The sequence below is a fragment of the Camarhynchus parvulus genome, chromosome 29, assembly GCF_901933205.1.
Source record: "Camarhynchus parvulus chromosome 29, STF_HiC, whole genome shotgun sequence".
NCBI lineage: Eukaryota > Metazoa > Chordata > Aves > Passeriformes > Thraupidae > Camarhynchus > Camarhynchus parvulus.
The window spans coordinates 1,322,189-1,585,927 of record NC_044599.1 but is presented as its reverse complement, the minus strand read 5'-3'; the positions used below and the strand labels follow the sequence as shown (position 1 = coordinate 1,585,927).

Sequence of the window (263,739 nt, the reverse complement as noted above, 5' to 3'; positions counted from 1 at the left end):
GGGCGGATCCCGCGGCTGCCGCCCCCGCCGAGCGCGGGGAAGGGGGGGGGCAGCGGCGGGGGCGGCAGCACCGGGCCCCCTTCTCCCCCCAACCGGTACCGGAGCAGCGGGAGGGGAGCGGGAGCGGCGCCCCGCACGGCGGCACCGGGGGTCCCGCAGCCCCGGTACGGAGCGGGCAGGACACGCGTGGCACGGGGGGGTCCGTGGGAGAGGCAGAAGCCCCCGAAGGGGACGCGGTGCTCGGTGTTGGCGTGGACGCCCTGAATCCCCGCTCGCGGCATCGCCGGTGTCGGTGACAACGGGAGCGGGCGCGGGGATGCTCCGGGTACCGGCACCGCTGTCCCGGCAGTGTCCCCCGGTGCCGGAGCCCTTACGGAGGGCTGGCACTCGGTGTCACCGGCACGCACACGCTGCCACCGATGGGCTCCGGGGGCAGCAGCGACAACGGGACCGGACGGAGATTTCTCGGGTGGGCTGGGGGGACGCTGGAGCCCCTCGCCCGCAGTACCGGGTCCCTCCCGCGGGAGGGAGGACGGGGGGGATGTCACGGCCCGCACCCCGCTCCGGCCCTGTGTGGCTCGGTGCTATTTATACCGCGGCCGGCGCCTGGCGTGGGGCCAGAGCCGCCCCCGCGCGATCCTGCCCGGGCTGGGGGGGCCGTGCCGGTGGCCGGGGCACATCCCCGGAGCTACCGGGGGAGCAGCCGGGGCATCCCGCACGGGCACGGTGCCCATGGCGGGGGTCCTGCCCCAACCCTCCCGCTTCACCCCCCTCCCCACCGCCCCCCTATCACGCCCCCCTCCCTCCTTTTCCCTTTTCCACGACCAAGCGTCCGGCGCGGCGGGGCCGTTCCCAGCCCCGGCGCTGCCCCCGGCTGACGCACATCCTCCGCCCACGGCCCCGCCGCTTCCCGGCTCCGCCGCCCACGGCCCGCGGAGGGGGAGCGGGGGGGCCGCCCGAGCCCGCTCCCCGCTGCCCGCCCACGGGCGGCCACCGCCCCACGGTGGGGAGGGGACGGATCCACGCGGGGAGCGGCTCCCCCTGCCCGGGGCTGGGGCACGGACGGTGCTGGCAGCGCGGAGAACCGGAGCCCCCGGGCCGGTCCGTGGGATGCGGGTCACCGGTGACCGCCGTGCCACGCCCGCGCTGGCAGAGCCCCGTGCGGGCCGTGGGGTCGCGGGGTCGGTGGGGTCAGTGGGAGCCGGTACCCGTGGGGTCAGTGAGACTCGGTACCGGTGGGACCGGCGGGACCCGAGACAGCTGGTTCGGCTGCCGGGGGTGGGGGGGAGCGAGGGGCGGGACATTCGCGCCCCCCACGAGTGACCCATTCACACAAACAACGCTAGGGCGCGCCCTGATAGGCGGAGGCAGTTGTCAATCACACGATATAAAAGAGGTTGGGGCGTGGCCTGTGGTGACTGCGTTCTGATTGGTTGAGAGGCGTGTCTGTCAGAGCCGTTACCAAGGAGGGGCGTGGTTGTTGAGTGAATGGCGGGCATGTTGGTCACCGTGGCAACCGAGGGCGGGAACATTGCTGCTTCCTGCGTGCGCACTGCTGATAGGTTATACCTACTGTCAATCAACAAGGCAGGAGCGGAGGGGCGGGAGCTAGATCAGAGCTGAATTTTGATAGGATAAATCAGCTGTCAATCGATGAAAAAACCCGGCGAGCGCGTTTTCTATTGGCTGTGGGCGCTCCTGGGCGGCCGGGCCGGGCGGGCGGCGGAAGCGGAAGCGGCCGGCGGAGCCGCGGCGGGAGGGATGAAACCGGCTCCGGGGCGGCGGCGGCGGCTCCCGGTACTGCCCGTGCTGCTGCTGCTGTTCCTGCCCTTCCTGCCCCTGGGAGCTGCAGGTGAGCGGGGACCGGGGGGGGCATGGTGGGGAGCGGGGCGGCGGCAGCTCCCGGGGCAGCATGGCGGGACAACGGGAGCGGCCCGGTGCCCGCTGAGAGACCCCCTGTGTCCTCGGGGAACCCTCTGAGCGTCTCCACGCTGAGGCGATCGGTGCAGCCCGGTGGGACCGGGATTTCCCGTCCCGCTGTGCCGATCCCCCGGTACCATCGGGCTTTCGGTGCCCTTTGGGATCGGCTTCGCCTCGGGGGCCGGAGGCACCGTCGAGTTTGTGTCGCTGAGGTCGCATTTTGGAGCTAGGAGTCGAGCCAGGCGGGGTTATCCCAGAAAAGAACCAAAAGGAGAATTCCAAGGAAAACAGCGGAAAAACCGTGGGGGATGTGGCAAAGTGGAGCATCCCGGGGAGGGGAAGGGGTGGGTGGGTGAGGCAGGGTCTGAAGCCCTCCCTGTGTGCTCCCCAGGCTCCAAGGATGCCGTTATCCCCCTCCAGGAGGGGCACGACTCCCGGTACGGGGAATCCCGGCGCTTCTGCTACACCAACACCCGCACCCCGCGATGGAACGACGTCTGGACCAGGACACAGGTGACAGCAGCAGCAGGAGGAGGAGGCAGCAGGTCCTCCCTGCTCCAGCCCCTCCATCCATCATCCATCCATCCATCATCCATCCATCCATCCCTGCATCCATCCATCCCTGCATCCATCCATCATCCATCCATCCATCATCCATCCATCATCCATCCATCCATCATCCATCCATCCATCCATCCATCCATCATCCATCCATCCATCATCCATCCATCCATCCATCCATCCATCATCCATCCATCATCCATCCATCCATCCATCATCCATCCATCCATCCATCCATCCATCCATCCATCCATCATCCATCCATCCATCCATCCATCCATCATCCATCCATCATCCATCCATCATCCATCCATCCATCCATCCATCCATCATCCATCCATCCATCCATCCATCCATCCATCATCCATCCATCCATCCATCATCCATCCATCCATCCATCCATCCATCCATCCATCATCCATCCATCCATCCATCATCCATCCATCCATCCATCCATCCATCCATCATCCATCCATCCATCATCCATCCATCCATCCACAGAACCACTGGATTGGAAGAGACCTTCAAGATCAAGTCCAACCCAGCCCCAACACCTCAACTCCACCCTGGCACCCAGTGCCACATCCAGGCTTTGTTAAACACACCCAGGGATGGTGACTCCACCACCTCTCTGGGCAGAACATTCCAGAATTTATCACTCTTTCCATAAAAAACCTTTTCCTAATATCCAACCTGAATTTCCCTTGGTGCAGCTCAAGGCTGTGTGCTCTGGTTCTGTCAGTTCCTGGAGAAAGAGCCCAACCCCACCTGAGCACAGGCACCTTTCAGGAGCTGTAGAGAGTGATGAGGGCACCTGTGAGCACAAATCTCTGGGGCAGAACCAGCTCCTGAGACAGGAATTCCTGGGGCAGACCAAGCTCCTGGGGCAGGAACCCTGGGGCAAGACCAACTCCTGAGGCTGCACCAGCTTCTGGAACATGAATCCCTGGGGCAGAACCAGCTCCCAGCGCAGAACCAACTCCTAAGACAGGAATTCCTGGGTCAGACCCAGCTCCCAGGACAGAACCAGCTCCTGAGGCAGGAACCCTGGGGCTGGACCAACTCCTGAGGCTGCACCAGCTTCTAGAACACCAGACCAAGCTCCCAGGCCCGAACCAGCTCCTGGGGCAGGAACCCAGTCTCATTTCTCCAGGCTAAACCCCCCCATTCCCCTCTCTCTCCCCGCAGATCCGCGTCACCAGCAGCCGCATGATCCGCGTCACCCAGGTGGACAGCGAGGAGGAGCTGGAGAAGTTCAGCCTGTGGAACGTGGTCTTCTCCTTCCTGAGGGGCAAACTCAACGACACCAGCATCGATGTGGATCTCTACAGCAACAAAACCTGCCTCAAGGTCGAGCTGCTGGAGCCTGGCACCACCTACTCCGTCGTCCTCTTGCGACGTACGTCCCCTCTGTTATAAACGAGAAGCTTGACTAGGCCAATATTCCAGCAGCAATCAATTTATTGATTAATTAATGTGGTAAAGTACGAGCAATACAGCGCTGGGTACAGTGGGAGAAGTTTTCCCTCCAACTGCACACCAATAGTTGAGGCTTACAGGTATTTATAGGGGTACTCATCAGCTTTCTCAGCAGTTTCTATTCCAATTTTTACTCATCGGCAGTTTTCTATTCCCAATTTTTACCTCACAATTCTAAACACTATTGTGATTTAGTGTTTCTCAAGATGTATCCCAAAAGGAGTATCCCCAGATGTTGGTGGTTTGGTTTCTGAAAGAAGAAAGACGAATCCTATCTGGTGAAGTCCAGTTTGTTATAAACGAGAAGCTTGACTAGGCCAATATTCCAGCAGCAATCAATTTATTGATTAATTAATGTGGTAAAGTACGAGCAATACAGCGCTGGGTACAGTGGGAGAAGTTTTCCCTCTAACTGCACACCAATAGTTGAGGCTCACAGGTATTTATGGGGTACTCATCAGCTTTCTCAGCAGTTTCTGTTCCAATTTTTATTCATCGGTAGTTTCTATTCCGAACTTTTGCTTCACAATTCTATACCCTGTTGTGATTTAGTTTTTCTCAGGATGTATCCCAAAAGGAGTATCCCAGATGGTGCTGGTCCAGTTTCCAAAAGAAGGAAGATGAACCCCATCTGGTGCAGTCCAGCTCCCCAGATGTGGGTCCACCTTTTAATTACAAGGACTATAAATCTCATAACAGTGATGTCCAGCTTCCCTTGGTCAAAACTATAAATCCTTGAGGTGATGTTCATCTTCCTTTCTCACGCTGCTTTTCTCTGCTTTATTAAGGTGTGAGATAAGCATATTTCCTTTATATATATTCTAAAGCTATAGTTTCAAGGATACAAGCAATACTCTAAAATTATACTTCAAAACGTTATTATTGCAGAACTCTTTAAGGCTTAACTACAAGCAAAGAGCAACATCCTTAAAGCTTTAATTCCAATGCTCCTAAATCAACTAAGGTTAATTGCAAACAATTGATGATCCACAGACCTGTGCCTTTGGGGCACTTGGAGGTGCCATCCCTGTCCTGTCACCCTGTGGTAGGTGGGAGCTTCCCACTTTGCCCTTCTCCACTGGGATGAGTTTTTTTTTTTCAGGTTTTGATCCTAAGCTGTTCCTTGTTTTCTTCTTGGGCCTGCTGTTGTTTTTTTGTGGGGACACACTGAGCAGGTGAGGCCCTTCCTTTCCCTGGTGGCTCCTGGGTGAGGGTGCCCAGGTACCCGTAAAACACCTGCTGTGATTGATTCCCTGTGTGATCATTGCAGGAGCCAAATCTTTTACTACTCAGCTGGGATCAGTGTTGGTTTGTTGGCCTCTCTGCTTGTCCTTGTCTACATGATGTCCAAGGTCATGCCCAAGGTAGGTGTCACATCTTGAGGGGGTCAGAGACCTCGTAGCCCTTTCCATACCTGTGCTGGGATGGACTGGGTTTGGTACAGAGCACCTGGGGGAGGTATCCACAACCTGCCTGTGCTCCCTCCAGAAAAGCCCTGTGTACTTCCTGCTGGTTGGAGGTTGGTCCTTCTCCCTGTACCTGCTTCAGCTGATCTTCAAGAACCTGCAGGAGATCTGCAAGTCCTACTGGCAGTACCTGTTAGGTAGGTGGGAGCTCTGAGACTCACCTGTTCACCAGGTGAACATCTCCTAGTGGAACTATGGAGCAAAGCCTGTCCCTGCTGGTGGTGTGAGGTTCCTCCTCATCCTCACAGAGCCCCCAATTTCTGCCCCATCCCTGTGCTCCCCCACAGGTTACCTGCTCTCTGTGGGCCTCCTGAGCTTCGCCGTGTGCTACAGGTACGGCCCCTTGGAGAACGAGCGCAGCATCAACCTCCTGTCCTGGGCCCTGCAGCTCCTGGGGCTGCTGCTCATCTACTCAGGCATCCAGATCCACCCCATCGCCCTGGGCCTGGTGCTGCTGGCTGTCTGCACCAAGAACCTGGATTACCCCTTGCAGTGGGCCTTTGCTGCCTACAGGTGAGGAGCTGGGAGCTTGGGATGCCCCAGGGATTCGTGTTCCAGGAGCTGGTCCAGCTTCAGGAGCTTGGGATGCCCCAGGGATTCGTCTTCCAACTGGTCAGCTCGAGCTTGGGATGCCCCAGGGATTCGTCTTCCAGGAGCTGCAGCTTCAGGAGCTTGGGATGCCCCAGGGATTCGTGTTCCAGGAGCTGGTCCAGCTTCAGGAGCTTGGGATGCCCCAGGGTTCCTGCCCCAGGAGCTGGTCCTGCCCAGGGGTTCTTGCCCTGGGAGGTGATCCTGCCTCAGCTGCTGCTCTTGCCTTAGAGTTCCTGCTCCAGGGATCCTGCCCTTGGAGGGTGGTCCTGCCCCAGGGACTCAGTCCCGAGAGTTCCTGTCCCAGGGGTTCTGTCCTGAGAGTTCCTGTCCCAGGGGTTCTGTCCCGAGAGTTCCTGTCCCAGGGGTCCTGCCCCGGGGTCCTGCCCCAGGAGCTGCTCCCACCCCATCCAGGCAGGCATTAACTGCTGTTTCCCCCCTGGCAGGAAGATGCAGAGTTCCAAGCTGGGCCCAACCCCCCCTCGGCTGCTGACAGAGGAGGAATTTCAGCTCCAGGGCGAGGTGGAGACCCGAAAAGCCCTGGCAGAGCTGAGGAGCTTCTGCAAGAGCCCTGAGTTCTCTGCCTGGACCACGGTGTCCCGCATCCAGTCCCCTAAAAGGTGACAGCCCTGACAGTGAGCTTGGGGTGGCCGCCCTGTGTCCCTCTGGGCTGTCACCTCTGTGCTTAGGGACACAGATCTGTGGTGTGTGGGGGGAAAGGATGGAGAACACCAGGAAAGGGGGAAAGGATGGAGAACACCGGGAAAGGAGGAAAGGATCAATAACACCAGGAAAGGGGGAAAGGATGGAGAACACCAGGGGGTGGAAAGGATGGATAACAGCAGGAAAGGGGGAAAGGATGGAGAACACCAGGAAAGGGGGAAAGAGGGAAAGGATGGATAACACCAGGTCCCAGCTGCAAAATGCTTCACCTGTGCATGTCAGGGCCTCTCCAGAGGCACTGGACACACCTGCCCAACGTGCTGCTCCATGGTTTCTCCCAGGTTTGCTGACTTTGTGGGTGGTGCTTCCCACGTCACCCCCAACGAGGTGTCAGCCCACGAGAGGGAGTTCGGCCTGGAAAGTCTCTCCATTGATGAGGAGCTCTTCGAGGAGGATGATGATGAGGATGAGGATGATGAAGAGGAGGAAAACATCAGTGACTCCTCTGGTGGGAATCACAAGAGTGATTCCCTGTTCCACAACCATGTGGATGTCCAGTGAGGTCAGCTGCACTGACCTGGCCAAGGAGCAGAACTTGGGCTGCTCCAAGCGTGGTGGGGATGGTCCTTGTGGGGATGGACCCCATGGGAATGGTCCTTGTGGGGGTGGACCCCATGGGGATGATTCTTGTGGAGTTGGACCCTGTGGGGATGGTCCTTGTGGGGTTGGACCCCGCAGGAATGGTCCTCGTGGGGCTGGTCCTTGTGGGGCTGGACCCTGTGGGGTTGGTCGTTGTGGGGCTGGTCCCTATGGGGATGGTCCTTGTGGGGTTGGTCCTTGTGGGGATGGACCCCGTGGAGATGGTTCTTGTGCCATTGGACCCTGTGGGGTTGGTCCTTGTGGGGTTGGTCCTTGTGGGCACGGACCCCGTGGGGATGGACCCCGTGGGGATGGTCCTTGCGGGGATCTAGACCCCCTCTGACAAGCAGAAAAGGGGTCTGACCTCCCTGCAGCTCCTGCCTGAGGTGTGAACGTTGTTCTCAGCACAGCTCTGGGTGCTGGGAGGGGGTGGCACACACGGGAAGCCCCCCAAGGCTGGGAAGTCACCAGGATGCAACCTGGAGCCAGCCCAGCATTTGCACTGGATGTCTGTGAGCCCCCAGGGTGGCACCCCCAGGGCAGGGACCCCCTGCCAAACCTGGGTGCTCACCTGGCTCCATCCCCCAGTGCCACAGCTGCAGACAGGAGCCCCTTTCCCCTCTCTGGGGTGGGGATGGACCTTCCCCTCCATCTCCTCTGCAGGTACCTGAGGGTGACACACACGAGAGGAACTTTGGACCTGTCCTGTTGGTACCTGCGTGCTCTGCACCTGCCTGGAGCCGTGGTGAGGAGTGTCCTGCTCCTCCTCCTCCTCCTCCTGGTGTCAGAGGGCTCCAGCTGGTTGGGCCACACCTCTGCCTTGGCTTCAATCCCGTGTGGATACCAAAAACTCCTCCATGGAGCTGTGGAGCCTCAGGGTCTGCTGGCTGCCCCTGGACGTGGTGTTGGGGTAGAGGCCGTGCTCAGCCCCCTCTCCCCATGCCAGTGCTGAGGATGAGTGTGGATGTGCTTCCTCCCTGCCTCACTGCCCTTCTCCTGCTGTTACTCCTCTCCCAGTGGGTGTGGGCAGGGACTGAGGGTGACCCCACTGATGTTCCAGTGGGGAACTCTGGGGAGCTCTGCCAAAGCCCAAAGCTGGAGGGGACACCCCAGTCTATGCAACTTCCTGAGCAATAATGCTGCCCTCACCTGCTCACAGTGTCTCAGCTCCAGCCCCTACCTCACCTGGAGCTTCTGCCATCAGTCTGTCCCTGTCCCAGGTCTGTCCCTGTCCCAGGTGTGCTCCCCCAGCCCTTGCTGCGCTTTCCTCCCTGCTCAGGTGTGAGCAGATTCAGTTACTTCATCCCCCCGCTTCAGCGTGGTGGATGACTGATTATATTTTTAATAAAGATGTATTTTTTGGGTCCTGAGCCTCATTTGTTCATCCTGCTGTGGCCTGTGCGAGGTCATTCTGCTGGGCATGGTTTGTGGGGACACAACAAGCCCTGGGTGACACATTCCCTGGTTGGGACCAGGTGTCCTCCTTGGGGCAACCCTGAGCATTCCCTGTTCTTCAGCCCCAGCTGCTCCTGCTTCTCCAGCCCTGTACCTTGCCCCTGTTTCCCGCAGCCCAGCAGAGGAAGCTCCCTTTGTTTGCTCGGCTCCAGGATTTTCCCTGCTGGTTCCTGCTCTCAGCTGCCGGGTGGGGAAGGTCGAGCCGGGACCGCGGGCAGGAGCTGCAGCCGGTGACACTGCTGAGGCTGAGCCCCACTCGTTACTCCTTCGTGCCTCAGTTTCCCCAGCTGGGAGCTCTGGGGGAGGGCCCTGCGGTCTCCCCCTCCCCTCCGTGGGCCGGACGGGGCCAGCACCGGGCGCTGGGCTGGGCTGAGCCCCGCCGGTTCCGGGGCAGCCCCAGCTGAAGCCACTCCAGCAGCTCCTGCTCTGCGACCCAGAGGTGAGTTGGGGACCCAGACAGCGCCTGAAGCCCCCGAGCCTCCCAATCCTCAGCTGGAGGGGGGTACCCTGACCCCACAAACCCCATCCCATGGGGCGCGGGGACCTGGTGGCATTGGGAGCCCCGGGGTGAGCCCAGCACTGCCCTGGAGCTTGGGGGAGCTCTGTGGTTCCCATCCCACCCTGCTGACCTTGGGGTCTCACCCAGCAGCACGGGGGGCTCAGACCCCTGGAGGGTTTTGCCGTCTCTAGAGGGTGCTGGGATCACCTCCATCACCTTTCTTCACCCCATCTTTCCCCACCTTCTCCTCATTTGTGAACTTTCCCCGGGGCTGGGTTTACAGCCCTTCGCCCCAGCTGTAAACTGGGGGTGAAGGTCACCCCAGGAACATGACTGTGCTGTCACAGACAGGTGAGAGATGGGGAGAAGCAGCTCCTGGGGGTCACCTCTTGGGGGGCTTGGGCTCCCCTCCCCGTCCCGGCTTTCCCCTGCCAGGAAGGAGGGAGGAAGTGGAGGCTGGATTAATAATCCCTGTCCCAAGAATAGGATCCAGGTGGCCGCATTTCCTGCCCGGTCCCCGCTTCCCCCCAGCATCCGGCTGCCCCCAGCCCCACCACGGGCTCCTGGGCACCAGGACACCCCCACCAGGTGCCCCCATGGGTGTGAGGCTGCCTTGTCCCCCATCCCCAGGGTTGGGAGGAGCAGCTAAATCCCTTCAGACTGCTGAGGAGCTGGCGGGGCGTTTTGGGGAAGGGGCTGTGTGTTTGTGGGTGCAAACCCCCCATCCCCCGTGCTGTGTCCCAGCTGCCCCGGAGCTGCCCGGCCATGGAAGGCTCCTTGTCGCTGCTGGACGCCGAGGCTGTGGCGGATCTGGTGCTGCTGGACCCGCTGACCGAGGAGTCGCTGGTCCAGACGCTGCAGGAGCGATTCCGGCGGCGCGATATCTACGTGGGCAGCGGGATGGGGGGGTCTGGAGAGGGGGGGACAGGGGACAGGGGCTGCTGTGTGGGAGTGGGGTGTGGGGTGTGGGATATGGGGTATGGGGTATGGGATGGGGATTGGGAGATGGGGAATGGGATATGGGGTATGGGATGGGAATGGAATATAGGATGGGGAATGGGATATGGGCTATGGGGGATGGGATATGGGGTATGGGGTATGGGATGTGGGGTATGGGATATGGGATGGAAAGAGGATATGGGGTCTGGGATGGGGATTGACAAGGCTGCAGGGTCTAGGATGGGGAATGGGATATGGAATGGGGAATGGGATACGGGGAATGGGATGGGGATTGGCAAGGCTGCAGGATCTGGGATTGGGGTATGGGATATGGGATGGGGATTGGGATATGGGTTATGGGGAATGGGATATGGGAGGGGGATTGGCAGGACTGCAGGGTCTGGGATGGGGAATGGGATATGGGGTATGGGATGGGGATTGGGATATGGGATGGGGATTGGGAAAGCTGCAGGGTCTGGGATGGGGAATGGGATATGGGATGGGGAATGGGAAGAGGATATAGGGCCTGGGATGGGGAGTGGAAGGGCTGCACGTTCTGAGATGGGGGAGCAGGATCTGGGGTCTGGGATGAAGACAGGGATCTGAGATGGGGATGGGGAGCACCAGGACCTCCCAGCCCCTCATCCCTGCTGTCCTGCTGTCCCACAGACCTACATCGGGAATGTGGTGATCTCGGTGAACCCGTACCAGTCCCTGCCCATCTACACCCCAGAGAAGGTGGAGGAATATCGCAACTGCAGCTTCTTCGCCGTGAAACCCCACATGTGAGCACGGGCAGGCTGCCGGTGCCCTCGGCCCCCTGGATTGTGCTAAGGGCATCACTCCCCGGCAGTCCCAAGAGAATCCGGTTGGGGGCAACACCACAGCCACAACAGGGGGGTTTCCTGACGCCCCCAGATGGCTCCAACCCCTTCCAACCCCTCTTGCCCGCAGCTATGCCATCGCTGACGATGCCTATCGCTCGCTGCGGGACCGGGACCGGGATCAGTGCATCCTCATCACCGGCGAGAGCGGCGCCGGCAAGACAGGTACAGCCGGGGCTGCAGGGGGGCGAGGGGCACTGCGAGGGGCACAGCAGCGCCCACGACCCCACCCCAATATCCCCCCACCCCTCTCTGGCAGAGGCCAGCAAGCTGGTGATGTCCTACGTGGCGGCCGTGAGCAGCAAAGGGGAGGAGGTGAACAAGGTGAAGGAGCAGCTCCTGCAGTCCAACCCTGTGCTGGAGGGTGAGTGCAGCACATCCTGAGCTCCTCCTCGGGCATCCCGGACCTGCCAGGGCTGCCCCTGGAGCACACCTTAACCCCCCTCCTCTCCTGCAGCCTTTGGGAATGCCAAAACTGTCCGGAATGACAACTCCTCCCGATTTGTGAGCGAGCTGGGGACGGGGGCTGGACCCTGATGGGGCCATGTGGGCCCTGGTGGGGCTGGGAGAAGAGAGGAGATGGGGATGGGGGGGATGTAGGGATATGGGGATGTGGGGATGAGGGGATGGGGATGGCAATGGGGATGGGGGGGATGTGGGGATGGGGGGATGAGAGGATGTGGGCATGGGGATTGGGGGGATGTGGGGACGGGGGGATGTGGGGATTGGGGGGATGTGGGGACGGGGGGATGTGGGGATGGGGATGTGGGGATGAGGGGATGTGGGGATGGGGGGAGTGGAACTGCCAGTCCCACCAGGACCCCCTTCCCTGACCCAGCCCCCTCCCCCAGGGCAAGTACATGGACATTGAGTTCGACTTCAAAGGAGACCCCCTGGGAGGGGTCATCAGCAACTGTGAGTACCCACCAGCCATCCCACTGCACACACGCCAGTGACACTGACCCCATGGGAAATCGATTTGTAGAAAGTTCTCCAAACCTGACAGAAGGTTCTGTCATCTGTATACAAACCTTGAGATAAAAAATACTGATTTAGATGTACCACAGAATAAGACAGATGTTGTTGAGAGGGAAACAGAACTAAAACCAAATTTCAAAAGGTAGCCTTGCAAAAAAGGCTTCATGAAGCTTTGCAAAATTCAGAGAATTTTTTAAATATATTATTAAATTATTCAAGTGTTTATTTTACTCATTATCCAAGCCACAACATGATTTAATCCAGCATGACCCCTCCCTGCAGACCTGCTGGAGAAATCCCGCATCGTCCGGCACGTGAAGGGCGAGAGGAACTTCCACATCTTCTACCAGCTCCTGGCTGGGGCTTCACCACAGCTGCTCCGTAGGTCCAGTGTGGGGATTTGGAGGTGGAACAGGAGCTGGGGGGGACCAGGGCTGAACTTCCACCTCCTCTCCCCGCCACCAGAGCAGCTGAAGCTCCGCCAGGACTGTGGGCACTATGGATACCTGAACCACGAGGGCTCCAGCCTGCCTGCCATGGATGATGCAGCCAACTTCCACGCTATGCAGGTACCCGCGGGAAGATAAGACCCCTGCCCAAAAAATCCTGGAGCCCACCTGTCCTGGTTTAGGGCAAACTTGGGAGAAAACCTCCAAAAGGGGGCCCCTCCAGAAAGCAAACCCGCACAGCCCCTCTGCCCAACCAGTCTGGGAAGGATTCCTCAGAGAGAAGTGGAAAGAACCTGTTTATTTAACAGGCACAGCACCCCCAGCACACAAAATGAACAATACCGGGTGACACCGCTCTGTCACCGCTCTGAAAAAGATGACAACTTCAGAAAGTCTCTCCTGGGGGTGCTCGCTCTGTTATCAGTCCCTCTGGTGCTGGGGCAGCTGCTGCAGCCACAAGGCGCAAACTCTCGGTGTTCCCAGGTCCCAGTCCGGAGCAGGTTTGAGTAGGTCCAAAAAAGGGAAAGGAGAAACAGTCCAGGGAAAATTTCAGACTGCTTAGCTAAACTAACTAATGAGCAGAAGCAAAAAGCAAGAGCAAAGCCAAAAGCAAAAGCAGCACCATGCACTGCCCCGTCTGTGTGCCCCGCCAGCCGTGGGGGAGCGGCTGAGAGCAAAACCAAAACAAAACATTCGCTCTTCAGAGCCAGCCTTGAAGGCACAGAACATAAAATCCAGCATAAAAAGAACACAGGAATGGGGATACAGGAATCCTAACGCCACCCTAGGACACCACCCCATCCCCTGAGCTTTGTGTCCATCCCCAGGATGCCATGAGGATCATCGGCTTCTCGCCCGCCGAGGTGACAGAGCTGCTGCAGGTGACGGCCGTGGTGCTCAAACTGGGCAACGTCCAGCTGAGCAGCAGCTTCCAGGCCAGCGGGATGGAGGCCTGCAGCATCAGCGAGCCCCAGGGTAGGGATGGGGGGTAAGGATGGGAATATTGGGGTGGGGAGACCCCCTCAGCCCCTCCTCAGCTCTGGGAACTGCCTCTCCTCTCACAGAGCTGCGTGAGATCTGCGAGCTGATCGGGCTGGACCCCGGCACGCTGGAGAGGGCGTTGTGCTCCCGCACGGTGAAGGCTCGGGATGAGACGGTGCTCACCACCCTCACTGTCCCCCAGGTGAGCAGGAGCACCCCCAGCCATGGGGCTTGTGATATCTCAGGGCTTTAGCTGGTCAGAGTGACCCCAAGATACGTTAGAAAGTCTCTTTTCCCAGCCCGTCACTCGAAAGAGTCAGAACTCTTCATTTCTCAGTCTCAAGGTTGTTTATTGCGTCTTGTTTATAAAATTCTTTCTTTTGTCCAGCTGAGGTCTGCTCAGCAGGACAGACAGAGGCACTATGCTTGCCTTCAGGGCGGTGTTTTCTTTTTATACTAAAAACTCCGTGTACAATATTTACAATTACTTCCCAATACCTATCACCTATGTTAGACAGTGAGCTTCTATTCTAAACCAATCCAAAAGTGCCAACATCACAGCAGAAGATGGAGGCCAAGAAGAAGAAAGAGAAGAAGGACAGGACATGCCCACATTCCTCCATCTTGCCTCTTGAACCTCCATTCTAAATCCCCAAAATTCTACATTTTCAGACCCTGATCGCCTGGCTCAGAGTCGAAATTACTTATGGCTTTTTCCAAATTTATACTTTGATAATTTAATAGATGTCCTTAATTATTAAATTGGATGATTCATTCAGAACAGGCTGATGCCTGGCAGCCCACCATGAGCTCTCCCCTCTCCCCAGGGCTACTACGGCCGGGACGCGCTGGCCAAGAACATCTACAGCCGCCTCTTCGACTGGCTGGTGAAGAGGATCAATGCCAGCATCCAGGTGAGCTCCAGGGGATCCTGGAGCTCCAGAAGGAGCCTGGACCTCCTCACCACACAGGCCTCAATGCCTCATTATGTCCTCAGGTGAAGTCAGACAAGCAGAGGAAGGTGATGGGCGTCCTGGACATCTATGGCTTTGAGATCTTCCAGGTGAGTGAAGGACCCACCAAACGCCATTCAGGGGGTTGGGAACAGCATTTGAGACAGGGGCAGGAACAGGAGCTCAGGAAGAAGCTGCCATAAAGGATCCTTCTCTCTCAGGACAACGGCTTTGAGCAGTTCATCATCAACTACTGCAACGAGAAGCTGCAGCAGATCTTCATCCTGATGACGCTGAAGGAGGAGCAGGAGGAATACGTCCGAGAGGTACCTCCAGCCCTTCCCAGAGCACGGCCCCGAGGAGTTTCAGCCTCCCTGGGATGGGGAAGTGCTGGAGACGGCTCTGCTGCACGTCCCTGCCTCACCCCGCTCCCTGCTGAGAGCGCATTCAATGGCAGGAAGGGATTTAGGATCCTCAATCCCGTGGCCGGACGTCCGGTTCCTGCCCCACAACAACTGTGGTGTCCATGGGGCAGGGTCTGGTTATTCCTGTGTCTGACCCACATCTCCTCTCAGGGCATCCAGTGGACCCCAGTGGAGTTTTTTGACAACAGCATCATCTGCAACTTGATTGAGAATGTGAGTTGCCCGCCCAGTGCTGGGATCTTGGGGTTCCAGTTCCCCCCACAGCCCAAACTGGGATCCACTGGGGCTGGTTTGGGGTGACACCATCCATCATGGTGACACCATCCATCATGGTGACACCGTCCATCACACAGAACACCACAGGGATCCTGGCCATGCTGGATGAGGAGTGCCTGCGGCCCGGCGTGGTCAACGAGGACACCTTCCTCACCAAACTCAACCAGCTCCTGGCCACACACAAGCACTACGAGAGCAAGGAGACGCAGAACGCCCGGCGTGTCACCGACGCCAGCCTGCCACTGCGCTGCTTCCGCATCCACCACTACGCTGGCAAGGTCTGGCTGTGCCTGCTCCTCTTCCCAGAACCACACTTCTCAGCATCCTGATCCTCTTTCCAGGGCTCCAATCCTCCTCCCAGTGCTCCAGTCCTCTTCCCAGAACCCTGATCCTCATCCCAGAGCCCTGATCCTCTTCCCTGTGCCACATTCCTCTTCCCAGCACCCTGATCCTCTTCCCAGCACTCTGATCCTTTTCACAGCACCCTAGTTCTCTTTCCAACACCCTGGTCCTCTTCACAATGCCCCAGTTCTCTTTCCAGCACCCCAATCCTCTTCCCAGTACCCCAGTCCTCTTCTCAGCACTTTGGTTCTTTTACCATCACCCCAGCTCTCTTCCCAGCACCTTGCTCCTCTTCCCAGTGCCTCAGTTCCCTTCCCACCTCCACACAGGAGATGTGGGGCTGGACTGGGAGCAGGCTGCACCGTGCCCCCCTCCCTGTCCAGGTGCTGACCCCACCACCCTCCCCAGGTGACCTACAACGTGACGGGCTTCATCGAGAAGAACAACGACCTCCTGTTCCGTGACCTCTCGCAGGCCATGTGGGAAGCCCGGCACGCTCTGCTGCGCTCGCTCTTCCCCGAGGGAGACCCCCAAAAAGCCTCCCTCAAGCTGCCCCCCACTGCAGGCTTCCAGTTCAAGTCATCCGTGGCAATGCTGATGAGGAACCTCTACTCCAAAAACCCCAACTACATCAGGTACCGGCCCCTGTGGTGTTTTCAGAGTTTCCCAGACGGAGGAGGAATGGTTGAATTTGATTCCGTGTTCTTAGAAGGCTAATTTATTATTTTATGGTCTATATTATATAAAAGAATGCTATACAAAAAACTATATTATACCAGTACTAGTATTTAACATCCTTGATCCACTACAGTCAAAGACAACCAGTACAACAATTTCCTGGACCCTATTTGTGAAAGCAAGGATATTTATGAGATTTTTATTGAGATTTTGGGGTGGGTCCTCACTGGTTGATGTGCTGTCTGCTGATCAATGTATCTCTGTCTGTGTCAGGGTTGCATTGACTTTGAATCTTCATATTTGAGTAATTTTTAAAAGAAAATGAGAGAATATAACACAGACTTTGGAGAACACTGAGAATACTGAGTTGTAAGAATAGAGAAAGGATACAGACCGAAGGCTTAACAAGATACGAATGAAAAACTCGTGACTCCTTCCAGTCCTGACACAGCTGGCTGTGATTGGTCATTAAGTAAAAACAATTCACATGAAATTAATCAAACAATGACCAGTTGGTAAACAATCTCCAAACCACATTCCAGAGCAGCAAAACACAGGAGAAGCAGATCAGATAATTACTGTTTTCATTTTTCTCTGAGGCTTCTCAGCCTCCCAGGAGAAGAAATCCTGGCGAAGGAATTTTTCAGAAAATATTACAGTGACAGAGAGGGGTGTCTCTGACACCCCAAACCCCCCCTAAACCACCACTGTGCTCTGCAGGTGCATCAAACCCAACGACACCAAGTCAGCCATGGTGTTCACCCCGGAGCTGGTGCTGGCCCAGGTGCGCTACCTGGGGTTGCTGGAGAACGTGCGGGTGCGGCGGGCGGGCTACGCCTTCCGCCAGCTCTACGGCCCCTTCCTGCAGCGCTACAAGATGCTCAACGCCCAAACGTGGCCCCATTGGGACTGTGGGGACAGGTATGGGGGCTGGCACATCCTGTGAGGGTCAGGGGGCTGCCAAGGGCGGGCTCTGACCCGTGAGGCAGTGAAATTTTCTGAATACACTGAAATTTTCCAGGGTAGAGATCCATTTTGATTTAGGTGAAATGTACATTTTTGAGTTGAGTCTGTGGTTAGAAAACATAGCTATTTAGCCTGACTGCAAAAGCCTAGGCTTAGAGAAACTACTTCAGGGAAGGACAGAGATAAGGGGAGGGAGACAGAAGGTGATAGAGACTGCTGCGAGAGCAGGTCAACCTGACCTAAGAATTCTTTCTGATAAAGATGAACTAGCGGCAAATGTCATGTGAAGTTTGTAAAAATTAATATGTATGAACCTGTGACGGTGTTCACAGGGGTCTTAGGATGAGGGAAGAGACGAAGATCTGACTCCATGTTTCAGAAGCCTTGATTTATTATTTTATCATATATATTACACTAAAACTATACTAAAAGAATAGGAGAAAGGATTTCATCAGAAGGCTAGCTAAGAATACAATAAAAAAGAATGATAACAAAGGTTTGCGGCTCAGGCTCTCTGTCCAAGCCATCTGGGCTGTGATTGGCCATTAATCACAAACATCCAACATGGGCCAATCACAGATCCACCTGTTGCATTCCACAGCAGCAGATTATCATTGTTTACATTTTGTTCCTGAAGCCTCTCAGCTTCTCAGGAGGAAAAATCCTAAGGAAAGGATTTTTCATAAAAGATGTCTGCGACATGAACATATCATGAAATTGTATGCATACGTATTTGAGAAGGAGATAAAAAAGGACCTGAAGTTCCCAGAAGTACACGTGTCATTTTAAGGGAACGATTCCCGCATGCGTCCAGCGCTGTATTAAACATACCGGCTTTACAACTTCCACAAAAGTTGCGGAGTTTTGTTTATCTCCGCAAAACACCAGCCCCAACTCTATCCTGATGCAGGGAGGGGACCGAGGTGCTGCTGGCAGGGCTGGAGTTCCCCGCCGAGGAGCTGGCGTTCGGCCACACCAAGATCTTCATCCGCTCGCCACGCACGGTGAGTTTGGGAATGGGGGAGTCCAGAGGGGATCCAAACTCATCCTGGGCGTTCCTGGGGCTGCTCAGCGAGCCAGTGCTTGCCATGGTTGTGCCCAGCTCTTCGACCTCGAGCGGCGGCGCCAGGAGCGCGTGGCCCAGCTCGCCACCCTCATCCAGAAGACGTTTCGGGGCTGGAGGTGCCGGACCCAGTACCAGCTGATGCGCAAGAGCCAGATCCTCATCTCTGCCTGGTTCCGTGGCCACAGGGTGAGGACATGTTCTGGCTATGCTCCCCCTGCCCATCCCTCTCCCCCTGGCTCTCCAAGCCCACCCCACTCACCCCCTTGTTTCCCCGCAGCAAAAGAACAGGTACAAGCAGATGAAGCGGTCGGCACTGATCCTCCAGGCTTATGCACGGGGCTGGAAGGTGAGGGCTGGGCAGCCCCAGGGCCACCGTGGGGCTGGCCTGGTGTGGAGGAGCAGGGTGGGTGGGGACAGGGGCTCTGTGTGCCCCATGGTGGCACCAGGAGCTCCGTGCGTCCCACGGTGGGACCAGATTCACCCTCATCTCCTCCCCCCGTCTTTCCTCCTTCTCTCCTGCCTCTCTCCCGCCTCTCCCTCGCTCTCCATGTCTGTGTTGGTGTCTCCCCCTCGGGCTCCCTGGGCTCTCACCCCCGCAGTCTCGCCGGCTCCTCCGGGAGCTGAAGTCCCAGTGCCGACGCCACGCGGCCGCCACCACCATCGCTGCTCACTGGAGAGGGTACCAGGTAACGGGGCCACGCGCCCTCAGGCTGCCTCTGTCCTGCTGTCCGTGCCGTCTGTCTGTCTGCCCACCCCACTCCTGCCCACCCTGTCGGGCTGGAACCCTCTGTCCTCTCCACTGGGTTCAAACAGGGATGGGGGACGTGGGGGATGTGGGGGATGTAGGGGATATGGGGGACAGGGGGGACATGGGGGATGCTTTGTGGGGCTGGTGGTGATGTCTTGGTGTCCTCACCGCTGGCGCTGTCCCCACAGGCACGCAGGACCTACAGGAAATATTTCCGTTCCAGCGCCAGCACCAGCCTGGCCAACTTCATCTACCGGCGGCTGGTGAGTGGGGCTGGGGCAGAGGGGACCACGCTGCCATCCCAGCCCCCTGCCCTGCTGGATGCCCCTGTCCTCCCCTGACCCCTGCCACGTTGTCACCCCCAGGTGCAGAGGTACTTGGTGGGGCTGGCAAAGAACCTCCCGCCGCTGTCGGTGACCGACCGGACCTGGCCCCCGGCGCCCTACAGGTTCTTGGATAACACCAACCAGGAGCTGAAAAACATCTTCTACCACTGGAAGGTGGGAACAGGGGAAAATTCCAGGTGGGATCTGGGTGTGCCATCTCACCTGAGAGAGGTTTTTGGTGGCACCAAATCGTTCCCTTCCCTCGGCAGTGCAAGAAGTACCGGGACGAGCTGCCGGCGTCGCGCCGGGTGCAGCTGCAGGCCAGGCTCTGCGCCAGCGAGCTCTTCAAGGACAAGAAGACCCTCTACCCCAAAAGGTACCAGGGCAGGGGGCTGGGGGTGCAGGGGAGCTCGGGGCAGCAGTGGCTGATGGCCTCGTCCCCAGCCTGCAGCAGCCTTTCCGCGGGGAGTACCTGGGGCTGAAGCAGAACCCCAAGTACCAGAAGCTGCACGCGGTGGCCAAGGACAAGCTGGTGATGGCTGACGCCGTGAGGAAGGTGAACAGGGCCAGTGGGAAGGTAAGATCTGCTTTGGGGCCGTGCTCTGGGCTGTGGGAGGGCACACGGGGACACCATGACCCCCGGTTCTTGGTGACCACCTACCCATGCTGACCCCCTGCCCATGCTGACCCCTGGCCAATGCTGACCCCCTGCCCATGCTGACCCCCTGCCCATGCTGACCCCCTGCCCATGCTGACCCCCTGCTCTTGGTGACCATCTCCTCACACTGACTACCTGCCCACACTGACCCCCTGTCCACAATGACCACCTGCCCACTCTGACCCCCTGCTCTTGGTGACCCCCGGCCCATGCTGACCCCCTGCCCATGCTGAGCCCCTGCTCTTGGTGACCCTCTGCCCACACTGACCCCCTACCCATGCTGACCCCCTGCCCACATTCACCCCCTGCTCTTGGTGACCCCCTGCCCACATTCACCCCCTGCCCATGCTGACTCCCTGCCCACGCTGACCCCCACCCACAGACAGTCCCACGCCTGCTGCTCCTCACCACCGAGCACCTGGTCCTGGCTGACCCCAAGGCCGCCCAGCCCAAGACCGTGCTCAGCCTCAGTGACATCCGTGGCGTCTCAGTCACCCGCTTCTCCGACGGCTTCCTGGCCCTGCACCTCAAGGAGGTACCTGGGGAGGGGCTCCCTGGGGGCTCAGGGGGTCCCCAGCAGGGCTGACCCCCTGTTTGCCCCACAGGTCTCCACGGTGGGGGCCAAGGGTGACTTCCTGCTGGTCAGTGACCACCTCATCGAGCTGGTGACCCGCCTGTACCAGACCTTCGAGGCCACCACGGGGCAGGCGCTGCCCCTGCACATCACTGACAGGTGTGGGCGGGGCGTTGGTGGGCGTGGTTACAGTAGGCGGGGTCTGAAGGGCAGGACTACAATGGGTGGAGCAGGACAGGTCTGGGGGCACAGAGGGCGTGGCTTCTGTGGGTGGGGCTGATGTGGGTGTGGTACTAGAGGGTGGGGCTGCAGTGGGTGGGGTTATTGTGGGTGGGACAGGGCAGTGCTCAGGGTGGGATTGAGATGGGGGTGGAGCCTCCGAGGGTGGGGCACCATATGAGTGACCTGATTGGCTGCAGCAGGAAGCTGCTGAGGAGTGGGTGTAACCAAGGCAGCTCATTGGGCAATGAGGGGATGGGTGTGGGCGTGTCCCCTTCCCACCTCTTCATCCTGACCCCTCCCCTCCCAGGTTCTCCACCCGCTTCCCGAAGGGCGACGTGTCCATCACCGTGGTGGAGTCCCCCAAGGCCAGCACCAACGGCCCTGTCTGCAAGAAAAAGGGCAGCAACAAGATGGAGGTCCTGGTGTACTGAGGGGACCCTCACCAGGACTGCCACCCTCACACTGGCACCCCTGACACCCCCTCTGTGTCATCCCCCACCCCTGTGGGTGCTGGCAGCACCCAGGCATCGCTCCAACCCCATTAAATGACGCTGAGGTGTCGGTACTGGGGTGGCGTCACCTCGTTACAGGCAAGGGACAGTGCCCAAGCTGGGGGGCACAGCCCAGCCTGGTGATGTGGCCCCTCATCCTGGCCTCCCGCTTTCCTGACTTTTCCTGTCGCCTGATTGCAGCCAGCACTCAGCTCGTGGTGATTGGAGAGGCTCCAAATTGTGGCCACTTTTCCCATCAAGTGGCTCACAGCTCACGCTGCCTCGGAGGCAATTTCTTGGCGGCCGTGGGTGGCTGCATGTGAGGTCCCTGTCATCCTCCTGCCTGCTCTGGGTGTCCTTGTGCCCCTGCCCAGGGTTCCCCAACCCTGCTGTAGGACACCCACGCAGGAGCCCTTGCCCTGGCTGCTGCTGGAACTGCATTTAGGGACCAGAAACATGGAGAATGGGACAGAGGGAAATCACTGCACAGCCCCAGTGGTGCTGCAGCCCAGGATCTGTGGGATCTCCATCAGTCCTGCACCCCCCAGGTGTCCCAGGACCCCCATCTAGACCCCCATCAGTCCTGTAATGCCCAGGACTCTCTGGACCCCCACCAATCCTGCAGCTCTCAGAATCTGTGGGACCCTTCCAGTCCTCCAGCCCCGAGAACCCTCAGGACCCCATCAGCCCTGCAGCCCCCAGGTTCCTCAGGAGCTCCATCAGTCCTTCAACCCCCCAGCATCCATGGGCCCCCTGCCAGTCCCCCAGCCCCCTCAGGACTCCCACCACTCCTGCAACCCCCAGGACCCCACAGCCCTCATGACAGGGTCTCCCCCCCCTTTTCTGCCTTTTCCCCCCTGCGCTCGTCAAGCTCTTGACGAGGGTTTTTATCCTGTCCCCACACATCACCCGCGTTACCTCGGGGAGCTGCCAACTCCCCGTCACGGCACCATCAGCACCAGCTCCCAGGTGGGCCCTGGAGCAGCTCCCGCACGTGGGCGGGGCACGTGCGTGTGCACGGCGGTGGCACTTCGGTGGCCTGGCCGTGTCCCAGCACCGAGGGCTCCCCGCTCTGTCACGTCCCAGCACCAGGGACCTTCCCCCTGCCGTAAACAAGCCCGGGGCACCGCGGCTCTTCACAGCTGCGTCGCACTTGGCATCTCACAAGTAGGTGTTATTAATTAATTAGACCGTCTCTGGCCAGGCTCCGATTTAATTAACGTTGCCGGCGCTGCAGATGCTGCCCTGCCCCGGGCTGTGTTGCCACGTGAGCCCCTTCCCGAGGGGCTGCCGCAGCCTCCGGAGCAGTCACCGCTGCCTGTTGCTCGGATGGAGTCCTTGGCTGTCATTTATTGGCCCAGTCCTTCCCTCTTTCCTTGTGCCCCTCTGTTTTCCCCCAAATTTTCCTCCCCATCTTCCACCTTGGCACATCCTGGCATGAGAGAGGGCAGGTCGGGCACGCTGCAATGGGGCAGGGTGTGAGGTACCTGTGAGCGTGTGTGTGCGGGCACACCTGTGCTCGTGTGTGCAGCTGAACACGTGTGTGGGAGCCTGGCCAATCCCCTCTCACCCCTGAGACCCCCAAATCCTCTCTGCACCGCCCAGCATCCAACCAGGACCACTCCTCCATGCGTGTCCCCACACGTGCCAACAGACACATGGTGAAGTGCCCACAATGAGGGGCTGGGGGCTGCGTGGGCACGGTGCCCGTGTGCTGACCCCCACCCTGGGGTTCCTGAGTGGGCACAGTGCCCGTGTGCTGACCCCCACCCTGGGGTTCCTGAGTGGGCACAGTGCCCGTGTGCTGACCCCCCATTCTGGGGTTCCTGCGTGGGCACGGTGCCCATGTGCTGACCCCCCATTCTGTGGCTCCTGCGTGGGCACAGTGCCCGTGTGCTGATCCCCCATTCTGGGGTTTCTGCATGGACACAGTGCCTGTGTGCTGACCCCCACCCAGGGTGGGCACCGTGCCCGCGTGCTGACCCCCACCCAGGGTTCCTACGTGGGCACGCGTGTGCCGCTGTGTGACTCCGTGTGTGCCACGACGAGCACTGCGTGGGCGTGAAGCTGCAGGGTGGGGGTACCACCTCCCCCCGGCCCCCATTGGCAGCTCTCCTCTTGCCCACCCACGCCGTGCCATGGGCAGAGCCCCTTATTTAGCGCCGTGCAGCAGCTGCTGCCCCGGTATTTCGCCTCCCGGCTGAGCCCGGGCCGGGGGAGCTGCCCACCGCCACCTCTGCCCATCACCGCTGCCCTCTGCTGCTGCCCACCACCGCTGCCGGCCATCACCACGCCTCGAGGGGTCCCTGCTCCGCAGCCACCAGCGCCGAGGGTCCCTCAGCCCTCGACTCCACGGGCAGGTCTGTGTCCCTGTGTCCCGCACAGCCCTGGGGGCTTCCCGGGGGTCCCGGGGAGCTGCTGCGCCCTGTGCTCACCCCGCTGGGCTTAGGGGAAGGCAGGAGGAGGAAGAGGAGGTTGGGACGGCGCTGGGAAGGGCACAGGAAGGGGGAGAGATGAGGTGAAGGCGTTGGTTGAATTTGGGGAGGGTTTGGTGGGGGATTCTGGAAGCAAATCGAGCTGTGGGCAGGCATATGCGTGCCAGGGGATGCCAGTGTGCCAGGGAGCGTGCCAGGGGATGCCAGCGTGCCAGGGAGCGTGTCAGGGGACGTGGGTGTGCTGAGACCGGGTGAACGTGCAGGACGGAGCCCGAGCCGTGTCCGTGCCCCACGCTCGCGTTTGCGCGGCTCGTGTGCGGGTGCACAGCCGTGGCACCACGGCCACGAGCGGGGGGGGACACGGCACCTCCGGGGCCACAGCAGGGCCGTGTCCTCCCGGCACGCCCCGTAACGACCCCCCCAACCCTGTAATGCACCCCCGGGGGTCCAAGGGACACCGGCAGCCCGGGAAGCGGCGCGCTCCCTCCTCCGCACACCCCAGAGGGGGTCCCGCCGCCCCCGGCCCGCCCGTCTCCCGTCTCTTTCCCTCCCCAGAGCCCGCTTTGCTTCCAGACTCATCCCAGGCCGCTTCATCGAGGTGCAGCCGGCTCGGGACAGCCCCGGGAAGCTCCGTCGCTGATCGCTGCCCCCGTGTCCCCCCGAGGATGAAGAACCGGCCGGTGCTGGCGGTGCTGCTGCTCCTGGCGCTGCCGCTCGCCCCCGCCCGCCGCGCCCCCGCCGCCCCACCGGGCCCCGCACCGGTACGGCCGTCGCGGGGGGGAACGGCGGGCGGATCCCGGATCCCCGGGACCCCCAGACCCCTTCCCACCTCCTTCATTCCCGCAGGGGATGCCCGTCCCGGAGCCGCTGCCGTGGAGCCCCCGCGGCAGCCCCGGGGCCGCCGCCGCCGCCGCGGCCGCGCTGGAGCTGCTGCGGGAGGAAGGCGCCGGTGAGGGGCGGGAGGGCTCGGATGGGAGGGTGTCGGTCCGCCCGGTGCTCGCTCACCCGTTTCGGTCTCTTCCAGGTCCCCCCGCGGCGCCTCAGAAGAGTAAGTCCCGCCCGGTGCCGGTGTCGGTGCCGGCGCCGGTACCGGTGCCGCTGACGGCCGGTCTCTCCGCAGGAGACATGCACGATTTCTTCGTGGGGCTCATGGGGAAGCGAGCAGCGGAGCCCGGGCGAGCGGCGGGGCGGGGGAAGGGCAGCCCGGCCCCCCGGTGCTCCCCGGGACCCCCCGCTCCCGGAGAGGCCCCGCTGCGGGCGGCCTGAGCGGCGGAACGAGCGCCCCACGGGGTTGTGCCCGGTGTCCCGGGGGTGGTGGGACGGCTGTGGGAGCGTCCCGGCGCCCACGGAGCCGTCGGGAGCGCGGCGGTGCCGCCCCACGCGCGCGTGTCCGTGCACCTGTGTACACCTGGACGTGTCCCGTTATACACCCACCCGTGTCTGCGCGGGACACGCGCAAACTGCGGCTCCGTGTCTTGGCTGCGCCTCCGGGACCCGCTCGGGACCGCTCGGGGGACGGGGATGGGCCCAGGGGATGGGGATGCGGGGATGAGCCCACGGGACCACCGGGGCCGGGCTTCGTGTGCTCTTGTGCTACAGAGACCTGTCCCCTCCTCACGGCAGCCCCCGTAACTGGAGAAGTCCCCGTGTCCGTGTGTCCGTGCCCCGGTCCAGGTCCCTTCCCGTGCCAGTCTCCATGTCCCTTCTTGTCCGTCCCAGTGTGTAAATACCACACCAGTGTTCGTGTCCGTGTGTCCCTCCCCGTGTCCGTGTGTCCGTGTCGGTGTGTCCCACCCCGTGTCCGTGTGTCCCTCCCCGTGTCTGTGTGTCCGCGTCCATGTGTCTGTGTGTCCGTGTCCATGTGTTCCGCCCCGTGTCCACGTGTCCGTGTCCGTGTGTCCGTGTGTCCATGTGTCCGTGTCCATGTGTCCGTGTGTCCGTGTCGGTGTGTCCCGCCCCGTGTCCATGTGTCCGTGTCCATGTGTCCGTGTGTCCGTGTCCATGTGTTCCGCCCCGTGTCCATGTGTCCGTGTCCATGTGTCCGTGTGTCCGTGTCCGTGTGTCCCGCCCCGTGTCCGTGTGTCCGTGTCGGTGTGTCCCGTCCGGTGCCCCCGCTCCGGTTCCTCCTCTCCGCACGGGGGCGCTGCCGCCGGCGGCTCCCGGAAGGCGGCGCGGGCCGGGGCGGGCGCGGGGCGGGTCGGCGCCTTTGTGTGAGCCGGGCCGGGATGGTGCGGGGCGCCGGGCGGGTAAGGAGCGACCCCCGCCCGTCACCCCCGGCCCCCGCAGGTCCCCCGAGCCGCGCCAGCCCCGCACGGACCCTCTCCGACCCTCCCCGGGGCCTCCCGCCGCCTTTCGTGGCTCCCTCCGGGGTCCCTTCCTGCCCCGCTCCCCGGGCCCACCGGGGACGCCGCTGTCCCCCGCTCCATCTCCTCCCGTTTCTCCCGGAGCAGCTCCGGGACTCGCCCTTCCCGCTGCCTCCCCCGGCCCCCCATCCTCTGTCCGGTTCTTTCCCCTCCTGCCCCATCCCCTCCGCAGGGATCCCAAATTGCCCAGGTGCTTTTTGGGCTGGGCAGCGTTTCCAGAGCCTTCCCCGCGGCATCTTCATCCTCCTCCTCAGCTGCCGGTGGTGTTTTCCCCCATCCCTCCCATCCCCCGGAGAACATCCCGTCCTCTGGGTTTTGGTTTTTCCCCAGAGCTGGGGCAGAGGCAGCTCCAGCCCCTCCAAACTCCCTCTCTTTGCTGCCTTCTGAGCTCGCTGTTCCCTCTCTCAGGACGGGGAAAATGCAGGGAATTAGGAGGAGGGGAATTAAGGATAGAGTTTCCTGGGTAAGTTCGTGAAATCCCAAGAGCTGGTGGGGTGTTTGTGAGCAGGACAGAGGGACAGAGGCAGTGGGACAAGCTGGGAGGAATGGCCGGTGCTGTGGGACAGGTGTGGTGGTGGCAGCTGAAGAATCTGAGAGGCGCCACCAAGAAGTCCCAGGGGAATCCATCCCAGGGGGATCCACAAGGCTGGAATGCAGAGAATCCCACCTGGGAGCCTGAAGTGTCCTTGTGGGTCCAGGTGGAATCTGAAGTGAAGGAATGAAGTGGCTGCGGCTGGAGGAGACCTAGAGGCGAATCCAGCTGGTGTGTCCAGCCTGAGTGACATCTTGGAGAGGAGCCTCATCCCCAGCTCAGCAAGGGGAAGATGTCTGGAGCAGGCTCTGGTTTGGTCTCAGGGTCAGCAGGATCTCTGTCCCTGCCCCTGTAGGGACCTTCAGGCTGCCTTCAGCGTCTTTTTGTTTTGACTTTGCTGCTTTGCACATCCAGGCTTTTACTTCCCAGAACTGAGGTGACAGGACAGGTTTAGTCCATCTCCACCTGAGCAGCTGCTCTGTGGCTCCTCAGAAGGGTGGAAAATGGGCGGTATGAACAGAGTGACATTGCTTTGGTTAAATAACATTTTTTTTACATTTCCCCATCTGCAGAGCCCCTTGCCCTGCCAATTCCTGCTCCCGCCGCGGATGAAAGCGTGAAGGCCGAGCTGACCAGCAGAAAGGACTCTTAAAGCAGCTGCTAAGATGGGCATGAGGATCAAGCTGCACAGCACCAACCACCCCAACAACCTGCTGAAGGAACTCAACAAGTGCCGCCTCTCCGAGACCATGTGCGACGTCACCATCCTGGTGGGCTCCCGCTCCTTTGCTGCGCACAAGGCCGTGCTGGCCTGTGCTGCTGGCTACTTCCAGAACCTCTTCCTCAACACTGGGCTGGACGCTGCCAGGACCTACGTGGTGGATTTCATCACGCCAGCCAACTTTGAGAAGATCCTGAGCTTTGTGTACACCTCGGAGCTCTTCACCGACCTCATCAACGTGGGGGTGATCTACGAGGTGGCGGAGAGGCTGGGCATGGAGGATCTGCTGCAGGCTTGTCACTCCACCTTCCCTGACCTGGAGAGCTCGGCCATCACCAAGCAGCCTGCTCTGTCAGTGGGGGAAGGCAGGGCTGGGGTGCTGAGCAGCACCTCCTCGGAGCAGAGCCACTCTCTGGGGGACATCCGGAGCGGTGCGGAGCACTACGGCCCCGAGCGGAGTTATCTCCTGCACGGGGACGTGGTGGGAAGCTACAAAGAGGATGACAGGAGTGCTGTGGGTGAGGCCAGCCAGGCTCTTCCCCTGATGCACCCACAGCAGCCTCCCAAGACAGAGCAGGAGTCTGATGCAGGACAGTTCACTCCAGTCACGGGTCTGGGGGCCCAGCCTGGTGGGAATGTCGTGGCACAGACCACCGGCAGCTCCTGCCCTCAGTACAAGGCCCAGAGCAATGGTGACTACAGCAAGGGTGGCTTCTTCCCCACTGACCCCTCCCTGGATGTCTCCACGGGGAGCAATTCCTGCCCCAGCAACAGCGACCACTCCAAAGAGCCGGGATTCGAGCCGATGGATGAGCTCCAGCTGGAGGATTTGGGAGAGGCCGAGCTGCATTTTGAGGATGCTGGAGAAGAGCTGGTCCCGTCTGAGGAGGTGATTGAGCTGAGTGATGACAGCGAGGAGGAACTGGCCTTCGAGAGCGACAGCCGGGACACCAAGGCCATGCCCTGCCAGGTGTGCAAGAAGGTTCTGGAACCCAACATCCAGCTGATCCGCCAGCACGCCAGGGACCACGTGGACCTGCTCACGGGGAACTGCAAGGTCTGTGAGACCCACTTCCAGGACCGTAACTCCAGGGTGACCCACGTGCTATCCCACATCGGCATCTTCCTCTTCTCCTGCGACATGTGCGAGACCAAGTTCTTCACCCAGTGGCAGCTGACGCTGCACCGGCGGGACAGGGTCTTCGACAACAACGTCATTGTCCACCCCAGTGACCCCCTCCCGGGAAAAGTGGCTGGTTTTGGGGGAGGGCCCGGCCCTGAGCTGGCCTGTGCTGCTTGTGGGAAGCCCTTGGCCAAAGATTTCCACACAGTCCGGAACCACCTGCTGGAGCACGTGAACCTGAAGAGCCAAACGTGCGGCGTGTGCGACCAGCGGCACCTGAGCCTCTGCAGCCTGCTCTGGCACGCCGTGTCCCACCTGGGCATCTCTGTCTTCTCCTGCTCTGTGTGCGCCAGCAGCTTCGTGGACAGGCAGCTCCTGGAGAAGCACCTGGCCGTGCACCAGCACGTGGAGGAGGCTCTTTTCCAGTGCCACTTCTGCAGCCAGAGCTTCAAGCTGGAAGCCGCTTATCGCTACCACGTCAGCCAGCACAAATGTGGGGGCAGCCTGGACATCCGGGCGGGATTTGGGGAGCGCCTGCAGCCCCAGGGGCTGCCCAAGAGGAAGCTGCCCGAGGAGTTTTTGAGTGAGGATCTGGCTCTGCAGAACCAGCCAGGGAACAGCAAGTACAGCTGCAAGGTGTGTGGCAAGAGGTTTGCCCACACCAGCGAGTTCAACTACCACCGGCGCATCCACACCGGGGAGAAGCCCTACCAGTGCAAGGTGTGCCACAAGTTCTTCCGAGGGCGTTCCACCATCAAGTGCCACCTGAGGACACACTCGGGGGCCCTGATGTATCGCTGCACGGTGTGTGGCCACTACAGCTCCACGCTCAACCTGATGAGCAAGCACATAGGGGTGCACAAGGGCAGCCTCCCGCCCGACTTCACCATCGAGCAGACTTTCATGTACATCATCCATTCCAAAGAGGCTGAGAAAAACACGGATAGCTGATGGGGAAGAAAGAGTATTAATGATGGAGGAGGAAAAGGAAAGGAAAAAAAAAAAACCAAGTTGTTTCGTTTTATTTAATGGTCAGGCATCATGGATGGAATTCTTTTTTGGTTTTGGTTTGATTTTTTTTTTTTTTAATTATTATTTTTGGGCCTTCCTAGGGCTTTTTAGATTGGTGGCGTTGTACAAATTAACAGCACGTGAGGTACATCACTGTTTCAAGGAGTCTGTCGTGTTTACTTACCTCTGGTCCTGTTAGAGGCCATCTGTGCTTTTAGCATTTCTCACTAGTTTTTAAGCCTAGATTCTATTTTTTTTTTAACCTTTTAGCCCACTTGACCAGGCTAAGCTTGTCCACAAACTGATGCTGCTAAGATTTTCACACCTGACCTCAGTGGAGAGGGACAGAGCCAGAGCAGGCGCTGGACTCGAAAGGAAAGGAACAAAAGAGAAAGAAAAAGAAAAAAAAAAAAGGAAAGAAAAAAGACATTCTGGGCATCCCTGGTGTTCTGCTGCTACTGCCGGGAAACGGGCAAAGTGTGCTCTGGGGAGAGGAGCAGGAAGCACCTGAGTGTGTGAACGAGGAGGGATCCCAGCAGGGATCAGGAGCAGGGGATTCACACATCCCCAGGCCCTGTTTGCTCTGCCGTGCCCTGAGACCTTGGAGGAGGAGCTGAAGGAGCCCCAGGACCTCCCTGCAGAGCCTGGGTAGGGGTGGCTGTGTGAGCACGGAGATCTCCTGCAGGATTGGAGAGGGAGGGGAAGCTCCCTGCTCTTTTTGGGGTGATTTGTGGTGGCCACGGAGAGCCAGGACTCTCCTGGCTCTGCTCTGCCCCAGCAGATGAGTCAGGATGAAGCTGTTGCCTTAACTCCCTGGAAGGAGGAGAGGGGGGACCCTTCTCCTGCCACTCCCTGGACGTGTTCCTGTGGCAAACCGGTGTGCTAGGAGCGATGTGAGTTTGTTTGTTCGTGGGCTGGGAGCCACAGCGATGGCTTGGCCTCTCCAGCTGCACGCTGGGCACTTCTGGGGGGGCTTCCATGGCTTTGGGGGGCTCTCCTGGGCATGGAGGGGCTCTCTTGGGTGTGGGGGCTCTCCTGGGCATGGAGCGGGCATAGAGGTGCTCCCCTGGGCATGGAGGGGTTCCCCTGGGTTTGGGGGGCTGCCCTGGGCATGGAGGGGCTCTCCTGGGCAGGGAGGGGTTCCTCTGGGTTTGGGGGGCTGCCCTGGGCATGGAGGGGCTCTCCTGGGCATGGAGGGGTTCCTCTGGGTTTGGGGGCTGCCCTGGGCATGGAGGGGCTCTCCTGGGCATGGAGGGGCTCTTCTGGGCATGGAGGGGTTCTTCTGGACATGGAGGGGTTCCTCTGGGTTTGGGGGGCTCCCTGGACATGGAGGGGTTCCTCCTGGGTTTGGGGGGCTCCCCTGGGCATGGAGGGGTTCCCCTGGGTTTTGGGGGCTCCCCTGGGCATGGGGGTCTCTCTTGGCCCCGTGTCAGGTCCACCTCAGCACGGGGGTCTCTCTCCTGATCAATCCTGGGGTCTCTCCTGGCCACTCCCGGGGGTCTCTCCTGGCCCTTCCTGGGGTCTCTCCTGGCTCCTCCTGGGGTCTCTCCTGGCCACTCCTGGGGGTCTCTCCTGGTCACTCCTGGGGGTCTCTCCTGATCAATCCTGGGGTCTCTCCTGGCCACCCCAGCGAGGTGCCAACAGTGTTAACACTTGGAAGGGCGTGGATTGGCTTCTCCCCGTTGTTATCCAGCTTTTTTTGTGGGGGCAGAGGTGGGGGAGGAACAGATCTTTCCAAGCTGGGATTGCCCCTCGGGTAACTCAATTCTACCTCACAAACAAAGAAGTGCTCGGGGCTCTCCAGCCTGGATCAGCTCCCGCGCTTCTGTCAAGTTTTGCTGTTACAAAACTAAAACTAAAAAAAACGAAACTAAAACTAAACGAAACTAGTGATTTGCAAACCCTGGAAACTCACCCTGCTGCCTCCTCCCTGTGAAGGGAAGGGACACAGGGAAGGGACAAAGGGAAGGGACGCCCAGGAAGGGCCATCCTGCAGTGGGGGCTGAGCTCAGAGAGCTCAGAGCACCCCAGGGTTCCTCTCCCAGCTCCACCATGGCCTTGGGCAAGTCACTTCACCTCTTTGCCTCAGTTTCCTCATCTGTAAAATGAGGGTGGTACCTCCCGTGGTACTGAGCTACCTCCAGGAGCAGGGGAGGGTGCCTGGAGCCTGGATTTGGAGGAGGGGAGGGAGGCACCAGAGCCAAGCTCAGCTCTGGGTTGGCCTGGGCTGCTGCAGCTCTTTGAGTTTTGAACTCCAGGCTCGTGGTCCTGGCGTCGCTGTGGAGCTGTGTTGAGGTTTTACAAGAGAAAAGGGGAATTTTGGGAGCGGTGTGGTGCTGTGGGCAGTGGTGGGGCTTTGCTGTGGGCTCCTCTGAGCTGCTCTCTGGGTTCCTGTCGTGGAATTGTGGGGTGGAGGAGGCTGGGAGGGACCATTGGGGGTCACCCAGTCACCCCCTCGGGTGTGGAACTCAGGGCTGGGGACAGGGACAGGGACAGGGACAGGGACAGGGACAGGGACGGACACGACCTGCACTGCTCTGGAAGTGGCTGTGAAGGCTGGGAGAGCCTTGAGACCCTTCTGGAATGTTCCAGAAGCCGTGGTGAGCTTCAGGGAGGGTCTGCTGGAAAGCAAAAGCCTTTTTGTGCACGTAAACCAAAAAGTGAAGTTTTTACACCCAAACACCAACAAGGCACAGCCAGCCCTTGCTCCTGCCTGGGGAAGAGGGGGAAAGCAGGAGCCCCCCATTGCTGCTGGTTCTGATCCAGGGAATTTCTGTTCGGGTTAAAACCAGATCATTCCCACCTGCAACACCCCAAATCTGCACTGGAGGGGCTGCAGGGATGGGTCTGACCCTGCTGCTGCTCCTGGGGGGTGATTCCAGAGGGCTCAGAGACCTGAGTGGGGGGTCCTGGGTGTTCCTGAGCCTTTGGGGTGGGCAGGGGTGTCGTCCCTGTCCCCAGCCTGCTCCAGTGTTGGGAGAGCCAAAATCAATTTGGATTTCGTTCCTTCACCACCACCGTGGGCTCTCTCTCCTGTCCCCGCTGCCCTCGGTGGCTGTGGGGACACCAACCTACCTCCCCTGGTGTTCGCAAAGTGCTTTGGGATCCCCGCGGTAGGAGAGGGGGAATTCTGGCAGCACCCAGGTCATGGAGCCTTCCCCAGACAGGGAATCTCCCAGCCCAGGCTCGCTCCCACCCCCAAACACAAAATTCACCTTTCCCCCTGTTCTCAGTGGATCCAGGTCTGTCAGCAGAGAAATTGAGCAGAATAAGAAGAAAGAAAGAACAAGAGTTGAATTTGCTGTCTAACCTTTTTTGTTAAGTTAATCGTAGGTACTGACCTCCTGCTATTTAAGTGTTTACTATCTATTTGCTGTAAAGTTTTGTATATTTTGTAAACTTTTCTCCCCCCACCCCTCCCCGAATCGTAGATGTCTAAAATCGTTGTACATCGGGTTCTTTTCTACTCCATTGTTCAGCACAAAGTGTGGTTTTTATTTAGAATAATAAAATGGAAAACGTTGACCTCTTGTAGCTGCTTTTTTAATAAAATGTTCTCCTCCCAGGAATGGCTGGGGAGCAGGTGAGGCCATCCCTGGGTTTGTGGTGTGGCTCAGGTCTGGGACATTCCTGTGGGATACAGGAGCAGGAGGGAGTGAGGGGTGGGAGCAGAGCCCACCCATTGGGGAATCCCAGGGTTTGTGTTCCTGGATGAGCCTTTTCTGCCAGGAAATGGAGCTCCAAGGGCTGGGAAATGAGTTCCAAATGGTTTTGAGGGGTCTGGAGCAGAGGAGAGAGTGTGGGAGCTCGGCTTGGTTAGTCTGGAGAAGAGGAGGCTGAGAGGGGATTCCATCAATCCATAAAAATATCTCAGATATCCATATAAATATCTCATTTGAAAGGGGATCTTGTCCATAAAAATATCTCAGATTTCTCATTTGAGAGGGGATTTTGTCAATCCCTAAAAATATCTCAGATACCTCAAAGGGGATCTTGTCAATCCATAAAAATGTCTAAGATTTCTCATTTGAGAGGGGATCTCAACAATCCATAAAAATATCTCAGATATCCATATAAATATCTTATTTGAGAGGGGATTCTATCAATCCATAAAAATATCTCAGATTTCTCATTTGAGAGGGGATCTCATCAATCCATAAAAATATCTCAGATATCTCAGAGGGGATCTCATCAATCCATAAAAATACCTCATCAATCCATACAAATATCTCAGATATCCATATAAATATTTCATTTGAGAGGGGATCTCAACAATCCATAAAAATACCTCAGATATCTCAGAGAGGATCTTGTCAATCCATAAAAATATCTCACCACCACATGGGTGACCATTTATTTGAGGCCACCCTGGCCCTTAAGCTTATGGACAAAAGTGAAGAGAAAATCAGACAGTTCAAAATTAAGTTTATTAGCTGAAATACCAAATTTTACGTGTTGAAGTGTCTTGAATATATTTTTGCCCTGGTGGTGTGTTTATCATCCATTTCTTCATTGGGAATGGGAGGAGATTAACAAAGGGAAGCTCGGGGAGGATTTGGGATCAGGGAATGAAGGTGGTGGGGTCTTGTTGGTGCAGATCTCAGCTTGGGAGGGTCTCACAGGAACAGAGAAGGGAATTCTGACCCTGCTGGAGCCTTCCCAGGCTTTCCGTGTAAGAGCTGGGTTTGGATTATTGTCCTGGGATAAAAAGGAACATCCCTGCAGAAGGAACCCTGAGGAATTTCGGGATTTTCCCCCATCAGGGACCCCCTGGAAGTGGCAGAGCTTTCCCAGCCAGCCCTGTGATAACCCGACATCCTGGCCATGGGCTTCTCCTGGGACATCCTGCTCCCACCCCTGAGCCAGCATCCTGTCCCCAGAACTGCTTATGCTTTGCTTTTTTTCACCAAGTGTTCCTGCAGCAGCTCAAGGCCTTTGGTAGATTTATGGTGGCTCTGTCACCTTCCCCCAGCGAAGGGCCTGACCCCCAGCACGTGACTGAGATCGGGATCCGCGCAAGGATGAACTTTCTCCGGGTTCTCCAGCTCCTTGCACTGCACAAACCCAGCCTGTGCTCCAGCTCCGAGGAGTTCTGCAGATCCCTGTGCTCCCACAGGGGCTTTGGTGGAAGGGGAAGGGCTGTTGGGGCATGATGGAGTTGAGAAATCCACCCAGAGGCCATAAAATCCTGCCAGGGGATGCTCCAGAGGAGTTCTTGGGATGGGGGACCCAAAGTTAGTCTGGAGCAGCCTTTCCCAGTAAAACCCAGTTTAGCCGTCACTAATTTACAGCTGGGTTTGCAAAATTGCTCTGAAGGAGTGGCTGATCTCAAATCCAAATTGTTCCCCCGCTGTTCCCCTACTGTCCCCACCCTGTCCCCCTCAGGTCTGTGCCCCGCTCAGCCCCTTGGGCTGCTTGGCCTTCATCTCTCAAAAATCAGGCTCTGGATGTTGCGGGGCACTAAGGGGGGAGGTTTGTGTTCCAAATTCCTCCTCTCCCACTCGGGATGGCACTCACCAGGCAGCGCCGTGCCCAGGGCTGGGGACCAGGGGCAGTTTGGGGGTGCAGGATGGGGCAGATGCTGCACTCTGACCCCACAGCTTGGGGCAGGATGGGGCTCTGATCTTGGGGCTGGGTTGTGTCAGACACTGAGTGGAGTAACAAACTTCTTTATTGCAAGGGAATATAATGTTCTTATCAAACAGGGAATATAATTTTCTCTTATCCTTCCTTTATGTTGAACACAACGGCACCCCAGGGGCAAGATGTCCATAGCTCCCAGCTCTCCTCAAAGCTGCCACGGAGGTGCCCAGCCAAGAAGGGCTGTGCCCAAGCAAATCATGTCCTCAGCAGCAGGAAAACCAATCCCACTGTCCCCAGGGAGCCACCAGGAGAGTCTGACCCTCATTAGTTGGGAGGGCTGTTGTCCTTCGCGATGACTATGGAGTGCTGCGTGCTGGAGGAGGAATTTCCAGCACCCTTCTGGCCACCGTGGTCCTTGGGGATGTACTTGACCACGGCAGAGATGAGTTTGCTGCGGAAATTCTTGCTGAGGAAGTTGTAGAGGATGGGGTTGACGACGCAGTGCAGCAGCGTGAAGCAGTCGATGATGTCGTAGAAGAAGTAGAGGAGGTGGGCGAAGGTGCAGTGCAGGATGATGTGGTTGCCCTCGAGGGTGAGCAGGGTCAGAACGACGTGGAAGGGCAGCCAGCTGAGCAGGAACACCCCGATGTAGGCGTAGATGAGCAGGCAGTGCTTGCGGCTCTCGGGCTTGGCGCGCCGGATGAAGCGCGCCGTCAGCACGTTGAACGCCGCGATGATGGGGAAGGGGACGAGGAAGCCGATGGTGGTGGTGGCCAAGCTGACCGCCAGCGCCCACTCGTCGTAAGTCTCAAAAGGAGCCATGAAGATGCAGATGGGCTCCCCGGTGTTGACCAGCTGCATGTGGGCCACCTCCAGCACGGGGATGGCGGCGGCCAGGACCCAGCAGCAGGCGCAGACAGCGTGGCGTGTGCGGTGCTGGTGCCGCTGCCAGAAGAGGGAGGAGCTGGTCAGGGTCACGTAGCGATCCACGCTCAGGCAGGTGAGGAAGAAGATGCTGGCGTACATGTTGGCGAAGTAGAAGTAGTGGGTGAAGCGGCAGAGGAAGCTGCCCCAGAGCCAGGTGTAATCCAGCATCACCTCCAGCATCCAGATGGGCAGCGAGAGCAGCACGCCCAGGTCAGCGATGGCCATGTTGATGATGTACAGGTTGACCAAGCTCTTGGTGCCCCGTGTCTGCCAGTTGACCCAGATGACGAGGAGGTTCTCCACCAAGCCCACCACGAAGATGACCAGGTAGAGGATGAAGAGAACCACTCGTTTGATGTTCTCGTCCAGGCTGAACTCGCAGTAGGTGTAGGTGTGGTTCAGGAGGTAGAACAGCTCGGACAGGTTGTGGTAGTCGCTGTACTCACTCGGGACAGTGCGTGTCTCCATGGGGACAGTGGTCACCTCGGCCATCCTGGTGGCTGCAGGAAAGGGAGAGCACTGAGCTGGGCAGCCTGAGACAGACAGTCCTTGTGTGGGGCTCAGAAAGATCCTTTTGGGAGCTTCTAATCTAATTTTTACTCCCACGGTGACTCCCTACATCAACCCTCAAAAGATGCTGTGTCCACCCAGGTGATCCCCTCACATAAATTCCAGCCACAAATGACAATCATCACATGTGGTGGCTGTCCCCTGTCCCAGAGGCTGGCCTGGGACACAGAGAGGTGTTGGTGGCTCTGTCCCAGAGGCAGCTCCAGCGGGAAAACCACCGCTCCCTCCCGAGCCCTCAGGACGTGATCACTCACCAGCCACCCTCACCCTGCCAGGAGCCATGGGGACATCCAAATAGGTGACAAAATGACACATTTCAGGGAAATGCAGACCTGAACATCCTTTAACTGCCCCAAGAGAGAGCCCCGATCCCAGCACAGCGAAGAGGCTGAGGAGCCCGTCCAGCCTCGGGCTGCTGGAGCCGCCGTTCCCTTGGGAATGCTGTGGGATTCTGCCCTCCCAGCGGGGTCTTCCCGCTCCATTTGGAGCCTGGCAAGCCAGGACCGAGCCACAGCTGGTGTCACCCGTGAGTGTCACCCCTGTGGCACCCAGCCAGGCTGGCACCCACCGGCCCCAAAACCGGGGGAGGCTGGAGCTGCCACCCCAAGGGATCCTGAACCTCCCGTCCTCTCTCTGTCCTGCAGGTCCTGAGAGGCCGCTGGGGCTGAGGAGAGACAGGACAGATGGACGGGAGAGGGGACAGACGGACAGGAGAAGGGACGGAGAGATGGGCAAGGGGACAGATGGATGGTAAAGAGGACAGATGGATGGTGAAGGGGGCAGACGGACGGGAGAAGGGACAGACAAGCAGGAGAAGCGATGGACAAATGGGAAAGGGGACAGATGGACAGGAGAACGGACCGCAGACAAGATGGACAGTCAGACAGGGACAGACAAACAGGAGAAGGGACAGACGGATGGGAGAGAGGACAGATGTATGTTAAAGGGGACAGACGGACAGGAGAAGGGACAGGCAGACAGGACCAGGGACAGACAAGCGATGGACAGATGGGAAAGGGGACAGATGGACAGGAGAACGGACAGACAGACAGGAGAAGGGACAGACAAATGGGAGAAGGGACGGACGGATGGGAGACGGGACAGATGGATGGTAAAGAGGACAGACGGACAGAAGGGACACGAAGGACGCTGCTGCCTCACCTGCGGCTGAGCGAGGGCTGCTCGGGGGCGGGGGGATCCTCTCGGCTCGGCAGCTCAGGCGCCTCTGGGCACGGAGCTCGGGTGGGCTTGGTGGCCGCTCGCTGGGCAGGAAATGAGCGGCGTGGTGCAACATCCTGAGCCCAGCGCGGGGACATTTCACTGCATTTCCAGCCCCGGCACTCCGCTCCCCTTTGATTTTTGCCACAGGGTGGGGATGGGTTCGGGGAGGCTCCGGGGAGGGGTCAGTGTGGAAGCCGCAGGTACCTGGGGATGGATGGTGTGGGAATCAACAAAATCAGAGGGTTTTGGGAAAGCTGCAAGAGGCAGGCCAGCCTCGGAGGCAGCAGAACTGTGATTAGAGCTAAAGCAGCAGCCATGAGATTGGTCAGCAGAAAAATTATTTAAACTGTAGAAAGGCAAGGGCAAATAGAACAATGGCCTGTGTATTAACGCTTGTCTAGAATAATTCTCTAAGCTACAGAAAAGTTTATCTAGCAAGATATTAGGAAGGTTGAAGCTTAGTAATGGAGCTCTGTGCGTTGTGTTTTAAGACTTACAAGCCGGTATTGTATTTGAAATAAGCAAGCATTGTTTTAAACAAAAGCACGTGTGCTTATAGTGGTTGGATAGAACTACTGTCAGTGTGCTTTTGCTTTGTGTGATTGGTCAAGAAACTTATAAAGTAAGTTGTAACATTAAATTCTTCGCCTGCTGCCTGAGATGTGAGCTGCTGGCATCTTCCCATTGTCATAGCCATGTAATGAGAGTGGTGCTGGAAAATAAAACAGCTCAAGGCAGTTCCACAGCAGCCCTGTCCGGTTTGTGGTCTGTAAATAACTCCCTGCCAGCCATAGATGGGGGTCCCCGAGGCTTCCTGAGGGTCCCTTCCACTGTCCCCCGCCGGGATAAGAGGTTGGATCCTGCCTGGATGGGGAAAATCCACGCCGGGTCCTGCCCCAGCTCGGAGGGGTTGGGGTGGGTTATAACAAAAACGCCAAAGCTGTCCTTGACGCCACCTCGAGCTCAGGGGTTTTTTTCAGTGGGAAAAGGGCTGAAAGCTGAACTCTCTGCCCGATGGCAGATGGATGTCGCCAGAGAAGCCCCTCTGGCCAGGCAGCAATTAATCACAGAGCCTTGATTGCCCTGCGCTGTGACAGGGGAAACCGGGGGGCTCAAGCCTTGCCCCGGCGCTGGGGAGGGGGCTGATAGGCAGAAAATTTTGCATCGGGCTGCAAGTCCTGCGAAACAATTGCAGGAAATCTCCTTTTTTCCAGCTGCAGCCAAGACTGCGGGATCAACAATCGGCTCGGAAGGAAGGCTCGGGGAGCGGGGAAGCGCCAGGGCACTGATAAGTCGGGGCTCACAACAACAAACCCAGCGCTGCTGACCTCGTGTGCAGGTACCAAGCCCGGCAGGAGCGACTTCCAAACAGGAACTCGGCACTTTCGGGCACATTTTGGGTCAGCTGGGGTCGTGGGGGTGGTGAGGGGCTGCTCTGCCATCGAGGGGCTGGGGGCATTTGTCCCACCCGAGGGGGAAGCGATGCTCTGCTGGTTTTATTTAACCAGATCATCTCAGCACCCCAAATATGTGCCCAGGAGCCCCCAGCCTCATTCAGGGTCTGCAGAGATGGGCTCCAGGCAGAGACAGCGCCAGGAATCTGCAATTCCCAAACTCCTTCCCTCCCCCGGCAGCCGTAGCTGGCCCGCGGTGCTGCCGGAGGGATTTGGGCACAATTTGGTGTCCCACGGCAGGTAGAGCCAAGGCTGCAGCTCCCGGGAGGGTTGGAACGCCACATCCCCACCCCTGGAGACATCCCGGCCCCGAACGCGACCTGCGGGGGCTGCAGGGCACGTTTGTATTTTCTAAGCCAAAGAAAACACTTGGGAAAAGCCTCCTTGGCTGGGGAAGCAGCTCGGCGAGCTGAAGGCGGCTTGTGCAAGGTGCCGGCTCCTCCTCCTCATCCCTCTCGCCCTCCCCGTCGCATCTCGGGGGTCTCGGTTCAGCGTGGGCTCGGTCTTTGCCAGAGCTGGGGGGGTTGAGTTGGTGCTGCTCCGGTCCCGCAAGAAAACGCACAATCTCAGAGCCTGCCCTCAGCTCGGATCGCTAACCAGCTCTTAATTAGCTCGATGAGCGACGCAGGGATCACCGCCCACGAGCCCAGGGGATGGATAAACACGGCTCTGCCTTTCCCAGCCCGGTCCCTGCCAGCCGAGCCGGGATATCCCGGGATACACCGTGCCCAGGGGATGGATAAACACGGCTCTGCCTTTCCCAGCCGGGATATCCCGGGATACACCGTGCCCAGGGGATGGATAAACACGGCTCTGCCTTTCCCAGCCGGGATATCCCGGGATACCGTCCCAATGACACGCTCGCCTTCCCAGCGGGATATCCCGGACACGTGCCCAGGGATGGATAAACACGGCTCTCCTTCAGCCGGATAGCACCGTGCAGGGGAGGATAAACACGGATCTCTTTCAGCCGTCCCGGTACTGCTCTGGGCACAGGCAGAGACCGGGATCGTGCCACGGGAACCCCCGGTTGTCACCGGCACCGTGGCCAAGTGACCATCGGACACCTCCAGCACTGCACCGCCTTTATTGAGCGCCTTCCCGAGGTCCTGAGACACCCCCGGGCCACGTCCCCGCTCTGGCGGCCATCAGGGGACCCCGCTGGCCGGGATGGGCAGGAAGAAGCCGATGATGGTGTCGGACAGCCAGGCCGGGCAGTAGCTGAGGGGGAGGAAGATGAGGCGGGCATCCCAGCCGGCGGCGTAGCGGCTGCGGGGACAGCGGGACAGCAGCGCGTGTGCCATGGCATCGGTGACATGCGACAGGCGGGAGCTGCTCAGGCGGTGCAGCAGCGCGGTGCTCTTGGCATCTGGGTGGGCACAAGGGGGTCAGAGGGATGGAGGTGCGGTCAGCGGGGGTGGCAGCGTGGGGATGGACTCACATTTCTCCACGTAGTGGCGGCCGTAGGCTGCCTGGGTTTCCGCAGGGAGCCGCTCCCAGAGGCGACCGAAGCCCTTCACCAGCGGGGCGGGGTCGATCATCCCCGTCTGGAAGCCTCCAGGTTCGATGATGGAGACCTGCACCCCGAAGGGACGCAGCTCCCGCCTGCCCGAGGTGGGGGCGTCAGCGGGAGCTGCTGCCCCGAGGCGGGCAGAGACTGGGGGGGAGTTTGTGACACCCCCCAGGCGTTCTGTCATGGGCACAGGGGAACCTTGTCCTTGCTCCAGGGACCCTCTTGGATCCCGAGACATCCCTGGGTCCCGGGATCCTGGAATCCCCCTGAACCTCAGTGCCTCGGGACCACCCCAGATCATTCTCGGATCCCGGGACCTCCCCGAATCTCAGTGCCCCAGGACTCCCCTAGACATCAAAACCCCAGACCGTGGGGCACCCCGGGACCTCCTGGACTGGTCCATCCAGAGCTCCTTGAAACCCTTCTTCCCCTGGTTGCACACCCACGGGCTCCAGCCCTGCCCATAATCCCAACCCACCTGAAGTCAGCGTTTCACAGCCTCTCTGGGGAAAATGTAACCGGGAGTAAATACAGAAGTAAAACGCAGCCAGAGGACAGTGGGGAGAGCAGGGGAGAGCTCCGGGGGCTGCCACAACCGTACCTGAGGCTGTCAGAGAAGGCTTCCACGCCGTACTTGGAGATGCAGTAGCCTCCACCGAAACAGGACACGCGGCCCATCACGCTGGCCACGTTGACCACGCGGCCCCGCGCCCGCCGCACCAGCGGCAGGAGGCTCAGTGTCACCTCCACCAGCCCCACCAGGTTGACATCCAACACCTTGACAAAGTCCTCCTTGCTCAGCCACTCGTTTGGGGCCGTGGGGATGGCGATCCCTGCGTTGTTCACCAGCCCCCAGAGCCCTGCAGAGGGGATGGGGTGAGCTGAGGCTGTCCCAAAGCCCACAGCCCCGTGCCAGCCTCGCCTGTGTTGAGTGGGCAAGGTGGCAGGAGACCTGTTGGGGTAATCAGCTCTTAATTAGCTGATTTTCAGGGGGAAAGGGCTGAAAGCTGAACTTTCTGCCTGAGCAGCTCTCCTGCAGGAGCTGATGGCAGATGGATGTCGCCAGAGAAGCAACAGGAATTAATTACAGAGCCGTGATTGCCCCGCAGCCTGGCAGGGGAAGCCAAGGGGGACAAGAGGGTGACAAGAAAGGTGTCAAACCCATCTTACCTTGATCACCCACACGCTCCCGGACCCAGGCGGTGACATGGGCGATGCTCTTGCTGCAGGTGACATCCAGCAGGACGGTCTGCAGCCGCTCGGAGGTGGCCGCCCGCAGCTGCGCGGCGCCGGTGTCCGTCAGGCAGGCGGCCAGCACCCGCAGCCCCCGCGCGTCCAGCTGCCGCGCCAGCAGCTTCCCGAAGCCGCTGTCGCATCCCGTGATCAGCACGTGCTTCTCCGAGAGCCGCGGCACCGTCTGCCGCTCCCGGTGCCAGCGGCGCAGCAGGAGCAGCCCCAGCAGCGCGGCCAGCACCGCGTACAGCCACATCCTCGGCGGCGGCACCGGCACCGGTACCGGGATGGGGAGTAGGGCGCGACCGGGAGAGGTTTGTCCTGACCTTGGCCTTTCCCTCTGGGCGCTGTTAATAATTAATTTGCGGATTCCGGGACAACGCTCGCGGAGATACCGCTGGGCCTCCGGGCACTACCGGGATGCGGGAGCGGCTCCGCCCCGTCCTCTCACGGGGCTCGTCCCGCTGCTGCCGCCCGGAGCCCGCCGGGCTGCGGGCAGTGTCCCGGCGTGTGTCCCGGGGCTTCGCTCTTGCGGGGAATCGTTAACGGGAGCGGGGCAGCGCCCGCGGGTTCCCGCAGCCTGCGCTGCCCTCCCGGGAAACCCCCGGACCCTGAGATCGCCCCGGAGCACGGAACATCCCCGTGCCCCCCGGCACCGGGAACCCTTCGGATCACGGGACTGCCCCGGGACCCTCCCAGATCCTGGGATCACCCCGAAATCCGGGACCCCGCCGGACCTCAGCACTCCCGGGTCTACCGGACCCCGGGACACCCCCGGACACCGGGACATCCCGGGACCTCCGCGCTCCCGGACCCACCCGCCCCGGGGCATTGCAGGACTCCCCAAATCCCCCCTAAACTCAACCCCCCGGCTCCCACCCGCCTCGGAACCCCCTCGAACCTCGGGACATCCCCGCACCTCAGCACCCCGCGACCCTCCCTGTCCCGGGACCCCTCGGATCTCTCCAGGACCACCCCGGACCCCACGACCCCGACCCCGGGACCCCGCGGACCCCGGGGCATCCCCTCCCCTCCATCCCGGGACCTCCCCGGTGCTTTGCTCTCCTCCCACTCCCCCCGAGCCGCGCACTCCCGGTTCCCGGTGCCCCCCACCCCTCGGCCCGGGGCCGGACTACAACTCCCGGCGGCCCCCGGGCCCGGCGCCGCCGTTTCCCGCCGGTTCCCGCCGCTCCGTTCCCGCCATGGCGGGGTTCGATCCGGCGGCGCTGCCCGAGCTGCTCCCGGTCTATTACCGGCGGCTCTTCCCGCACGGCCCCTACGGCCGCTGGCTCAGCTACGGCGGCGGTGAGCGGGGGGGGGGAACCGGTACCGGGAGGGGGGCTCTACTGGAGATCATGGTACCGGGCGGGGGGCACCGGTACCGGGCGGGGGGCTCTACCGGAGATCGTGGTACCGGGCGGGGGGCACCGATACCGGGCGGGGGGCTCTACCGGAGATCGTGGTACCGGGCGGGGGCGTCGATACCGGGCGGGGGTCTCCACTGGGTGCCGTGATACCGGGTGGGGGGCACAGATACCGGGCTGGGGACACCGATACCGGGCGGGGGGCACCGATACGGGCGGGGGGCACCGATACCGGGCGGGAACCCCGCGATGCCCGGTCCCAGCGCACGTTGGGATGCCGGGATGGGCGGTGGGTGGATGCGCTGACCGGGACACCGGGAGGAACAGGGAAAGGGGGGTCTGGGGGTGACTGTAATGGGGGGATTTAGGATGGCATCGACGCCCCCGACCCTCTCCATCCCTGCAGTGAAGAATTACTTCCAGCTGCGGGAATTCTCCTTCACCCTGCGGGACGATGTCTACCTGCGCTTCCAGTCCTTCAGCAGCCCCCAGGAGCTGGAGCGGGAGCTGCAGAAGATCAACCCCTACAAAATCGACATCGGGGCTGTCTATTCCCACCGGGTGAGTCCCGACCACCGTGCTGGGGGGGTCTGCAGGGGTCTCTGGCCATGCTGAGCCCGTCCCATCCTTCCTGCAGCCCAACCAGCACAACACGGTGCACCTGGGAGCCTTCCAGCCGCAGGAGAAGGAGCTGGTCTTTGACATTGACATGACGGATTATGACGATGTCCGGACGTGCTGCAGGTTCCTCGGGGGGCTCTGGGGCTGGGAGGGGGTTCAGGGGTGTGGGGTGTCCACCTGAGCCCCCTCACTGTGCCCCCAGCTCGGCTGATATCTGCTCCAAGTGCTGGACGCTGATGACCATCGCTGTCCGCATCATCGACCGCGCGCTCGTGGGTGAGGGGCTTGGGGACACACAGGGCATGTCCAGGTCCCACAGTAATGCCAGACCCCAAAGAATTCACAGAATTTATAGAATGACCAGTTTGGAAGAGAATTTTCAGGTCATCAAGTCCAGCCCAGCCCTAATACTAACTAAATACTCAACTAAACCCTGGCACCCAGTGCCACGTCCAGGTTTTGTTAAACACATCCAGGGATAGTGACTCCACCACCTCCCCGAGCAGAACATTCCAGAACTTTATCACATTTCCTGTAAAAAACTTTTTCCTAATATCCAACCTAAATTTTCCTTGGCACAGCTTGAGACTGTGTCCTCTGGTTCTGGAGATAAAGACCAACCCTCACTGTGGGAAACGGATTTGTAGAAAATTCTTAGTTTGATAGAAGGTCCGCATAGTGTGAATGCTTTGGGTGGTCACCACAGCCTGTCCCAATGTGGCCCCCAAAGCCATCTGTGCCCCCTCAAATCCCATCTGTGCCCCCCCAAAACCCATCTGTGCCACTCCAAACCCATCTGTGCCACTCCAAACCCATCTATGCTCCCCGAAACTCATGTGTGCCCCCCCAAAACCCATCTGTGTATACCCCAAACTCCATCTGTGCCCTCCAAAACCCACCTATGGCCCCTCAAATCCCATCTGTGCCCCCCAAAACCCATCTGTGCCCCCCCAAAACCCATCTGTGCCCCCTCCAAACCCATCTGTGCCCCCCCCCAAACCCATCTGTGCCACCCAAACCCATCTATGCTCCCCGAAACTCATGTGTACCCCCCAAAACCCATCTGTGTATACCCCAAACTCCATCTGTGCCCTCCAAAACCCACCTATGGCCCCTCAAATCCCATCTGTGCCCCCCAAACCCATCTGTGCCCCCCCCAAAACCCATCTGTGCCCCCCCCAAAACCCATCTGTGCCACTCCAAACCCATCTATGCTCCCCGAAACTCATGTGTGCCCCCCCAAAACCCATCTGTGTATACCCCAAACTCCATCTGTGCCCTCCAAAACCCACCTATGGCCCCTCAAATCCCATCTGTGCCCCCCCCCAAAACCCATCTGTGCCCCCCCAAAACCCATCTGTGCCACTCCAAACCCATCTGTGCCCCCCCAAAACCCATCTGTGTATACCCCAAACTCCATCTGTGCCCTCCAAAACCCACCTATGGCCCCTCAAATCCCACCTATGGCCCCTCAAATCCCATCTGTGCCCCCCCAAACCCATCTGTGCCCCCCCAAAACCCATCTGTGCCCCCCCAAAACCCATCTGTGCCACTCCAAACCCATCTGTGCCACTCCAAACCCATCTATGCTCCCCGAAACTCATGTGTGCCCCCCAAAACCCATCTGTGTATACCCCAAACTCCATCTGTGCCCTCCAAAACCCACCTATGGCCCCTCAAATCCCATCTGTGCCCTCCCAAACCCATCTGTGCCCCCCCAAACCCATCTGTGCCCCCCAAAACCCATCTGTGCCACTCCAAACCCATCTATGCTCCCGAAACTCATGTGTGCCCCCCAAAACCCATCTGTGTATACCCCAAACTCCATCTGTGCCCTCCAAAACCCACCTATGGCCCCTCAAATCCCATCTGTGCCCTCCCAAACCCATCTGTGCCCCCCCAAACCCATCTGTGGCCCCCCCAAAACCCATCTATGCTCCCCGAAACTCATGTGTGCCCCCCCAAAACCCATCTGTGTATACCCCAAACTCCATCTGTGCCCTCCAAAACCCACCTATGGCCCCTCAAATCCCATCTGTGCCCCCCCAAACCCATCTGTGCCCCCCCCAAAACCCATCTGTGCCCCCCCAAAACCCATCTGTGCCACTCCAAACCCATCTATGCTCCCCGAAACTCATGTGTGCCCCCCCCAAAACCCATCTGTGTATACCCCAAACTCCATCTGTGCCCTCCAAAACCCACCTATGGCCCCTCAAATCCCATCTGTGCCCTCCCAAACCCACCTATGGCCCCCCCAAAACCCATCTGTGCCCCCCCCAAACCCATCTGTGCCCCCTCCAAACCCCATGTGTGCCCCCGCAGAGGACCTGGGCGTGCGGCACCGCCTGTGGGTGTACTCTGGCAGGAGGGGTGTGCACTGCTGGGTGTGCGACGACAACGTCAGGAAATGGTCCCCAGCTCTGAGGGCAGCTGCTGTGGAGTACCTGAGCCTGGTCAAGGTGGGTTTGGGGGGTTTGGGTACCCCTGACCCTGGTGAAAGTGGGTTTGAGGGGATTTGGGTACCCCTGGGCCTGGTCAAGGTGGGTTTGGGGGGTTTGGGTACCCCTGAGCCTGGTCAAGGTGGGTTTGGGTACCCCTGACCCTGGTGAAAGTGGGTTTGGGGGGATTTGGGTACCCCTGGGCCTGGTCAAGGTGGGTTTGGGGGGTTTGGGTACCCCTGACCCTGGTGAAAGTGGGTTTGAGGGGATTTGGGTACCCCTGGGCCTGGTCAAGGTGGGTTTGGGTACTCTCTGAGCCTGGTCAAGGTGGGTTTGGGTACTCTCTGAGCCTGGTCAAGGTGGGTTTGGGGGGTTTGGGTACCCCTGAGCCTGGTGAAGGTGGGTTTGTGGTGGTTTGGGTACCTCCTGAGCTTGGTGAAAATGGATTTATGGGGGTTTGGGTACCCCTGGGTCAAGGTGGGTTTGGGGGGGTCTGGGCACCCCTCACCCTGGTCAAGGTGGGTTTGAGGGATTTGGGTACCCCCTGACGTTGGAGCAGGTGGATTTGGGGTGCCCACCCCCCAAAACTGACCCCCCTGTCCCCCAGGGCGGTGCAGACACGGTGAAGAAGGTGAGCCTCTCCCAGCCCGTGCACCCCTTCATCAGGTGGGTGAGCATTTGTCAGGTCATTTTTACCTTTTTTTGACCCAAACATGGGACGACTGAGAGGCATTTTAGAAGTTTTTATTCTAAAAAGTAAAAACTTTTATACTGAAAAGTATTCTAAAAAATTTGGTTTAATTCTTACTCCTTTTTAATTTTAATTACTGCTAATAAATTCTATATAAATTATATATGTCTATAATTTTTATATATATAAATGATACATATAAAATTATATATATTTTAAAAGTAATATATTTTATATTTTATATCTATAATATATAATGTATATATTATTATATCAATGTATGTGATATATATTATATACATGAATAGAACAATATATGCATTGTATAATATATAATGTATATATTGCTATATTAATATATATTATATGTTATTTATTAATATATCATATGTCATATACATGAACATGTTGATTTTTATTATTATCTATTCTATACATGCATTACAATATATATAATTATATATTATAATATATATAATTATATATAATGTATGTATAGAATAGATAATAGTATACATTAATATATTTCATTATATATTATGTATTAACTATATATTATCATATATAATATGTATAAAAGTATATATTTTTATATATAAAATTAATATATAAAATAGTTATATGAAGTAAATATGAAAATAAAATGATAAGTATATAAAAATAAAGACAAGATATGTAATTATTATATTATATAATATTATATAATGTAATATTATGTTATATTATATTATATAATATTATATAATGTAATATTATGTTATATTATGTTATGTTATATTATATTATATTATATTACATTATATTATATTATATTATATTATATTATATTATATTATATTATATTATATTATATTATATTATATTATATTATATTATATTATATTATATTATATTATATTATATTATATTATATTACATTATATTATATTATATTACATTATATTATATTACATTATATTATATTATATTATACTATATTATATTATATTATATTATATTATATTATATTATATTATATATTATGTTATATTATATTATATTAGGAAAATATATGAAAATCAACATATAATCACAAACCATACATATATAAAATATATATATTTATAACATCAGCATGAATTACAACATCTCTATTATCCCGCCCTTCAATGAGACTTAAAAATAGAATGAAAATTTTTAAAAAGCCTCTCAGTTACCCCACATTTGGGTCCAAAAAGTCCCTTTTTGCCCATGCACTGATGCCCCCGCTGTGTCCCCAGGCGCTCGGTGGCCGTGGTGCAGGAGTACTTTGAGCAGCACGCGCTGCTGGGGCAGGACATCCTGGGCAGCCCCGAGAGGTGGGACAAGGTGCTGGCCCTGCTCCCCGAGGGTATCCTTCCTTGTGGGGCTCAAATATGGGAAAATATGGGGTTAAAATGTGGGAAAATATGGGGTTAAAATGTGGGGTTAAAGTTAAAATATGGGGTTCAAATATGGGAAAATTTGGGGTTAAAATATGGAATAAAATATGGGGTTCAAATATGGGAAAATACGGGGTTCAAATGTGGGAAAATATGGGGTTAAAATATGGGGTTAAAGGTGAAATATGGGGTTCAAATATGGGAAAATATGGGGTTCAAATATGGGATTATAGATGTCCTTCCTGCCCAGGACATCCTGGCAGCCCTGGAGGTGGGACAAGGTGCTGGCCCTGGCACAGGGATTGTGGGGCCAATGAATAGAAAATAAAATATGGGGTAAAATAGGGGAAAAAGAAAATTTGGGGGGGGAAAATATGGGGTTAAAATGTGGGGTTAAAGTTAAAATATGGGGTTCAAATATGGGAAAATAGTTAAATAGAGAAAAAAGAGGAAAATTGGGGTTAAAATAGGGTAAAGTTAAAATATGGGTCAAATATGGGAAAAGAGAGGTAACCGAGGGGGAAAGGTGCGCCCCCCAGGGATGTGGGTCAAATATGGGAAAATATGGGGTTAAAATGTGGGAAAATGGGGTAAAATGTGGGGTTCAAATATGGGGTTCAAATATGGGAAAATTTGGGGTTAAAATGTGGGGTTAAAGTTGAAATATGGGGTTCAAATATGGGAAAATACGGGGTTCAAATGTGGGAAAATATGGGGTTAAAGTTGAAATATGGGGTTCAAATATGGGAAAATATGGGGTTCAAATATGGGATTATAGATGTCCTTCCTGCCCAGGACATCCTGGGCAGCCCCGAGAGGTGGGACAAGGTGCTGGCCCTGCTCCCCGAGGGTATCCTTCCTTGTGGGGCTCAAATATGGGAAAATATGGGGTTAAAATGTGGGGTTAAAGTTAAAATATGGGGTTCAAATATGGGAAAATTTGGGGTTAAAATATGGGGTTAAAGTTAAAATATGGGGTTCAAATATGGGAAAATATGGGGTTAAAATGTGGGAAAATATGGGGTTAAAATGTGGGGTTAAAGTTAAAATATGGGGTTCAAATATGGGAAAATATGGGGTTAAAATGTGGGGTTAAAGTTAAAATATGGGGTTCAAATATGGGAAAATTTGGGGTTAAAATATGGGGTTAAAGTTAAAATATGGGGTTCATATGGAATATTATTTGATTAACATCCTGGGGGGAAGGTGGCTCCCCGTATCCTTCTTTGGGGCTCAAATATGGAAAATTTAAAATGTGGGAAAATATGGGGTTAAAATGTGGGGTTAAAGTTGAAATATGGGGTTCAAATATGGGAAAATATGGGGTTAAAATGTGGGAAAATATGGAGTTCAAATATGGGGTTAAAGTTAAAATATGGGGTTCAAATATGGGAAAATATGGGGTTAAAATATGGGGTTAAAGTTAAAATATGGGGTTCAAATATGGGAAAATATGGGGTTCAAATATGGGATTATAGATGTCCTTCTGGACCTGGGGAGCCCCAGAGGTGGGACAAGGTGCTGGCCCTGCTCCCCGAGGGTATCCTTCCTTGTGGGGCTCAAATATGGGAAAATACGGGGTTAAAATGTGGGAAAATATGGGGTTAAAATGTGGGGTTAAAGTTAAAATATGGGGTTCAAATATGGGAAAATTTGGGGTTAAAATATGGGGTTAAAGTTAAAATATGGGGTTCAAATATGGGAAAATACGGGGTTAAAATGTGGGAAAATATGGGGTTAAAATATGGGGTTAAAGTTGAATATGGTCAATATGGAATATGGGTTAAAATGTGGTTTATATGGCAATATGGAAATATGGGGTTAAATATGGGGTTAAGTGAATATGGTTAAATATGGGAAAAGGTTCATATGGGATTATAGATTTTACATCGATGAGGGTGGACAAGGTGTGGTCCGAGGTATCCTTGTTTGTGGGGATATGGGAAAATATGGGGTTAAAATGTGGGGTTGTTAAAATATGGGTTCAATATGGGAAAATATGGGGTTAAAATATGAGGTTAGTTAAAATATGGTGTTAAATATGGGAAAATTTGGGGTTAAAATATGGGGTTAAAGTTAAATATGGGGAAAATATGGGAAAATATGGGTAAAATGTGGGTTAAAAATGGGGGTTCAAATAGGGAAATATGGGGTTCAAATATGGGGTAGTTAAAATATGGGGTTCAAATATGGGAAAATATTGGGGTTAAAATGTGGGGTTAAAGTTAAAATATGGGGTTCAAATATGGGAAAATTTGGGGTTCAAATATGGGGTTAAAGTTAAAATATGGGGTTCAAATATGGGAAAATATGGGGTTAAAATGTGGGAAAATATGGGGTTAAAATATGGGGTTAAAGTTGAAATATGGGGTTAAATAGAAAATGGGTTCAAATATGGATGATGTCTTCCTAGACACCTGCGAGGTGGGAGGGTCCAAGGGTATCCTTCCTGGGGGGTCAAATATGGGAAAATACGGAGTTAAAATGTGGGAAAATATGGGGTTAAAATGTGGGGTTAAAGTTGAAATATGGGGTCAAAATATGGGATTAAAATATGGGGTTAAAGTTGAAATATGGGGTTAAAATGTGGGGTTAAAATATGGGGTTAAAGTTGAAATATGGGGTTAAAATTAAAATATGGGGTTAAAATGTGGGGTTAAAGCATGGGGTTAAAGTTAAAACATGTGATATGGGATTAAAACTTGGGGTTAAGATGGGGTTGAAGCATGGGGTTAAAATGGAGCCCTGGAAGGGTAAGTGGGGTCCTGGAAGGGTAAATGGAATCCTGGAAGGGTAAAATGGGTACTGAGGGGTAAGTGGGATCCTGGAAGGGTAAATGTGATCCTAGAAGGCTAAATGTGATCCTGGAAGGGTAAATGGTGTCTTGGAAGGGTAAATGTGATCCTGGAAGGGTAAATGCTCTCCTAGAAGGGTACATGGGGTCCTGGAAAGCTAAATGGGATCCTGGAAGGGTAAATGGGACTCTGGAAAGGGTAAAATGGATCCTGGAAATGTAAATGGGGTCTTGGCAGGGTAAGTGGGATCCTAGAAGGGTAAATGGGGTCCTAGAAGGATAGATGGCATCCTGGAGAGGCTAAATGGGGTCCTAGAAGGGTAAATGGGGTCCTGGAAGGGTAAATGGGGTCCTGGAAGGGTAAGTGGGGTCCTGGAAGGGTAAATGGGGTCCTGGAAGGGTAAATGGCATCCTGGAGAGGCTAAATGGGGTCCTGGAAGGGTAAATGGGGTCCTGGAAGGGTAAATTGAGTCCTGGAAGGGAAAACGGCATCCTGGCTGAGCCTTGACGGCCGTCAGAGCTGCGGGAGCCGCTGCAGGCGGAGTTCCCCCGCAGGAAGGACTCGGTGCAGCGCTGGGAGCTGCTGCTGCAGGCCCGCGCCGAGCGGGAGCGGGAGCGCGGCCGGGCCGGGCACCCCGAGTGGGAGGTGATGCTGCAGCTCTGCTTCAAAAGATGGGCTTCAGGAAAGGAAAGGGGGGCTCGGCCACCTGTTAAAAGAGTAGAGCTTTCAAAGTGTTACCAAAACAGTGGCAGGTCAAAAAATGGGGGGGTGCGGATGGGCTTGGGGAAAGGGAAATGGAAATGGGGTTATAAAATAAGAGCATAGGCTTCAAAAAATGGCTTTATAAAGAGGATAGAGTTTTAAAAATGGGTTTATAAAATAAGAGCATAGGCTTCAAAAAATGGCTTTATAAAGAGGATAGAGTTTTAAAAATGGGTTATAAAATAAGAGGATAGGTTTCAAAAAATGGCTTTATAAAGAGGATAGAGTTTTAAAAATGGGTTTGTAAATAAGAGGCTAGGTTTCAAAAAATGGCTTTATAAAGAGGATAGAGTTTTAAAAATGGGTTTGTAAATAAGAGGCTAGGTTTCAAAAAATGGCTTTATAAAGAAGAGGGGATGGTTTAGGGTCTGTGCTTATAATGCGTTGGAGTGAAGAAATACTTATGTTCTGGTTGTAATAACTGTTGTTAGAAATTGTAATTCTTATTATTATAAATCATTTTGTTATTACCTATTATACTATATATAATGCATAAAAATTATATCTGTATTTTGATATATAAATTATATATAATTTATAGAAAAATTTCTATAAAGTTTTTGTATGTATAATATGTATTTTGAATATTAAAAATATAGGAATATATTAATATAATTTATGCTATAACACTATACATTATATATTTTAAACTATATATTATATATATATAATCATATGTCTTTTATAGGGATAATTTATAGATAGATGATATATAATATGTTATATTACATATAGTGTTATTTTAAATTATTTAATATTACATTAATATTTATATTAATATATATTCTATTAAATAGTGTATTATAACTATTATAAATTATTGCATATTGTGATAATGATGGTTATTATTACTATTAATTGCAATTATTATTCTAATTCTACATTACAACACCTGTATTATCCCACCCTTCACATAAAACTAAAAACAAAACACAACTTTTTAAAACACCTGTCAGTGTCCAAGACCAAAAAACCCTAAACCCAGAACCCCGCTGTGTCTCAGGGCGCATTTCAGTCCCGCTGGACCTGCAGAAGTTGGATGAGTTTGATCCATTCTCAGTGCCCACCATCACGTACGTCACTGGGAGCACTGGGGGGTCCTGCGGCTGCCAGAGCCCCCCAGAACGCCCCAAACCCAAACCCTAAACCTTAAACCTAACCATAACTTTAAACCTAAGCCTCAACTGAAACCTGACCCTGACCCTAACCCTGACCCCAACCCCGACCCTAAACCTGATCCTAACCCTGACCCTAACCCTGATCCTGATCCTGATCCTGACCCCAACCTTAAAACTGACCCTAATCCTGACCCTACCCTGACCTTAACCTGACCCTTATCCTGACCCTAACCCCTAAACCTGACCCTTATCCCAACCCTAAGCCGGACCCTAAACCTTACCCTTATCCTGACCCTAAATATGACCCTAATCCTCACCCTAACCCTGACCCTAAACCCTGACCCTAATAACCCTAACCCTGACGCTAAACCCTGACCCTAACCCTAACACTGACCCTAAACCTAACATGAACCTTAACCCTAACCCTGGCCCTAATCAAACCCTGACCCTAAATTTGACCCTAATCCTCACCCTAACCCTGACACTAATCCTGACCCTAACCCTAACACTGACCCCAACCCTGACCCCTAAACCTGACCCCAACCCTAACCCAACCCTGACCCCAACCCTGACCCTGACCTTTATCCTGACCCTACTCCAAACACCGACCTGACCCTAAACCTGCCCTGTTTGTCCGTCCGTCTGTCTGTCTGTGCCAGGTCTCTGTGCCAGGAGCTGGACGCGGCCGGCAGCGATGGCGAGCAGGAGGAGGGGGGGGACCCCGAACCCAAACGGCGCACGAGGGGTGAGGGGGGGTTTGGGATCAGGGTTTGGGGTCAGGGATGGGGTTTTGGGTCAGGGTTTGGGGTCAGGGTGTGGGGTCAGAGGTGGGGTATGGGGACAGGGTTTGGGGTCAGGGTTTGAGGTGTGGGGTGGGGTTTGGGGTCAGGGTTGTGGTTTGGGTCAGGGTTTGGGATGTGGGGACAGGGTTTGGGGTCAGGGGTGGGGTTTGGGGTCAGGGCTGGGGTTTTGAGGGTCGGGACTGTGGTTTTGGGGCTCAGGGCTGGGGTTTTAGGGATTAGGGCTGGGGTCTGGAGCTCAGGGCTGGAGTTTTGGGGTCCCAGCACCCCCTCCCCACACGTGCAGACTACAGGAGGACCAGCCTGGCCCCGTTCGTGCGGCTCCTGGAGCAGTTCGTGGAGGGGCTGGAGAGCGCCCGGCGGGGAGAGCGCATCCGCCGCAGCGGTGGGAGCCCAAAACCACCCCAAAAACCACCCCAAAACCACGCCAAAAACCACCCAAAAACTACCCCAAAACCACCCCAAAAACCACCCCCAAACCACCCCAAAAACCACCCCAAAAACCACCCCAAAACCACCCCCAAACCACCTCAAAACCACCCCAAAAACTACCCCAAAAACCACCTCAAAAGCACCCCAAAAACTACCCCAAAACCACCCCAAAAACCACCCCAAAACCACCCAAAAACCACCCCAAAAACCACCTCAAAAACACCCCAAAAACCACCCCCAAACCACCCCAAAACCACCCCAAAAGCACCCCAAAAGCACCCCAAAAACCACCCCAAAACCACCCCAAAAACCACCCCAAAACCACGCCAAAAACCTCCCCCAAAACCACCCAAAACCCACCCCAAAAACCACCCCCAAACCACCCCAAAACCACCCCAAAAACCACCCCAAAAACTACCCCAAAAACCACCCCAAAAACTACCCCAAAACCACCCCCAAAACCACCTCAAAACCACCCCCAAAACAACCCCAAAAACCATCCCAAAAACCACCCCAAAAACCACCTCAAAACCACCCCAAAAACCACCCCAAAAACTACCCAAAAACCACCCCAAAAACTACCCCCAAACCACCCCCAAAACCACCCCAAAACCACCCCAAAACCACCTCAAAACCACCCCAAAAACTACCCCAAAACCACCCCAAAAACCACCCCAAAAACCACCTCAAAACCACCTCAAAAACCACCCCAAAAACTACCCAAAAACCACCCCAAAAACCACCCCCAAACCACCCCAAAAACCACCCCAAAACCACCCCAAAAACCACCCCAAAAAACTACCCCAAAACCACCCCCAAAACCACCCCAAAACCACCCCAAAACCACCCCAAAAACTACCCCCAAAACCACCCCAAAAACCACCTCAAAACCACCCCAAAAACTACCCCAAAAACCACCCCCAAAACCACCCCAAAACCAACCCAAAAACTACCCCAAAACCACCCCAAAACCACCCCAAAAACCACCCCAAAACCACCCCAAAAAACCCCAAAAACCACACCCCAAAACCACCCCAAAACCACCCCAAAACCACCCCAAAACCACCCCAAAACCACCCCAAAACCACCCCCAAAAACCACCCCAAAACCACCCCAAAAACTACCCCAAAACCACCCCAAAAACCACCCCAAAACCACCCCAAAAACCACCCCAAAAGGGGCCCTCTGCCTCTGAGAACGGGGCGGGGGGACCTTTCCAGGTCTGGGGGGATTTGGGGGTCTGCCCTGCTGGATTTGGAGGTTTCTCATTGGGTTTGGGGTCTGTCCTGTTGGTTTTGGGGGTCTCTCACTGAATTTTGGGGGTCTATCCTGTTGAATTTGGGGGTCTTTAATTGAATTTTGAGGGTCTGCCCTGTGGGATTTGGGGGTTTCTCATTGGATTTGGGGTCTGTCCTGTTGGATTTGGGGGTCTTTAATTAAATTTTTGGGGTCTGTCCCTTTAGATTTGGGGTCTGTCCCATTGTGGGACCACCACTGAGGGTTGGTGACAGAGAGGAGACACAAGGAAGGAGCTGAGCGATGGCTGCTGCTGTGACATCTTTGTTTTGTCTGGAAAAACCCCTCAATTTCTCCTTTTTTGCAGATCTCCAAGGAGATTTCTGAGGCCTGGACGCTGCCAGTGTTGTCACTGTCACTTCCCCTGGCCCTGGGGGTCCCATGGAGCAGCCAAACCCCCCGGACCCCCTGTCCCTGCCCTGTTTTTGTACCTTTTGTACTGTTTTTTTACACAAAAACCATTAAATGTTTCTGTCAGCTTTGTGCTGGGGTGTGCTGAGGAGGGTGGGGGTCCCCTCAGTGTGGGGGGGAGCTGGGGAGGGGGTCCCTGCTCTGCAGTGTGGGGTCACTGCCCCCAGTCCCCTGCCTGAACGCCCTGTCCTGACCCCCTAAACCTGCCTGGACCCCCTAATCCCCTCAGAGGACCCCATCCCCCCCCACCCCCGAGGCTCCCATCCCCCACCCCGGGGCTCCCATCCCCCCGCTGGGGCCCGAACAGAGCCCGGAACTCCGGAGCGCGGCCGCGGGGACCGGACCGGACCGTTATTGCCAGGGCTCTCCCTCTGCCCCGGAAGTCGCGCTCCCGGAAGTCGCGCTGCCCTCTCGGTCTCTTTCCGCCGCCATCTTGGGCCCCGCTCCCCGCACAGTGAGTCCCGCGCCGCTATCCGCCGCCATCCCCCGCCATCCGCCGCTCGGGGCGCCGCTCGCCGCTAGCAGGATGAGCGAGTGGCCGGAAGGAGTCGGTTGAGGCCATCGATGGGGTCGTGGGAGCGCCGGGCAGGGCAGAGCGGGCGGGGGGAGGAGGCGGCCTAGGCCCGGCACCGGGACCGGGATCGGGCTCTGTCTGTGCCGTCCGGCCGAGCTGTCTCGGTAGATTTTCCCGGTAGAGGGAGGCGCGCGGTGTCCGAATGGGGTGGGAAGGACGAGCTGCCGGTGGTGGCCCCCGGGCTGTACCGGAGCCCCGGCGAGCCCGGCCCTGTCGGTTTGTCCATTCCCGTAGAAATGCCCGGCGAAGCCACAGAAACCGTCCCGGCCACGGAGCAGGAGCTGCCGCAGCCTCAGGCGGAGACAGGTGAGACCGAGGGGTGATTCCCGGGATTCCCTCACCGGGCGGGGGAAGCTGCGGTTTCCCCGGGGAGGCTGCGCCGGGGCCCGGTGGCGGCGGGGGTTGTGTGACCCCGGTTTGAGTCTTGTCACGTCCCCCGCGGGGGTTTTGGGGTGTCCGTGCCGTGGTCTCGCTGTGGGTAAAACAAACCGGGCCGGTTCTGTGCCGGTTTCCCGGCCGGAGCACGCGGGGAACGGAAGCGGGGACTCCTCGTGTCCCAAAGTCCCGGGACCGGGACCGGGGATGGCTCCGAGCTCGGTTTGGGTGGGAGAGGAAGGCAGCGGCCGTGGCCGGGTCGGGGTATTGGATTTGGGGTCCTGTCCTGTTGGATTTGGGGTCCTGTCCTATGGGATTTGGGTGCTGTCCCTTTGGTATTGGAGCCTGTTCTGTTGGATTTGAGGACCTGTCCTATGGGATTTGGGGATTCTGTCCCATTGGATTTGGGGATTCTGTCGTATGGGATTTGGGCACCTGTCCTATGGGATCTGGGATCTTGTTCCACTGGATTTGGGGGTCCTGTCTTGTTGGACTTGGGGTCCTGTCCTATGGGATTTGGGCACCTGTCCCATTGAGTTTTGGGGCCTGTCCCATTGGTTTTGGGGTTTCTGTCCCTTTGATATTGGAGCCTGTCCCATTGGATTTGGGCTCCTGTCCTGTTGGATTTGGGGTCCCATCCCATTGGTTTTGGGGCCTGTCCCGTTGGATTTGGGGTCTGTCCCATTGGATTTGGGGGTCCCTCACTGAATTTTGAGGGTCTGCCCCTTTGGATTTGGGGATCCTACATTGAATTTTGGGTGTCTGCCCTGTTGGATTTAGGGGTGTCACACTGAATTTTGAGGGTCTGTCCCTTTGGATTTGGGGGTCTTTAATTCAATTTTGGAGGTCTGTCCTGTCAGATCTGGGGGTTTGTCCTGTTGGATTTGGGGGTTTCTCACTGAATTGTGTGTGTCTGTCCCTTTGGATTTGAGGTCTGTCCCTTTGGATTTAGGAGTCTGCCCCACTGCATTTGAGGGTCTTTGGTTGAATTTTGGACATCTGTCTTGTTGGATTTGGGGGTTTCTCATAGGATTTGGGATCTGCCCCATTGTGGGAGCACCACAGAGGGCTGGTGACAGAGAGGGGACACAAGCAGGGAGCTGAGTGGTGGCTGTTGCTGTGACAGCTGCACCAACGATTCCCAGGAGCTGCTGAGCTCCTTATCCCTCCCGGCGTGGCTGGAATTCCTCTTTGGGGCCCTCCCTGCAGTGGCTCCTCTGTCCTTCTCAAAATTCAGCTCCCAAAATTCTGCTGCTCCTGGGATTCCTCAGGCAGGATTTTGGGATTCCCAAATCCCCTGATTTGGGATTCCTTCCTTGGGATTCCTCCTTGGATTTTCAGCTTTTTCCTTGGAGAAACCCTGGAGATGTGGGGTTGGTGCATGCTGATCCAGAGGGATTCTGGGCAGAAATCCTTTGGTTTTGGGGAATCTTTTAGCTTGGGATGGTTTGAGAAGGAACCAAGCAAAGGTGGGGCTGTGGGGGAGAAGCAGGAATGATTGTGTTCATCAGGAATGTGCTCAGAAGGAACAGGGAGAGCAGGCAGGGATAAAAGATTGTTCTGGGGAGGGTGGCTCGGCCTGTTCTGTGCCCTTGGCAGCACTTGCTGCTCCTTTGGGAGGCACCAGAACGTTCCTTGGAGCAGGAAATGTCCTGGCACTGCTGTCCAGCTCCAGGCCTGCCCTGATTTGGGGTAAAACGGGTAAAATGGAGCATTAGCAGCACCTTTCAGGACCCCATTCCTGGGACAGGGACAGGGATGGCATTCCCTGCGTTTGTCACTGCACTAGGTGGCAGCAAGGCCAGGACACGACTGTGACACTGATCCCAGGGTGGGACGGGGACACAGCACCTGGGAGGGACAGGATTCAACATTTTAGGGGGTCAGAGCAGGTTTAGGGGGTCCAGGCAGAGTTATGGGGTCAGAACAGGGTCCAGGCAGGGTTATGGGGTCAGGAAAGGATCCAGGCAGGGTTATGGGGTCAGAACAGGGTCCAGGCAGGGTTATGGGGTCAGGAAAGGGTCCAGGCAGGGTTATGGGGTCAGAACAGGGTCCAGGCAGGGTTATGGGGTCAGGACAGGGTCCAGGCAGGGTTATGGGGTCAGAACAGGGTCCAGGCAGGGTTATGGGGTCAGGAAAGGGTCCAGGCAGGGGACCCCTTCCCCCAGCTCCTCCCCATAGCGAGGGGACCCCCACCCTCCTCAGCACATCCCAGCACATGGGTGACCAGAAACATTTAATGGTTTTTGTGTAGAAAAAAGTACAAAAGGGACAGGGACACAGCACCTGGCAGAGACAGGATCCATGGAATGGGACAGGGACACAGCACCTGGCAGAGACAGGATCCATGGAATGGGACAGGGACACAGCACCTGGCAGAGACAGGATCCATGGAATGGGACAGGGACACAGCACCTGGCAGGGACAGGATCCATGGAATGGGGCTGGCTCTGGGCTCTGCAGCTCCCAAGGGTGGCACCGTGCCCAGGCTGGTTCTGCTGGTTGGACCAGCCCTGCCCTGCCCGGCTCTGCTGGGCTCTGCCCTCCCTTGGAGCTCCACTGGCTGCTGGGAATGATGTTGGGAATGTCAGGGCTCTCTGCAGGCTCTCAAGAGCTGGAATCTGAACCCTCTTCACGGCTTTTTCACTAAACAGTGCCCCTTGATTGCTGGGGCACTGGGAATTGGGAATTTCATTGGGAATGTCTCTCCAGGCTCTCAGGAGCTGGAAGCTGAACCCTCTCATGACCTCTTCGCTAAATGGTGCCCCTTTAATTACTGGTTGGCATTGGCAATTTCACTGGGAATGTCAGGAGCTGGAAGATCAGCCCTGGCATGGCCTCTTCCCTAAATGGTGCCCTCTGATTGCTGGTTGGCATTGGGAATTTTGTTGGGGATTTCTCTCCAGGCTCTCAGGAGCTGGGAGCTGAATCCTCTCATGGCCTTTTCCCTCAACAGTGCCCCTTGATTGCTGCTGGCATTGGGGATGTCAGGGCTCTCTCCAGGCTCTCAGGAGCTGGAATCCCAGCCCTGGCATGGCCTGTGGCCTGAGCAGTGCCCTTGGCTTCCCAGCTGGTGTTGGGAATGGCCAGCAGGCTCTCTCCAGGCTCTCCTGGGCCTGCCTGGGGAGTTGGAAGCTGCTCCTGCTCACTGGGCCTTGCCTTAACAAACTCTTGTTCTCCTTGTTCAGCTCCAGCTGCCCCCGTTCCTGCTCCCACCCCTGCTCCAGGTACTCCTGTAACCCCTGGTGTGCCGCATTAACCAGCCTGTGCCATTCTGGGGGTTGCATTCCATTAACCCTAACAGCTTCCAGGGAACTGGGGGGCACTGGGGGCCTTGGCCCCACCACCCTCATGTCATTGTGCCCTCCCTGGCTGGAGGGAAGGGGCTCCCAGAGCACTCCAGGAGCAATTCCACATGTCAGTGGAACTATATTATATTGATTTTGATATTTTATTTATTTTTAGATTTGTTTTTTGGGTTATATTTGACTTTCCCTTCCTCTTCTTGGATGGGTCTTTGTTCCTCCTGCAGCCCAGGGGGTGACCCCAGGCTGGTGAGCAGCTTCCAGGGAATTGGGGGGCACTGAGGGGCTCGGCCCCACCACCCCCATGTCATTGTGCCCTCAGGGAATCTGCCCAAGTCACCCCTGGTTGGAGGGAGGGGGCTCCCAGAGCACTCCAGGAGCAATTCTACATGTCAGTGGAACTATATTATATTGATTTTGATATTTTATTTATTTCTATCTTTATTTTTTGGGGTTATATTTGACATTCCCTTCCTCTTCTTGGATGGTTCTTTATGCCCCCTGCAGCCCAGGGGGTGACCCCAGGCTGGTGAGCAGCCCTGGGTGTCCTGACAGATTTCTGGGGCTCCACAGGGCTTGTGACAGCCCCTTTGGTAGGGCAGAGCTGGATCTCTGCAGTTCTGGCCTGCTGGAGCTTCCTGGTGGTTCAGGGAGTGCCTCCTGCCATGCAGGGCTCTCAGGAAAATCTGTTCTAGAAGGGGATGAGCGTCCTGCTCCGTGCTGACCCTGGCAGTGCCTGCTGGGCCAGAAGCCAGAGGAATGCCAGGGCTGGCTGCGTGCCCCCTCCTTGTCTCTCCTCCTCTCATGGCTCACTCTGTTTCTCTCCTTTAGCTGTTCTCCATGCTGCTCATTCCCCACCTCTGACTCCATCTCCGTCCGCCCAGGCGCAGCTGCCCAGCCCTGCCCCGGCTCTGCAGGGCCCCCCAGGCCCTGTGTCCCCCCCCGTGGTCCCAGCTGCAGCCATCCCCGTGTTCTCTGTGCCCCCCCAGCCCCCTGCCCCAGCTCTGCTGGGCTCAGCCACCGCTGCCCCTCCTCCAGCTCCTCAGGCCCCCGTGGCTTTTGCAGCCCCAGGATCTCCAGGGCCTGCCCCAGTTAGCCCATTGTCCCCAGGATTCCCAGCTCCGGTGTCACCTGGCCTGGCTGCTGCTTCTGCTGCAGTGACAGCGGCTCCTCTTGTCCCCACAGTGAGCCCCAGCTCTCTCCCAGCTGCTCTCAGCTCTGCCATGAAATCTGCTCCTACTTCAGCCTCTGGAGCAGCCCCAGCCCCTCTTCCTCCCTCTGGAGCAGCCCCAGCCCCTCTTCCTCCCTCTGGAGCAGCCCCAGCCCCTCTTCCTCCCTCTGGAGCAGCCCCAACTCCTCTTCCTCCCTCTGGAGCAGCCCCAGCTCCTCTTCCTCCCTCTGGAGCAGCCCCAACTCCTCTTCCTCCCTCTGGAGCAGCCCCAGCTCCTCTTCCTCCCTCTGGAGCAGCCCCAGCCCCTCTCCTACCTCCATCCCGTCCCCTTCTGGCATCTCCCCCACCAGTGCCCCCCAGTTTGCTGCCAGCTCCCGCGGTGGCAGTGTCCCCCCAGAGCCCAGGATCGCCCCCACATCCCACAGTCCCTGTGTCTCCTGCTGGAATTCCTGCTGTTCCAGCCTCTCCCCGAGCCCCAGCTGCAGCCCTGGTCGGTGCCATCTCCCCCCCTGTGTTCCTGGCTGCCCCCAAAGCTCCTTTGTCACCTCCTATCCCTCTGTTGTCAGCTGGGATGTCCCCTGGGTCAGCCCCTGGTGCCCCAGTGCCACCATTGCTCCCAGTTGCTCCTTCTGCTGCCAAGGCCTCTCCCATGGGATCTCCAGCCCCTCGAGCAGCTCCAGCGGCTCCTGCCCTGTCCACACCTGCACTGGGAGCTGCCATCTCTGTCCCAGGGTCTCCAGCCAGCCCAGTGCTCCCAGCAGCAGCTCCTGCTGTCCCTTCTGCCAGCTGTCCCCTTGTCACACCATCCATGGCAGCTCCAGGCACCCCTCCTGTGGCTAAAATATCTCCTGGGAGTCCAACCACTGCCCCATCTGCCCCCTCTGTCCCTGTCACACCACCCATGGTGGCTCCAGGCACCCCTCCTGTGGCTAAAACATCTCCTGCTGCCCCTGTCACACCACCCATGGTGGCTCCAGCTGCCCCTCCAGTGGCCAAACCAGCTCCTGGGAGTCCAACCACTGCCCCAGCTGCCCGCTCTGGCCCTGTCACACCATCCCTGGCCCCTCAGGCCACCCCTCCTGTGGCTAAAACATCTCCTGCTGCCCCTGTCACACCACCCATGGCATCTCCACCCTCTCCAGCTGCCTCTCCCTCAGCCAAAGATGCTGCCAAGGGCTCTGTTGCTGCCTCAGCTGCCGCTGCAACTCCTCCCAGCCCAGCTCCAGCCACCCCACCTGCAGCCAAAACTGCTCCCAAGAGTCCTGTTGGTGCCACCCCATCCCCTGCCACCCCAGCTCCTGCAGCTCCACCAGCTCCAGCAGCCAAAACACCCCCAAAGAGCCCTGTCAAAGCCACCCCCACTGAGGACAAGGCACCCCCAAAAGCCCTGTCAAAGCCACCCCCACTGAGGACAAGGCACCCCCAAAAAGCCCTGTCAAAGCCACCCCCACTGAGGACAAGGCACCCCCAAAAGCCCTGTCAAAGCCACCCCCACTGAGGACAAGGCACCCCCAAAAAGCCCTGCCAAAGCCACCCCAGCTCCAGCCACCCCCACTGAGGACAAGACACCCCCAAAAAGCCCTGCCAAAGCCACCCCCACTGAGGACAAGGCACCCCCAAAAGCCCTGCCAAAGCCACCCCAGCTCCAGCCACCCCCACTGAGGACAAGGCACCCCCAAAAAGCCCTGCCAAAGCCACCCCAGCTCCAGCCACCCCCACTGAGGACAAGGCACCCCCAAAAAGCCCTGCCAAAGCCACCCCAGCTCCAGCCACCCCCCACTGAGGACAAGGCACCCCCAAAAAGCCCTGCCAAAGCCACCCCTGCTCCAGCCACCCCCACTGAGGACAAGGCACCCCCAAAAAGCCCTGCCAAAGCCACCCCAGCTCCAGCTTCCCCTGGAGCACCCAAAAAACCTCCCAAGGGCAGCCCAGTCACTGCCCCATCCTCTCCTGTGGCTCCAGCACCTTCAGCTGCCCCTGCTGAGGCCAAAGCACCCCCAAAGAGCCCTGCCAAAGCCACCCCAGCCTCTCCAGAGGCCAAAACACCCCCAGAAAGCCCTGCCAAGGCCACCCCAGCTCCACCAGCCTCTCCTCAGGCCAAGGCACCCCCAAAGAGCCCTGCCAAAGCCACCCCAGCCTCTCCTGAGGCCAAAACACCCCCAAAGAGCCCTGTCAAGGCCACCCCAGCTCCAGCCACCCCTGCTGAGGCCAAAACACCCCCAAAGAGCCCTGCCAAAGCCACCCCAGCTCCACCAGCCTCTCCTGAGGCCAAAACACCTCCAGCTCCTGCCCAAGTGCCTCCCAAGAGTCCTGCTACAGCCACCCCACCTCCTAGTGCCCCCCCAGCAGCCAAAACAGCCCCAAAGAGCCCTGCCAAAGCCACCCCAGCCTCTCCTGAGGCCAAAACACCCCCAAAGAGCCCTGCCAAAGCCGCCCCAGCTCCAGCCAGCCCCACTGAGGACAAGGCACCCCCTAAAAACACTGCCAAAGCCACCCCAGCTCCAGCTGCCCCTGCTGCAGCCAAAGGATCCCCAAAAAGCCCTGCTGAGGCCAAGGCACCCCCAAAAAGCCCTGTCAAGGCCACTCCCCCTCCAGCCACCCCTGCTGAGGCCAAGGCACCCCCAAAAAGCCCCACAGAGGCCAAGGCACCCCCAAAAAGCCCTGTCAAAGCCACCCCAGCTCCATCTAGCCCCACTGAGGCCAAGGCACCCCCAAAAACCCCCGCAGAGGCCAAGGCACCCCCAAAAACCCCCGCAGACGCCAAGGCACCCCCAAAGAGCCCTGTCAAAGCCACCCCAGCTCCATCTCTCCCCACTGAGGTCAAGGCACCCCCAAAAACCCCCGCAGACGCCAAGGCACCCCCAAAGAGCCCTGTCAAAGCCACCCCAGCTCCATCTCTCCCCACTGAGGCCAAGGCACCCCCAAAGAGCCCTGTCAAAGCCTCTGCCCCTCCAACCACCCCTGCTGCAGCCAAAGCACCTCCAAAGAGCCCCGCCAAGGCCACTCCACCTCCAGCAGCTACAACCCCACCTCCTGCCCCAGCTTCTGGTGCCCCTGCAAAGCCCCCAGGCCCAGGCAAGAAGCAGCAGCCCCTCACCAATAACAAGGTGGCCAAGCCCCCCTCGAAATCCGCGCCTGGTGACGATGATGAGGAGCTGCCACCTCTGCTCCCCCCAGAGCCACCCGTGCTGCTGGAGCTGTCCCCTGCCACGGGGGTCCTGGCACCGCAGCCCATCCTCAAGAATGACAAGGGTATTTCGTACACGACGTGCATGGAGTGTCACTGGCTGCCCACGGGGTACTAACGGCGTGCCCAGTGTGTGCCAAGGGGAGGGACGGGGCTGGGCACACGGTGCCATGGGTCACTAACGCGTGTCCTCGGGCACGGAGCACGGCGTGGTGGTTGTGGTTTTGTGATCTGTGGTTTGTTTGTGGCATGGGCACTGCAAAGATGAGATGAGCTGAGCTGGCTTCACACTGAGGAGATGCCACCTGCCTGGCACTGCTGCGTGCGGTGGCCTCGTGGTGGCAAACTGGGATGTCCCCACGCTATGCCTGAAGTGTTGGCACACCTTGACACCTGCAGACAGGTTTGCCAAGGCTCCTGTGTGCCCTGAGGGCTGGATCCAGGTAATGGCTGCACGGGAGCATCAGGGTCACCTCCAGGTGACCTCCAAGGCTGGGGACACTCAGCTCTGCTTCAGTAACTGGTGTGCTCAGTGCTGTGGGTCACAACTGCAGCTGGTGGCCCTCAGGTCTCCTGAGGGGGGTTTGGGGTTATCCCAGATCATCCTGGTGGCCCTGAAGGGGGTTTGGGGTTATCCCAGATCATCCTGGTGGCCCTCAGGCCCCCTGAGGGGGGTTTGGGGTTATCCTAGATTATCTCTGTAGTGAAGCCATGGGTGTGCAGCAGCCCTGGGGGCTCAGTGAGTGGGGTCTCGGTGCCCTGTGTCAGTTCTGGCTTTGAGGGGACTCCAGAGAGGCCCTGTCCCACTAAACTGCCACCTCAGCATGCTGGGAGTGCCACTCACCTCCTCCTTGAGCTGGTGCCACAGGCTGGAGCTACCTCAGGATTCCTTCTGGAGCCTCTGGGCACCTGTGGGGCTCTGGCACCCTGCTCCCACCATGGCAAGGCTGAGAACCCACTCGTGCCACCCTGCTGACGGCATTCAGAGTGCAGGGAATGCTCCATTCACCTAACTGGGCTGACTGGTGGCAAACCAGCGTGCCCTGGACCTTGCTGAGGTGGGCTGTGTGTGTCTCTGCAGGGTCTGGCACAGAGTCTGACAGCGATGAATCCGTACCAGAGCTCGAAGAGCAGGACTCCACGCAGGCCACGACGCAGCAGGCACAGGTAGGGAGGTGGCACATGGTGGATCAGGGTCCCTGTGGTGTCCCTGGTGGCACATGGTGGATCAGGGCCCTGTGGTGGCACATGGTGGATCAGGGTCCCTATGGTGGCACATGGTGGATCAGGGTCCCTGTGGTGTCCCAGGTGGCACATGGTGGATCAGGGTCCCTGTGGTGTCCCTGGTGGCACATGGTGGATCAGGGCCCTGTGGTGGCACATGGTGGATCAGGGTCCCTATGGTGTCCCAGGTGGCACATGGTGGATCAGGGTCCCTGTGGTGTCCCAGGTGGCACATGGTGGATCAGGGTCCCTGTGGTGTCCCTGGTGGCACATGGTGGATCAGGGTCCCTGTGGTGTCCCTGGTGGCACATGGTGGATCAGGGTCCCTGTGGTGTCCCTGGTGGCACATGGTGGATCAGGGTCCCTGTGGTGTCACCCCAGCATTGTCACTGATCCTTTTCCCTCCCTGCAGCTCGCGGCAGCAGCCGAAATAGACGAAGAACCAGTCAGCAAAGCAAAACAGAGCCGGAGTGAGAAGAAAGCTCGCAAGGTGAGGCCTCGCCTGTCCCTGGTGAGCAGCCCCAGGGCTCAGAGGGACACTGGGGATCTCACCAGACCTGGATTGGGGTGTTCCCTCCAGCTGGCAGCCTGGATGTGCTGCTCCGTGGCAGTAAATGCACATTTCCATGTGGATCCATGCAGCACACGTTGGATCTGGAGTCTGGAGAGAGGATTGGGCACATCTGGGCCGGCTCCAGAGCTCTTCTTCCCTCAGTGACCTTTCCCTGGTGTTTTTCAGGCAATGTCCAAGCTGGGCCTTCGCCAGGTGACGGGAGTGACCAGAGTCACCATCCGGAAATCCAAGAACATCCTGTTTGTCATCACAAAGCCAGACGTGTACAAGAGCCCGGCGTCAGACACCTACATTGTCTTTGGAGAGGCCAAGGTGAGCCCAGCCTGGCACCAGCAGGGCAGCATTCCTTCCTGTCACCTGTGCACTGTGTGGCTCCTGCCAGGGAATGTGCTGGCACTGCCCAGGACTGGCATCACTTGCTCCTTTCCTTCTCTTCCCTCCTGCAGATTGAAGACCTGTCCCAGCAGGCTCAGCTGGCAGCTGCTGAAAAGTTCAAAGTGCAAGGAGAACCCGTTTCCAACATCCAGGAAAACACACAGACCCCCACAGTGCAGGAGGAGAGCGAGGAAGAGGAGGTGAGGCCTTCCCCAGCCTCTCCATGGGGTTAATCCACAAATTCCTGTCCTTCATCAAAGGGAGAGCACAAGGTCCTGCCCTGGGGTGTTGGCAGTGCAGGCCTGGCCTTCTGGCTCCCAATCCAATCCCAAGCCTGGAATGGCACCAATCCTGGGCTCTGTTTCTCTTTGAGGTTGATGAAACCGGCGTGGAGGTGAAAGACATCGAGCTGGTGATGTCGCAGGCGAACGTGTCGCGGGCGAAGGCCGTGCGAGCCCTCAAGAACAACAGTAACGACATTGTAAACGCGATAATGGTGAGTCCCGGGGGGCAGCAGCTTTTGGGGGGGTCCCTGGGTGGAGCTGCTGTCTCTGAGCTGCCTCCTGACTTCTTCCTCCCCGCAGGAACTGACGATGTAGCCGCCGGAGGGAGGAGCCTTTTTTGGTGTTTCAGAGAAGAGTAAAATACGACTAAATTTAAAATTTGTACTATTTCTATCGGTTAATAAAGTTGTGGCTTATTGTTGGTGAAATCTCTGCTCTGTGGTGCTTTGCTGCCTGCCTTTCCCTGGGATTTGTGGCCTCAGGGTGGAGCCTTCCTCCCGGGAAGATCCTGGTGCTGATAGCCCATCCTGGAACAGCACCTGCCCGTTCCCTCCTTTCCTTCCTGTCCCAGAGCCTGGCTGGACACCAGCTCAGCTGCAGGGTCACCCTTCATCCCCTCCGGGTTCCCTTCAGGGGAGCTCTCTCGGGGCCTTTTGGGTCACTGTGACCCCGAGATTGTTAAAAATCTCTTTTCCCAGCCCAAGCACTTGAGGAATGAGTCGGAGCTCTTCAAGGTTGTTTACTGCGTCTTATCTATAAAAGTTTTTCTCCTGCCCTGCTGAGGTCCATCCAGCAGGACAGTTCCAGGCACTCTGCCTGCCCCAGGGGCTGTGTTATGTCTTTATACTAAAAATTATGTGTACAGTGTTTACAATTACTTCCCAATACCTATCACCTATGTTAGACAGTGAGCTTCCACTCTAAACCAATCCCAAAGTGCCACCGTCACAGCAGAAGATGGAGGCTAAAAAGAAGAAGAAAGAGAAGAAGGACAGGACATGCCCAGATTCCTCCATCTTGCCCCCTGAACCCCCATTCTAAATCCCCAAAATTCTACATTTTCATCCTGTGACAAATTCACTATCATTTTACTCAAACTCTTGTGGCTTGTAACTCTTCACACAAAGCTGGTGATTGTTTCCAGCCCTTGAGGTGGTGTCAGTTTTTTATACTAAAATCTCCGTGTACAATATTTACAATTACTTCCCGACACCTATCACCTGTGTTAGACAGTTTGTCTCCACTCTAAACCAATCTGAAACCATCACAGCAGGAGATGGAGGCCAAGAAGAAGAAGGAGAAAGGCTGGACATGCCCAGATTCCTCCATCTTGCCTCCTGAACCCCTATTCTAAAACCCCAAAATCTACTTTTCCATCCTGTGATAACTTCACTATTACTCTACCTAAACTCTTGTGGCTTGCTGATCTTCATCTAAGGTTGGTAATTTGCTCCACGGGTCATAATCAAACCCACAGGTGTTTTGGGCTCTGTGCCAGGGTCTCTGAGCCCCCTGGCAGGGTCCTGGGCAGCCAGAGGGATGTCCTGGGTTCCCACAGGGCTCCTCAGTGCCCTGCAGCAGGCAGGGATGAAGATCAGGGGTGAGGTTGTGTTCACAGGGGTCCCAGGATGAGCTAAGAGATCTTGACTCCATGTTTTATTTATTAATTCATGATATGTATTATATACTAAAACTATACTAAAAGAATGGAAGGATTTCATCAGAAGGCTTGAAAGGAATAGAAAAGAATGGAATGATAATAAAATTTGACTGCTCACAGCCTCGACACAGGTAAAAACAATTAAAAACAACCAAGTCAAAACAATTTCACATGCTGGGTAAACAGTTCTCCAAATCCCATTCCAAAGCAGCAAAAAACACGGAGAAGCTGAAGCTTCTCATCTTCTCAGGAGAAAAGATCCTAACAAAAGGATTTTTCATAAAATACGTCTGTGACAGCTGTGGGTGTGGGCTCCAGTAAAGCTTTGGGACAGGTGAGCTCCTTGGGGTTCACACCTGGCTGGGGGAAGCTGGGCTGTCCCCAGGTGATGGATGGACAGCCCTGTGTGATGTATTTACCCATGGTTTGGGGTCCAGGGCACCTTGGTTTGTGGGTGACACCAGTTTGGGCGGGATGTTGATCTGCTGGAGGGCAGGAAGCTCTGCAGAGCCAGCTGGACAGGATGGGCTGAGGCCAATGGGTCACCCATGGAACATTCCAGGTTGGGGGAGAGGGGCTGGAAAGCTGGGAAAGGCCCTGGGGTGATGGACAGCAGCTGGACAGAGCCCAGGTGTGCCCAGGTGTGGGCAGGATGGCACCTGGGCTGTGCCAGCCATGGGGACAGGGATTGTCCCTCTGTGCTGGCACTGCTGGGGCTCCCAATTCCTCCAGGAGAGGGTCAGGGTGGAATTTCAGGAGCAATTTCCATATGGAAAAGGTGGTCAGGCTTTCGAAGTGTCTGGAGAACAGGAGGCTCAGAGGGGAATTTTCACCCCAAAACTTCAGGGTCAGGATCTGCTTCCAGGGAACACCAGGGTGAGAGGGAACAGAGCCCTGCCCTGATTTTCGGGAGGAATTTGCAGTTTTTTGGGGGAAATTATAGTTGTAGCCAGGTGGGGATTGGCCTCAGGGAATAACAGGACAGGAGGAAATGGCCCTGAGCTGCGCCAGGAGAGGCTCAGGGTGGACATGAGGAGGAATAAAAGGTGGTCAGGCTCTGGAAGTGCCGGGAGAACAGGAGGCTCAGAGGGGAATTTTCACCCCACAACTCCCTGATGGGAGAGCAGGGCTGGGATCTGCTCCCAGAGAACACCGGGACAAGTTGGGGGGTTCCGGGGGTCCCAGTGGGAGGGTCCCAATGGGGATGGGGGGGTCCCGGTGGGTGGGGGGAGGTCTCGGGGGTTCCAATGGGGGGTCCCAGTGAGGGGGGAGTCCCGGGGGTCCCAGTGGGGATGGGGGGAGTCCCTGGCCTCCTCTCCCTCTCCGCCGTCGCCGCGCCTCACTGCGCATGCGCGCCCAGAAGCTGCTGGAAGGGCAGCGGGGCGGGGGCGCGCGCGGGGGGGCGGGGGCGCGCTCGGGGCCGCGCACGCGCCGTCGGCGGCGGCGGGAGGGGAGTGAGGGAGGGGAGGAAGAGGAGGAGGAGGCGGCGGCGGCGGCGCGCGCGGGGATTTTGCTGCGTCACCACGGGCCGAGCGCTGCGCGGGGCATTGTGGGAGCGAGGCCGCGCCAGAGCCCCCGAGCCCGCCCGGAGCCGCCACCGGAACCCCCCCCGGAACCCTCCCGGTACCTTTCCCGGTACCGCCCAAGCACAACCCGCGACACCGCCCGGAGCCTTCCGCACCCCTCAGGAGCGCCCGCCGGAGCCGTCGCCATCCGCCATGTGAGGCCCGGGGATGGGAGCGGCGCGGGAAGGCCCCGCCAGGCCCCGGCGCTACCGCGGGAGCCGCCCCGGCGCCGCCGAGCGCGGGCTGACCTTGGGCGCTGAGGGGTTTTGTCGCGGTTACCGTGTGGGCCCGGTTACCGCGTGAGGCCCCCGTGTGGGCCCCGGTGTACCGGGATGCGGGCGGGATTTCCCGCTGTGGGTTTTAATGGGGTGTTCGGGGGGTGCTGCGCGTTTCTCGGTGGGTCGCTGCCCACCGGTACCGGGCGAAACAGCGGAAAACTCCCGGTAAGTAACGCGTGGAACAATCCAGAGCGTGCAGGCGAGAGAATCTGTTTGTAAACTTGGGATTTTCACCCTAAAATCCGTCCCTGCGTTTCGCCCTGGCCCTGAAAGCGTCCAAGGCCAGGGCTTGGAACGGGATGGGCTTGAAGGTTTTTTCCAGCCCAGACCATTCCAGAATTCCGTGGAAAACGGAGGAATAACGAAAAGGGCCCTCAGGAAGGGGTGGGGAAGCGCGGAAAGCCCCGGGGCAGGCGCGGTGCTGCAGGTGAGCCGCTGGATTCGTCTACACGTGCATCCCGAGCGGGATCCCGCGCTCCCTAATTCGCCTTTTTGTTTGGAATTCTCCAAGGAATTTCATTTGGGGGCCGCCCAAAAGCAAAGCTCTGGTGCATGCGAGTGTTCCTTCAAGAACAACCAGAGTTTTGTGTGTCCAAGAGGAAAAACTGGGAAGGAAGAGCTGCAGGCAGCATTCCCACATCTCCAGTGGCAGAGCAAGGGTTTCAAACCACCAGAGAGCAGGGTTAGGTGGGATTTTGTGGGGAAAAAATGAAAAAATTCCTCCCTCTGAGGGTGGTGAGGCACTGGGATGGATTTTCCAGAGTGTGTCCCATCCCTGGAGGTGTCCGTGCCCATGAATGAGCTTCAAGGTCCCTGCCAACCCAAACCGTTCCATGATTGTGTGACCTCCACGTGCCTGGCTGGAAGGATTGGAGGCAGCAGCACCTCTTGAGGTTTTGTTTTGTCAGGAATTTGGGATGAGAACAGCATTAACTGATGGGGTTTTTGTCCCTTGTCCCCAGCCAGGCTTTTACTTTTCTTCTGAAACCTTGAACAGTGGAGGTGCTTCATCTTAACGTGAGTGAAAGTGAGAAAACTGTGATCAAATTGGAGTTTTTTCGTGTAATTTCTGTAGATTTCAGCATCCTGAAACTGCAGTGCTGCTGCATCTGCATAGAATGGTCTAAAACCTAAAATAAGGCTTTTTTTAAATGAAAAAAAGCATCTTTCCAAGGTGTAAAAATTAAAGGAAAAATCATTTTATAAAACAGGTTTTATTGCTGTCTGGGAGGGGAAAAATCTTGTTGAGGGCCTGATTTCTGCAGTGTCCTCGAGCTGTAGGAGCTGTCAGGAGACAAAGATGGGATTCCAAAGGCACAGGATACAGAGAGAGAACACGAAAAGAGATTTGGGAACTTCCTCAGTGCCTCAGATGGGGAGATTTGAGATTCCACTGGTGCCAGAGACCAGGATTTATCCAGGGATATCCAACAGAGCCTTGAGAGTTCTGTGGTGAAGCTGAGCCTCCACATTGCTGGGAACCTTCTAGAACCTGTCCCACAGTGCTGGAATAACAATTCCCATCAGAATGTGGGGACTGGAAGAGCCAGAGCAGCTGCAGGGGTGGCTGTGGCTGCTTGGGAAGTCCCCAAAATCACAGGTGGATTGGACAGAGGAAATCTTCTAAATTCTAAATTCCCTTTCAGGAAGTCCCCAAAATCACAGGTGGATGGGGCAGAGGAAACCCTCTAAATTCCCTTTTAAACATTTAAATTCCCTTCTTTTTTTCCAAATCCCATGGAGGGGGTGCTGGAAAACCATGGCAAGCTGAGCTCCCTCGGGGTTTGGATGAGCAGGATGGAGCTCTGAAGGTGATGGGTCAGTGTTTGGAGAGGAGATTTTCACTGGGAGCTCCTTCTCTCCTGGGAATCTCCGTGTGGGCAGGAGACTTTTTAAAAGGAGCTCTCCAGCAGGTCCTGCCTTACTGGTTGCAACTGGTGAGTCCTGACTGAAGCTCACAGGGAGGTTTTTTCCCTCCTCCCTTTGGGAGGGTGAGATTGGAAAAGGAGATAAAAGGAGGAGAGGCAGCTCCAGCACGTTCCGGGCGCTCTCGGGGTGAATTCATGGGAAAGCAGGGCAGGTTTAGGTTCAGAAACCTGGAATTAGGAAAATTAGGTTCCAGAAACCTGGAACCAGAATTATGACAGAGTCAGACTTATCTAGGATCTCTCTGCTCTGGAGCTTGGACGTGTGAGCTGAATGGGAATTTCTGGGAGCCCTGTGAGTTCTGTTGGTGCTTCAAATCCGTGATCCTGGCAGAGGTGCTGAGGGTTCTGAGCACTCTCAGGGTGAATTCCCAGAAAACAGCACAGGCTTAGGTTCAGAAATGTGAATTATGGCCGAGGCAAACTCACCTGGGATCTCTCTGCTCTGCAGCTTGGAGGTGTGTGTGTAGCCTTGAGCTGAGTGGCATTTCTGGGAGCACTCTCAGGGTGAATTCCCAGGAAAACAGCACAGGTTTAGGTTCAGAAACCTGGAATTATGGAAATTAAGTTCCAGAAACCTGGAACTAGAATTATGGCATAGTCAGACTTCTCTGAGATCTCTGCTCTGCAGCTCGGACGTGTGTGTGTAGCCTTGAGTTGGTTTTCTGGGAGGTCACAGGTTCTGAGCGCTCTCAGGGTGAATTCCCAGGAAAGCAGGGCAGGTTTAGGTTCAGAAATGTGAATTATGAGAGTCAAACTCACCTGGGATCTCTCTGCTCTGCAGCTTAGATGTGTGAGCTGAATGGGATTTCTGGGAGTGCTCCTGAGTTCTGTTGGTGCCTCAAATCCCCGATCCTGGTGGAGCTGCTGAGGTCACGGGTTCTGAGCACTCTCAGGGTGAATTCCCAGGAAAGCAGCACAGATAGACATTCAGAAATGTGAATTTTGGCCAAGTCAGACTTATCTGGGATCCCTTTGCAGCTCAGATGTGTGAGCTGAGTGGGGTTTCTGGGAGCACTTTGAGTTCTGTTGGTGCCTCAAATCCCCAATCCTGGTGGAGCTGCTGAGGTCGTGGGTCTCAGGGTGAATTCCCAGGAAAGCAGGACAGGTTTAGGTTCAGAAACCTGGAATTAATGAAAATTAGGTTCCAGAAACTTGGAACCAGAATTATGGCAGAGTCAGACTCATTTGGGATCTCTCTGCTCTGCGGCTCAGATGTGGGATTTCTGGGAACCCCGTGAGTTCTGTTGGTGCCTCAAATCCCCGATCCTGGTGGAGCTGCTGAGGTCACAGGTTCCGAGCACTCTCAGGGTGAATTCCCAGGAAAGTATCACAGGTTTAGGTTCAGAAATGTGAATTATGGCTGAGTAAAACTCATCTGGGATCTTGCTGCTGTCCAGCTCGGACATGTGAGCTGAGTGGGAATTTCTGGGAGCTCTGAGTTCTGTTGGTGCCTCAAATCCCCAGTCCTGGTGGAGCTGCTGAGGTCACGGTTGGGATGAAATCTCCTCCCTGGGAAGGCTGGAGATGTCTCCATTGACATTGAGAGCCGGGAATTGTTATCAGCACCCATCCCCTGTGTGACCCAGGCGGGGACACTGAGATTTCTGTTAAAACCAGAGCTGGAACAACGTCCCGAGTGCCTCATGCTGGGGGGTTTTGTCTCCCAGCACTGAGGGAGCAGAGCAGGGCATTTCTCATCCTCCTTTCCTCTTGAGAGTCTTTCATTAAAAGAGGAAAATCTGTGTCCAAGAAGGGTTTAAAAATACCACAGTAAGAAAATTGCTGCTCTGCTGCTGCACTTCACCTGGATAAGGTGATAATTAACATTCCCTGAAATGCTGCTGTGAGGTTTTCACCCCTGGAACAGCTGAAACTCGAGGCTGAATTCAGAATCCATTAAATAATATATAAATTAATTAAGTAAATAAAATAATAGGATATTGGGATAAATGAATTAAATAATAATAAAATAATAAATACAATAGTTAAATGAATTAAAGGAGATATTGAGATGGGATATTGGGATGAAATTCTTCCCTGTGAGGCCCAGAAATGGCAGATAAAGGGGGAGATAATGAATTAAATAAATTTAAGAAGATATTAAGATGGGATATTGGGATAAATTAATTAAATAAACTAAATTATAATAATTAATTAATTAATTAAACGAACAAATAATGGGATATTGGGATAAATGACGTAAATAAATTAAATAATAATAAAATAATGAATAAATTAAATAAGTAATATATAAATTAAATAAATTAAGTAATGGGATATTGGGATAGATTAGTTAAATAATAGTAAAATAATTAACTAAAGAAATAAAGAAATTAAGTTATATAAAATTAAATAAATAATAATGCAATAAAAATCTAATAATTAAATAAATGATTGATTAATAAATTAAATTAAATAATGGCATACTGGGGTACATTAATTAAATAAATGAAATAATACATAAAGTAAAGAAGATCTTAAGATGGGATATTGGGATGAAATGCGTCTGTGTGAGGCCCTGGGATGGGTTCCCCATCCCTGGAATTGCCCAAGGCCGGGTTGGACAGCCCTGAGCTGGGGAGCCATGGCAGGGCTGGCGCTGGCTGAACTTTGGGGTCCCTCCCGAGCATTCCACGATTCCCTGGGAGGACAAAGGAGCGTGAGGAGCAGCCCTGGGCTCTGTGCCTGTGCTGCAGCCCTGCTGGATTCTGGAATGCAGAATTCCCTGATTGCCTGGGCTGGGCCTCGCTTGCCAGGGCAGGGCTGGGAGGGAGGAGGAGGCTTCTGAGCCGTTTTCCCCGCTCCAAGGAGCACTGAGCAGGTGAGTTCTCTGCAAACACTGCAAGCACTGAGCAGGTGAGTTCTCTGCAAACACAGCACTTGCTCTGGAGCTCTGTGTTGGTTTTTTTTTTTTTTTTTGAGGTGGTTGTGCAAAGGGAGAATAATTCCAAATTTCTCTCCAAACACAGCACTTGCTCTGGAGCTCTGTGTTGGTTTTTTTTTTGAGGTGGTTGTGCAAAGGGAGAATAATTCCAAATTTCTCTCCAAACACAGCACTTGCTCTGGAGCTCTGTGGTTTTGTTGTTTTTTTGAGGTGGTTGTGCAAAGGCAAAACAATTCTAAAGTGCATGGCAGTCCCAGTGTGAGAGATTATAAAGAGCTTGGAACAGTGATTCTCCATCCTTAATCATAATTCGGTCTTAATCATAGCAAATCCGTTTTTTAGAGTATCAATACCCCCAAAAAAAGTTGTTTTTTAAAAATTTTGCTTTAGGTTTTAACTCTTTGCATGACAAAAACCACTCTGAAATCTGCCTGTGCAGCTTTGGAGGTGCTGGAGCTGCTGCTGCCACAGTCTCTGTAGTAGCTCATCTCAAAGTTTATCAAAATTTTGATCTGCTGAGACATTTATTTCAGTCTCAGATTTCAGTGGCTCCTCCCAGGAGCTTTCTTTTTATTCAGTTTCTCTCTCTTTATTCCAAATACATTATTTCTTTTTTATTCCAGCTCTCTCTTTATTCCAAATACATCATTTCTTTTTATTCCAGCTCTCTCTTTATTCCAAATACATAATTTCTTTTTATTCCAGCTCTCTCTTTTCAGCTTAAATCACCTTTAAAAAATACAGGAAGCTCAAAATGCAGGTTTTAAGTGCAGAAAGAATATTTTTTTGTTGGATTTCTTGTTGAAAATCAATGCCTTTGTGTCCCCACAGGCAGCCTGCCTCTGCAAAGTGGTACGACCGGAGGGACTACGTCTTTATTGAGTTCTGTGTTGAAGACAGCAAAGACGTAAATGTAAATTTTGAAAAGTCCAAACTCACGTTCAGGTGAGTAATTCAGGCACAAGAAGCAGCAGATTTGTTCTATGAGATGTTTTTGGAGCTAAATACTGATTTCTTTTTGGGGTTAAATACTGATTTCTTTTTCTCTTGCAGTTGTCTTGGAGGAAGTGATAACTTTAAACATTTAAATGAAATCGATCTTTTTAATAATATCGATCCAAATGTGAGTATTCTCCCGAGTTCTTGGTGCTTGTGTAGAGAAATTGTAGATATTCCATCCCTGGAATTGTTCAAGGCCATGTTGGAGCAACCTGGGCTGGTGGAAAGTGTCCCTGCCCATGGCACAAATTTGGAACTTGGGTTTTAATGTCATTTCCAACCCAAACCATCCTTTAGTTCTGAGATCCTAAAAAATACCACCTGTTCTTTAGGCTGCTCCCAAGATTTTGTTCCTTAAAAATAAGAATATAGACTATTTTCTAAGGAAAATTATTATAAAAGCTCCAAGTCAGATCCAGGAAATCTTCTCCAGGGGGTATTTTCCAGGACAAGGAATAAGGGAAGAGGTGAAGATAAAGGAAGGATGTCAGCAGTTCCTGGTGAAGGTCATCCTGATGGCACTAATGAATATTTGGTCTTTTTCAGGAATCAAAGCATAAAAGAACAGACAGATCCATCTTGTGTTGTTTACGAAAAGGAGAGTCTGGTCAGGCATGGCCAAGGTTAACAAAAGAGAGGGCAAAGGTGGGTCTGGGCATCTGCTGCCTCCCCTGGCTTTTAAATTAGTGAATATTTGGGTCATGTTCAAATTCTGGAGCAGTTTTGGGTCATTTTTCCTGCTCCTGATCCCACGGCAGCTCTCGTTAACTTGTTCTAAGTGACAGCCACTTCTTTCCTTGTCCTTAAATAATTCCTTGTCCTTAAATAACTCCTGCTATTGCTGCAGCTCAACTGGCTCAGCGTGGACTTCAACAACTGGAAAGACTGGGAAGATGATTCAGATGAAGACATGTCCAATTTTGATCGCTTTTCTGAGGTAGGGAATGAAAAAATTTTGATAAATCCAAGCTTTTTGTGCACCATCACTTTGTAATTCCTGCATGGGGGCAACTGATCTGTTACAATAAGGGGAGGATGTTGGTTTAGGATTGTTTTGGGTGGAAATTGGGGTTGGATTCACCCCAAAATGTGGCTGTTGTGTCTCTGAGCAGATGATGAACAACATGGGAGGAGATGACGACGTAGACTTGCCAGAAGTAGATGGGGCAGATGATGTGAGTATGTCGGGTGTATGAACACCCTCAGGAGTCCTGCACTCACCCCTCAGCACTAAAAAAGGCTTAAATAGCCCCAAACTTTGTGATGTCACCTGGGGAGACCCTTTCCCTCCCCTCTCTGCAGTGCTGGGGGTCACTGGGGGTTTGCAGTGAGGCCAAACTGAGCTCAATAAATTCCTCAAAATTCAGATTTGGGAGCAGATTTGGGAACAGATTTGGGAACCTCTTTGCTGGTGGGGGTGAGGGTGGTAGAAGAGCTGTCTGCTCCACTTAATGATTGTTTGTTTTCCTTTCCAGGACTCACCAGACAGTGATGATGAAAGTAAGTTGTTTTTGTTGTTTTTGTTGTTTTTTTCCCCTCACACACCTGCTGAAGGACAGGCCCAGCAGATGTTCATCCTGTCCACCAGCTAAAGCCAGCCCTGGCAGACAAATCTAATCTGGGAAAGCCTCTCCACACAAGCCCCAAATACCAGTTTGACCTTCCCAGGCTGCTGCAGGCTTTGGCTTTAGGAGCAGCACGTGCTCAGGGGTGGCTCTGGCACAGTTTTCCCTTGGGAAGGGCCCCAAAATGCCCCGTGACCTCCTTGGTTGGAGGCCAGGTCGTCTTGCTCGTGTCCCTTGTGACATAATAATGCCTTGGGAGCTTTTAAAAACCAACCAAGCAAAAAATTAAAACCCACAAAACAACCCTAAAACCATTAATTCTCTTCTTTTTCCCCCTCTAGAAATGCCGGATCTGGAGTAAGGCAAAGTGTCGTCTTCAGGGTTTTGGGGAAAGAAGTTCATCACAACATTTCATAATTGAGATAAGAATTCCTGAGTTGATAGCCCTAAAGGGAGATCCTGCATCCTTTAACCCATTTTCAGTCCATTTTAAATGGCTTCACTGATGGTAGGTGTGTCCCATGGCACGGGGCGGTCTTAAAGCCACGAGAGGCAATAACAGTTATGCATGAATCGTTTTCCAGACTTCCAAAAAAAAAAAAAAAGAAAAAAGAGAAAAAAACCCACCAAACCAACCCAATTGAGGTGTAGGCAATCCGTTGAGAGGAGTTGCAATAAAGTTTACAGAGCCTCCTTGCCTCGTAGCAGATGTAATTACAATGGGAGAACCCTTCATTAACAGTGGTTTAAATGAGTTTTTTTTTTTTTTTTCCCTTTTGTCCATTTATACCGGGAACAAAAACACAAAACAAAAAAAAAATAAACTCTTTATTATTGGCTCCCCCCCCCAAAAAAAAAAAAAATCAAACAAAATCCAGCAGGGCGAGGCACATCCCCTCCTGTTCCCACTTTAAAAAAAAAGTTCATTTTGAAAAAAAAAAACTTCCAAATTTTCCTGGTTTTTGGTGTTGGAGCCCCCGAGCAGAGCCTGCCCCTGGTCCCGTGGTGTGACCCCCAAACCTTTTCCACCTCCTCCTCCTCCTCCTCCTCCTCCTCCTCGCCCGGGGTGCGAGTTGGCTGTACATTGTTGCTTGTCAATCTGTACATTTTAGACCAAAATCGTATTTGCACTGTGGGTTTGGCAGCAAGTGACAGAACCGTGGAACCGGGCTGAAAAACCTCAATTTATGTTCAGAGCAGCTGGGATTTTTTTAATGTCTGCATTCTTTCTAATAAACTGTTGAAGACTCCCTGGCTCTCCCTTCGGCCTGGGCCCTGTGCATTCCTCAGCGCCGTGGGGCAAAGGGATGGTGGGGTCCCCTTTTTTTGAGGGGTTCAGTGAGGTGGGATCCTCTTTTTTTGAGGGGTTCAGTGAGGTGGGATCCTCTTTTTTTGGAGGTCCAGTAGGGTGGGATCTTCTATGGGGGTCACTGGGATGGGATCCTCTTTTTTGGGGAGTTCAGTGTGGTGGGATCCCCTTTTTGAGGGGGTTCACTGGGGTGGGATCCCCTTTTTGAGGGGGTTCACTGGGGTGGGATCCCCTTCTTTGGAGGGTCAACAGGGTGGGATCCCCCTCTATTGGGGGTTCAGTACGGTGAGATCCCCTTTTAAGGGGTGTCATTGGGGTGGGATTTCCTTTTTTTGGGGTGTTCAGTAGGGTGGGCTCCCCTTCTTTGGAGGCATTGGTGGGGTGGGATCCTCTTCTTTTGGGGTTCAGTACAGTGGGATCTTTGGGGGGGGTCACTGGGATGGGATCCTCTTTTTTGGGGGGCTCAGTATGGTGGGATCCCCTTCTTTGGGGGTTCTGTAGGGTGGGATCTCCTGTGGGGAGTCACTGGGGTGGGATCCCCTTTATTTGGGGGCTCGGTAGGGTGGGATCTTCTAGGGGGGGGGTCAGTAGGGTGGGATTCCCTTCTTTGGGGGGCCGGGATCCTCTTATTTGGGGTCCAGTGGGGTGGGATCCCCTCCCACTGGGGACAGGAGCGATCCGGTTCCCCTCAGGTGGGGTCAGGACGGTGGGGCCCCATCCCTTGGGGGACAGTAGAGAAATGTAGCGGTGATCCCCAGATCCCCAGGGCGGGTAGCGATTGGGTGCGGTTTGGCCCTCGGGGAGAAGGCAGCGGCCGGTGCACCGGGGCGGCCCCGGGGGCACTACAGCGACACCGGGGCCGTAAGGCGGACACGGTGCCCGGGCGGGGCGGTGCTGGGACCCTCGGCCGTGCGGGGCGGGCACGGGCCCGGTGAGGGGCGGCCCCTCGGGGCGGTGCTGTGACAGGGGGTGGAGGCGGGCCCGTCACGGTCCCGGTGCGGCCTCGGCCGCGGTCACGGCGCCCGACCAAGGACAAGCGCGGGACACGTGCGCCGCCATTTCCGCTGACCTTCGCCCGGATACGCCCCTTCCCACAGCACCACCCTATCAGGTCGCAGCGCGTTTTGATTGATGGATCCACAACCCAATCGCGACTAGGAGCAGCGCGGGCGCCGCATCGCGGCGACCAATGGGAGCGCGAATTCACGCGGCGCCACTCCGCGGAGCAGCCAATGGGCGCGCGGTGCGGCGGTGACGCGCAGCCCTGCGGCCCCGACCCGCGGGGGCCGTGAGGGGCGGGCGGGACGCGGGGCTCAGTCGGCGCCGCCATGTTGGGGCTCGCGGGTCGTTCCGCCGCCGCCGCCGCCGCCGCGGCCCGGCCGCTGCTGCCCCGCGGGGGCCGCCCCCGGCCGGGACCTCCTCCCGCTGCTCCTCGGCCGCGGGGCCGCCCCGGCTGTCGCCGTCGGGGCGCGTGAGTGCAGGGCGGGCCGGGGTCACCTTGGGGCCTACGCGGGGGTGCCGGTGCTCAGGGCCCCGGTACCGGGCTGGAGTGTGCCGTGCCGAGCGGATGGGCTGCGGCAGAGGAGCTGCGGCTCCGGGGGTGGGCGTGAGGGGCCGCAGGGACTGCGGGTGTACCAGGGGAGGGGTCCAGGGGGCCCTGGTAGCGCTGAAGGGAGGGGGCTCAGGGGGTCCTGGCAGTGCTGAGGGACTCCGCGTGTACCCAGAGCGGTCCCGGGTGCACCGAGGAGAGGCCTGGGTGGGTCAGTGGGGCACCGAGCGAGGCGTGGGGATCCATGGTCAGTTCAGGGGGTCCTGGGTGCACCCAGGGGGGTTCAGGGCTCTCGGGCACACCCCAAGGCTTGCAGGGCAGCCCCATCTCCGGAGCCCGGAGCTGCCGTGCCCCGGCCGACCTTGACTCGTCCCTCTCCCCCCTTCAGGACGGGACTATGCCGCCCATGCAGCCCCTGCGGCCAAGGCCGGCTCCTCCACCGGCCGCATCGTGGCCGTCATCGGCGCCGTGGTGGATGTGCAGTTCGACGAGGGGCTGCCCCCCATCCTGAACGCCCTTGAGGTGCAGGGCAGGGAGACGCGGCTGGTGCTGGAGGTGGCTCAGCACCTGGGTGAGCAGCTGGGAATGGGAGGGGGGTTCCTCCTGTGATGATGTTGTCAATGACTTTCGTTCTCCTGAGCTTGCTGAAGCCAAGGATTTCAATCTGAGGAGGAGGAAAATGGCTGCCTGGGGGCTGTGGCTGCACGGCTCAATTTTCCTCGGGGCTATTTTATTCCTGCTGCTCCTCTTGGTTCTTTTCCCAGCAGAATGTCCCCTTGGCAGGGCCTGGGGAAGCCACCAGCAGCTGTCCCCAGGGTCAGCCTGAGGACGCTGTGGTGACTGTGCTGTCCTTGGGCCTCGGCAGGGGAGAACACCGTGCGCACCATTGCCATGGACGGTACGGAAGGGCTGGTGAGGGGACAGAAGGTTCTGGACTCTGGTGCTCCCATCCGCATTCCCGTGGGCCCCGAGACCCTGGGCAGGATCATGAATGTCATTGGGGAACCCATCGATGAGAGGGGCCCCATCACCACCAAACAGTGAGTGCTGAGGGGCTGGAGGGCACCCAGGTGGGAGCAGGGAGGTGGCTCTGGCTCTTCTGGGTCACAGCAGGGACTGTCCCCTGCCAGCCCCTAGCCTGGGGGGCTCAGAGCAGCTGCCCACCCCTTTCTTCTCCTCTTCGTGCTGCAGGTTTGCTGCTATCCACGCCGAGGCCCCTGAGTTTGTGGAGATGAGTGTGGAGCAGGAGATCCTGGTGACAGGGATCAAGGTCGTGGATCTGCTGGCTCCCTATGCCAAGGGTGGCAAGATCGGTATGTGACCCCCAGAGCAGGGCTGGATCTGGGGATGGTGCCTCTGGGATTTCCAGCAGTTCCTCTGGGAAATTTTTCCTTCATTGATGATTCACTCCATGACTTTCGTTCTCCTGAGCTTGCTGAAGCAACGCTTTTTATATCTGAGGAGGAAAGAGCTGAAGGGAGACCCTGTGGGCAGCCAGGCTGCCTTGGGGCTCAGCAGAACCTTTATTTCCCCCCCTCCCAGGTTTGTTTGGAGGTGCTGGTGTGGGCAAGACTGTGCTGATCATGGAGCTGATCAACAACGTGGCCAAGGCCCACGGTGGTTACTCGGTGTTCGCCGGGGTGGGTGAGAGAACCCGCGAGGGCAACGACTTGTACCACGAGATGATCGAGTCTGGGGTCATCAACCTCAAAGATGCCACTTCCAAGGTGTGCAGAGACCCCGAGGGAGGGTCAGCAGGGGAGCTTCTGGGTGCCCTGATGTAGTGCCAGGTGTGGCAGCGCCACCGTGCTGACCCCGTTGTCCCACCCGCAGGTCGCCCTGGTGTACGGGCAGATGAACGAGCCCCCGGGCCCCCGTGCCAGGGTGGCCCTGACAGGGCTGACGGTGGCCGAGTACTTCAGGGACCAGGAGGGTCAGGACGTGCTGCTTTTCATCGACAACATCTTCCGCTTCACCCAGGCTGGCTCCGAGGTCTGTGCTGGGCACAGGGCGCTGCTCCTGTCCCCCACCTGCCCAGCCCCTCGTGCTCTGTCCCTCACACTCTGTCCCCTCACAGGTGTCTGCCCTGCTGGGCAGAATCCCCTCGGCCGTGGGCTACCAGCCCACGCTGGCCACTGACATGGGCACCATGCAGGAGCGAATCACCACCACGCGCAAGGGCTCCATCACCTCCGTGCAGGTGAGGGCAGGACCACCCCCAGCGTCCCAGGGAGCTGTGCCACCTGCCTGCCACCAACTGTCCCCTCCCCTCTCTGTGTCCCCAGGCTATTTACGTGCCAGCTGATGACTTGACTGACCCTGCACCCGCCACCACCTTTGCCCACTTGGATGCCACCACGGTGTTGTCCCGTGCCATCGCCGAGCTGGGCATCTACCCCGCCGTGGACCCCCTGGACTCCACCTCCCGCATCATGGACCCCAACATCGTGGGGCCCGAGCACTACGACGTGGCTCGGGGTGTGCAGAAGATCCTTCAGGTGAGGGGGCAGCCCCTCCCTCAGGTGGGGTGTTTGGGGTGGGGGATCACCTCTGCCCGCTCACCCCCTGTGTCCCCCTCTCCCCAGGACTACAAGTCACTGCAGGACATCATCGCCATCCTGGGCATGGACGAGTTGTCCGAGGAGGACAAGCTGACGGTGGCTCGAGCCCGCAAGATCCAGCGCTTCCTGTCCCAGCCCTTCCAGGTGGCTGAGGTCTTCACCGGCCACATGGGCAAGTTGGTGCCGCTCAAAGAGACCATCAAGGGCTTCAAGCAGATCCTGGCAGGTGAGGTGGCCCTCACAGGGGTCTGGGGGAGCCTGGTTGAGCCTCCCACTCCCCCCTGACACGTTGTGTCCCCCCAGGTGAATATGACCACCTGCCTGAGCAGGCTTTCTACATGGTGGGGCCCATCGAGGAGGCGGTGGCCAAGGCAGAGAAGCTGGCAGAGGAACACGCCTGAGCCCCCCCTGAACACCCCCACCCCGGCTCCGCTGGGGCCGGACCCCCAGTATTTAACATTTCCAATAAAACATCGCTGAAAACGTTTGCAGGCTTTGTGTGCTGTGGCTCCTGCTCACGGGGGGGCTGCAGGGATCCAAGTCCTGGGAGCCCCCCAGGATCTGCTGCACGGGGGGGTTGTGCTCCACTGCAGGGACCCCCAGCCCTGGGGGCTCCCCTTTGTCCTGTGGGGTCTCCAGGAGAGGGGAAGCCCCCTCCTCCCTCCGCTGCGGGCACAGCCCGGGGGGTGACAGATGCTGGTGCCCAGCCCTGTGTCCGTCTGTCTGTCCCAGTCCCCGTCGTTCCCCCGCCCCCCGCGCCGTTCCAGCTCCACCATTTCGCAGCACAAAGAGCCGCCCCGGCCCGGCCCTGCCCCGGCAGCTGCCACTTTGTCCCCGGGGTCCCGCGGGGCCGCTCCGGCCCGACCTCGCCCGGTGCGGGGCTGGGGGACACCCCCCGAGGGTACCGGGACCACCCCCAACTCCCGACCCCCCCCCTGCACTGCTCCGCCCGTGACCCCCCGGTGCCCCCCCGGTGCCGGGCTCTGCTCAACCCCACGGAGGAGAAGCGGGGTCCCGGGGGTGTCCCCACGGCGGTGGCACCCGGTGGTCCCGCGGCGCGCCCCCGGTTTGGGGGGGTGTCCCCCGCCATCCCCCCCCACGGAGGGCGGCGGTCCCTTTAAATGGCGGCGCGGCCCCGGTGGCGGAGGGGGCGGCGGCGGTCGCTGACATCACGCGGGGCCGGGAGCACCTGCGCCCCGCCCGGCTCCGCCACCGGCACCGGCACCGCAGCGCACCGGGCCGGGCGGGCACCGGGGCTGCTGCGGGCCGCCCCCGCCGCCCCCCCAGGTACGCAGCGCGCAGGACGGGACCCGCGGACGGGGATACCGGCACCTACCGGGACCCCCTACGGGGCTGGGATGGCTGTAGAGGGACCCCCGTATCTGTATCGGGACCCCCTGAGACCGGCCCAGCTGCACCGGGACCCCGGTTCTGTACCGGGACCTCCCCAACCCCCCGGGAGCCTCGTCCAGGCCGGGAACCCCCGCACCGGGCTCCGCTGCCCCGCACCGGGAAGGGACACCCCCCCCCCTCCCCTCCGCCTTCCATTGCGGCCGTACCGGGACAGCCCCCCCGCACCGGGACCCCGTTCTCCCGCCGCCGCCCCCGGGGCCGGTGTCGCCCCCGGGCCCTGCGCAGCGCGGCCCGGCCGGTGCCGCGTGACGTCACCGGGGATCCCGGGGGCCGGGGGGAACTGTGGGGGGCCGGTGTCCCCGCGGCCGAGCCGGGCAGCACCGGTACCCTGCGAGGTCCCGGTCCCCGGTGCGCCGCCGTTCCCGGGGGTCGAGCTGGGGCTGCGGGGAGCGAGGGGGGGAACGAACGGGAGAGCGCGGGGGGGGAACGGGGGGGACGTTCCCAGGAGGTGCCGGTACGGGGTGGGGGAGCCCCGGGGGGAACCGGGGGTCCCGGAACCGGGGATGGGGGGGTTGGGGGGCGTCCCCGCGTGGGGATTCCCCCCGCCCTGACCCCGCCGGGGGCGGGGATCCCCCTCCCACGTGGGCGCGCGCCCGCCCCCGGTGACGCCACGGCGGCGCCGCTCCCGGTGACGCCACTGCGGCCGCCGTGACGTGCGGGGGGGGGGAGGCGGAGGGACGGGGACGGGGACGGGGGGAGGAGGACGGGACGGGACGGGGGCGGTCCCGGGACCGCCCGGCGGCGCGAGGCGCTTCCTGCCGCGGCCGCGGGTTCGTCTCTCCGCGGCCCGGCTCCCTGGTTACCGGATCGGAGCGGAGGGGCCCGGCCCGGTGCGGCGGAGGGGCCGCGCCATGCCGAGCCGCCCCCGCCCCGCGCCGCCTGAGCCGGGCCCGCGCCGCCGCCTGCCAGGTGCGGGGTCGCGGCGGAGGAAAGGGGGGGGCCCGGGCGGTAACGGGCCGTTAACGGCCCCGGGTGAAGGCAGCGAGGGGCTGGGAGGGTCGGTTGAGGCGGTTTGGGCCCGGCGGCGGCGGCGGCGGCACCCCGCTCCCCTTTGCTGACCTCGGTGAGACGCCGTCCTCTCCCCCCGCTTCCCCCTGCGCATCCCGGTTCCATGGCCTGAGCCCCCCTCCTCCTCCTCCTCCGTTACCGGCTCCCGGCGACTCCCCCGCTCCCTTCCCGGTGCAGCGGCCAAGGGCCCAGACCCGCGGGGAGCCCCAGCCCCGTTCCCGGTGCCCCGTGCGGTTCCCCCGCAGCCCCGTCCCGGAGCTCGGGGGAAGCCCCCTCGCCGCCGGTACCGCCCGGCCGTGTTCCCCCCGCCCCACCGGGACCGGGACCCCCTGCAGCGGACACCGAGCCCCCCATCCCCGGAGAGCCGGCGAGGGCTCTGGGGCTGTCCTTGCCGCAGGGACCGGGGGGGTCCCCGCCGGTCTGCGGGGCCGGCGGGGGACCGGTCCCGTGTCCCCCCGGTGTGTCCGTCCCCGCAGGAAGTGGCCGGGAAATGGCAGCCGGTTGTTGCGTCTCGTTGTTTTTGAAACGTCCTTTTTAATCAGGTCGCGTCACGCTCCCGGCGCCTCCCGGTGCCACCGGGGCCGCACAACCGGGGAAGCACCGGGGAACGGCAGCGGCTCCACGGCACCGACGGTTCCCCCCCAGCCTGGAGCTCTGTCCCCTCCCGGGGACAGCTCCGGTGTCCCCGCGGGGATCCCAGGGCCCGGTGGTGCCGCTGCCACCGGGTTTGACACCGGGCGGGCGGCGCTGCCACGTCGGCCGTGCCCGGTGCGACCAGAGCCAGGCTCGGTGCCGCCTTGTCACCCACCATCACTGCCCTCGGTGCTGCCATCCGAGGCTCTCCTGCCCCTCGCCCTCCTCACCTTGCCCGGCTCCGGTTTCTCGCCGTGGCCCAGTTTCAGCTCCACGCTCAGGGCGGGGGGAGCGGGCCCACGGGAGCCCCGGTGAGGGTGGGAGGTGACAAGTGGCCTTGGGTGGCCGTGGATGAGCACGGATGAGCACGGATCGCCGGTGTCCTGGCGCTGGCCGAGCTCCCAGCGATGCCAAGGCCGGCTCTGGCCTCTGCCAGGCCTGGCACCCTGGAGCGAGGGTGACATTCCCACTTTGCTTTCATTTTCCCCCAGCGCCTTCCCCACGTTCCCAAACCATCCCAGTCCAGCTCCGTGTGCCACCTGCAGCCTCCACCTGCCCGGTGGCCCTGGCACATCCCTCGGTGGCCCTGGCATGGCCCTGGCACATCCCTCGGTGGCTCTGGCACAGCTCTGACCTCCAGAGCCGGCAGCGCCTTCCTGGCCGGCACTTCACACACGGGGTGGGACCGGAAAGGCTTTTCCTTATCCAGCCCCAAAAGGCTTTTCCTTATCCAGCCCCGGTGTCCCCACGGTGTCCCCACGCCCGGGGGTTCCAGCCGGCTCGGGCCAGCGGCCGGCTCGGGGCTCAGGGGAGGCGGCTCCAGGGCCATCCCGGGAGTTGTGGCTGCGGCGGCGTCACCGCCCATACGGGTTCCTCCGGTGCGTGAATCACCCGGCGGCCCTGGCCAGGCTTTGGTGGCCCCTGTGGCCCTGCCAGGGCACCAGCTGAGGGTGTGATGAAATCGGGGTTTCGACACGGGGCTGTGCCACCAGCGCTGCTGCTGAAGTGCCGAGCGCGGCGGCCTTGGCCCTTCCGGAGAGGTCGGCGCCGCCTTGGCCGGTGGCAAGCGTGGCACAAGCAGTGGTGGCAGCTCCCTGGGGTGTCCCTGTGGGTCCCCACCAGCACTGGGGCTCCCTCCTCATCTGCTGGGCTTGCAGGGCCTCAGTTCCCTCAGTTCCATCGCAGGATGGACCCACCAGGATCCCTCCCTGTGGGCTCGGGTTTGAGGGAACATTTGGGGGGTTCCTGAGGGATGAAGGTCACCAGGATCCCTCCTGAACCCCAGGCCTCGGGTTTGAGGGAGTATTTGGGGTTCCTGGGGGATGAATTCACCAGGATCCCTCCCTGTGGCCTCGGGTTTGGGGTTCCTGGGGGATGAAGGTCACCAGGGTCACCAGGATCCCTCCTGAACCCCAGGCCTCGCGTTTGAGGGAGCGTTTGGGGTTCCTGGGGGATGAAGGTCACCAGGCTCCTGCCCAAGCCAGCGCTGGGGCTTCAGCTCCCAGCAAAGCCCAGCCTCAAACCCTGGAGCTGTGCCGGGAGAACGGGGTGTGGGGTCCCCTCCACCTTGAGGGGCACGGCAGGGACACTGTGTCACCACAGGGTCATCCCTGTGCCAGGAGCGTTGGCTGTGCTGGCTCCTCTTGGGGTCACTGAGCTGCTTTGGGGGGTCTCTTGTCCTTGGCTGGGAGCGCAGGAGCAGCCACGGGATGGTGGCACACGGTGGTCACACCTTGGTGATGGCTGTCCCTGGGGTGACAGGCTGTGCTCAAGCCGGTGGCAGCTCGTCCAGCTGGGATGGCTGGGCCTGGGCCAGGTGCCCTCTCAGTCCTGGGGGGCTTCAGTGTCACTCGTCACCCTCCCCAGGCTGGGGACCACAAAGGGTCAGTGGTGGGTGGGTCACCACAGTGGCCACCCCAGTCCACACCAGTGACTGACCCCATCTTGTCCCCCCGCGCAGAAATGGAAACAAACAACCATTTGAACTTCACTGGCCTTTCCTCTGCACCCGCTGCCTCAGGACCGAAACCCACGCCTGCCTCAGGGGACTCCCCCTTCGCCCACAGCTCCCCGCTCAGCTTCCCCCAGCAAGGGAAAAGTGAGTGAGCCCACGGGGACAGGGCTGGGGGCAGAGGGGACACGGGGATGGGGTGGCTGCGGGGACAGAGGGGACACAGGGATGGAGGGAACACAGGGATGGGGTGGCCAGGGGCCCTGCAGGGATGGAAGGGATGTGGGGGCTGCAGGGACAGAGGGGACACAGGGATGGAGGGAACACAGGGGTGGAGGGGCTGCAGGGATGGAAGGGCTGTGGGGACAGAGAGGACACAGGGATGGAAGGGCTGCAGGGACAGAGGGACGGAGGGGACACAGGGATGAGGGGGCTGCAGGGACAGATGGCTGCAGAGGCCATGGCCAGCAGCAGCTCCAGCACAAGGGGCCAGGGCCGGGGTCTGTGCGTCCCTGCCGCCGCCTTGGCCTAGAAAAGCAGCCGTGCCAGCCCCGGGGCCGTGCGTGGATTTGGCCGCTCAGCTGATCCGGCACAGCCCTGCCAAGCTCGGCTAATCCCCGGCGTCCTGCGGCGCTCGGTTTGCCAAACGGGGACCGTGCAGCTCCCCCCCTCCCTCCCTGCTTCTCTCCAGGCATGGGGAGGGTTAGGGGACACCAGCAGGGCTTTGACAGCTGCCCTGCCTGGCCATTGATCCATCCTCAGACCCCACTGGAGAGACCACGCAGGGCTCAGCCCAGTGCTATGGCACAGCCGGTTTGGCAAACAGGGACCGTGCAGCTCCCCCTCTCCCTGCTTCTCTCCAGGGAGGATGAGGGGGGGACATGAGCAGGGTTTTGGCAGCTGCCCTGCCTGGCCATTGATCCAACCCCACTGGAGAGACCCCGCGGCGCTCAGCCCGGTGCTGGCACAGCCGGTTTGGCAAACGGGGAGCTGGGGATCGTGCAGATGCCCCCCTCCCTCCCTGCTCCTCTCCAGGCACAGGGAGAGTCGTGGGGGGACACAAGAAGGGCTTTGGCAGCTGCCCTGCCCGGCCATTGATCCATCCTCAAACCCCCTTGAGAGGCGCTGACCTCCCTCTGCTCCCTCCCTCAGGTCTGAACGGGGGCATGAATGTCAATGGCTTCTCTACTGTATCCCACCCCGGTACTTCAGGGACCTTCTCACCCGGCTCTGCTCCCGCCGGGGCCCAGCCCCTCCGCTCCTACGACTGCCTGTGGGACTACTCGCCCTACACGCCCGCCGGTGGTGGTGGCCTCAAGGACGGGGGGGGCCCTCCCAACCTCGGACAGTTCCCCCTCAACGGCGTGGCCGGGGGCTCCCGGCCGGCCTCGCCGGGGCACGGCACCAACCTGCGGCCAACCGGGCAGGAGCTGTGGGGCAACGGCACCGCGGGGCCCATGGGGCTGAGCTTCGACTCGCAGGAGCTCTACGACTCCTTCCACGAGCAGGGCTTTGAGTTGATGCAGAACGGGCCCGAGGGGTTCTACGCCGCGGGTCAGTCCTCGCCCGTGCTGAGCTCGGACACGCAGCCCTTCCCAAACGAGCCAGAGCCCAGCCAGGGAGACGCTGAGGGTGCAGCCAAAGAGATGCCCAGCACCACAAACACCACCAGCAGCACCATCATGGAGAACGGGGGTGGGCTGGTGGGCAGCCAGGAGCTGGAGGAGGCACAGCCAGGTAGGAGCCCTGAGGGCTGGCAGAGCTCTGGGATGCGGTGCTGGGTGGGTGCTGGATGCTGGTGGAGTTGGGCATCGTGTTCTTGGGGAATCCCAGCTGCTCTGACCCACCTGCCCCGTGTCCTGGATGGGGTTTGGCCGGTCACAGCTTGGAGTAGGCATTGGGATCTCATAAAACCAGGCTGGGTGTCACCACCCCATGCCATGGAAAGCTGGCTGGGTGTCCCAGCACAGGGCCCAGCAGTGGGGATCCCCCCAGCTCTGTCCCCTTCACATCTCAGGGTCTATTTTCGGTCGATTGCTCCCTTCAGACCTGAAGATCTGCAGCTACAACGGGGCCGCAGCTGCTGGCACGGGGTCACTGGGGCCAGAGGGGCCCAGTGGGTGCCTGGGGGAGGCATCACCCATCGCCCCGCGGCTGGAGGACACCCACATGCTCAGCGAGGACCCCCTGGAGCCCTTCGAGTCCCTGGCCAGAGGTAGGGGGGATGTCGAGGGGGGCACAACCATTCCCTGGGCGGGAAGCAGTGCCAGCTCTTCTCCATCCCCACGTGGGGATGCTGTGGTGGCCGTGGGGATGCTGCGGTGTGTTGCGGTGGCCGTGGGGATGGGGTGGTGGCCGTGGGGATGCTGCGGTGGCCGTGGGGATGCTGCGGTGTGTTGCGGTGGCCGTGGGGATGGGGTGGTGGCCGTGGTGCTGCGGTGGCCGTGGGGATGCTGCGGTGGCCCTGGCGCTCTCCCGAGGCAGGGGCGGGCCCGCGTCCCCGGCTCGCTGCCGGCTTTTCCTTCCCTGCCTTCCTTCCCGTCCTTCCCAGCTCCGTGACGAGGCGGTTACTCAGCGCCTGAACTTCCGCGCCGCTGAGCATCGCCACGGCCATTTTGGGCTCCTCCGCTTCCCAGAGGAGGAGGAGGAGGAGGCGGAGCTGGGGGGGAGAGGAGAGGAGGGGGGACCCAAACCCCTTTTAACCCCTCTGCTGCCGGAGCCTTTTCATCCACTCCACACACACCCCATTCCCCGTGAGCGGAGATGTTGCTCCGTGCGCCCCCAACCCTGGTGCTCACCCCCTTCCCCAGACCCCGGCACCGGCGATTTGTACGCGATGGACGACTCGCAGCTGGTGAGCGACAAGTCCTCCTTGGAGGAGCCCCCCGACCTGGCCGCCAGCCCCCCACTCCACGCCGGCCCCTTCAGCCTGCTGCCCGCCAGCCCCTCGCCCGCCCCGCTGCTCGATGCCCCCGGCTCGCCGCCCGCCCTGCCCGGTACGTGCTGCCCCCCACACCGGGAGGGGATGGGGGTCTCGTTCCCCACGAGGGATGCACCGTGAGCCCCACGGGGGTCTCCCCACCGGTCTCGTTCCCCCACGAGGGATGCACCGTGAGCCCCACGGGGGTCTCCCCACCGGCCTCGTTCCCCATGAGGGATGCACCGTGCGGGTCTCCGTGGCACCGGCGAGGCCCCCGGGCAGCGCAGGGAGGGAGGGGACGCGCGGCCCCGGTGACGTGTCCGGTGACGTTCCTGACCTTGGCTCCTCAGGCGACAACGGCGAGCTGAAGAGCGGCGACCACGCGGGGCTGCGGGACTCGGGGTCCCTGGAGCTCGACCCTCCGTTGGAACCGGAGTCTCCGGTCCCGTCTGCTGAGGAGGAGGAGGAGGAGGAGGAGGAAGAAGAGGAGGAGGAGGAGGAGGAGGCTGCCGACAGCTGCCCGGAGACTTCGGCCGCGCCAGGAGACGGAGAGAGCGAGGAGCCCGCCCTGCTGAGTGCCTCGGGGGCAGGTGTGGCCGCCCCCCAGCCCCGGGCTGACCCCCCCGGTGCCCCCCGCCCGCCAGCCCATGGTCCCCTCTGTCCCCTCCCCGCAGGTGATGTCCCTCGGCGGCGCATCGCCACGCAGGAGGAGGTGCGCTTCCCGCTGCAGCACGGGTACGTGGGGCGGCCCCCGAGCCTGTTCCCTTTCCCCCTGTCCTGTTCCTGTCCCCCTTCGGCTGTCCTGCCCTCGAATTTTTTCCCTTTCCACCCTCTTGTTCCTGTCCTCCTCCGGCCCTCCTGCCCCCCAGCTCTGGTGCCCTCCCCATCCTGCCTCAAAAACTACCCAAACTGCCGTCCCCTTGCCACCATCCTGCTCCTGAAGCTGTCCCTGTCCTGTCCCCATCGTGTCCCCATCGTGTCCCCATCCTGCTCCTGTCCCCACCCCCTTTCCCATCCTCCCCCCTCTCTCCATCCCTTTCCCATGCCGTCCCCATCCCCAACCCCTCCCACTGCTCTGTCCCCGACGCTGTCCCCTCCCCATCCTGTCCCCGCTGCTGTCCCCTGGTCCTGCCCCCTCCCCATGCTGCCCCACGGCCCCGGGCTGACGCTGCCGTGCCCAGGTGGAGGCGGGAGGTCCGCATCAAGAAGGGGAACCATCGCTGGCAGGGCGAGACCTGGTACTACGGCCCCTGCGGGAAGAGGATGAAGCAATTCCCGGAGGTCATCAAGGTACCACCAATCCAAATGTTTGAGAATATTTTGGGTTATTTGGGATATTTTGGGTATTTGGAATATTTGGGGTATTTGGAATATTTTGGGGGATTTGGGACGTTTAGAATATTTGGGGTATTTGGGATATTTTGGGGCATTTGGGGGATTTGAGACATTTAGAATATTCGGGGTATTTGGAGTGTTTTGGACATTTGGGGTATTTGGGGACATTTGGGCTATTTTGGGACTTTTGGGGGATTTGGGAAATTTAAAATATTTGGGATATTTGAGGTATTTAGGATATTTTGGGGTACTTGAGAAATTTAGAATATTTGGGGTATTTGGGGACATTTGGAAATATTTGAGGTATTTGGAATATTTTGGGGTATTTGGGATAGTTGGGGCATTTGGGACATTTGAGGTCATTGAGGTATTTGGGACATTTAGAATATTTGGGGATATTTGGGCTATTTTGGGACTTTTGGGGTATTTGGGGTATTTCGAATATTTGGGACATTTTGGGGGAGTTATGGGGAGGGAGGCGGTTCTGACCCACCGCAACCCCCCCAAAGCTCAGAACTGCAGCTGATGGAGGCTGTGGTGAACCCAGAGCGCTGAGCTTCCTCCCAACCTTCCTCCTCCTCCTCCCTGTCCGCAGTACCTGAGCAGGAACATGGTGCAGGACGTGCGGCGCGAGCACTTCAGCTTCAGCCCCCGCATGCCCGTGGGCGACTTCTACGAGGAGAGGGACACGCCAGAGGTGGGTCTGGGGGCTGCCCAGCCCCCCCTGTGCCCCCCAAGCCCTCGCCGTGCCCACGGGTGACCCCAACTTGTGCCCCACAGGGCGTGCAGTGGGTGAAGCTGAGCCCCGAGGAGATCCCCGGGCGCATCCAGGCCATCACGGGCAAGCGCGGCCGGCCCCGCAACGCCGAGAAGGTCAAACCCAAGGAGCCCCCGGCCACCAAACGGGGCAGGGGCCGCCCACCCAAGGTCAGGATGGTGGATTTGCTCAGCAAGACGGACGCGCGGCTGCTGAAGAGGCTGGAAGCACAAGGTGCCCCCCTTTCCCATCCCCCGCGGGAAGCTCCTCACAGCTTGGTGGGCTCGTGGTTCATGTCCGCTCTGTGCCCCCTTCCAGAGGTGCTCAGCGAGGAGGACAAGTTGAAGATGAGCAAGATCAAGAAGAAAATGAGGCGGAAGGTGCGGGTATGGGGATTGGCAGGGGTTTCCCTTGGTGCAGGGGGTCTCTGAGCGGGTCTTGTCTTCCCCTCAGGCCAAGAACAAGCAGAAGCAGGAGGCCAAAGCCCCCAGGACCAAGGAGGCCAAGAAGAAATCCAAGGTGAGTCCGTGGGCACCAGTAGGCTGGGGAGAGGGAGGAGATGAAAAATGAAAAATGGATTTTCCCCCTTAACTTTTTTTTTCTCCCCACACATCCGGGCTCTGACTCAGGCCAAGGAGAAGAAGGGGAAGGCAGAGAAGGGCAAGGACAAGGCCAGGCCCAAGGAGAAGAAGGCCAAGGGGGCTCGGAAGGCAGACAAGGGGCTGCTGGCCCAGCGGCGCCTGGAGGAGCGGCGGCGGCAGCAGCTCATCCTGGAGGAGATGAAGAAACCCACAGAGGACATGTGCCTGGGGGACCACCAGGTGGGCCGTGCTGGGGGGCTCAGAAATGTCACCCCGAGGAGCCACCAGCTGGTTCTGACCCCCCCTTTCTTCTCCCTGATCCACAGCCCCTCCCGGCCTTCTCCCGCATCCCGGGGCTGGTCCTGCCCAGCCGTGCCTTCTCCGACTGCCTGACGGTGGTGGAGTTCCTGCAGAGCTACGGGAAGGTGCTGGGGCTGGAGCCAGCCCGGGACGTGCCCACGCTGGGGGCGCTGCAGGAGGGGCTGCTGGGGGTGGCCCCCGGGGCGGGGCAGCTGCAGGACCTGCTGGTGAGGCTGCTGCAGGCGGCGCTCTGCGACCCGGGGCTGCCACCCTACTGCCAGGTGAGACCCCTTCCCTGCCACCCTACTGCCAGGTGAGACCCCTTCCCTGCCACCCTACTGCCAGGTGAGACCCCCTTCCCTGCCAGGTGAGATGGTGAAGTGAGAGACCCCCCCACCAAGTCAGACAAGTCCTTCCCTTTCACCCCTTTCTGCCCTTCCCCCTTCCCTTATTTTTTCCCCTTTCCTTTCTCCCTCTTCCCTTTCTTTTTCCCCTTTCCATTTCCCCCACCCATTTTCTTCCCTCTTTCTTCCCCCCGTTTTCCTTTCCTTTCCCCCCTTTCCTTTCCCTCCCTTTCCTTTTTTCAATCCTTTAACCACCTTCAGCTTTCTTTTCCCCTTCTTTTCTTCCCCCCATTTTCCCTTTCCTTTCATTCCTTTGTCCTTTCTTTTCCTTCCCTTTTTTCCCCACCACTTTTTTTAATTTTTACTTCTACTTTCACTTTCCTTCCCTCCCCTTTCCTTTTTTCTCTCTTTCTCCCTTTTTCACCACCTTCCCCTGGCTGGGGCTGTCAGTGCCCGCAAAACTCAGGACAAAGAATACTAAAGTTGGGATTAAAATTCAGGATTCTTTGTCCTGAGTAAGAAGAGGGCTCTCCCTTTTCTTACCTGCAGCCATCCCCCTCCTCACCGCCAGCATCTTTTGGGGTGTCCCCCCATCCATCTTTATGGCGGGAGCACCTGTGGGCAGTAACCTCCTCTTGACAAAGCCCCGTGGGGGCAAGGAGGAGACTCCCCAAACCTCTCCCTTTGCTCTGGCCCAGTCCCTGAAGATCCTGGGGGAGAAAGTGTCGGAGATCAGCCTGAACAGGGACACGGTGTCGGAGGTGCTGCGCTGCTTCCTGACGGCGCACGGCGCGGGCGCGGATCTGTGCGAGGGGCTGCGCACCAAACCCTTCCAGGCGCTGCCCCCCGAGCTCAAAGCCTCCATCCTGGTCTTCCTCATCAACGAGCTCAACAGCAGCGCCCTCATCGTCAGGTGGGGCTGGCTGAGAGGGCAGGAAAATGCTCTGGGTTGGGGTGCTGGAGTGGATCCTGCTCGCTGGAGCCATCCCCATCTCTTGTTGTGCAGTGAGATCGACAAGACCTTGGAGAGCATGGCCAACTACAGGAAGAGCAAGTGGATCATTGAGGGGCGACTGCGCAGGTTGGTGGGGAGGGGGCTTCGCTTGCAGCCTCAGCATCATCCCCTCTGAGTGACCAGGTGCCTCAGGGTGGGCAGGGGGAGGTCACGGTGTCACTAGGGGGATGTCGCCAGGACACGAATCAACACGAGCGCACGCACCGCTGCTCTTGAGGTGAAGAAAAAGGGAACTTTATTTTCTGACTCCCAACATTTATAGATTTACAAAAGTGACAGTGGATTGGAGGGTGAAAGTGTCACCTCTCCAATGACACTGGGCAAACCAACAGTCCATCAAATTTCTCCTCTTCCATTAAAGAATGCGAAACAATGAGTTATTTACAGAAAGTGTGTCAGAATCCGGCTGTGGGATTGAGGGGCTGCAGGGTTGAGGGGCTGAAAAATTGGGGTTTGTAGGATTAGGGGGCTGTGGGATTGAGGGGCTGCAGGGTTGGGGGTCTGAAAAATCGGGGTTTGTAGGATTAGGGGGCTGAGAACCAGGTATGATAATCTTTGTGGGTCCCCTCCAAAGCAGAATATTTTATAATTTTCTGTGTGAGAAAGTTTGCTACAAGAATGTAAACATCAGAAGGCTTAGAAAATCTTAAAAAATCAGGGGCAACAGGTAGCCAACACGTCCAACTGTGTCCTGGCAGGCTGAAGGTCGCCCTGGCCAAGAAGACGGGCCGTCCTGAGTCGGAGATCACGGGGCTGGAGGACGGCCGGCGCCGGCGCAGCTCCCGCCTGACCGAGGACGTGGGGCTGGAGATGGAGGAGGAGGAGGAGACCCGGGGGCGAAGATCCCGCCGGGAGGAGGAGGTGGGATGCTCCAGGCTCTGTTGTGGGGGGCAAAAGTGAGGGTGCCACCTCAGGGGTCTCTTCCCTGACTGATCCATCCCCAGGATGGAGCTGCGTCACGTTGGGCGCCAATATATTGGAATTAAATACCAATAGAGCTGGGTGGGACGTGCCTGGGCTCGTCTGGCCCTTGCTGCTTGACCAAGGGTGGCAGCTGAGGTGGTTTCACCCCAGAGACACTTTTGGCTGGCTGGATGCTGCAGCTGGGCGCTTGGGACAAGTCCAGGCTTGCAGGAGCTCAGGTTTACCTTGGTGGAGAAGCTTTAAGGTGAGGTGAAGGAAAGGAGTTGGTTCTGATGGAGGGTTTGGATCCAGAGCTTTATTCCTGGCTCACAGGCCTCTGAATCCAGCAACAGCTCCAACAAAACTCCCTGACCCCGTGGTTGCTGCTCCTTTGAACCCCAGGGAGAGGGGCAGGGAAGGGATAGGGATCCCGCCAACCAGGTACAGGAGAGGTCTCAAGGAACAAATGACACCTGGATGGCCCAATGCCACCCCCCAGGGGTGGAAAGCATCTTTTGAACTCTGCCAATCACCCTTCTGGAATGCCAGGATTGACAGACAGCACTCAGCAGGGGCAAGGGAGGGGGAAAGGAGAGGTTGTTGGCACACCTGGGGAAGGACCCGGGATAAACTGAGGCACTTTCCCAGGCTGACACGTCTGCATCCAGCGTGCCGGAGCTGGAGCGGCAGATCGAGAAGCTGGCCAAGGTGAGCGGCTGCTGGAGGGCTGGGGTTCAGCCCTGCTGGGGGGCTGCAGCCCCCTCACCATGCCCTGCTCTCCTCAGAGGCAGATGTTCTTCCGCAAGAAGCTGCTGCATTCCTCCCAGACCCTGCGTGCAGCATGCCTGGGCCAGGACCGGTTCCGGAGGCGCTACTGGGTCCTGCCCCACCTGGGCGGCATCTTCGTGGAGGGCGCCGAGGGTGAGTGGGGAAGGAGCTTTTTGGGGGGATGAAAAACAAATGGAACGGCTGGGAGAGGAGCCCACATCTCACCTGCTCGTCCTGCTGCTGTCACAGCAGCTGAGGTGGTGGCTCAGGAGCCTCCTGAGGAGAAGATGTCCCCGCTGGTGTCGCCGGTGAAGGAGGAGCCGGCCGCCGTGCCCGTCGCCAGCCGGACGAGCTGCCCGACCTCGGCCTCCCGTGCCCGGGGGAGGCCCCGGAAAAGCAAAGAGGAGCTGGCCCAGCACTGCCAGCCCTGCCCCGTGCCCATCAACGGCGTCCTGGAGGAGCCAGAGCCCCTGGGGCAGAGCCAGCACGACCTCAGCCAGTCGGCGTTCCTGTCCTGGCTGAGCCAGACCCAGTCGTCCCTGCTCAAGGACTCTGTTCTCACCCCGGCCAGCAGCCCTGGCAAAGGCGACACGGGGCTCCCCGAGGCCCCCTCGGACCCCATGGAGGAGGAAGAGGAGGAGGAGGAAGAGGAGAGAGCCCCGGAGGCTGTGGCAAAGAGAGGGCCCTGGTTTAACCTGCTGCCCCGCACGCCTTGCGACGACCGAGCCCCCCTCGCTACCTCCTCGGCCGAGCCCTCGCCACGAGCCCCCGCAGCCCCCCGCAGCCAGAGCAGGGGGGAGCCCCCCAAGGGCTCAGCACGGCAGGTACAGGGCTGGGGGGGCTGCACCCCGACCCGAGGGGTGGGATGGGGAGGGGGATTCTCCCTGCGTGGCTGCAGGGTGTGGGGTGGGACCCTCTGTGTGAGCTGGTGGGACGGGGGGGCTCAGTCCTGCTGCCCTCAACGATGGGCTGGGGAGAAGGGAAACAGCTCCAGGGGTGGGGGGCTGCAGGGTTTGGGGGGCTGTGGGGTTGAAGGGTTGAAGAATTGGGGTTTGTAGGATTAGGGAGCTGTGGGGTTGAGGGGCTGCAGGACTGGGGGCAGTGGGTTTGGAGGGCTGAAGAATTGGGGTTTGTAGGATTTGGGGGCTGTGGGATTGAGGGGTTGCAGGGTTAGTGGGGGTGCAGGATTCAGGGGCTGAGGATCCAGCTGTTATAATCCTTGTGGGTCTCCTTCCAAAGCAGACTGTTTTATAATTTTCTGTTTTCTCTGACATTTCCCCCTGTCCCTCCAGCTGAACGGCCTCCCCTCAGACGACCCCACAGCCCCCCTGCTCGCCTCCACGCCGGTGCACGCCGGCCCCAGGGCCCACGGCGCCTGCCCCCGCAGCCAGGGCAGCCTGGAAAAGCTCCAGGACGTGCCAGGGCAGCCCAAACGCCGAGGGAGACCCCCCACCAAATTCTTCAAGCAGATGGAGCAGAAATACCTGACGCAGCTGACGGAGCAGCCGGTGCCCACCGGTGAGAGCCGGGAGCCCCGGGACCCCCCCGGTGCCCCTGGCACCGTGCTGAGCTGTGGCACTGCCCTTGCAGAGATGCAGAGTGGCTGGTGGTGGCTGAGGGACCCCGAGGAGCTGGAGGCCGTGGCACGGGCGCTGCACCCACGTGGCATCAGGGAGAAAGCCCTGCACAAGCACCTGACCAAGCACAAGGAGTTCTTGCGTGAGGTTTGCCTCAGGAGCACCACTGGTGAGTCTGCCAGGAGCCCACCCCCTGCCCCCAGACCCTCAGCTGGGTGGGGGGCTCTTGTCTGTCCCCCTGTGAGCCCCCCCATGAGCCCCCCAGATTTCATTTTCTGCATAAATCCCTAAGGCAGGGGATTTCTCCCTGTTCCCTCCCTGATCCCACCCTTTATCCCTCCAGACCTCACCTTCCACCCCTGCTCTGGGGATGGGATTGCTCCCTGTTCCCCCCAGAGCCCACCCCCTGCCCCCAGAGCCCCAGCTGGGTGAGGAGCTCTTGCCTGTCCCCCTGTGAGCCCCCCCATGAGCCCCCCAGATTTAGTTTTCTGCCCAAATCCCTAAGGCAGGGGGCTGCTCTCTGTTCCCTCACTGATGCCACCCTCTGTCCCCCAGACCCCACATTCCACCTACACCACCAGGGTGGGGGGCTGCTGCCTGCCCCCCATCTGTGCCCCTCCAGACCCCATCTTCTCCTTGCACCTCCAGGTTAGGGAGCTGCTCCCCGTCCCCCCTCTGTGACCTCCCCTTTTCCCCCTCCAGATCCCATTGTGTCCAGGGATGGGGCTCTGCTGCCTGTCCCCCTCCCTGACCCCTTTTCTCCTCTCCAGACCCCATTTTCTCCAGGGATGTGGCTCTGCTGGCTGATCCCATTTTCTCCTTTCCAGACCCCATCTTCCCCCTGTGTTCTGGGATGGGGCTCTGTTGCCTGTCCCCCATTTCTGACCCCATTTTCTCCTCTCCAGACCCCATCATGTCCAGGGATGTTTCTCTCCTCCCTGACCCATTTTCTCCTCTCCAGACCCCATCATGACCCTCACCCATTTTCTCCTTTCCAGGCCCCATCTTCCCCTTGTGTTCTGGGATGGGGCTCTGCTGCCTGTCCCCCATTTCTGACCCCATTTTCTCCTCTCCAGACCCCATCATGACCCTGACCCATTTTCTCCTCTCCAGACCCCATCATGCCCAGGGATGCCTCTCTCCTCCCTGACCCATTTTCTCCTCTCCAGACCCCATCATGCCCAGGGATGTCTCTCTCCTCCCCGACCCATTTTCTCCTTTCCGGACCCCATCTTTCCCCTCTGTCCCAGGTTGTTCTCTCCTCCCTGACCCGTTTTCTCCTGTCCAGACCCCATCATGACCCCGACCCGTTTTCTCCTTTCCAGACCCCATCTTCCACCCTCGCCCGGACCCGGCCAGCACCGCGGTGTCTCGGGAGGCCCTGGCTCAGTGGTCAGTGCTGGACAGAGCCTACGAGACCGACCTGGGCGTGCTGCAGTGGGTGGAGGAGCTGGAGCAGCGCGTCCTCATGGCCGACCTGCAGATCCGGGTGGGTGCCAGCCAGGGTCACCCCAATTCCTGCTTGTTGGGGAAGATGAAACAGGAATGTCATATTATAAATATGAAAAAAATTAACAACAGCAGCAACAACAACAACAATAATAATAGTAATAATAGTAGTAGTAATAATAATAATAATAATAATAATAATAATGATAATGATAATGATAATAATAATAATAATTCATATGAAATTATAGTAAATATTATAAAATTCATATTATAAATATGATTGCCTGGCAAAAGATTTTGAGAATATGGAAACTATAAGCGAGATTGAAATGAAAGCAAGCTTTGAGATCCTTTAGTTGCTGAACAACAGGAAAACAATGGTGTGGCTGGCTGAAGGTAAAATCCCCTTTTGATGGAACAACACCCTCTGCTTGCAGACAGGCCCAAGGGTCAAAGCAGACCCTACAGCTTGGCAGAAGGGGCCCAAAGAGGAGTTTTTAGGGTTTAAAACTACTCCAAAGAGGAGTTTTTAGGGTTTCCAAAGAGTAGTTTTTGGGCTTGGCAGAAGGGGCCCAAAGAGGAGTTTTTAGGGTTTAAAATGTAACACAGGATGGTAATGTAGTGATTCTTATAGGCTGTATGTAAATGCTGTAGGATTTGTGTATTGTACTGGATTAATTAGTGAGAATTAGAATATTCAACACAGAAGGAGATTTATTGTGTTGTAATGGGAACCCCACACTCTTACCCTTTCACCCTCTTACCTTTTTACTCCCTTGCTCTCTCACCCTCTCATCCTCTCTCCCCCTCTCTTCTCTCAGTCCAGCTCCAGCTGTGCCTGGCAGTTCCCAGCAGCTCCCTGCACTTGGCCCTTTGCAATAAACCCCAAATTCCACGCTCTGGCTTCAGAGATCTCTCCTCTCCATCCATCCCAACCATCCCACCCCCCCGACACTCCCACACTTGCTGACCACCGCCAAGTGACCACCACTGACCTCTCCCCTCCACAGGGCTGGACGTGTCCGAGCCCGGACTCGACGAGGGATGACCTGAGGTACTGCGAGCACAAAGTGGAGCCGCTGGAGGACATCACGGTGCGCAGCAGCCGGCGGGAGGCGCCGCCCGTGCGCCGGGAGCTCACCAACCCCCTGGACCTGGCCGTGCTGCGGCTGGCGGCGCTGGAGCAGAACCTGGAGCGCCGCTACCTCAAGGAGCCGCTGTGGCCGCTGCACGAGGTGGTGGTGGAGAAAGCCGTGCTGAGCAACCCCGAGGAGCTGGGCGTGGGCTCCACCGAGATGTGAGTGCGCCAGGCGGCCCCGGGAATGGGTTAGGAAAGGGTTGTTGCCTGGGAATTGCTGTGGAGGGGTCATTCCTGAGGAGGGGTCATTCCTGAGAAGGGGTCATTCCCTGGGAATTGCTGTGGAGGGGTCATTCTATGGGAATTGCTGAGGAGGGGTCATTCCTGAGGAGGGGTCATTCCTGAGAAGGGGTCATTCCCTGGGAATTGCTGTGGAGGGGTCATTCCATGGGAATTGCTGAGGAGGGGTCATTCCTGAGGAGGGGTCATTCTATGGGAATTGCTGAGGAGGGGTCATTCCATGAGAATTTTTGAGAAGGGGTTATTCCCTGGGAATTGCTGAGGAGGGGGTCATTCCTGCCCTCCTGGGAATGTTGGGGGTCAGCAGGGTTTGTCCTGGGGGTGGGGATGTCCAAGGGATGGGATTCCTTCTTGGGGACTGGAGGTCTCTGTGAGGGATGGGGTCTCTGAGGGATGGGGTCTCTCTGAGGGATGGGGTCTCTGTGAGGGATGGGGTCTCTGTGAGGGATGGGGTCTCTGAGGGATGGGGTCTCTGTGAGGGATGAGGTCTCTGAGGGATGGGGTCTCTGAGGGATGGGGCTCTCTGAGGGATGGGATCTCTGTGAGGGATGGGGCTCTCTGAGGGATGGGGCTCTCTGAGGGATGGGATCTCTGTGAGGGATGGGGTCTCTGAGGGATGGGGTCTCTGAGGGATGGGGTCTCTGAGGGATGGGGTCTCTGAGGGATGGGGTCTCTGAGGGGGGGTCTCTGAGGGATGGGGTCTCTGAGGGATGGGGTCTCTCTGAGGGATGGGGTCTCTGTGAGGGATGAGGTCTCTGAGGGATGGGGTCTCTGAGGGATGGGGATCTCCCCTGGGGATGGGGATCTCATGGGAGTCATCGTGGTCCTCCTCTTTCTGGGATCCTTTTTGGGGTGTGGGGGGGTTCCCCGTGCCCTGGGCCTGGGCAGGACCCCCGTGTCCGGGCTGAGCCCCCCGCTGTCCCCGCAGCTCGTACGAGATCACGCCGCGGGTGCGGACGTGGCGGCAGACGCTGGAGCGCTGCCGCAGCGCCGCCCAGGTGTCCCTGTGCCTCCTCCAGCTGGAGAAATCCATCGCCTGGGAGAAATCCGTCAACAGAGTGGTGAGAGCCCGCCCTGGGGGAGGGCAAAGGGGGGGTCCAAAGCAGCTCTGAGCCCCCCGTGTCCCCCCAGACCTGCCTGGTTTGTCGGAGAGGGGATGACGACGAGCACCTGCTGCTGTGCGACGGCTGCGACCGCGGCTGCCACCTCTACTGCCACCGGCCCCGCATGACAGAGGTGCCCGAGGGGGATTGGTTCTGCTCCGTCTGCGTGGCCAGGGTAGGTCGGGGGGCAGCCCTCATACCCCACCGGGGTGGTCCAGGAGGGATTCCAGACCCTGCTGGGCCCCCCATCCCCAGGAGAGGTTCTGGTGATGGGAGAAAGTCTGGTTCTCAAGAGGGATCCCCCATGGGACCCCCATCCCCAGGGGAATGGGACCCCCATCCCCAGACCCCCATCTCCCATTCCTGGGAGAGACCCTGATGGTCTCTGAGGGACCTCTGTGCCCCTGGGGGTCCCCCGTCCTAGAAAGGACTCTTATCTCTGGGAGGGACCCTCATATCTCTGGGAGAGACCCCCACATCAGCAGGAGGGGTCCCCATCCCAGGACTGGTGACCCCAGAGGGGCTCCCACCCCTCTGGAGTGAGGATTTGGTCCCCAGGAGACACCCTGATGAGAGACCCCCACCCAAAGGAGGAGAGACCCTGGGGGTGTCTGAGAGACCCCCACCCCCAGGAGAGACCCTGGTGGTCCTCCCATTGCTGTCCTGACCCCCAGGAGAACCTCTCATCCCCCAGAGACCCCAATGACCTCTGAGGGACCCTGGCCGGTGTGACCCCGTGGCTCGGCCAGCGTGACAATGAGCACAGGGGACAGAGGGTGACCCCCTTTCTCCCCCCAGGCCGGGCAGTACCGGGACCCCATCTCACCCCGGCGAGGCAAGAAACGGAAACGGGGCCGGGGGCTCGGGGGGAGCCCCGGCGAGGAGGAGGAGGAGGAGCCGAGCCCGCGGCGGCGCCGCCCGGCCCCGAGGCACCGGCGGGGGCCGCCCCCGGTGTCCCCCCGGTGTCCCCCCGGCGAGGCTCCGAGCCCGGCCCGCAGGAGGAGCGGGGCCCTGCGGGGCCAGCCCAGCGACCTGACCTTCTGCGAGTGAGTGGGGCCGGGGGAGATGGGGAGGGGGCTGCGTGGGGTCAGGGAACCTTCTGCGAGTGAGTGGGGCCGGGGGAGATGGGGAGGGGGCTGCACCTGGGTCAGGGACCTTCTGCGAGTGAGTGGGGTCGGGGGAAAATGGGGAGGGGGCTGCACCTGGGTCAGGGACCTTCTGTGAGTGAGTGGGGCCGGGGAAAATGGGGAGGGGGCTGCAGTGGGGTCAGGGACCCCCTGATGGCACCCAGGGGCGAGGGAAGGAATGAGAGTCTTGAGTCCCATATTTCAGAAGCTTAATTTATTATTTTATTTTGTATATGTTGTATTAAAATTTATTTATTTATTATATTTAAAGTTATCAATTTATTATATATTATATTGAAATTTATTATTTTATATATAATATATATGATAATAATTTTTTATTTTATATATTATATTAAAATGTATTTTATTATATATGATATTAAAATGTATTATTTTATATATTATATATATGATATTAAAAGAAAATTATAGATTAAAACTACACTAAAAGAAAATTATATTAAGATTTATTATTTTATTATACATATTATATTAAAATTTATTGTTTCATATATGATATATATTATATTAAAAGAAAATTATAGATTAAATCTATGCTAAAAGAATAGAAGAGACGAGACTCTTGACTCCATAGTGTGGTTCCCAAGTATAGTTTTAATATCTCATTTTCTTTTAATATAATATATATCTTAAAATAATAAATTTTAATATATATAATAAAATTATAAAATTTAATGTAATATATATAATAAAATAATAAATCAGCCTTCTGAAACATGGGAGTCAAGACTCTCATCTCTTCTTTCTCATCTCTTCTATTCTTTTAGTATAGTTTTAATATCTCATTGTCTTTTAATGTCATATATATCATAAAATAATGAATTTTAATATTATATATAAAATAAAACAATAGTTTTTAATATCATATATATAATAAAATAATAAATTTCAATATCATATATATCATAAAATAATAAATCAGCTTTCTGAAACATGGAGTCAAGATTTTCATCTCTTCTATACTTTTAGTGTAGTTTTAATATATAATTTTCTTTTAATATCATATATATCATAAAATAATAGATTTTAACATCATATATATCATAAAATAATAAATTTTAATTCCATATATATCATAAAATAATAAATCAAGGCTCATCTCTTCCCTTGCCTGGGACCCCTACGACCCCCACCACAATTGGTGACCCCGAGCAAAGAAAAATCCCACCCCGAGGGAAGGATTTCGGATCAAATCTGTCTGTGACCCCTTTGCCAGGATCATCCTGATGGAGATGGAGTCCCACGAGGACGCCTGGCCCTTCCTGGAGCCCGTCAACCCCCGCCTGGTCCCCGGCTACCGCAGGATCATCAAGAAGCCCATGGACTTCGGCACCATGCGCGCCAGGCTGCTGCGGGGAGGGTGAGCTGGGCCGGGGGCTCCTCGGGGGGCTGGGGGGTCCTGCTGGGGCTGGGGGGTCCTGCTGGGGCTGGGAGATCCTGCTGGGGCTGGGGGGTCCTCCTGGGGCTGGGGGATCCTCCTGGGGCTGGGGGATCCTCCTGGGGCTGGGAAATCCTGCTGGGGCTGGGGGGTCCTCCTGGGGCTGGGGGATCCTGCTGGGGCTGGGGGATCCTCCTGGGGCTGGGAGATCCTGCTGGGGCTGGGGGATCCTGCTGGGGCTGGGAGATCCTGCTGGGGCTGGGGGGTCCTCCTGGGGCTGGGGGGTCCTCCTGGGGCTGGGGGATCCTGCTGGGGCTGGGGGATCCTGCTGGGGCTGGCAGGGTCCCTGCCAGGGGTTGGATGTTCTTCCCAGCCCAGTGGCGTCCCTCAAAGGGATGATCCTTGTGGGTTTGGGGGGTTCCTCCAGGGTTGGGGGTCCATCTCCAGGGCTCTCAGGGCTTGAATGTCCCTCAAAGGGGTTGGATGTTCCTCTAGGCCAGTGGTGTCCTTCAAAGGGATGAGCCTTGTTGGTTTGGGGGGTTCCTCCAGTGGTGTTCCTCAAAGGGATGACCCTTGTTGGTTTGGAGGTCCATCCAGGGTTCCCAGGGGTTGGATGTCCCTCAAAGGGATGCTGAGGGGGTCTCTCCTGGACTATGGGGGTCTCTCCTGGGGATCCCATCCCCTCCTGAGAATCGAAATGAGGTTGATGGGGTCTCTCCCAGCGATGGGGGGATCACTTCCCCTCACGGGCTCAGGCTTCCTTCGATGCTGACGGGTCTGGGGGCTCCCTTGGGTGTCCCACCCAGCCGGTGCCATGGTCCCTCAGGTACTCGAGCTCGGCAGAGTTTGCAGCCGACGCGCTTTTGGTGTTCGACAACTGCCAGACCTTCAACGAGGACGACTCGGCCGTGGGCCGGGCGGGCCACGCCATGCGCCGGTTCTTCCAGAGCCGGTGGGAGGAATTTTATCAGGGAAAAAACGCTCCCAACCCCTGAAGGGGGGAATCCGGGGGTCTCCCCAAGCCCCCCCACCCACCACCACCACGAACTGCCTCCACTGGAGCTGCTCTCGCTGCCTGCTGATCCCACATTTTGGGGGTTTTTTTCCCCCCCTAAAAAACCTCCCAGCAGCATGAATGGGCCCCCCACCACCCTCTAAAGCCACCCCTCACTATGAGGCCCCTTCATGCTGCTTGGACCCCCTCCCCAAAAAATCCTGCCCCGTTCCCCGCCCCATTCCCCTTTTTTAATTTTTTTTTTTTCCCAGCACCACAAAAGTCACAGATTTGTGTAAGCCAAAAAAGAAAAAAAAAAAAAGGGTTTTTTTTTTTCTTGCTTTCTTTCAAAATTTCATTTTTGGATTAAGAGCAGAAACAGGAAACCCCACCCTCCCCTTTGTCCCTTCCCTCAAAATGGGGAGAACTCCCAAAAAAAGGGGAGAACCCTCCTAAAAAGGGGAGAACTCTTTGAAAAAAGGAGAGAATCCCCTGAAAAAGGGGAGAACTCCCTGAAAAAAGGAGAAACTCCCCCCCCTAAAAAGGGGAGGACTCCCCGAAAAAGAGGAGAACTCCCTGAAAAGAGGGGAGAAGCCCCCCCAAAACCTCGGGAATATTTAACGATAGCAATAGTTTAGTGAATGTCCGAGCACTCCTGTGCATCCTCTCATGCATTAACGGCCAGTAAAGTGGACTTAGCCCCTCCCCCCACCCCGGCCGGGACCCCCCCCCCCCCCACCCACACAGACACTTTAAGGGGAGGGGGACCCTCCCCCCCCCCCCAAAATCCCCTCGGACCCCTCCCCACCCAGCTCCAGGGACCAAAATGGGGAGGGGGCTGAGCGGGGACGGGGGGGGGGAGGGGGTCCCGGCCTCCCTTTTTTTTTCCTTTCCTCCACTTCTCAGGAAGAGCCCGGCCCCCCAGCTTAGAGGGGAGGGGGTGGGGGGGTCCTGGCCGCCCCTCGCCCCCCCCCCCCCAATTGAGACCCCTCAGGGATGCTACTGCAGGCCCCCCCCACCCCCCCCACCATGGACTTGAATCCTCAGGCGGGTGTGGCCCCCCCCCCCAGGAGGGGTTCAGTGGGTGGGGAGGGGTCTTAAATTTGGGGTAGGGGTCTCAATATGGTCACCCCGTATTTAAGGAGTGGTCAGGACCCCCCTCCTTTTCACCCCATTTTTTCCCCCCCTCTCCCCACCCCGGCCAGGATATTACGGGTACTCGCTCTGGGGGTCAGCGGCCAGAGGGGCTTTTTTTTTGGGGGGGGGTCCCCATGTGTGTGTCCCCCCACCCCAGCCAGCCCCACAGAGCACTGAAAACAACTCACCTACCTGGGCAGGGGGGGGGTCCGGCCGCGCCCCCACCCCGCCCCTCAAAACCCCCCTTCCCCGTCTCAAAGTAGCCTTTTTTCTATCAGATTAAAAAAAAAAAACCTCAGAAACTTTTTATTTTATTTTATTTTTTTGCTTTGGAAAAACTTAAAAAGAGGTGATTTGAAGTCTATTTGAACTGACTTTATATTACGCATAAATATTTATATTTTATCTAAATAACTGCGCTGTAAACGGACTTTTTTTGTGGTTTTAAGTCACGTTTTTTTTCAGATCCGTCAGGTTGGTTTTTTGGGGTTTTTTTTGGGTTGTTTATTTGGGTTTTTTTTTTTTTTTTTTTGGGTTGTTTATTTGGGTTTGGTATTTTATTTTTGGATTTTTTTTTTTTTTTTTTTTTTTTTTTGGGTTGTTTTATTTTTTCTGTCGTGGGAAACGTTTTTGGGAGTCTCCGTATTGTTCTGCTGTTCGTTCAGTTCAAAGTTGCCCCCTTCCCTTCCCATTTTTCCCCCACCCCCTCCCCAAGTTTGACGCCCCCCACCCCCAAACCCCCCCCCCGGCTGGCCCCCACCCCCTTGGGGGGGGATTATTGGGTGGGTGGGGGTCACTCTTTGCCCTTCCCCCCCCCGCAGTTTTCTATAACCAGCCGTGTTGTTTTAGTGAACTTTTTTGATAATTGTACAGGTTTTTTGTGAATTTAAATTTATTTCTTTCTATATTTTTAGGACCAAGCTCGTTTTTTGATAAGGTTTAGAGGAGGGGGGGGGGGGGGCTGTTCCCTCCCCCCCCCCCACAATTTCCGCCCCCCCCACGCCCTCCTCGCTGTTGCCTGTTGATGTCCCCCCCCCCCCCTCCCCGTGGCCCCCTCCCCAAAAAAAGTTGTAGGACCCCCCCACCCCACCCGCGTGTTGCGTTGGAAAATAAAAATCTCACATTTGATAAACACTCCATGGTCCAGCCTATTTTTTTTTGGGGTGGGGGGGTTTGGGACCCCTGGATTGGGGGTTTGTGGGACCCTTTTCCCCCCCCTTCTCTCACAAACAAAACCTCAATTTTTTTCCTTTTCTTGCCGTTTTTTATTTAAAAAAAAAACAAACAATAACCTCGAAGGGGGGTTTGGGAGGGGGGTGTTTAAGGTCGCGGGGGGGGGGGTGGTTTTTGTATTTTTTATTTGGGGGGTCGCGAGGGCGAGCGCGGAAGCGAGGAGGAAGAAAAATACAAAACTAGAAACCTCTCGAGATTTTTTTTTTTCTTTTTTAAAAAAAAGCAACTTAAAAACCTGTACAAAATGCGCTACGTATAAATTAAAGGGGGGAGGCTGAAAAAAAGGGGGGGGGGCTCGAATTTTCCTTGAGTTCCCCCCCAACCCATCCCAGGACTGATGGGACCCCCCCCCCCCCCAAAAAATCTCAGCCCCCCCCTCTCCAAACCAGCAGCGGGGTAGGGGCTCAGCATGACGGGGGGGTCCCAGTGCCCCCCCCCAGCCCGGGGGGGGGGTCCAGGAGGATTTGGGGGGGGTTGGGTTGGGGGGGGGGGTCTCCCTCTTTGGTTCCTTCCTTGGGGGGGCCACAGCCCCCCGACCAAAGTGGGGGGCTGGGTTGTAGCAGCAAAAGGGGGAGGTGGGTGATGGCTGAAACCGGGGGAGGGGGCGTCACCCCTTGGGGGGGGGGGGCAAGGGGTGAACCCCCGACACCCCCAAAATGAGGCTGGGCGCCCCCCCCGAGCTGTGGGGTGAGGTAGATGTGTGGTGGTGGTGGGGGGGGGTCTGGGGACCCCTCCCTGTATTTCATTTTGGGGGGGCAGGGGGGGGTGGAAGAACCGGGAGGCCCCTGGGGAGAGTTCTGGGGTGGGGGGTGGCGAGGAGCTGGAAGCAATTTGGGGAGGGGGGGGATATTGGCGGGGGGGGAGATGGACGGACAGACCCCCGGTGGGGGGAGGGGGTGTGAAGCCTTTTTTTTGGGGTGAGGGGGGATGGGGATGCTCAGTTCCCCCCCACCTTGCGACCCCCGCCCCCAATCTTTGGTTGCAAGAGCCCCCCCCGCGGGACCCCCTGATTGTCGCTGGGTGTGGGGGGACAGCGAGGATGGGGGGGGGCGCGGGGGGGGCTCTAAAGTGCCTGATTGACCCTCGGGGCGCCCGTCAAAGCGGGGGGTGGGGGGAGGTTTTGGGGGGTTATTGCACTTGACCGACCCCCCCGGGGCAGGAATGGCTGGGGGGGGGTTGGGAAGCACCCCCGGCCCTGCGGGGGGGCTGTGCCCGGAGGTTGGGGTGGGTGGGGGGGGATGGGGGGGGGTTCTCTATGGGCCCCCCCCCTCCCCAGCACCCCCAGACCCCGAGCCGGGGGCACCGGGGGGGGGGCAGCAGAAGGCACGGGGGGCACCGGGGCCGGCGGGGCCGCGGGCCCTGGAAGCACGAGGGGTGGGGGGCGGCCGGGACCCCCGGTGCCCCCCCCGGGGCAGCGCGCGGCAGCGGCGGCGTTTGCCTTTTTTTTATCTTTTTTTCTTTTTTTTTTTTTTTTTTTTGCCTTTTTTTATCTTTTTTTTTTTGCCTTTTTTTTTTTTTTTTTTTTTTTTTTTTTTTTTTTTTTTTTTTTTTTTTTTTTTGGCCTTTTTTTTGCTTTTTTTTTTTTTTTTTTTTTGCGCGTATGGATTTTTTTTTCCTGGTTTTTTTGTTTTTTTTGTTTTCCCAGTTTTTTTAGAAAACGCGGGAGGAAGAAAAGCCCTCCGAGGGGGGAGGAAGAGGAGGGGGTGGAACAGAGGGACCCCCCCCCCCCAAACCCCACGCCGGGACCCCCACCCGGAGCTCGGAGCTTTCCCGGGGTGGGGGGCACCGGGCGGGGGTCCCGTCCCGGGGGATTTTGGGGGGCGGGGGTCCCATCCCGGGTGGTTTTGGGGGGGGGGTCCCTCGGGCCGGGCCCCCGCCGCTACTTGGGGTAGGGGTAGGGGAAGGCGCCGGGCTCGGACGGAGACTCGATGGGGGCGTGGGTGGGGGCGGCTCCACCGTCCTGCGGGGAGGGAGGGGTTAATGCACCCCCAAAACCTCCAAATCCTGCACCCCACAAATCCTGAACCCCCAAATCCTAAACCCCACAAATCCTGAACCCCCAAATCCTGAGCCCCCAAATCTTGCACCCCACAAATCCTGAACCCCCAAATTCTGCGCCCCACAAATCCTGAACCCCCAAATTCTGAACCCCCAAATTCTGCACCCCCAAACCCTGCATCTACAAATCACCTCCAGACGCTGCAACCCCAAATCCTGAACCTCAAAATCCTGAACCTCCAAACCCTGCACCCCCAAATCCTGCAGCCCCAAACCCTGAACCCCTAAACGCTGCTCCTCCAAATCCTGCACCCCAAATCCTGCACCCCACAAATCCAGCACCCCAAAATCCTGCACCCCCAAACCTCCAAACCCCCAAATCCTGCACCCGCAAACCTCCAAACCCCCAGAAGTTGCACCCCAAACCCTGCACCCCCAAACGCTGAACCCCGAAATCTTGCACCCCAAACCCCCCTCCCGGACCCCCAAATCCTGCACCCCAAAGCCGTCCCGGACCCCCCCCGACTCACCTCCAGCGGGAGGGCGGGGGGCACCGGCGGGTACGGGGGGATGAAGGCTCCGGGGACGGCGGCGGCAGCGGGGACGTACTGGGGACAGGGACACCGGGGGGGGGTCAGGGGGGTCGGGGAGGGGTCCCCGCGGGTTTGGGGAGGGGTCTCGCGGTGGGGAGGGGGGGTCTTACCGTGCCTGCGCTGCCCAGAGAGAGGTGACCGAGCTGCTGGGCCAGGGGGGCCACCACGGAGGGCTGGAGGGGGACGGCGTGGTCAACGGCGGGGGCCAGCACCGCGCCCTGGGGGACACGGGGACAGACATGGGGACAGACATGGGGACACGGCGGGGGCCAGCACCGCGCCCTGGGGGACACGGGGACAGACATGGGGACAGACATGGGGACACGGCGGGGGCCAGCACCGCGCCCTGGGGACACGGGGACAGACATGGGGACACCGGGACAGACATGGGGACAGACATGGGGACACGGCGGGGGCCAGCACCGCACCATGGGGGACACGGGGACAGACATGGGGACAGACATGGGGACACGGCGGGGGCCAGCACCGCGCCCTGGGGGACACGGGGACAGACATGGGGACACCGGGACAGACATGGGGACACAGGGACAGACATGGGGACACGGCGGGGGCCAGCACCGCGCCCTGGGGGACACGGGGACAGACATGGGGACAGACATGGGGACACGGCGGGGGCCAGCACCGCGCCCTGGGGGACATGGGGACAGACATGGGGACACCGGGACAGACATGGGGACACAGGGACAGACATGGGGACAGACATGGGGACACGGCGGGGGCCAGCACCGCACCCTGGGGGACATGGGGACAGACATGGGGACACCGGGACAGACATGGGGACATGAGGACAGACATGGGGACAGACATGGGGACACGGTGGGGGCCAGCACCGCGCCCTGGGGGACATAGGGACAGACATGGGGACACCGGGACAGACATGGGGACAGACATGGGGACACGGCGGGGGCCAGCACGCGCCCTGGGGAGACGAGGGACAGACATGGGGACACCGGGACAGACATGGGGACACAGGGACAGACATGGGGACAGACATGGGGACACGGCGGGGGCCAGCACCGCACCCTGGGGGACACGGGGACAGACATGGGGACACCGGGACAGACATGGGGACAGACATGGGGACACGGCGGGGGCCAGCACCGCGCCCTGGGGGACATGGGGACAGACATGGGGACACCGGGACAGACATGGGGACACAGGGACAGACATGGGGACACTGGGACAGACATGGGGACACTGGGACAGACATGGGCACATGAGGACAGACATGGGGACAGACATGGGGACACTGGGGGGGACACAGGGGGACACTGGGACTTTGCACCCATGGGGAGGGGACACAGGACAGGGCCCAGGGACCCCCAAAGTGACACCAAAATGGGTGGTGCCTGACAAAAGTGGGTGCGGCTTTCTGCCAAAGTGGGAGTGGCTTGGCTGCAGGGGGTGGAGTCAAGGTGGGTGGGGCCTGAGAAAGGTGGGAGGGGCTTGGCTACAGGGGGTGGAACAAAGGTGGGTGGGGCAGGGGTGGGGGTCCAACATCCCCTCCCCCATCAGGGTGGGGCAGGTGTGGGTGGGGCCGATCCAAGAGGGGGTTCCCACCACCCCTGAATCCTTCAGGGTGTGGCATGGGCGGGCGTGGCGCGGGGCGTGGCACGGGGCGTGGCACGGGGCGTGGCACAGGGCGTGGCACGGGGCGTGGCACGGGGCGTGGCACGGGGTGTGGCACGGGGCGTGGCACAGGGCGTAGCGCTGGGTCATGACACCAAGCGTGGCACGGGGTGTGGCACAGGGCATGGAACTGGGCGTGGCACCGGGTGTGACGTGGGCGTGGCAGTGGGCGTGGCTCACCGTGGGCTGCACGAGGTAGGACTGGTGCATCCAGGCGGGGCCGTGGACCTGTGGGTGACACCAGGTGGCAGCAGGTGGGGTCTCCCCGTTGCCCGGCGGGGACCCCCCCTCTCCCAAGCCCCCCCAGCCCCCCGTACCTGGTAGGAGGACACCGGGGAGGGCAGGTAGGGGGCCAGGGCGGCGGGGGGCAGCATCCGGCCGGGGGCCAGCCCGTAGGGCGCGGGGTAGAACCTGCGGGGCGGGGGGTCAGGGCTGGGGGGGCCGCGGCCGGCAGCCCCCGCCCCGACGGGCACGGGGGGGCCCTGGGGCACCCACCCGTTCTGCAGCGCCGTGGCGGGGTCGTAGGCCAAGGTCACGGTGCCCTGGGGGGGGAAAGAGTCATAAATAAATTATATAATAAGTTATATTTTTTAATTTATATATATATGAATATATTATATAAATTTACTTAATGTTGCATTTATTTATAATTTTATAATTTATAATATTGCATTGTTTTTATAATAAATATATTTATTGATAGTTCTTCATAAATATATATTTCTATTTATAAGAATATGTAATTCTAATTACAATTGTATTAATATTTATAATAAATATATATTTATTTATACTTTTAATAAAGATATTTATTTATATTTATATGAATATATAATCTAAAAGCTTAATTAAAATTATATTAATATATGATAAATATGTATTTATTTATACTTATTTATATTTTTAATAGATAATATTAATATATCTTTTGAATATAAATAAATATATGATATATATTTTATATATATTTATATTTATTTTAAAACATATATTTATTCATTATTTATGCATTCTATTTGCCTAAATAATAAATAAAAAATAAAAATAAAAAATAAATATATGTTTATGTAAATACAAATAGAAAATGTAGTAGAATATATTGTGGGGGAAAGGGTCATAAATAAATATTTGGTTATAGTTTTATTTATAGTTATATATATATTTATTTTTATTTATAAATATATGTCTATTTATATGAATATATTACATATATTTAATACATTAATATACAATATATATTTATAAAATATATAAATATGTATTTATAAATACATATTTGTTATTTATATATTTAGTTATTAGTTACATAGATAAGACATAAACATATGTTTATGTAAATATAAATACATAAACAAAAATAGAACATCTCTTAGAATATATTTGAAAAGAAAATATATTAGAAAATAAAATTAGAAATATATTAGAAAATAAAAGTACCTAAATTTATATATTTTAATATATTACATATATTATATATAATATAGTAGTATATATAATATACATATTATTATACAATATATAAAATATATAGTATATGCATAATACTTTATGTATATTATATATATTATATATATTACAGTGACTTTGTCAGCTCTGTCAGCGATATAGAAATTACAAAATCCTTTTTAAAAAATTCATTCGAAACACTTCCTTTTTGAATAAAACTTATAATAATAATTTTTTTTTTGTTTTTTTTTTTTGCAATTGTGCCCCCTCACCGTGTCGCCGTCCCGGGCCCAGGCTCTGCCGTTGGACACAAACTTGCCCTGGCTCTGCCTCTTCTTCTGCCCCCCATCAGCAAACTTGCACAGGAGGGGGTCTGGGGGGGCTGGGGGGTGTCAGTGCTGCCAGCCAGCCCCAGCACCCCAAAATCCCCAAAATCACCTCCCTGACCCCCCCAGAACCCTCAAAATCCCCAAAATTCCCTCCCTGACCCCCCCAGAACCCTCAAAATCCCCAAAATCCCCAAAATTCCCTCCCTGACCCCCCCAGCACCCCAAAATCACCCAAATTCCCCTCCCTGACCCCCCCCGAACCCTCAAAATCCACTCCTGGGATCCCCCAAAATCCCTCCCTGACCCGCCTCCAGCACCCCCAAAATCCCCAAATCCTCCCTGACCCCCCAGCACCCCCAAAATCCCCAAAATCCCCAAATTCCCCTCCTTGACCCCCCCCCAGCACCCCCAAAATCCCCAAATCCCTTCCCAGGACCCTCCCAGGACCCTCAAAATCCCCTCCCTGACCCCCCCAAATTCCCCTCCCGGGCCCCCCCACCCACCTGGCACCCCCGGGGGGGTTTTGATGAATTTCCCGTTGAAGTGGGTGATGACGGCCTCGCACTTCTCCGTGGATTCCATCCTGGGGAGCGGGGCTGGGCCGGGGGCCGGGGGGGGACACCCCCAATTCTGTGTGTCCCACCCCCCAGCCCCTTGCAGCCCCCCCAGCTCTCTGTGCCCCCCAAATCTCTGTGCCCTCCCCCAACCCCATACAGCCCCCCCAGATTAGTGCAGCCCCCCAATCAATACCCGTCCCCATCCCTATGTGCCCCCCCCAGACCCCCCAAATCCACACCCCCCCAGCAATTCCCATCCTCCTGAGCCCCCCCATGCCCTGAAGCCCCCCAGATCTTGAAGCCCCCCCAGCCCCACGCAGCCCCCCCAAATCCCTGTCCCCCCAGCCCTCCCCATCATCCTCAGCCCCCCCAGCCCCATATACCCCCAACCCCCTGCAGCCCCCCCAAACCTGTGCAGCCCCCCAAATCCCTGTCCCCCCAGCCTCATGTACCCCCCCACCTCTGGAAGCCCCCCAAATCCCCGTCCCCCAGCCCTCCCCATCATCCTCAGCCCCCCATCCCCTGCAGCCCCCCCAGACCTGTGCAGCCCCCAAGTCCCTGTCCCCCATCCCCTGCAGCCCCCCTAGCTGTGTGCAGCCCCCCAGCCCCCCCCCACCCCTGAGCCCCCCAAACCTGTGCAGCCTCCCAAATCCTTATCTGCCCGCCCTCCCCATCCTCCCAACCCCCAGGTCTGTGCAGCCCCCCCAAATCCCTCTCCCCCAGCCCTCCCCATCATCCTCAGCCCCCCATCCTCTGCAGCCCCCCCAGCTGTGTGCAGCCCCCCCAAATCCTTGTCTGCCCAGGCCCCCCACCCCCGCAGCCCCCCCAGCACTACCAACCCCCCGTACCGTGCGAATCCCACGCCCCTGCTGGCGCCGTGGGGGTCGCGCAGGATGCGGGTGGAGACCACCTGCCCGAAGGGCTTCAGCAGCGCCTCCAGCTCCTGCTCGTCCACGCCCAGTGGCAGGTTCGAGATGTACAGGTTGGTGGGGTCCTGCTCCTGTTGCTGTGGGGAGGGGTCAGCCCAGGGCAGGGGGCTCCTGGGGGGGCTCTGGGGGCGCGATGTTGGGGGGGGGGTCGGTACCTTGGCCATCTGTGCCTGCACCCCGCTGGCCTTCAGGGCTGTCACGGCTTTTTGGGCGGCTGTGGGGCTGTCAAAGTCCACGAAACCATAACCTGGGCAGAGGGGAGAGATCAGAGACCCCCAAACAAAGAACCCCCACCCCGACCCCCAGCCCAGCCCCAGTGTCCCCCAAACCTTTGCACTTGTTGGTTGTTTTATCCAGGATGGCTTTGGTGGAGACGATCTTCCCATAGCTGGGGGTGGGAAAAGGGGGTGTCAGGATTCAATGGGACCCCCAGCCCCCCGAGGGGTTCTGGGGAGCGGGGGGGACACAGCGGGACCCCCGCCCCACTCACGGCTGGCAGAGCTTGACCAGGTCCTGGTCGGTGGTGCCGGGGTGCAGCCCCCGGATGTACAGGTTGGTTTTGCTGAGCTGGTCCGGGGCCCCCCCGGCTGGGCTGGGGCTGGGGGGGCCCAGGGGCTGGGCCGGGGGCACATAGGGCTGCTGGGGGGGGGGTAGGGGGGGTCAGCTCTGCTGCAGCCCCCCAAAATCCTCCCTGCCCCAAGGAAGGACTGAGACACCCCGAATGGGGTTCAGCCCATCCCGGGGGGCTCAGCCTGGACCCCATTGTCTCCCCGCTGGAGAGAAGGACCCCTGGACCCCATTATCTCCCCCCTGACCCCATTGTCTCCCCCTGGACCCCATAAATTCCCCCCAACCCCACTATCTCACCCCTGCACCCCATTATCTTACCCTGGATCCCATAGTTTCCCCCCAACCCCATTATCTCCCCCTGGACCCCATAAATTCCCCCCAACCCCACTATCTCACCCCTGCACCCCATTATCTTACCCTGGATCCCATAGTTTCCCCCCAACCCCATTATCTCCCCTGGACCCCATAAATTCAACACTATCTCACCCACCCCATATTACCCTACCCATATTTCCTCACCCCATTATCTCCCCCTGGACCCCATTATCTTACCCCTGCACCCCATTATCTTACCCTGGATCCCATAGTTTCCCCCCAACCCCATTATCTCCCCCTGGACCCCATAAATTCCCCCCAACCCCACTATCTCACCCCTGCACCCCATTATCTTACCCTGGATCCCATAGTTTCCCCCCAACCCCATTATCTCCCCCTGGACCCCATAAATTCCCCCCAACCCCACTATCTCACCCCTGCACCCCATTATCTTACCCTGGACCCCATTATCTCACTCTCGACCTCATAATTTCCCCCCAACCCCATTATATCAACCTGGACTCCATTATTTCCCCCCGACTCCATCATTTCCCCTGACCCCTTTATCTCCCCCCAACCCCATTATCTCCCCCTGGACCCCATAAAATCCCCCCAACCCCATGATATCCCCCCGACCCCAAAATCTCCCCCCTGGAGAGAAGTACCCCTGGATCCCGTAATTTGCCCCCTGCACCCCATTATCTCCCCCCCGGACCCCAACATTTCCCCCCGACCCCATTATCTTCCCCGACCCCATTATCTTCCCCAGGACCCCCAAACCCCGACCCTCTCCCCCATCCCCCCACTCAGGGGATCCCCACCTTCCCCTCCCCCCAAACCCCGCCCCGGTGTCCCCCCTGTGGGAGGGGGCGACAATGGGGGTGACCCCCCCCCCCTCCCATCACGGGATGCAGAGGGAAACTGAGGCACGAACCGGGGGGGTGGATAGCGGCGAGCCCCCCGGGAAACCGGAGCTCACCGGGGGGGTGTCCCCGCGCCGTTCCCGGTGTTACGGGGCGGTTGGCTCGGTGCGGGTGTCCCCCCTTTCCCAGCACCCCCATTCCCCGCCCCCCCACCCCGGGCCTGTCCCGCCGGGACGGCCCCGGATCCGCCCCCACGGGTTCCCCCCCGCCACCGCACACCGGATCGGACCGGACCGGGCCCAGCGGGTCCCGCCGTCCCTCCCGGTACCTTCTTGCCGCCCTTGTTGTAGGCGAAGGCGGGGAGCCCCGAGCGCGGCGGCACCGAGAGCAGCATTTTCCCGAGCGCGAGGGGCCGGGACCGGGCGTGACGTCACACCGGGAGCCAGCCTGGAATCCGGGCGGGCCCCGCCGCGCCGGGTCCTAGCGCCGCTCCCCGCCCGGTGCTGCCCGGCCTCCTCCGGTGGGCCCCGTCACAGCCCGGTGCTGCCCGTGCTCCTTCGGTGTCACCCCCGGTGCCTCCCGTCCTGCCCCGGTGTCACCGCCGGTCTTGCCCGTTACCCCCCGGTGTCACCCCCCCGGTGCTGCCCGTGCTCCTCCGGTGTTCCTCGTCACCCCCTGGTCTTGTCCGTGCCCCCCCCGGTGCTGCCCGTTCCGCTCCGGTATCACCTCCGGTCACCCCCTGGTGTCGGCCCCCCGGTGCTGCCCCGTTCTCTCCCGGTGCCTTCCGTCAGCCCCCGGTGTCATTCCCCGGTGTCATCACCCGGTTCTGCCCGTTCTCCCCCTGTGTCACCCCCGGTGCCACCCGTCACCCCCGCCCTGTTCCTGCCCGTCCTGCCCCGGTGTCCCCCCCGGTCCTGCCCGTGTTCCCCCGGTGTTCCCCGTCACCCCCCGGTGCTGCCCCTAGCCGCCCCCCGGTGTCACCCCCAGTGACCCCCGTCAGCCCCATGACAGCCACCAACCCCCCCTTCCCCCACAAATTAGACCCCCCCCCAGACCGCCCGGGACACCGGGGGGACACCGGGGACACCGGGGGACACGGCGGGGGGGATCCCGCACCCCTCCTCTCCCTCAACTGGGAGGTGGGGGTCGCTCTCACGAACCTCCCCCCGATCCCCTCCCCCAGGGGGACGTCACCGACCCCCGCTCCCACCCCGGTACGGCGCGGTCCCTTTAAGTGAAGCCACGCCCACCGCCGCCATTACCCCTTGGCCCCGCCTCCCCGCCTTCACCGTGGGCGCGGCCATTTTGGAAGGCTGGTCACGTGGTTGGACACCACACCCCGCCCGCCGCCATATTGGCGCCTTTCCTCCGTCACGTGACTGTGTCTGGTCACGCCCATTTCTGAGGCGACAATGGGGGCCGCCATCTTGGAGTGGGGAAAGGCGGAATTTAGGGGGGCACCTGAGGGGTCTGGGGGGCACCTGAGGGGTCTGTGGGGCGAGATTGGGGTTTCCAGCGGGCTCTGGGGGTCTGCAGGGCAGGATTGAGGGGCTCAGGGGTTTGTGTAGAGTATGGTGGGAGGATTCTGGAGGCACCTAGGTGGTCTCTGGGTCATCCTGGGGGTACTTGAGTGTCTGAAGGGGATCCTGAGGGGGGTCTTTGGGGCAGGTTGGGTATGTTGGGGTCTATCGGGTAGGACTGGGGGTGCTGGGGGCACCTTGGGGGAGCCTGTGAGGCAGAAGGGGGCACTGGGGGCACCTGAGGGGGTCTATGGGCAGGATTGGGGGGCGTCATAGGACACCATTGAGGGGCTCTGTGGGGCATTTTGGGGGCACCTGAGCTGTAGAACAGGTCTGGGAGTACTAGGTGGGCTTGTGGGGCAGCGGGAGGTTCTGTAGGGCAGGACGACTGGGGAGGCATAGGGCGCCTGGGGGGGTCTACAAGACAAGATGGGGGGGTCTTGGGGGCACCTCCTCCATTTCTCCCCTTGTCCCGCTCGGTGTCCCTCCAAATCTCCCCTCTGTGTGTCCCCCACATGACTGGCCACATGTGCCACCACAGTGTCCCCAAATTGTCCCCACAGGGTGTTCCCCACATGCCCCCCAGTTGTTCACCCCCCACATCTCCCCATTGTCCCCCTCATATCCCCCTGTGTGTGCCCCACACATCCCCCCATGTTCCCCCTAGACACCCCCTCTGGGACTGTCCCCCCGCTGTCCCCCTGTGTGTCCCCCACATATTCCCCTCCTATAAACCTCCCCTGCCCCCCCAGGGCTGTCCCCCCGGTGTCCCCCCCATATTTCCCTCCTATAACCCCCACCCCAGGGCTGTCCCCCCGGTGTCCCCCCGCGTGTCCCAGCGCTGTCCCAGCCCTTTGTGGCCGCGGATTGTTCTGGCTTTGCCGGGCTCAGCAGCGCCGGGGCCCCCCCGTGCTGAGCCAGGGCTTCGCCCGCTGACTCACCCCACGTGCGGGGCCGCTGCTGAGCCGGCAGAGCCACGGCCCGGGGGGGGCACCGGGGCTGGGCCCCCCCTCCGGCCCCAGATCCCTCCCACGGTGGGGTCAGACCCGGCCCGGGGCTCGTTCTGGGTGTGTGACCCCCTTGGAACACCCCTGTCCCTGAATTGTGGCAGGTGTGTGACACTCTCAGGGACACCCCTGTCCCCTGGTTTGTGGCAGGTGTGTGACACCTCCCAGGACACCCCTGTCCCCAGTTCTTGCCCCAGGTGTGTGACCCATCCTGGTCCCCCTGCCAGGGCACAGCCCTGTGTCCCTGTGCTCGTCCCAGGGGTGTCACCCTGTCCCCTGTGACCCCCTTGGCCCCTCAGGACCCTGTGCTCATCCCAGGGGTGTCACCCTGTCCCCTGTGCCCCCCTCAGCCCCTCCCTGAGGGTCCCTGTGCTCATCCCAGGTGTCCAACCCTCCCAGGGACAGCCCTATCCCCACTCTCATCCCAGATGTGTGACCCCCCCATCCCCCCCAGCCTTTCATCCCGTGTCCTTTCATCTCTGGTCGTCCTGGCAACACCCCAAAGGGTCCCGGGGATTGCCATGGCACCCAGGGATGCTCCAAGAACCCCCTCCCAAAATCCTGCCCCACCCTCAGCACCTCAGGGCTGCCCTGTGCCAAGGGGGTGACAGGAGAACAGGGGGGTGACAGGGACAGTGCCAGGGGTGGCAGTGCCAGGGGGCGGGAGGTGCCCCCCCCGGGAGTGCTCTGCACTCCCCTCTCCCACAGCTGCACCATGGCCATCGAGGTAAGACCCTGCGAGCGGCCCTGACCCCCCAGCCCCCTCCCCAAAACCACAGCCCCAGAGTCCCTTCCCTGTGTGCCCCTCAGTGACGCCTGGCCCTGTCGTGGCTGCTGTCCCCACCTTCATCCCTGTGACCCCATTGCCAGGGCATCCTCTCACCACAGTGCCCAGGGACTGAGGGGTCCCATCCATCCCCCAGGTACTCCATCCTTGTGGGTACCCAAAAACTGGGGCATCCTGTTGCCATGGCACCCCTTTGCCCCGGTACCCCCCACTTCGGTGCCCAGGTACCCCATCCCCAAGGTGCCCCATCTCTGAGGTACCCCATCCCAAAAACTGGGGCACTCCATTGCCAGGGCACCCCATCACCAGGGTACCCACCACCGAGGGATCCCCCCACTGTGGTACCCAGGTGCTGAGGGCTCCCATCCCCAAGATACCCCATCTTTGAGGTACCCCATCCCAAAAACTGGGGCACCCCATCACCGAGGGAACCCCCACTGTGGTACCCAGGTGTTGGGGGGTCCCCTCACTCCCCTCACGAAATTACCCAATATCTGGGACATCCTGTTGCCATGACAGCCTATCCCTGAGACCCTCCATCCTTGGGCACCCCCCCCCAAAATACCCCATCCCCAAAGCCCCCTGCCCCCATGCCATCCCCCCTCTGTGCCACCCCCTCCTGGCAGTGCCCATGGGGTGACCCCCGGCCCCGCTGTCCCCCCAGGAGCTGCGCAGCGGCCGCTTCTGGCGGGGGGTGCTGACAGAGCTGCTGGCCACCCTCATCTTCGTGGGGGTGGTCCTGGGGGCTTCAGCATCCCCGGGACTACTGGCACCAGCCCTGGCCGGGGGGTTGGTGGCCGGGGGGCTCCTCTGCACCCTCGGGGGTCCCCAAGCCAACCCCGCATTGACGCTGGCCCTGCTGTGCACCCGCAAGCTGAGCGCCCTGCGCGGCGCCGCGGGGCTCCTGGCCCAGTGCACGGGGGCCACGCTGGCCTCTGCTGCTGCCCGTGCAGCGCTGCAGGACGACACCGGCCTCGTCACCAGGGTGAGTGTCCCCATCCCTGTCCCCATCCCCTGGCACTGGACACGTTGCACAGGTGTCCCTCCCTCCTGCAGGTGAGCGCGGTGGGGACAGCGGGGACAGCGCTGGCGTGGGAGACCTTTGCCACCTTCCAGGTGGCGCTGGCCGCCTTTGCCACCTCTGAACACGCAGCCCCGCAGGCTGGGCTGGCCCTGGGCAGCGCTGTGGCCGCCGGTGCCCTGGCTGCAGTAAGGACCCCCCCGTGTCCCACCCGCCCAGGGGGTCCCCACCGCACCGGCCCCTGACCCCCCGTGTCACCCACAGGGGCCGTTCTCGGGGGGCAGCATGAACCCCGCGCGCTCGCTGGGGCCGGCCATCGTCACCGGGCTCTGGGACGATCATTGGGTGAGTTGGGGGCACCCTGGGGCTCCCCCAGATCCTCAAATAAGGGGGAGGTCTCCAGCTGCAGGGTGTGATCGCTGTGGTCCCATCCCCACCCCAGGATGGCCATTCCTGGTCTTCCCTTCCCTTCCCTTCCCTTCCCTTCCCTTCCCTTCCCTTCCCTTCCCTTCCCTTCCCTTCCCTTCCCTTCCCTTCCCTTCCTTCCCTTCCCTTCCCTTCCCTTCCTTCCCTTCCTTCCTTCCCTTCCCTTCCCTTCCCTTCCCTTCCCTTCCCTTCCCTTCCCTTCCCTTCCCTTCCCTTCCCTTCCCTTCGTCCCCCTGGGACAGGTCAGCACCAGCTGTGTCCCCAACTTGGGTCCTCATGGTGTCCCCAAGGTTCCTCATGGTGTCACCATCACAGGACCGCTGTGTCCCCCCTATTGCCATGCTTGGGACAGGCTCAATCCCCTCGGGATGGGCCCCCTCCCCAGTCCCCCTACCCCAAAACAAGTGACCCCCCTTCCCCTGGGGCAGGTTCCTCTGCTCCGTCCCCATCCCTGGGGTGGGGTCCCGTGTCCCCCCCACCCCCAGGTGTCCCCCCATCCCTGGGACACCCCAGCTCTCTGTCCCCCTCCAGGTGTACTGGCTGGGCCCGGTGCTGGGCGCGGTGCTGGCCGGGCTCTCCTACGAGTTCATCCTGGCTCCCGGAGCCTCCCGGGAGAAGCTCAGCGCCTGCCTCGCCTGCCGGGACGTGGCTCTGGTGGAGACCCCCAGCCTGTCCCCGTCCTCGGTGGCCCACTGCCCCCCAGCCCCCCCGGCCGAGCAGGACACTGCCTGAGCCCCCCAATTCCACCGCAGCCCCCCGAGCCTCCACCCCCTGACACCGGATCCGTGGGGCACCCACAGGGTGGGCGGCTCCGTGCCCCCTCCCCTTTTATCCGCGTGGGTGGGGGGGATTAAAGGTGTGTTGGGGTCACAGGTGGGTGCGGAGCGATGCTGTGAGGGGACCGGGGAGGGGGTCTCGACCACGGCACCGCGACACCGGGGGGCTGCGGGCGGGGCTGCGGGCAGGTTCACCCTCCCCGCGGGCCCCCCGGTGAGGGCGGGGGCCGGGACCCCCCGTCAGCCCCGTCCCGTGCCGGGGCGCTGAGCGCAGCAAAGCCCTTTGTGGCGGCCTCTGCAGCCCCGGCAGATTCCGCCGGGCGCCAATGGCCGGGCCGGGCTTTAATCCCCCGGCCGGGGACTCAGCGCCCGCTAAGCCGGCCTGAATAAACCCTCCCGCAGACAACAGCACCGGGGAGGGGGGGGACACCCCGCAGCCCCCACCCCGCTGCCCCCACCCAGCGCCCCTCCCGGGCGGGGGTTGCCCCAAAGTGTCCCCAAAACATTTGGGGGGGGGGCGGGGGGTGGGAGGTGTGTCAGCGCTGGCCCCCAGCAAGGGGGTCCCCTAAACCCCACGGAGGGCATCAATGGGTCACAGCCCCCCCCACCCCTCCCCAAAAAAATCCCAGGGATGGGGGTGGCGCAGATGTGGGGGAGGGGTCCCCACTATTGGGGGGATGCCCGAGGGGCTCTGGGGGCTCCCTCGCCGCGTGTCACCTGTGCCGTGCCCCGGGCAGCGAATCGGTTAACGGTGGGGGTGGCGGAGGTGGGATCCCACCCCCGGGGCCGGCCCGGGGGGGCCTTATAAAGGTGCGAGCGGGCGGCCCCCGGGGAGGGGAGCGGGGCCGTGGAGGGCGGCAGCGGGGCCAGGCCATGCGGGAGCTGCGCTCGTCCGCCTTCTGGAGGGCCGTCCTGGCCGAGTTCCTGGGCAGCCTCCTCTATGCCCTGCTGGGGCTGGGGGCCTCCCTGCGCTGGGCCCCGGGCCCCCCCAGCGTTGTGGGGGCCGCCTTGGCCTTCGGGCTGGCCCAGACCACCCTGGTGCAGGCGTTGGGCAATGTCAGCGGGGGTCACGTCAACCCGGCCATCACGCTGGCCTTCCTGATGGCCTCGCAGCTCTCCCTGCCCCGTGCCCTGGGTTACCTGCTGGCCCAGGTGCTGGGAATGCTGGCCGGAGCCGGGGTGCTCTATGGGGTGACCCCCGGCCCCGTCCGTGGCACCCTCGGCCTCAGCGCGGTGAGCACGGGGCGGGATTGGGGGGCTGGGGGTGTCTGCGGGGCTGGGGGATGGTGGGGTGGGGGCTGTAGTGAGGGTTTGGGGGGCTCTAGGAAGCGCTTGGGGGGTCTGAGGTACTTTGGGGGCTGTAATGAGGGTTTGGGGGCTCCAGGAGGTGTTTGGGGGTCTGAGATGCTTTGGGATTGTAATGGGGATTTGGAAGGATTGGGGGGAGTTCGGGGGTTGTTTGAGATCTGGGGTACCATGGGGCTGAAATGGGGGGATGAGGGGTTCAGAGACGTTTGGGGAAATTGGGGGGGTCCAGGAGGTGGTTTGAGGGAACTGGGGGGTCCAGGAGGTGTTTTGGAGGAATTAGGGGGTGTCCAAGAGGTAGTTTTGGGGGAATTGGGGCATCCGGGAGGTGGTATGGGACTGTAATGGGTGTTCTGGGGTTCAGAGGTGTTTGAGGGTGGATTTGGGGGTCCACAAGATGTTTTGGGGTTTGGATTGATGTGGGACAGCAATGGGGGCTGGGCATCCCAGAGCAATTTGGGGATGAGGAGGGGTTTGTGGTACAGTGGAATTTTGGGGTGTGGGAAGATAACGAGGGAGGATTTGGGGTGCTGGGGGGGAAATGGGGAGCAACTCTTCGGGGTGCTGAGCCCCCTCCCCATGCAGCTGCACCCCGGCGTGGGCCCGGGCCAGGGCACGGTGGTGGAGCTGCTCCTGACCGCCCAGTTCGTCCTCTGCGTCTTCGCCAGCTTCGACGACCGCCACGACGGGCGCCCGGCCATGGCCGCCGTGCCCGTCGGCTTCTCCCTCGCCCTCGGCCACCTCTTCGGGGTAAGGGCGGCCGTGCTGGGAGCCCGGGGGCTGGGAAGGGGTTGGGGGGCAGCTGTGCAGCCCCCCACTGTCCAATCCGCTCACAGATCCACTACACGGGCGCCAGCATGAACCCCGCTCGCTCCTTCGCCCCCGCCGTCATCACCCGCAACTTCGCCAACCACTGGGTAAGTGGGGGGGGACGGAGACCCCCAAACCCACCCCGGGCCCCCCCAGGCCCTCCCCGCTTGTCCTGCCCCAGCCGCTGTGTCCCCGCTGAAGGCGGGTGGCTGCCGGTGTCGCTACGGTGACAGCAGCACCCCAGGGTGCTGGGTACCCCCGCGACATCCCGGGGAGCGGGACACGCGTCCTGCCCACCGGGGACATCCCGGGCAGGGGACACGCGGCCGTCCCCCGCTCACCGGGACACGGGTGGCCCCGAACGGGCCGGCGCCCGGGTATCAGCGGGGTGGGTACCGTGTCCTCCCCGGAGGGCGGGGAGCCGGGGGTCTCCCGGTCCCGGTGCCCACGCCGCCCCCCCGCAGGTGTACTGGGCGGGCCCGCTGCTGGGTGCGGCGCTGGGCGCGGTGCTCTACGAGTTCGCGCTGTGCCCGCGGCCGCGCAGCCTGGCCGAGCGCCTGGCCGCCTTCAAGGGAGAGCCGCCCGCCCCCACCGCCGTCACCGCCGTCACCGCCGCCGCGGCCGAGCCGCCGCCCGAGCCGCCGGCAGAGCCGCTGGAGCTGAAGACGCAGGGGGCTGTAACGGGGCCCGGCCGGGGCGCGGCCCCGCGCCCGCCGCTGCTTTGCTGTGACGGGGCCGCCGCGGTGCGTGTGGTGCGTGTGTGTGCGGCGCGGCGCGGCGGGCGGGCGGCGGCGGGGCCCCGCTGCTGCCGGGAACCGGCCAACCGGGCTGCCCGGGACCGCCCGTACCGGGCCGGGGCCGCCCCGCCCCGCCGCGGCGGGACTTCTGTGTTCGGTGAATTAAACCTGCTCTTTTATTTTGGTAACCGCTCGCGGCCGTGCCCGGCACCGGGAACCGGGAGGGAACGAGGATGGGGTGGGGACACCGGAACCCGCCCGGCGGGTGGCGGGAGGGGCCGCCCGTTCCCGCGCCCCGGGCAGGCCCCGCCCAGCCAGCGCCGTTCTTAAAAGGGCAACACCGCCACAGCGTCCGTTCCCCGCAATGAGCCCCTCGCCTCTTCCATTCCTCAGAGCCGCGGGTCGGGGGACGAGGGCAGAGGGATTGGGGGCTCCCCGAGGCACCGAGCCGCCAGTTTGTGCCCGTGGTGGGCCGAGGGGGTGTGCGGAGATGGGGGGCATCAGAGGGGCCACCGGGCTACTCGAGGGGAATTGCCGCTTGAAGGGTGCGAGCGGGGCGGGGCCTCGGCCCGCGGGAACTGGGGCAGTTGTGTAACGCCGCCCCCGCGCCGGGACCGGGAGCGCGGCCGTGAGGGCGGCGGGGACGGGGCGGCGGTGAGCGGGATGGGGGGGACCGGCATCGGGGCGCCCAGGGGGTCCGGGGGCGTGGAGTGTCCCGGGACCGCCCGGGAGCGGGGATTGGGGGTGATCCGGGGTCACCGAAACCGGGGGGGTGTTTCGGGAGCGGAGGGGGACGTGATACGGGATCGGGGGAACCGGGTGCTCCGGGCTCTGGAGGGTGTTCCGGGATCGGCGGGCGCTCCGGGATCAGGGGGGTCCGGGGAAAAATGGGGGTTGAGATCTGGGATCGGGCGGGAGGGCGGGGGTGTCAGGAATGCTCCGGGACCGAGAAGGCACCGGGACCGACTGGGACCGGGGTTTAGTCCGTGACTGGGGGGAATCCAAACCGGGGGGATGATATGGAATCAGAGGAACCGGGCTTGGGGTGCGCCGGGGCTGCGGGATGCGCCGGTATTGGGGTGGACCGGAACGGGAGGTGCGCTGGGATCGAGGTGGTACCGGAGCCTGGGGGTTGCTGTGGGATCAGTGGGCTCCGGTACCGAGCGGGACCAGGGAGGTTCATCAGTGTTGGGGAAACTGGGACCGGAGAGTGCCCCGGGGTCGGCAGATGGGTTTGTACCGGGGGAGCCCAGAACGGGTGGGAGCACCGGGGGTCCCCGGTGCTGACGGTGGCCCGCAGGTGGCCCCCGGTACCGACCCGGTGCGCAGCCCCGCGCTGCATGGACTGGTACATGATGAACTGCGAGCTCCTGGCCACCTGCAGCGCCCTGGGCTACCTGGAGGGCGACGTGTACCACCGGGAGCCCGACTGCCTGGGTAGGTGGGCACCGGGACGGGGGGGGGAAACCGGGAACGGCGGGGATTGACAGCCCCCCGTGTCCCCAGAGAGCGTCAAGGACCTGATCCGGTACCTGCGCCATGAGGATGAGAGCCGGGATGTGCGGCAGCAGCTGGGGGCAGCCCAAATCCTGCAGAACGACCTCCTGCCCATCCTGGTGCAGTACCCCCAGGAGAAGGTGCTCTTTGATGCTGTCATCAGGTATCGAAGGGCAGGGTTGGGGTCGGGGGTGCCTCTGTGGCGGCCCCTTGGTGGGCAGGGCTCTCTCACAGCCCTCCACTCCCTCGCAGGTTGATGGTGAACCTGACGCAGCCGGCCCTGCTGTGCTTTGGGAAGGTGCCAGCTGATGCCACCTCCCGCCACCACTTTCTCCAGGTGCTGTCCTACCTGCAGGCCTACAAGGAGGTGAGTTTGTCCAGAAACGTGCCATGGGCAGGGGGCTTTGCCCACCTTCCCTTGCTCACCTGGGGTCTCTGCAGGCTTTTGCCAATGAGAAGGTGTTTGTGGTGCTCAGTGAGAAGCTCTACAACCTCCTGCAGCTGGTGAGTCCCCTTGGGGGGCTTGGGGGGCTGTCCCTGCTGGGGTCTGTCAGGGTTTGTGGGGTCTGTCCCTGCTGGGGGGTCCTGTGGGGGCTGCAGGGTCTTGGAATTACCAGGGGGCTCCAGGGTCTGTTCCTGCTGGGGGTCCCTCAGCATCTGTCCCTATTGGGGGTCCCTCAGGGGCTGTGGGGTCTGTCCCTCCTGCAGGGCTGTGGGGTCTGTCCGTCTGTCCCTATTGGGGGTCCCTGGGGGTTGTGGGGTCTGTCCTGCAGGGTTGTGGGGTCCTTCCCTGCCAGGGACCCCCGGGGGGCTGTGTGGGGCCCTGACAGCCGTGTCCCCCCAGGACTGGGAGCAGCGGCAGGAGGAGGACACGCTGCTGATCGAGAGGATCCTGCTGCTGGTGCGCAACGTGCTGCACGTGCCCCCCGACCCCACGGAGGAACAGGTACCAGGACAGGGGCCCTTCCCTGCCTCCCTGACAGCCTCAGGGGCTCCGTGGGGACCCTCACACCTCTCGGGTTGATGGTTGTTAATTGCTGCCCCGAATGTGTAGGATGTCTCTGTTTTGGCCTGAAGAACGAGTCTGGACTCTTCAGTTTTCAGTCTTGAAGTTGTTTATTAATTCTTATCTATGAAAGTTTCTTTCTGCCCAGCTGAGGTCTGCTCAGCAAGGCAGCCACAGGCACTCTGACCACCCTCAGGACGGTGTTGTCTTTTTATACTATAAACTACATATAACATATTTACACTTAATTCCCAATACCTATCATCTATGTTAGACAGTGCACTTCTATTCTAAACCAATCCCAAAGTGCCAACACCACAGCAGAAAATGGAGACCAAGAAGTAGAAGAAGAAAGGCTGGACACGGCCAAGTTCCTCCATCTTGTCTCCATAACCCCCATACCAAAAATCCTAAAATCTACATTTTCACTTTTTATACTACAAACTTCATATAACATATTTACAATTACTTCCCGACACCTATCACCTATGTTAGAGAGTGCATTTCTATTCTAAACCAATCCCAAAGTGCCAACACCACAGCAGAAGATGGAGGCCAAGAAAAAGAAGAAGAAAGGCTGGACACAGCCAAATTCCTCCGTCTTGTCCCCAAAACCCCCATTCCAAAAATCCTAAAATCTCCATTTTCACCCTGTGATAATTTTATTATTATACTATTTAAACTTCTGTGACTTTTAGGTCCTCATACAAAGCTCGTCATTTGCTCCAGGGGTCAAGATCAAATGCGCAGGTGCTCTGGGCTGTGTGCCAGGGTCTCCGAGCCCCCCAACTCTGGATATCCCTAGGGATGTCCTGAGTTCTGACAGCCACCCCCTCCACCATCCCCAGCAGGGCGTGGATGGTGATGCCAGCGTGCACGACCGGGTGCTGTGGGCTCTGCACATCAGCGGGATGGACGACCTGCTCAAATTCCTGGCCAGCGCCCAGGTGGAGCAGCAGTGGGCTCTGCACGTCCTGGAGATCATCTCCCTCATGTTCCGGGACCAGGTGAGCTGGGCCAGGGGTGGCAGGGCAGGGTGGCAGAGCCACCAGGGTGCTGACAGAGCTGCTGGCAGAGCCCGGAGGAGCTGGCGGCGCTGGGACAGGGGACAGCAGGGGCTGAGCATGGGGAGGACATGCGGGAGCTGCAGAGCTTGAGGCAGAGAGAGCTGGCAGAGAAGAGAACCCGGGCGCTGCAGCGCACGTCCAGGTGAGGAGGGGGCACCCCCTGTGGTAGGGATGGGACCCCCAAAGTGGGGATGGCATCATTCAACCCCTGTCTCCTGCCCAGGCATTCTCGTTTTGGTGGCTCCTACGTCCTGCAGGGCATGAAGTCCATCGGGGACAGGGATGTGGTGTTCCACAAGGGGCTGCACAATGTGAGTGTGGGGCAAGGGGACAGGGCTGGGGACACGGGGACAGGGATGGGTGTGGGATGTGGCACTGGGGATGTGGCACAGGGTGCAGGAATGTGGTGGGGGGCACGGGGCTGGGGATGTGGCAGGGGGTACAGGGACAGGGGTGTGTGTGGAATGTGGCACAGGGTGCAGGAATGTGGTGGGGGGCACAGGGACAGGAAGGTGGCAGAGGTCATTGAGATGGAAATGTGGGAGGGGCACAGGGACAGGGATGCAGAGGGGGCTGTTGGGGTGGGGACATGGAGCCAGGTACATGGTGGGTGGCACAGGGATGGGCATGAAGCAGAGGTCATTGAGATGGGAATGTGACTGGGGGGCACAGGGACAGGAATATGGCAGAGGTCATTGAGGTGGGAATGTGGGTGGTGGGCACAGGGACAAGAACATAGGTGGGACACAGGATTGGAAGATGGGATGTGGAGCACAGAACCAGGGGATGTGGTGGAGTTGCAGGAACGGGAATGCGGTGTGGGGCTCCAGGGCAGTGACATAGTGGGTGCCACAGAGACAAGGGCCACAGGGATAAATCTGACCACTCCATCCCATGTGCAGCTGAAGAGCTACACCCACGACCTGGGCAAGGAGCCGCGGCGGCTGCCCCGGCGCCGGCAGCCTGCCCCCGAGGCCGAGCCCTGCCGCCGCTCTGCCCGCAACGTGCGGCTCTTCCTGCGCCGCTTCTGCCAGGACTTCCTGCAGGACTGCTACAACCGCCTGATGCTGCTGGTCAAGGTGAGGGTTTGGAGGGTCAGGATCCCCTCTCCAGCCTGTGGGACCCCCACTGAGACCCCCTGGTTGCCCCCAGGACCAGTTGGTGAGGGAGAAGGCTCAGCAGCGTGATGAGACCTATTACCTGTGGGCCATCGCCTTCTTCACGGCTGGGAGGGCTGGGATCCCCTCTCCAGGCTGTGGGATCTCTGCTGAACCCCCCCTGGTTGCCCCCAGGACCAGTTGGTGAGGGAGAAGGCTCAGCAGCACGATGAGACCTATTACCTGTGGGCCACCGCCTTCTTCATGGCCTTCAACCGGCTCCACGGCTTCCGGCCCGAGCTGGTGTCCGAGACCGTGGGGGTCCGAGCCTTCCACTTCATCGAGCAGAACCTCACCACCTACTATGAGATGGCGCTGATGGACAAGAAGGAGGCAACAACCTGGGCCCGTAGGTGAGCATCTGGGAGCCCCCAGGGAAGCTGGGACATCCTTTGGTGGTGAATTCCTGTACCTGGGGTTCTCCTTGAGCACCTGAGACTCCTCATGGTGTCTGGGACCTTCTGGGCATCGGGGATATCCCCAGTGCCTGGGACCCCTTGGACATTTCCAGTATCTGAGATTCTCCTTGGGACTCCTCATGGTGTTGGGGACCTTTTGGGCACTTGGGACCCCCACAGTACCTGGGAGACCCTGTGGTGGTGAATCACAGTACCTGAGATTCTCCTTGAGACTCCTCATGGTGTCTGGGACCTTCTGGGCGCCTGGGACCCCCACAGTACCTGAGATACCCTCAGTGCCTGGGACCCCTTGGACACCTGTGAGACCCCAGGGCACCTGGGACACCCCTTGGTGTCTCTACCCTCAACTTTTTGGGATCCCCTGGTGCTTGGGACCCCTTGGACGCTTGGGAGCCCCCTGGTGACCTCCCTGGTGCTTGGAACACCCTGGGAACCCAGGAACACCTGGGCACCGGGGATTCTTTGTGTTGCCTGAGACCCCCTTGGGCATTTGGGACTCTGGGAGTGCTTGGGACCCCCCCAACTACCTGGGAACCCCCATGGCACCTGTGACCCCCCCCTCCCTGCCGTGCCCAGGATGCACCTGGCCCTGAAGGCGTACCAGGAGCTGCTGAGGACCCTGCAGGAGATGGATCGCTGCCCGGAGCAGGCGGTGCGGGACAGCAGCCAGGTCATCAAGAGTGAGTCCTTCTGTCCTTCTGTCCATCCCTGGGACAGCAGCCCCCCCTCTCTCAGGCTCTGCAGAATCCCAGCTACCAGTGGAGGCGCAGGGCGGAACAAAAGGGCCACAGCACAGACCTGGGGTGGCGCTAAGTTACTTTGTTTGATGTTAAACTCCTCGAGTCTGGGGTCCCAGGCCTCAAACTGGGGGCAAACAACAGCTTATAAAGGGGGGCAGGTCTCAAGGGAGGATACAACCAACGTTCAGCTGATCAGGAGAACTGGGGGTGGAACACAAGGGAGGAGAACTGGTTGGGACAGGAGGGGTAAACAACTGGATGTGAGGGGAAGGGGTTTGAAACTTGGAAGGGAAGTAGGTAAGTAACAAACAGATAAACCGATGCCTTGGCTCAATTAAATAACAAAGGTGGTAAGTAACAAGCAGATAAACCGGTGCCTTGGCTCAATTAAATAGCAAAGGCAGGTCTGTGTCACTCTAGAAACGGGGAGAAAAAACCCAAAAGGACTACCAAACCACAAATCAAACAATAAACACACCAAATAAAAACCACGCTCCAGCACCTGGGGTATCTGTGAGCCACCCCTTCCCACTGCCACCTTTATCACCAGGCAACATCTTCTACCTGATGGAATACCGGGAGCTCTTCCTCACCCTCTTCCGCAAGTTCGACGAGACCAAGCAGCCTCGCAGCTTCCTCAGGGACCTGGTGGAGACAGCTCACCTCTTCCTGCGCATGCTGGAGCGCTTCTGCCGCAGCCGTGCCAACCTCGTGGTGCAGGTGGGTCGGGATGTGATGCTTGGCACCAGCCCGAGATGAGTTTTCATTTGTTAGATTTAAGTACATGGAATTTTGCAGGCAGCCCCGATGTGGGAAGAGACGAGAATCTGACTCTGTGTTTCAGAAAGGCTGATTTGTTTTTTTTAATATATATATAATTTTTATTTATTTATATATTTATATTTAATATATAATAAAAATATAATATATAATATTAAATATATATATTTTATAGTATTAAGTATATATATAATATATATTATATTAAAACTATACTAAAAGAATAGAAGAGACGAGAAGAGAATCTTGACTCCATGTTTCAGAAAGGCTGATCTATTATTTTTATATATTATATATTATGTCAAATATATATAATAAATATATAAATATAATATATATTATATTAAAGATATATCATATATATTATATTAAAACTATACTAAAAGAATAGAAGAGATGAGAAAGAAGAGATGAGAATCTTGACTCCATGTTTCAGAAAAGCTGATTTATTATTTTATTATATACATTATATTAAATATATCATAATTATATTAATACGATGTATCATATATTAAAATATGTCAACTATACTACAAGAATAGAAGAAAGGATTCTCATCAGAAGGCTTGAAGGAATAGAATAGGAATGGAATGATAATAAAATCTTGTGACTGACCAGCGAGTCCAAGACAGCCAGACTGTGATTGGCCATTAATTAAAAACAACCACGTGAGACCAATCACAGATCCACCTGTTGCATTCCACAGCAGCTGATAATCAATGATTATCTGCTGCTGTGGAATGCAATTATGTCAGGAACACATCTGATTATGTCTTCTAAAACTTCTAACCTTTATGAAGATTTCAGGAATAATTCCTACAGGTGTTTTATTCATGCATTCAGATAGAATAGGCTGGGCATATAAACATTAAGGGAGAGAGTGCACTGTAAAATGAATATGGCTTTAAAAATTAATTTAAAAGCAACAAGTAGATTTCATAGGTGCATTGTAGGGGCAACACTTTATAGGCTCCCAGAGAGACAAGAGACATAGCTGCCCTGCCTTGGGGGTCCCTGGGGGGGTCGGGCAGCCCCTCCTGACCCCATCCTTGGCCCCCCAGAGCAAACGTGTGAGGAGGAAGAAGAAGAAGAAGCCTCATGTGCCTGCAGTCCCTGCCGAGTCCAGCGCCGTGGAGCTGGAGCAGCTCTGGGAAGGATTGGCCCCGCAGGTCCAGGCCTGCCTGGAGGTACCAGGGAAGGGTTCGGCCCCACGGGGAGTTGTGGGGGTGCTGGTGGGGCTCAGCATAACCCTGTCCTGCCCCAGGGCTGCTGTCATTATACTGCAGGAGTTTCTATTGCCATTACATTGCAAGGGTTCCATGTTGCTAGAGTTTCGTACCTCCTTGGTGTTTCTTGTAGGCATCTCCTCTAGGCACTGACTCTTCCTTGTTCCATTTTTTATATAAATGTTCAAACTGCATATTACATTTCAAATATGTATCTCTAAATGTTTCAAATATATATTTCTAAATGTTTCAAATATATAGTTCTAAATGCTAGTTCAGTTTTGCAGCTTTTCTCAATTTACGAGAAAAGCTCATTTATCTTCAAAATCTTTTATACTGGTATTTAACAAACATTAATAGCTGCAATTGATATATTTTACCAATAGTTTAGTGTTCAAGTCCTTTTCCCCGAATCCACGGGGTTATATAGTTGAATCCTGTTTCCCTGAATCCATGGGGTTGTATAGTTTAGTCCCAAATCCACGGGGTCATCCCAAATCCATGGGGTTATATAGTTTAGTCCCAAATCCACGGGGTCATCCCAAATCCATGGGGTTATATAGTTTAGCCCAAATCCACGGGGTCATCCCAAATCCATGGGGTTATATAGTTTAGTCCCAAATCCACGGGGTCATCCCAAATCCACGGGGTCATCCCAAATCCATGGGGTTATATAGTTTAGTCCCAAATCCACGGGCCATCCCAAATCCACGGGGTTATATAGTTTAATCCCAAATCCACGGGGTCATCCCAAATCCACGGGGTCATCCCAAATCCATGGGGTTATATAGTTTAGTCCCAAATCCACGGGGCCATCCCAAATCCACGGGGTTATATAGTTTAATCCCAAATCCACGGGGTCATCCCAAATCCACGGGGTCATCCCAAATCCATGGGGTTATATAGTTTAGTCCCAAATCCACGGGGCCATCCCAAATCCACGGGGTTATATAGTTTAATCCCAAATCCACAGGGTCATCTCTCCCAAATCACGTCGGGGTCACCATTGGTTGTCATTATACTGCAGGAGTTTCTATTGCCATTGCATTGCAAGGGTTCCACATTACTAGAGTTTCGTACCTCCTTGATGTTTCTTGTCGGCAGCTCCTCTAGGCACTGACTCTTCCTCATCCTCACTGCAGCCAACTGACTCCAGTTCCCCTCAACCAACCAACCCACTCTTTTATAACACTCTTCTTACTGGCTACTGTTAACATCAGGCCTGCTCCTAATCTTCAGTAACTGGCTCGGCTGCAACTCTTTAGGGGCTAAGATGACTTTCTATACTACCTGTATTTACCTGTATTCTCTTCCCGTACACAGGGCGAGGTGCCCCTCCCCGAGGACGTGGTGCCCTTCGACGCCGCCTCGGAGACGCCGGTGGAGGAGCAGCGGGCGGAGGCTCTGCTGAGGATCCAGGAGTGCCTGCGGGATTCCCGCGTGCCCCAGGCCCTGCAGCTGCTGCGCTCGGCCAGGTGAGGCAGAGCAGAAGTTTTCCAGCGTAGAAATCCATCTTGATTTAAGTGGAATGTACGTCTTTAAGTATGTAGCTTGCTGTGTAGTCTGACCACAAAAGCCTGAGCTCAGAGAAGCTGCTTCAGTGAAGGACAAAGATAAGGAGGGGAGAGACAGAAAGTAATAGAGAGAGACAGAGACTGCTGTGAGAGCAGGTCAACCTGCTGACCTAAGAATTCAACCTGACCTAAGAATTCAACCTGACCTAAGAATTCTTTCTGATAAAAAAGAACTAGCAGCAAATGTCACGCAAAATTCGTAAAAATGAATATGTATGAACCTATCATGAAATTGTATGCATATGTATTTGAGAAGGAGATAAAAAAGGACCTGAAGTTCCCAGAAGTACGCATGTCATTTTAAAAGAACGATTCCCACATGCGTCCAGCGCCGTAATAACCATACCAGCTTTACAACTTCCACAAAAGTTGCGGAGTTTTGTTTATCTCCACAAAACACAGGTACCAGCACCGTGGTGCCCATCTCGTCCCTGGGGTGTGGGCACACAGTGCCAGCCTGTCCTTGCTGTCCCCAGGGAGGTCTGGCCTGAAGGGGACGTGTTTGGATCCGCGGATGTGGGGCCGCCTGAGGAGACCCGGCTGCTGCGGGAGATCCTCGTCGCTCCCCTGCCCAGTGAGTCCCTCTCGGGAGGTCGCAGTTTATTGCAGCCCTGAGATATGTGAAAAGTCTCCGTTTATTATATCTTATCTATAAAAATGTTTCTCCTGCCCTGACGAGGTCCAGCAGGACAATTCCAGGCACGCTGGGGTGTTATCTCTTCGTACTAAAAACTACATGTAGCATGTTTAACAATTTTAACAAACATGTTTAACAATTTTAACAAACATAACATGTTTACAATTACTTTCCAATACCTCTCACCTATGTTAAAGTGAGTTTCTACTCTAAACCAATCCAGAAGTGCCACCATCACAGCAGAAGATGGAGGTAGAGAAGAAGAAGAAGAAAGGCTGGACACACCCAAGTCCATTCATCTTGTCCCCAAAACCCCTATTCTAAAAACCCCCAAATCTACTTTTTCACCTAGTGATAACTTTATTATTACGCTAGTTAAACTTCTGTGGCTTTCAGGTCTTCACACAAAGCTGGTAATTTGCTCCACGGGTCATAATCAAACCCACAGGTGCTCTGGGCTGTGTGCCAGGGTCTCTGAGCCCCCTGACAGGGTCCTGGCAACTCTGGACACCCAGAGGGATGTGCTGAGTTCCAGCAAGTCCCCACCTGTGACCCTGGGAAGGGGGAAAACTTTGGGATGGGGCACTGCAGACCCTCAGCACATCGCTGTGACCGTGTTCACAGGGCTCTGAGGGTGAGCGGAGAGACGAGGATCTGACTCCATGTTTCATGAGGCTTGATTTATTATTTTATCATATATATTACATTAAAACTATACTAAAAGAATAGGAGAAAGGATTTCATCAGAAGGCTAGCTAAGAATAGAATAAAAAAGAATGATAACAAAGGTTTGTGGCTCGGGCTCTCTGTCCGAGCCATCTGGGCTGTGATTGGCCATTAATCACAAACATCCAACATGGGCCAATCACAGATCCACCTGTTGCATTCCACAGCAGCAGATTATCATTGTTTACATTTTGTTCCTGAGGCCTCTCGGCTTCTCAGGAGGAAAAATCCTAAGGAAAGGATTTTTCATAAAAGATGTCTGCGGCGCATCCCACCACAGGGCACACACCCACCGAGCCTGAAGAGCCAGAGGAAGAAGAAGAGGAGGATGAGGAAGAGGAAGAGCAAACTGTGCAGGTGTCAGAGAAGGAATTCAACTTCCTCGACTACCTGAAGCGGTGAGAATTGATGCCAGCAAGGGGGGCTATTTACAGAGGCGAACGGGACGGGGCTGCTGTGGAAAGTGCCTCGAGCTGTTTATTTTTCAGCATCAGTCTCATTACATGATTATGACAATGGGAAGATGCCAGCAGCTCACAATCCGGGCAGCAGGCTGGAAAACTTAATGTTACAACTTACTTTATAAGCTTCTAAACCAATCACACAAAGCAAAAGCACATTGACAGTAGTTCTATCTATTCACTGTAAGCACAGGTACCTTTGGTTAAAACAATGCTTGCTTATTTCAAATACAATACTCACTTGTGAGCCTTAAAACACAACGCACAGAGCTCCATTACTAAGCTTTAACCTTCCTAATATCTTGCTAGATAAACTTTCTGCAGCTTAGAGAGCTATTCAGACAAGCGTTAATACACAGGCCATTGTTCTATTTGCCCTTGCCTTTCTACAGTTTAAATAATTTTTCTGCTGACCAATCTCATGGCGGCTGCTTTAGCTCTACTCACAGTTCTGCTGTATCTGAGGCCTGCCTTTTGCAGCTTTCCCCAAAACCCTCTGATTTTGTGGATTCCCACACGAATGGTTTGGGGAGGGCTGTGGGGTCCCGCTGCGGGGCGGCCGCACTGACAGCACCGCTGGGCAGGTTTGCCTGTGCCCCCGTGGTGCGGGCGCTGGTGCTGCTGCTGCGGGGCTACGCCAGGAACAGCGCCCGCACCAACCACTGCGCCGCGCGGCTGCTGCACCGCCTGGCCCGCGACCTGCGCATGGAGCCCCTGCTCTTCCAGCTCTCCCTCTTCGCCCTCTTCCACCGCCTGCTCAGCGACCCCGCGGCTGCTGCGCACCAGGTCAGACAGGGCCCTGAGCCCCCCGCCCGGGAGGGTCTGTCCCTGCAGCCCCCAGCCCTGTTCTGTCCCCAGAATATCCCAATCCCACTCAGTCCCTGTAGCCCCCAGCCCTGTTCTGTCCCTGCAGCCCCCAGCCCTGTTCTGTCCCCAAAATCTCCCAATCCCACTCAGTCCCTGCAGCCCCCAGCCCGGGAGGGTCTGTCCCTGCAGCCCCCAGCCCCACTCAGTCCCCAGAATCTCCCAATCCCACTCAGTCCCTGCAGCCCCCAGCCCGGGAGGGTCTGTCTCTGCAGCCCCCAGCCCTGTTCTGTCCCTGCAGCCCCCAGCCCTGCTCAGGTCAGACAGGGCCCTGAGCCCCCCGTACGGGAGGGGTCTGTCCCTGCAGCCCCCAGCCCGGGAGGGTCTGTCCCTGCAGCCCCCAGCCCCACTCAGTCCCCAAAATCTCCCAATCCCACTCAGTCCCTGCAGCCCCCAGCCCCACTCAGTCCCAGCATCTCCCAGTCCTTGCTCTGTCCCTGCAGCCCCCTGGCCCACTCAATCCCCAAAATCTCCCAGCCCTGCTCTGTCCCCAGAATCTCCCAATCTTTGCTCTGTCCCCAGAATCTCCCAGCCCTACTGAGTCCCCAGAATCTCCCAGCCCTGCTCTGTCCCTGCCCCTCTCAGTCCCCAGAATCTCCCAGCCCTGCTCTGTCCCTGCAGCCTCTCTCCCTCCTGCTGTCCCCAGGAGCTGGTGACCTTGGCCAAGTTCATCCTGGGCAAGTTCTTTGCGCTGGCGGCCACCAACAAGAAAGCCTTTGTGGAGCTGCTCTTCTGGAAGAGCCCAGCCATCGTCTGTGAGATGACCAAGGGCTACAGCTCCCTGCAGGAGGGAGAGGGGTGAGTGGGGCAGGGAGGGTGTGACCGTGTTCACAGGGTGCTTGGGTGAGGGAAGAGACGAGGATCTGACTCCATGTTTCAGAAGGCTTGATTTATTATTTTATTATATATATTATATTAAAACTATACTAAATAGAAGAAAAGGTTCTCATCAGAAGGCTAGCTAAGAATAGAATAAAAAAGAATGATAACAAAGGCTTGTGGCTTGGGCTCTGGGTCCAAGCTAGCGGGGCTGTGATTGGCCATTAATCACAAACATCCAACATGGGCCAGTCACAGATCCACCTGTTGCATTCCACAGCAGCAGATAATCAATGTTTACATTTTGTTCCTGAGGCCTCTCGGCTTCTCAGGAGGAAAAATCCTAAGGAAAGGATTTTTCATGAAAGATGTCTGCGACAGGAGGGGGCTGCTCTCCCCCTCCCCTCCCCTCACTCCCTTCTCCCCCTCCCCAGGACCACCCGGAGCCGGGTGCCCCCCTGGACCCCTCAGGAGGAGCAGGAGCTGCGGGAGCTGTACTGGAAATACAAGGAGATGGAAGGTACTGGGGGTCTCTGGGGTCTCAGTGGGACCCCTGAGGGGTGGCAGGGGCTCTGTCCCTTCATCCCTGCTGTCCCACAGGTGGGGACATCATCGCTGCCATCCTGGCCCATCTCCCCGCGCCCGGGCGGACGCGGAGGCAGGTGGTGAAGCAGCTGGTGAGGATGGGGCTGGCCAGCAGTGCCAAGGACTTCCCGAGGGAGAGGTGGGTCAGGGACCCCCGGGGATGGAGCAGGGACCCCCGGGGGCAGGGCAGGGACCCACAGCTGTTTCCCACCCCCCAGGAAAGGCACCCGCATCGTGCTGTGGACGCAGGAGCAGGAGGAGGAGCTGACGCGGCTCTTCGAGGAGTTCCGGGGCTCGGATGGTGAGCTGGACACGGGGGGGAAGATCCCAGAAATCCCCCTGTGGCCTCCCCACCCTGACCCTGCTCCCCACAGACGTCCTGGGGAACATCATGAAGCGCCTGACGGCGCGGCGCTCGCGGGCTCGGGTGGTGGAGAAGCTGCTGGGGCTGGGGCTGGTGGCTGAACGCAAGGAGCTGTACAAGAAACGCAGGAGGAAGAGCCAAGGCCGCGGCCCTGGGCAGGTATGGGGGGCTGGAGGGTGCTGGGCTGTGCCCTGGGGGCGCTGTCCCATCCTGGGGGGATCCAAACGTGGCCTGGCCCCACCCTGGGGGCACCCAAACACAGTCTGTCCCCATTCTGGGGGCACCCAAACATGGCCTGTCCCACCCTGGGGGCTGGAGGGTGCTGGGCTGTGCCCTGGGGATCCTGTCCCACCCAGGGGACACCCAAATGTGACCTGTCCCACCCTGGGGACACCCAAACCCTGCTGGCCCCCACAGGCTGCCCCAGGTGTCCCGGCCATGCCAGCCCAAGACAGTTCAGGAGAGGATGAGGACAGCGAGGAGGAGGAAGAGGAGGATGAGGATGATGAAGGCCTCATGGAGGAGCACTGGGTGCCTGAGGAAGGGGCTGGGCAGGACCTGGCGCTGCACCTGCATCGGGAAGGTGGGTGAGGGGCTCCAGAGCCCCCCAGGCTGGGTTTGGCGGGGGGGTGGGTCCTGCTGGATCCTTTGTCACCTCCTGCTGTCCCCAGGGCTGGCCGGGCCCCTGCGGTGGCTGCAGAACTGCCTGCGGAGGGCAGCAGGGGACCGCGAGGAGGACGGTGAGCGGGGTAGGGGTCGGCTGGGGGGGTTGTGGGGTCGGGGTCCCCCTGATGGTGCCGTCCCACCCCAGGTGTGTCCCACCCGGTGCCGCTGGTGCCGCTCACGGAGGAGAACGAGGATGCCATGGAGGACCGGCGCTTCCGGAACCTTCTGAGGCAGCTGGGGCTGCGGCCACCCGCCAGCGAGCAGGTGAGGTCCCTGTCCCCACGGACCCCTGTCCCCCTGCACCCCTGTCCCCATCCCCTTGTCCCCATCCCTGTCCCCATCCCTGTCCCCATCCCCTTGTCCCCATCCCTGTCCCCATCCCCTTGTCCCCATCCCCTTGTCCCCATCCCCTTGTCCCCATCCCTTTGTCCCCATCCCTGTCCCCATCCCCTTGTCCCCATCCCCTTGTCCCCATCCCCTTGTCCCCATCCCTTTGTCCCCATCCCCTTATCCCCATCCCCTTATCCCCATCCCCTTGTCCCCATCCCCTTGTCCCCATCCCCTTGTCCCCATCCCCTGTCCCCATCCCCTTGTCCCCATCCCCGTCCCCATCCCTGTCCCCATCCCGTCCCCATCCCATCCCTGCGGAAGTTTGCAGGCAACCCCAACAAGGGAAGAGATGAGAATCTTGACTCCATGTTTAAGAAGGCTGATTGATTTATTTGATGATATATATGATATTAAAAGAAAAAGATGTGTTAAAACTATACTGAAAGAATAGAAGAAAGGATTTCATCAGAAGGCTAGCAAGGAATAGAAAGGATAAATAATAATAATAATAAAATTATTATTATTAAAATAATAAATAATAATAAAATAGAAAGAGAAAATAATAAAATCTTGTGACTCTCAGAGAGTCTGAGACAGCCAGACTGTGATTGGCCATTAATTACAAACAACCACATGAGACCAATCAAAGATGCACCTGTTGCATTCCACAGCAGCAGATAATTATTTACATTTTGTTTCTGAAGCCTCTCAGCTTCTCAGCAGAAAAATCCTGGCAAGCAAAGGGACTTCTCAGAAAATATCGTGGCTACACCTTAGGAGGGACAATCCTGGCAAAGGGTTTTTCAGAAAATATCGTGGCTACAGAGCCCTGCAATGTCCCCCTCTCCCCCAGGAATCCTTCTGGCGCATCCCGGCCGCCCTCACCCCGCAGCAGCTCCGGCGTGCGGCTGCCTCCATCACCCACTGTGACCCCCCAGGGTCCCCCCAGGACCTTCCAGAGCCACCCAGGTGCCCCCAGGATGGGGCTGCAGGTGAGGGGTGGGGTTGGGGGTGTGGGACCCCCAGATTTTGGGCTGGCTCTGAGCCCCTTCCCTTGCGCCCCTCTGCAGAGCCGCTGATGGCAGGGCTGGGATCAGACTCGGAGAGGTGAGAGCTGAGTTCCCTTCTCAGCTTGTGGGGTCCTGGTTTTTTTGGGGAGGGGTCTTCTCCCTGCCTGGGGAGGGGATTGAGCCCCCTGCGTTCTCCCTGAGCTGTGCCAACCCCTGCAGTGAGGAGCCTGTCCCCGTCCCTGTCCCCAGCCCGGTGCAGCCGCGCACCAAGAGGCGCCGGGAGCTCGCCGGCGAGGATGAGGATGGTGGGAGCTCAGGTGGGTTCAGCCCCTCTGCTCGCTCCTGGGGGCTGAGCGGGCACTGCTGGGTCCCCTTTGCCACATCCCTTGGGGGCTCAGGCCTCTCCCCTCTCCCTCCATCCGCAGGCACTGAGCCACCCCCCCCAGCTCCTCACTCTGAGGAGGATGAGGAAGAGGAGGATCCACAGCCCCGGGGGAGGAGGAAGCGCATCCGCTGCCTGGAAGAGGAAGAGGAGGAGGACTGAGAGGCTTCCCTGTGCCCAGGCCTTGTGCTGTTTCCTGGGCTTTTTGCAGATTTTATTGGATTTCTGCAGCTTTTCTGCAGTTTTTTCTTGGGTTTCTACAGGTTTTCTGGGGTTTCTGCAGATTTCCTTCTGCAGGTTTTGATGCTGTTTTTAAAAGCTGCACCAGCACCCAGTTTCTCCACCTTCCCCCTGGTGTCACCGTGTACCCCAAATTCCCTCCCTTTTTTTTCAGCCGTCAGGGTTTCGTTTTTTGGTTTTTTTTTCTTAAAACTTTTTAAATCTAGACAAGGCCTAAATAAATAAAAGTGACTTTTGCCCTCCTTGGGTGTGTGTGGGTCTGCTGGGGGGCTCGAGCCTCCCTGGCCTCAGGGAGTGCCCAGTCCCTGTCCCTGTGTCGCAATTCCCTGATAACCACGGCTATAAACCGGTCACGGGGCCGGGCTGGTGGCAGTGACCGGACAGGGGACAACGGTGAGCGGGTGAGGAGCCGGGGGGCACGGGGTGGGCACGGGGGGCTGCAGCCACGGGGGTCTGACGGGGCTCTGCCCTTCTCCCACCTCCCAGCGCCACCACCATGGCCCAGGCTCTGCTCTTCCTCCCTCTCCTCATCCTCGGCCGCGCCATGGCTGCGTCCATCATCACCCCCGCGCTGGCTGATGGCGAGCGGGCGCTGCTGGCGGAGCTGGCGGGGCTGGCAGAGCCCAGCCCAGGGCGGGCACCGGGGGTACCGTGCCAGACCCTTCATCCTCATCACCTCCCCGGCTTCTCCCGGCTGCCAGCGCTGCCCCGCGGGCTGGCCCGTGCTGCGCTGACCCTGGCGCTGCTCGGAGCCGGCTGTGCCCCCCAGGCTGAGGCCGAGACGCTGGAGCTGGCCCGGGATGTGGGCACGGCCACGGCCGCGGCGCTGCTGCGGGGCTGGCGCGGGTACCGGCGCCGCTGCCCCGCGGCCGCTGGCGCTGCTGCTGCTCAGGCTGGCGCTGAGCCCGGGGGGCTCTGCCTGTGCGGATCCCCCCATGCCAGGCACGGAGCCACCTCTGAACCCGGACAGCACGGAGCCCACGCCGCCCCCGAGCCGGGAAAACCGGGAATTCCCGCGGCTCCAACCGTGCCGCGGCACCGCGCGGCGGCACCGGCGGGAGGATGAGGATGCCTGCAGCCCGGCGGGGGAACGGGAAGCGCACCGGGTGCTGGACTGGGTACCGGGAGTCAGCGTCTTCTACAACCTCGGCACCAGCGTCTACTTCGCCTTCCAGGGCTGCGAGGCCACGGCGTCCACTCGAGCGCTGGAAGCCGCCGAGGATTTGGGCTATGCTGGGCTGGCGGCGCTCACCGGGGGTTTGGGGGGCCCGGTGGCCATGGGGGTGCAGCTGGGGCTGCAGCCGGGGCTCAAGGCCGGTGTGAGGGCGCTCATCGGGTATTTTACCTCGGCCGGGGAGCCCTCGCCGGTGCCCACCGCGCACAGCGGCGCCGTGCTCATCGTCTGAATAAAAAGGGCCCGTGCGGCCGGTGGTGCTGGCGGCTCGTTGTTTGGGGACGGATCGATGCGGGGTCACCCTGCCCTGGGGCAGACGGAGCCCGGCCACGCGGTGGCAGCTGGGCTGGGCTTGTCCCTGTCCCTATAGCCCCAGCCCTGTCCCCATCCCAGTGGCCACACTGCCTTGTCCCTGTCCCCATTTTTCTTTCCCTCCAGCCTGTCCCTGCCCCCATGGCTCTGACCCTGTCCCTGTCCCCATCCCTGCAGTTTCTCCCTGTCTCACTGACTCTGTACCCCTGTCCCCACAGCTTGTCACTGTCCCCACAGTTGTCCCCATGGTTTGTTCCCATCCCCATAGCCTGTCCCCACAGCTCATCCTGCTGTCCCCATAGCTCTGTCCCTGTCCTTACGGCCTGTCCCTGGCCCCATGGCCCTGTCCTTGTGGCCATGGCTCTGTCCTTGTCCCCATGGCTCTGTCCCTGTATTCATGGCCTGTCCCTGTCCCCACAGCTCTGATCCCAGGGCTCTATCCCTGTTCCTGGAACCTGTCCCTAAAGCTCTGTCCTTGTCCCTGCAGCCTGTCCCTGACCCCAGGCTGTCCCCATCCCCCTGGCTCTGTCGCTGCCTCTTTGTCCCCCTGGCTCTGTCCCTGTCCCCATGGCTCTGTCCCTGTCCCTATGGCCTGTCCCGGTCCCCTCCACCCCCGTCCCTGTCCCCCCGCCCATCCCGGACCGCCGCCGTTCCCTCCCCTGTTCCCCGCTAACCCCGCCCATAACCACGCCCCCTCAATAACCCCGCCCATTGGGCACGCCTCCCGAGTGTGACGTAAAACCGGGGAAATGAACAAACCCGCCCAAAACAGCCGGTCGCGGGGGCGTGGCCTCTGCGCCGCTCTCCGCCAATGACTGAGCAGAGCGGAGAGGGGGCGTGGCCAGCCCGCCTTCCCGCTCTGGTGCCGGCGGAGGTGGGTCGGGGGTCCCGGGGGGGACCGGGGCGGGACATGGGCGGTTCTGGAGCTCGGGGGGTCCCCGGGGAGGGGGGCACAGGCAGGAGACCCCCGCTGGGGCACACAGAGCGACCCTTGGAAGGGGATCCCGTGGGGCGGGGGGCGTTCAGGGGAACCCACCCCACTGGGGATGGGGTTCAGTGCCCCGGGGGGGTTCAATAGGGGTCCGGTCTAGGGGTCTGGAGAGGGGTCTGGGGGTGCTGGGGGCCCTCGTGTGGGCGTTCTGTGTGTGTGCCCCCCGCTCCGGGTGGGGAACCCCCCCTGGGCTCACCCCCTGCTCCCACCGCAGGACGCGGCTGCCGGTCCGCGACCACCCCAGAGGGAGCAAGGGGACCCCCGGGAACAGCCAGGACCAGAGCGGAGGGACCCCCGGGAGCACCGAGAACCAGAGCAGAGAGACCCTCGGGAGCAGCCAGGACCAGAGCAGAGAGACCCTCGGGAGCACCGAGAACCAGAGCAGAGAGACCCTCGGGAGCAGCCAGGACCAGAGCAGAGAGACCCTCGGGAGCAGCCAGAGCCGAACAGGAGCAGAGGGACCCCCGAGACAGAGCAGGAGACCCCCGAGAGGGACCCCCAGGACCCTAGGACCGAGAACGAGGGGATCCCCGGGACCACCCAGAACCAGAGCAGCGGGACCCCCGGGAGCAGCCGGGAACCGAACAGGAGCAGAGAGACCCCCGGGACCAAGCAGGAGCAGAGGAACCCCCGGGACCGAACAGGAGCCCCGGGACCACCCAGAACCAGAGCAGAGGGACCCCCGGGACCGAGCAGGAGCGGAGGTTCCCCCGGGAGGGCTCAGGACCGAGCAGGAGCGGAGGTTCCCCCGGGAGCAGCGGTTCCCCCGTGCCGTCGGTGCTGCAGGCAGGTACGTGGGGTGCAGATGTGCCCAGCTGTGACCCGCGGCTGTTTCTCACCCTCCGTGACCCCGGGGGGTTCTCGGGGCGCCCCTGACCCTCTGTCCGTCCCCCTTCCCCCCAGCATGGCGCAGTGGCAGGAGGTGCAGGGCTTGGCCAACACTTACCTGGAGCAGGTGCACCAGCTGTACGCGGGCTCGGCGCTGCCCATGGCCGTGCGCCAGTCCCTGGCGGCCTGGATCGAGAGCCAGAACTGGTACCGGGGGAAACCGGGGCTGGGGGCGGTACCGGCGGGAACCGGGGTTGGGGGCGGTACCGGGGAGGAACCGGGGCTGGGGCGGTGCGGGCGGGTACCGGGGGGAAAACCGGGGCTGGGGGCGGTACTGGCGGGCGTGGGGAGGTGTTTGAGGGTCGCCAGGATGAAGGAAGAGATGAAAATCTTGAGTCCATGTTTCAGAAGGCTGATAATATAATATAATATAATATAATATAATATAATATAATATAATATAATATAATATAATATAATATAATATAATATAATATAATATAATATCATATCATATCATATCATATCATATCATATCATATCATATCATATCATATTATTATAATACATATCATATCATATAATAATATAACATATCATAGTAAAATTATATAATATATATAATATATATTGTTTGCTATATAGTATAGCATTTATAATACAATATAATATAATATAATACTATACTAAAAGAATAGAAGAAGGGATTTAATCAGAAAGCTAGAAAGGAATGAATAATAAACTGACTTTCCAGTTTCAGAAGGCCGGTTTATTAGTTTATGATATATTATATTATTTGCTATATAGTATAGCATTTTTCATATACTATAATAGAATAGAATAGAATAGAATAGAATAGAATAGAATAGAATAGAATAACATAACATAGCATAATATATAATATTAAAAATGCTCTACTAAAACTATGCTAAAAGAATAGAAGAAAGGGTTTCATCAGAAATTTAGAAAGGAATGAATAATAAACTGACTTTCCAGTTTCAGAAGGCTTATATTATATTATATTATATTATATTATATTATATTATATTATATTATATTATATATCATATCATATCATATCATATCATATCATATCATATCGGGGGGTCAGGGGGGTGAAAAAATCCCGGCGAAGGGATTTTTATAAAATAAAAAGGGATTTTTATTTAAAAAAAGGGATTTTTATAAAATATCACAGGATCAGGCGGGTGAAAAATCCCGGCAAAGGGATTTTTATAAAATAAAAAAGGGATTTTTATATAAAAAAGGGGATTTTTATAAAATATCCCAGTGGGAGGGGGGCGGTGAGGCTGAGGCCGCGCTGCCGCAGGGCGCCAGGCGGCGGAGCCGCTCTGCTCGCACGCCCGCATGCTGTTCCACTCCTTACTGGTCTTACTGGGAGAGCGCCTGGGCAGCCTGGGCTCGGACTGCGAGGATTTCATGCTGAAGCACAACCTCCGCAAGGCTCACCGCGACCTCCAGGTGGGCTCAGGGCAGGGGGGAGGGCAGCGGGGAGGGGTCTCCGTGCCGCGCTGACCCCCCGAGCCTTCCCCAGGCGGAGTTCGACGAGAAGCCGGAGAGATTCGCCAACCTGGTGGCCAACCTGCTGCAGGAGGAGCGGCGGATCCTGCGCCTTGGGCAGGAGGGGGCGCAGGTAGGGAAGGGCTCTGTGACCCCCCCTGCCCACCCCGGGGGTCCCCCCGGCCGCGCCCCCCACCCCATTTGTCCCTCCTTAGGAGGGGTCGGTCCCCACGCCCAGCCCAGCCCCGGAGAGCGGGCGGGAGCAGCAGATCCAGCGGCGCTTGGCTGAGTTCCACACGGCCCTGCAGGTAACCCCCCGACCCCCGAGACCCCCGAGACCCCCTCCGAGCCCCCCCGACCCCTCCTGACCCCCCCGTGCCCGCAGGACGCCGAACGATCCTTCAGGCACCTGGAGGATTTGCAGGATGCCTTCGACTTCTGCTTCAAGGTGCATTACCGGCCAGGTGAGCCCCACAGCGGGGAGATGGGGGGGTGGGCACTGCCCTGCGAGCCCCACAAAACCCTGAGCGAGCCCCCCTGCCCTCAGATGAGGAGAGGAACCGGGACCCCGGGTACCTCCAGGAGCTCCAATCCCTCCAAGCCAAACTGCAGAACCTGGACCGGCAGCGGCGGGTGAGGAGGGGGAGGTCGGGCTGGGTTTTGGGGGGTCGTGCCCACCTTGAGCACCCCATTCAGAGCCAGATCTCCCTTCAGGAGGTGCTGGCTCAGATGCAGCAGCTTTTGGGGCGCAGTGAGACCCTGCAGGAGCTGCTGCAGCAGGAACTGGGGGGCTGGAGGGCGCGGCAGCAGCGCCTGTGCCTGGGGGGCTCTGCTGACACCAACCTGCGCCCGCTGGAGACCTGGTAGGATTTTGGGGGAGACTTTGGGGGGCTCGGGGGGGCTTCAGCCGGACCCCTCTGAGCTCCCTGAACCCCCGCAGGTTCACGGAGTTGGGCCAGGGGTTGTTCCAGCTGCGGCAGCTGCTGCGGGCGCTGGGGGACCTGCGACAAAAGGTGACCTACGCCAGGGACCCGCTGGTGGCAGAGACGCCCCTGCTGGAGCAGAGGCTGCAGGAGCAGCTCACGCACCTGCTCAGGAGGTGGGCTGGGCCAGGAGGGCTCCAGGGTGGAGAGCAGGGCGAGGTTCTGCCCCCCAGAGTGGGGTGGAGAGCTGGGGAAGCTCGCCAGGGAATGGTGACCGAGGGTGACAGAGCTCCGGGAGTGTTTGGACAACAACAGGGTGGGATTTTGGGGTGTTTGTGCAGGGTCTGGATGATCCTTCCAGCTCTGGATGACTCAAGAGGTCTCCAGGGAATGGTGACCAAAGCTGACAGAGCTCCCAGGCACGTTTTGGGGTGTTTGTGCAGGATCTGGATGATCCTCATGGGTCCCTTGCAGCTCTGGATGACTCAAGAGGTCTCCAGGGAATGGTGACTGAAGTTGACAAAGCTCTGGGAGTGTTTGGAGAAGGCTCTCGGGAACAGGGTGGGGTTTTGGGGTGTCTGTGCAGGGTCTGGAGTGGGATCAATGATCCTCATGGGTCCCTTGCAGCTCTGGGTATTCTGTAATTCAGGAGGTCAGGGAGGTTTTGGGCAACAGGGGGAAATTTGTGGTGTCCTGTGCTGGGCCAGCAGCTGGACTTCGATCCTGGTGGGTCCCTTCCAGCTCTGGGTGTTTGGACATCACTCAAATGTTGAAATTTAGGACTGGGCAGGTTTTGAGCTGTCCCATGTCAGGCCAGGAGCTGGAGATAATCCTGATGGGTCCCTTCCATCTCTGGGTATTCCCGTAGCTCAGTGGATGTTTGGACATCACTCAAACGTTGGGATTTAGGACTGGGGGACTTTTGGGGTTGTCCTGTGCTGAACCAGGAGTTTGGACTCCTGATAGGGTTTCATCATGAGGGACTTGCATCTCTGGGTGCTTGGACATCACTCAAATATTGGGATTTAGGACTGGGCAGGTTTTGGGTTGTCCTGTGGCAGACCAGAAGCTGGAGATCATCCTGATGGGTCCCTTCCATCTCTGGGTATTCCTGTAGCTCAGTGGATGTTTGGACATCACTCAAACGTTGGGATTTAGGACTGGGGGACTTTTGGGGTTATCCCGTGCCAGGAGTTGGACTTTTGATGGGTCCCTCCCATCTCTGGGTGTTTGGACACCACTCAAACATTGGGAAATTTGGGACTGGGCGAGGTTTTGGGGTTGTCCTGTGCCAGGCCAGGAGTTGGAGAACTTCCTGATGGGTCCCTCCCATCTCTGGGTGTTTGGACACCACTCGAACATTGGGATTTAGGAGATGTTGAGGTTGTCCCATGCCCCACCAGCAGTTAAACCTGCACGGCTTCCCTCCAACCTGGGATTTTCCAGGATTTTCAGAAGTGGGGGCAGCCTGGGGAGCACGGGGGGTGGGGGGGTCTCAGGCAGCCCTGACCCCCCCGTTTTTCCCCAGCGCCTTCGTGGTGGAGCAGCAGCCCAGCACCCCCAACGCCGGCAAGCGGCCCCTGGTGCTCCGAACCGCCGGGAAGTTCTCGAGCCGCGCCCGGCTGCTGGTGCGGCTGCACGACCGCAACCACCGCATGGAGACGCGGATCCACATCGACAGGTGCGGCCGGCAGGGCGGCAATCGTCACGGGCTCCAAAGGGTTGTTAAAAGAGAAATGAAATTGTTTAGCTTGCTCAATTAAATTATTTATTACGTTACACAGTAATGAAGAATTCTATTATTTAATAGATTAAATTTTATTAGATGATATTATTTAGTTCGTGAAGTTAAATAATCATGGTGGATAATTAATTGATTCAATTAAATAATAGTTAATGATTTTATTTAATGGATTAAATTTTTAATTTTTTAAAATGAATTATTTAATTTATTAAATTAAACAATCATTATGGGTAATTACATTATTTAAGTGATTAAATTAAATAATTATACATATATTATTTCATATATTAAATTTTTAATTTACTAAATTAAATAATAAATATAAATAATTGTATTGTTTAGTTTATTAAATAAATTAAAAATAATATTAAATCTATTCAATTTTTAATTTATTAAATGAAAATTTAAATTTATTCAATTAAATAAAAATTACAAATAGTTACATTATTTAATTTATTGATTCTTAATTTATTAAATTAAAGAATAATTATAAATAATTATATTATTTCATTTATTCAGTTTTTCATTTATTAAATTACGGTAAAAATTATATAGAATAAACTAAGGATTTCGATATAATAAATTAGATAAACAGAAATATAATGTCATTTAGCCAGTACAATATTATGTGCGTCCCCCCAGCCCTGACCCCCACCTTGTCTTTTGCAGGGACCCTCCCAACATCAAAGGGTGAGAGCTGGGACAGCGCTGGAGGGGCTGTGACCCCACCCCGGGGGTCCTGAACCCCCCATTGGCCCTCTTGGGGGTCCTGAACCCCCATTTTCCCCCCGGGGGTCCCGACCCCCTCCCAGCTCCCGCCTGTGCCCCGCAGGTTCCGCCGCTTCAACATCCTGACATCGAGCAGCAAAACGCTCCTGGCCGGGGACAGCCCCCAGGAGGGGCTGGTCTGCGACTTCCAGTACCTCGTAGGGACCCCCCCGGACCCCCCCAGACCCCCAAATCCCCCCCAGGGGTGGGGGGCACGGTGAGGATCCCCCCCCCAACCTTGGGCTGACTCTGCCGTCCCCGCAGACGCTGAAGGAGCAGAAGGACAGCAGGGACTGGCAAGGGCAAAGGTGCCAGCGGCGAGGTGGGCACGGCACGGGGCTGGGGGGGCCGCGGGGGGGCCAGGCCGGGTGGTGACAGCGGTGTCACCTCCCCGCAGGGTCCCCTGGTTGTGACAGAGGAGCTGCACCTCATCACCTTCACGCTGGCCTACGCCTACTGCGGGCTGGAGCTGGAGCTGGAGGTGAGGGCTGGGGGGCCTGGGGGGTTTGGGGACAGCCGGGGGGGCTGGGGACAGCCAGCCTGAGCCCTGTCCCCTCCCCAGGCCACCACGCTGCCCTTTGTCATCATCTCCAACAACAACCAGTTCTCCAGCGCCTGGGCCTCCATCCTCTGGTTCAACATGCTCAGCTCTGACGCCAAGGCGAGTGGGACCCCCTGTCCTGTGCCACTTCTGCCCCTGTGCCACCCCTGCCCTGCCCTGTGCCACCCCTGCCCTGTGCCACCCCTGCCCCTGTGCCACCCCTGCCCTGCCCTGTGCCACCCCTGCCCTGCCCCTGTGCCACCCCTGCCCTGTGCCACCCCTGTCCTGTGCCACCCCTGCCCTGTGCCACCCCTGCCCTGCCCCTGTGCCACCCCTGTCCTTGTGCCACCCCTGCCCTGCCCCTGTGCCACCCCCTGCCCTTGTGCCACCCCTGCCCTGTGCCACCCCTGCCCTGTGCCACCCCTGCCCTGCCCCTGTGCCACCCCTGCCCTGTGCCACCCCTGTCCTGTGCCACCCCTGTCCTGTGCCACCCCCTGTCCTGTGCCACTCCTGCCCCTGTGCCACCCCTGCCCCTGTGCCACCCCTGCCCTGTGCCACCCCTGTCCTGTGCCCCCCGCCCCTGTGCCACCCCTGCCCCTGCGCCACCCCTGCCCTGCCCTGTGCCACCCCTGTCCTGTGCCACTCCTGCCCCTGTGCCACCCCTGCCCTGTCTGTGCCACCCCTGCCCTGCCCTGTGCCACCCCTGCCCTGCCCTGCCCCCCTGCCCTGCCCTGTGCCACCCCTGCCCCTGTGCCACCCTGCCCTGTGCCACCCCTGCCCTGCCCTGTGCCACCCCTGCCTCGTGTCCCCTGTGCTGCTCCCTGTCCCCTCCCTAGCCCTGTCTCTGTCCTGGTTGTCCCCTGTCCCCAAATCTGGGCCCGGTCCCTGCCCCATCCCAGGTGGTCCCCTGGTGCCAGTGCCCTGCCCTGCCTCATGTCCTTGTCCTTGGTCCTTGTGCCATCCCCTGCTTTGGTGCCTGTCCTTGGTCCCTGTCCCCTGCCCTGGTGCTTGTCCCCATCCCTTGTCCCTGTCCCCAGCCCTTGTCCCCATCCCCTGCTCCCTGTCCTCCTGTCTGATCCCTGTCCCCCTCCCCTACCCATGTCCCCCTCCGGTCCTCTCCCAATGTCCCTGTCCCCTCCATGTCCCCATTCCCTACTCCAGTGCATGTCCCCATCCCTTCCCCTTGTCCCCATCCCCTCCTGCTGTCCCCCTTCTGCTGTCCCCATCCCCTGCTCCCTGTCCCCATCTCCATCCCCTGTCCCCAGCTCACCCCATGTCCCCCACGTCCCCCATGTCCCCCTGTGTCCCCAGGCCCAGCAGTTCTTCTCGTCCCCTCCTCCAGCGCCATGGCCCCAGCTGGCCGAGGTGCTGAGCTGGCAGTTCCAGAGCGTGGCCGAGCGGGGCCTGAGCCGGGACAACCTCCTGATGCTGGCCAAGAAACTGCTGGGTAAGGCCAGGGACACCGGGGGACACCAGGGGACACCGGGGGACACCAGGGGACACGAGGGGACACGGTGGGACGTGGCTGTCCCCCCTCACCCTGCTCTCACCCCAAGGCTCGAAGCCGTCACCGGACAGCACCGTGGCCTGGCACAAGTTCTCAAAGGTCAGTAGGGCCTGTCCCTCTGTCCCCATGGCCCTGTCCCCTCTGTCCTCATGGCCCTGTCCTCCATGTCCCCCTGTCCTCCCATCCCTCATGTCTCGTCTGTCCCCCTGTCCCCATGTCCCTCCTATCCCCATGCCCCCCCCATGTCCCTCCCATCCCCATGTCCCCCCCATGTCCCTCCTTGTCCCCTCTTTCCCTCCCTGTCCCCTCCATGTCCCCCTGTCCCCAATGTCTCTCTGTGTCCCCCTGTCCCTCCACATCCCCATGTCCCCCTGTCCCCTCCCTGTCCCCTCATGTCCCCCGTCCCCTCCCTCAGGATGGAGCCTCCGGTTTCTCCTTCTGGGCCTGGCTGGACGGGATCCTGGGGCTGCTCCAGGAGCACCTCAAGCAGCTCTGGAAGAACGGGTAGGAGCAGGGCTGGGGGGGCTGGGGAGGGGTCTGGGGGTCCACAGGGGCTGACGGTGCCTCCCCCAGACTCATCCTGGGCTTCGTGAGCCGCAAGCAGGAGGAGAAGCTGCTCAGGTCCAAGAGGACGGGGACGTTCCTGCTGCGCTTCAGCGAGAGCGTCCTGGGTGGTGTCACCTTCACGTGGGTGGAGCACCATGAGACAGGTGAGGGACACCCCCAGGAACCCCCCAGGACCCCCCAGGAACCCCCCAGGAACCCCCTGGAGCAGTGGAAGCCTCTGCAGAGATGGGATTTTCTAAGTCCATGGTGAGGTTTATCCCGTTCTGAGCAAATTTTGGGGAGACTCTGGAGGCAAAGAAAATAAACCTCCATCCCTTGAAGTTTAGCAAGCAAAGATTTAGGTTAAAAATGGGTGAGAATGGCGGAGCTGAATTCAGGTTTAGGTTAAAAATGGATGTGAATGGTGGATGGAGCTGAATTCAGATTTAGGTTAAAAATGGACGAGAATGGTGAAGCTGAATTCAGGTTTAGGTTAAAAATGGGTGAGAATGGTGAAGCTGAATTCGGATTTAAGTTAGAAATTAATGAAAATGGGGAACCTGAATTCAGATGTAGGTTCAAAATGGACAAGAATGGTGGAGCTGAATTCAGATGTAGGTTAAAAATGGACAAGAATGAATTCCCATGCCCAGCCCAGCTTTGTGTGGGACACAGGGATGATGGTGCCACCCCTCCAGCTGACCCCCGGTGTCCCCCCTGCAGGCCCCCCCACTTTCCACGCCGTGGAACCCTACACAGCCTTGGAGCTGGTGTCCCTGGCCCTGCCCGACATCATCCGTGACTACCACATGAGCCTGGAGGAGAAGAATCCAGAGAACCCCCTCAAGTTCCTGTACCCCAGCACCCCCCGGGACGAGGCTTTCGGGCCCTACTACAGCCAGAGGCTGAAGGGTATGGCCTGGCATGGCCTGGCACGGCCTGGCATGGCCTGGCACAGCCTGGCACGGCCTGGGACTGAGCCAGGGCACCCCCCTGAGCCCTCTCATTGTCCCCAGGGAACCTGAGCGAGTCCCAGAAATACCTGAACCGGCGCCTCATCCGCGTGTCCTCCAGGTGAGGGGATGTGGGGACATCTCTGTGGGGCTGTGGGGTCCCCTGACCCCGATCCTGACCCTGATCCCCAATCCCGAACCCCAATCCCCAATCCCCGACTCTGACCCAAATCCCTGATCCCTGACTCCAATCCTCAACCCTGACCCCTGACCCTGATCCCTGACCCAGACCCTGATCCCTGACCCAGATCCCAATCCCTGACCCCAATCCCTGACCCAGATCCCAATCCCTGACCCCAACCCCAATCCCTGACCCAGATCCCAATCCCTGACCCCTATTCTGACCCCAACCCAACCCTGACCCCCAGTCCCCAGTCTCTGACCCCAATCCCTGACCTTGACCCCAGCCCCTGAGCCCAACCCCAACCCCTGACCCCAACCCCCTGACCCCAATCCCTTGACCCCAACCCCAACCCCTGACCCCAATCCCCAGCCCCAATCCCTGACCCCAATCCCCAACCCCCACCCCAATCCCTGACCCCAATCCCAACCCCAACCCCTGACCCCAACCCCAACCCCAACCCCTGACCCCTGACCCCAATCCCACCCCACCCCAATCCCTGACCCGACCCCAATCCCTGACCCCGACCCCAATCCCCGACCCCGACCCCAACCCCTGACCCCGCTGTCGGTCCCTCCAGGCCGCCCAACCGGCATCAGACCGAGGAGGAGCTGCTGGTGGCCACGGAGAACCTGGGGACGCTGCAGCTGCAGCCCCGAGGGCACCTGGGGACACCTGGGGACCTGGGGACACCTCTGGGGGTGGCCACGAGCCCAGGGACACTGCAGGTCACCCCTGGGAACCTGGGGACATTTCAAGGGGTGGCCACAAGCCCAGGGACACCTCAGGTCACCCCTGGGAACCTGGGGACATTTCAAGGGGTGGCCACGAGCCCAGGGACACCTCAGGTCACCCCTGGGAACCTGGGGACATTTCAAGGGGTGGCCGCAAGCCCAGGGACACCGCAGGTCACCCCTGGGAACCTGGGGACACCTCAGACTCTGCAGATGGTGGCCACAAGCCCAGAGATGCCACAGGTCACCCCTGGGAACCTGGGGACATTTCAAGGGGTGGCCGTGAGCCCAGGGACACCTCAGGTCACCCCTGGGAGCTTGGGGACATTTCAAGGGGTGGCCACAAGCTCCGGGACTCTTCAGGTCACCTCTGGGAACTTGGGGACACCAAAGGTGGTGGCCACAAGCCTGGAGACCCTGCAAGTCACAGGCTTGGGGACGCTACAACCACAACCCCAAAGCCTGGAGCCACCACAGGTGACACCAGGAGCCCCCAACCTCCAGGGGACACTGCAGGTGGCACCAGGAGCCGTGGGGAGCCTGCAGGTGCTGCCGGGGGGGCTGCAGGTGCTGCAGGTGGCCTCAGGGGACTTGGGGACACTGCAGGGGACAGCGGAGCCACCGTGGGTCCCCGAGGAGCAGGGGACACTGCCAGCAGAGCTGAGGGACCTGGAGCTGCTGCCAGGGGGACAGGACATGCAGGAGCTGCTGCAGGGGCTGGAGCCACCCTCGGGGACCCTGGGGACATTGGGGACACTGGGAGTGGCCGAGCTGATGCCGGACGAGGTGGCAACCTTGGAGGAGAGCTTGGAGGAGAGCTTCCAGCTGAGCCCCGGTGAGTGTTTGGGGCTGGGGTGGGCACAGAGGTGTCCCCTGGGCACAGAGGTGTCCCCCGAGCCTTGCTCTGTCCCCTCTGGGCATTGTCCCTTGGGCACAGAGGTGTTCCCTGGGCACTGCCCTGTCCCCTGGGCACTGCCGTGTCCCCTCTGGGCACTGCCGTGTCCCCTCTGGGCACTGAGCTGTCCCTGGGCACTGAGGTGACCCTCTGGGCACTCAGCTGTCCCCTGTCCCCACCGAGCTGTCCTCTGAGCCCTGCCCTGTCCCCCTGGGCACTGAGCTATCCCCTGTCCCTGCCCTGTCCCCTGGGCACTGCTGTGTCCCCTCTGGGCACTCAGCTGTCCCCTGTCCCTGCCCTGTCCCCCTGGGCACCGAGCTGTCCCCTGTCCCTGCCCTGTCCCCTGGGCACTGCTGTGTCCCCTCTGGGCACTCAGCTGTCCCCTGTCCCTGCCCTGTCCCCTGGGCACTGCTGTGTCCCCTCTGGGCACTCAGCTGTCCCCTGTCCCTGCCCTGTTCCCCTGGGCACAGAGGTGACCCTTTGGGCACTCAGCTGTCCCCTGTCCCCACCGAGCTGTCCCCTGTCCCTGCCCTGTTCCCCTGGGCACTGCTGTGTCCCCTCTGGGCACTCAGCTGTCCCCTGTCCCTGCCCTGTCCCCCTGGGCACCGAGCTATCCCCTGTCCCTGCCCTGTCCCCTGGGCACTGCTGTGTCCCCTCTGGGCACTCAGCTGTCCCCTGTCCCTGCCCTGTCCCTTTGGGCACTCAGCTGTCCCCTGTCCCTGCCCTGTCCCCACCGAGCTGTCCCCCCCGCAGGCACCGCGGCTCTCCTGGCCCAGCACGATCCGTTCCTGCCGCAGCCCGAGGACTCGGCCCTGCCCTCGGTGCCCTCCCTGTTCACCGACCTGCCCCCGCTGCACATCGACGCCAGCGACTTCCAGTGACCCCTCCGCGGTCCCCTCCCTCCCCGGGACCCCTTCCAGTGACCCCGCCCCAGTCCCCTCCTTTCCGGGGATCCCTCCTCGGTCCCTTCCCTCGGAGAGACCCCTCCTCAGTCCCTTCCCTTCCGGGGACCCCTCCCCTCCCAGGGGCGCCTCCCCAGTCCCTTCCATTCCAGGAGCCCCTTCTGGGGACCCCTCCCCAACCCTTTCCCTCCCAGGGATCCCTCCCCAGCCCCTTCTCTTGTGGGGACCCTTCCCAGTGACCCCTCCCCGATCCGTTCCAGGGACCCCTCCCCAGCCCCTTCCCTTCCGGGGACCCCTCCCCAACCCTTTCTGTTCCGGGGACCCCTCCCCAGTCCCTTCTCTCCCAGGGACCCCTCCCCCCCCCCCTCTCTGTAAATTAACCCCTTCCCCCCCCCCCGCACGCACCTCGCTCTCTGCTCTCCTTGGGAGCTTTATTAGAAACTGATAAATACCCGAGATAAATAAAGGAACGGCTCCGATCATAAATAACCCCGGGAGGTGGGACAATAAATAATGGAGGGGGGGACGGCGATATATAAGGGAGGGGGCGATAAATAAGGGGGGGGGTGATAAATAACGGGGGGCGATAAATAAAGGGGGAGGAGGTGATAAATAAAGTGGGGGGGGGTATCCAGGGGTGGGGGCGGTATCCGGGGGCGGGGGGCGGTATCGGGGGTGGGGGCGGTATCCGGGGGTGGGGGCGGTATCCGGGGATGGGGGCGGTATCGGGGGGTGGGGGCGGTATCCGGGGGTGGGGGCGGTATCGGGGGGTGGGGGCGGTATCCGGGGGTGGGGGGCGGTATCCGGGGGTGGGGGCGGTATCCGGGGGCGGGGGCGGTATCCGGGGATGGGGGCGGTATCGGGGGCGGGGGGCGGTATCCGGGGTGGGGGCGGTATCCGGGGGCGGGGGGCGGTGTCCTGGGTGGGGTCGGTATCCGGGGGGTCTCAGCGGGCTCCGTGGTTGAAGACGCGGCCGATGAGGGCGGAGAAGGAGCGGAGCCGCCTCAGGGCCAGGTGCCGCTGCAGCGGCTGCTCCCAAACCTTGGTGGGGGCCAGGAGGTGCCGGGGGGGGCGGCCGTGCCCGTCCTGAGGGGACAGAGGGGACAGGGAGGGGGTCAGGGGGGGCCTGTGTGACCCCCCCTGGGGACACTGGGGGACACTGAGGGACATTGAGGGACACTTGGGGACACTGAGGGACACCAAAGGACACTGAGAGACACTGGGGGACAGGGTGGGAGAGTGAGGGACATTTAGGGACACTGAGGGACATTTGGGGACAATGAGGGACATTAAGGACCCTCAAGCACACTGCGGGGACATTTGGGGACAATGAGGGACACCGGGGGACACTGAGGAACATGGGAGGACATTGAGGGACACCAAAGGAGCACTGAGGGGCAATGTGGGACACCAAAGGACCCTCAGGGACACTGAGGGACCCTGTGGGACACTGAGGGACATGTGGGGACCCTGAAGGACACTGAGGGACACCAAAGGACACTGAGAAACACCAGAGGACCCTGAGGGACCCTGAGGAAGAGAGAACACCAAAGGAGAATTTGGGGAAGAGTATGAACTGACAACGCTAAACGGGGGATTGGGGACCCTGAGGGACACTGGGGGACATTGAGGGACATTTGGGGACACTGAGAAACACCAAAGGACCCTGAGGGACCCTGAGGGACATTTGGGGACACTGAGGGACTCCGTTAGACACTGAGGGACAGAGTGGGACACTGAGGGACATTTGGGGACCCCGAGGGACACTGGGGGACACAGAGGGACATTTGGGGACACTGGGGGACATTGAGGGACATTTGGGGACACTGAGGGACGCCAAAGGACCCTGAGGGACCCTGAGGGACACCAGGGGACAATGACGGACTCCATTAGACACTGAGGGACAGAGTGGGACACTGAGGGGCATTTGGGGACACTGAGGGGCATTTGGGGACCCCGAGGGCCCCCTGAGGGCCGGGCTGCCCCCGCTGCTGACCTGCACGAGGCGCAGCAGCTGCTCCATGGTGCTCTCCAGCTGCGGCTGCGGCTGCTCCCGGAAGATGTCGGAGCCCAGCAGGTCCCGGTAGTGCTGGAGCGCCTGGCGGATCCGCTGCAGGCAGAGCTGGGGGGCAGGGGGGGTGAGATGGGGGTCTGGGGTATCCATACACCCCCCACGGGACCCCCGGGACCCCCAAGTGCATCCCTCTGAGACCTCCAAATGCATCCTTGGCATCCCTAGGACCCCCAAGTGCATCCCCCAGCATCCCTGGGACCGCCTGGGACCCTCTGGGACCTCCAAATGCATCCTAGAGACCCTCTGGGACCCCCAGATACCCCCCATGGGACTCCCAAGTGCATCCCTGAGACCCCTCTGAGACCTCCAAACCCATCCTTGGGACCCCCGGGACCCCCAAGTGCATCCCTGGGAGCCCTCTGAGACCTCCAAATGCATCCTTGGCATCCCTAGGACCCCCAAGTGCATCCCCCAGCATGCCTGGGACCCCAGACATCTCTGGGACCCCTGAGTGCATCCTTCAGCATCCCTGGAACCCCTCAGACGCCCCTGGGACCCCCAGAGATCCCCAGGACCCCCAGGTGCATCCCTGGGAGCCCTCTAGGACCTCCAAACCCATCCTTGGGACCCCCCAGGCATCCCCAGGACCCCCAAATGCATCCCTGGGACCCCCCAGGAGAACCCCAGAGCAACTCCTGGAACCTCCAGACACCCCTGGGACCCCCAGACACCCCTGGGACCCCCAAATGCATCCCTGGGACCCCTCTGGGCCCTCCAAATGCAACCTTGGCATCCCTAGGACCCCCAAGTGCAACCCCCAAATGAGTCCCTGAGACCCCTCTGGGACCCCCAGGTTCATCCTCAGCACCCCTGGGACCCCCAGACGAACCCCAGAGCATCCTCTGGGACCCCCAGACACCCCTTGGGACCCCCCAGGAGAACCCCAGAGCAACTCCTGGGACCTCCAGACACCTCTGGGACCCCCAGACATCCCCAGGACCCCCAAATGCATCCCTGGGACCCCTCTGGGACCCCCAGCTCCATCCTCAGAGCATCCCCTGAGACCCCCAGACAGCCCTGGGACCCCCAAATGCATCCCTGGGACCCCTCTGGGACCCCCAGCTCCATCCTCAGAGCATCCCCTGAGACCCCCAGACAGCCCTGGGACCCCCAAATGCATCCCTGGGACCCCTCTGGGACCCCCAGCTCCATCCTCAGCACCCCTGGGACCCCCCAGGCACCCTCAGTGACATCCTCAGGTGAACCCCCAGCACCCCTGGGTTCCCCCCGAGCCCCGGAGCCCCCCGGTTCCCCCGGAGCCGCCGGTACCGTGTGGTTGCTCTCCAGGCTCAGGGGGTCGCAGGCGTCGCTGCAGCGGATCCGGGGGGCCAGTTTTGGGGTTCCTCCTCCAGCAGCTGCAGCCCCTCCTGGAGCAGCGATCGGGGCCGGTGCCGCCGTGTCCGGTACGGCCGGGACCGGGACACCGAACCCCGAACCCCGCCCTGCCCCGGTTCCATCCCCGCCGCGATGACCGCGCACCTCCCGGTGCTACCCCCGGTACTCCGGCTGAGCCCCTCGGTGTTTCCCGAGCCTCTCGGTACCCCCGGCCGAGCTCCCGGTGCTTCTTGAGCTCCCGGTGCCGCCGGCCGAGTCCCTGGTGCTTTCCGAGCCCCCGGTGCCCCCGACGGAAGCCCCCGGTGTTTCCCGCTACCCCCGGTCCTTCTCGAGCCCCCCGGTGCTTCTTGAGCTCCCGGTGCCCCCGGTTGGAGTCCCCGGTGCCCCTGGCTGAGCTCCCGGTGCTTCCCGAGCCTCTCGGTACTCTGTGTGATCCCCCCCGGTGCCTCCCGATCCCCCGGTGCCCCGACCGAAGCCCCGGTACTCACCAGCACCGGGTGCGGCTCTCTGACCGCCCCCAGCAGCCGCGACAGCTCCCGGGACAGGACCCGGCAGGCGGCCCAGTCCGGCCGGCGGAGCGGAGCCGGTGCCGGTGCCGGTGCCGGTGCCGGTGCCGGTGCCGGTGCCGGTGCCGGTGCCGGTGCCGGTGCGGCGGGAGGCGGCGGCAGCAGCGCGAGGAGCAGGCACAGGCAGAGGCGGCGGAGCGGAGCCATCGCTGCTCGGTGTGCGCCGCCACCGGCGCCGTCACCGGGCTCTTATGAGGCGGCGGCAGGTGGGGAATCCCGGGGCAGGTGCTCCCGCCCCGACCCCTCCCCCCCGAAAGCAGAACCGATACCGGGCCGGGGTCCGCACGGGATGGGACGGGCAGGAAAACCCGGGGCAGTTCCGCGCGGGATGGGAGGCACCGGGAGCGGCACCGGGACAGCTCCGCCGCGGGCGCACGGGGAGCGGCGAAGCCCCGACGTGGCCCCTCCCGGTGCCGCTGTGTCCGAGCCGGTGTTCCCGGTGTCCCCCCATTGTCCCCTCAATGTCCCCCCCGGTATCTCCCCGGTGTCCCCTTGTTATCCCCTCAGTGCCCCCCGGTGTTCTGGAGTGTCCCCTCGTTGTCCTCCCGGTGTCCCCTCAATGCTCAATGTCCCCCCGGTGTCCCCGGTATCTCCCCGCTGTCCCCTCGTTGTCCCCTCGGTGTCCCCTCATTGTCCCCCCGGTATTCCCGGGTGTCCCCGCAGTGTCCCCCCGTTGTCCTCTCGTTATCTCCCCGTTGTCCCACCGTTATCTCCCCGTTGTCGCGGGCCGAGCCGGGCGGTGCTGCCGCAATCTCGGCAGCTCCGTGGCGGCGGTTCCGGCGCTTCCCGCCCCGCCCGCCGGGGCTGCCCCGGGCTTTCCCCGGCACCGGCAGCGCCGCGGGCACCGGGGATGGGTCGGGACACTTGGGGACACTTGGGGACACTTGGGGACATCGGGGGCGTTGGGGGACACTGGGGGGAGGTGGGGGACGGGGGGGAAACTGAGGGACATTGAGAGACATTTGGGACAATGTGGGACATTGAGGGACACCGAGGGGCATTGTGGGACCCCCATGCACGCTGTGTAGGAATGCCGAGGACTGCGCGGGACACTTGGGGACACTTGGGGACCCCGAGGCGTGCCAGACACCCGTGGGCACCCCCTGGCTGCTCCGTGACACACCGTAGGCTCTCGTAGGTAACCGGGAACGCTGCGTAGGATCCTACAGCCGCAGCCGCCGCACGGCTCGGCAGCGCCCGGGGCTCCGAGAGGCTCCCGGTGGTCCCGGGGCTCCCCCCGGGGCTCCCCCGCCGCGAACCCGTCGATCGCAGCCTTTTTGTCCCGTGCGCCGCCCCGTCTCGCGGCACCGCTTAGTCCCGCCTTCCTCGGGCGATGATTGGTCAGGACCCCGGCGCTCTGCGCTGCCATTGGTCAGCGGCGCGGGGCGGCCCCGGTTTACCGGGCAGGGGGCGCGGTTGCCGTAGCGACGGCGGGAGCGGCCCCGGCCCCGGCCCGGCCGCGGCGGCGCAGCGGGACGAGCCCGGCAGCGCGGCCCCGGCGCGGCTCTGCCCGCGGCGGCTCGGTAACGGCGGGCGCGGCGGGGTGTGGGGGTGGCGGCGGCTCCGCGGCTCGGTGAGAGCGGCCGCTCGGGACGGGCCCCCCCCGTGTGCCCCGCCCGGCACCACGCCTGGGACTGCGGCCGCTGATAGCGCCGGTCCCGCCGGCGCGTTCGGTGTGGGGTCGCGGTGATAAAGGCGGAGCGTGCGGAGCTGGCCCGGAGCCCCGGGCGTGCGGCGGGGCGGGGCCCGGTTTGGCTGCCCGGTGCCTTGGGAAACTGCCCGCTTTCTCTGGAGGTTGTTCCATGCTCTGGGAGCGCTGCCCGGTATCCCCGGGAGGCTGCCTGGCATCTTGGGCTGCTTTCCGGTTAGCCCGGATGCTGCCCGGTGCTCATGGACCCCTGCCCGGTGCTCATGGACCCCTGCCCGGTGCCCAGGGACCCCTGCCCGGTGCTCAAGGACCTGTCCCCGGTGCCCAGGGACCACCCCAGCCCCTTCCCTCGTCCATGCCAGGCTCTGATCAGCCCTTGGGCAGGGACTTCACATCCCGGGCCCTAGCGAGCCCTGCCCCTCACACCCGGACCGGCGATCTCGGTCCCAGCTGCCGTTCCCGTCCCTCACCTCGGGTGCCGTTCCTGCCCCTCAGCCCCATTCCCATCCCTCAGCCCCGTTCCCGTCCCTCATCCTCAGGGATCGCGGCTGCCGTTCCTGGTTCCTGCCCCTCACCCTCGGTGATTCCCGCTGCCGTTCCCGCCCCTCAATCCCCGTTCCTGCCCCTCAATCCCCGTTCCCGCCCCTCAATCCCCGTTCCTGCCCCTCAATCCCCGTTCCTGCCCCTCAATCACCATTCCTGCCCCTCAATCACCATTCCTGCCCCTCATTCCCGTTCCCATCCCTCATTCCCGTTCCCGCCCCTCAGCCCCATTCCTGCCCCTCAGCCCCATTCCTGCCCCTCAATCCCCGTTCCTGCCCCTCAATCCCTCCCCCTCAGCCCCATTCCTGCCCCTCAACCTTCCCCCTCATTCCCGTTCCCATCCCTCATTCCCGTTCCCGTCCCTCAGCCCCTTTCCCGCCCCTCAGCCCCGTTCCGCCCCTCAGCCCCATTCCCATCCCTCATTCCCGTTCCTGCCCCTCAGCCCCATTCCTGCCCCTCAGCCCCATTCCCGCCCCTCCATCCCCGTTCCCGCCCCTCAGCCCCATTCCCATCCCTCATTCCCATTCCTGCCCTTCACTCCCGCTGATCCCCGTTCCCATCCCCGGTTCCAGCCCCCCCGGGCTGTCCCTCACCCACCCCCCTGTCCCTCTGTCCCCCCCTCTCCAGGTCCAGGACCCACCATGAACTTCGAGGGCCTCAACCCCTCCCTGGCCGAGTTTGCTGCTCCCCTGCACCCCGCGCTGGAGCCGGTGCTGGACCCTCACCTGAACCCCAGCCTGGTGGAGCTGGACCCCGAGGGGGTGGCCCTGGAGGGGCTCCCGGTGCCCGACCCCGTGCCCCTGATGGAGGGCATCTACAGCGAGCTGCACACGGCCGTCTCCGAGGTCGGCGTGCCCGTGGCCGTGGCGCACTTCGACCTGCACGAGGAGATGCTCTGGGTCGGCAACCACGGGGTGCGTGGGGAGCTGGGGGAGCTTTGGAGAGGTTTTGGGAAGGTTTGAGAAGATCTGGGAAGGTTTGGGGAGCCCTGGAGAGGTTCTGGAGAGGTTTGGGGAGGTTCCGGAGAGGTTTGCAGAGCTTTTGGAGAAGTTTTGGGGAGCTCTGGTGAGGTTCTGGGAAAGTTTGGAAAGATCTGGAGAGGTTTTGGGAAGGTTTTGGAAGCTCTGGAGAGGTTTTGGGAAGGTTTTGGAAGCTCTGGAGAGGTTTTGGGAAGGTTTTGGAAGCTCTGGAGAGGTTTTGGGAAGGTTTGTCGAGGCTCTGGAGTGGTTTTGGGAAGGTTTGGGAAAATCTGGGAAGGTTTTGGAAGCTCTGGAGAGGTTTTGGGAAGGTTTGTCGAGGCTCTGGGGAGATTTTGGGAAGGTTTGGAAGCTCTGGAGAGGTTTTGGGAAGATTTGGGAAATCTGGAGAGGTTTTGGGAAGGTTTGGAGAGCTCTGGGAAGGTTTGGCAAAGCTCTGGAGAGGTTTTTGGAGGTTTTGGAGAGGTTTTGAGGAGCTCTGGAGAGGCTCAGCTGTGTCGCACCCACCAGGACATGGAGTTGTGACATCTGCTGAAAGCAGAGGGGACATGTTGGGATTTTTTATTTATCCAGGGAAAAGCCTGAGCTGCCTTCCCTGGAATGCCCCCATAACCTGGAAAATCCAGGATCTGGCAGAGGATGAAGCAAGACTCAGCCGTGTCACACCCACTGGGACATGGGCTTGTGACACCCCTGTCCCCTCTCCTTTCAGGGCCACGCCACCTCCTTCTTCGGGCCCACTCTGGAGCGCTACTCCTCCTTCCAGGTGAACAGCAGCGATGACATCCGCCAGATCCAGAGCCTGGAGAACGGCGTCCTCTTCCTCACCAAATCCAACCTCAAGTACCTGTCCCGGGGAGGCCTCATCATTTTTGACTACCTGTGAGTGCTCCTGGCCCCTTTCAGACCCTTCCCTGATCCCTGCAGGGGCTGGGCAGGGTCTCAGGGGTCTCTGGGGTCTCAGGAGTTTCTGGGGTGCCAGGGGTGTCAGGAGCCCCAGGGGTCTTAGGGGTCTCTGGAGTGTCTGGAGTTTCTGGAGTTTCTGGGGTCTCAGGAGTCTTTGGTGTCTCTGGGGTCTCTGGGGTCTCAATAGTCTCAGGTGTCTCAGGGATCTCAGGAGTCTCAGGGATCTCAGAGGTCTCAGGAATCTCAGGGATCTCAGGGGTCTCTGGGGTCCCAGGGGTCTCAGGTGTCCCAGGGGTCCCAGGGGTCTCAGGGGTCCCAGGGGTCTCAGGGTGTCCTGCCTGTCCCCCAGCATGGATGAATCAGAGGACATGCACAGCCTCCTGCTGACGGACAACAACACCCTGCTGGTGGCTGGGCTGCAGAACCACGTGCTGGAGATGGACCTCAACACCGTCCAGGAGACGCAGAAGGTGTGGCTGGGCCAGGGGCTGCTCCCTGGAGCTTCACTCTGGGATTCTTCCCTGCTCATCTCTGCTCCATCCCTGCTCATCTCTGCTCCATCCCTGCTCTTCCCTGCTCATCCCTACTCCCTTCCCTCCTCTCCTCTGCCCATCCCTGCCCTTCCCTGCTCCCATCCCTGCCCATCCTGCTCATCCCTGCTCCATCTCTGCTTTTCTCTGTCCTTCCTTGCCCATCCCTGCCCTTTGCTGATCCCTGCTCTCCCCACCTCTCTCCCAGTACACCGTGGAGGTGCCCGGCATCACCATCATGAGGCAATCCAACCGCTTCTTCTTCTGCGGCCACACCTCCGGCAAGGTAACCCCTGTTCGGGGAGGGAAAAATCCCAAAATTTCAGCTCTTCCCAGACCTCCAGAGCCTGGGTGACCACAGCCAGAACCTCCCCTCTCAGGTGTCCCTGCGTGACCTGCGCACCTTCGTGGTGGAGCACGAGTTTGACGCCCACTCCGGGAGCCTGTCGGACTTTGACGTGCACGGGAACTTGCTGGTGACCTGTGGCTTCTCCAGCCGCATGAACGGCCTGGCCTGTGACCGTTTCCTCAAGGTCTATGACCTCCGGATGATGAGGGCCACCACCCCCCTGCAGGTCCACATCGACCCCTTCTTCCTGCGCTTCATCCCCACCTACACCTCCCGTCTGGCCATCATCTCCCAGACAGGTGAGGTCACGCTGGGGGTGACATTTCTATCAAAAATTCTCTATTTCCATTTCTAAAACCTTTCTTTCCCTTCTTTTATCTGTCCTTGTAAATTCTTGGAGTACAAACCTCTCAATGCTCTCAGGTATTGGGATTTGAGGATTTGAGGAACTGCTTGTCCTTTGGTGGACTGGGAGTTGGACTCAATGATCCATGCGGGTTCCTTTCAGCTCAGGATATTCCATAATTTGAGAGGTCAGAGCCAGTGCTCTCAGGTGTTTGGATTTGGGGACTGGAGAACTTTTAAGCTTGTCCTAGACAGGACCAGGAGCTGCACTTTACTCCTTGTGGCTCCCTTCCCACTCAGGACACTTCACAATGCTCATCCAAGCGCCACCACCCCACTTCCAGCAGTGTGCCTGACTTCCACCCACTCCTAGCACCACATTTCCCCCTTTTCCTTCCTCCCCAGGCCAGTGCCAGTTCTGTGAGCCCACCGGGCTGGCCAACCCTGCTGACATCTTCCACGTCAACACCGTGGGGCCGCTCATCATGACCTTTGACGTGTCTGCCAGCAAGCAGGCGCTGGCTTTTGGTGACTCCGAGGGCTGTGTCCACCTCTGGGCTGACTCCCCAGAGGTCACTTTCAACGCCTACTCCCGTGAGACTGACTTTGCACTGCCCTGCATGGTGGACACGCTGCCACATCTGGATTGGAACCAGGATTTGGTGCCTCTGTCGTTGATCCCGGTGCCGCTGACCAGCGACGCGTTGCTCTCAGACTGGCCGGCCGCCAACTCGGCCCCAGCACCGAGGTAATTCCCAAATTCCCACTGAAAGAATTCCCAAATTCCCACTCTGGCAGAGTGTCCCCCCTTTCTGTTGCCTAGAACAGAGAATAGAGGGACTAAATTAAATCAAAAGTAGGTTTTTATTGAAGGCTGTCAATAGGTGCACCTTGGGTAGTTAAAGCACAGAGGTTTCACCCGAGATGTTGGTGGTGAGGTTTTCACACTTTTATAAGTTTGGTGCATTTACATATCAGAGGTTAATCCTCCAATTACAGCCTCAGGTAATGGAGTGAGTTACTCCAATTACAGCCTCAGGTAATGGAGTTACTTACTCCAATTACAGCCTCAGGTAATGGAGTGAGTTACTCCAATTACAGCCTCAGGTAATGGAGTTACTCCAAGTTTGCCCCCCTCAATTCACTGTTGTTTACATCTCTAGGAGCTTGAGTCAGGTGTCCTTGAGTTTCAGAGAGGAATTTGTTTTATGTAAATAAAATGAGAGAACAGCAGCTGACAGGCTGTGGAATTTCAGAGTTATACCATAAAGCAGTACAGGATACAAAAAATACAAAATCTGAATCCTAAGGCATTCCTGCTTGGGAAACACCAGATGAGTTTCCTGCAGTGTGAGGATGGTGGGACATGGTCCAACCTCCCTCCCTCCCACTCCCAGTGGGATCCTGCCTCTGCTCTGCCCATGTGGAATCTCCTTTTCCCCTCTTCCTACCCCCAAAACCCCCATGCTCAGCACTGCTGCCCTGGCACATCCCTTATTGGGGTGGAAAATGAATCTGGGGAGGGGGTAACACTCAGGACCCCCTCAGGGTGGGTGCCTGAGCCCCCATGGGTGGGTGGGAGGTGCTGCTCTGAGCCAGGGGGTGTTTCCAGGCGAGCCCCCCCGGTGGACCCCGAAATCCTGCGCACCATGAAGAAGGTGGGGTTCATTGGCTACGCCCCAAACCCCAGGACCAAGCTCCGTAACCAGGTACCCACTGCCAGGAGGGGCATTTTGGGGGATTTTGGGAGGGTAGAACTCTGCAGCCTGGGAGGGGATGGAGCTCTCTGCATGCTGAGGGGTCCCTGAGGTTTCAGGACAAGAGGTGGAATCCCATCCCATTCCCTTAGGATGGTGCAGGTGGAGTTTGGAGGTGGCAGCTTCTCCTGAGCAGGGGGAGGGATGGAGTTGGAATTCCCAGGGATGGAGTTGGAATTCCCAGTTCCATCTCTCCGTGGCTCTGAGGGCAGGGGAGGTCTGAGCTCTTGGGAGGTTCATGGCACGTCCCTCAGCCTTGGGGAAACACTGCCCTGTGCTTTCCCACAGTGACAAATCCCTGCCAGCAGGAAGGTGCAGGTCCAGGGAGGGCCCCTCTCTGCTCTGGTGGATCCCTTTGCTCATTCAGGGGAAGCAGGAAAGCCCAGGAGCTGCTTGTGGGGTTTCTCCCCAGCTCAGGCTTCAGCTGCTCACCCCTTCTCCTCTCTCCCTGCTCCAAGATTCCTTACAGGTTAAAGGAGATGGACAACGAGTTTGACAACTTCAGCCAAGTCCCCGAGTCCCCCATCGGGCGTGAGGAGGAGCCACATCTCTACAGGGTGGCCAAGAAGTACAGGAAGGTGGGTGGTGGCCTTGGGGGGCTGCTCTGGGGCACAGTGGGGAAAAGGCTCCATGGGGAGGTGTTTTTTTCACCTGTCACATCTCTGCTCAGGTCACCATCAAATACTCCAAGCTGGGGCTGGAGGATTTTGATTTCAAGCATTACAACAAGACGCTGTTCGCAGGGCTGGAGCCCCACATTCCCAACGCTTACTGCAACTGCATGATCCAGGTGGGAGCTGCTCCAGTCCCACCCAAACCCCTGTTTGTGACCTCCCAGAGCCCTCCTGACTGCTGGTTCTCCACCAGGTGCTGTATTTCCTGGAGCCAGTTCGCTGCTTGGTCCAGAACCACCTGTGCCAGAAGGAATTCTGCCTGGGCTGCGAGCTGGGCTTGCTCTTCCACATGCTGGATTTGTCCAGAGGAGACCCCTGCCAGGTCTGGGCTGGGCTGGGCTGCCCGAGGGAGTGGTGCTGGGCAGGCAGCTGGAAATTCCTGTCACTTGACCATGGGGACATTGTTCTTGCCCCATGGCCAGGGAAGCAATTTTCTGCGGGCTTTCCGCACCATCCCGGAGGCGTCGGCTCTGGGCTTGATCCTGGCAGATTCAGATGAAGCCACGGGGAAGGTGAACCTGGGGAGGCTGATTCAGAGCTGGAACCGTTTCATCCTGACTCAGCTGCACCAGGAAACCCAGGAGCAGGAGGGACCCCAGGCCTACAGGGGGGCTGGCAGCAGGTGAGCCCACCCTGCCATGGGGATGGGACAGGGAATGAGCCAAGCTGGGGAGGGGGATTGCTCACCAGAGACCCCACCCATCCCTTGGGAAGTTTTCTTGCCACTCATGCCCTGAGGGATCCGTGGGAATTACAGCTCTCCACATATTTGAGCTTTATCCTGAACCTCTGCCCCCCCTTAAAACCTGTTTGGAGGCTTGAGGCTTTACAGAGGGGCTTGGAAGGTTGGGACTGCTCTGATTCCCTGAAATCTGCTGGAATTTGGGAATTGTGGGTCCCAGTGCTGATCCCAGTGCTGTTTTCCCAGCAGTTTTGGCTCCTCGGGGGACTCTGTGATCGGGCAGCTGTTCAGCTGTGAGATGGAGAACTGCAGCATGTGCCGCTGTGGGAAGGAGACTGTCCGTGTGTCCTCCACGCTGCTCTTCACCCTCTCCTACCCCGACAGCACCGGTGAGAGCAGGGCCCAGCCCCCTCAGCTGGGTGGGCTTTGTCATCCATGATTTTTCCCTGCTGGAACACACCCTCAGCTCCAGGGGTTGGTTTCCAACCAGCCGAGCTTTTGGCTTTAAAAAGACACTTTTGGGGCTTGACCTTCTGGTTGGTGGTTACAAGGAAAACCCCAGAGGTTTGGCTGAGCTCAGTTGGTCAAGGTTTGTGTGCTTGGGGAGGTGACGTTATTCTCCTTTCTCCCTCCAGAAAAACCAGCCAAGGATTACGAGTTCGCCCAAATTTTAAAGCGCAGCATCTGCTTGGAGCAGAACACACAAGCCTGGTGTGAGAACTGTGAGAAATACCAGCCCACGGTGAGCCTGGCACGGGGGCACAGGCACAAGGGGCTGTGGGACACGGGCATGAGGGGGGCAGTTTCTCCCTGAGTCACCGGGGAACCTCCTGAGCAGATGCCAGAGATTCGGTTCCTGGTATTTCCTGGGCTCTGTGAATTCCTCTCGCAGGGACAAGGATTCAGCAGGGAGAAACGACCCCCCAGGAGCTGCTGGAGCAGCTCTGTTGTTCTGGAAGTGTCCCCAGGACTGCAGCCAGGCAGGGGAGGAAGCCAAGGCGGTGGCAGATGTCCCAAATCCCGCTTGGATGTCCCAAATCCCACTTGGATGTCCCAAATCCCGCTTGGATGTCCCAAATCCTGCTCGGATGTCCCAAATTCTGCTCGGATGTCCCAAATCCTGCTCGGATGTCCCAAATCCCGCTCAGATGTCCCAAATCCCACTCAGATGTCCCAAATCCTTCTCTGGGCTCTTATTCCCACCTCTCCCTCTCCCCTGCAGGTGCAGACCAGGAACATCCGCTGCCTGCCAGACGTGCTGGTCATTAACTGTGAGGTGAACAGCTCCAAGGAGGCAGATTTCTGGAAGACACAGGCTGAGGTGGGGCAGACACTCCTGGCACGCTGGGGTTGAGGTGCCCGGCCCCGCCGAGGTTTTCACTCTGCTCTCGCTGGCTCTGGCCTCTCTCCCTCCACCTGAGGACCTGGTGCAGTTTGGGTCATGCCTGGGGCGTGGTTTGTACCTTTGGAGTCGGAAAAGATGAGATCTCCTGGCGTGGCAGAGCTGAAGGGACTGCAGGAGTGACTTTGTCCTTCCCCCAGCCCCCCCGGGAGCACCTTGGGATGTTTGGTTTCCTTTGTTTTTTCCCTGTCACCAACTTTAATATTTAATATTTTCCCTGCTCCTGGCCTGGCTGTCACCCAAGTGTCCCCAGGGCTGGCCTGTCACCGTGTGCTGACGCTTGCCTGTGTTTCGTTGCCAGTATTCCTTTCAGAAAGCCATGATGAAGAGAGGAGGCTTTGACATCACCAAGGGGAAGGAGATCTCTCTTGGAGACTGGTAGGTGACAATTCAGGAGGAATTTCTTCATGGAAAGAGTTTGGACATGCCCAGGGAGGTGGTGGAGTCACCATCCCTCCTGGAGGTGGCCAAGGAATGAGTGGTTGTGGCACTCTGGTGTGGGTGACAAAGTGGGGATTGGCCAGAGGTTGGACTTGATGGCCTTGGAAAGCTTTTCCAACCTCAGGGATTCTGGGATTTTGTTCCTGGGCTGGCACCTCTGAGCAGTGACACCTCCTGGGTGATTCTCTGGGCTATTTCTCATGTAAATAACGTTAATTTGATAACCAGCACCACATCCCCTTCGTCACCCACCTCGTGCCCCTTTTGTAACTGACAAAAGCCCCAAAACCACGTTGGCTGAGCACCTCTCCCCGAGTCCTTCTCCAGGCAGCTCCAGCTTCCCACAGAAACTGCAGGAAAATCATAAAATCACAGAAAATCAGCTGGCCTGGGTGACACCTCCCTCCAGCTCAGCTTTCCATGATTCCCCGTGCAGGAAGGATCTGGGGAACCCCGACATGGGGCATTCGTATCCTTCCGTGGAGGAACTGAAGAACATTTGGATCCCTCACGCCATCAAGATGAGGTTGACCAAGAGCAAAGAGCTTGATGTGAGCAACTGGAGCGAGACTGATGAGGTAAAGTGACAGAACCACCGTGGGTGAGGTGACAGAACCACCACAGGTGAAGTCACAGAATCAGGGATGAATTCTGTGGGTGAAGTGACAGAGGCACGTGGGGCTGTGGGAGCAGAGCTGCCTCAGAACCGCTTTCTGCTGAGAGATTGATGAGGAGATAACTCAGAGAAGCACGGAAATGTCCAGAAATGGTGGTTTGGGGGGGCTCAGACATTCCTAATTCCTCCCTCAGCTGAGCCCAACAGACGACCCCGAGTCCGTGTACATCTACGACCTCATGGCCACCGTTGTCCACATCCTGGATGCCCGCACTGGGGGCAGCCTGGTGGGGCACATCAAGGTGGGAGAGACCTACCACCAGCGCAAGGAGGTGAGACCCTGAGACACCATCAGCTCCTGGGAGCCCCCCTCGAGGGGGATTTGTCATTCCTGGCTCTCTCAGCCAAGTGTGGAGGGTTTGGGCTGAACGTGCCAAGAGCTGCTGGGGCCCCTCAAGGGGAGGGAAGGGTTGAAGAAATCTTCTTCCCACACCCACTCAGGCTGGTTCCTCCTGGCCACGGGCACGGTGCCAGCTTGTCCTTGTACTTCCAGGTAAGGGCAGGGACGTCATCTCCCTTCCCAAGGAAAGGGCTGGTCTGGGCAGTCCTGGTTTCTGCTGGAGATGCCCAAGGCAGGAGTTCCCAGAGTGTGTCAAGTCTCCATCCCTGTCTCTTATCTCTTGCGTCTCCCTGGAGTTTTGCTCAGGAGCTGGGCAGAGCCCAGAGCCCGTCCAGCCCAATCCTTTCTCGTCCTTTGTCACCACCCAGGGCAGCAGGGATTTCCCCACGGTGTCCCAGGAAGGGCGGGGGTTCCCACATGGGCACAGTCACACCCTCCTTTCCCTGGTAAGCGGGCAGAGGAGTCACTGCTTGTGCTTTTCCCCCCCTCTCAGGGAGTCACACACCAGCAGTGGTACCTCTTCAACGACTTCCTCATCGAGCCCGTGGACAAGGTGAGCACAGAGGTGACAACACCCCGTGGAGCCACCAGGGCTGTCCCTGAGCGTCCCCTCTCCCCTGCAGTGCGAGGCTGTGCAGTTTGACATGAGCTGGAAGGTTCCAGCCATCCTCTACTACGCCAGGAGGAACCTCAACTCCAAGTACAACCTCGTCAGTGAGTGCCCCCCTGGTGCGGTGGGAGTGGTGACGGGGCCGGCGCCGCCGCGGTGGCACCGCTGAGCTCCTTCCCCTTTCCCTGCACAGTCAAGAACCCCATCGAGGCCAGCGTGCTCCTGGCTGAGGCCTCGCTGGCCCGCAAGCAGCGCAAGTGCCACGCCACCTTCATCCCCCTGATGCTCAACGAGATGCCCCAAGCTGGAGACCTGGTGGGCTTGGACGCCGAGTTCGTCACGCTCAACGAGGTGGGGGACAAAGGGACAAAGGGACAAGGGACAGGGAGCAGGGATGGCCCCTCTCCCCTCCTCGTGTCCCCTGTCACCCTCTGGGGCTGTTGGTCACCACGTGTCCCGTCCTTGGTGGCAGGAGGAGGCTGAGCTGCGCAGTGACGGCACCAAGTCCACCATCAAGCCCAGCCAGATGTCGGTGGCCCGGATCACCTGCGTGCGTGGGCAGGGTCCCAACGAGGGCGTGCCCTTCATTGATGACTACATCTCCACCCAGGAACAGGTATGGGGGTCCACCTGGCCTCACACTGCTCCCCAGGCCACCAGGAGGAACATGGGCCTGCTCTACAGGTGACAGTGACCTCATCTGGGTATGTGTGTGTTCTCCGTGGTGACCTCACTTGGACAACTCTGGGTTCTCCATGGTGTCCTCACCTGGGCTCCTGTGTTCTCCATGGTTACCTTATCTGGGTACCTCTGTTCCCCATGGTGACCTCACCTCGACACTTGTGTGCTCCCCATGAACTCCTCTGTCCTCTTTGGTGACCATCTCCGGACACCTGTGTGTTCCCCGTGGACACCTATGGGCACCTGGCTGCTCTCCAGGCACCCCTTTGTCCCCTTTGGTGACCTTACCTGCACTCCTGTGTTCTCCATGGTGACCTCACTCGGACACCCACCCACCTGGGTGCTCTCCATGGACACCTGGGTGTTCCCCTGTGTCCTCTGTGGTGACCTCACCTGCACTCCCGTGTCCTCCATGGTCACCTGGGGCTGTTGTCCTACACACCCCTTCCCCAGGGTGCTGTGAGGGGAATTGAGGAGGGGGCAGAGCTCTTGGTCCCTGCAGCCCCTTCCAGGTGCTCTGATCTCCCCACAGGTGGTGGATTACCTGACCCAATACTCCGGCATCAAGCCAGGAGATTTGGATGCCAAGATCTCCTCCAAGCACCTGACCACCCTCAAATCCACCTACCTGAAGCTGCGTTTCCTCATCGACGTGGGCGTCAAGTTCGTGGGCCACGGGCTGCAGAAGGATTTCCGTGTCATCAACCTGATGGTGACAACCTGACCCCCCCTCCCTGGCCATGGGGGGGGGGCTGGGAGGGGTCCCTGCCCCTGCAGCAGGACCCTGCCCCCTCCCCTGGGGAATTTGCAGGCAACCCCAACAAGGGAAGAGATGAGAATCTTGTTTCAGAAAGGCTGATTTATTATTTTATGATATATATATTATATATTCTATTAAAAATATATAATATATAATATATAATATATAATATATAATATATAATATATAAAATTAATATATGAAATATATATTATATTTATTTAATCTATATTTATACATTGTATCATGTTATCTATTGTAGAATATTATTATAAATAATATATATAGTATTATTTATATATTATATATTTACATATTAATATACTACATATTTATATATAATATATACTATATTAAGTACATGTTATATATTTTATTATATATTTAATATAATACATAAATTATATATTATATATTATATATTATAGAAAATATATAGAATAAATATATATAATTTTTATATTCTATTAAATATATATAATATATATTCTATTAAAACTATACTAAAAGAATAGAAGAAACGAGAATCTTGACTCCATGTTTCAGAAATGCTGATTTATTATTTTACGATATATTTATTATATTAAAATATATCATAATTATATTAATATATCATGTATTATATTAAAATATATCAACTATACTAAAAGAATAGAAGAAATGATTTCATTAGAAGGCTTGAAAGGAATAGAAAGGAATGATAATAAAATCTTGTGACTCAGATAGTCCGAGACAGCCGGACTGTGATTGGCCATTAATTAAATTAATTCATTTGAGACCAATCAAAGATGCACCCGTTGCATTCCACAGCAGCAGCTAATTACTGTTTACATTTAATTTCTGAGGCCTCTCAGGAGGAAAAAATCCTAGCCAAATGATTTTTCTTAAAATATTTCCACGCCACTCCCGCAGGTGCCCAAGGACCAGGTGATCGACACCGTGTACCTGTTCCACATCCCGAGGAAGAGGATGATCTCCCTGCGCTTCCTCGCCTGGTACTTCCTGGGTCGGTACCGGAGCTCCGGGATCCGGGAAGGGGCGGAGCGCTCCCGGAGGGGCCCGGCGCTGATGCGGGGGTGTCCCCGCAGACCTGAAGATCCAGGGGGAGACCCACGACAGCATCGAGGACGCGCGCACGGCGCTGCAGCTCTACCGCAAGTACCTGGAGCTGAGCCCGCAGGGCGCGGAGCCCGAGGAGTTCCGCAAGGTGCTCAAGGGGCTCTACGAGAAGGGCCGCAAGCTGGACTGGAAGGTGCCCGAGCCCGACAGCCAGAGCAGCCCCAAGCGTAAGATGGCACCGCTGTCCCCTCCCCGTGTCCCCTGTTCCCGTGCTGTGTCCCCTCTCACCCCCGGTGTCCCCGCAGATGGGGTCGTGTTCCCTCCTGGCTGCTGTCCCCTCCCCGTGTCCCCTCTCCCCCCATGTCCCCTGTCCCTTCCCCGTGTCCCCTGTCCCCCCATGTCCCCTGTCCCTTCCCCGTGTCCCCTGTGCCCTCCCCGTGTCCCCTGTCCCCTCCCGGTGTCCCCTCTCCCCTGCCATGTCCCCGTGTCCCCTGTCACCGCGGTGTCCCCGTGTCCCCTGTCACCGCGGTGTCCCCACAGACGGGGCCGTGTTCCCGCCGGTGCTGGCCCTGTGACCGGATCCCCCGCGAGGAGCAGCACCGGGAGCAGACCGGACACAGCACCGGACAGCAGGAGCGTGGAACTGGAACCAGCAGCGGGCCCGGGGCTGTCCCCGACCCGCCCGACCCCGGCCCGGGCCCGGTGCCCCGGGGCTCCCCTTCCTTTCCCTGCCGGTACCGGGAAGCACTGCCCGACCCCCGCCCCGGTCGCCCGCCGGACCGGGCGCCCTCATAAAGCAGTCTCGGACCCCCGTGCGACCGTGTCCTCCTTGGCTCCGGGGGGGGCACCGGCACCGGGGGCACGGCACGAGGAGCCGGGCTCACCGGGCGGTACCGGGACTGGGGCACGGCACAAAGGATCGGGGCTGGGGCCGGGAGCACGGCACGGACAAGCCGAACCGGGACCGGGACAGCACGGGAAGGTCCCGGATCGGGCACAGAGCAAGGAGCGGGGCTGGCACCGGGGAAAACGGCAGCAATTAGCGGGACCGGGGCTGGGAGCAGGGACAGGGTGCACAGGAGCCAGCTCGGGGCTGGTACCGGGGACATGGCAGGAATCACCAGCACCGGGCTCGGAACGGGACCAGCACCGGGGCACAGCAGGACGGACTGGGACCGGGCTCGGAATGGGACCGGCACCGGGAGCCCAGCAGGAAGGACAAGGTTCGGGTCGGTGCTCAGACCGGGAGCACGGCGGGACGGACCAGGACCGGACCGGGGGCACGGCAGGACGGACCGGGACCGGACCGGGACTCAAACGCGGTCCAGGGCTCAAACCGGGGGCACGGCGGGACGAACCCGGTCCCGTTCCCGGGTCGCGGCTGAGCCGGGGCGGGGGCGTGGCCAGGCTGCTCCAGTGGGCGGGGTCACGTCAGGCCCCGCCCGCTCGCGGCCGAGCGCCACGCGGCCGGGCCCTAGCAGCGGCGGGGCCCTCGGCGCCCGTCGGGGCTGCCCTCGGCGCCGCCTGCTCTCGGGACAGCCCCGCCGCGGCTCTCGGAGCCGCCCCTGCTGGTCTGACCGGTCCGACCGGCTCCGCCGCCCGCTCCGGCTCGGCCGCCGCCCGCTCCGAGCGGCCGTGACCCGCGGCGGTGCGGGCCAAGGGGCGCGCCGGGACCGGCGGCGCCGCGGGCAGTCCCGGGGCAGCCGGTCCGGTGTGAGGGGCGGTGGGAGCGGGACGGGAGAGCGGCCGGTACGGGGGGCGCAGGACGGGGGGGCTCGGCCGGGCCCGGGGCTCGGGATGGGGGAGCGGCGCGGGACTGCTCGGCCGGGCCCGGGATGAGGGGGCTTCGGGGAAGGCGATGGGCTCGGCTGTGGGGGCGAGGGGCTCCATAGGGGGCTGTGGGGGATCCCGGCAGGGAAGGGGCTCTGTGGGGCGGCTGAGCGCTGCCCCATAGGAGAGGGGGCTCTGTGGGAGCTGTAGCCTCTGCCCTATAGGGGAGGGGGCTCTGTGGGAGCTGTAGCCTCTGCCCTGTAGGGGAGGGGGCTCTGTGAGGGCGGCTGAGCGCTGCCCTATAGGGGAGGGGGCTCTATGGGGCTCTGCTCTATAGGGGAGGGGGTCCCTGTAGGGGCTGTGATCTCTGCCCTATAGGGGAGGGGGCTCTCTGGGGCTCTGTAGGGGCTCTGCCCTATAGGGGAGGAGGCTCTGGGCTCTGCCCTATGGGGAGGGGTCCCTGTGTGCTCCAGCGGCACTAACGGGACTCAGAGCGGACCGGGAACACCGTGGATGAAGCCCTAGGGAGAGCCGGGCTCTGCGGGGAACGGGGGTCCCGGGGGTGACCGGGCCGGGGTGGCCCTTGGGTGGGACGGGGTGTGGGGACAGCGGGGCCACCCGGAGCCCGCAGGTGACAGCGCTGGAGCTGCCCCGTGCCCGCAGGTGACAGCGGAGCCCTGAGGATGCGGGACCGGATCCCGGGAATCTGCGGAGCCCCGGGGATGCGGGGCCGGGTCCCGGGAATCTGCGGAGCCCCGGGGATGCTGCTCGGCCTGGCCCTGGCCTTGGCATCGCTGCTGCCTGCGGCCGGAGCGCGCCGGAGCCAGGACCTGCACTGCGGAGGTGTGGGGGACACGGGGGAACAGATGGGATGGGACAGGATGGGGGGGACGGGATGGGCAGGACAGGACGGAGGGGGGGAAAGGGAGGACAGGGACATTCAGGACAGAATGGGACAGGAGGAACAGTGGGGACACAGTAGGACAGGTGGGAAATGGGGAAAAGGAGGACAGGGACATGGGGACAGGATGAAACGGGAAGACAGGGCTGAATAGGGGGACAGGGTCAGAGGAGACACCAAGACACAACAGGGGGACAGGCCAGGTGGTGGCACAGGGCTTGGGGGTGTCCACTGGGACCAGCTGGACCCCCAGGGGGACAGGCTGAGGGTCTCCAGCCCGTGGAGACCCTTCCCCATCCCAGAGCGCCCCAGTCACACCATTCTGGCTGTGGGCAGCCACAGGAGCACACATGCCATATGTTCCATGTCACCGTGTCCCCCGCAGCCTGCCGGGCGCTGGTGGATGAGCTGGAGTGGGAGATCGCCCAGGTGGACCCCAGAAAAACCATCCAGATGGGCTCGTTCCGCATCAACCCCGACGGCAGCCAGTCCGTGGTGGAGGTGAGGCCTCTCCTGGTGTCCCTGCCCTCCGTGTCCCCACTGACCCCTGCCCGGGGCTGCTCCTGGTGTCCTGGGGCCAATCCCGGTGTCCCCACTGACCCCTGCCCGGGGCTGCTCCCAGTGTCCCTGCTGACCCCTGCCCAGGGCCTCTCCTGAGCCTCTCCCCATGTCCCCTCTCCCCAGGGCTGCTCCCGGTGTCCCCACTGACCCCTGCCCGGTTCCTCCCTCCGGTGTCCCCCTGGTGTCCCCACTGACCCCTGCCCGGTTCCTCCCTCCGGTGTCCCCCTGGTGTCCCCACTGACCCCTGCCCGGTTCCTGTCCCGGTGTCCCCCTGGTGTCCCCACTGACCCCTGCCCGGTTCCTGTCCCGGTGTCCCCCTGGTGTCCCCACTGACCCCTGCCCGGTTCCTGTCCCGGTGTCCCCTGGCGCCCCACTGACCCCTGCCGGTTCCTGTCCGGTGCCCCTGGTGTGCACGGACCCTGCCGGGTTGTTGCCGTGGGCCTCCGCGCCCCCCCCCGCCGCCTGGCCGCCGCCGGCCCCCGGGGGCTGCTGGAGCGGGTGTGTGAGAAGATGAAGGAGTACGGGGAGAAGCTGGACCCGGCCACGCAGCGCAAGAGCTACGTCAGAGTCATCTCCCGTGATGGCACCAAGATGGACCTGTCCGGGGTCAAATTCGACGGGGACGTCATCAACAGCCTGAAATTCGCTGTGTGTGAGGGGACAGAGGGGGAAATGGAGGGGGAAAATGGGGGGGAAAGGAGGACAGGGACATGGGGACAGGATGGGAAATGGGGAAAGGGAGGACAGGGACATGGGGGAAATGGGGACAGGATGGGACAGGGGAGCAGTGGGGACAGGTGGGAAATGGGAAAAGGGAGGACAGGGACAATGAGGATAGCATGGGACAAGGGGAACATTGGGGACAGGATGGGAAATGGAGGAAAGGGAGGACAGGGACATGGGGACAGGGCAGGACAGGTGGGAAATGGGCAAAGGGAGAACAGGGGCTCCCGTGGGCTGGCGGTGTCACCGTGTCACCGTTGCAGGGCGAGAGCATCGCTGAGGAGTACGAGGACGAGCTGATCGAGTTTCTGTCACACGAGGCTGACAACGTCAAGGACCGGCTCTGCAGCAAGAGGACGGGTGAGATGGGGGGCCTGGGGGGCTCTGCTGCTGCTCCTGGGCTGTGGCTGCTGCCTTGGTGCTGGGATGAGCTGAGCTGAGCTGAGCTGAGCTGCCAGCCCAGAGCTGGGGCTGTTCCTGGGGGTCTGTCCTGCTGTTCTGGGGGTCTGTCCTGCTGTTCTGGGGGTCTCCTGGTGTTCTGGGGTCCCTCCTGCTCCATCAGTGCTGGGATGGGAGAAGATGCTGGCCCAGAGCTGGGGCTGTCCCAGGGGGTCTCTCCTGCTGTTCTGGAGTCCTGGGGGTCTCTCCTGCTGTCCCAGGGGGTCTCTCCTGCTGTTCCTGGGGGTCTCTCCTGCTGTTCCAGGGGGTCTCTCCTGCTGTCCCAAGGGGTCTCTCCTGCTGTTCTGGAATCCTGGGGGTCTCTCCTGCTGTCCCTGGGGGTCACTCCTGCTGTTCCAGGGGGTCCCTCCTGCTGTCCCAGGGGTCTCTCCTGCTGTTCCAGGGGTCGTGGCAGCTCTGTCAGTGCTGGGATGGGATTTTCTGCCAGCCCAGGGCAGGGAGGAGTTTCAAGTTCTTCCCCAAATCCCAGCACCCCATTGCAGTGCCCAGACCCTGCCGGCGCAGGGTTGTTTTGGGATGCTGGGGCCGAGCCAGGGCAGCTGCTGTGCTGACTCTGTGGCCTCTCCTGGCGCATCCAATGGCCCTGTCCCATCCTGGGGCTATTTCCAGCTCGCAAACAGCCGGGTCAGGGCACGCTGTGACCTTTGGGCAGTCCTGGACGGGGCCCGTATTTGTACCTGGCACAGCCAGCAGGGCAATGCTCTGCCCCAGGGGATCCTGAGGGTCTCCACTGCTGCTCCTGGGGCTCCTCCTGCAGTGAGGGGACAGAGCAGGGACAGGCCAGGCTGTGGCTGTGCCCAGACAGTCACATTTGTCACTAACCACAGGACAAAGGCAGGGAAATGCCACTGGCCCGGCTTGGGTCACAGCAGGGACTGGTCCTGGGAGGGGACAGGGTAGCACAGAGTCCCACAGGGCTCTGATGTCCCCATGAGGGTCTCGTGGGATCTCTGCATCCTGAGGGTCTCACAAGGCTCTGATGTGTCCTGAGGGTCCCGTAGGGCTCCAGCACTGAGGGTCCCACAGGGCTGCTGTGTCCTGGGGGTCTCCTGGGGGTCTGGGGCATCCTGAGGGTCCCACAAAGCTCTGATGTGACCCAAGGGTCCCCCAGGGCTCCCCCACACCCCCATTGTCCCCCGTTGTCCCCGCAGACCTGTGTGACCACGCGCTGCACATCCCACACGACGAGCTGTGACTGCCTGGGGAGCGGGGACCGGGACGGCGCCGGGACCCACCGGGGCATCCTTGGGAACCACGGGGACGTCCTTGGGACCCACCGGGACATCCCTGGGAACCACCGGGACATCCTTGGGAACCACGGGGACGTCCTTGGGAACCACGGGGACGTCCCCAGGACCCACTGGGACATCCCTGGGAACCACCGGGGACATCCTTGGGAACCACGGGGACGTCCTTGGGAACCACGGGGACATCCCTGGGACCCACCGGGACATCCTTGGGACCCACAGGGACATCCTCAGGACCCACTGGGACATCCCTAGGAACCACGGGGACATCCCTGGGACCCACCGGGACATCCTTGGGAACCACAGGGACGTCCCCAGGACCCACTGGGACATCCCTAGGAACCACGGGGACAGCCCTGGGACCCACCGGGACATCCTTGGGACCCACCGGGACGTCCCCAGGACCCACCTGGATCTCCTTGGGACCCACCAGGACGTCCCCAGGACAGACAGATCTCCGGGACCTCCCCAGCTGCCTCACCCCGTGCAGAGCTCCCGTCCTATTTATTCCCCATCCGGGGCCACCGGGACGGCCACGGGGCCGGGGCCACCTCCTGGCTCCTGTGGGGACATTTCAGGGACATTCCTGCCCCGCTGCCGGGGGACACGGGGACACAGCGGGGCTCAGCCCCCGCGGGGTGGGGGATTTGGGGACCCCCCTCTGTTTTGCAGGCAATAAAGGGGCTGTGGGCAGCTCTGGTGTGGTGTGTGTGTGGGGTGGGGACAGCAGTGTCCCCATGTTGTCCCCCTTGTGGGTGGCTCTGTGTCACCCCAAGGGGGTCCAGCCCCTCGGCCATGGCTGGTCACCCCGTGTCACCCTGTGTCACCTCATGCCATCCACCATAGGGGTGCTGGCTCTCAGCTGCCGCCCGCTGTCATCACACCCTGCCACTGAGAAGGTTCTGGCCTCTCTGCCGTGGCCTGTGTCACCTGATGTCACCTGGCCAGGGGACAGCAGCGGCAGGAGGGCTCTGCCCCTCTGCTGGCACCGTTACCCTGTGTCACCCCATGTCACTCCATTGTGTCACCCAGGGCCGGCAGGACAATGTCCTGGGCTCAGCGGCCATGGTGACATGCCACCCCCTGACGTCACCGCTGAGCCACATGCCACATCCTATCACCTCAAGCCACTGTGGCCACCTACAGGATGACGTCATGAGCCCCCTGTGACCTCATGCTCCCCGGCCGAGCGCCTGGTGGCGTCACGGGGCAGCCCCCCGCCCCCGCAGCCGAACCCCACCGGGACACCGGCGAGGCTGCGGGGATGACACCGGGACGTGACGTCACGCACTGCGGCCAGTGACGTCACGAGACGGGGCGGGAACCCCCTCACCCCACCCCTGGTCCTGATCAGGCGAATGCGGCGGCCACCTATAGCTTGCGCCCCCCGCCACTTCATTAGCGTAGCCCCGCCCCAAGGCACGCCGCTTGACCAATAGCAAGCGGCTCTGCCCCGGGAGGGGGCGGGGTTATGCTAATAACCAGCGCCGCGCTCCGTCCCGCCCTCACGTTGAGGACCCCCGGCCGCCGCCGCTCCGGCCCCGCTCCCGCCCCGGCCCCGCTCCCGGTCCCGGCCCCGCTCCCGGTCCCGGCCCCGTTCAGCCCCGGCCTGTCCCGTCCCGGTACCGCCATGACGCTCCTCGCCGCCGGCAGCCGGGCGGCCGCGCGCCTCCGCGGGCCCAAGGTGAGCGCGCCCGGCCCGGCCTCGCCGCGCCGCGCCTTAAAGGGGCGACGCCACGGGGGGAAGGGAGAGCGGGGGGGGTCCGGTTCTTAAAGGGGCGACGCGGGGGGCGCTGCCTTAAAGGGGCCGCGCGGTGGCGGCGGAGGAGGGGGGATGGGACCGGGGTGACCGGGATCGCGATCGGGATCGCGATCGGGACTGGGACCGGGGTGGGCGCGGGGCCGCAGCGGTAGCACGTGGTGGGAACCGGCGCCGGGCACTTCTCAGAGCCGGGGGCACCGGGAGTGGCTCGGGGGGCTCCGGGCCCGGTCCACGCCCGGGGGGCTCCGGTGCTGCCCCCGCCCCGGGGCGGCCCCGCTGGGGGATCCGGTCCTGCCGCTTTCTCTCGTTGTACAGCGCTGGGTTTGGGGGGTCCCGGGAGCCCCCCGGGAACCCCGCACCGGCCCCGGGATCCCGCACCCGGTGGCACCGGCAGCAGGGGGGGTAGAGGCGGGGACCGTCCCCGCCGCCGCCGCCACCGCCCTTCCCCAGCGTCTCGGTGCCGTAGAGGACACCGGGGTCACAGCGAGGGGACCCCCGAGCGCCGGTACCGGGCCGGAGCAGCCCCGGCCCCTCCGGTGTGTTTGCCTTGGCCGCGGCCCCGGCGTTTCGTAACGGGCGCTGCGGTGTCTTTATCCACCGGGCGATATTTTGGGATATTCCCGATGCCCCACTTGGCCCTGCTCCCCCCCCCGTCAAACCGAGCGGACCGGGGCCGCCCCCCTGGCTTGAGCCGTGATCCCGACCCTCCTCCTCCTCCTCCTCCTCCTCCTCCCCTCGTCCTGACCCCGCAGCCCCGACCCGCGGAGCCCCCGCGCCCCCCGGGCACACCGGGAACCACCGGGAGGGTCCCGCTGTGCCCCCTCGCTCCCTCCGGCCCGGTGCCCGGTGTCACCGCCAACACGCGTGACCTTGAGCCGGTGGCACCTCGGTGACAGCCGGGACGAGCCTTGGGGACCCCCAAAACGGGGGTGACACCGGGGGTGACAGCGCGGGTGACACGGCGGCGACAGCGGCCGCCTTGACCTTGGGCTCGCCGCTGCCGCCTCCATTGTTCCGCCGGCATTTTCCCTTCCCGGTGCCGCCTGTTGCGGGGGGACACGGCCTCGCCACCGGCCACGGCCACACCCGCCCCACCGGGGACCCCCTGACCGGGCCGGGGGGAACCGGGGGGACACCTCGGGGGGGGTTCTCTACAGCCCGGCCCCCCCCGCGTCCTCCCGGCAGCCAGCGGAAAAACCGAGTCATGTTCTGGCTCTGCCGCAGGCGCTGCCGCAGCTCCGGGCCCCGGGGGATCGCCGGTGTCCCCGTGGGTGGCGGCCCCGGTGCGTCCCCGGTGTCCCTCGGTGTGTCCGCGGTGCGGGCGCTGCCGGGGCCGGGCTGCGTTCCCGGGCTGTTCCCGGGGAGTCCCCGCGGTTCCCACGCGTGGGCGAGGAACAAAGTTCGGATTCCCCGGCTCAGGAAAACCGCGGCCGTTCCTGGCCGGGCGCGGCTCCAGGAAGGAGAACCCGCGGTCCCCGTGCCAGCTGCGGCTCGCGGGGGCAGCGCGGGGCCGCCCCGGCTGATCCCGGCTCTGATCCCGGCTCTGATCCCGGCTCTGATCCCGGCTCTGATCCCCGCCCGCGTGGGCGAGGCTCCGGCGGCCTTGGGAACCCGGGTCTCACCTGCGGGGGCTCCTCTGGCTGCCCCCACCCCCAGAAAAGAGGCTGTGCCCTGGTGACAGGGGGGTCTCTGTGTCCCTTGTCCCACAGAATGCTCCGTGTGTCCTCTTTGCTGCTCGCCACGCCAGCGCCGCCACGGTAAGGGGGGTCCTCTGCTGTGACCCCCACCCTGTCACCACCTGTTCCCCTAACTCCCTCTCCCTGGGGCTGCCTCTCCTGAGACCCCCCTCCAAGGGGAGGCCATTTGTCGTCCTCTTTCTTGTCCCCATCTTTCTTGTCACCCTCTCTGCCTTGATCCCCTCTCCTGTCACTCTTCTCCAATGGGAGCTCCCTTTCCTTTGGCCCCTTCTCCTCTCCCCACTCTTAGAGGGGGGAACCCTCTCCCATCTCCTGTCACCCCCTTTCCTGTCACCTCTTTCCTTTGGCACCCTTTCCTCTCACCCCTCTCCAAGGGGGGGCCATTTGTCATCCTCTTTCTTGTTACCCTCTCTGCCTTGATCCCCTCTCCTGTCACTTTTCTCCAATGGGAGTCCCCTTTCCTGTCCCCATCTCTCCTGTCACCCCCTCTCCTGTCACCCCCTTTCCTTTGGCCCCCTCTTTTCTCACCCCTCTCCAAGGGGAGCCCCCTATTCCATTGCCCCCTCTCCTGTCACTCCCTCTCCTGCCCCACATCTTCTGTCACCCCTCTCCTGTCACCCTCTCCGTTGCCACGCCTTTTCCTTGTCCCTTTCCTTCTTGTCCCCCCTCTGCTGTGCTCAGCGCCCCTCTCACACCCCTGTCCCTCGTCCCCAGAACCTCAAGGACGTTTTGGCCACCATGATCCCCAAGGAGCAGGCCAAGATCAAGAGCTTCCGGCAGCAGCACGGCAGCACGGCCATCGGCCAGATCACCGTGGACATGGTGAGTGTGGGGACACCGGGGGGACACCGGGCACTGCCACCGGCCCTCACCCCCCTCACCGTGCCCTCCTGGTCCCTCCCAGGTGTACGGCGGCATGAGGGGCATGAAAGGGCTGATCTACGAGACCTCGGTGCTGGATCCTGATGAGGTACGGCCCTGTGCCACCCATTCCTACCCATTTCCACCCTGTCCCACCCCATCCCAGCCCACTCATTTCCACCCTGTCCCCACCCAGTCCCACGTCCCACCCATTCCCAGCCCTTCCCACCCTGTCCCACGCCCATCCCATCCCACCTCATCCCAGTCCATGCCACCCATTCCCACCCCATGCCACCCATTCCCTGCCCATCCCACCCTGTCCCACCCTGTCCCACCCCATCCCACCGGCCCCGCTGACTCTCCCTGCCCGCAGGGGATCCGTTTCCGCGGCTACAGCATTCCCGAGTGCCAGAAGAAGCTGCCCAAAGCTGCGGGGGGAGAGGAGCCGCTGCCCCGAGGGGCTCTTCTGGCTGCTGGTGACCGGAGAAATCCCAACCCAGGAGCAGGTACCGCCGGGGGGGGGGCTGGGAAAGGGCTGGGAGGGGTCTGAGAGCCCCTGGATCCAGGAGGGAGGTGGGAAAGGGTCTGAGAGCCCCTGGATCCAGGAGGGAGCTGGAAAATGGCTGAGGTGGGGCTGGCAAATGGCTCAGGGGATTCTGAGAGCCCCCAGGCCTGGTAGGGGGCTGTAAAACAGATGAGGGGGGTCTGAGAGCCCCCAGACCCAGGAGGGGGATGGCAAATGGCCGAGGGGATTCTGCCGGCCCCCAGCCCCACATGTCAGCCCTGTCCCACCCCGTAGGTGACCTGGCTGTCCCGGGAGTGGGCCAAGCGTGCAGCTCTGCCCTCGCACGTGGTGACCATGCTGGACAACTTCCCCACCAACCTGCACCCCATGTCCCAGCTGAGCGCCGCCGTCACCGCCCTCAACAGCGAGAGCAAATTCGCCCGCGCCTACGCCGAGGGCATCCACCGAGCCAAGTACTGGGAGGTACGGCTATGTACACCAAGATTATTTAATTTATCATTTTAATTATTTAATTAAGGGCTCGTCCGGCCCCTTGCTGCTTGACCAAAGGCGGCAGCTGTGGTGTTTAACCTCAGAGACACCTTTGGCTGGCTGGATATTGCAGCAAAAGTGAGGGTGCCACCTCAGGGGTCTCTTCCCTGACTGATCCATCCCCAGGATGGAGCTGCCTCACGTTGGGCACCAATATATTGGAATTGAATACCAATAGAGCTGGATGGGACGTGCCTGGGTTTGTCCAGCCCTTGCTGCTTGACCAAGGGTGGCAGCTGAGGTGGTTTCACCCCAGAGACACCTTTGGCCAGCTGGATCACCCCAGAGACACTTGGATGTGTGGTGTTTTCACTCCAAAGACACTTGTGGCTATCTGGATACCCCAGAGACACCTTTGGCTGGCTGGGTGTGTGCTGTTTCACTAGGATGTGTGAAGCTTCAGTTCATGCTCAGCTTCAGGGGGTAGCGCTGGGGAAGGACCCGGGATAACTGGGACAGGCTACACCCACAGCACGGGGGGGAGCTGCTCGATTTTGGGGTGGATTTGGGCGCTGTGGGGGTCGGGGCAGCACGGTCTGACCCTGCTGCTGGCAGTTTGTGTACGAGGACGCCATGGATCTGATCGCCAAGCTGCCCTGCGTGGCCGCCAAGATTTACCGGAACCTTTACCGCGAGGGCAGCGGCATCGGGGCCATCGACCCCAACCTGGACTGGTCGCACAACTTCACCAACATGCTGGGCTACACCGACCCCCAGTTCATCGAGCTCATGAGGCTCTACCTCACCATCCACAGGTGGGAGCAGCTGGGGATGGGGAGCAGGGCTGGGGATGGGCCTGGGCTGCTCCGGGGCTGTCAGCAGGGGAGGGGTCCCTGGAGGGGCTCTGGGCTCTGCCCTATAGGGGAGGGGGCTCTGTGGGGGCTCTGGGCTCTGCCCTATAGAGGAGGGGGCTCTGTGGGGGCTCTGGGCCTCTATGGGGCTCTGTGGGGCTGTGCCCTATAGGGGGAGGGTCCCTGTAGGGGTCTGGGCTCTGCCCTCTGCCCTATAGGGGCAGCTGTAGGGGCAGCTGAGCACTGCCCTATAGGGGAGGGGGCTCTGTGGGGCTCTGCCCTATAGGGGAGGGGGCTCAGCCCCATAGGAAAGGGGGCTCTGTGGGGCTCTGGGCCTCTATGGGGCTCTGTGGGGCTGTGCCCTATAGGGGAGGGGGCTCTGTGGGTGTCACCAGGAGCAGGCAGGGTTTGGCAGGTCTGAACCAGGCTGGCAGCCCCGTCCCCCCCCGTGGGAGCTGTTTGTGGGGTCTGGGGGCGCTGACGGGGCTGTCCCCCCGCAGTGACCACGAGGGAGGGAACGTCAGTGCCCACACGAGCCACCTGGTGGGCAGCGCCCTGTCCGACCCCTACCTGGCCTTCGCCGCCGCCATGAACGGCCTGGCCGGGCCCCTGCATGGGCTGGCCAACCAGGTGGGGCCTGCTCCCGTCCGTGTGTCCCCGTCCGTGTGTCCCCGTCCGTGTGTCCCCGTCCGTGTGTCCCCGTCCGTGTGTCCCTGTCCGTGTGTCCCTGCTCCCTGTCCGTGTGTCCCTGCTCCCTGTCCGTGTGTCCTGCTCCCTGTCCGTGTGTCCCTGTCCATGTGTCCCTGTCCGTGTGTCCCTGTCCGTGTGTCCCTGTCTGTGTGTCCCTGCTCCCTGTCCGTGTGTCCCTGTCCGTGTGTCCTGCTCCCTGTCTGTGTCCCTCCTTACCCTGTCCGTGTGTCCCTGTCCGTGTGTCCCTGCTCCCTGTCCGTGTGTCCCTGTCCGTGTGTCCCCGTCTGTGTGTCCCTGCTCCCCGTCTGTGTGTCCCTGCTCCCCGTCTGTGTGTCCCTGTCCGTGTGTCCCTGCTCCCTGTCCGTGTGTCCCTGTCCATGTGTCTGTGTGTCCCTGTCCGTGTGTCCTGCTCCCTGTCCATGTGTCCCTGCTCCCTGTCCATGTGTCCCTGCTCCCTGTCCGTGTGTCCCTGCTCCCCGTCTGTGTGTCCCTGTCCGTGTGTCCGTGTGTCCCTGTCCGTGTGTCCCTGTCTGTGTGTCCCTGTCCGTGTGTCTGTGTGTCCCTGTCCGTGTGTCCGTGTGTCCCTGTCCGTGTGTCCCTGTCCGCGTGTCCCTGTCCGTGTGTCCTGCTCCCTGTCCGCGTGTCCCTCCTTGCCCTGGCCGTGTGTCCCTCTCCCTACCCACATGTCCATCTGTCCCTCTCCCCATCTCCCTGTCCATGTGTCACTCTGCCATCCCTCTATCCCTGCGTCCATCTGTCCCTCTCTCCCATTCCCTGCCCTCACCCCCTCCATTCCCCCTGTCCGTCTGTCCGTCTGTCCGTGCCCTCACCCCCTCCATTCCCCCTGTCCGTCTGTCCGTCTGTCCGTCTGTCCGTGCCCTCACCCCTCCGTGCCCGCAGGAGGTGCTGCTGTGGCTCACGGACCTGCAGAAGGAGCTGGGCAAGGACGTGTCCGACGAGAAGCTGAGGGATTTCATCTGGAACACGCTCAACTCGGGCAGGGTGAGCCCGGCAGCCATCCCGGGGCCCAGGGGGGCTCAGGGGCCATTTCAGGGGCTCAGGGGCTGCTCCAGGGGCTGTTCCAGGGCTCAGGGGCTGCTCCAGGGGTTATGGGGACTCAGGGGCTGTGCTGGGGCTCAGGTCCCATCCCAGGGCTCAGGGGCCGTGTCAGGGCCTGTTCCAGGGTTCAGAGTTTGTTCCAGATCCCATTCCCGGGCTCAGGGGCTGTTCCAGGGCCCATCCCAGGGTTCAGGGGCCATTCTAGGGCCTGTTCCAGGGTTCAGAGTTTGTTCCAGATCCCATTCCAGGGCTCAGGGGCTGTTCCAGGGCCCATCCCAGGGTTCAGGGGCCATTCTAGGGCCTGTTCCAGGGTTCAGGGACTGTCCCATGGCTCAGGGGCTGTTCCAGGTCCCGTTCCAGGGTTCAGAGCCCATTCCAGGCCCATCCCAGGGGCTCAGGGGCTGTTCCAGTGCTCAGGTCCCATTCTAGGTCCCACCCCAGGGCTCAGGGGGCTGTGCTGGGGCTCAGGGCCCATCCGGGGGCTGTGCTGGGGCTCAGGGCCCACCCCAGGGCTCAGGAGCCCCCCGTGCCCGCAGGTTGTGCCAGGCTATGGGCACGCGGTGCTGCGCAAGACGGACCCGCGCTACACCTGCCAGCGGGAGTTCGCCCTCAAGCACCTGCCCAAGGACCCGCTGTTCAAGCTGGTGGCTCAGCTCTACAAGATCGTCCCCAACGTGCTCCTGGAGCAGGGCAAGGCCAAGAACCCCTGGCCCAACGTGGATGCCCACAGCGGGGTCCTGCTGCAGGTGAGCCCGGGCTGCTCTGTGCCTCTGCTTGCGTCTGCGCCGTCTGTCCCTTTTCCTGGCAGTCTGTCCTTTGCTCTGTCTGTGTGTCCTTCTCCATGTCCACATCCCTCTCCCTCTTCTGTCTTTTTCTTCTGTCCATGTGTCCCTCTCCCTGTCTGTGTGTCCCTCTCTCTGGATGTCCCTTGTCCTGTCTGTCCATCCCTCTCCCTGTCTGTGTGTCCCTCTCTCTGTTCTCCTTCCTGTCTGTCTGTCCCTTGCTCCGTTTGTCCCTCTCCCTGTGTGCCCCTCTCTGTGTTCTCCATTCTGTCCGTCCCTCTCCCTGTCTGTCCCTTGCCCTGTTTGTCCCTCTCCCTGTCCGTGTGTCCCTCTTTCTGTTCTCCTTCCTGTCTGTCCATCCCTCTCCCTGTCTGTCTGTCCCTCTCCCTGTCTGTCTGTCCCTCTCCGTGTCTGTGTCCCTCTCCCCATCCCTCTCTCCCTCCCCGTTTCTCTCTCCCTCTCCTTGCCCATTTGTCCCTCTGTCCGTCCCTCTGTCCGTCCCTCTGTCTGTCCCTCTGTCCCCTGCGTGCCCTCTCTGACGCCCGTCTGTCCCCGCAGTACTACGGCATGAAGGAGATGAATTACTACACGGTTCTCTTCGGCGTTTCCCGAGCTCTGGGCGTCCTCTCGCAGCTCATCTGGAGCCGGGCTCTGGGATTCCCCCTGGAGAGACCCAAATCCATGAGCACCAAGGGCCTCATGCAGCTCGTGGGCTACAAATCTGCCTGAAAAGGGACGGGGACGGGGACGGGGCTCCCCCAGGGAAGAACGCCGCGCTCCGGGCCCGGCCCGGCCACCCCCCCACTGAACCCCCCTCGGGACCCCCCAACCCGCCCACCCTGGGGGGGGCAGAACCACCCTGGGGTCCCCCAGCCCCCCACACCCCGCCCTGGTGCTTGGGGGGGTCTGCAGAGCCCCCTGCCCACCCCAGCAGCTCTCACTGCGCACACTGGGAGCCCCCCCAGCTCCCCTCACTGCTGGGCTGGGTGGTGGGGGGTCCTGGCAGGGTTTTGGGGAGGGGCCCCCCCTGCCCCCCGAGGGGTTCAGTCCATCCAGCCCCGTGTCCGGGCCCCCCCGCAGGGACTCGATACACTCCTCCCCCCCTGCCCTGGCCGTGCCCCCCGCGTGTTTGTGTGACCCCCCCCAATGCCCCCCAACCCTGCCTGAAGCCCCCGGGAGCCAGAGCTGGGACCCCTCCCCACGCCCCCCCCCTCACCCTGGAACCCACCCCGGCTCCTCGCAGCTCTCGGGCACTTCTGTACAAACAACAACAAAAAAATGCAAAATAAATGTTTTTATTAACAAACCCCCCCCTCCTCCATCCCTTCCCTGGGCAGGGCTTGGTGCCCCCACCCCACCTGGGGGTCCCAGCATGCAGCCCCCCCCCCAAATCCCCCCTCAATGAGGAGCAGGAGGCTGCTGACCCTTGGAAAATTCTCTTTATTGGCCTGGCCAAGCCCTTCCCTCCTCGGGCAGCTCGGCCAGGGGGGGCTCGGGGAGCCCCTCACCCCCCTGTGGGGGGCTTCGTGTTAAATGGGGGGAGCTGAGACCTTCCCCCAAAACAGGGGTGGGGTCGCTGGGGGGGGGTGGGGACCGTGGGGGTCCCTGCGGAGGGTGCTGGGGGTGGGGGGCGGCCGGGGGGGCAGCGGGAGCCGCCCCCTCCCCACCCTGTGCGTGTGGCTTGTGCAAAGTGTGCGATGGTTCGGGGCGGGGGGGGCTCCTCCTTCCCTTTGTTGTTCCTGGGGAGGAATTGGGGAGGGGTCCCAGCAGCTTCTCCCACCCCCTCCCGGGGCCCAGGCACCGGAGCTGCCCCCACCGGGGCCCTCCAGCCTGGCTGAGGAGTTTAAAAACAACAAAAAAGGGTTAAAAAAAAAAAACAAAACTAAACCAAAACTTTAAAACCCCAAATCAGCTGCAAAATCAGCTCCTGGGATTAGGGGAGGGGGCTCACAGCAGCTTTTCCCCCACCCATCCCGGAGCACGGCAGGAGCTGCCCCCACCGGGGCCCTCCAGCTTGGCTGAGGAGCTTCAAAAGAACCAAAAAAAAAAAAGGTTAAAAAAAACCCAAACCAAACCAAGAACTAAACCAAAACTTTAAAACCCCAAATCAGCTGCAAAACCAGCTCCTGGGATGAGGGGAGGGGGCTCACAGCAGCCCCCGGGGGGCGTTGAGGCAACAGCAGCGGAGGAAACGCACTTGGTTGAATAAATATTTCTGGGGGGGTTTGGGCTCGGGGCGGGCCCGGCTCAGTCCCTCACGTCTGGTGCACCTCGTGGAACATCAGCTCCCGCGGGATTCGCGTCTCGGGCCCGAAATTTTTGGCCGCTCGGCGCTCGAAGGCGGCCACCATCTGCTTGACCACCTCGTCAAAAAACACGGTGGCCAGCTGGGAGTGCAGCAGGGAGCGGAACTCGAAGGAGATCTGAGCAGGAGGAGGAGGAGGAGGAGGAGGTGAAGCTGGGTGAGCTCCGCCTTCTCCCGGGGTGGAGGGGGGGGATCCGGGGCGGGGTCGTACCGAGAAATCCACGGTGCTGGTGCGGGGGTAGCCGGGGATGCCGGGGCTGAAGCGCCAGTTGGTCTCCAGGTGGTTGAAGAGGCGCCCGTCGGTGCAGACGGCCTGGGGAGGGGGAAACGGGAGCTCAGGGGATGGAAAACCCTCCCGGGTCCAGCCCGGCCCGGGATCCCCCCCGAGCCACATCCCGGACACCTCCCAACTGCCCTGGGCACTTGCAGTGCCTGAGAGTCCTTTCCATGGGGAGATTCCAACCTGAACCTCTCCTGGAACAACCCGAGGCTGTTTTTCCTTCTCTTGGTGTTCCCTGGGAGCAGATTTTGAGCTCCCCCAGCTCTGCTCTCCCATCAGGGAGTTGTGGGGTGGAAATTCCCCCTCTGAACCTCATTTTCTCCAGGTATTCCAAAGCCTGACCACCTTTTCCAGGAGGAAATCCCTCCTGAACTTCTCCTGAAGGAATTTGGGGCTGTTCCTTCTTGACCTGGTGTTCATGAGAGCAGATCCTGTCCCTGCTCTCCCATCAGGGAGTTGTGGGGTGGAAATTCCCCTCTGAACCTCATTTTCTCCAGGCACTTCCAAAGCCTGACCACCTTTTATCCCTCCTCATGTCCACCCTGCCCCTGCCCTGGAGGAATTTGGAGCTGTTCCCTCTCACCCTGGTATTCCCTGGGAGCAGATCCTGACCCCGCTCTCCCATCAGGGACTTGTGGGGTGAAAATTCCCCCCTGATCCTCCTTCCCTGCAGGCTGAGCCCCTTCCCAGCTCCCTCAGGGTTTCTCCAGCCCCTCGTGAGCTCACCTTGACCAGGTGTGGCCGCACCAGGGTGACGATGGAGGTGTAGCGCTCCAGCACGGGCGGGAAGCCCACCTCCAGCTGGGCCTTGACGTGGCCCTGGCGCCGCGACACCACCACGGATTTCTTGCACCAGGGCACGAAGTTCTTGTAGTCCTCCACGTTGGCCACCACGTCGTACATCTCCTGCATGGAGTACCTGGGACGGAGATGGGGCTGCGGTTGGGGCTGGGCTGGGATGGGGTCGGGGTTGGGGCTGGGATTGGGGGGGTTGGGATTGGGGTCAGGGTTGTGGTTGGGGCTGGGATTGGGGTCAGGGTTGTGGTTGGGGCTGGGATTTGGGATGAGGCTGGGGTTAGGATGGGGGTCAGGGCTGGGGCTGGGATTGGGGCTGGGGTTAAAGTTGGGGTTGGGGCTGGGTCAGGGTCAGGGGTTGGGATTGGAGCTGGGGGTGGGCTCAGTCTCAGTCCCAGGGCCGTGCTCAGGGCCGGGTTGGGCTCAGGTCTGGGGTCAGGCTCAGATCAGGCTCAGGGTTGGGTTTGGAGCTGGGCTCAGGCTCAGGCCTGTGCTGGGGTCAGGTCAGGCTCAGGGCCGTGCTCAGTGCTGGGTTGGGCTCAGTCCCAGTCCCAGGCTCAGGCCCAGTCCCAGGCTCAGTCCCAGTCCCAGGCTCAGGCTCAGTCCCAGTCCCAGGCTCAGTCCCAGTCCCAGGCTCAGGCTCAGTCCCAGGCTCAGTCCCAGTCCCAGGCTCAGTCTCAGTCCCAGGCTCAGTCTCAGTCCCAGGCTCAGTCTCAGTCCCAGGCTCAGTCCCAGTCCCAGGCTCAGTCCCAGGCTCAGTCTCAGTCCCAGGCTCAGTCTCAGTCCCAGGCTCAGTCTCAGTCCCAGGCTCAGTCTCAGTCCCAGTCCCAGGCTCAGTCCCAGGCTCAGTCCCAGGCTCAGGCTCAGTCCCAGGCTCAGTCCCAGGCTCAGTCCCAGGCTCAGTCCCAGGCTCAGTCCCAGTCTCAGTCCCAGTCCCAGTCCCAGGCTCAGTCTCAGTCCCAGGCTCAGTCCCAGGCTCAGTCTCAGTCCCAGTCCCAGTCCCAGGCTCAGTCCCAGGCTCAGTCTCAGTCCCAGGCTCAGTCCCAGGCTCAGTCCCAGGCTCAGTCCCAGGCTCAGTCCCAGGCTCAGTCCCAGTCCCAGTCCCAGGCTCAGTCTCAGTCCCAGGCTCAGTCTCAGTCCCAGGCTCAGTCCCAGGCTCAGTCTCAGTCCCAGTCCCAGTCCCAGGCTCAGGCTCAGTCTCAGTCCCAGGCTCAGTCCCAGGCTCAGTCTCAGTCTCAGTCCCAGGCTCGGCCCCGGCGCTCCCAGCGTCACGCACCCGATGATCCGTCGCTCCGAGTACTCCTTGCGTTTGTTGCTGAGGCTCAGGAAGCCCCGGCTGGGCTGAGCTCGGGGCTCCCAGGCCGGGGCGCCCGGCCGGGACAGCCGGGACAGCCGGAGCCCGCACGGGAACGCGTGCCTGGGGAGACACGGGGACACCGCGTGGCACCGGGGGACACCGCGTGGCACCGGCGGCACCGGGACGTGCGGCAGCCCCAGCAGCACCTTGGGGCCCTTCCTGAGCTTCCCAAATCCCTCCTGAGCTTCCCAAATCCCTCCTGAGCTTCCCAAATCCCTCCCAGGTTTCCCAAATGCCTCCAGGGCTTCTCAGGTCCCTTCCAGGGCTTTCCAAATCCTTTCCAGGGTTTCCCAAATCCTTTCCAGAGTTTCCCAAATCCTTTCTAGGGTTTCCCAAATCCTCTCCAGAGCTTCCCAAATCCTTTCCAGGGTTTCCCAAATCCTTTCCAGGGTTTCCCAAATCCTTTCTAGGGTTTCCCAAATCCCTCCAGGCCTTCCCAAATCTCTCCAGAGCTTCAGCTGCCCAAGTCCCTTCCAGGCCATCCCAAATCCCTCCAGGGTTTCCCAAATCTCTCCAGAGCCTCGCAGGCCCCTTCCAGAGCTTCCCAAATTCCTACAGAGCTTCTCAGGTCCCTCCCAGAGCATCCCAAATCCTTCCAGGGCTTCCCAGGTCCCTCCAGAACTTCCCAGGTTCCTTCCAGAGCCTCGCAGGCCTCTCCAGAGCTTCCCAAATCCTTTCTAGGGTTTCCCAAATCCCTTCCAATCTCCTAGGTCCTAGGGTTTCCCAAGTCCCTCCAGCCCCAGCCCTTCCCAACCTTTCTAGGGTTTCCCAAATCCCTTCCAGATCTCCTCAGGTCCCTTCCAGGGCATCCCAAGTCCCTCCAGACCATCCCCAGCCCATTCCCACCTGGTCTGGGTCCCTTTCTGACCTTCCCAAACCCTTTCAGACCAATCCTGGTCCCTTCCAGACCATCCCAAACCCCTCAGACCATCCCAAACCCCTCAGACCATCCCAAACCCTTTCCAGACACCCTTGGGTCCCTTTCTGACCTTCCCAAACTCCTTCAGACCCATCCAGGTCCCTTCCAGACCCCAGCTTCCGACAACTGACCTTCCCAACCCCATTCACACCATCCCAGGCCCCTTCCAGACCGCTCTCCCCAAACCGGTCCCTTCCAGACCACAACCCCAGTTCCACCTCCCAGACCCTTCCTGACTTCCCCAAACCTCTCCAGACCACCCCAGGTCCCATCCAGACCAGCTCAGGCTCTCTCCGAACTTCCAGGGGCCTTCCAGACCTCCCCAAACCTCCCAGACCATCCCAGGTCCCTTCCAGACACCCTTGGGTCCCTTTCTGACCTTCCCAAACTCCTTCACACCATCCCAGCTCCCTTCCACCCGATCTCCCCAAACCCCCTCAGACCATCCCAGGTCCCTTCCAGACCATTCCAAGCCCCTTTTAGACCATCCCAGGTCCCTCCCGGTCCGGTCCCCCCCGGTGCCCGGTGCCGGTGTGATGCCAGCGCTGCAGCTGCCAGGAGGAGGAGGAGGAGGAGGAGGAAGGCCGGGAACCCCGACGCGGGGACAGCCAATCCCGGTGCCCGGTGCCGGTACCGGCGCAGATCCCGCCCTCCCCACGGGAGTTTGGGAATTGTCCCCACCGGGTGCCCGTGGCACGGTGCCCGAGCAGAGGTCACGGCCGCGGGGACACAGCCGGGCGGCCTCGGCGCTGTCGCCTCTCCCGGTGACACCGACCCACCGCGGCTCGGTTCCGCCGTGACCCCCGGTACCGGTGGCACCGGCCCGCTGCCGGTGTCCCCACACGGGGTTCGCTCCAAGGTCAGCCCCTCCCAGCCCGTGTTCCCCACCCAGCCGCCTTCCGGTGGAACCGGGACGGGGCCCCACCGGCACCCCCGGCACCCCCGGGCCGGTCCCACCGGCACCTCCCGGTTCCGCCAAGGTGCCCCCGGATCACCACGCCCCGCGGGGGTCGGGAGCGCTGCCAGGCCCGGAGGAGCCCCCGCAACACCCATCGGCTCTCCCGGGCCCGCCCCGGTGCCCCCGGGGCCGGTGTGACCTCCGGGTCGCCGCCGCCGCCGCTCACCTGCAGGGCGGGGCCGCCGCGGCCCGCAGGCGCTGCCGCGCCCCGAGCTGGAGGGCGCCGCGGAGCCGCCGGGCCGCCATCGCCGGGCCGGGACCGGGGCCGGGCCGGAACCGGGACCGGGCCGGGACGCGGCGCCGCCGCCGCCCTGACCTCTCACCCCGTGACGTCACCGCGTCGCCATAGCGCCGGGTACGTCAAGGGGCGGGGCGAGGTGACACCTCCCGAGCGAGGGGTGATGGGAGTTGTAGTCGGAGGGTGCGCGGGGCATGATGGGAAGTGTAGTGCGGGACGGAGTTGCGGCTGCGCCGGGATCGGAATCCAACCGGGACCGACCGGGACCAACGGGGAGTGCCCGTCCCGGGGCTGCCGGAGCCGGGCTCTGCCTCAGGGGGCGCCCGGCCCCGCCTCCCATGTGTGCCCTCGGTCGGTGGGTCCGGAGAGGGACGGGGTCCCGGTACCGGCCCCGCTCCGACCCGGGCAGAGGAGACGCGAGACCGGGAACACGGAACCTGCGGGAGCTGTGCGGCCCCGTGCCGCCCAGGACAGCCCAGCACATCCCAGTACCGCCCCAGTACGGGCCCAGTTCAGCCCAGTGCCTCCCAGTGCAGCCCAACACACCCAGGGCCTCCCAGCACATCCCAGTACAGCCCAGCACATCCCAGTTCAGTATTACCCAGTGGGCAACCAGTCCCATCCAGTTCATCCCGGCACATCCCAGCACATCCCAGTTCATCCCAGTGCCTCCCAGTACAGTCCAGCGCAGCCCTGGGCCTCCCAGTGTCTCCCAGTTCAGCCCAGTCCAGCTCGGCATTACCCAGTGCCAACCAGTCCCACCCAGTACAGCCATCCCAGTTCATCCCAGCACATCCCAGTTCTGCTCAGAGGGATGGAGGTGGGAAATGAGACCCCCGGGACCCCCTGGGACCACCTGGGATGGGATTCCCTCTGGAGAGACCCCACAGGGGGATGGAGGTGGCACATGGGACCCCCGGGACCCTCTCCCACCACCCCACCACTCTTCGGGCTGGGGGAGCCGCTGTCCCGGGACCGCCGGTGTTACCGGCAGCCGCTCGTGGATGTGATTCCCAATGGGAACATCCCAGAGCAGAGACCCCCAGGACCCCCGGGATTACCGGCAACCCCTCATGGATTCCCACCGGGCACAGCCCAGACCAGCGACCCCCGGGACCCCCGGTGTTACCGACACCCCTCATGGATTTCATTCCCACCGGGCACAGCCCAGACCAGCGACCCCCGGGGCCGCCACAGCCGCTTCCCGCCGAGCCCCGTCCCGCTCCCGCCGCGTCCCCCCGGGCGCTGCCGCTGTCGGGGCCGCCCCGCCGCCGCCGCCGCCGCCGCCGCCGCCGCCGCTCGGGCCCGGTGGGCGGCGCATCCCCGGCGCTCCATCCCCGCCCCGCAGCCGCCCGAGCGGAGCCGCCGCGGCCGGACCCGATGCCGGGAGCTGGGCGCTGAGGGCGGCCCCGACATGGGGGTTCTCAGCATCACGGACCAGGTACGGCCGCCGTTCCCCCGTCCTTCCTTCCCCCGGCCGCTCCCGCCCGCCGCCGCCGCCGCCGCCTCGGCCGGGCCGCGCCGCTACGGCAGCCCGGGGATGTGCGGCCTAGCGCGGCTCCGCCACCGGGCCCGGCCCGCCGCCGCCCCAGGCCGCGGGCCCCGCTCCGCCGAGCCCTCCCCGCTGCTCCCGGTGCTGCTGCGGCTCCGGGACGGGTCGGGGTCGCCGTTTGGAGCCGCTCTGCCCGTGCCCGCCGGGCCCAGCGCGGGCCGGGCCGGGAACGGGAACGGGAGAGCGCCGGGGATGGGAGAACCCCGGGCCGGGAACGGGAGAGCGCCGGGGATGGCAGAATCCCGGGGATGGCAGAATCCCGGGAATGGGACCCCTGACCCTGGAACGGGAGAGCCCCAGGGATGGGAGCCTGAGAACCGGGAACGGAAGAATCCCGGAGATGGGACCCCTGACCCTGGAACGGGAGAATCCTGGAGACGGGAGTCTCAGAACCGGGAACGGGAGAGCCCCGGGGATGGGACCCCTGACCCTGGAACGGGAGAATCCCGAGAACGGGAGCCTCAGAACCGGGAACCGGAGAGGGCCGGGGATGGGAGCGCTGGATCAGGAACGGGAGAGCCCCGGGGATGGGACCCCCGACCCTGGAACGGGAGAATCCCGGGAATGGGAGTCTCAGAACCGGGAACGGGAGAGCGCCGGGGATGGGACATCCCGACCCTGGAACGGGAGAAGCCCAGGGTTGGGACACCCGGATCAGAAGCAGGAGATTACAGGAATGGCAGAACCCCGGGAATGGGAGAATCCTGGGAATGGGATCCCCTGGCCCTGGAACGGGAGAATCCCAGGAATGGGACACCGGGATCACAAGCAGGAGATCCTCAGGGTTGAGACACCTGGGTCAGGAGCAGGAGAACCCTGGGAATGGCAGAATCCCAGGAATGGGATCCCCTGGCCCTGGAACAGGAGAATCCCAGGAATGGGAGAACCTCGGGATTGGGAGAACCCCAGGAACGGGATCCCCCAGCCCTGGAATGGCAGAACTCCGGGAATGGGAGAACCCTGGGAATGGCTGAACCCCATTCCGGCTGTGTCCCCCGTGACTGTCACTCCACGTTCCAGCTGTGTCACTATCACCTCTCCCTGTGTCCCCTGTTACCCCTCACTGTGTCCCCATCGCTGTCACCCCTTGTTCCAGCTGTGTCCCATCAGTGTCCCCGCCATTCCAGCTGTGTCCCCATCACGGTCACCTCTCCTTGTGTCCCCATCAGTGTCCCCCCCGTTCCAGCTGTGTCACTGTCCCCTCTGTGTCCCCCCTGCCATTCCAGCTGTGTCACTGTCCCGTTCCAGCTGTGTCACCGTCCCCTCTGTGTCCCCGCAGCCCCCTCTGGTCCAAGCCATCTTTAACCGGGATGTGGAGGAGGTTCGGTCGCTGCTCAATCAGAAGGAGAACATCAATGTGCTGGTGAGGGCCCTGCTGCTGCTGCTGCTGCTGCTGCTGCCAAACCTCACCCAGGGCTCCCCAGATCCCTGCCATCCCCATCCCACAAATCCCATCCCATCCCATCCCCATCCCCATCCCCATCCCATCCCACAAATCCCATCCCATCCCATCCCCATCCCCATCCCCATCCCATCCCACAAATCCCATCCCATCCCCATCCCCATCCCCATCCCCATCCCATCCCATCCCATCCCATCAATCCCATCCCATCCCCATCCCCATCCCCATCCCATCCCACAAATCCCATCCCATCCCATCCCATCCCCATCCCCATCCCATCCCATCCAATCCCATCCCATCCCATCCCCATCCCCATCCCATCCCACAAATCCCATCCCATCCCCATCCCCATCCCCATCCCCATCCCCATCCCATCCCATAAATCCCATCCCATCCCCATCCCCATCCCCATCCCCATCCCATCCCATAAATCCCATCCCATCCCCATTCCCATCCCACTCTCTCCCATCCTTTCCCAGTCCCTCCCCATCTCTCCCAATCCCATCCCATCCCCATCCCAGTCTCTCCCAGTCCCTCCCATCCTTTCCCAATCCCTCCCAGCCCCATCCCAGTCTCTCCCAGTCCCTCCCAGTCCCTCCCAGCCCCATCCCAGTCTCTCCCAATCCCTCCCAATCCCTCCCAATCCCATCCCAGTCCCTCCCAATCCCATCCCAGTCTCTCCCAATCCCATCTCAGTCCCTCCCAGTCCCTCCCAATCCCATCCCAGTCTCTCCCAATCCCTCCCAATCCCTCCCAATCCCATCCCAGTCCCTCCCAATCCCTCCCAGTCCCTCCCAGTCCCTCCCAGCTCAGGGCTGTCCCCCCTGCAGGACCAGGAACGCCGGACCCCTCTCCACGCTGCTGCCTACATCGGAGACGTTGCAATCCTCGAGCTGCTCATCCTGTCAGGTGGGGGCCAGAACCCCAAAATCACCCCAAAATCACCCCAAAATCACCCCAAAATCACCCCAAAAACCTGGGGAGGGCAGCAGGAAGGACTCTGACCCCACAAAACCACCCCGAGCTCATGGGGGGGATGCTCCGACAGTTAATCCCCTAAAATGTGGAAAATCCCCTAAAATCTGTGGGGGTCCCAGAGAAAATCCCCTAAAATCTGTGGGGATCTGGAAAATCCCCTATAATTTGTGGATCCCAGAGAAAATCCCCTAAAATCTGTGGGATCCTAGAGAAAATCCCCTAAAATCTGCGGGAATCCGGAAAATCCCCTAAAATCTGTGGATCCCAAACACTTGATCCCAGAGATCCCATTTTGGGGTTGCCTTTGGGGTGCAGGGAGCCCCTGTTGGGTTTTAGGGATGCTTTTGGGATTCAGGCTGTCCCCATTGAATTTTGGGGATACCTTTGGCGTGGAGAGTTTCCCTGTTATGTTTTGGGGATGCTTTTGGGATTCAGGGTGTCCCCTTTGGGTTTTGGGGATGGTTTTGGGGTTCAGGCTGTGCCCTTTGGGTTTTGGGGATGGTTTTGGGGTGCAGAGTGTCCCTGTTATATTTTGGGGATGGTTTTGGGGTTCAAAGTATCTCCGTTGGGTTTTTGGGGTACTCTTGGGGTTCAGGGTATCCCCATTGGGATTTGGGGATTCCTTTGGGGTGCAGAGTGTCCCTGTTATGTTTTGGGGTTGCTTTTGGGGTACTGAGAGCCCTTGTTGGGATTTGAAGATTCCATAAAACTCCCACCAAAATAAACAAAATTTTATCACGTTTCCTCTCCATCTGCAGAACCCCGTGGGGATTTGGGATTTTTTCCCTGCCTCTTGTGGGGGTTCTGGGCAGCAAGGAGGGGCAGCTTTGGGGTTTTTTTGGGGTGCTGAGGCGCCGTGTGTGTCCCCCACAGGTGCTAACGTGAACGCCAAGGACACGGTGTGGCTGACGCCGCTGCACCGCGCCGCGGCCTCACGCCACGAGGTGAGGGGGGAGAGGGGAAATTCCTGTGGGGAAAGGGGGAAAAAATGGGATTTTCTGCTCCCCTTTCCCTCCTCTGGGGTTTGGGGAATGCAGGAAGTTCTGGGGAGAGCTGGGAAAAAATCCTCTTTGGAAAAACTGCAATCCCAGAGTGGGAAATCTCAAAGTGGGAAATCTCAAAGTGGGAAATCTCGAAGTGGGAAATCCCAGAGTGAGAAATCCTGGAGTGGGAAATCCCACAGCAGGGATATCCCAGAGCAGGAAATCCCAGAGCCGGAAATCCCAGAGTGGGAAATCCCACAGAAGGATATCCCAGAGCAGGAAATCCCAGAGCCGGAAATCCCAGAGTGGGAAATCCCACAGAGGGAAATCCCAGAGCGGGAAATCCCAGAGTGGGAAATCCCAGAGTGGGAAATCCCACAGAGGGAAATCCCAGAGCGGGAAATCTCAGAGTGGGAAATCCCAGAGTGCAAAATCCCAGAGGTAGAAATCCCACAGAGGGAAACCCCACTGGGATGTGGGGACGCCGGCTCTGGGATCCCCAGGATTTGGGGTCTGGAGCCTTTCCCCGCCGTGGCACCCCACAGAAAGCCCTCCAGCTGCTCCTGAAGCACTCGGCCGATGCCAACGCCCGGGACAAGCACTGGCAGACCCCGCTGCACGTGGCCGCCGCCAACCGGGCCACCAAGTGCGTGGAGGCGCTGCTGCCGCTGCTCAGCACCGTCAACGTGGCCGACCGCACCGGGCGCACGGCGCTGCACCACGCCGTGCACAGCGGCCACCTGGAGGTGACGCCGGGGACACCGCGGGGACGGGCGTGGGCAGGGATGCTGGGGTGGGCAGGAGCAACGGTGGGAAGGGACCTCGGGGTGGGCAGGGATACAGGTGGCCAGTGGGGATGTTGGGGTGGGCAGCAGGGACAGAGGTGGGCAGGAGCAGGGGTGGGAAGGGACGTCGGGATGGGCAGGGGTGTTGAGATGGGCAGGGACATCAGGGTGGGAAGGGACATTGGGGCGGGCAGGGACAGAGGTGGACAGTGGGGACGTTGGGGCGGGCAGCAGGGACATTTGGGGTGGACAGGGACATGGGGATGTGCAGGGACATTAGGGTGGGCAGGGACAGGGGTGGGCAAGGACTTTGGGGTGGGCAGGGACATTAGGGTGGGTAGAGACAGGGTGGACAGGGAAATTGGGGTGGAGTGGGGCAGGGACAGGCAGGGACATTAGGGTGGGCAGGGGTGGGCAGGGACATCGGGTGGGCAGGGACATTGGGGTGGGCATGGACAGGGACATCGGGATGGCACGGCCATCAGAGTGGCCCTGCTCACGCCGTCCCCGCGCCCCACAGATGGTGAACCTGCTGCTCAACAAAGGTGCCAGCCCCAGCACGTGTGACAAGAAGGACCGGCAGCCCCTGCACTGGGCGGCCTTCCTGGGTAGGGGCTCCGTGCTGCTTTCACCTCCCTCTCCTGCTCTCCCACTCCCTCTCTCCCTCTCTCCCATCCTTTCCCTCCACCTGTCCCATTCCTCCTCCCATCTCTCCCTTTTCTCCATCTCTTGCATCCCTTCTTGCTATTTCCCCCCCCATTCCTTCTCCCCATCTCCCTCATTTCCTCTTCCCATCTCTGCCATCCCTCCTCTCCCTCTCTCCCATCCCTTCCCTCCGTTTCTCCCATTTTTCTCTCCATCTCTCCCCTATTCCTTCTCTCCACCTCTCCCTCCTCTCCCCCATTTTTCTCTCAATTTCTCCCATTTCCTTCATCCATCTTCTCCATTCCTCTTCTCCGTCTCTCCCTCCTCTCCATCTCTTCTGGTCCTCTTCTCCACCTCTCCATCCCCTCTCTCCCTTCCTCACCAATCCCTCCCTATTTCCCATCTCCCTGGTGTCCCCATTGTCCCCGTTGTCCCTGTTGTCCCCATTGTCCCTGGTGTCCCTGTTGTCCCTGGTGTCCCCGTTGTCCCCGTTGTCCCCGTTGTCCCCATTGTCCCCTGTGTCCCCGTTGTCCCCATTGTCCCTGGTGTCCCTGTTGTCCCCATTGTCCCCGGTGTCCCCATTGTCCCTCTGTGTCCCCGTTGTCCCTATTGTCCCCGTTGTCCCCATTGTCCCCGTTGTCCCCCGTGTCCCCGGTGTCCCCGGTGTCCCGTTGCTGTCACGGCTGTCCCCGCAGGTCACCTGGAGGTGCTGAAGCTGCTGGTGGCCCGCGGGGCCGATGTCATGTGCAAGGACAGGAAGGGTTACACGCTGCTGCACACGGCGGCCGCCAGCGGCCAGATCGAGGTCGTGCGTCACCTCCTCAGGCTGGGGGTGGAGGTGAGAGCCCAGCACCTGCCCGGGGCTGGCAGAGGTGGCACAGGAGCTGCACAGGTGGTGGCAAGAGCTTTGGGTGGTGGCAGAAACCTTGGTGGTTCCCAAAGTCCCAAATCCTTTGGATTTCATCGTTCCCACAGATCCAAATTCTGTCACCCTGAGCAGCCCTGGGTGGTTCTCAGCTGCCTTTTTCCCTCCTAAATCCCAAATCTTGTGGGCTTTGCTCCTCACAAAGTCCAGTGGACCAAATTCCTTCCCCCTGGGTGGTTCTTGGTTGCCTTTTCCTGTCTAAATCCCAAATCCTGTGGATTTCATCGTTTCTGCAGATGCAAATTCCATCACCTTGAGCAGTGACAGAAGCCCTGGGTGGTTCTCAGCTGCCTTTGCCCCTCCTAAATCCCAAATCCTGTGGGTTTCGTTCCTCACAAAGTCCAAGGAAACAAATTCCTTCCCTCTGTGTGGTGACAGAAGCTTTGGGTTCTCCTCATCCACCTTTCCCCATCTGGAACCCCCAAACCCCACAGATCCCACACACCCCATGGACCCCACAGCCCCTGTTGACCCCACAGCTCCCCCAGAGCCCCTGCAGACCCCATGGACCCCAATGCCCCCACAAACCCCACAGATCCCGTTGACCCCATGGATCCCACAGCCCCCACAACCACCACAGACCCTGCTGACCCCACAAACACCATAGCTTCCACAGACCCCATGGAGACCCCACAGACCCCAGGGATCCCACAGCCCCCACAGCCCTTGTGTGTCTCACAGACCCCACAGACCTCAAAGACCTCATTGACTCCACAGCCCCCACAGACCCCACAGACCCCATTGACCCCACAGACCCCAGAGACCCCATGGACACCACAGACCCCACGGACCCCACAAACCCCATAGCCTCCACAGACCCCATGGACCCCACAGACCTCAGGGACCCCACAGACCCTGTTGACCCCACAAACCCCACAGATGTCACAGACCCCACGGATCCCATAAACCCCACAGATCCCATGGATCCAATGGACCACACAGACCCCAGGGATCCCATGCACCCCATGGACCCCACAGACCCCCACAGCCCCCGTGTGTCCTACAGACCCCACAAACCCCAGAGCCCCCCCAGACCGCATTGACCCCACAGCCCCCAGAGACCCCCGCATGTCCCGCAGATCGATGAGCCCAACTCCCGCAGATCCCATTGACCCACAAACCCCTCAGACCCCACAAACCCCTGCACGTCCCACAGATCGACGAGCCCATTGACCCCACAAACCCGTCCGACCCCACAAACCCCACACCCTTGCGTGTCCCGCAGATCGACGAGCCCATTGACCCACAAACCCGAACTCCACAAACCCCACACCCTTCTGCCCCACACGAGCCCATACCCCACAAACCCGTCAGACCCCTCAAACCCCACCCCCCCGCAGACACGAGCCCATTGACCCCACAAACTCGACCCCACAAACCCCACACCCTTGCGTGTCCCGCAGATCGACAAGCCCATTGACCCCACAAACCCGTCAGACTCACAAACCCCACACCCTTGCGTGTCCCGCAGATCGACGAGCCCATTGACCCCACAAACCCGTCCGACCCCACAAACCCCACACCCTTGCGTGTCCCGCAGATCGACGAGCCCAACTCGTTCGGGAACACGGCGCTGCACATCGCCGCCTGCTACATGGGGCAGGACGCGGTGGCCAACGAGCTGGTCAACGTGGGCGCCAACGTCAACCAGCCCAACGAGAAGGGCTTCACCCCCCTGCACTTCGCCGCCGTCTCCACCAACGGCGCCCTGTGCCTCGAGATCCTCGTCAACAACGGCGCCGACGTCAACTTCCAGGTGGGCACCTCGGGGTTGGGTTGTGGGATCTTGGGGTGAAGTTCCAGGTGGGCACCTCGAGGTCTTGGGGTGAACTTCCAGGTGGGCACCTCAGGGTTTTGGGGTCAACTTCCAGGTGGGCACCTGGGGGTTGGGTTGTGGGTTTTGGGGTGAAGTTCCAGGTGGGCACCTCGGGGTTTTGGGGTCAACTTCCAGGTGGGCACCTGGGGGTTGGGTTATGGGATCTTGGGATGAACTTCCAGGTGGGCACCTCGGGGTTTTGGGGTCAACTTCCAGGTGGGCACCTGGGGGTTGGGTTATGGGATCTTGGGATGAACTTCCAGGTGGACACCTCGGGGTCTTGGGGTGAACTTCCAGGTGGGCACCTGGGGGTTGGGTTATGGGATCTTGGGATGAACTTCCAGGTGGGCACCTCAGGGTTTTGGGGTCAACTTCCAGGTGGGCACCTGGGGGTTGGGTTGTGGGTTTTGGGGTGAAGTTCCAGGTGGGCACCTCGGGGTTTTGGGGTCAACTTCCAGGTGGGCACCTGGGGGTTGGGTTATGGGATCTTGGGATGAACTTCCAGGTGGGCACCTGGGGGTTGGGTTATGGGATCTTGGGATGAACTTCCAGGTGGGCACCTCAGGGTTTTGGGGTCAACTTCCAGGTGGGCACCTGGGGGTTGGGTTGTGGGTTTTGGGGTGAAGTTCCAGGTGGGCACCTCGGGGTTTTGGGGTCAACTTCCAGGTGGACACCTCGGGGTCTTGGGGTCAACTTCCAGGTGGACACCCCTGGGTCTTGGGGTGAACTTCCAGGTGGGCACCTGGGGGTTGGGTTATGGGATCTTGGGATGAACTTCCAGGTGGGCACCTGGGGGTTTGGTGGTCAACTTCCAGGTGGGCACCTGGGGGTTGGGTTATGGGATCTTGGGATGAACTTCCAGGTGGGCACCTCGGGGTCTTGGGGTCAACTTCCAGGTGGGCACCTCGGGGTCTTGGGGTGAACTTCCAGGTGGGCACCTGGGGGTTGGGTTATGGGATCTTGGGATGAACTTCCAGGTGGGCACCTCAGGGTTTTGGGGTCAACTTCCAGGTGGGCACCTGGGGGTTGGGTTATGGGATCTTGGGATGAACTTCCAGGTGGGCACCTCGGGGTTTTGGGGTCAACTTCCAGGTGGGCACCTCGGGGTTGGGTTGTGGGATCTTGGGGTGAAGTTCCAGGTGGGCACCTCGGGGTTTTGGGGTCAACTTCCAGGTGGGCACCTGGGGGTTGGGTTATGGGATCTTGGGGTGAACTTCCAGGTGGGCACCTCGGGGTTTTGGGGTCAACTTCCAGGTGGGCACCTGGGGGTTGGGTTGTGGGTCTTGGGGTGAACTTCCAGGTGGGCACCTCGGGGTTTTGGGGTCAACTTCCAGGTGGGGACCTGGGGGTCTTGGGGTGAACTTCCAGGTGGGCACCTCGGGGTTTTGGGGTCAACTTCCAGGTGGGCACCTAGGGGTTGGGTTGGGGTTGGGTTGGGGTTGGGGTTGGGGTGTGGCTCCAGATGTGGAATCCTCAGGGTTTGGGGTTGGAGGGATGGGGAAGGTGTTGGGGTGGGGTTACAGGTATGAGATCCTTGGGGATTTGGGGTCAGGGAAGGTGTTGGGGTGTGGCTCCAGGTGAGGCAACTCAGGGTTTGGGATTGGGGGGTGTTGGGGTGTGGTTCCAGGTGAGGGAATTGAGGTTTGGGGTCAGGGAAGGTGTTTGGTTTTTTTGGGGTGGTTTTGGGTTTTGGGGTGTGGCTGAGCCCCTCCTGGTGGCGTTGAGTAGTTTTGGGGTTTTTTAGGTGGTTTTGGGTTTTGGGGTGTGGCTGAGCCCCTCCTGGGGGTGTTGTTGTGGTTTTTGGGTGGTTTTGGGGTTTGGGGTTTTTGGAGTGGTTTTGGGGTGTGGCTGAGCCCCTCCTGGGAGCGTCGTTGCGTTTTTGGGATGTTATTGGGTTTTTGGGGTGGTTTTGGGTTTTTGGGTGGTTTGGGGTGTGGCTGAGCCCTTTCTGGGGATGTTGTTGGGTTTTTTGGGGTGGTTTTGGGTTTTTAGGATGTTTTTGGGGTGTTTTTGGGGCGCTTTTGGACTTTCGGGTAGGTTTTGGAGTGGTTTTGGATTTTTGGGGTGGTTTTGGATTTTTGGGGTGGTTTTGGGGTGTGTCTGAGCCCTCCTGGGGCTGTTGTTGGGTTTTTGGGGTGGTTTTTGGGGTGGTTTTGGGGCGCTTTTGGACTTTCGGGTAGGTTTTGGGGTGGTTTTGGATTTTTGGGGTGGTTTTGGATTTTTGGGGTGGTTTTGGGGTGTGTCTGAGCCCCTCCTGGGGCTGTTGTTGGGTTTTTGGGGTGGTTTTGGGTTTTTGGGGTGTTTTTGGGGCGGTTTGGGCGCTTTTGGACTTTCGGGTAGGTTTTGGGGTGGTTTTGGATTTTTGGGGTGGTTTTGGTTTTTGGGTGGTTTGGGGTGTGGCTGAGCCCTTTCTGGGGATGTTGTTGGGTTTTTGGGGTGGTTTTGGGTTTTTGGGATGTTTTTGGGGTGTTTTTGGGGCGCTTTTGGACTTTCGGGTAGGTTTTGGGGTGGTTTTGGATTTTTGGGGTGGTTTTGGGGTGTGTCTGAGCCCCTCCTGGGGCTGTTGTTGGGTTTTTGGGGTGGTTTTGGGTTTTTAGGGTGTTTTTGGGGCGGTTTTGGGGCACTTTTGGACTTTTGGGTAGGTTTTGGGGTGGTTTTGGATTTTTGGGGGGGTGTTTTTGGGGTGTTTTTGGGGTGTGTCTGAGCCCCTCCTGGGGTTCCTGCAGAGCAAGGAAGGGAAGAGCCCCCTGCACATGGCGGCGATCCACGGACGGTTCACGCGCTCGCAGATCCTCATCCAGAACGGTCGGTGGGACCTTCCTGGCCGATCCCAAATTTTCCTGGAGCTTCCAGGCCCTCCTTGGGGCTCAGGGAGGAGCTTCAGACCTTCCCAAGTCGTCACCCAGAATCCCCAGCGGGGCTCTTGCGGTGTTTTTTCCCAACATTCCTGTCACAAAATTGGAATATTCCCATCAGATCTTTCAGTATTCCAGTATTTTCCCCAATATTCCCATCAAATCTTTCAATATTCCAATGTTTTTCCAATGTTCCTGTCAAATCCTCCAATATTCCCATCAGATCCTCCAAAATTCCTGCCAGATCCTACAAAATTCCCATCACATCTTTCAATATTCCGATTTTTTTCCCAATATCTCATCATCCTTCAATATCCCAATATTTTCCCCAAATATTCCCATCAAATCTTTCAATATTCCAATATTTTCTCAATATTCCCATCAGATCCTCCAATATTCCAATATTTGGCCCAAATTTCCTGCCAGATCCTCCAAAATTCCAGCATTCATCCCAAAATTCCCATCAGATCCTCCAAAATTCCAGGATTTTCCCCAAAATTCCCATCAGATCTTTAAATATTCCAATATTTTCCCCAATATTCCTGCTAACATCCTCCGGAATTCCAGGATTTTGGATCTGGGGCCATCCCTGGGATGGGAATTTGGGGATTTTGAGTGTGAGGGTGTCCCTGGTTTGGAAATTCTGGGATTTTGGAGCCTGGAGTGGGAATTTTGGGATTTTGGATCTGGGGTGAGAATTCTGGGATTTTGGATATGGGGCTGCCCCTGGTTTGGTAATTCCAGGATTTTGGAGCCCAGAACCTTCTCAAGGGTGGGAATTCCGGAGTTTCAGACCCCATATCCATCCCTGGGTGTGGGAATTCCAGGATTTTGGATCTGGGGTGAGAATTCTGGGATTTAGGAGCCCGGAATCTTCTCTGGGATGGGAATTTCCAGGATTTTGGAGCCTGGATCCGTTCCTGGAGTGGAAATTCTGGGATTTTGAATCTGGGGCTGTCCCTGCTTTGAAAATTCCTGGATTTTGGAGCCTGGAGTGGGAATTTGGGGATTTGGGAGCCCAAAGCCCTCCCTTGGGTGGCAATTCTGGGATTTGGGAGCCCGGATCTGTGCCTGGGGTGGAAATTCCGGGATTGCTGGATCTGGGGTGGGAATTCGGGATTTGGGAGCCCGGATCTGTGCCTGGGGTGGGAATTCCGGGATTGTTGGATCTGGGGTGGAAATTCCGCGATTTGGGAGCCCAGATCTGTCCCTGGGGTGGAAATTCGGGATTGTTGGATCTGGGGTGGAAATTCCGGGATTGCTGGATCTGGGGTGGAAATTCCGCGATTTTTGAGCCCAGATCTGTCCCTGGGGTGGAAATTCCGGGATTGTTGGATCTGGGGTGGGAATTCCGCGATTTTTGAGCCCAGATCTGTCCCTGGTCTGGATATTCCGGGATTGTTGGATCTGGGGTGGAAATTCCGCGATTTTTGAGCCCGGATCTGTCCCTGGTGTGGAAATTCCGGGATTGCTGGATCTGGGGTGGGAATTCCGCGATTTGGGAGCCCGGATCTGTGCCTGGGGTGGGAATTCCCAGCGGAATTCCGGGGTTTCGGATCCCGGAACGTTCCGGAGCAGAGCAGAGCCTGTCGCTTGCAGGCAGCGAGATCGACTGCGCTGACAAGTACGGCAACACGCCCCTGCACGTCGCTGCTAGATACGGCCACGAGCTGCTAATTAGTACGTTAATGACCAATGGTGCTGACACTGCCAGGTGAGCCCGCGCTGCCCCTTCCGGAACCTTCTGGGGGGGGGCCTGGGAGGGTTTCCAGAATGTTCTGGGCTCCTGCTGGGTCCTGGAGGGGTTCTAGGGGTGTTCTGGAAGGGTTTCCAGAATGTTCTGAGCTCCTGCTGGGTCCTTGAAGGGTTTCCAGAATGTTCTGGGTGGGTCCTGGAAGGGTTTCCAGAATGTTCTGGGCTCCTGCTGGGTCCTTGAAGGGTTTCCAGGATGTCCTGGAAGGGTCCTGGAAGGGTTTCTGGGCTCCTGGTGGGTCCTGGAAGGGTTCCTAAAGGGTTCTAGGAGTGTCCTGGAAGGGTTTCCAGAATGTTCTGGGTCCTGGAAGGGTTTCCAGAATGTTCTGGGAGGGTCCTGGAAGGGTTTCCAGAATGTTCTGGAAGGGTCCTGGAAGGGTTTCTGGGCTCCCGGTGGGTCCTGGAAGGGTTCCTTAAGGGTTCTAAGAGTGTCCTGGAAGGGTTTCCAGAATGTTCTGGGTCCTGGAAGCGTTCCTAAAGGGTCCTGGGAGGGTCCTGGAAGGGTTTCCAGAATGTTCTGGGTCCTGGAAGGGTTCCCAACGTGTCCTGGAAAGGTTTCCAGAATGTTCTGGGCTCCTGTTGGGTCCTTGAAGGGTTTCCAGAATGTCCTGGAAGGGTCCTGGAAGGGTTTCTGGGCTCCTGGTGGGTCCTGGAAGGGTTCCTAAAGGGTTCTAGGAGTGTCCTGGAAGGGTTTCCAGAATGTTCTGGGTCCTGGAAGCGTTCCTAAAGGGTCCTGGGAGGGTCCTGGAAGGGTTTCCAGAATGTTCTGGGTCCTGGAAGGGTTTTCAGAATGTTCTGGGTGGGTCCTGGAAAGGTTTCCAGAATGTTCTGAGCTCCTGGAAGGGTTCCCAACGTGTCCTGGAAATGTTTCCAGAATGTTCTGGGAGAGTCCTGGAAGGGTTTCCAGAATGTTCTGGGCTCCTGCTGGGTCCTGAAAGGGTTCCTAAAAGGTCCTAGGAGAGTCCTGGAAGGGTTTTCATAATGTTCTGGGTTCTGGAAGTGTTTCCAGAATGGCCTGGGAGGATCCTGGAAGGGTTTCCAGAATGTTCTGGGGTCCTAGAGGGTCCTTGAAAGGTTCCCAAAGTGTCCTGGGAGGATCCTGGAAGGGTTTTTGGGGTTTTCTGGGCTCCTGCTGGGTCCTGGAAGGGTTTCCAGAATGTTCTAAGCTCCTGGAAGGGTTCCCAAAGTGTCCTGGGAGGGTCCTGGAAGGGTTTCTAGAATGTTCTGGGTCCTGGAAGGTTCCTAAAGGGTCCTAGGAGGGTCCTGGAAGGGTTTCTGGAGTGTTTTGGGTCCTGGAAGGTTCCTAAAGGGTTCTGGGAGGGTTCTGGAAGGGTTTCCAGAGTGTTTTGGGTCCTGGAAGGTTCCTAAAGGGTTCTGGGAGGGTCCTGGAAGGGTTTCCAGAATGTTCTGGGGTCCTAAAGGGTCCTTGAAAGGTTCCCAAAGTGTCCTGGGAGGATCCTGGAAGGGTTTTTGGGGTTTTCTGGGCTCCTGCTGGGTCCTGGAAGGGTTTCCAGAATGTTCTAAGCTCCTGGAAGGGTTCCCAAAGTGTCCTGGGAGGGTCCTGGAAGGGTTTCCAGAGTGTTTTGGGTCCTGGAAGGTTCCTAAAGGATCCTGGGAGGGTCCTGGAAGGGTTTCTGGAGTGTTCTGGGTCCTGGAAGGTTCCTAAAGGATCCTGGGAGGGTCCTGGAAGGGTTTCTAGAATGTTCTGGGTCCTGGAAGGTTCCTAAAGGATCCTGGGAGGGTCCTGGAAGGGTTTCCAGAATGTTCTGGGTCCTGGTGCCATGCCATGTCCCATCCCAGGGCTTGATGCAGGCCTGGTGGGATCTCACCAGGACCAGAGAGCCAGAGAAGCGCCCCAAACCCTTGGCACAGGGTCCATTCCCTGCTGGCAGCACCTTGGGGACGTTTTCAACCCCAAAATTCCCGTTCCTGACCCCAAACTGTCCCTGCAGGCGTGGCATCCACGACATGTTCCCCCTGCACTTGGCCGTTCTCTTCGGGTTCTCCGACTGTTGTCGCAAGCTGCTTTCCTCAGGTGACCCGCCCCGCCCTGTCCCCGCGCCCGGTGGCCCTTGGGGACAGCCAGGTGACACCTGGGGACAGCCAGGTGATGCCTGGGGACAACCAGGTGATGCCTGGGGACAGCCAGGTGGCCCTTGGGGACAGCCAGGTGACACCTGGGGACAGCCAGGTGATGCCTGGGGACAACCAGGTGGCCCTTGGGGACAGCCAGGTGACACCTGGGGACAGCCAGGTGATGCCTGGGGACAGGAAGGTGGCCCTTGGGGACAGCCAGGTGACGCCTGGGGACAGCCAGGTGACACCCTGGGGACAGCTAGGTGATGCCTGGGGACAGGAAGGTGGCCCTTGGGGACAGGCAGGTGACACTGGGGACAGCCAGGTGACACTTGGGGACAGCCAGGTGACACCCTGGGGACAGCCAGGTGACACCCTGGGGACAGGTGACCCTTGGGGCAGGCAAACTGGGGACAGCCAGGTGACACCTGGGAGCCAGGTGACACCTGGGGACAGCCAGGTGACACCTGGGGACAGGCAGGTGACACACCTGGGACAGCCAAGTGCGCCTGGGGGCCAGGTGGCCTGGGACAGCCAGGTGACACCTGGGGACAGCCAGGTGGCCCTTGGGGACAGGCAGGTGACACCTTGTGGACAGCCCAGTGACACCTTGGGGACAGCCCGGTGACACCCTGGGGACAGGCAGGTGGCCCTTGGGGACAGGCAGGTGACACCTTGGGGACAGGCAGGTGGCCCTTGGGGACAGGCAGGTGACACTGGGGACAGGCAGGTGACACCCTGGGGACAGCCAGTTGCAGGTGATGCCTGGGGACAGAGGTGACACCTGGGTTTGCTAGGTGACACCTGGGCAGCCAGGTGGCCCTTGGGGACAGCCAGGTGATGCCTGGGGACAGGCAGGTGATGCCTGGGGACAGGCAGGTGAACCTGGGGACAGGCAGGTGGCCCTTGGGGACAGGCAGGTGACACCTGGGACAGGCAGGTGACACCTGGGGACAGCCCGGTGGCCCTTGGGGACAGCTAGGTGACCACCGCCAGGTGGCCCTGGGGACAGCAGGTGACACCTGGGGCAGGCAGGGGCCCTTGGGGACAGGCAGGTGACACCCTGGGGACAGCCAGGGAAACCTGGGGGGCAGGTGACACCCGGGGACAGCCAAGTGGCCTTGGGACAGGCAGGTGACACCTGGGAGGGGACACCCGGGGGACAGCCAGGTGACCCTTGGGGACAGGCAGGTGACACCTGGGGACAGGCAGGTGACACCTGGGGACAGCCAGGTGACACCCTGGGGACAGCCAGGTGACACCTTGGGGACAGGCAGGTGACACCTGGGGACAGCCAGGTGACACCTTGGGGACAGGAAGGTGGCCCTTGGGGACAGCCAGGTGACACCTGGGGACAGCCAGGTGGCCCTTGGGGACAGGCAGGTGACCTTGGGGACAGCCAGGTGACACCTGGGGACAGGCAGGTGGCCCTTGTGGACAGGCAGGTGACACCCTGGGGACAGCCAGGTGACACCTGGGGACAGCCCGGTGGCCCTTGGGGACAGCCAGGTGACACCTTGGGGACAGGAAGGTGGCCCTTGGGGACAGCCAGGTGACACCTTGGGGACAGCCAGGTGGCCCTTGGGGACAGGCAGGTGACACCTGGGGACAGCCAGGTGATGCCTGGGGACAACCAGGTGACACCTGGGGACAGCCAGGTGACACCTGGGGACAGGCAGGTGGCCCCTGTGGACAGGCAGGTGACCCTTGGGGACAGGCAGGTGACACCTTGGGGACAGCCAGGTGACACCCTGGGGACAGCCAGGTGACACCTTGGGGACAGGCAGGTGACACCTGGGGACAGCCCGGTGGCCCTTGGGGACAGGCAGGTGACCCTTGGGGACAGCCAGGTGGCCCTTGGGGACAGGCAGGTGACACTGGGGACAGGCAGGTGACACCCTGGGGACAGCCAGGTGAAACCTGGGGACAGCCAGGTGACACCCTGGGGACAGGCAGGTGACACCCTGGGTACAGGCAGGTGACCCTGGGGACAGCCAGGTGACACCTGGGACAGGCAGGTGACACTGGGGACAGGCAGGTGGCCCTTGGGGACAGGCAGGTGACACCTGGGGACAGCCAGGCGACACCTGGGACAGGCAGGTGACACTGGGGACAGGCAGGTGACACCCTGGGGACAGCTAGGTGACACCTGGGACAGCCAGGTGACACCCTGGGGACAGGCAGGTGACACCTTGGGGACAGCCAGGTGGCCCTTGGGGACAGGCAGGTGACACCTTGGGGACAGGCAGGTGACACTGGGGACAGCCAGGTGACACCTGGGGACAGGCAGGTGACACTGGGGACAGGCAGGTGACACCTTGGGGACAGCCAGGTGGCCCTTGGGGACAGGCAGGTGACCCTGGGGACAGGCAGGTGACGCCGGTGCCACCCACAGGTCAGTTGTACAGCATCGTGTCCTCGCTGAGCAACGAGCACGTGCTGAGCGCCGGCTTCGACATCAACACCCCCGACAACCTGGGCAGGACCTGTCTGCACGCTGCTGCTTCCGGAGGGTGGGGACACCTGGGGACACCTGGGGACACCTTGGGGACATGGGGATATGGGGATAGCCTGGGCACAACCTGGGCAGGACACGTCTGCATGCTGCTGCTCTGGAGGGTGGGGACACCTGGGGACACCTTGGGGACACCTTGGGGACACCTTGGGGACATTTGGGGACACCTGGGGACACCTTGGGGACATGGGGATATGGGGATAGCCTGGGCACAACCTGGGCAGGACCTGTCTGCACACTGCAGCTTCTGGAGGATGGGGACACCTGGGGACACCTGGGGACATTTGGGGACATTTGGGGACACCTTGGGGACATTTGGGGACACTTGGGGACACCTGGGGACATTTGGGGACATGGGGATAACCTGGGGACATTTGGGGACATGGGGATAACCTGGGGACATGGGGATATGGGGATAGCCTGCGCACAACCTGGGCAGGACCTGTCTGCACGCTGCTGCTTCCGGAGGGTGGGGACACCTGGGGACATTTGGACACGGGACAGGGACACCTGACATTGGAATTACATGATATGGAGATAGGCACAACCTGGGCAGGACTGCTGCTTCCAGAGGGTGGGGACACCTGGGGACACCTGGGGACACCTGGCGACATGGGGATATGGGGATAGCCTGGGCACAACCTGGGCAGGACACGTCTGCATGCTGCTGCTGTGGAGGGTGGGGACACCTGGGGACATTTGGGGACACCTGGGGACACCTTGGGGACAGCCTGGAGACACCTGGGGACACCTGGGGACATGGGGACAGTGCTCTGAGCGAGGGCACGGACCTGCTCGGAGCAGGGGTGGGAAGGTGGAAGGGTTCTGGGGGTGACACTTCTGGGAGGGACATTTCTGGGTGCCTGGGGGACATTTTGGGTGGCATGGGGACACTCTGGGGTGGCCTGGTGACACTCCCGTGTCCCTGTCCCCTGCAGGAACGTTGAATGTCTGAACCTGCTGCTGAGCAGCGGCGCCGACCTGCGGAGGAGGGACAAGTTCGGGAGGTGAGCGGGGACACCTGGGGACACCTGGGCGGGGACATCTCAGTGTCCCCAAATCCCAGAGCTGGGGTCACCTGGGGCCACCTGGTCTGGGACTTCCTGGTGTCCCCAAATCCCAAATTGGGGCCACCTGGGGACACCTGGGCGGGGACATCCTGGTGTCCCCAAATCCCAGAGACAGGGTTGGGGACATTTCTGGGTTCCTGAGGGCCACCAACGCTCCTGCCGGGGACACCCCCAGGTGCAGGTCCTGGCAGGGTCCCAAAGTGTCCTGGGAAGGTCCTGGAAGGGTCCCCAAAGTGTCCTCGAGGGTCCTGGCAGGGTTCTCGAGGTGTTCTGGGCTCCTACAGGTCCTGGAAGGGTTCTTGGAGTGTTCTGGGAGGGTCCTGGCAGGGTTTCCAGAATGTTCTGAGCTCCTGTTGGGTCCTGGAAGATCCCCAGGGTATCCTGGGCTCCTGGGGTATCCTGGGAGGGTCCTGGAAGGGTTCATGAGGTGTTCTGGGTCCTGGCAGGGTTCTGGGGGTATTCTGGGCACCTGCAGGTCCTGGCAGGGTTCTTGAGGTGTCCTGGGAGGGTCCTGGAAGGGTTTCCAGAATGTTCTGAGCTCCTGCTGGGTCCTGGCAGGGTGCTGGGGGTGTGCTGGGCTCCTGCAGGTCCTGGCAGGTGCGCAGGGCTCCGGGCGCGTTCCTGAGCCCTTTGTCCCCTGCCGTGTCCCCAGGACCCCCCTGCACTACGCGGCGGCCAACGGCAGCTACCAGTGCACGGTGACACTGGTGACAGCCGGGGCCACCGTCAACGAGGCCGACGGCAAAGGCTGCACGGCCCTGCACTACGCGGCTGCCTCGGACACCTACCGCAGGTGAGGGCACCGGGGCACTGGCACCGGCCACAGGTGGCACGGGGGGCACTGGCACCGGCCACAGGTGGCACCAGGGGGCATTGTCACCAGCCCTAGGTGGCACTGGGGGCATTGTCACCAGCCCTAGGTGGCACTGGGGGCACTGGCACCAGCCTGACATGGCACCTGAGGGCATTGTTACCAGCCTGAGGTGACACCAGGGGCACTGGCACAAATCCCAGGTGGCACCGGGGGCATTGTCACCAGCCCCAGGTGGCACTGGGGGCATTGTCACCAGCCCTAGGTGGTACTGGGGGCACTGGCACCGGCCACAGGTGGCACTGGGCGCACCTGGAGGGTGCCCTGGGAGCACTGTGGGCATTGTCACCAGCCCCAGGTGGCACTAATGGCACTGGCAGGGCACCCTGGCTCACCAGGGGCACTGTCACCAACCTCAGGTGTCACCTGGGGGCATTGTCACCAGCCTGACATGGCACCTGAGGGCATTGTTACCAGCCTGAGGTGGCACCTGGGGCACTGTGGGCACTATCACCAGCCTGAGGTGACACCTGGGAGCACTGGCACCAATCCCAGGTGGCACTGGGCGCACTGGCACCAGCCACAGGTGGCACTGGGGGTACTGTCACGAACCTCGGGTGTCACCTGGGGGCACTGGCACCAATCCCAGGTGGCACTGGGGGCACTGGCACCAATCCCAGGTGACACCTGGGGGCACTGGCACCAGCCCCAGGTGTCACCTGGGGGCACTGGCACCAATCCCAGGTGACACCTGGGGGCACTGGCACCAATCCCAGGTGACACCTGGGGGCACTGGCACCAGCCCCAGGTGGCACTGGGGGAGCAGCCAGGCACTGTCACCAGCCTGACATGACACCAGGGGTACTAGGGGCACTGTCACCAGCCTGAGGTGGCACTGGGAATGGCACTATGGGTGCTGTCACCAGCCTCAGGTGGCACTAATGGCACTGGGGGTGACACAGGGGTGGCACGCTGGGCACTGTCACCGACCCACAGTGGCACTGGTGGTGACACTGGGGGTGTCCCCATGGTCGCTGTCACTGACCCACAGTGGCACTGGTGGCACTGAGGGTGGCACAGGGGTGTCCCCGTGGGCACTGTCATTGTCCCCTGTCACCGTTGTCACCGCGGTGTCCCCACTGCAGAGCCGAGGCTCACTCAGGACCCAGCGAGGAGGAGCCCCTGAAGGAGTCGAGGCTGAAGGAGGCGTTCTTGTGAGTGCTGGGGAGGGACTGGGAGGGACTGGGATGGACTGGGAACAGACTGGGATTGAACTGGGATGGACTGGGATGGACTGGGAACAGACTGGGATTGAACTGGGATGGACTGGGATTAACTGGGAACAGACTGGGAATGGATTGGAGTGGACTAGGAACAGACTGGAATGGACTGGGATGGACTGGGATTGAACTGGGATGGACTGGGATTAACTGGGAACAGACTGGGATTGAACTGGGATAGACTGGGAAGGACTAGGATGGACTGGGATTAACTGCTATGGACTGGGATGGGCTGGGATGGACTGGAGTGGACTGGGAACAGACTGGGATGGACTGGGAGGGACTGGGAATTAACTGAGATTTAACTGGGATTAACTGGGAACAGACTGGGGTTAACTGGAAATGGATTTTGGGAATGGATTGGGATTTAACTGGGAATGAACTGGGGTTTAACTGGGAATTCCATGGGAATTAACTGGGAATGTGCTGGGAATTGTGCAGAAAATTTACTGAGGATTAATTGGGAATCTGCTGGGAATTTAATGGGATTTTACTGGGAATATTGCTGGGAATTTGATGGGAATGTTGCTGGGAATTTGATAGCAATTTTGCTGGGAATTTAATTTAATGGGAATTAGCTGGGATTTTTCTGGAATTTGCTGGGAACATACTAGAAATTTGCTGGGAATTTTGCTGGGAATTTAATGGGAATTTAATGGGAATTTTGCTGGGAATTGTTTACTGGGATATTACTGGGAAATTACTGGGATTTTACTGGGAATTTGATGGGAATTTACTGGGAATTTACTGGGAATTCTCTGGGAATATGCTAAAATTTACTGGGATTTTACTGGGAATATTGCTGAGAATTTGATAGCAATTTTGCTGAGATTTTTTCTGGGAATTTTACTGGGATTTTGCTGGGATTTTAATGGGAATTTACTGGGATTTTGCTGAGAATTCCTCTCTGCAGACCCTCAGGAGAGGAACCCCCTGCTCCTATTCCAGCCCAAACCCACCCTCCTCACTCCCAGCACCCACTGTGAGATTCTGAAACCATTCTGGTTAATTTTTGGGGTTTTTTCCCCAATTTTAGCTGTCTGGAATTCCTGCTGGACAACGGTGCTGACCCCTCCCTGCGGGACAAGCAGGGCTACACCGCCGTCCACTACGCGGCCGCCTACGGCAACCGGCAGAACCTCGAGCTGGTGAGGGCGCCAGGAGAGGGGAAATCAGCCCCAAAAATGGGGGAAAACACCTCCAGGAATGGGGGAAAATATCCCCAGGAATGGGGGAAAACACCACCAGAAATGGGGGAAAATCAGCCCAGCAATGAGGGGAAATCGTACAGGAAATGGGGAAAATCGCTCCCAGGAAATGGGGGGAAAACACCCCCAGAAATGGGGGAAAATCAGCCATGAAATGGGGGAAAACACCCCCAGGAAAGGGGGAAAATTGCTCCCAAGAAAGGGGGAAAAACACCCCCAGGAAAGGGGGAAATCACCCCCAGGAAAGAAGGAAAACACCACCAAGAATGGGGAAAACCACCCCCAGAAAATGGGGGAAAACACCTCCAAGAATGGGGGAAAAAATCCCCAGGAAAGGGGGAAAACCATGCAGGAAATAGGAGAAAATCATCGAGGAAAAGGGGGAGAATCGTTCCCGAGAAAGGGGGAAAAACACCCCAGAAATGGGGGGAAATAATCCAGAAAATGAGGGAAAATAATTAATAAAATAGGGGGAAATCACCCCCAGGAAAGGGGGAAAATCATCCAGGAAAAGGGGGAAAATCTCCCTGGGGAAAGGGGGGAAAAAAACCCCAGGAAAGGGGGAAAATCCCAAGTGGGAAGGAGAAGAAATCCCAACCAGGAAAGAGGGAAAATCTGAGCTGGAGAGAAAATTTGAGCTGGAAAACTCAAAAGTGAGAGAAAAGATGGGAATTCGAGTCAGGAAAAATGGGATTTTTTGGAATAGCCCATCCCAAATTTTTGGGGTTTTGGGATTGGGATTTTTGGAGTTTCTGGGGTTTGAGGGTCAGAGTTTTTGGAGTTTTTGGGGTTTCGAGGTTGGAATTTTGGGGCTTTTGGGGTCAGATTTTTTGGGGTTTTGGGTTGGAGTTTCTGAAGTTTTTGGGGTTTGAGGGTCAGAGTTTTTGGGGTTTTGGGTTGGGATTTTTTGGAGTTTTTGGGGTTTGAGGGTCAGAGTTTTTGGGGTTTTGGGTTGGGATTTTTTGGAGTTTTTGGGGTTTGAGGGTCAGAGTTTTTGGAGTTTTTGGGGTTTTGAGGTTGGAATTTTGGGGCTTTTGGGGTCAGAGTTTTTGGGGTTTTGGAATCGGGGGTTTTGGGGTTTGGGGGTTGGGATTTTTGGAGTTTTTGGGGTTTTGAGGTTGGAGTTTCTGAAGTTTTTGGGGTTTTGGGGTCGGAGTTTTGGGAGTTTTTGGGGTCAGAGTTTTTGGGGTTTTTGCCCTTCTGCAACTCAGGGTGGATTTGGGGAGCTCCGGGGTCAGCTCTGGATTTGGGGTTTTGTCCTTGCAGCTCCTGGAAATGTCCTTTAACTGCCTGGAGGATGTGGAAAGCACCGTTCCAGTCAGCCCTTTGCACTTAGCTGTGAGTGCCTGCGGGTCCTGGAAGGGTTCCTCAGGGGTTCTGGGCTCCTGCAGGTCCTGGAAGGGTTCTGGAGAGTCCTGGGAGGGTTCTGGAGAGTCCTGGGAGGGTTCTGGGGTGGCCTGGGATGGTCCTGGGAGGGTTCTGGTGGTGTCCTGGGCTCCTGCTGGGTCCTGGAAGGGTTCCTAAGGGTCCTGGAAGGGTTCTGGAGAGTCCTGGGAGGGTTCTGGGGTGGCCTGGGCTCCTGCTGGGTCCTGGAAGGGTTCCTAAGGGTCCTGGAAGGGTTCTTGGAATGTCCTGGCCTCCTACAGGTCCTGGAAGGGTTCCCACAGTGTCTTAGGAGGGTCCTGGAGAGATCCTGGAAGGGTTCCCACAGTCTTGGGAGGGTTCTGGAAGGGTTCTTGGGGTGTTCTGGGTTCTGGAAGGGTTCTGGAAGGGTTCTTGGGGTGTTCTGGGTTCTGGAAGGGTTCTGGAGGAGACATTTCTGGTGGGGACATTTCTGAGTGCTTAGGGGGTACTTTGGGGACACTTCTCAGTGCATGAGCGGGACATTTCTGGGTACCTGAGGGACATTTTGGGTACCTGAGGGACATTTTGGGTACTTGAAGGACACTTTGGGTACTTGAAGGACACTTTGGTTGCCTGGAGACATTTCTGGTTACCTGAGGGACACTTTGGATGCCTAAGGGACACTTTAGGTACCCAAGGGACACTTTGGGTACCTGAAGGACACTTTGGGTCGCTGGGTGACACTTTGACTACCCAAGGAACACTCCAGCTACCTGAGGGACACTCTGAGTACCTGGGGGACATTTCTGGTTACCTGAGGGACACTTTGGGTACCTCGGTGACACTTTGGGTACCCGAAGGACACTTTGGGTACCTAGGGGACATTTCTGGCTACCTGAGGGACACTTTGGGTACCTTGGGGACACTTTGGTTGTCTTGAGGAACCTGAGGGACATTCTGAGTACCTGAGGAACACTCCAGCTACCTGAGGAACGCTTCCACCTGCCCACCTGCGTGTCCCCTGTCCCCAGGCCTACAATGGTCACTGTGAAGCCCTCAAGGCTCTGGCTGAGACGCTGGTGAACCTGGACGTGCGGGACCACAAGGGCCGCACCGCGTTCTACCTGGCCACGGAGCGCGGCGCCAGCGAGTGCGTGCAGGTGCTCACCAGCCACGGCGCCTCCGCCCTGGTCAAGGAGAGGAAGAGGAAGTGGACGCCTCTCCACGCTGCAGGTGGCACCTGGCAGGGTTCCTCAGGGCTTCTGGGCTCCTGCAGGTCTTGGAAGGGTTCCCAAAGTGACTTGGGAGGGTTGTGGGAGGGTTCTCGGGATGTCCTGGGAGGGTTCTGGAATGTCCTGGGAGGGTTCTCAAGATGTCCTGGGAGGGTACCTGAGGGCTTCTGGGCTCCTGCAGGTCTTGGAAGGGTTCCCAAAGTGACTTGGGAGGGTTCTGGGAGGGTTCTCGGGATGTCCTGGGAGGGTTCTGGAATGTTCTGGGAGGGTTCCTCAGGGGTTCTGGGCTCCAGCAGGTCTTGGAAGGATTCCAAAAGTGACTTGGGAGGGTCCTGGGAGGGTTTTCAGGGTGTCCTGGAAGGATTCTGGAATGTCCTGGGAGGGTTCTCGGGGTGTTCTGGGTCCTGAGAGGGTTCTTGGTGTGTCCTGGGAGGGTTCCTGAGGAGTTCTGGGCTCCTACAGATCCTGAAAGCATTCCCAGAGTGTCTTGGGAGGGTCCTGGGAGGGCTCTGGAAGGGTCCTGGGAGGGCTCTGGGCTCCTGCAGCTCCTGGAGAGCCTTGGGAGGGTTCTCAGGGTGTCCTGGGCTCCTGCAGCTCCTGGAAGGGTTCCCGAAGTGTCCTGGGAGGGTTCCTGATGTGTTTTGGGTCCTGCAGGGGATGGGGATGGGGCCGTACAGAACCCAGAAACCCCAGGGGTTCATCCCCTTCCTGAGGGTTTGGGGGTTTCTGACTTGTCGTCCCTTTTTCCTTGTCCCTCGTCCTTATCCCCTTTGCTCATCTCTCTTTCCTTGTCTCTCTGCCTCATCTGTTTTCCTCATCCCTCTTCTGCTTCTCCGTCTTCTCCCTTTTCCTCCTCCCTTTTCCTCCTCCCTCTTTTCCCCATCCTTGTTTTTTTCGTCCCTTTTCTTTATCCCTCTTTTCCTTGTCTCTCATTTCCTCATCCCTTTTTTTCTCATCCCTCTTTACCTTGTCCCATTTTCCACCTCCCATTTTTCCTCCTCCCCTTTTCCACCTGCCATTTTCCACCTGCCTTTTCCTCCTCCCGTTTTCCTCCTCTCATTTTTCCTCCCTTTTCCTCCTCCCTTTTTCCACCTCCCTTTTTCTCATCCCTTTTCCTCCTCCGTTTTTCCTCCTCCGTTTTTCCTCCTCCCCTTTTCCTCCTCCGTTTCCCGTTCCTGTGCCCAGCTGCCAACGGGAACACGGATTCCCTGCACCTCCTGATCGACAGCGGCGAGCGGGCGGACATCACCGACGTCATGGACATCCACGGCCAGTGAGTGCCGCCAGGGCCACCAGAGCCACCAGTGCCACCAGGGCCACCTGGGACAGGCAGGGACACCTGGGACAGGCAGGGACACCTGCTGGAAGGTCCCAGCTTGAGATAAGAACCAAGGGAGATCCCTCAGCAACTCCAGCACGGCCAAAACGGGGTGGAATTTGGGATATTTGTTGAGTTAATTTGGTTTATTGGTGATGAAGTCATGGTGGGATCATGAGAAGGGAAAAGGTTCCAGAGGAGCTTCTCCTGACCCTTCCCAGCTCCTTCCTGACGCATGGGGGCTGTGCTCAGTCCATCCCACGTCCTCTGCACAAGAACCTGCCAGATTTTGCTGCTTAAATATCTTACCCCAGAGGTGCCACCACCATCCTGAGTGTCCTTCACCTCCATTTCTGTGTCCCTCACCACCACTCCCAATTGTCCCAACCCCTCCGGACTCTTGGTGGTCTCCATGAATTCTCCATCCCATCCCTTTCCCCTCCAGGCTCTTGGTGGGCTCTATAAATTCTCCATCCCCACCATCCCAACCCTCTATGTTCTTGGTGGGTTCCATGAATTCTCCATCCCAACCCTCCAGGTCCTTGGTGCTCTCCATGAATTCACCATCCCAACCCCTCCATGTTCTTGGCGTTCTCCATGAATTCTCCATCCCTTTCTTCTCCATGTTCTTGGCGGTCTCCACGAATTCACCATCCCAACCCCTCCAGACTCTTGGTGGTCTCCATGAATTCTCCGTCCCAAACCCCTCCATGTCCTTGGTGCTCTCCATTAATTCTCCATCCCTTTTCCCTCCATATTCTTGGTGGGTTCCATGAACTCTCCATCCCAACCCTCCAGGTCCTTGGTGCTCTCCATGAATTCACCATCCCAGCCCTCCATGTTCTTGGTGGTCTCCATGAATTCTCCATCCCAACCCCTCCAGGCTTTTGGTGCTCTCCATGAACTCTCCATCCCAACCCTCCATGTTCTTGGTGGTCTCCATGAATTCACCATCCCAGCCCTCCATGTTCTTGGTGGTCTCCATGAATTCACCATCCCAGCCCTCCATGTTCTTGGTGGTCTCCATGAATTCTCCATCCCAAACTTCTCCAGGTCCTTGGTGCTCTCCATGAATTCTCCATCCCAACCCCTCCAGACTCTTGGTGCTCTCCATGAATTCTCCATCCCTTTCTTCTCCATGTTCTTGGCGGTCTCCATGAACTCTCCATCCCAAACCCCTCCAGGTTTTTGGCGGTCTCCATGAAATCTCCATCCCAAACCCCTCCAGGTTTTTGGTGCTCTCCATGAATTCGCCATCCCAAACCCCTCCAGGTTTTTGGTGGTCTCCATGAATTCTCCATCCCAACCCCTCCAGACTCTTGGTGGTCTCCATGAATTCTCCATCCCTTTCTTCTCCATGTTCTTGGTGGTCTCCATGAACTCTCAACCTCCAGGCTTGTGTCTCCAAACTTCCATCCCAAACCCCTCCAGTAAAATCCTTTTGGTGGTCTCCATGAATCTCCATCCCAACCCCCAAACTCTTGTGGTTCAATTCTCCATCCCTTTCTCCATGTTCTTGGTTAACTCTCCATCCCAACCCTCCAGGCGGGTCTCCACTCCATCCCAAACCCCTCCAGGTTTTTGGTGCTCTCCATGAATTCTCCATCCCAAACCCCTCCAGGTTTTTGGTGGTCTCCATGAATTCTCCATCCCAACCCCTCCAGACTCTTGGTGGTCTCCATGAATTCTCCATCCCTTTCTTCTCCATGTTCTTGGTGGTCTCCATGAACTCTCCATCCCAACCCTCCAGGTCCTTGGTGGTCTCCATGAACTCTCCATCCCAAACCCCTCCAGGTCCTTGGTGCTCTCCATGAATTCTCCGCCTTTCCCCTTGCAGGACCCCTCTGATGCTGGCCATCATGAACGGCCACGTGGACTGTGTCCATCTCCTGCTGGACAAGGGCTCCACGGCCGACGCCGCCGACAAGAGGGGCCGGACCGCGCTGCACCGTGGGGTGAGTGGGGGGCCAGGGGGCTCCTGCTAGAGAGAGATAGATAGATAGATGGATAGATAGAGAGAGAGAGAGAGAGAGAGAGATAGAGAGATAGATAGATAGATAGATAGATAGATAGATAGATAGATAGATAGATAGATAGATAGTAGATAGATAGAGATAGATATAGAGATAGATATAGATATAGATACATAGATAGAGAGATAGATATAGAGATAGATATAGATATAGATATAGATATAGATATATAGATATAGATATTGATAGGTGTTGATAGATATAGATGTAGATAGATATAGATACAGATATAGATATAGATTAGATATAGATATATAGATTAGATATAGATATAGATATATAGATATAGATACAGATATATATAGATACAGATATAGATATATATTAGATATAGATATATAGATATAGATACAGACATAGATATAGATACAGATATAGATATATAGATATAGATATAGATATATAGATATAGATTAGATATAGATATATAGATATAGATACAAATATAGATATAGATACAGATATAGATATAGATTAGATATAGATATAGATATATAGATATAGATATATAGATATAGATATAGATATAGATTAGACACAGATATAGATACATAGATATAGATATAGATACAGATATAGATATATATTAGATATAGATATAGATATAGATATAGATATATAGATATAGATATAGATATAGATATAGATATAGATATAGATTAGATAGAGATAGAGATAGAGATAGAGATTAGATATAGATATTGATAGGTATTGATAGATGCAGATATAGATTAGATATAGTTATAGATATATATTAGATATAGATATATAGATAGAGATAGAGATATAGATATATTGAGATATATAGATATAGATATATATAGATATATATAGATATATATAAAGAGATCTACAGATACAGATATCTAGATATATATATATAAATAGCTATAGCTATAGATAAATATATAGACATATATAGATATCTATCTAGATAGATATGTGGATATATAGATATATATATATGTATAGATAGTTATATAGAGGTAGAGATAGAGATATAAAAAAATACAAAACACTAAAACCTGACACATCACCCTAAGACAGCAGAGAGTCTGGATAATATAAAAAATAATTTAAAAAAATATATAAAAATGTAAAAAATTAAAGCCTGACCCAGCACAGAATCTGGACGCCATAAAAGCTGCATTAACCCCTTGCTGGGCTGTGCCCCCAGGCAGTGACTGGCTGTGAGGATTGCCTGGCTGCCCTGCTGGACCACGATGTATCTGTATGGATATGGAAATGCAGAAATATATATATAGATATACAGATACAGATATATAGATATAGACATAAAAAATATAAAAAACTAAAGCCTGAGGCATCGCACTAAGCCAGCACAGAATCTGAAAAATATGAAAAACATAAAAAATATTAAAAATATAAAAATATAAATATAAAAATATATAAATATAAATATAAAAATATGTATACACATACATATAATAAATTTTTAAAAAATACATTGAAGAAGGCTGTCTCTGTGCCCTCAGGCAGTGACTGGCTGTGAGGACTGCCTGGCTGCCCTGCTGGACCATGATGTATCTGTATAGATATGGAGATATATAAAATATATAGATACAGATATATAGATAGATAGAGATAGAGATATATATAGATAGATAGAGATAGAGATATATATTGATATATAGATATATAGATATATAAAAATATAAAAAACTAAAGCCTGAGGCATCGCACTAAGCCAGCACAGAATCTGAAAAATATAAAAAACATTAAAAAATATTAAAAATAAAAATATAAATATATAAATATATAAACATATATACACATACGTATAATAAAATTTTTAACAAATCCGTTGAAGAGGGCTGTCTCTGTGCCCCCAGGCAGTGACTGGCTGTGAGGACTGCCTGGCTGCCCTGCTGGACCATGATGTGTCTGTATAGATATGGAGATATATAAAATATATAGATACAGATATATAGATAGATAGAGATAGAGATATATATTGATATATAGATATATAGATATATAGATATATAAAAATATAAAAAACTAAAGCCTGAGGCATCGCACTAAGCCAGCACAGAATCTGAAAAATATAAAAAACATTAAAAATATAAAAATATAAAAATATAAAAATATAAAAATATAAAAATAAAAATATACATACACATACATATAATAAAATTTTTAGCAAATTCATTGAAGAGGGCTGTCTCTGTGCCCGCAGGCTGTGACTGGCTGTGAGGACTGCCTGGCTGCCCTGCTGGACCACGATGCCTTCGTCCTGTGCCGGGACTTCAAGGGCCGCACCCCGATCCACTTCGCCTCGGCCTGCGGGCACCTGGAGGTGCTGCGGACGCTGCTGCGCGCGGCGCTCTCCACCGACCCGCTGGACGCCGTGGTGGACTACAGCGGCTACTCGCCCATGCACTGGGCCTCCTACAGTGGTGAGAGCCTGATCCGCTCCAAAATCCAAATGGTCCTCTTGTTCTTGTGGAGTTTTGGGGTTTTTTTGGGTTTTGGGGGCATTTTTATAGGGATTTTTTGGTGGTGTTTTTTTGGAGTCCGTGGTGGACAACAGCGGCTACTCGCCCATGCACTGGGCCTCCTACAGTGGTGAGAGCCTGATCCACTCCAAAATCCAAATGGTCCTTCTCACTTTTTGGGGTTTTTTTGGGGTGTTTTTGGGTTTTTGGGGCATTTTTTCTGGATTTTTTTCTGGTTTTTTGGGTCCGTGGTGGACTACAGCGGCTACTCGCCCATGCACTGGGCCTCCTACAGTGGTGAGACCCTGATCCGCTCCAAAATCCAAATGGTCCTCTTGTTCTTGTGGAGTTTTGGGGTTTTTTGGGTTTTGGGGGCATTTTATAGTTTTTGGTGGTTTTTTGGAGTCTGTGGTGGACAACAGCGGCTACTCGCCCATGCACTGGGCCTCCTACAGTGGTGAGAGCCTGATCCGCTCCAAAATCCAAATGGTCCTTCTCACTTTTTGGGGTTTTTTTGGGGTGTTTTTGGGTTTTTGGGGCATTTTTTCTGGATTTTTTTCTGGTTTTTTGGGTCCGTGGTGGACTACAGCGGCTACTCGCCCATGCACTGGGCCTCCTACAGTGGTGAGAGCCTGATCCGCTCCAAAATCCAAATGGTCCTCTTGTTCTTGTGGAGTTTTGGGGTTTTTTTGGGTTTTGGGGGCATTTTTATAGGGATTTTTTGGTGGTGTTTTTTTGGAGTCTGTGGTGGACAACAGCGGCTACTCGCCCATGCACTGGGCCTCCTACAGTGGTGAGAGCCTGATCCGCTCCAAAATCCAAATGGTCCTTCTCACTTTTTGGGGTTTTTTGGGGTGTTTTTGGGTTTTTGGGGCATTTTTTCTGGATTTTTTTCTGGTTTTTTGGGTCCGTGGTGGACTACAGCGCTGGCTACCCGCCCATGCACTGGGCCTCCTACAGTGATGAGACCCTGATCTGCTCCAAAGTCCAGCTGGTCCTTCTCACTTTTTGGGGTTTTTTTGAGTTTTTCTGTGTTTTGGGGTTTTTTTTCTGGGGTTTTTTGGGGTTTTGTTCTTTTTTTTTTTTCTGGGTTTTTTGGGGTTTTTCGGGGTTTTTTGGGTCCGTGGACTACAGCGGCTACTCACCCATGCACTGGGCCTCCTACAGTGGTGAGACCCTGATCCGCTCCAAAATCCAAATGGTTCTTCTCACTTTTTGGGGTTTTTTTGGGTTTTTTTGGGGGTTTTGGTTTGGTTTTTTTTTTTTTTCTGGATTTTTTCGGGGTATTTTGGGGTTTTTCGGGGTTTTTTGGGTCCGTGGACTGCAGCGGCTACTCACCCATGCACTGGGCCTCCTACAGTGGTGAGAGCCTGATCCACTCCAAAATCCAAATGGTTCTTCTCACTTTTTGGGGTTGTTTTGGAGTTTTTCTGGGTTTTGGGGTTGTTGCCAGCTTGGACTGGATGATCTGGGGGGGATTTTCCAGGATTTTGGGATTTTTGGGATTTAGGGAAAAGCTGCTCCAAGCTGCTGTTCCTGTCTCGCCAGGGCACGAAGATTGTCTTGAATTGTTACTTGAACACAACCCGTTTGCATACCTAGAAGGAAACCCCTTTACTCCATTGCACTGTGCAGTGTAAGTGACACCCCAAAATAATTCTGGGGTTTGGAGCCCCTGGGATGGGCTGAAAGGGGAATTTTACCTAAAAATAATTCTGGGGTTTGGAGCCCCAGGATGGGCTGAAAAGGGAATTTTACCCCAAAAATAATTCTGGGGTTTGGAGCCCTGGGATGGGCTGAAAAGGGGAATTTTACCCCAAAAATAATTCTGGGGTTTGGAGCCCCAGGATGGGCTGAAAGGGGAATTTTACCCCAAAATAATTCTGGGGTTTGGAGCCCCTGGGATGGGCTGAAAAGGAATTTTACCCCAAAATAATTCTGGGGTTTGGAGCCCCAGGATGGGCTGAAAAGGGAATTTTACCCCAAAATAATTCTGGGGTTTGGAGCCCCTGGGATGGGCTGAAAAGGGAATTTTACCCCAAAAATAATTCTGGGGTTTGGAGCCCCAGGATGGGCTGAAAAGGGAATTTTACCCCAAAATAATTCTGGGGTTTGGAGCCCCTGGGATGGGCTGAAAGGGGAATTTTACCTAAAAATAATTCTGGGGTTTGGAGCCCCTGGGATGGGCTGAAAAGGGGAATTTTACCCCAAAATAATTCTGGGGTTTGGAGCCCCTGGGATGGGCTGAAAAGGGGAATTTTACCCCCAAAATAATTCTGGGGTTTGGAGCCCCTGGGATGGGCTGAAAGGGGAATTTTACCTAAAAATAATTCTGGGGTTTGGAGCCCTGGGATGGGCTGAAAAGGGAATTTTACCCCAAAAATAATTCTGGGGTTTGGAGCCCCTGGGATGGGCTGAAAGGGGAATTTTACCCCAAAATAATTCTGGGGTTTGGAGCCCCAGGATGGGCTGAAAAGGGAATTTTACCCCAAAATAATTCTGGGGTTTGGAGCCCTGGGATGGGCTGAAAAGGGAATTTTACCCCCAAAAATAATTCTGGGGTTTGGAGCCCCTGGGATGGGCTGAAAAGGGAATTTTACCCCAAAAATAATTCTGGGGTTTGGAGCCCCAGGATGGGCTGAAAGGGGGAATTTTACCCCAAAATAATTCTGGGGTTTGGAGCCCCTGGGATGGGCTGAAAAGGAATTTTACCCCAAAATAATTCTGGGGTTTGGAGCCCCAGGATGGGCTGAAAAGGGAATTTTACCCCAAAATAATTCTGGGGTTTGGAGCCCCTGGGATGGGCTGAAAAGGGAATTTTACCCCAAAAATAATTCTGGGGTTTGGAGCCCCAGGATGGGCTGAAAAGGGAATTTTACCCCAAAATAATTCTGGGGTTTGGAGCCCCTGGGATGGGCTGAAAGGGGAATTTTACCTAAAAATAATTCTGGGGTTTGGAGCCCCTGGGATGGGCTGAAAAGGGGAATTTTTAACCCCAAAAATAATTCTGGGGTTTGGAGCCCCAGGATGGGCTGAAAAGGGGAATTTTACCCCAAAATAATTCTGGGGTTTGGAGCCCCTGGGATGGGCTGAAAAGGGGAATTTTACCCCAAAATAATTCTGGGGTTTGGAGCCCCTGGGATGGGCTGAAAGGGGAATTTTACCCCAAAAATAATTCTGGGGTTTGGAGCCCCTGGGATGGGCTGAAAGGGGAATTTTACCTAAAAATAATTCTGGGGTTTGGAGCCCCTGGGATGGGCTGAAAAGGGAATTTTACCCCCAAAATAATTCTGGGGTTTGGAGCCCCTGGGATGGGCTGAAAGGGGAATTTTACCCCAAAATAATTCTGGGGTTTGGAGCCCCAGGATGGGCTGAAAAGGGAATTTTACCCCAAAATAATTCTGGGGTTTGGAGCCCTGGGATGGGCTGAAAGGGGAATTTTACCCCAAAAATAATTCTGGGGTTTGGAGCCCCTGGGATGGGCTGAAAGGGGAATTTTACCCCAAAATAATTCTGGGGTTTGGAGCCCTGGGATGGGCTGAAAAGGGGAATTTTACCCCAAAAATAATTCTGGGGTTTGGAGCCCCTGGGATGGGCTGAAAAGGGGAATTTTACCCCAAAAATAATTCTGGGGTTTGGAGCCCCTGGGATGGGCTGAAAGGGGAATTTTACCTAAAAATAATTCTGGGGTTTGGAGCCCTGGGATGGGCTGAAAAGGGAATTTTACCCCAAAAATAATTCTGGGGTTTGGAGCCCCTGGGATGGGCTGAAAAGGGAATTTTACCCCAAAAATAATTCTGGGGTTTGGAGCCCCAGGATGGGCTGAAAAGGGAATTTTACCCCAAAATAATTCTGGGGTTTGGAGCCCCTGGGATGGGCTGAAAGGGGAATTTTACCTAAAAATAATTCTGGGGTTTGGAGCCCCTGGGATGGGCTGAAAAGGGGAATTTTACCCCAAAAATAATTCTGGGGTTTGGAGCCCCTGGGATGGGCTGAAAAGGGAATTTTACCCCAAAATAATTCTGGGGTTTGGAGCCCCTGGGATGGGCTGAAAAGGGAATTTTACCCCAAAATAATTCTGGGGTTTGGAGCCCCTGGGATGGGCTGAAAGGGAATTTTACCCCAAAATAATTCTGGGGTTTGGAGCCCCTGGGATGGGCTGAAAGGGAATTTTACCCCAAAATAATTCTGGGGTTTGGAGCCCCTGGGATGGGCTGAAAAGGGAATTTTACCCCAAAAATAATTCTGGGGTTTGGAGCCCTGGGATGGGCTGAAAGGGGAATTTTACCCCAAAATAATTCTGGGGTTTGGAGCCCTGGGATGGGCTGAAAAGGGAATTTTGCCCCAAAAATAATTCTGGGGTTTGGAGCCCTGGGATGGGCTGAAAGGGGAATTTTACCCCAAAATAATTCTGGGGTTTGGAGCCCCTGGGATGGGCTGAAAAGGGAATTTTACCCCAAAATAATTCTGGGGTTTGGAGCCCCAGGATGGGCTGAAAAGGGAATTTTACCCCAAAATAATTCTGGGGTTTGGAGCCCCTGGGATGGGCTGAAAGGGGAATTTTACCCCAAAAATAATTCCAACAATTCCAGGCCTTGGAGCTCCCAAAAGGGAAATTTTACCCCCAAAAATAATTCAAATAATTCCAGACCTTGGAGAGCCTCTTGGATGGGCTGAAAGGGGAATTTTACCTAAAAAGAATTCCAGGCGTTGGAGCCTCTGAGATGGTCTGAAAAGGGAATTTTACCCCAAAATAATTCTAATAATTCCCGACCTTGGAGCCTCCAAAAGGGGAATTTTACCCCAAATATCCTCAGGCCTTGGAGCCCCTGAAAGGGAAATTTTACCTAAAAATAATTCCAATTATTCCAGGCCTTGGAGCCTCCAAAAGGGGAATTTTACCCCAAAATAATTCCAATGATTCCAGGCCTTGGAGCCTCCAAAAGGAGAATTTTACCCCAAATATCCTCAGGCCTTGGATCCCCCAAAAGGGAAATTTCACCCCAAAATAATTCAAACAATTCCAGGCCTTGGAGCCCCCAAAAGGAGAATTTTACCCCAAATATCCTCAGGCCTTGGAGCCCCCAAAAGGGAAATTTCACCCCAAAATAATTCAAACAATTCCAGGCCTTGGAGACCCCAAAAAAGGGGAGTTTCACCCCAAATATCTGCAGTTCCTGGGCTGTTGTGCCCAGCCCTGCCCTGACCTCCCTTCTCCTCCTGTTCTCAGAATTAACAACCAGGACGGCACTGCTGAAATGCTGGTGGAAGCATTGGGTGCCAAGATTGTTAATAGCAGAGATGCCAAAGGAAGGTGAGCATTCGATGGTGTCTTTTCATTATTAATTTCTTAATATTGTAATTCATTAATATTTTAATTTATTAGTATTTTAATTTATTAAATTTACTTTTGTGATATTAATGTATTCGTATCTTTAATTTATTTTATTAATATTATTTATTAATAATTCGCTTAATTATTATAATAAGAATTGTGTATTTATTAAAATATTTTAATGATTTCTTAGTCATTTATTAGTAATTTTAATGTATTACAATAACTTCATTAATATCAATTTATTAATCATTTATTTGATGATTTAATTTTTATTATAAGGATTGTGTATTTATTAAAAGAGCCCAGCAGGGCTGCACCCAAGATGGATCAGAGTCACGAGGTTTTGATAGAATTATAAAATTATTTATAATATAAATAAATAAATAAATAAAGTTGATAAATAAATATATTACAAATATATATATATATTATCCATTTATTTATTTATACAGGCGATTTACTTATTTATTATACTTACTTATAGAAAGGACATTATTTATTTTTTATTTATTTATACTTTTCAGTCCCTGAGGCTGTAGGTGGTGCCTTGGGAGGCTCCTGGAACAGACACAGACAGAATTAAAGGATTAAATTTTGTAATTTTTAATTGAATTTATTAAAAGGATTCACCTTGGGCAGTATAATAGCCTGGCCAAGACTACACCCAAGATGTATGAATAATATGAATATTATGAAAATGTGAAAGTTAAAACTTAAGGCATCACCACGCCCATTGAGAAAATACAAAATGTATTAAATAATTTTTTAAATATAATAAAATAAAATAAAAATGAAATAAAAATCAATTTTTTTTAAATATGAAATAAAAATATATTTTAAAAATATGACATGAAAATATGAATATTATGAAAATACGAGCATCACCATCCCCACGGATAAAATACAAAATTTATTAAATAAAAATTTTAAAAATAGAATAAAATAGAATAAAATAAAATAAATGAAATAAAAATATGACTATTTTAAAAGGATGAAATAAAAATACTAATATGAAAATACGAACTCAAAAAATATGAATATTATGAAAAGATGAACTAAAAAAAAAGAATACTGTGAAAATATAAAAACTGACTCTTTAAGCATCACCCCCTCCTCCTCCCTGCCCCTGGATTTTGATGGATTTTGATGGATTTTGGTGGATTTTGATGGATTTTGATGGATTTTGGTGGATTTTGGTGGATTTTGATGGATTTTGGTGGATTTTGGTGGATTTTGCCCCCCAGGACCCCCCTTCACGCTGCTGCCTTCGCAGACAACGTCCGTGGTTTACAGCTGCTGCTGCGCCACCAGGCCCAGGTGGACTCGGCCGACAAAATGGGCAGGACCCCCCTGATGGTGGCATCGGAGAATGGGCACACGGCGGCACTGGGTGGGTACTGAGGGTGGCACTGGATGGGTACCAAGGGTGGCACTGGGTGGGTACTGATAGTGGCACTGGGTGGGTACTGAGGGTGGCATTGGGTTGGTACTGAGGGTGGCACTGGATGGGTACTGAGGGTGGCACTGGGTGGGTACCGAGGGTGGCACTGGGTTGGTACCAAGGGTGGCACTGGGTGGGTACCGAGGGTGGCACTGGAGAACGGGCACACGGCGGCACTGGGTGGGTACCGAGGGTGGCACTGGGTGGGTACTGAGGGTGGCACTGGGTGGGTACTGAGGGTGGCATCAGAGAACGGGCACGCCGCGCACTGGGTGGGTACTGATGGTGGCACTGGGTGGGTACTGATGGTGGCATCAGAGAATGGGCACATGGTGGCACTGGGTGGGTACCGAGGGTGGCACTGGGTTGGTACTGATGGTGGCATCAGAGAATGGGCACATGGTGGCACTGGGTGGGTACCGAGGGTGGCACTGGGTTGGTACCAAGGGTGGCACTGGGTTGGTACTGATGGTGGCATCAGAGAATGGGCACATGGTGGCACTGGGTGGGTACTGCGGGTGGCACTGGGTTGGTACTGAGGGTGGCACTGGGTGGGTACTGAAGGTGGCACTGGGTGGGTACTGATGGTGGCACTGGGTGGGTACTGAGGGTGGCACTGGATGGGTACTGAGGGTGGCATCAGAGAACGGGCACACGGCGGCACTGGGTGGGTACTGATGGTGGCACTGGGTGGGTACTGATAGTGGCACTGGGTGGGTACTGAGGGTGGCACTGGGTGGGTACCGAGGGTGGCACTGGGTGGGTACTGAAGGTGGCATCAGAGAACGGGCACACGGCGGCACTGGGTGGGTACTGATGGTGGCACTGGGTGGGTACCGAGGGTGGCACTGGGTGGGTACTGAGGGTGGCACTGGGTGGGTACTGAGGGTGGCATTGGGTTGGTACTGAGGGTGGCACTGGATGGGTACCGAGGGTGGCACTGGAGAACGGGCACACGGCGGCACTGGGTGGGTACCGAGGGTGGCACTGGGTGGGTACTGAGGGTGGCACTGGGTGGGTACTGAGGGTGGCATCAGAGAACGGGCACACGGCGGCACTGGGTGGGTACTGATGGTGGCACTGGGTGGGTACTGATGGTGGCATCAGAGAATGGGCACATGGTGGCACTGGGTGGGTACCGAGGGTGGCACTGGGTTGGTACCAAGGGTGGCACTGGGTTGGTACTGATGGTGGCATCAGAGAATGGGCACATGGTGGCACTGGGTTGGTACTGCGGGTGGCACTGGGTTGGTACTGAGGGTGGCACTGGGTGGGTACTGAAGGTGGCACTGGGTGGGTACTGATGGTGGCACTGGGTGGGTACTGAGGGTGGCACTGGGTGGGTACTGATGGTGGCACTGGGTGGGTACTGAAGGTGGCACTGGGTGGGTACCGAGGGTGGCACTGGGTTGGTACCGAGGGTGGCACTGGGTGGGTACTGAGGGTGGCACTGGGTTGGTACTGAGGGTGGCACTGGGTGGGTACTGAAGGTGGCACTGGGTTGGTACCGAGGGTGGCACTGGGTGGGTACTGCGGGTGGCACTGGGTGGGTACTGAGGGTGGCACTGGGTGGGTACCGAGGGTGGCACTGGGTTGGTACTGAGGGTGGCATCAGAGAACGGGCACACGGCGGCACTGGGTGGGTACCGAGGGTGGCACTGGGTGGGTACTGAGGGTGGCACTGGGTGGGTACTGATGGTGGCACTGGGTGGGTACCGAGGGTGGCACTGGGTGGGTACCAAGGGTTTGGGATTCTGCTTCTGCCCCTGGGGAGGGATTGAAGGGCTTGAGATGAGAGTTCATGCTCAGACTCAGGTGTTTATTATATCTATGTTACAATAGTTCACATTCAGACTGAGGTGTTTATTATTTATCTGTGTTACAATTTCACATTCAGACCCAGCTGTTTATTATATCCTTGTTAGGATAGTTCACGTTCAGACTCAGCTGTTTATTATTTATTATGTTAGGCTATTTCACATTCATACTTAGGTGTTTATTATATCTATATTACAATATTTCACATTCAGACTCAAATATTTATCATTTCTTACATGTGTTATGCTATTTCACATTCAGACCCAGCTGTTTATTATTTTTTATCCACAGTCTCACAGCAGCTAAAGCCTGAGTCACCTTGTTATGAATCTCAGAACTACAGCCTAAAGCAGCACAAAATCTGAAAAATAAAGATATAAAATATATAAAATATAAAAATATATAATATATATATAAAATATATATATATGTATATAAACCTGAGGCATCATGCCATGAATCTCACAACTACAGCCTATAGCAGCACAAAATCTGAAAAAGAAATATATAAAATATAAAAAAATATATATAAAAACCTGAGGCATCAGGGTGCTGCTCCTCCCAGAGCTGTCCCCTCTCCTGGCTGGCACTGGGGACATTTTTTGCCTCTTCCTCACCAGTTCTTCTCCTCCTCCTCCTCCTCCTTGCAGAGTTCCTGCTGTTCCAAGCAAAAGCAAATATTACTGTGCTGGATGTCAACAAGAACACAGCTCTTCACCTGGCCTGCAGCAAGGTGGGACATGGGGCTGGCCTGGGTGGCACCTCTGGGACACCTCGGTGTCCTCCTGGGCCGTGGGGGCAACCAGAGCCTTGTGGTCACTTTGTCCAAGCCATGGTGGTCACTTTGTCCAAGCCATGGTGGTCACTCCCATCCCATGGTGGCACCCAGAGCCTTGTGGTCACTTTGTCCAAGCCATGGTGGTCACTCCCAATCTATGGTGGTCACTTTGTCCATTCCATGATGGTCGCTCCCATCCCGTGGTGGCAACCAGAGGCTTGTGGCCAGTTTTTCCATTCCATGGTGGAAATCAGAGCCTTGTGGTCACTTTGTCCAAGCCATGGTGGTCACTCCCATCCCATGGTGGCACCCAGAGCCTTGTGGTCACTTTGTCCAAGCCATGGTGGTCACTTTGTCCAAGCCGTGACAGTCATTTGTCCAACCCATGGTGGTCACTCCAAGCCGTGGTGACAACCAAAGGCTTGTGGTCACTTTGTCCAAGCCATGGTGGTCACTTTGTCCAAGCCATGGTGGTCACTTTGTCCAAGCCATGGTGGTCACTCCCATCCCATGGTGGCACCCAGAGCCTTGTGGTCACTTTGTCCAAGCCATGGTGGTCACTTTGTCCAAGCCATGGTGGTCACTCCCAATCTATGGTGGTCACTTTGTCCAAGCCATGGTGGTCACTCCCAAGCCATGGTGGCACCCAGAGCCTTGTGGTCACTTTGTCCATTCCATGGTGGCACCCAGAGGTTTGTGGTCACTCTGTCCATGCCGAGGAGGGGAAGGTGGAGGGCCAGCAGGTGCCAGGGTGACCTGGAGGAGGAGGACAGTTCAGGAGATGGTTCTCCTGCCCTGAATGTCCCCGTGTGTCCCCAGGGCCATGAAAAGTGTGCCTTGTTGATCCTGGGGGAAACCCAAGACCTTGGCCTTATCAATGCAAGTAACAGTGCTCTGCAGATGTGAGTGTTTGCACAGCTGGGAATGGGGGAACTGGGAATGGGGGAAAATGGGGGGACTGGGAGTGGGGCAAGAACTGGGAATGGGGGGAACTGGGGAATGTGGGAGTGGGGGAAAACTGGGAATTGTGTGAACAGGTGAGCCCGCCCTTGAACCCACTCAAAGATGTTGGCACGGGGGGTTCTGTGGGGTTTGGGGTGGGATTTTGTGGCAGGGTTTTGTGGTGGGACTTTGAGTGGATTTTAGGGTGGTATTTAGGGCGGCGTTTAGGGGCTGTAACGCTTTCCCCCTCCCCAGGCCGCTGCACATCGCGGCGCGGAACGGCCTGGCCTCGGTGGTGCAGGCCCTGCTCAGCCGCGGGGCCACCGTGCTGGCTGTGGATGAAGAAGGTGAGGGTGAGTGTGAGTGAGTGTGTGGGTGTGAGTGTGAGTGTGTGTGGGTGTGAGTGTGAGTGTGTGTGTGAGTGTGAGTGTGAGTGTGCGTGTTGCTGACTGCCTAGCACTGATCCTCTCCACCATGAAACCTTTCAGAACCCCCACAATCCCCCCAGTCCTACACCCCATTCCATGAGCCCACATCCCCACCACCCCACACCCCCAGAATCCCACACCTCACCCTCACAACCGCTCACCCCTCACGGCTCCCTGGTTCCCTCAGGTCACACCCCATCCCACACTCCATCCTACAACCCCACACCCCACACCCCTACAATCCCCTAATCCCACAGCCCCACACCCCTACAATCCCACACCCCACAGCCCCACACCCCACAGCCCCACACCCCTACAATCCCCTAATCCCACAGCCCCACACCCTCACACCGCTCACCCCTCACGGCTCCCTGTGTCCCTCAGGTCACACCCCATCCCACACCCGTCCTACAACCCCACACCCCACACCCCTACAATCCCACACCCCACAGCCCCACACCCCTACAATCCCCTAATCCCACAGCCCCACACCCTCACACCGCTCACCCCTCACGGCTCCCTGTGTCCCTCAGGTCACACCCCAGCCCTGGCGTGCGCCCCCAACAAGGACGTTGCCGACTGCCTGGCACTGATCCTCTCCACCATGAAGCCTTTCCCGCCCAAGGACGCGCTCGGCTCCTTCAGCCTCAGCCTCCTCACGAACTGCGGCATCGCGGCCAAGGCGGCGGCGGCGGCGGCCTGCGGGGCCCTCCCGGTGCCGGTGCCGGCCTGCGGGGCCCTCCCGGTACCGGGCGCAGGGGCCCTCCCGGTGCCGGCCCGCGGGGCCCTCCCGGTGCCGGTGCCGGCGTGCGGGGCCCTCCCGAACGGCTCCTCCTGCCCCTACTCCAAGGAACGCCACAGCGCCATCGGCCTGGACGGCTGCTACTCGGAGTGACCTCCTCCTCCTCCCTCCCCCGGCCACGGGTGACCTGATATCTTTATTCTATTTATTTAGAAATTCTATAAATATAGGGCACTTTAAAGGAGAACAAGACCGGGCGGGCCCAGTGCGGGGTGGGTGAGGGTGGGTGGAGGGGTGAGGCCGAGAGTTCGGGGTTTGTGTGGTTCCAGTGGGGTCAGAGCGGTGCCAGGCTCGGTCCCTGTGCCCAGCCTGGGTGGGCAGGGCCTGGAGGGGCAGGGTTTGGGCTGGCACGTTCCTGGTGCCCTCCCAACCTTCCCTGGCTGGCAGGATTGGGGCTGGCACATCCCCAGTCCCATTCCCTGTGCCCTGGATGGGCAGGAGGTGGAGGGGCAGGATTTGGGCTGGCACTTTCCTGGCATGGAAGGGGCAGGATTTGGGCTGGCATGTTCCTGGTACCCTCCCAAACCTTTCTTTGGGCTGGCAGGATTTGGGCTGGCAGGATTTGGGCTGGCAGGATTTGGGCTGGCAGGACTTGGGCTGGCATGTTCCTGGTGCCCTCCCAATCCTGCCTGACTGGCAGCAGCTGGAAGGGGCAAGATTTAGGCTGGCAGGATTTGGGCTGGCAGGATTTGGGCTGGCACTTTCCTGGCATGGAAGGGGCAGGATTTGGGCTGGCATGTTCCTGGTGCCCTCCCAAACCTTTCTTTGGGCTGGCAGGATTTGGGCTGGCAGGACTTGGGCTGGCACTTTCCTGGCATGGAAGGGGCAGGATTTGGGCTGGCATGTTCCTGGTGCCCTCCCAAACCTTTCTGGCTGGCAGCAGCTGGAAGGGGCAAGATTTAGGCTGGCAGGATTTGGGCTGGCACGTTCCTGGTACCCTCCCAAACCTTTCTTTGGGCTGGCACACCCCTGGCATGGAAGGGGCAGGATTTGGGCTGGCACAAGTCAGGTTCTGTTGGATTTTTCCCTTTGGAGTTGATGGGAGCCGTTTCCTCCCCTGCATTCTTGTTTCCTTGCCTGGGTTTTTGTTTCCCTCCTGGCATCTTTGTTTCATTCCTTGTGTTTTATGTTTCCTTCCCAATCGTTTTGTTTCCTTCCCAGCGTTTTTGTTTCGCTCCCAACATTTTTGTTTCATTCTCCGTGTTACTGTTTAATTCCCTTTTTTTTTTTTTGTTTCATTCCTGGTATTTCCTTCCCAACATTTTTGTTTCATTCCCAGAGTTTTATTTCATTCCCAACATTTCCTTCCCAAAGTTTTTTGTTTCCTTCCCAACATTTTTGTTTCTTTCCCAATGTTTCATTCCTGGTGTTTCATTCCCAGAATTTTGTTTCCTTCCCAATTTCTTTTTTATTTCCTTCCTGGCATTTTTGTTTCATTCCTGGTGTTTCCTTCCTAACATTTTTGTTCCCTTCCCAGAATTTTTTGTTCCCTTCCCAACGGAACAAAATTTCATTTCGGTTTTCATTTCATTTCGTTTCCCTCCAGGAATTTCCTCCCATTTCCACCCCCTGTGCTCAGCTGGGATCACAACAAACCCGAACTCTTGGCCAGGGTGGGAATTTGGGAATTTCTTTGGGGATTTTGGGGATTTACGTCCAGCCAGGGTGGGAAAATCTCCCCTCTCCTCTCCTCGTGCCCCCCCCCCAAAAAAAAACACTTGAAAAAACCCCAAATCTACTGTACCTGGCACACTAAAAACCCTTTGGCAGCTGATTTTAGGGAAAATGAAACGGGTGCCCCACTGGAGCCTCCTCCCCACACCAGGCACTTTAGGGATTCTGTTGGTTTTTCATTTTTTAGGGTTTTTTCCCCTCTTTTTACCAATTTCTCACCTCCTAAAAATTGCTTTTTTTTCCCCCCTTTGCTTTGTGTGACCATTTCCATGACAGAGTCAGTGTTGCTTGCTTGCTTGGTTGATTGTTTATTTTTTTTTTTCTTAAAAAAAAGAGAATTATTTCTAGAGAAACGAGCATTTACCCTTTAAAAAAAACCAACAAAAACCATTTAAAAAAATTCTAATTCAACATTTTAGCCTTTCCTAAGGAAACAAATGCACTTGCAAGTCCTTTTTCACAACCCTGTGTTGATTTTTTTTTTATTTTATTTTGGGATTCAGCATCCTGACAGCTTTTGTGGACGTGAGTGGGATCTTTGTTTTTTGGGTTTTTTCTCATTTTTCATTTGAATTTTCATTTTTTGCCAATCCTGGTTATGCTGCAGGTTCGAAGCATCCGAGAATTTTGCACTGTTGGGGTTTTTTGGGTTTTTTTTTTGGTTGGTTTTTTCTTCTGAATTACTGTAACAACATCAAAAAACAAAATTTTCCCTCCTTCCCACGAATCTGTTCAAGCCAAAGATGGGATGCAGAGAGGAAGGGGCAGCAAAATTCCAGGAATTTCAGGAATTTGGGGAATTTCAGGAATCTCCAAGCTCCTCACCCCATAGAAAAGGGCATTTCTAGAACCAAAATTCGATTATTTTTTTTTTGTTGTTGCTTTTTATTTCCTTTTTTCAACCATTTGGAGACGAAGGGTTGGGAGGATCCCCTGGCACTGTAATTTTATTTTTATTTCTGTTTTATTTTTTGAACCAAAGCCAAACTTTTGCAAACCAAATATGAAGTTTTCGGGCTTGGCCTTTGGGTGAAAAGCACATTTTTCCTTCAGGGCTCCCCCACCCCAAGCACTCAACAAAATCCACCCTGGGGGAGCTCCAGGCACTTGAGAAGGGCAGAATTTGAGGAATTTTCTCTTTTTTTTTTTTGGGATAAAATCCCTCCCTGCTCCCCCCATCCCCAAAAGAAACTCTGCCCCTTTTTTTGCACCGGATACCTCAGCTCAGAACCAGAATGAACTCGAGACTTGAATCAAAAAAACCACAAAAAAATCACAAAAAATCTCTTTTTTTTTTGGAAAATCCTTTTCCTTCTTTTGAAAAATCCGTTATCTTTTTTTTTTTTTCAAAGAATTTTTCCTTATTTTCAAAGAATTCTTTCCTTCTTTTAAAAGCATTTTTTCCTTCTTTTAAAAGTATTTTTTCCTTCTTTTGAAAGATCCTTTTCAGTTTTTCAGAACATCTTTTTCCTTTTTTGTTGTTTTTTTGGGAAAATACTTTTCCTCTTTTTTTTTTTAAATATCTTTCCTCTTTTTTTAAAAAATCTTTTCCTTTTTTAAAATATTTTCCCTTTTTTTTTTAATATTTTCCTTTTTTTTTTTAATCTTTTCCCTTTTTTTGAAAGATCTTTTTCCTTTTTTTGAAAGATCTTTTTCCTTTTTTGAAAGATCTTTTTCCTTTTTTTGAAAGATCTTTTCCCTTTTTAGGGAAGATTTTCCCCTTATTTTGGAAGATCCTTTTTTCTTTTATTGGAAGCTCCTTTTCCTTTTCTCAGAACATCTTTCCCCCTTTTTTTGGAAGCTTTTTTAGCTTTTTTTCCCCTTTTTTTGAAATCTCTTTTTCCTTTTTTTTGGCAAGATCCTTTTCAATATCCTACCGAGGAGAACTGGAAAAAAAAAATTAAAATAAAACAAACCCAGAGAGAAATGTTTACATTTTCCTGCAGCTCCTTCCCTTTTCCCAGCAGAAATTCCCTCAATCCCCCTCTCCCAAAGCCCTGAGCCCTCCCAGGATTTGGGGATTTTTGGGGATTTTTTGAAGGATTTTTTGAGGATTTTTGGAGGATTTTTTGGAGGATTTTTGGGGGAATCTTTTGGGATTTTTGAGGGATTTTTGGGGGATTTTTGGAGGATTTTTGGAGGATTTTTTGGAGGATTTTTTGGAGGATTTTTGGGGGGATCTTTTGGGATTTTTTGAGGGATTTTTGGAGGATTTTTGGAGGATTTTTGGGGGATTTGGGGTTTTTGGGGGGTTTTTGAGGATTTTTGGGGGATTTTTTGGGGGTTTTGGGGGGATTTTTTGAGGATTTTTTGGAGGATTTTTTGGAGGATTTTTTGGGGGGATTTTTGTCGAATTCCCACATTTCCAGGATGGGAATTTTCCCATTTCCGTGGAATACATCCCTGCCCTCTTTTGGTGTCCCCATGGCAAGGAGAGCATTTGTCCCCATCCCCTTTTTTTTTTCACCAGCAGCACGTGGAAAATTCTGCTTTTCTTATTTTTGGGGTTATTTTGGGGCTAATATTTGGATTTTTGGGTTTTTTTTTTTTTGTTTGTTTGTTTTGCCCACCCCTCCCTGCTGTCCCCAAAAAGTGTCACCTCTGCTCAGAGACAATCAATGCCACCTCCAAAAAGGGCTTCCCCACCCCTTGAAAAAATAATCATAAGAAGAATGAAAATAAGATGAAAAAAAAAAATATTAATTAATAATAATATTCGTGGTTATTATTAATTAATAATGATAATAATGAAGGGAAAGGAGGTTCCAGCAGCGCATCCCAGAGGGGAGAGGGGTGGGAAAAAAGGGGGGAAAGTTTGTGGCCTTTTATTTTGGGGTGTCCCAGTCTTGTTCTCCTTTAATTCTGTATCGTTCTCGTCGACAGCACAGCTTGACAATTTAAGTAATAATCAAAGTGTTTGGTAATAATTAATTGCATTTATTTTGCTAAACGAGATTGGATGATTTTTTTTTAATTAATTAATTTTTTTTTTTTTGGTGATGGTTTCCCCTTCCCCCGGTGCTTTTTAAAAAAAAAAAAAAAAAACAAACAAAAAATAAAAAAAAGGGATGGAGGGAAACTTCCGCTGCCCTCTCCCCCAAAAATCCCAAATTTTCCATCCCTTTTATGCCAAAGTCAGCAAAATTTCTTTCACTTTCATCCCATTCATTGCTTTGGAACACTCAGATTCTTTTTTCCCGACCTTGTGGGAAAAAAATTAAAAAAAAAAAAACCCAAAAAAAAGGAAGTTTCTCTCCCACCCTTTGGTCCAAAGCACTTGCTTCAAGTAATAAGCACTTTTGTTAAAAAGAGCATGAGTCTGGATTCCCTTTAGCATCCCACGGGATAGAGAGCAGCAAGAGGGAGGTGAGAGTGTCTTTGGCTTTATTTTTTCAGTTGGAATTTAAAAGAGAGAAAGATGAAAAAAGAGAGAGAGAAAAAAAAAAAACCAGAAAAAAAAAATTTCGTTTTTAGGGAATGAATGGACAAAGGGAAGTTGTGGTTTTGAGAGAGAGAGAGAGAGAGAGAGAGGAAAAAAAAATGAAAAATGTTATTTAAAAAAAAAAAAAGCTAAAAAAGATGGAATTAAAAAAAAAAAACAAAAAAAGAAACCCAACAGCACAAAAAAAAAAAATACAACAAAAAAACCAAAAAAAGGACATTTCAGAGTCCCCGGGTGTTTTTGCACTGCCATTGCCCGAGCGAGGGGCGCCGCCCCCTGAGCCATAGACCCTGCGACAAACACTGAATGTACCGGGGACAGCTGGGGACAGCCCCGGGATAGCCCGGGATAGCCCGGGACAGCCTGGGATAAACAGGGACAGCACGGGGACAAGCCAGGGACAGCCTGGGATAGTCCGGGGACGTGCCGGGTTAGCCTGGGGACCGCCTGGGGACAGTCAGGGCTAACCCGGGATAGCCCGGGACAGCCCCGAGGCCGCTGCTGCCGCCCCTCCCCGGCCCCGGGAATTTGGGGTTGTTAAGGAAGCGTGTGCCCGTGTCCCTCTCCTGTCCCCGTGTCCCCGTGTCCCCGTGTCCCTCTCCTGTCCCCTGTCCCCGTGTCCCCGTGTCCCTCTCCTGTCCCCTGTCCCGTTCCTGTCTCTCTTGTCCCCTCCCGTCCCACTCCTGGCTCCTGTCAGCTCCTCCAGCCCTGTCCCTCTCCTGTCCCCCTGTCCCTCTCCTGTCCCCCTGTCCCTCTCCTGTCCCTGTCTCCCCCCCATCCCTTCCCCACCCGTTTTTCCTCCTTCTCCTCTCCCTCCCTTTTTCCGTCCCTCTCTCCTTCCTCCTCCTCTTCTCTCCCTCCTCCTTTCCCATCCTCTCCCTCTCCCTCTCCCTCTCCCTTCCCGTTCCCTCCCTCCCTCTCCCCTTCCTCCTCCTTTCCCTCTCCCTTCCCTTCCCTTCCCTTCCCTTCCCTTCCCTTCCCTTCCCTTCCCTTCCCTTCCCCTTCCTTCCCTTTTTCCCTTCCCTTCCCTTCCCTTCCCTTCCCTTCCCTTCCCTTCCCTTCCCTTCCCTTCCCTTCCCCACCCCCGGCCGCATCCCGGGGCTGGAATCCGGCAGATCAAACAATAAAAAATTAATAAAAAAAACCCAACATAGCACTAAAAAAACCAAGCAAATAAATACAAAACACACACACACAAAAAAAAAAATCTCCAAAAATGTGGAATCACTTTGAATTTTGGTCCCGTTTTTGGGGAGCTCCTTGCAGATCCCAATTCCCAGCACGGGGAGGAACAAGGAAAACCCCAAACCTACAGAAACAGAGACCCCAGAAAGAACCTTTTCTTTTTGCCTTTTTTTTTTTTTATTATTATTAGAATTATTCCTTGATTTTATCCCGATGTTCTGTGGGGTGGGAATGTCGGGGTGGGATCCCACCTTTGCCTTCAGTGAGAAACCAAAGGATAAAAACCCAACCCCTTCCTGTCCATCCTGGCACGGACACGTGGATTCCTCAGTTCAGGCTCTTTTTTTTTTCTTTTTTTTTTGTCCTTTTTTTTTTTCCTTTTCCCCCCATCTTTTTTTCTTCCTTTTCTTTCTTTTTCTCCGAGGACACAAGGAGCTGTTCAATCCTCCTGGCTGGAATTTTCTGGGCTCGGCAGTGAAAGGAGATGTATTAAAACAAACAAACAAACAAAAAAAAAAACACCAACAAAAAATCACAAAAATTGTTTAAAAAAATCATTAAAAAAAAAAAAAAAGCCGAGGTTCACCCAAAACATCGAGGGGAGCTCTGGAGCTGCCCTAAAATCCTTGGAATTGTGGGGTGAGGCTGGAGGGGATGGGGGGAAAAACGTCTCTAAGGCATCTGTAGCAACTCTGTGTCTTTAATATCCTCCGTGTCAATGCTGCACCTCTGTATTTTATGCACATAAATGTTCCTTTGATGCCGACAGGAAAAAAAAAAAAAAAAGACAAAAACATTTAAAAAAATAATAATAATAATAAATAAATATACAAAAAAAAAACCCCACCTCATCATCACCTGTCAGGTACAGCCAACTCCTCCTTGTGCTGGTCCGTGTCTCATCCCGGGCCTCGTCCTCTTCCTCCTCCTCCTCCTCCTCTTCTCGTGCAGGGGGGACAAAAAGATAGGGAGGGGAGGGGGGGGTGGTTTAAAAAAATAACAAAAAAAATAAAAAAAAAAAAAAAAAAAAAGGAAAATAGCCTTACTCGACCCAGTCGTTATCGATATTGTTCTCTGTCAACTTGAAAATAAATAAAGGAAACTTCGCATGGAACGTTTTGGTTGTGGTGATTTTGGGGATTTTTGGGGGGGTTTGGGGGGTTTTTGCTGCTCCTCCCGAGTTCCTCTGGAGCTTTGCAGAGCCTGGTGCTTCCTCCTGACCCTTTTTTTGCCTTTTTTGAACCCAATTCTTCACGGTTTGACCAAAGGCTGATGGGTTTTGGAGCTCTGGGTTGGTTTTGGGGGGGAATTTTGGGGGTTCTGACCTGGGATGAGCCTCGGGGGTGGGTCAGGGATGGACAGAGAGAGGGGGGAGGAGAGGATGGAGGGGTCCTGGACCCCCCCACAAGGGTCCCAGAACCTTGGGGGGTCCCAAAATCTTCAGGGGTCCCAGAACCTTGAGGAGGTCTCAAAACCTTGAGGAGTCCCAAAACTGTGAGAGGTCCCAGAACCTTGAGGGGTCCCAGAGTTTTGAAGGGTCCCAAAATCCTGGGGGGTCCCAAAATCTTCAGGGGTCCCCGACCCACCCTGAGGGGTCCCAGAACCCACTGGGGGAAGGGGGGGTCCCAGAATCCTGAATGGTCCCAGAATCCTGGGAAAAAAACCCCAAACAAAACAAAAAAAAAGGCAAAACCATTCAGAATTCATTTATTTTCTACCCTGTAACCGTGACCAACTCCTGGTTTTATGGCAGCTCTGGTTCAATTCTGTTTATTCAACCTCTCGTGGTCGGGGGTCTTTCCCCTTCCTCAGCTCCTCGGGGGGGGTTCGGGTTCGGGAGGGTTCAGGAAGGTTCGGATTTGGGAAGGTTCGGCTTCAGGGGGCTCGGATTCAGCTCCTTTGGGGGGGTTCGGGTTCGGGAGGGTTCGGGTTCGGGAAGGTTCGGATTTGGGAAGGTTCGGGTTCGGCTCCTCGGGGGGGGTTCGGGTTCGGGAGGGTTCGGATTCAGCCCCTCCGGAATTCAGGAGGGTCCGGATTCGGCTCCTCCCGGGGATTTCGGGTTCGGGGGGTTCGGACCCAGCCCCGGAGCCGCCTGTGACCCCCGGGGGACAACGAGGGGACCCCCAGTCCCCTCCCCCGGAGCTGCTCCTCACCGCGGATCCCCCGGGGCTTCTTGAGGAGGGGGGAAAATCCAGCCCTGGGGAGGGTCCCGGGGGTCCCGGGGAGGGTCCCGGGGGTCCCGGGGGTCCCTCAGGGCTGCAGCCAGGAGCGCAGGTGCCCCTCGGCCAGGGCGATGCCCAGCATGATGCCAGCGCCCAGCAGGAACCCCGCGTTCTGCAGCAGGAACCGGCTCCAGGTGCCCTCGGCGGAGCCTCGCAGCGCCTCGGGGAGCTGGGGGTGAGCGGGGGGGATCCGTGAGACCCCCGGGACACCCCCAAACCCCCCACGAGACCCTCCGGACACCCCCAAATCCCCTGTGAAACCCCCCAGACATCCTCAAATCCCCCGAGACCCCCGGACACCCCCAAATCCCCCCGGATACCCTCAAACCCCACAGATCCTCCGTGAGACCCCTGGGGCACTCCCAAATCCCCTGTGAGACCCCCAAACACCCCCAAACACACTGTGAGACCCCTGGACACCCCCAAACCCCCCATGAGACCCTCCTGACACCCCCAAATCCCCTGTGAAACCCCCAGACATCCTCAAATCCCCCAGACCTCCCGTGAGACCCTCGGACAGCCCCCCAAACCCCTCAGACCAGCCCGGACACCCCCAAACCCCCCAAAACCCCGTGAGACCCCCCCCCCGGACATCCCCAAACCCTTGTGAGATCCCCGGACACCCCTAAACTGCCCGTGAGACCCCCGGACACCCTTAAACCCCTTGTGAGACCCCCAGACATCCCCAAACCCCTCGTGACACCCCCGGACACCCCCCAAATTCATTGTGAGACCCCCCAGACACCCCCAAACCCCCCAGACATCCCCAAACTCCCCAGACACCCCCAAACCCCCCAGACACCCCCTCACCATGTCGGCCAGGGCCACGTAGAGGAAGACGCCGGCGGTGGCCGTGAGGAGCCAGGGGGCGAGGGGGGTCCCGCTGCGGCCCAGGGCGACCCCCGCCACCGCCCCGAGGCAGGAGAGCAGCGCCGAGAGGAGGTTGAGGAGCAGCAGGGAGCGCGGGGCCGTGCCCGCCCGCAGCAGCACTGCCAGGTCACCTGCGGTGGCACCGGGGGGGTCAGGGGGGGCCCCAGCTCGGGGAGGGGACAGGGAGGGGGACGGGGACTCACCCAGCTCGTGGGGCAGCTCGTGGCAGAGCACGGCCAGCGCCGTGCTGAGCCCGCTGGAGAGGCTCTGGGAGAAGGCGGCTCCTGCGGGAGGGAGAGGGAACCTCGTCTGCTGTCCCCCTGTCCCTGAATCACCGCGCACCCCTGTCCATCTGTCCCCAATGCACCCCCGTCCCCCTGTCCCCAACATCCTCCTGTCCCTGAGGAAACCTTTCCCCCTGTCCTTGTGCACCTCTCCTCCCTCCATCTCCATCTCCATCCTCCAACGGATCCTCATTCCCGTTCCCATCCCCGTCCCTGTTCCCGTTCCCGTTCCCATCCCTGTTCCTGTTCCCGTTCCCGTCCCCATCCCTGTTCCTCTTACCTTTCGCCGTTCCCGTCCCCATTTCTGTCCCAGTTCTGGTTCCCGTTCCCGTCCCCCTGCCCGTCCCCGCTCCCGCTCCCGTTCCCATTCCCGTTCCCGTTTCCGCTCCCGCTCCCATCCCCATCCCCGTTCCCGTTCCCGTCCTCGTCCCCATCCCCGTTTCTCGTACCCCTCCCAATCCCGTTCCCGTTCCCGTCCCTCTCCCCATCCCAATCTCCGTTCCCATCCCAATCTCCGTTCCCGTTCCCGTCCCCGCCCCCGTCCCCCTGCCCCGTTCCGGTCCCGGTGCCGGTCGCACCGATGGCCAGCCCGTCGCTCAGGTTGTGCACGCCGTCCCCCAGCACCACCATCCACACGATGTCGGCGGCGCCGGGCCCGGGGGGCAGCGCGGGGCCGTGCGAGTGTCCGTGGGGGGGTCCCGGGGGGCGCTCCCGGGGCGGCTCCGGGGGTCTCGGCTCCAGCTCCGCCTCCGGTGCCGCCAGGAGCCGCAGCTCGGTGCCTGCGGCGGGACGGGCACGGTGGGTGCCGGGGCTCCGCTGGGTGCCGGGGCTCCGCTGGGTGCCGGTGCCGGGGGCTCCGGGGAGGGGTGCGGGGGGGATCGTACCTGCCCGTGACGGTGCCAGGACCCCCGCGGCCAGGCCGGGGGTCTCTCCATAGGGGCGTCCCTGGGGAAAACGGAGGCGTTGTGTGCAGAGCCGGCCCCGGTGCCCTCCCGGTGCCCGCCGGTCGCTGTCCCGCTCTCACCGTGGCCTCCCGGCGGCGCCGCAGCATCGCCAGGAGCAGCTCCAGCGCGAAGAGCGCGTAGATGCCGCCCAGCACCGCCAGCCCCTGCAGCACCGCGGGGCTCGGGTCCCCCGGAGCCTCCGGGTGCCTCCCCTGCGCCTGCACACCGGGCGGGGAACGGGAATGGGGATGGGAACGGGAGAGGGAGTGGGAACGGGGATGGGAACGTGAAAGGGAGCGGGAGCGGGAGCAGGAACGGGAGCGGGGATGGGAACGTGAACGGGAGCGGGATGGGAACGGGAACGGGAGCGGGAACGGGAACGGGTGCGGGAACGGGTGCGGGAACGGGAACGGGGATGGGGATGGGAACGGGGATGGGAACGGGAGCGGGAGCGGGAGCGGGAACGGGAACGGGTGCGGGAAAGGGAACGGGGATGGGGATGGGAACGGGGATGGGAACGTGAAAGGGAGCGGGAACGGGTGCGGGAACAGGGATGGGGATGGGAACGGGAACGGGGATGGGAACGGGAGTGGGAGCGGGAACGGGGATGGGGATGGGAACGGGAGCGGGAGTGGGAATGGGGATGGGAACGGGAACCTGAACGGGAGTGGGAACGGGGATGGGGATGGGAACGGGAATGGGGATGGGAACGGGAGTGGGAACGGGGATGGGGACGGGAGCAGGAACGGGAACGGGAATGGGAACGGGAAAGGGGATGGGGATGGGAATGCGGATGGGAATGGGAACGGACGGGAACGAGAACGGGAACGGGGATGGACACGGGGACGAGAAGGGGAACGGGGAGGGGAACGGGAAAGGGAACGGGGAGGGGAACGGGGACGGCGAAAGGTAACAGGAACAGGGATGGGGACGGACACGGGGACGGGGACGGGAGACAGGGACGGGAACGGGGAACGGGGAGGGGACGGGGATCGGGATAGAGATGGGCACGGCTACGGAGGGAGCAGAGGTGCACAAGGACCGGGGGAAGCTGTGCCCCCGGTGCCACCCCCGGTGCCACCCCCGGGGCGGGACCTACGTGCGGCCAGAGGTGCAGCAGCGCGTCCCCGCAGAGCGTCCCCACGGCCAGCGCCACCAGGAAGGCGAGGAGGGAGCGGAAGGAGCCGCGGGCGCGCAGCGGGAGCAGCAGCACGGCCAGGACGGACGGGAGGCTCACCGAGAGCACGGCCAGGAGCGCCCAGCCCAGAGCTGCGGGCACCGTCAGGGGCACGGCCCGACCGGGGCACCGCGAGGGGGCTTGGGGAGGGGGGATGGGGACCCCGGGGATGGGGAATTCAGGGATGGGGACCCCGGGGATGGGGGAATGGGGACCCAGGGATGGAGACCCCAGGGATTTAGGGACAGGGACCACAGGGATGTGGGAATGGGGACCCCGGGATGGGGCAATAGGGGTCCCAGGGAGATGGGGATGGGGAACCCGGGATGGAACCCCCGGGGATTGAGGGACAGAACCCCAGGGATGTGGGAATGGGGACCCCAGGGATGGGGAACTCAGAGATGAAGACCTCAGGGATTTAGGGGCAGAGACCCCAGGGATGAGGGAATGGGCATCCTAGAAATGGGGACCCCAGGCATGTGGGGATGAGGACCCTAGGGATGGGGAACTCAGGGATGGGAGAATGGGGGTCCCAGGGATGAAGACCCCAGGATCAGGAATGGGGGCCGGGGGGGCACAGGGATGGGGGGTGGGGAATGGGGGTCCCTTGGGGATGCAGGGATGGACTCCCCACATCATAACGGGGACAGAGGACCTGGGTCAGGACAGGGGGACCCCCGGGGACAAACTCGGGGACCCCAGGATGCGGCTGTGGGGACGGGGGACCCCAGGGATGAGTGAGGTGGGGCCGGGGGCCGGCTCGGAGCCCCGGGCTGGGGTTACCTGGCCACAGGGCCCCCCCCGGGGGAGGCAGCGTCACCTCATCGCGGTGCCGGATGCAGACGCGGCTGTCGATCTGATAGAGCAGCGCCGGGCAGAGCAGCGTGAACTGCTCCGGTGTCAGCTGCGCCACCGAATCCAGCCCGAAATTCCCCAGCAGCTGCGTCACGTTCAGGCACTGCGGGCGGGGGGCTCCAGCTGAGCTGGGGGGGTCCCCAGACCCCCGGAACGCGGCGCAGCGCGACCCCCCCGGCCCCACTCACATCATCGTGCGGGTGGTCGCTGCTGGAGTGCTCCAAGCCCAGCACCCTCCCCAGCAGGCTGAGGGTCGGTCGGTACCCCCGGGGGAGCCCCGCCGCACCGGGGGGCTCGGTGGGCACCGGCTCGGGCCAGCTCGGCGTCTGGGAGGGCGGGGGGCTGCGGGAAATCGGGGTGCTGAGGTCAACGGATCGGCACCTCTGTTCCCGTTCCCGTCCCCATCCCTGCTCCTGTTACCTTTCGCCGTTCCCGTTCCCCTCCCCGTTCCTGTTGCCGTCCCCGTTCCCCGCTCCCGTTCCCGTTCCCATCCCATCCCCGTTCCCGTTCCCCTTCCCGTTCCTGCGCTGAGCCCCGCCTTGCCCAGCGCAGCCCCACGGGGATGGAACCCCCGGTACCTGAGGGGTCCCCCCGGTACCTGAGAGGTCTCACCGGTACCTGAGGGGCCCCTCGGTACCTGAGGGGTCTCACCGGTACCTGAGGGGTCCCCCGGTACCTGAGGGTTCCCCCGGTACCTGAGGGGTCCTCCGGTGCTCGGAGCCGCTTCCCCGCCGTGCTCCCAGAGCGGGTGCCGGTGCCGGTGCTTGTCCTGCTGCACCTCCAGCAGATCCAGGTGGCTGACGTGGCCGTGGCCGAGCTCCTCGTGCTGGATCTGCACCACCTGCACCCTGCCCAGCCCGAGGCTGCCCAGCAGCCGCGCCAGCCCCTCGGAGGGCAGCGTTCCGTTCTCGCCGTACGCCCCGAACAGCTGCCGCAGGTAGTAGCCGTGCTCCTGCTCCGCGTCCTCCGGGAGCCGCCCGGGGGTCCCCGCGGGGCCCGGAGCGCCCCCGGCCCCCAGGAGCAGCAGCGCCAGCAGCGGGGCCAGGAGGAGCCCAGGGCGGCTCATGGGGTCGGATCCCGCGGCTGGAGCTGGGAAATGGGGGGCACAGAGCGGTTTGGGGGTGAGCCCAGAGCGGGGGGGTCCCTGCGGTGTCGCCCGAGCGTGGGGAAAGCGACAGGCGGCAGCAGGGTCACCTCGCGGGACACGTGCGGTGGCACCGGGGACACCGCGGGGAGGGGATCTGGGGGTGTTGCGCCCCGTCCCCGCCACCCCTCTGGGATTTGGGGGTCACGAGGGGGGGACAGCGCCATTCTGGGGTCACCCCAGAGCGGGGGGGTCCCTGCGGGGTCGCCAGTCCGTGGGGAAAGCGACAGGCGGCACCGGGACACCTCCCCGGACACGTGCGGTGGCACCGGAGCTTGGGGACACCCCCGGGGAGCGGGGTTTGGGGGGGACGCCGTTGTTGTGCCCCCCCGGGGGGGAATTTGGGGGTCGCGGGGAGCACACGGGGGGGCACAGAGCGGTTTTGGGGTGACCCCAGCGCGGGGGGGTCCCTGCGGTGTCGCCCAAGCGCGGGGAAAGCGGCAGGCGGCACCGGGACACGTGCGGCGGCACCGGGGACACCCCGGGGAGGGGATTTGGGGGGATTTGCGGGGATTTGGGGGTACGCGGTCCTTGTGCCCCCCCGGGGGGGTTCGGGGTGGGATTTGGGGGTCACGGGGACCACAAGGGGGGGGGGGAGCAGCGGGTGACCCTCGTCCTTGAGGCGAGGTTTTGCAACGGGCGCGGGGTTTAGGGGGAGTTAATGTTTCACCGGGACGGAGATAAAAAATAAAAAATAAAAAATAAAATAAAACCCTCGGGACCCCCCAGCCCCCCCCAGCCCAGCACCGGGGGGGAACCGGAGAGGCCGCACCCCCCCCCCCCCGCGCTCCACGTGCGGCCCGGCCACGCCGCGACACCGGGAAATCCCCGGGAGGAGCCGCCCCGGTGTCCCCCTCCCCCAAGCCCCGCTCCCGGGGTCCCACGGGGGTCCCCACCCTCCCCGGAGCCCCCCCAGCCCGGTGCGGCTGCACCCCCAGCACCGGGACCCCTCCCGTGCCCACCGAGACCCTCCCGGTCCCACCTGAGCCCACCGGGACCCCTCCCGTGCCCACCGAGACCCTCCCGGTCCCACCTGAGCCCACCGGGACCCCTCCCCGGAGCCCCCCCAGCCCGGTGCGGCTGCACCCCCCAGCACCGGGACCCCTCCGGTGCCCACCGGGCCCCTCCCGGTCCCACCGGGCCCCTCCCGGTCCCACCTGAGCCCCCGGTGTCCCCTCGCCGTCCCCTCGCCCGTCCCGCGCCTGTCGCGCCCGACCCGGGGGGGCCAAGGGTCAGCGCGGAGCTGCTCCCAGCCGGCGCCGGTACCGGGAGGGGCCGCGGGGAGGGGTCCGGGCAGAGCCGCTGAGGCGGGGGCACAGCTCGGTTCTTTATTAACGCCTCCCGAAAACGGGGGGGGCACCGGATGGACACCCCCGGGACCCCCCGAGTACCGGAGGGGGGGTCCGGGCCAGCACCGGGGGGACACCGGGAACTTGGGGCGTGGGGGAACCGGGGATCCCGCGGTTGTGGCGGTGCCGGGGGGGTCCCGGGGGGGTCCCGGGGGGGTCCCCGTTATCTCTTGCCGCTCCTCCGGGTCTCTTTGCCGTTGCTGACGGGGCCGGGCTGGCTGCGGGTGATGCGGCTGCTCGGGGGGTGCGCGGGGGGCGGCCCCGGGCTCAGCCCGTTCCCGTTCTGGCTCTCGGGGGCTGCGGGGAACCGGGAGGTCAGGGGGGGGCACCGGGGGGTACCGGGGGAGTACCGGGGGGGTACCGGAGAGGGTTTGGGGGGTACCGGGGGGGCACCGGGAGGTCGGGGGAGGGTACGGGGGGCACCGGGGGGGTACTGGGGAGGTACCGGAGAGGGTTTGGGGGGTACCGGGGGATACCTGGGGGGGTACCGGGGGGTACGGAGGGTACCGGGAGGTGAGTGGGGGTACCGGAGAGTACCGGAGGGTTACCGGGGAGTACCGGGAGGGTACCGGGGGGGTACGGAGGGTACCGGGAGGTGATGGGGGGGTTACCGGGGGGGTTTGGGGGCGGTACCAACCTGGGGGGGCGGCGGGGGGGCCCGGGGGGGGCTGCGGAGCTGCCGGGGTGGAGCTGTCGGGTGGGGCCTGGGGAGGGATGGACAAGCCAGAGTGTCACAGAGAGGGGGTCTGGGGGGAATTCGAGGCAAATCGGGGATTTGGGGGAATTTTGGAGGGATTTGGGGCAAGTTAAAAGGAATTTGGGGGGATTTTGGGGAAATTTGGGGAGGTTTGGGTGAAATTTTGGGGGAGGATATGGGAGAAATTTGAGGGAAATTCGTGGAGGATTTGGGGGAAATTTTGGGGAGGATAGGGGAGAAATTTGAGGGAAATTCAGAAGAAATTTGGTGGAGATTTGGGGGAAATTTCAGGGGGTGGATTAGGGAAAAATCTGGAGGGATTCGGGAGAAATTTGAGGGAGAATTGGGGCAAATTTCGGGAGGGATTTGGGAAAAATTTGGGGTGGATTTGGTAAGAAATTTGAGGGAAATTAGGGAGGATTTGGGGGAAACTTGGGGGGGGATTTGGTGGGGATTTAGGTAAATTCGTGGGATTTGGGGTAAATTCATGAGGATTTGGGGTAAATTTGTGGGGATTTGGGGTCAAATTCTTGAGGATTTGGGGTAAATTTTGTAGGATTTGGGTGAAATTCATGGGAAATTGGGGTGATCCCCCCCTGCCCCCCAAACTCACCCCCTTGCCCTGCGCCTGCTGCGCCACGTACTCGGGGTTGGGCTCGCTGAAGTTGGGAACCTCGGAGTAAACCATGCAGAACCTGCGGGATTTTGGGGTTTGGGGAAAATCTGGGGGGTTTGGGGGAGATTTGAGGGGAGTTTGGGGGAAATTTGAGGGAGATTTGGGGAAAATTTGTGGGGATTTGGGGGAAATTTAGGGGTGGATTTGGGGGGAATTAGGAAAAAAATTGGGGGAAATTTAGCAGGGATTGGGGGGAAATCAGGAAAAATTTGGGGAAATTAGGGAGAATTTGGGGGAAACTTAGTGGGGATTTGGGGAAAATTTGGGAGAGAATTGGGGAAAATTTGAGGGAGGTTTGGGGCAAATTTGTGGGGATTTGGGGAAAATTAGGGGGTGGATTTGGGGGGAAATTCAGGAGAATTTGGGGGAAACTTAGCAGGGATTTGGGGGAAATTTGGGGGATATTTGAGGGTGGGTTTGGGAAAATTTGGGGCAATTTGGGGAAATTAGGGAGAATGTGGTGGAAACTTAGTGGGGATTTGGAGGAAATTTGGGAAAAATTTGGGACAATTGGGGGGAAACTTAGCAGGGATTTGGGGGAAATTAGGGAGAATTTGGGGGAAACTTAGCAGGGATTTGATGGGGCAATTTGGGTAAATCTGTGGGGATTCGAGGCAATTTGGGGATTTGGGGTCCCCCCGACCTCAAAAACCCCAAATCCCCCCAAAAACCCCCAAATCCCCCCAAAAACCCCTCCTTACTCCCCGATCTTCTGCAGGTCCCCCCCCCGGCCGGTGTAGAGCGTCAGGCAGCCCTTGAAGACGGAGGCGTAGCTGAGGATGAGGAGGGTGGGGAGGGTCAGGCAATCCACCCCAAATATCCCCCAATGTTCCCCCAAATCCACCCCAAATGTCCCCCAATGTTCCCCCAAATTTGCCCCAAATCCCCACAAATTTGCCCCAAATCCACCCCCAATTTTCCCCCTAAATCCCTGCTAAGTTTCCCCCAAATCCTCCCCAATTTCCCCCAAATTTTTCCCAAATCCACCCCAAATATCCCCCAATTTTCCCCCAAATCCACCCCCAGGTGTCCCCAGGTGTCCCCAGTGTCCCCAGCACCCCTTGGTGAGGCGGATGATGTCCCCAGGCTGGATCAGTTTCCCCACATCGCCCCAATTTTCCCCCAAATTTGCCTCAATTTTCCCCCAAATCCACCCCCCAAATGTCCCCAAATCCAGCCCCAGGTGTCCCCAGGTGTCCCCAGTGTCCCTGGGTGTCCCCAAGTGTCCCCAAGTGTCCCAGGTGTCCCCAGTGTCCCCAGCACCCCTTGGTGATGCGGATGATGTCCCCGGGCTGGATGAGGTTCCCCACATGTCCCCAAATCCACCCCAAATCTCCCCAAGTTTTCCCCCAAATCCACCTCCAAGTGTCCCCAAATCCACCCCCAGGTATCCCCAGGTGTCCCCAGTGTCCCTGGGTGTCCCCAAGTGTCCCCAATGTCCCCGATGTCCCCAGTGTCCCCAGCACCCCTTGGTGAGGCGGATGATGTCCCCAGGCTGGATGAGGTTCCCCACATGGCCCCAGATGTCCCCAAATCTCCGCAATTTCGCCCCAAATCCACCCCCAAGTGTCCCCAAATCCAGCCCCAGGTATCCCCAGATGTCCCCAGATGTCCCCAGGTGTCCCCAGGTGTCCCCAGGTGTCCCCAGCACCCCTTGGTGAGGCGGATGATGTCCCCAGGCTGGATGAGGTTCCCCACATGGCCCCAAATGTCCCCAAATCTCCGCAATTTCGCCCCAAATCCACCCCAAGTATCCCCAGATGTCCCCAGGTGTCCCCAGGTGTCCCCAGGTGTCCCCAGGTGTCCCCAGCACCCCTTGGTGAGGCGGATGATGTCCCCGGGCTGGATCAGGTTCCCCACGTCGTCCCACACGGAGATGTTGATGCTGCCGCTCTTGTCGGCCACTTTGCACGTGCGCACCTCGTGGCCGTCCTTGGTCTTGGTGACCCGGCCTGGAGGGGTCACACGGGGGTCACACGGGGGTCACACGGGGTCACACGGGGGTCACACAGGGGTCACACGGGGGTCACACGGGGGTCACACGGGGTCACACGGGGGTGGCACTGACCGGTCTCCAGCACGATGAAGATGAGGTTGAGGTTCTTGAGGCCGGGCTTGACGTCCTTGACCAAAGTCTCGGAGCTCATGGTGGCAGCGCGGGCTGGGGGGACACGGGGGGGACACTGAGGGGACAGCAGGGACACGGGGGACAGCAGGGACATGGGGGGGACACTGAGGGGACAGCAGGGACATGGGGGACAGCAGGGACACTGAGGGGACAGCAGGGACATGGGGGACAGCAGGGACATGGGGAACAGCAGGGACACTGAGGGGACACTGAGGGGACAGCAGGGACATGGGGGGGGACAGCAGGGACACGGGGGACAGCAGGGACATGGGGAACAGTAGGGACACTGAGGGGACAGCAGGGACACGGGGGACACTGAGGGGACAGCAGGGACACGGGGGGGCACTGAAGGGACACGGAGGGGACTGAGGGGACACTGAGGGGACAGCAGGGACATGGGGGGGACAGCAGGGACACGGGGGGACAGCAGGGACACGGGGGGGACAGCAGGGACACTGAGGGGACAGCAGGGACATGGGGAGGACAGCAGGGACACGGGGGGACACTGAGGGGACACAGAGGGGACTGAGGGGACACTGAGGGGACAGGGAATGGCACCCAAGGGATAGGGAGTGGCACTGAGGGGACACTGAGGGGACACTGAGGGGACAGGGAGTGGACCAAGGGGACAGGCAGTGTCACTGAGGGGACACGGAGGGGACACGGCACTGAGGGGACAGGGAGTGGCACTGAGGGGCAGTGGGGACATGGAGTGGGACCCATGGGGACAGCGGGGACAGGGAGGGCTCCGGGGACCGGGGGGACACCGGTGGTGGCAGCTCCGGGACCGACCCGCAGGGACCGGGATGGGACACCGGGACACCGGGATGTGAGACTGGGACACCGGCATGGGACACCGGGACACCGGGACACCGGGATGTGGGACCGGGACACCGGGACTGCGGGACCCGGGGGTGGCCTATGGGGACATCGCTGCTGGACACGGGGACCGCAGGGACCGGCCAGCACCGGACACCGGGGACAGCGGGAACGCCACGGGAGGGACGAGACACCGCGAACGGCAACGCGAAGGCAGCCCCGAGAGGGACGGAACACCGCGAGCATCCCTGCTGGGGACCGGGACCGCCGGAGCGTGGGGGACACCGGGAACGGGACCGCGGGAACGGGGCTACGCACGAACGGCGCTCCGGGACACCGGGACCGGGAGCAGAACCAGGAGCGGGACCGGGACCGGGAGCGGGGCCGGGGCCGCCCTCCCGTCCCGCCACCAGGGGGCGCTCGCAGCTCCCGCCGCGCTCACCGGGCACGGCGCCGCCGCCGCCGCCGGCGCTCCCGGAAGTCCGCAGCGCAGCCAATCAGAGCACGGGGAGGAGCTTGACGCGCTGCGCTCTCAACCAATACCGCCGCAGAGAGGGCGGGACTATGAGGATAGGCCACGCCCACTCCACACCGCCCCTACCACCGAGTTCCGGCCAGAGCGGCACTTCCGGCGCGGCACTTCCGTCGCGGCGGGGCCGGGCGGCGGCACCGGGAGGAGGCCGCGGCCGCCGCTGAGCCCCGAGCGGCCCCGAGCGGCCCCGAGCGGGCCGGGCCCGCCGCCCGCGGTACGTGCGGCTGTGGGGGAGACACCGGAGAGGCCCCCGGGGCGGTCCCGGTAACACCGGGAGAACCGGGGGGGGAGGCCGCGGGAGGAGCGGGGAAACGTCCGTGGAGGAGACCGGAGAGCTGCAGGGGGGTCACGGTTGGAGGAGGAGCCTCGGGGCGGTGTCGGTACCGGGGAGTGGAACGGAACGGAGGCACCGGGGATGGGAACCGGGAACGGCTCCGGTTGGGAATTGAACGGGAACGGGAGAGCGGGGAGGGAAATTGGGGAAAACCCGGGGAAATTTGGGGAAAATCCCGAGGAATCTGGGGGAAAATCCAGGGAAATTTGGGGGGGAAATCCACGGGAATTGTGGGAATAAATGGAAGGACTTTGGGAAAAATCGAGAGAAATTTTGGGAATAATTCGGAAGAATTTTGGGAATTATTTGAGGAAATTTGGGGAATTATTCGGAGGAATTTTGGGAACAATCCCGGAAAAAAAATTGGGGGATAATTCAGAGGCATGTAGGGAACAACCCACAGGAATTTGGGGGTCGGGCTGAAAGAATGAGGGGAGATTCCCGAGAAATTTGGGGGAAATTTGGAGGAATTTGGGGAAAATCTAAAATAATTTTTGGGGAAAATCCGTAGAAATTTGGGGAAAGATCCAAAATAATTTTGGGGGGAAATCTGGAGAAATTTCAGGAAAAATAATTTTTGGAGGAAAATCCAGAGAAAGTTGAGGAAAATCTGGAAGAATTTTGGGAAAGATCGAAATTAATTTTGGGGGAAAATCCAAAAGAATCCACTGGGAATTGGGGCTGGAATTCCCAAATTTCTGAGTGTGAATCCTTGTGGGAATGGGGCCAAATTTCCCAAAATTTTGAGTTTTGGTCCCTCTGGGATTTGGGCTGAAATTCCCAAATTCCTGAGCCTGGATCCCACTGAGAATTTGGGCTGAAATTCCCAAATTCCTGAGCCTGGATCCCTCTCCAAGGCTGCTTGAGGGCTCCATTATTCCCAAAATTCCCATAAAATCAGCACAGGGGGCAGGAGGAGGGATATTTTCCCCACGCTTGGGAATTCCATGTGGGAATTGGTTTTTCCTGATTTTCCTGTTGGTGTTTTTTTTTGTTGTTTTTTCTCTTTTTTTTGGGATCAGATCCGCGCCCTGCTGGAGAGGAGAGGGAAAAATGGGAGAATTTGGGGAGGAATTCCCTGCACAGAGTGAGGGCCGGGTTGCGCGGGGGGGCGTTTTTTTCAATTCCTTCCCGAATTCCTCAATTCCTCCTTTTTGCCATGGATCCTTCAATTCCCTTTTGTCCTTCATTCCCCTCTTTTTCCGGGAGGTGAATCCGGCTCCTTTCCCATGGGAATTCCTCCAATTCCTTCTTCTCCCCATGGGAATTCTTTCAATTCCTCCTTTTCCCCATGAGAATTCCTTCAATCCCTCCTTTTTTCCTTTTCTTTTCCTTTCTTCCATGGGAATTCCTTCAATCCTTCCTTTTTTTTTTTCCTTTTTTTTTCCCCATGGGAATTCCTTCCAATTCCTCCTTTTTCCCTCCTTTTTCCATGAGAATTCCTTCTTTTTCACAATCCTTTTCCCTTTTTTCCTCTTTGGGAATTCCTTCAATCCCTCCTTTTTCCATGGGAATTCCTTCAATCCCTCCTTTTTCCTTTTCTTTTCCTTTCTTCCATGGGAATTCTTTCAATTCCTCCTTTTCCCATGGGAATTCCTTCAATTCCTCCTTTTTCCTTTTCCCTTTTCCAATCTTTTCCTTTTTTTGGGAATTCCTTCAATCCTTCCTTTTTTCCTTTCCCTTTTCCCTATTTCATTTCCAATCCTTTCCTTTTTCCTCTTTTGGGAATTCCTTCAGTCCCTCCTTTTCCCCATGGGAATTCTTTCAATTCCTTCTTTTTTCCCACGGGAATTCCTGCAATTCCTCCTTTTTCCTTTTCCCTTTTCCAATCCTTTCCTTTTTCCTCTTTTATGAATTCCTTCAATTCCTCCTTTTCCCCATGGGAATTCCTCCAATTCCTCCTTTTCCCCATGGGAATTCCTTCAATTCCTCCTTTTTCCTTTTCCTTTCCTTTCTTCCATGGGAATTCTTTCAATTCCTCCTTTTCCCCATGGGAATTCCTTCAATCCCTCCTTTTCCCCATGGGAATTCTTTCAATCCCTCCTTTTTCCTTTTCCTTTCCTTTCTTCCATGGGAATTCTTTCAATTCCTCCTTTTCTCCATGGGAATTCCTTCAATTCCTCCTTTTTCCATGAGAATTCCTTCAATCCCTCCTTTTTCCTTTTCTTTTCCTTTCTTCCATGGGAATTCTTTCAATTCCTCATTTTCCCCATGGGAATTCCTCCAATTCCTCCTTTTTCCATGAGAATTCCTTCAATCCCTCCTTTTTTCTTTTTCCCTTTTCCCTATTTCATTTCCAATCCTTTCCTTTTTCCTCTTTTGGGAATTCCTTCAATCCCTCCTTTTCCCCATGGGAATTCCTTCAATTCCTTCTTTTTTCCCATGGGAATTCCTCCAATCTTTCCTTTTCTTCTTTTTCCTTTTCCAATCCTTTCCTTTTTCCTTTTCTTGGGAATTTCTCCAATCCTTCCTTTTTTTTTCTTTTCCTTTTCTTTTCCTTTTTTAGGGTTTCCTCCAGTCCCTCCCGGGCCACAGGGAGGGACGCGGGGTCACATCTGTCCCTCTGTCACCGGCTCTGCTCCTCGGCTGGGGCACAGCTGGGCAGGGCTGCAGTGCACGGGGTCAGCACATCTGGATGGGGTTCAGGTGCAGGAGCTCGGCACAGCTGGCTGGTGCCAAGGTGTGGGAGCTCGGCACATCTGGATGTGTTTGGGAGGCCACATCTGGCAGCAGGGCCGGGCCTCACCTGTTACCCCTGAGCCAGCCTGTGCTCCTGGGCTGGGCACAGCTGGAACTCCTGGGTGGGCACAGCTGGAATTCCCGGGTGGGCACAGCTGGAAATCCTGGGATGGGCACAGCTGGAAATCCTGGGTGGGCACAGCTGGAAATCCTGGGATGGGCACAGCTGGAACTCCTGGGTGGGCACAGCTGGAACTCCCGGGGTGGGCACAGCTGGAATTCCTGGGTGGGCACAGCTGGAATTCCCGGGGTGGGCACAGCTGGAATTCCCGGGGTGGGCACAGCTGGAACTCCTGGGTGGGCACAGCTGGAAATCCTGGGTGGGCACAGCTGGAACTCCTGGGTGGGCACAGCTGGAAATCCTGGAGCGGGCACAGCTGGAATTCCCGGGGTGGGCACAGCTGGAACTCCTGGGTGGGCACAGCTGGAACTCCTGGGTGGGCACAGCTGGAACTCCTGGGTGGGCACAGCTGGAACTCCTGGGGTGGGCACAGCTGGAAATCCTGGGTGGGCACAGCTGGAACTCCTGGGGTGGGCACAGCTGGAACTCCTGAGACGGGCACAGCTGGAATTCCCGGGGTGGGCACAGCTGGAACTCCTGGGTGGGCACAGCTGGAACTCCCGGGGTGGGCACAGCTGGAACTCCCGGGTGGGCACAGCTGGAAATCCTGAGGCGGGCACAGCTGGAATTCCCGGGGTGGGCACAGCTGGAACTCCCGGGGTGGGCACAGCTGGAAATCCTGGGTGGGCACAGCTGGAACTCCTGGGTGGGCACAGCTGGAACTCCTGAGCGGGCACAGCTGGAATTCCCAGGGTGGGCACAGCTGGAACTCCCGGGGTGGGCACAGCTGGAACTCCAGAGCTGGAATTCCCGGGTCCCGTCCCCTCCCCTTGGTCCTGCCGCCCTTCTCCTGCCCCTCCCGTTGGGCTTTGGGGCGGGGACTCCTTGTCGGGCCGTTGTCCCCGCTCTGTCACCGCCTTTGTCACCGCCTTTGATGTCGGGGAGGGGCCCAGGGAGCAGCAACGGCCGGGGCAGAGCTCAAGGCCGGCCCTGGGGGAGGGAATTTC

General features: G+C 58.4%; 26 protein-coding genes and 2 non-coding genes across 41 annotated transcripts; 21 read left to right on the top strand and 7 right to left on the bottom strand.

Moving 5' to 3' along the window:
• The first annotated feature begins 1,752 nt into the window (after positions 1–1,752).
• NEMP1 (nuclear envelope integral membrane protein 1) lies at positions 1,753–8,677 on the top strand. Its single transcript, XM_030967060.1, has 10 exons — positions 1,753–1,852; positions 2,312–2,433; positions 3,670–3,880; positions 5,063–5,135; positions 5,231–5,324; positions 5,449–5,563; positions 5,714–5,939; positions 6,461–6,634; positions 7,019–7,185; positions 7,980–8,677. The coding sequence occupies exons 1-10, from the start codon at positions 1,762–1,764 to the stop codon at positions 7,985–7,987; spliced, it is 1,281 nt and encodes a 426-aa protein (XP_030822920.1). The 5' UTR covers positions 1,753–1,761; the 3' UTR covers positions 7,988–8,677.
• A 312-nt stretch (positions 8,678–8,989) lies between these two features.
• MYO1A (myosin IA) lies at positions 8,990–21,300 on the top strand. Of its 2 annotated transcripts, XM_030967041.1 has the most exons (29): positions 8,990–9,210; positions 10,015–10,158; positions 10,879–10,994; positions 11,164–11,258; positions 11,353–11,457; positions 11,551–11,597; positions 11,945–12,008; positions 12,354–12,452; positions 12,537–12,640; positions 13,348–13,495; positions 13,585–13,703; positions 14,329–14,415; positions 14,499–14,564; positions 14,676–14,780; positions 15,030–15,092; positions 15,233–15,433; positions 15,906–16,132; positions 16,896–17,096; positions 18,052–18,145; positions 18,244–18,393; positions 18,485–18,553; positions 18,807–18,893; positions 19,144–19,218; positions 19,321–19,455; positions 19,551–19,657; positions 19,726–19,858; positions 20,322–20,474; positions 20,545–20,672; positions 21,043–21,300. In XM_030967041.1, exons 2-29 carry the CDS (start codon positions 10,036–10,038, stop codon positions 21,164–21,166), a joined length of 3,225 nt encoding a protein of 1,074 aa, XP_030822901.1. In that variant the 5' UTR covers positions 8,990–9,210; positions 10,015–10,035; the 3' UTR covers positions 21,167–21,300. The 2 variants fall into 2 exon arrangements, with proteins under 2 accessions (XP_030822901.1, XP_030822902.1); XM_030967042.1 differs by lacking the exon at positions 18,807–18,893.
• Positions 21,301–24,326: 3,026 nt separating this feature from the next.
• On the top strand, positions 24,327–25,031 carry LOC115914478 (cuticle collagen 7-like). The gene is made up of 3 exons (XM_030967004.1): positions 24,327–24,422; positions 24,508–24,610; positions 24,782–25,031. Exons 1-3 carry the CDS (start codon positions 24,327–24,329, stop codon positions 24,925–24,927), a joined length of 345 nt encoding a protein of 114 aa, XP_030822864.1. The 3' UTR covers positions 24,928–25,031.
• An 816-nt stretch (positions 25,032–25,847) lies between these two features.
• On the top strand, positions 25,848–30,526 carry ZBTB39 (zinc finger and BTB domain containing 39). Its single transcript, XM_030967050.1, has 2 exons — positions 25,848–25,907; positions 27,129–30,526. Exon 2 carries the CDS (start codon positions 27,222–27,224, stop codon positions 29,349–29,351), a length of 2,130 nt encoding a protein of 709 aa, XP_030822910.1. The 5' UTR covers positions 25,848–25,907; positions 27,129–27,221; the 3' UTR covers positions 29,352–30,526.
• Positions 30,527–35,087: 4,561 nt separating this feature from the next.
• Positions 35,088–37,706, bottom strand: GPR182 (G protein-coupled receptor 182). The gene is made up of 2 exons (XM_030967063.1): positions 37,653–37,706; positions 35,088–36,421 (listed from the first exon to the last, which is right to left on the bottom strand). The coding sequence occupies exon 2, from the start codon at positions 36,411–36,413 to the stop codon at positions 35,319–35,321; it is 1,095 nt and encodes a 364-aa protein (XP_030822923.1). The 5' UTR covers positions 36,414–36,421; positions 37,653–37,706; the 3' UTR covers positions 35,088–35,318.
• Positions 37,707–40,314: 2,608 nt separating this feature from the next.
• On the bottom strand, positions 40,315–42,323 carry LOC115914477 (retinol dehydrogenase 16-like). Its single transcript, XM_030967003.1, has 4 exons — positions 41,850–42,323; positions 41,281–41,539; positions 40,608–40,771; positions 40,315–40,535 (listed from the first exon to the last, which is right to left on the bottom strand). The coding sequence occupies exons 1-4, from the start codon at positions 42,166–42,168 to the stop codon at positions 40,315–40,317; spliced, it is 963 nt and encodes a 320-aa protein (XP_030822863.1). The 5' UTR covers positions 42,169–42,323.
• Positions 42,324–43,083: 760 nt separating this feature from the next.
• PRIM1 (DNA primase subunit 1) lies at positions 43,084–56,102 on the top strand. The gene is given in 13 exon segments (XM_030967072.1): positions 43,084–43,217; positions 43,683–43,837; positions 43,914–44,020; positions 44,100–44,173; positions 46,220–46,356; positions 46,943–47,001; positions 48,286–48,395; positions 51,739–51,914; positions 51,916–51,929; positions 52,940–53,056; positions 53,761–53,846; positions 54,188–54,286; positions 55,937–56,102. Coding segments are annotated over 13 exon segments (1,257 nt in total). The 5' UTR covers positions 43,084–43,114; the 3' UTR covers positions 55,957–56,102.
• Positions 56,103–56,407: 305 nt separating this feature from the next.
• Positions 56,408–67,537, top strand: NACA (nascent polypeptide associated complex subunit alpha). The gene is made up of 8 exons (XM_030967067.1): positions 56,408–56,494; positions 56,849–56,920; positions 65,734–65,819; positions 66,289–66,366; positions 66,616–66,762; positions 66,897–67,025; positions 67,199–67,321; positions 67,410–67,537. The coding sequence occupies exons 2-8, from the start codon at positions 56,851–56,853 to the stop codon at positions 67,422–67,424; spliced, it is 648 nt and encodes a 215-aa protein (XP_030822927.1). The 5' UTR covers positions 56,408–56,494; positions 56,849–56,850; the 3' UTR covers positions 67,425–67,537.
• Positions 67,538–70,222: 2,685 nt separating this feature from the next.
• On the top strand, positions 70,223–78,930 carry PTGES3 (prostaglandin E synthase 3). Of its 2 annotated transcripts, XM_030967069.1 has the most exons (8): positions 70,223–70,489; positions 76,256–76,369; positions 76,478–76,547; positions 76,970–77,068; positions 77,271–77,360; positions 77,536–77,598; positions 77,899–77,923; positions 78,330–78,930. In XM_030967069.1, coding segments are annotated over exons 1-8 (483 nt in total). In that variant the 5' UTR covers positions 70,223–70,487; the 3' UTR covers positions 78,350–78,930. The 2 variants fall into 2 exon arrangements, with proteins under 2 accessions (XP_030822929.1, XP_030822928.1); XM_030967068.1 differs by lacking the exon at positions 70,223–70,489 and having other exon boundaries at positions 76,236–76,369.
• Positions 78,931–80,625: 1,695 nt separating this feature from the next.
• Positions 80,626–83,894, top strand: ATP5F1B (ATP synthase F1 subunit beta). The gene is given in 11 exon segments (XM_030967051.1): positions 80,626–80,691; positions 80,693–80,768; positions 81,235–81,417; positions 81,712–81,886; positions 82,038–82,159; positions 82,389–82,573; positions 82,680–82,838; positions 82,924–83,046; positions 83,132–83,344; positions 83,432–83,633; positions 83,711–83,894. Coding segments are annotated over 11 exon segments (1,602 nt in total). The 3' UTR covers positions 83,809–83,894.
• On the top strand, positions 81,446–81,519 carry LOC115914674. Its single transcript, XR_004061438.1, has one exon. It is a non-coding gene; the product is annotated as a small nucleolar RNA SNORD59 (small nucleolar RNA).
• On the top strand, positions 82,237–82,311 carry LOC115914673. Its single transcript, XR_004061437.1, has one exon. It is a non-coding gene; the product is annotated as a small nucleolar RNA SNORD59 (small nucleolar RNA).
• Positions 83,895–84,631: 737 nt separating the features above from the next.
• On the top strand, positions 84,632–106,663 carry BAZ2A (bromodomain adjacent to zinc finger domain 2A). Of its 4 annotated transcripts, none has more exons than XM_030967276.1 (29): positions 84,632–84,694; positions 88,422–88,559; positions 89,565–90,149; positions 90,460–90,627; positions 91,223–91,408; positions 91,683–91,922; positions 92,007–92,067; positions 92,514–92,622; positions 93,263–93,364; positions 93,448–93,658; positions 93,743–93,804; positions 93,878–93,943; positions 94,054–94,245; positions 94,332–94,586; positions 95,348–95,562; positions 95,656–95,730; positions 96,363–96,525; positions 97,216–97,275; positions 97,353–97,488; positions 97,585–98,159; positions 98,628–98,853; positions 98,926–99,081; positions 100,238–100,401; positions 101,375–101,661; positions 102,671–102,803; positions 102,874–103,020; positions 103,644–103,891; positions 105,213–105,356; positions 106,201–106,663. In XM_030967276.1, the coding sequence occupies exons 2-29, from the start codon at positions 88,424–88,426 to the stop codon at positions 106,367–106,369; spliced, it is 5,271 nt and encodes a 1,756-aa protein (XP_030823136.1). In that variant the 5' UTR covers positions 84,632–84,694; positions 88,422–88,423; the 3' UTR covers positions 106,370–106,663. The 4 variants fall into 4 exon arrangements, with proteins under 4 accessions (XP_030823136.1, XP_030823134.1, XP_030823133.1 ...); XM_030967274.1 differs by lacking the exon at positions 84,632–84,694 and adding an exon at positions 85,554–85,729; XM_030967273.1 differs by lacking the exon at positions 84,632–84,694 and having other exon boundaries at positions 85,779–88,559; positions 97,588–98,159.
• Positions 106,664–110,349: 3,686 nt separating this feature from the next.
• Positions 110,350–118,455, bottom strand: RBMS2 (RNA binding motif single stranded interacting protein 2). 2 transcript variants are annotated; one of them, XM_030967245.1, is made up of 13 exons: positions 118,317–118,455; positions 116,731–116,879; positions 116,570–116,628; positions 116,396–116,487; positions 116,160–116,317; positions 115,258–115,337; positions 114,698–114,807; positions 113,475–113,521; positions 113,297–113,390; positions 113,160–113,207; positions 111,440–111,547; positions 111,267–111,344; positions 110,350–110,698 (listed from the first exon to the last, which is right to left on the bottom strand). In XM_030967245.1, exons 1-13 carry the CDS (start codon positions 118,380–118,382, stop codon positions 110,618–110,620), a joined length of 1,170 nt encoding a protein of 389 aa, XP_030823105.1. In that variant the 5' UTR covers positions 118,383–118,455; the 3' UTR covers positions 110,350–110,617. The 2 variants fall into 2 exon arrangements, with proteins under 2 accessions (XP_030823105.1, XP_030823104.1); XM_030967244.1 differs by having other exon boundaries at positions 116,160–116,487.
• Positions 118,456–121,144: 2,689 nt separating this feature from the next.
• LOC115914476 (aquaporin-2-like) lies at positions 121,145–123,481 on the top strand. The gene is made up of 5 exons (XM_030967002.1): positions 121,145–121,242; positions 121,967–122,287; positions 122,359–122,511; positions 122,588–122,668; positions 123,281–123,481. The coding sequence occupies exons 1-5, from the start codon at positions 121,231–121,233 to the stop codon at positions 123,479–123,481; spliced, it is 768 nt and encodes a 255-aa protein (XP_030822862.1). The 5' UTR covers positions 121,145–121,230.
• Positions 123,482–124,398: 917 nt separating this feature from the next.
• Positions 124,399–127,367, top strand: LOC115914475 (lens fiber major intrinsic protein-like). Its single transcript, XM_030967001.1, has 5 exons — positions 124,399–124,758; positions 125,416–125,580; positions 125,667–125,747; positions 126,105–126,561; positions 126,922–127,367. The coding sequence occupies exons 1-5, from the start codon at positions 124,399–124,401 to the stop codon at positions 127,365–127,367; spliced, it is 1,509 nt and encodes a 502-aa protein (XP_030822861.1).
• TIMELESS (timeless circadian regulator) lies at positions 126,491–143,159 on the top strand. 4 transcript variants are annotated; one of them, XM_030967158.1, is made up of 30 exons: positions 126,491–126,534; positions 127,678–127,814; positions 127,884–128,037; positions 128,127–128,241; positions 128,316–128,378; positions 128,719–128,820; positions 129,729–129,887; positions 129,956–130,089; positions 130,171–130,258; positions 130,850–131,026; positions 131,240–131,457; positions 132,100–132,203; positions 132,814–132,983; positions 134,105–134,230; positions 135,593–135,744; positions 136,320–136,417; positions 137,487–137,604; positions 138,252–138,453; positions 139,178–139,329; positions 139,785–139,870; positions 139,951–140,074; positions 140,154–140,236; positions 140,310–140,458; positions 140,717–140,882; positions 140,971–141,039; positions 141,111–141,229; positions 142,149–142,287; positions 142,366–142,402; positions 142,525–142,622; positions 142,731–143,159. In XM_030967158.1, the coding sequence occupies exons 2-30, from the start codon at positions 127,718–127,720 to the stop codon at positions 142,847–142,849; spliced, it is 3,618 nt and encodes a 1,205-aa protein (XP_030823018.1). In that variant the 5' UTR covers positions 126,491–126,534; positions 127,678–127,717; the 3' UTR covers positions 142,850–143,159. The 4 variants fall into 4 exon arrangements, with proteins under 4 accessions (XP_030823018.1, XP_030823020.1, XP_030823017.1 ...); XM_030967160.1 differs by lacking the exon at positions 126,491–126,534 and adding an exon at positions 126,978–127,031 and having other exon boundaries at positions 129,732–129,887; XM_030967157.1 differs by lacking the exon at positions 126,491–126,534 and adding an exon at positions 126,978–127,031.
• Positions 143,160–143,423: 264 nt separating this feature from the next.
• Positions 143,424–144,333, top strand: APOF (apolipoprotein F). The gene is made up of 2 exons (XM_030966999.1): positions 143,424–143,802; positions 143,870–144,333. The coding sequence occupies exons 1-2, from the start codon at positions 143,424–143,426 to the stop codon at positions 144,331–144,333; spliced, it is 843 nt and encodes a 280-aa protein (XP_030822859.1).
• Positions 144,334–145,224: 891 nt separating this feature from the next.
• Positions 145,225–146,280, top strand: LOC115914473 (early nodulin-75-like). Its single transcript, XM_030966998.1, has 3 exons — positions 145,225–145,287; positions 145,619–145,885; positions 145,924–146,280. Exons 1-3 carry the CDS (start codon positions 145,225–145,227, stop codon positions 146,278–146,280), a joined length of 687 nt encoding a protein of 228 aa, XP_030822858.1.
• STAT2 (signal transducer and activator of transcription 2) lies at positions 146,084–157,720 on the top strand. The gene is made up of 23 exons (XM_030967164.1): positions 146,084–146,194; positions 146,308–146,439; positions 147,564–147,714; positions 147,788–147,886; positions 147,969–148,061; positions 148,139–148,217; positions 148,301–148,386; positions 148,468–148,616; positions 148,694–148,852; positions 150,205–150,357; positions 151,090–151,110; positions 151,253–151,346; positions 151,453–151,490; positions 151,567–151,669; positions 151,751–151,849; positions 153,041–153,176; positions 153,286–153,335; positions 153,652–153,740; positions 153,810–153,946; positions 154,506–154,694; positions 154,799–154,856; positions 155,497–156,485; positions 157,299–157,720. The coding sequence occupies exons 2-23, from the start codon at positions 146,309–146,311 to the stop codon at positions 157,424–157,426; spliced, it is 3,231 nt and encodes a 1,076-aa protein (XP_030823024.1). The 5' UTR covers positions 146,084–146,194; position 146,308; the 3' UTR covers positions 157,427–157,720.
• Positions 157,721–158,368: 648 nt separating this feature from the next.
• On the bottom strand, positions 158,369–163,270 carry IL23A (interleukin 23 subunit alpha). The gene is made up of 5 exons (XM_030966997.1): positions 162,823–163,270; positions 161,345–161,488; positions 160,791–160,888; positions 159,444–159,569; positions 158,369–158,533 (listed from the first exon to the last, which is right to left on the bottom strand). Exons 1-5 carry the CDS (start codon positions 163,268–163,270, stop codon positions 158,393–158,395), a joined length of 957 nt encoding a protein of 318 aa, XP_030822857.1. The 3' UTR covers positions 158,369–158,392.
• Positions 161,552–176,648, top strand: PAN2 (poly(A) specific ribonuclease subunit PAN2). 3 transcript variants are annotated; one of them, XM_030967162.1, is made up of 26 exons: positions 161,552–161,628; positions 164,241–164,527; positions 165,303–165,472; positions 165,846–165,966; positions 166,235–166,312; positions 166,407–166,674; positions 167,126–167,468; positions 168,333–168,429; positions 168,936–169,055; positions 169,148–169,267; positions 169,345–169,473; positions 169,574–169,773; positions 170,080–170,222; positions 170,469–170,575; positions 171,056–171,154; positions 171,537–171,613; positions 172,113–172,254; positions 172,487–172,624; positions 173,186–173,245; positions 173,316–173,406; positions 173,496–173,653; positions 173,775–173,918; positions 174,516–174,695; positions 175,656–175,749; positions 175,832–176,029; positions 176,343–176,648. In XM_030967162.1, exons 2-26 carry the CDS (start codon positions 164,255–164,257, stop codon positions 176,375–176,377), a joined length of 3,585 nt encoding a protein of 1,194 aa, XP_030823022.1. In that variant the 5' UTR covers positions 161,552–161,628; positions 164,241–164,254; the 3' UTR covers positions 176,378–176,648. The 3 variants fall into 3 exon arrangements, with proteins under 3 accessions (XP_030823022.1, XP_030823021.1, XP_030823023.1); XM_030967161.1 differs by lacking the exon at positions 161,552–161,628 and adding an exon at positions 162,899–162,945 and having other exon boundaries at positions 176,343–176,647; XM_030967163.1 differs by lacking the exon at positions 161,552–161,628 and having other exon boundaries at positions 164,255–164,527; positions 170,083–170,222; positions 176,343–176,645.
• A 766-nt stretch (positions 176,649–177,414) lies between these two features.
• Positions 177,415–181,597, top strand: CNPY2 (canopy FGF signaling regulator 2). Its single transcript, XM_030967249.1, has 6 exons — positions 177,415–177,551; positions 178,236–178,415; positions 178,859–178,976; positions 179,487–179,682; positions 180,021–180,117; positions 181,368–181,597. Exons 2-6 carry the CDS (start codon positions 178,256–178,258, stop codon positions 181,409–181,411), a joined length of 615 nt encoding a protein of 204 aa, XP_030823109.1. The 5' UTR covers positions 177,415–177,551; positions 178,236–178,255; the 3' UTR covers positions 181,412–181,597.
• A 1,372-nt stretch (positions 181,598–182,969) lies between these two features.
• Positions 182,970–191,177, top strand: CS (citrate synthase). Its single transcript, XM_030967293.1, is given in 12 exon segments — positions 182,970–183,147; positions 184,935–184,982; positions 185,637–185,744; positions 185,827–185,892; positions 186,157–186,234; positions 186,236–186,289; positions 186,583–186,771; positions 187,396–187,595; positions 188,132–188,261; positions 189,222–189,323; positions 189,917–190,126; positions 190,721–191,177. Coding segments are annotated over 12 exon segments (1,410 nt in total). The 5' UTR covers positions 182,970–183,093; the 3' UTR covers positions 190,892–191,177.
• Positions 191,178–191,732: 555 nt separating this feature from the next.
• On the bottom strand, positions 191,733–197,022 carry COQ10A (coenzyme Q10A). Its single transcript, XM_030966996.1, has 5 exons — positions 196,943–197,022; positions 194,819–194,959; positions 193,474–193,666; positions 192,679–192,780; positions 191,733–192,585 (listed from the first exon to the last, which is right to left on the bottom strand). The coding sequence occupies exons 1-5, from the start codon at positions 197,020–197,022 to the stop codon at positions 192,418–192,420; spliced, it is 684 nt and encodes a 227-aa protein (XP_030822856.1). The 3' UTR covers positions 191,733–192,417.
• Positions 197,023–198,349: 1,327 nt separating this feature from the next.
• ANKRD52 (ankyrin repeat domain 52) lies at positions 198,350–239,810 on the top strand. Of its 2 annotated transcripts, none has more exons than XM_030967263.1 (28): positions 198,350–198,455; positions 199,846–199,929; positions 200,799–200,877; positions 201,820–201,890; positions 202,475–202,675; positions 203,235–203,322; positions 204,055–204,197; positions 205,825–206,040; positions 208,827–208,905; positions 210,555–210,669; positions 212,660–212,742; positions 215,179–215,296; positions 216,237–216,305; positions 217,021–217,161; positions 218,325–218,393; positions 219,496–219,607; positions 220,934–221,005; positions 222,043–222,244; positions 223,429–223,516; positions 225,399–225,516; positions 227,795–228,014; positions 229,602–229,689; positions 233,284–233,367; positions 234,636–234,781; positions 237,301–237,383; positions 238,248–238,330; positions 238,626–238,717; positions 239,332–239,810. In XM_030967263.1, exons 1-28 carry the CDS (start codon positions 198,429–198,431, stop codon positions 239,691–239,693), a joined length of 3,333 nt encoding a protein of 1,110 aa, XP_030823123.1. In that variant the 5' UTR covers positions 198,350–198,428; the 3' UTR covers positions 239,694–239,810. The 2 variants fall into 2 exon arrangements, with proteins under 2 accessions (XP_030823123.1, XP_030823122.1); XM_030967262.1 differs by having other exon boundaries at positions 238,626–238,723.
• An 8,341-nt stretch (positions 239,811–248,151) lies between these two features.
• SLC39A5 (solute carrier family 39 member 5) lies at positions 248,152–253,319 on the bottom strand. The gene is made up of 9 exons (XM_030966995.1): positions 252,949–253,319; positions 252,442–252,595; positions 252,182–252,356; positions 251,321–251,490; positions 250,302–250,439; positions 249,856–250,222; positions 249,197–249,277; positions 248,934–249,124; positions 248,152–248,292 (listed from the first exon to the last, which is right to left on the bottom strand). Exons 1-9 carry the CDS (start codon positions 253,317–253,319, stop codon positions 248,152–248,154), a joined length of 1,788 nt encoding a protein of 595 aa, XP_030822855.1.
• A 1,402-nt stretch (positions 253,320–254,721) lies between these two features.
• Positions 254,722–259,561, bottom strand: NABP2 (nucleic acid binding protein 2). 2 transcript variants are annotated; one of them, XM_030967301.1, is made up of 7 exons: positions 259,509–259,561; positions 258,188–258,280; positions 257,933–258,071; positions 256,821–256,892; positions 256,057–256,138; positions 255,384–255,450; positions 254,722–255,043 (listed from the first exon to the last, which is right to left on the bottom strand). In XM_030967301.1, exons 2-7 carry the CDS (start codon positions 258,264–258,266, stop codon positions 254,910–254,912), a joined length of 573 nt encoding a protein of 190 aa, XP_030823161.1. In that variant the 5' UTR covers positions 258,267–258,280; positions 259,509–259,561; the 3' UTR covers positions 254,722–254,909. The 2 variants fall into 2 exon arrangements, with proteins under 2 accessions (XP_030823161.1, XP_030823162.1); XM_030967302.1 differs by having other exon boundaries at positions 259,385–259,517.
• Between the last annotated feature and the right edge of the window lie 4,178 nt (positions 259,562–263,739).

What these genes read in the sequence shown, in the direction of transcription:
- NEMP1 (XM_030967060.1), top strand. Translation starts at nt 1,762, where the DNA reads ATGAAACCGGCTCCGGGGCGGCGGCGGCGGCTCCCGGTACTGCCCGTG. An exon ending in CCTGCCCCTGGGAGCTGCAG is followed by an intron (nt 1,853 to 2,311) that starts GTGAGCGGGGAC and finishes TGTGCTCCCCAG; the next exon opens with GCTCCAAGGATGCCGTTATC. An exon ending in TGTGGGGACACACTGAGCAG is followed by an intron (nt 5,136 to 5,230) that starts GTGAGGCCCTTC and finishes TGATCATTGCAG; the next exon opens with GAGCCAAATCTTTTACTACT.
- MYO1A (XM_030967041.1), top strand. Translation starts at nt 10,036, where the DNA reads ATGGAAGGCTCCTTGTCGCTGCTGGACGCCGAGGCTGTGGCGGATCTG. An exon ending in TCCACCACTACGCTGGCAAG is followed by an intron (nt 15,434 to 15,905) that starts GTCTGGCTGTGC and finishes CACCCTCCCCAG; the next exon opens with GTGACCTACAACGTGACGGG. An exon ending in CCCCTGCACATCACTGACAG is followed by an intron (nt 20,673 to 21,042) that starts GTGTGGGCGGGG and finishes CTCCCCTCCCAG; the next exon opens with GTTCTCCACCCGCTTCCCGA.
- LOC115914478 (XM_030967004.1), top strand. Translation starts at nt 24,327, where the DNA reads ATGAAGAACCGGCCGGTGCTGGCGGTGCTGCTGCTCCTGGCGCTGCCG. An exon ending in CCCCACCGGGCCCCGCACCG is followed by an intron (nt 24,423 to 24,507) that starts GTACGGCCGTCG and finishes TCATTCCCGCAG; the next exon opens with GGGATGCCCGTCCCGGAGCC. An exon ending in GCTGCGGGAGGAAGGCGCCG is followed by an intron (nt 24,611 to 24,781) that starts GTGAGGGGCGGG and finishes GTCTCTCCGCAG; the next exon opens with GAGACATGCACGATTTCTTC.
- ZBTB39 (XM_030967050.1), top strand. Translation starts at nt 27,222, where the DNA reads ATGGGCATGAGGATCAAGCTGCACAGCACCAACCACCCCAACAACCTG.
- GPR182 (XM_030967063.1), bottom strand. Translation starts at nt 36,413, where the DNA reads ATGGCCGAGGTGACCACTGTCCCCATGGAGACACGCACTGTCCCGAGT.
- LOC115914477 (XM_030967003.1), bottom strand. Translation starts at nt 42,168, where the DNA reads ATGTGGCTGTACGCGGTGCTGGCCGCGCTGCTGGGGCTGCTCCTGCTG. An exon ending in GGAGCGTGTGGGTGATCAAG is followed by an intron (nt 41,540 to 41,849) that starts GTAAGATGGGTT and finishes TCCCCTCTGCAG; the next exon opens with GGCTCTGGGGGCTGGTGAAC. An exon ending in GCCTTCTCTGACAGCCTCAG is followed by an intron (nt 40,772 to 41,280) that starts GTACGGTTGTGG and finishes CACCTCGGGCAG; the next exon opens with GCGGGAGCTGCGTCCCTTCG.
- NACA (XM_030967067.1), top strand. Translation starts at nt 56,851, where the DNA reads ATGCCCGGCGAAGCCACAGAAACCGTCCCGGCCACGGAGCAGGAGCTG. An exon ending in CCACGACGCAGCAGGCACAG is followed by an intron (nt 65,820 to 66,288) that starts GTAGGGAGGTGG and finishes CCCTCCCTGCAG; the next exon opens with CTCGCGGCAGCAGCCGAAAT. An exon ending in GTGAGAAGAAAGCTCGCAAG is followed by an intron (nt 66,367 to 66,615) that starts GTGAGGCCTCGC and finishes GGTGTTTTTCAG; the next exon opens with GCAATGTCCAAGCTGGGCCT.
- PTGES3 (XM_030967068.1), top strand. Translation starts at nt 76,236, where the DNA reads ATGCCTTTGTGTCCCCACAGGCAGCCTGCCTCTGCAAAGTGGTACGAC. An exon ending in TTAATAATATCGATCCAAAT is followed by an intron (nt 76,548 to 76,969) that starts GTGAGTATTCTC and finishes GGTCTTTTTCAG; the next exon opens with GAATCAAAGCATAAAAGAAC. An exon ending in TAACAAAAGAGAGGGCAAAG is followed by an intron (nt 77,069 to 77,270) that starts GTGGGTCTGGGC and finishes CTATTGCTGCAG; the next exon opens with CTCAACTGGCTCAGCGTGGA.
- BAZ2A (XM_030967272.1), top strand. Translation starts at nt 88,259, where the DNA reads ATGGCTGGGCCTGGGCCAGGTGCCCTCTCAGTCCTGGGGGGCTTCAGT. An exon ending in AGGAGAGGGACACGCCAGAG is followed by an intron (nt 93,365 to 93,447) that starts GTGGGTCTGGGG and finishes TGTGCCCCACAG; the next exon opens with GGCGTGCAGTGGGTGAAGCT. An exon ending in AGGCCAAGAAGAAATCCAAG is followed by an intron (nt 93,944 to 94,053) that starts GTGAGTCCGTGG and finishes GCTCTGACTCAG; the next exon opens with GCCAAGGAGAAGAAGGGGAA.
- RBMS2 (XM_030967244.1), bottom strand. Translation starts at nt 118,382, where the DNA reads ATGCTGCTCTCGGTGCCGCCGCGCTCGGGGCTCCCCGCCTTCGCCTAC. An exon ending in GCCACGGCGCTGCAGAACGG is followed by an intron (nt 113,391 to 113,474) that starts GTGGGTGCCCCA and finishes CCCGCCCCGCAG; the next exon opens with GTTCTACCCCGCGCCCTACG. An exon ending in CCCCGGTGTCCTCCTACCAG is followed by an intron (nt 113,208 to 113,296) that starts GTACGGGGGGCT and finishes TGTCACCCACAG; the next exon opens with GTCCACGGCCCCGCCTGGAT.
- LOC115914476 (XM_030967002.1), top strand. An exon ending in ACACCGGCCTCGTCACCAGG is followed by an intron (nt 122,288 to 122,358) that starts GTGAGTGTCCCC and finishes TCCCTCCTGCAG; the next exon opens with GTGAGCGCGGTGGGGACAGC. An exon ending in GGCTCTGGGACGATCATTGG is followed by an intron (nt 122,669 to 123,280) that starts GTGAGTTGGGGG and finishes GTCCCCCTCCAG; the next exon opens with GTGTACTGGCTGGGCCCGGT.
- LOC115914475 (XM_030967001.1), top strand. Translation starts at nt 124,399, where the DNA reads ATGCGGGAGCTGCGCTCGTCCGCCTTCTGGAGGGCCGTCCTGGCCGAG. An exon ending in GCACCCTCGGCCTCAGCGCG is followed by an intron (nt 124,759 to 125,415) that starts GTGAGCACGGGG and finishes CTCCCCATGCAG; the next exon opens with CTGCACCCCGGCGTGGGCCC. An exon ending in CCCTCGGCCACCTCTTCGGG is followed by an intron (nt 125,581 to 125,666) that starts GTAAGGGCGGCC and finishes ATCCGCTCACAG; the next exon opens with ATCCACTACACGGGCGCCAG.
- TIMELESS (XM_030967158.1), top strand. Translation starts at nt 127,718, where the DNA reads ATGGACTGGTACATGATGAACTGCGAGCTCCTGGCCACCTGCAGCGCC. An exon ending in GCCTGATGCTGCTGGTCAAG is followed by an intron (nt 131,027 to 131,239) that starts GTGAGGGTTTGG and finishes GGTTGCCCCCAG; the next exon opens with GACCAGTTGGTGAGGGAGAA. An exon ending in CCGCGGCTGCTGCGCACCAG is followed by an intron (nt 138,454 to 139,177) that starts GTCAGACAGGGC and finishes TGCTGTCCCCAG; the next exon opens with GAGCTGGTGACCTTGGCCAA.
- APOF (XM_030966999.1), top strand. Translation starts at nt 143,424, where the DNA reads ATGGCCCAGGCTCTGCTCTTCCTCCCTCTCCTCATCCTCGGCCGCGCC. An exon ending in CCGCTGCCCCGCGGCCGCTG is followed by an intron (nt 143,803 to 143,869) that starts GCGCTGCTGCTG and finishes CCCCCATGCCAG; the next exon opens with GCACGGAGCCACCTCTGAAC.
- LOC115914473 (XM_030966998.1), top strand. Translation starts at nt 145,225, where the DNA reads ATGACTGAGCAGAGCGGAGAGGGGGCGTGGCCAGCCCGCCTTCCCGCT. An exon ending in CCGCTCTGGTGCCGGCGGAG is followed by an intron (nt 145,288 to 145,618) that starts GTGGGTCGGGGG and finishes CTCCCACCGCAG; the next exon opens with GACGCGGCTGCCGGTCCGCG. An exon ending in CCCCCGAGACAGAGCAGGAG is followed by an intron (nt 145,886 to 145,923) that starts ACCCCCGAGAGG and finishes TAGGACCGAGAA; the next exon opens with CGAGGGGATCCCCGGGACCA.
- STAT2 (XM_030967164.1), top strand. Translation starts at nt 146,309, where the DNA reads ATGGCGCAGTGGCAGGAGGTGCAGGGCTTGGCCAACACTTACCTGGAG. An exon ending in TTGGGCAGGAGGGGGCGCAG is followed by an intron (nt 147,887 to 147,968) that starts GTAGGGAAGGGC and finishes GTCCCTCCTTAG; the next exon opens with GAGGGGTCGGTCCCCACGCC. An exon ending in GCTGGCCAAGAAACTGCTGG is followed by an intron (nt 153,177 to 153,285) that starts GTAAGGCCAGGG and finishes TCTCACCCCAAG; the next exon opens with GCTCGAAGCCGTCACCGGAC.
- IL23A (XM_030966997.1), bottom strand. Translation starts at nt 163,270, where the DNA reads ATGCCAGGCAGCCTCCCGGGGATACCGGGCAGCGCTCCCAGAGCATGG. An exon ending in GCCTGGAGAGCAACCACACG is followed by an intron (nt 159,570 to 160,790) that starts GTACCGGCGGCT and finishes CCTGCCCCCCAG; the next exon opens with CTCTGCCTGCAGCGGATCCG. An exon ending in AGCTGCTGCGCCTCGTGCAG is followed by an intron (nt 158,534 to 159,443) that starts GTCAGCAGCGGG and finishes CTGTCCCCTCAG; the next exon opens with GACGGGCACGGCCGCCCCCC.
- PAN2 (XM_030967162.1), top strand. Translation starts at nt 164,255, where the DNA reads ATGAACTTCGAGGGCCTCAACCCCTCCCTGGCCGAGTTTGCTGCTCCC. An exon ending in CCAGAGGAGACCCCTGCCAG is followed by an intron (nt 169,474 to 169,573) that starts GTCTGGGCTGGG and finishes CCCCATGGCCAG; the next exon opens with GGAAGCAATTTTCTGCGGGC. An exon ending in TCCGTGTCATCAACCTGATG is followed by an intron (nt 174,696 to 175,655) that starts GTGACAACCTGA and finishes CCACTCCCGCAG; the next exon opens with GTGCCCAAGGACCAGGTGAT.
- CNPY2 (XM_030967249.1), top strand. Translation starts at nt 178,256, where the DNA reads ATGCGGGACCGGATCCCGGGAATCTGCGGAGCCCCGGGGATGCGGGGC. An exon ending in AGCCAGTCCGTGGTGGAGGT is followed by an intron (nt 178,977 to 179,486) that starts GAGGCCTCTCCT and finishes CCTCCGCGCCCC; the next exon opens with CCCCCGCCGCCTGGCCGCCG. An exon ending in GCTCTGCAGCAAGAGGACGG is followed by an intron (nt 180,118 to 181,367) that starts GTGAGATGGGGG and finishes TTGTCCCCGCAG; the next exon opens with ACCTGTGTGACCACGCGCTG.
- COQ10A (XM_030966996.1), bottom strand. Translation starts at nt 197,022, where the DNA reads ATGGCGGCCCGGCGGCTCCGCGGCGCCCTCCAGCTCGGGGCGCGGCAG. An exon ending in TGCGGCCACACCTGGTCAAG is followed by an intron (nt 192,781 to 193,473) that starts GTGAGCTCACGA and finishes CCCCCTCCCCAG; the next exon opens with GCCGTCTGCACCGACGGGCG. An exon ending in CCAGCACCGTGGATTTCTCG is followed by an intron (nt 192,586 to 192,678) that starts GTACGACCCCGC and finishes CCTCCTGCTCAG; the next exon opens with ATCTCCTTCGAGTTCCGCTC.
- ANKRD52 (XM_030967262.1), top strand. Translation starts at nt 198,429, where the DNA reads ATGGGGGTTCTCAGCATCACGGACCAG. An exon ending in CACGCTGCTGCTTCCGGAGG is followed by an intron (nt 215,297 to 216,236) that starts GTGGGGACACCT and finishes TGTCCCCTGCAG; the next exon opens with GAACGTTGAATGTCTGAACC. An exon ending in TGGGCACACGGCGGCACTGG is followed by an intron (nt 234,782 to 237,300) that starts GTGGGTACTGAG and finishes TCCTCCTTGCAG; the next exon opens with AGTTCCTGCTGTTCCAAGCA.
- SLC39A5 (XM_030966995.1), bottom strand. Translation starts at nt 253,319, where the DNA reads ATGAGCCGCCCTGGGCTCCTCCTGGCCCCGCTGCTGGCGCTGCTGCTC. An exon ending in AGCACCGGAGGACCCCTCAG is followed by an intron (nt 252,596 to 252,948) that starts GTACCGGGGGAA and finishes GATTTCCCGCAG; the next exon opens with CCCCCCGCCCTCCCAGACGC. An exon ending in GCGACCACCCGCACGATGAT is followed by an intron (nt 252,357 to 252,441) that starts GTGAGTGGGGCC and finishes CCCCGCCCGCAG; the next exon opens with TGCCTGAACGTGACGCAGCT.
- NABP2 (XM_030967301.1), bottom strand. Translation starts at nt 258,266, where the DNA reads ATGAGCTCCGAGACTTTGGTCAAGGACGTCAAGCCCGGCCTCAAGAAC. An exon ending in CTTCATCGTGCTGGAGACCG is followed by an intron (nt 258,072 to 258,187) that starts GTCAGTGCCACC and finishes TGACCCCTCCAG; the next exon opens with GCCGGGTCACCAAGACCAAG. An exon ending in CCCCCCCGCCGCCCCCCCAG is followed by an intron (nt 255,044 to 255,383) that starts GTTGGTACCGCC and finishes GGTTCCCCGCAG; the next exon opens with CCCCCGAGAGCCAGAACGGG.